The sequence below is a fragment of the Ammospiza caudacuta genome, chromosome 2, assembly GCF_027887145.1.
Source record: "Ammospiza caudacuta isolate bAmmCau1 chromosome 2, bAmmCau1.pri, whole genome shotgun sequence".
Lineage (NCBI taxonomy): Eukaryota > Metazoa > Chordata > Aves > Passeriformes > Passerellidae > Ammospiza > Ammospiza caudacuta.
Genome location: NC_080594.1, coordinates 71,882,260 through 72,170,617, shown reverse-complemented (window position 1 = coordinate 72,170,617; position 288,358 = coordinate 71,882,260). Strand labels below are relative to the sequence as shown.

Genomic DNA, 288,358 nt, shown 5'->3' with positions numbered 1-288,358 from the left:
AAATTCTGCTAGATGTAATGCATCTTAAATGGAAACCATTTCTAATCAGATGGTTTGAGAAACGTGTAGGCAGTAAGGAAATATATGTGTAGGCATTTAGATATATGCAGTAGTATGCTTGCACTTAAAAAAAGTTGGGAGATTTTCTTTGAAATTGCTTTATGGTGGAAGAGTATGATATGTACTTATCTCCAAAAGAACCAAAAATATTTCATTTGTAATACTTTCAGAACAGGGCATCCTGAACATGATGCGATGAAAGAAAATTTGATGCAAATGGAAGAAGAAAAAGGCAAACACACACCTGCTCATAGTCTAAGATTTATTATATGTATGGCTTACTTGCAATGATACTGTCCTAGTATTTATCTAACTTAGAGTAAAAAAAAAGCCCCATACTTGTACTTATGTTTGCTTTCCAGTTAATACCAAGGAAGTATTCAATGCTCATTCAATTAATTTTGCTACACTCCATGTTTTCTCTTATTGGAGTAAAAATACAAAGGCAGAGGAAATTTGAGTTTGATATGAGTTTAAATCACTTGTGTTTGAAATGGTTTGTAGCTTTGAAAAGCTCCATTATAACTTTTAATGTAATATATGACCAAATTTTGGTCAGAAAACAGATGAAGAGTTGGTCAGAATTTGGAAAATGGGATATTAATCAGAATGATTTTCTAAAAACAAATTTTGTGTTTTAGCTATTAGTTTTCCCTTTTTTAATATCTCATGGTTTGTAAAGCAAGTCACTAAGTATGTTATCATTGTTATTTTAAAAGACAGAGTTTATTGGTTATATGTTGTTTTCTTTTTCTTTTTTGTTTGTTTTTTTTTGTTTGTTTTTAATTGCAGCAAGAATATGCACATGCAGTTTGCCAGTTTCTAGAAGACAGTTTTGAAGACAGGCTTTCCCTCAGAACAAGAGAATTTGGTATTGAACCCCCAACCATTAGCATGTAGTGCCATTTTAGCTGTTTTATAGCATATGCTGCATCCACAGCAGGTTGGTAGGTATGACACCAAGCTTTTGGACGGCTGCTTCTTTTTGAAAAGCCTTCTGTGGGACTGCTTGGGTTCATGCTTCTGGTTTCAAACTTTAAAAATGCACTACTCTCATGGTTTCAGAATTTTTCAACTAAGAACAAAATAAATAGCATGGAAAATGATCGGGTTTGTTTTGTGAGCAAAGAAAGGAGAATCCCATGGGGCTCCAAGGAGGCTCTAGGGCAGGATGAGTTAGCTGAGAGCATCCTCCTGGCTGATGTGCAGGGTAAAGTTTTCACCACCATAACCAAGCCATTTTATTCCCATGTGTTCTCTAGGAGAGCATTTGCTGCACCAAGAGAGGAAAGCCAGGCAGCACCAGAGCTGTACTCAGCACAGTGCTGTCACCTGCATGGCCAAGTTTATAGAAACACCATGCAGCCATTTCTCTGCTCAGCAGCTGGAAAAGCCCATGTTTTGTGGCTGATCGTTATTTCCTTCCTTGTGTTCACAGTAGGACATGGATGCCATCATGACTGATAGCATTTACAGCTGTGCAGATAAAAAAGTGAAATACCTGGATTATTATTTATTATAATTGTAATTCATAATGATTTATATAATATTTGCAATTCAGTACTCTTCATTTAGATTTCTGTTTCTTATTTCATAGAACAAGTCTATCAATCATAGTAATTATATACCACTGTTTCAGTTCTGAAAGAATGTATTGGGACTGTAATTTTAACAATTTTTGTGACAGACAAACATTTATTTATTGATAGTAGGAGTATGAACCTGGAAGAATGATTGAGGCATTCATAGTAAAAATTGTAAAATAGATTCCCCAATTCCTGTGCCTTTTCCTAACATGTTAATGTCAAAAAGTATTTAAATATTTTTGTATGGATGATTATTTAGAATGTTTTATATGGACATTGTCTGTGGTTTTGTGCTCATTTTTGGTTGAAACAGCATGCCAGGGCCCCATGCAGACATGATTCATCAGTTTACTATGTGAAGAAAATAATAGATGCTAGGTAATTTGTATTATTTAAATATATATCTTTATATATGCTATAATTAACAAAACATAGGCTAAAATGCTCCATGTGGTACTCCATAAAAATTACCTATGTTTTAAAAGGACTGCAAATGAAAATACAGAGACCATCTCATTAAACTTCACTCATTTGCAAACGGTCTTTAGGCACTGTGGTACAACCTACACATTAAACTAATCTTTTAAATATTCATAGATCTAAATTAGGTGTTTGAAATAATTTCCATTTTGAGTCTTCAATGAATATTGAAATCCCAAGGCAACTTGCATATTTAAAATATATTTCAAATTTACTGATAACTTCTTGAGAGTGCAGTAATTTGTTGAGTTAGAGCTTGGAACTTAAACCATAAGCAAAGTATTTAATAATATGAACTACATTTTAGAAGAGAAACTATGGATAGATGGTTAGTTGGTTTATAGAATCCTGTAGATTTTTTTGTCTCCCAGTTACGATCACAAAGAAGTTCTCTTGTCTTGTTTTCTGTCTGCATTGAATTAAAAAAAAAGGAAAATTGTTATTATATTTTACATAAATTTTAAATTCAAGTTGCTAGCTGAAAATGAGGAGGAATCCATACATGGGTTTCATCAAAGCCCCCTGAAAATGGAAAGACAGGTTATGCTACATGGACCCGTTATGGTACAAAATACAATTGCACAAATGACCACTTTCGTAAGAATATCTGCTTCAACTATGCAGTTCCAAACTGTCTCACAGCCCCAAGAGATTTTTAGGTCTATGCAGAACATTTCAGCTGAAGTTTAAAACTAGTTTTGTCAGGTCCAGCATGAAAATATTCTAAATTGACTACTCATATGTCTTAAAATTTTGCTGTAGAACATAATGCAGAATACTGACAGAAAGACATCCACACAAACAAGTTTTGAAAGAGATGCTGAAAATAAATTGGAAATTATTTAGGTTACCTTGCCCATACACTATGATAATTCAAGGTGATTTTGTTGCATAAACATCATGTCAGAAACTTCCCAGAAAAAAAATACACCATGCAATTGTTTCATTATTAATGCTGGCAAACTTTGTAACAAACCCACAGGGCAAATTCTGACAAACGATGAGATGAAGGTGACAATTCATTTCCCCAAGTGATGGGCAGATGAGTTTTTAGACTACAATACCTTTCAGGAAGATGGATAAGAACAAGATGTGAAAATTATCTATTTATTAAACTTCCAGAAGTTAAATACCCAGAATGTGTTCAAGAAAGATATGCTTTTTTCCCCCTACTTTTTACCCAAACAACTCATTCTTTGCAATCTTATAGTTTTTGATTAATTAGATTTTAACAGCGGTCTTTAATACATCTTACAAATGCTTTGCAATATATCTGAGTGTGAAAAAGAATTGTGATTTTCCATTATATCAGAATTTTCATTTGGTTACCCTCATGCTGGTTCACTCAGTGCCATCAAGGATGCTTAGCAGGGTGGCCTCTAGTTGCAAGCCTGACTAAAGCAGAGCTATCACATCTGCTTATTTACTTGTGTTCCAAACTTGAGCAGACTGGCAATGCAGTAATTGCTGACATATGAGCTCAGTACACAGGGATGTGGGCATTCTTTCCCAGCTAATGTGGTCCACATTTTGTGGTCTCAGGTTGCAGGGAGTAAGTCTGCTTGCAAATTACACCTTCCACTCTGCCTGGAACGGGGAATTTTGCAGCAACAGTGCCTTCCCATTGAAAACTATTGATGCTGTAATTTTATTCATTTGTCTCCAGGATGCTTTCAAAAACTCTCCAAGGGAATCATTAATAGATTGCAGAAATCAGCTGTCACTTTAAAAGATCCTCCTTCCTCTTCTTCTCCTCTGTAGGGACTAATGACTTGCATTCAAGAAGATCAGCTTTTTAGCTGCACTTCATGCAAAATTCTCACTAAACATAAATGAACATAAATAAGATTCATTAATATAAGCTACTATTTTTATATTTTCATTTGGGTTTGTTTTATTTGATATGGGGATGCCACATGCAGCAAGTCTTATTTCAATAATATGATTCAGCTTCTCTGCTGAAATTTGGCATCAGATTTTCAGAGATTTGAAACATAAAATATAAATATGTATCATCTTGTATATAAAATTTCTGCTTTTTTTTTCATTATTAATGTCATTCCTAGAGAAAGGTACAAGCTACCCAGCTGCTAAGTCATTAATGAATGACTAGCTAATTAATGCTAGCTAATTAATCAGAAGAAGTAGCTATGGGAACGGCAAACCTACAAACATGTACTCTGAAACATTCTCTGTTCCTAAACTTTGGCATTGTCACAAAAGTCCTAATACAAGGACTCCTAAGGCAAATCCTTAACCAGCAAGGTAATTCTGACCCAGCATGAGGGATTATGATAGGATACAGGTCTGCTCACTCTTGTAGAGAGTGCTGTGAGCCTTATCCTACAAGGGGACACATGGGTTTGAACTGCCTCAGGGACCCCACAAATCTCCCAGCTCAGCTCTTCAGCATTTTCTCACCCCAACTGGGTACTTAAGAGCTGCCTCCCACACCTTTTGCTTCTAACTGCTAATGCAATGATTGTTTCAAGAGAATTACTGAAGATAGTACTTAATTGCTAATGTTCCCAGCCTAGCAGGAATATGCCCTGTACATGGAATAACAAAACAGACATAAATTGAGGAGAGATACTAAGTAACTGTATTTTCTGGTCTATTCAACTCCAAGATGTAATAGGAAATAATCTGTCTTAACATCTAGTTGGATTCTAGTTTTCTTTAAAACCTCCTTGTAGTTTGGAGCTATGTAAATAAAAGGGGAAAGGGAATTATTTAGTAATTATTAGCACAAGAAATTTTTAGATATTAGGGACCATTCCCTTATCTAATCAGAAAATGGTAGAGAAGCTGGATAGAACAGACATCTTATAATTTGAGGCTTTAACAGGGAAATAGTAACTCATGCAAAAATTTCCATAGAAAAAGAAATATTTAACTGAAGATTTTAGTTTGCTCAGGTTCCTGAAGATAGGCCTATTTAGTCTGTTCACTCTACTCAGCTACCGAAGAACAGTCTCTTTGCAAGCTCTATATTAAACTGCAGCCTTATTTACATTTTACATTTCTTGCAAATTAGATCTCACAGTGGATGCTTGCCTCAGTCAAATATTTTTCAAGCACCTAGAAGGCACTCATCAACAGATGTTTTGCTCAGTCAAGCTTTTATCTCATGGTTCAATGTTCATGAAGCTTTTCAGGAAGGATTTCTTATTAGAATGGATATTTGTATGTATGACATGTCCTCTAATCACAAGTGCAGCAAAGCATGTGTGAGCAAACTAATTTGTGGGCAGCAACTACTTGTTACTTCTTGAGACTTTAATTAGCAAACAAAAATGACATCTTATGATTTGAGTTGCCAGCATCATAGACAATCATGAACAGCAAGTCAGAAAATTTGGCAGTAGCTTGTCTAACCTTGACTGATACACTTATGAAAAAATATGATGCTTATAAATAAACAATGGAAAAATTTTAATTTAATCTGAAATTTAATTGCTTAAGACAGTTTATATAAATCTAAATCAATATCAAGGAAGAATATATTAATAAAATAAAGCCATGAGAAAGAAAAAGTTCTTCTGTTATGCAACAAAAATGTTTAACTAAACACACAAACCTTTATTTATAGCAGACAGAAATGCCAACTCATTTCACAGGGTGATACTTGGATCATCAGAAGATGTTAATCTGATATCAACATGGCACCTTTCTCCTAACAAACTTTACAAAGCACATATCACACCAGGAATGTGGGTATCATTTCATGCCAAGAACACCCTCATCTGCTGTGTCCCATCTCACAAACTGTGGAAACTATTCTGTAGGTACTGCATGAGAGAATTCAAATTCATTCAGGGTGGATAGAGACAGAATTACTGCAAGTATCAACATATTTTATACATACAGCCTAACAGTCTTTTACCTGCTGTAGTCTCCACAGGACCTTAAAAAATTCCACCTGCTTTGATCAGATTACAGGAGTCAATCACATCTCCTTTGCACTACATTCCAGCAATAGCAGCTCAATCTCTTACAAACAGGATGTTCTGGTTAAACTGATTAAAAACTGCAAGAAAATGTCTTTCATTTCAAGGAAAGAAAATAAACCAATTTCTGAAATATATTAATCATTATTATTTGGTACTACTGAATAAGTCCACAAAATCCTACCTTGTGCTAAAGCTAAAATTCCCCTTTCGAAACTGCAGTGGGGAGAATCGCAGGCAGGCTTATAATGATAGAAGGTGGCAACATGCCACTATTCTTTTGTTGTCACTGGCAAGAACACAATCATGTGCCCTTTAATCTTTGTTATTCAGCCTGCTGCTCGTATGGATAACACAATCAACCTCTTCTTTCAATAAAAGGAGTAGGGACAGAATCAGCTGCACTGAGAGAGGTACCAGGACCAGACTAAACTTGTGAAATACAAATACTCAATAAAAATTTTGAAATATTGATAATATTTTGTGTGATAATATCACACAAAAGAGTGATAAAAGATGTCTTTGTTTTGCTGCTAATTTACCATATGTCCATTTTGTGGCACAAATTAATTTCCTAGGTAACAATTTTAACTTATTTGTGTTTTTTTTTCATACATCACCAAATACAGTATGCACTTACTGCATTATGAGTAGTAATAATATTACTACAAATAGCAATACACTTGAAAAGTTTCATGTATTCACCCTTACAGATTTTTGTTTTGTTGCTTTCCTAGTGCTCAGTCCCATTTAAGCCTGTTGTCTAATACTAAAGAACTAGAAATCTTGGTAAATTCTATGAAATATTTTAAGATTCCTTGTCTGTTTTTTTATCTCATCTGAGATTTTTTAAAAATAGTAACATCTGAGCAATTGATAACTGCCGATGTAATCTCTTGTTGACTTTCAAAAGGCAGTTAGAAATAGTTTCAGGCAATGGACAGGCCTCTCTGATTCTGTGCTTCTACTAGCTCCTTTTAAAGGATTATCATATCATATCATATCATATCATATCATCATATTATATAATATCATATAATATCATATAATATCATATAGTATAATATCGTATCATATTTATTATATTTTGAAAAGAGAATTAGGGTTAGGTTCAGGGGAAGGGCTTCAGTGCAGCAGGTCACCCTTAAGTAGAACAGAGCTCAGACCTTGATGCAGAGTGCAGGAAGAGCTGCCTGAATTTAGAGCAGTGAACAGCTAGCCTAAAAAAAGCTGCATATTTTTTAAACCCTGCTGTTTTGTGCATGAAATACCATGCATCCACATGGGAGTCACAGTCCAGACCTTTATGGTAAGAATAGAGTGTTTCCAAGAGTGAGTGTCTCTATGTATTAACCTTTAAATGGAGCCTTTAAGATGTAGAAGGCCCATGGGTTTTTTCCCTTGTGTGAGAGATCATCTCTGAGATCAGAGATGCTTTGGCTGATACTGTCCAGCAATTCAGCACCTTAATCAACTGGAATTACTCAGGGTGCCTGAGGTGAGATGGGTGCTGTGCAGTTGATGTGAATAAGTAACTTTCACAGGAGAGAAAAGACAGTAATGTAAAGGCACACACAAAAAAAAAGATGTCTTTCATACTATAGATTACACAGATATGGTCACAAAGGACCTAGAAAATCTGACTCTTCTTACAGAGTAGGCAGCTAATTAGATGGGAAACTTGTCTTTTTCATAAGAACTTAAGCATCAGTACAGTTTCCCTTAGATAGGTCTTTGATTTAAAAACTGTACAGGTGCCTCCAGCCCCTGGATTACTGAGCTGACATCTTCCATACCTTTCCCATTTTTGGCTGCAATATATCCTGGTTTCAAGAAGAATGGAGGCACCACTCCCCAGACAAACTAGGACACTTTGATAGGGCTGAAGGTGTCCTCATGAAAGGACCCATGTGCAAATGAATCACCTCAGCCTGGAGATGATAGGAGCTCAGGTTTCCCAGTTCTTTTGTACATGTTAGAGTGATGAGCCTTCAGTGAAACAAAAGGCCCTGTTGTGCCCATTGTGGTTTTTGAGAATGAAAACACTGACCTTTGTGCAGTACAATTTGCATGGATTAAGTTTGACTAAAACGCTTGGATGCTTGGGTTTCTCTGGGGGACTTAGGTAGAGTTTAGTGACCTCACAGTGTAGCATCTCAATTAGATAGGGAGCTTAAAGACAGAGACATCATGTAAATTTTGGGTAGCACATTTTTTAAAGAGCTCTTGTCTCATCAAATTTCACTCAGTTCTTGTTAGGAGCTGAGCAAGTCTTGGGACAACACAGTCTCAATTGTCCATGGCACTGATTATTACTTACAAGTATTATTTCAACACACATAATAGTTTTGCTTATATTTAGAATATGTTTAGAATCTTTTCCTTGTAAGGAAACAAAACTTATTCTCTCTTCAGATTTTTCACAAAATGTAGTGGCATAGAGTTGGTACAGAACAAAACAAACAAAAAAACCAAACCAAAGAAAACAAAAAAAGCAGTCAATGGACCATCATTTTCCTTACATGTCATATTCTAAAAATCAGAAAAGTCACTGATCTGTCAAATGTTAAGCTTGTGCTTCAGAGACTTCACTAACAAAAGCAGTCTAAAGTAGTCTGTAGATAATTTTTCAGTTTTTGCATTTTATTTTACTAGTTTCAACTTCACAGGCAAGTTTCAACACTATACATGGAAGTTAGGTGTAAAAAGAATATCAGAATTGAAATACTACCATGTTGTACATATGATCCTAATTATGATGTCATTATTTAAGGAAAGGTCTTGCTCATTAAAAAATCTGCCATTGGAATTTAGCTAAAACATGTTTACAAAGAAAATGGAACAAAACAGACTTCACAGACAGATGCCATTCAATTCTAGTTACAAATGCATATACTTTATATAGTCACAATTCAGTATTGTTCCATTTGGATTAACTGTGAATATGAAATGTTCATTATTTGGATATGCCAATCTTGATAGTTATTGGTAATAAGAACTTTTAAAGCCTCTTTTAAAGCCTCAGTAAAAGCTAAAACCTCACTGAGTCCTTGTCTAGGCTGTATCTTGTTTGAGCACCCTCCCACTGTCTACTATACTTCCCAATATTAATGCAGTGAAAACATTTCTGAAGATGATTCAGTGCCATTTGCCAGAGCCTTGCAAGAAGATTTACAATCAAGACAAATTATGTAAATACAATCTCTGTTCTAACTAAGAAAATGCTAATACTTCGTACTTGCCTTAAAACAATTTAAATAATTTGTGTGCAGTTCACCTTCATCTTCATGTCATTGTGTACAGAGCCAATCATGCTCATACTAAATATTTTACACTCCTCAGGCTCTTGTGTGACTCATGGTGGAGCAAACTAATTTTTCTAGGAAGAACTCTCACTAGAACATCAACACAAGGGGTAAAAATGCTTATGGTAGCAAAGGCCTGACACTTAAATTCATGACAGCATTCATAAGAGCAGACTTTTAATTCCAGAAATAGATAAAATCTAGCTTAATTCCAGGTCTGTTGGTCTGAGATCATAGGCAGTCTGTCGTCTGTGGAAGCTTATCTATGGTGCAAACCCACTTTCATTCCTCTAATGACAGCTGGGTAACTTCACAGCTCCCTCATCCCCTCTCACATATTTATGTGTTATGGACCTAACACTGAAGCATTACACTTTACTAAAATGCTTTTATTACTACTCTGTCTAGTCTAATTTAAGAATGACCACTATAGTGCAATAGATCTCAAACCCTAGGCATTTTTCCAGATAATCTTCTTAAATTTCATTAATTTGCTTCATTTTGCTGAGTAACTCTGTTTCTAGATTTCCATTAGTTCAGATATTTAGAGATAACCAACCCTTCAATTTTAAACTCTCCATATGCCAAATATAAGAAAATTTAAATACATATATGTCTAGAAATTGTACAAATTTATACAGTATATGAATAATTATTTAGAAATGCATATGTTTATTTTTTCTTTGTTTGTTTATACAAATACATTTCTAAGGCCAGGGTCTGGAACTTTATAGAGGGGTAGGCCCCTGGACCTGACCTCAAGCAACTGCCTAATCCTTTCCTAAAGCCCAGGAAATTATCAGCTAAGCCTAATTCACTCTACATGTTTGACAAGGGAGTGGCCCCACTCTCCTGGAGACAGAAAGCAGTAATATTCACAGCAGTACTTCACAAGTATCACCAGTTAAGTAGCCTGAGGTTCAAGCAAATGCAGTAGCCATCAACTAGAAATAAATAGGGCATTGAATTTCTGACACAAGTTGTCTTTCTTGGCTGTTGAAGAAGGGACATCCAAGAATAAAATATTTTGCTTCATTTCATCTAATCTTTTTTGAAGAAATGATAAATGAAGTTTATGGTACTATGATACACAGCAGAAAACAACAGCAATAATGGAGCATTCACTGCTAAATGATGAAATAGGTGGAAAATGAGAAGGGAAGGGAAGGGAAGGGAAGGGAAGGGAAGGGAAGGGAAGGGAAGGGAAGGGAAGGGAAGGGAAGGGAAGGGAAGGGAAGGGAAGGGAAGGGAAGGGAAGGGAAGGGAAGGGAAGGGAAGGGAAGGGAAGGGAAGGGAAGGGAAGGGAAGGGAAGGGAAGGGAAGGGAAGGGAAGGGAAGGGAAGGGAAGGGAAGGGAAGGGAAGGGAAGGGAAGGGAAGGGAAGGGAAGGGAAGGGAAGGGAAGGGAAGGGAAGGGAAGGGAAGGGAAGGGAAGGGAAGGGAAGGGAAGGGAAGGGAAGGGAAGGGAAGGGAAGGGAAGGGAAGGGAAGGGAAGGGAAGGGAAGGGAAGGGAAGGGAAGAGAAGAGAAGAGAAGAGAAGAGAAGAGAAGAGAAGAGAAGAGAAGAGAAGAGAAGAGAAGAGAAGAGAAGAGAAGAGAAGAGAAGAGAAGAGAAGAGAAGAGAAGGAGATATCTGACTAAAAGCCAGGGCACATGGAGATATTCTCCAGCCATTAATATTATCTATTTATCATCATGTCTTAAAAATTAATTAGCATATAAAATATTATTTTAAGTTACGTTTGGCTTCTAATCAGCAAGGCAGTTGTTTCATAGAAAAATTATGGCTGGGACAGCCATATCCATGTTATATTTCTGCACATGACTTTTATCTATCAATGTATAAAGCATTTCATTCTTCATTATATAATTCAAACATAACAATTTCAGTCTGACTGACTCCTGTCAGTCAATATCACTTTGAGCCATCCTTAGTGCTCATAGGCAAATTTATATTGCTTACAAAAGTAGAAAACACCCTCTCTGTCCTTGAGACAAGACATTAGGAGTGGCACTAAGTAGCGTCCAGCCTCGGATAGGCTTTTGTGCAGCCCTTCTTGATCCATCCCTAAGCCATTGAAACCATTCTCCTGAGCTGTATTTTTGCACCTAGTTGTGCAGCCTTGCAGTAGGATTATTTTGATCCCTAGCTCCTGCATGAAACTGTCATGTGAAATGGTGCCTGAAGCCTTTCCATGGTCAAAATAAATCATATCTGCTCCTTCTTTACCCATCAGCCCACTACCTTGTCAAAAAGACAAATAATGTGGCTTGACATGATCTGTAATGGACAAATTTATGAGATCTCTTACTTTACATCTTGTTTTCAATAATTTTGTTATTGTGTTCTTACATGAATTTAAGTTGTTTAGTTGTATATAGTATCTTGGCTTACTTCCCCCCCCCCCCCAGTTTTCAAGGATTAGTACTATTTTTGCCTTTTTACAGTTTTTTAGGATTTCATCCATTCTGCATGAGTTCTCAGATAAAAATGCTAACGGCTTTGAGATGGTTTCATTCAGTTTGCTGAATCTCCTGCTGGGAATTTTACTTGACTGAATAGATTTGAAAAAGACTCATGAGTCTCTTCCCTCTTTTTTTACTTATAGTACAGTGGTTCTTACCTCTATTTCCATATGTCTTAATTGTGTTAGCCAATTAGGTATTTTGCTGAAGAATGAAAAAAAAGACATTAAATACTCAGAATTCTCAGGATATTTCACTATTGGATATCCTATCCCTTTGTGTAGAGATCTTTCTTTACTCTTCTAAATACCAGTATGCTTTCAGATTATGTTTTGCCTTCTGATAACTGCATGTCATTTTATACTTTTTAAAAAAAGTATATGCTTTTTATATAGTTTATATAAATTTGATACTTTTTTGATTTTTTGTCTACAATTTCATGTTGTTCTTCTATACTCACCCTTAACAAATTCTGAGAAATCCCCTCTGGTGTGTGAGGTTGCTGAAGAGTTCATATCCCAGTTAAATTTGTGGTGTAACATAATTTCTAGCCTTTCTTTGCACTGAGTTCTGAGTTCTGTGTTTGTGACCCATAAATGGCTTTTAAGAATCTATCAGACTTTGTGCTCTGTATTCATATAACTTCATTTTCCCTAGTTTCTTATCTATCAGTTCTCTGAGTTCATGGAAGTCTGCTTTCCTGAAAAAAAATTATATTAGTCTCCTACTCCATCTTAAGAAAAAAGAACTTCAAAATTCATATTTTCATATTAACCTTTATCCATCCACTTTCACTTTCTCAGTAAGGTCTTCCCAACTGGCCACAACCGATTTCAAACAAGTATTACTGTTCATCACCTCACTTTAACCTGTCTGTTCTACCTCTTTGCAAGCTGATGCCTGAAGAGCTGAAAGTTTTTCACTGACAAAAAGAAAAACAGGCTTCCTGGTTTTAGTTGGTAATTCTCCTTTTTAAAACACAACATCCAACACTTGCTTATGTTCTATTGTAGACCTTGAACACAACAGTAAATAGCCCTTAGTCATTGGCCCCTGAATGTGTTGGGTTGGGTAAGGATGGAGTTTGTTTTCTTCACAGCAGTATGGGGCTGTGGTTTGGATTTCTGATGGCAGCAGTGTTGCAACAGAGGTATTTTAGTCCCTGCTGAGCAGTGCTTACACAGGGTCAGGATCTTTTCCATTTTTCACCCACACCACCAGCGAGGAGGCTGCAGCTGCACAAGGGCTTGGGAGGGGCCACATCTGGGACAGCTGACCAGAGCAATACCCACAGCACATGGCATCATGTGAGTATATAAGGCCAGGGGAAGAAGGAGGAAGAGGGGCATGTTCTATAAATACCCCCAGATCACAGAATATTCTGAGTTAGGAGGGACCCACAAGGATCATTGGGTCCAACCTTTCAGTGAATGGCCCACCCAGGGATCAGCCCCCCAGCCTTGGTGTTGTCAGCACCATGCTCTGACCAGCTGAGCTCATCTCAGGGCCACATGTTCAGATTGATTATTGGGATTTATCTTCCCAAGTCACTGCTATGTGATGGGAACCTGCTCTCCTGGGGATGGCTGCACACCTGCCTGCCCATGGCAAGGGGTGAATGATTTCCTTGGTTTGCTTTCTTGCATGAGCAGCTTTTGCTTTCCCTGTTAAACTGTCTTTATCCCAACCCACAAGTGCTCTCACTTTATCTTCCAATTCTCTTCAACATCCCACCAGAGGAGAATGAATGAGTGATCATGTGGGACTTGGCTGCCAGCTGGGATTACACCATGACACCAGTTAGGTTCAACAAGTTCTGTGAGCATTTTGAGGGCTTGAATACCTTTACATGTATCTTTTATATTAAAGGCAATATCTTCTTTCTTTTCAGTTCAAAATCACACATTATTTTCAATACTATCAATACTATTCTAAATCTCTGAACTAATTTTCCATAATGAAAATCAAATCCCTATTTCATTTGTGTACTAAGACATCAAGACCGTCATTTGCATCTAAATCTATTCTGCTGTGTTAGATGAAACACCTAAAAAGTTAAAAATACAATTTTATCCTTTCTAACACCATTTTTGCACAGTAACTTTCCTCTTTTCTATGTTAAACCTTTAAGACTGACCTGTAAACTTATGCTTCCATCATTTGCTAACCTAGACTAAAATTCTTCTCTCCCATAGCTTTGATAATGTGCCTTTATCTTTGGTATGACCTCAGTGAAAACTCCAGTGGAAGAAATGAACCCCTGTTCAGTTGTCCCCCTAAGAACATCACTCATGGGCAATGAAAATAGAGTAATCCAGCCTACAAGTCTGCAGATGCACATTTTTATTCAATTTATATATAGCTATGTGGACTGTTGCCAATAGCTATGGACACCAAAGGGAATTGCAGCTCAGCTCTCATTTTTACTCCAGGAGCTGTGTAGCCACTTACCTTCCTGAGATGTGGCAGCATCCATACAGCCTATGACTTGGGCTTGTAAAGCTGTCAGTGCCAGGACTTTGGGTAAATTAATTAATCTGTCTTCCCAACACTATTATTCTGTGGTTCCAGCACACTGTCTTCTCCCATGTCTCTTGAAAAAGCATTATTTCGTATTTAATTTAAAAAATGTTACCCACCTGATTGTTCCACCCCACTCTTAACCACATTTATTCTCTTCATTTTATCTGATGCATATATATGTACTCCCCATCCCATGTTGGATCTCACTTTCCTGTTCTAATTGTAATAACTCCTAATAGATGATTTATTTAAGAACATTTACCTCAAGATTGCACCTCTTTTTTTTTTTGCACTGATTAAAGCTATTCCTTGACTTTTTGTAACTTTTTCCCATTCAGATTTTTAGCTGATGTTTATCAGTGTGATCCCTTTAAATTCTCTATTTTTAGAGTATTATCTCATTCTCATTTTTAAACTCTCAAAAAGCTCTCAGGATGACCAAACTTGGTCCAAAGACTTACATGGTTAGACATTTGTATTATATACGTCCAAAGGGATATGGCATATGTATATATGGCATTTTCCCTTCCAAATGCATTTCTAACAATCTGTATCCATTCATGTAACGCTAAGAGAAATTAATGAAAAAACCCACATTTAAACATATTATCATTTCTCAATTATAAGACTGGAAATGTGCTTTTATAGAGTCTATTTGGCCAACTCCTTTCATTAGCTCACTCTGTTGGCAATTCAAACTCGACAAATGCCTTTTTCCCTGCTGTACTTTTAGAATAGATCACTTTCCTCTTGGGCACAATCATCCATGGTATTTTCCCAAATTCAAGTCACTCTCAGAAACTATTTTTCTCTGTTTCACAGTTATTTTACTTGGGTTTCCAGCTCTTACTCTGTCATCCAGGTACATGTTCCCAAAGCTGTTGAGGCCAATATAGGTATCAGTCTCCAACAGCAGGTCAGTGGCCTTACTGCAATATTTTCCTTGTCTCCCTGCAGCTGCAATATACTGTCATCTGCAGCTTTGCTGGGGAAGAGAGCAAAGACACAAAACAGAAATTGTTCTAGGGAAGGTACAAAAAGAAAACTAGGAAGGAAATTAAGAATGAAGGTGAGAAAGATAAAAATATTCAGGAGACAGGTTTCTTTTCTCACATGCCTCAGCTCATATTGATTATATCCACAATAAGCCACCTACACAGTCACAGCTTCTAAACTGTATATGGATTAAAAATATTGACACCAAGAAGCTGTCAGATAGTTCTTGATAACTTGTTAAGAAATGTTAAAGAAAGGAAAATTAGGAAAAATATGAGGCAGGGATAGAAATAAAGGAAGTGAGTAATTTCAAATCTAGTAACTTCTACATACTTACCTTTTATTTAGTTCCCTGGGAAATGACAGTAAACTGTCCCCTGCCTCAAGCCTCTTTCAAAGATCATGCATACTCAAAACTAGCCTATATAATTTTTGGGTTAAGGAAAAAGCCCACCAAGTGGTAACTAATTAAGCATATCTCAATTTGCAAAAATTATTTAAAAAAACAGCTGAAGCTGAAGAGTAGCAATGAAAGTGGATGTCATGAAAAAAAAACCCTTGGTAGCAAACATATCTTGTCCTATTAATTTCATTGTTGTTGTATGTGTAAATAAAATGAGCAATTAAATATGTAAATAAAATGAGGCCCAATGAAATCTCTACTTCAAAATATTCTCCCAAGGGAACCAATTATCAGCTCCTTCACTTAACACACTAAAATGCTGCAACATAAAAGAATAAAAAAACTTCCAACAGACAGCAAACTATACCAGATGATTCACCATGAAAAGTCTTTTCCATATCTGATTTCTATGAGTCAAGGATCCATAAAACCATCAATTTTCAGGGGCTGTCACCCCCATTTCCTCACTAGTAATTTCTGTTATCACTAGAAAACAAAGTTACCAATAAAGACGCCAGTGAAAAGCTGCTAATTATCTGTATTTAAAATGCAGATCTTTTATTCAAATGCTGCTATGACATATAACATTTCCCAAAAAACCCACTGGTTTGCATACAATTTTATCCAAGTAAAAATATGTTGCAATGTTAGTTCCTGGAAATAAAAATAGAATTGAAAGTTGATATACTTTTATTCCTTTCTGCTCTCATCCTAATCTAGTACAAGAGCACAGACCTGATGCAATTCTATCATGTAATTAGATGGTGCAAGATCAAATGTCTTCTGTTGCATTGTTAAAACAAAATCAGGACTATGTTAACTATCAATAGTCCAACCTGTCCTGTTCTCATGAATGGGCTTCTTAGATGCATGTGCACTAAATGAGGATTAGAAAATAAATAAATAAATACATGAATAAATAATTTCAAAAAACCAAATATATTGAATCTATCTTAAGTGTTTTTCAGGCACTTAAGTTGCTCATGATTTTATCTAGTCTACCATATTTATCTAATTTATGGGGGTTTCCTTAGAGTTCCGCTGATGTTTTCCACAACAACTTTATTTTTCTGTTATCCGTGAAAATAACAGTAATATGTTGACTTCCCATGAATTGTGCGGAAACAAAATTATTAATTTTAAAATAAATAAAATCTTTGAAATTGTAGAACACAGATACCTGAGTCTTACTTATGATAACATTATGAACTAGTTCCACTCAGAATATGGGTAAGTGAAAATAAGCAAGAACACTTCTGTTATTCCAGCATTTGTTAACTTGTATTTTTTAACATGTGCAAAAGAGGCTTACTTGGAATGTGAGAAATTTTATTATGAAGAATAAAATGAGACCAATAAAAACAATAGCAGTAGAAATGAAAAATTTATTTCCACATTAAAGTTTTAAAATATAGGCTAATAATAAAACATCCACTTAGGTGGTTTTCCAATCCAAACTAATATCTTGTAGAACACCAGTTATCAGAAACATGCAATTAAAAATTAAGTACTAAAGAGGAGAAAATTTTGGTTTTTACGTAACACTGAAGTTATGTAAGGTTTCTCATCATTCTCACACATGCAAACTCTTTCAAGCCGGTCAGTTTTGCCTAGCTTGACAAACTTCCAAATTAATTTCATAGCTCTGAAATACATAAAATATTCAAGTCTTCATGTATGTCTTTAGGCATTTGTGCTGGTTTTGGCTGGGGTAGAGTTAACTTTCTTCCCAGTGGCTGGTTTGGGTCTCTGTTTTGGATTTGTGCTGAACACAGGGCTGGTGATACTGAGCTGGTTTTGTTGTTGTGAGCAGGGCTTGCACAGAGCCAAGGCCTTTTCTGCTTTTTATCCCAACACGCTGGAGAGGGAGTTGGGGTGCATGGGAGTTTGGGAGGAGACACAGACAGGACAGGTGACCCCAAATGAGCAAAGGAATATCCCAGACCTTATGACATCGTGCTCAGTATATAAACTGGGGGAAGGAGGAAAAGCAGGGATGTTTGGAGTGATGGTGTCTGATTCCCTATGTCACCCTTGCATGTGAGGGGGCCCTGCTCTCCTGGAGATGGCTGAACACCTGTCTGCTCAGGGAAAGCAGTGAATTACTGCCTGCATTTGCTTTGCTTGCATGTGAGGCTTTTGCTTTCCCTATTAAACTGTCTTTATCCCAACCCATGAGTCTTCTTCCCGTTCTCTCTCCAGTCTCTCTCCTGGTAGGGGAGTGAACGTGTGGCTGCATGGGCTCACGTTAAGCCACAACAGAATATTGAAAATGTATCAAAATGCTTTAAAGAGTGCTGTACAGTATTTTATTTCTTTATTGAAATTACTGCTCTCTAGTTCTCACAGCTACAGTAGCGAGACATTTTATTTGTAAGCAATACATTTTTAATTTTTATATCATACAATTTAATGAAAATATAAGAATCCTAAGCCAGTGGCCTTAATCAGTTCTGACTGATAAAGGGATTTTGAGAAATATTTTTTTTACTTCTTGTTGGCGATTTTTATGAAATCTGAAATACCAATGTTGTTTGTACAAACTGCTCTGAATTGATCATGCTCAGAACCCAAAACTTAGTATCACTGAACTTAATACTAACTTTTAAACACATTGCATAATGAAGGTGAAGTTTCTTATCATATGGAACTAAAATTTCCTGTATTTTCTTTTGTTTTGCAATGCATATTATTTATCTCTTCATGACCTATGAAGGACTTACCCAGAAAATTTTATTTAGGGAAGTATATTGATCTTAGTGTTGCCAAGGCAGCCAAGCTAGCTGTAATGAATGTAATGCTCACATCGAGTGAAAAATGGAGAAATATTTTTTCAAATGAAAAAACTTAATTTGCCCAATACATGAGCTGTACAGACAAAGAAAAAGATCATTTTCCAACAACTGGCTTAGGAGAGATGATTGAATAAGTTTTTGTTAGTGATTTTTTGTGTTAATCAGTTTGCTATGAATACTAATTTGATAACAATGGTGTAAAAGTTTGTTGACTGTCATATGCAATCATACAGAAAAAAATCCAATTATTTAAGAAGATATCACCTTCAGCTGTTAATTTAAGGTTATATGAAAACACAGTTGAATTCTAGTTTACTTGAGCTAGCGTGCCTTAGTTCACTTTATGAAATCTTGGGAGAATACACTGCTGCTCTTAGGGCTCAGTACTAATTTTCCAAACTGCTCTTATTCAATTCACAGTAGGCTGTCTCTCCATACCTTCATCTTCAATCCAAATAATGGAATAAAATAATGGTTTTTTCTTTAAGCAGCATCATCTCCCAGCTCAGACTATCAGAGGTGCATAAACAACTAAAACTGGCCCACACCTAATTAGCACACATAAGCAATTCAGTCCCTGTAATGCCAGTCTCTGCCTTCCAGGTCCTAACCAGATTACTGAGTTCAAAATTGCTCTTTCATTTATTCCTCAGCAGCATAATAAATCTTGAATTATTTTCTGCCCAGTAAATGGTGGGGCTTTGAAAGAAATGCCTTTTGCCACCATCCTGCTCACATGCCGACAGTGAGGTCACCCCTCGGAAATAGGAGCTCCTGGCTTGAATCCCTGAGTCAGTGATCATGACATCTGAGACAGCAGCAGCAGTCAAGATAGTGAAATCTGATGATGATTCTTTAAGACATACATGCCTAAAACTTTTGCTCAGAAGTGATAATACTAGCATCTAAATGACTCACCTTCCTTTCTGGTGGGAGATATTTATGTGCATACACATAATTATATAAACATGTATTTGCAATATGACATCTTTATGCATTTCTTGGGAAAGAGATCTCTTCTTTAAGTAGAAAACTGAAGAAAAAAAAGTGCAAACGTACCATGAATATTATGTTTTTCTCTTTATAGCAGTGCATTATATGTACTAGAAGGCCTTTGCAGTAAGATTCAAGCTGATTTCAGATCTCATCTTTCTTTAATTAAGGTAAATTAGTTGCTCATTCTTCACTGAAAATTAATTTTATCTTTCATATCTCAACTATCTTGTTTTTTAGCTAATAATGGAGGTTTTTTTTTTTACTAATTCTTTAGCAGTTCATTTCACTATGTCTCTATAGAAGCTTTGTTTTGCTATAAGGTCAATCCTTGTTATCACTTCCTGGTAAGCTGAGAGCCATTCAAAGTACACAGCTCCTTCTATTTCACAAGTGACTAATGAACAGCCCTTTGGCATCATTATTTTTGCCCCTAATGTTATACTTGATAATATGCTTTTGCAGCCTCACTTGCAACAGGAGGATCTTCCCACCTCTTCCTTTCAAGACCTTATGTTTTAAATTTTAAAGTAGTTTATTTACTTTCAGTTTTCCCAACAGATGTTTTAATCTTGTTCAAGTTCCATCAGCATCCCGAACTGGAATATGACTGAAGATCCAGACAGTTCCCAGAAAAGCCTGTCAGGAATCGGGATTAACACTTGCACCATGAGAACTGGTGTAAATTAAATGCCTTCTGCACTCATCCTTCTTTGATTAGCCTCCCAGATATGACAAGTATGCTCAAAACTATGATAAAATAGGATCATAAAATGCAACACCCCAAAAAACCCCCAACAAAACAACGAAAAAAACAACTACAAAAACAAAACAAACAAGCAAGCAAAAACCCAAAAAGTACAAACAAAAACAAACCAATAAAAAACCCAAGAATCCCCTTAGCAACTTGTAAGCAAGAACATGAATGGCTGTGGATTATAGAAACTGTGCAAATGTGACAAAAAAGCTAGTACTGTGGTATTTGGTTTTCATTTTGGTGGCCATCACAAATCCAATATTTATATTTTACCACATATAAAAAGACACCAATTAATCTATCAAGATAAATCCATTCAACTCTGATTTTCCTCTTCCAGGTGGTCTTGGATATAATCCCAAATTATGGGTTAAAATATGAAAAAGTAAAATAATTCAGCCTATACATCTATTTAAATAAAATTGCCTTATGTGATTGTTAGAAGAAAATATTCTGAGTTGGAAGGGACCTCCAGGGATTATTGATTCCAGCTCCTGGACTCAAGACTGTGCACTTGTGGCATAAGAAGACATTTCTATGCAGCCTGTGAAGGCACCAGAGCTTCAGAGAAGGGCAGAACTCGGGTACATTTCTAAATGCTTCTACTCTGCAGCAGCATGCTCCATGAAGTCAGATACATTGGTTCCTGTTCTGAAGCTCCAAATTCCTTCCTTTCCAAACACGTGATTTCAGGGTCAGCAGCCCAAATTTCTTGTACAGTGCTCATAGGCACAGATGCCTAAAAGCATCTAAGACCTCTAACTCTAAACAATTAAGATGTTTACTGCCTACAGCCTCTGTCTGTAACATCATTTCCTTCCAAAGCCTCTAGAGTCTTAACATTATAAGCTCTTTTTTGAACTTCTCCTTTTACAGTAATTCCAGGTTTTTTCCATTTTCTCCTTCAGGAACAATGCCAAAAAATTTACTTTTCTGGAAAACCACTCGTCTAAGGAAATGCATGATTTGATTTTTATCTTAAGTTCTATATTTTGTGCTCTAGAATGACCCTGGTTGATCAGGGAATTGGACCGGATGACCCGCTGTGGTCCCTTCCAACCATTCTGTGATTTTTAATTTCTATTTTATGTGTTAATGCTGATAATTAATAGGCTAAGGCCAGTCTTTTCATACTCTCATGGATTATAGAAAGTACATTAAATCTTGGAACCTTGCAGAAGTTAGCAGCTCTGTCTCCTCTTACTGCCAGATCTGTTCATCCCAGAAATCAATAAAGGTTTGAAGAATGTATTTACCCTGAACACACACATGTGAAAGTTTATGAATGAGAAGCAGCTGCAATTTAAAACTGTGCCTGCAGACAGATGTCATGAATTATTTTTAGTAGTTACAATACCATCTTGGGTAGAAGCCTAAAAAGCACTTGCATATATACTTGTACATATAAATCCAAATCTGAGATTCTCATAATCTTTCCTGAGTTTCTGCATAATTCTTTAAACTCTGCATGTTTCCCACATGTTCTGAATTTAAATGCATGTCTAAAAGAGCAACAGCATTTGGTTAAAAAACCAAGTGTTTTGGCCCAAGCCTGCCTGTGACTAGCAATTAAGCTGTCCTCTGCCTTTGTCCAGGACAGAATCTCCAAGGCAGTGTAAGCTAGGTGCAGACACAAAATGCAGGTGTGGCAGTCCCTGTCCTTTGAAATAGGTCGATGGAAGTGTCAGGCCATCACATGTTATATCAGGCAACAGTTAATTGATAAAAAAACACCTGCCCAGTGATAAATGATGGGATCAGGTTCCTCACAAAATGGAATGACATTTCCTGTAAGACAACGTAATGGTTATATGGTTTGCACAGTAGGAAACTCAATTAACTTTTTATGGTGCAATAAACTTTGAAGTTCTTGCTGCAATAGCTGGCACCTCTTTGGGAAATGAGATGGAAAGCATCTGCTCTCAAAACAGAGCATCCGCTGTTTAGGCTGACTCTCCAGAGATACAGATTTGAATCCTTCAGGGAGATGATGGCATTCAAGCCAACCAGCTGCTTCTTCCCAAATTCTCCAATGTGGAAGGGTAACATCACACAGCACACTCTGACAATACAGCAAGGAGAGGCATCACTAACAACTCTCTGTCTCGTTAAGACCCTTCTATCACATTTCGAGAAGGGATTAGTTCCTCTCACGTGTGTTTGGCCTGCTCAGTTCAACTGTCATTGATTAGGCCAATGGGGACATTAAACATAAACTTGCCTGATAGACACAGATGGTATTCAGCCTGCTCAAGTCTATTTCTGTAATGTAGCTGTTCTACATTTAAAAGAAGTTTGAGAGCTTCTGTTGCTTTAACAGAGAGATAATTGGCCCAGTCACTGGACTCAAGAAAGCTGTTGATGTCATCCTGGGGTGGACACCCACACTTCATCATCTGAATATATATCTCCAGCTCTGGATAGCTATCAATCACATCTAGCTCTAGGTATAATATAATTCGATCTAAACCACCTAGTTCACACACAGAAAACACCCCTAAAACTGATAGGTTGTATCCTACCTTAGCTGCAGAAAAAATCTACGATGAAAAGGAGACAGGACTCTTATGGAACTGGACTTGCATGGGAATAAATTCAACATTATCATCTAAAAAAATATCCTCAGGGATAGAAGCCAGGGAGTCAATTGTATCTACTGAGCAGACTCTGGGTATCCTGGATAAGAAAATATACATTTCATAGAATTCCATGAGTTTTGAGCCTGACCCCATACATTTGTTTAATGATTACCTACATGGTTTGGAGGGTGGCCCCAAATTAAAAGTCAGCCTCTGATTCACTGAATTTACTCTGATTGGAGTCAGACAAGCCCAGAGCTGTTCACTGGCTTTACATCAGTGCTTTCCAGCTCTCACTTTCTCTCTGTGAGAAAAAGGTTTTCAAGCTTTCCAGAAGATTGCTGACAACCCTTTAAAGACTTGAAAAACCAGTCAGTGAGTCATGTTTGGTGGGATGCTAATTAGTACTGATAATTAGTGCTTTATATTGTCTTTTATCTTCAAAGCACTTAAGAAATGCTGACTTGGCATTAATTCTCCCAGTGTCTTGTCTAACCTTGCTGAGTATACTAACAATTGAACAGCTGATTCAAAAGAAAAAACAAAAAAAAAAGAAAAACCAACCAACCAACCAAACGAAAAAACCCAAAAAACCCACAAAGAAAAAAACAAAAAAAACCCCCAAAAAACAAAAAAGGCTAAGAGAGAATATCTCAATGTCTAGTTTCTACCTGTGCTCTGTAATACTTTCATAAGCACACAACTCTGCAATAGGTCCCAACTATGGGCAGAAACTGACCATATCATAAGTTCAGACACAGCTGAATAAATTCCTTAAACTTTAAAAGTTTATCTGTCATGTATACATTTGTGTTTATTTACATTTCACAGTGTGCATCCATGCACTGTTTTTTGTGACTCCAGTTCTTAGGTGCCTGAATACTCCAGAGCTCCAGACAAAGCTTTATTCCTTATGTCTTATTTGCAGACATAAATTCTAATATTTATCAAGGAACCCAACATCTAGCTGCTGCTAAACACAATTTCTGTTTTGTAGGGCCTGCCTTAAATAATTCATAGAAGTGAAGTTCTGGAAAGTACCTCAAAGATATTTCTTGTGCTCATAAAGATCAGATTTTATTTTTTATAGCAAAAAACATATTGACCTATTTCTCTTCCTAGAAGCATTAACAACAGAGTGAACAGAATGGAAGAGCATATAGGGTTGCTCAGGGAAACTTCCAAGGATGGAAATTTCATTACATTTCTTGGAAATCTATTCAAGTGCCTAACAATTTTCACCCTGAAATGTTGTTCCTCATATTCAGTTATAATTTTCTTTATTGCGACCTGTGGCAATTAAATACCTCTTGTCTTTTTGTTACTCATCTACAAGAGTCTGGCTTTACAAAGGACTTTTGGGTTACTGAAGACAGAAATTTAACCCCCTTTTAACTTTCTCATCTGCAGATCAAGCAAATCCAGTTCACTCCGTCTCATACAATATGTGCTCCAGTCACTCAATCCTCTTAATGACATTTTGCTGGACTAACTTTAGTACTGGGGCATGCAAAGCTGAGCACAATATACCAGATGTAGCCTTCAAAATGCCAGGTAAAGGGGAATAAATATTTTCTTTAACAGCTTTGACCTGCTACCTACACTCTAATCTGGGGATTCACATTCAATTTTTTGGCCAACAACACCCCAAGGTTTTTTTGCAGTACTGCTGCCTCAGCAGCATGTATTGCTGCGTGCATTTGTTCTGTCTCAGATGTAGGATTTTGCATTTGCTTTAGCTAAACTCCATCATGTTTGTCTCATGAAAGTGAGTAAAATCATCCCAATACTGGCCCCTGATTGTGCTGGTTTTGGCTGATCTTCTTTGTTGTTGCTGATTTGGGCTAATGTTTTGGATTTCTGATGGAAGCAGTGTTGATAACACAGGGATGTTTCAGTTATTGCTGAGCAGTGCTCACAGATTGTCAGGGTTTTTTCTGCTCCTCACCCCACACCACCAGTGAGGAGGCTGGGGGTGCACAAGAAGCTGGGAGAGGACACAGCTGATCCCAGCTGACCAAAGGGATACCCCACACCATATGGTGTCATGCTTAGCATATAAAGCTGGGGGAAGGAGAAGGAAGGGGAGGATGTTTGGCATAACTGTGTTTGCCTTCCCAAGTCACCATAATGCATATCGGGGCCCTGCTTTCCTGGGGATGACTGAATGCCTGCCTGCCCACGGGAGATGGTGAATGAGTTCCTTGTTGTGCTTTGCTTGCATGTGCAGTTTTTTCCTTTGCCTTTATTTCAATCCATGAGTTTTCTCACTTTTACCCTTCCAGTTCTCTCCAGAATCCTAGCACAAGGGGAGTGAGCGAGCAGCTGCGTGGCACTGAGCTGCCAGCTGGGTTTAAATAACAATACTGAGGAATATCACTTCCAGTTAGAGTTCAATTTGTTGACCACTACCCTAAAGCCTGTTTCAGACAGTTTTCTATCCAGTTTGTGTTCCATCCAGTCTGCATCTCCTCTTCTAGGCCACATGTTTGTTATGGGAGACTATTGTCAAAGGCCTTGCTTGTTCCAAGACAAAGGACACACACCACTCCCTCCAGCCCGTACAAAGAGTCACTAGCTTCTAAGAAGGCAATCAGTCAAGCATACTTTGGCCTTGGTAAATCCATGCTGTCTGTTCCCAAACACATTCTTGTCACAGGCTTGAAAACAATTTCCGTGAGGTCTTTCTCTGTAATCCTCTGAGAGAGTGAAGGAAGACTGAGTGACCTATTGTTCACTTTATCATTCTTCCTGCCCTTTTTGAAAAGCATGTAACATCTGCTTTTTCCCAGTCATCAGGGACCTCCTTCAATCACCACGAGCATTCAAAGATAACTATCAGTGGTCTCACAGTGGTGCCTCTGCTCTTCAACCTTTCCTCATAGTTAAACTTTTTTAACGCTCTTACCATTCTTTTGATTTCCTCTGTACACTTTCCAATTCATTGAGGTTTTTTAAGAACACAGTGACCAACACAGGACATGGTGCTCCTACTATTACATACCACTGCACTTTAAAATGAAGAGCATCATTGCATTGTTGACAAATGCTCCATTTTTGATTCATGATAGATCCCACACTGACTAAGTGGAAAGCACTGAAGTCCACTAAGGCAAAACAAAGACATTTCTGATTCATAATAAAAAGCTCATATTACCAGGCAATGCCTTTCTCTCAGGAGAGATTCAGGTTTCTAATGTATTGAGTTCAGTGAGATTTCATGATTTATAGCATCCATCATGATAAGAATGGTAAGATTCAGTGCCCTTGATCAAGAATTTTGTGACATAGAATTACTACAGATGAGCTAATAAAAATAATTCCATTGTTATATTAGACTCATTATATATGTCTGCCCTACCATAAAATGTGGAAATGTTCTATTTCTTCCCCCAAACTAGGTCGCAAAAGTATTTTAGTAGCTGTTTCAGATAGTTTTGCATCTAATGTTAAATCCTTATTCTGAACACCAGAGTGCCTACATTTCTTAAATACAAATTTTAAATTTTCAATGCAAAACAAAGAAAATGAAGGAAGGAATTTATAATCCTCACTCTGCAGCTGACTGCTTCAGATGTTCATTTCACCATCTAATTAAATCATCATTTCAATTTCTCACAGAAACATACTATCAGTTACAAGATACCTGGAAATAATTTGACTTGATGTTTATACAAGACAACTAAATCAGCAGCCTGTCACAGTCTGCAGGAAGGGAACATGAAGATTACCTGATCCAGCCTTTCGTAGGAAAGGGAGCCTAGAATTCATGGGAGGCAGATCAGCAGGGATGGACAGTGACTTGGCCTTGACAGAGTACACAGGTGGCATCAAGCTGAGACCATAGGAAACAGGATGCTAAGGAGGGTAACATGCAGCTAAGTTATGGAGAGGTGCATGGAACCATGGGAAAGGTTATGTTCATGCCAAAGGTACATGTTCATGCCAAATAGGGTGATGCTCTGAGTTCTTGTTGGTGATTGGTTAGTTAAGTTCTCCATATAAGATAATGTTTGTAGTTCTTGTTGTTCATTGGTTCCCTGCCCTCAGCCAGCGCTGTATATAGTGCCATGTTTTCCCCATTTTGATGTCTTCAAAGTAACCCTATATTGTATGCAGCCTGTCCCTTTATTTTTACATTATTAAAGTTTTGCTTTCCAGGTTTACTTCATCATTCCCACTTCTTCGTCACCGATATTGGGTGACGTTCCCGCAGGCAGGCTATGTCACCGGTCCCTGTCATCAAGGATCCATTGGTGCTGCTAGGGCTGGACCAGGCAGCGACAGATATTGTCTGGAATCCTGTCACATTGCTTCTTGAAAAAACCCCCTGTGATAAGGGCTCTGCTGCATCCCTGCGGACATTATTCCAGTGACTGACTGGTCCCATTGGAAACACTTCTTCCTGATGTCAAGATGGAGCCTCTCCTAGTGTTACTTGTACCCATTGCCCCTGGTCTTCTCCACGTGGCTCCTAGTGAAAAGAGAGACTGTCCTCTCTGTAGCCGCTCTTTAGGTACTGGAATACCATGATGAGGTCCCTCCTACGCCTTCTCTCTTCCCCAGGGTGAAAAGACCTAATTCCTTAAATCTTTCCCAACAGGACAGGTTCTCCAGCCTTTTGATCATCTTTCTGGCCCTTCCTAAGACCCTCTCCAGCCTGTCTGCACCTTTCCTGGATGGTGAGTACCAGTTCTGGACACAGTACTCCAAGTGTGGCCTAAGACATGCTGAATACAGTGAATGGCCACATCTTTATCTCTGCAAGTAAAGCCCTCATGGATGCAGTCCAGGACTTGATTTGTTTGCCTTTGTTGCTGCAGCTTGACTCGTGTTCATATTGTGCTCCACCAGGACCCCCAGGTCTCTCACAGAAGTGTTGCTCCCAGCCACACAGATCCCAGCCTGCCCTGGGTTTTTTTGGTTATGTTATCCCAGGTGCAGGACCTTGCACTTGCCTTTGTCACACTTCATACAGCTCTTGCTGGCCCACTCTTGCTGCTTGTCTCTGTCTCTGACAAAGGGCTCTCCCTTCTGACAAGTCCACCTCACCATCCAGTCTGGCATCATCAGCAAACTTGGTGAGCGTGTTTTCAATCCCTTTACCCAGATAATTTATGAAGATGTTTACCAGCCTGGAGCACAATATTGATCCCTAAGGGACCCTGCTGGTAACAGACTGCCAGCCTGGGTAAAAAGCATTGATCATCCCCCTCTGAGTGCAGCCTGTCAGCCACTTTGCTACACATCTCACAGATCACATCCAGCCTGTATCTTGCCAGTTTGCTTAGAAGAAAACTGTGGGAAACAGTGTCAAATGCTTTGATGAAGTCCAGGCAAACAACATCCAGTGCACTCCCCACGCTGACAGAGGATGTTATGTTGTTGTAGAAGGTGTTCAGGTTAATCTGGTGTGATTCACCTTTGGTAAATCTGTGCTGATTTTTCCCAATCACCTGTTTCATTTGGAGGGTAGTAGTTTCTGGGAGGACTAATCCCATTATTTTCTCAAAAATCGAATTAAGACTAATGAGTGTGGAGTTTCCTAGGTCTTCACTTTAGCCTTTCTTATAGATGGGTTTGACAATGCATTTTAAAATGCTTACACTAAAATTGAACTTATACTGATAAATAAAAAAGGTTGATTTCTCTTACATTTGCTAATATTATTGATTCTTCCATGACTATGGCTACTGCTAAGTAGTTTTTAATTGAATTTTTCTCTGCCTCAAGTATTAAATTTGGGGAAGTAGGTTTTGACTGTGTTTAGAAATTGTTCCATGAGTATTTATGAAGAAATATCAGTACTTTGAAAGTTATTAGAAAGTATAATCAACACTGTATTTTAATGAGGTCATGTAAAATTCAGATATTAATACTTTCATGTTTACTTCTAAATAATTAATTTCTAAATGTACTATCAGATGCAAACCAAAATAATAATCAAAGAAATCTTAATTTTCAATAAAATTATCTTTAGAATTTTTTTTATTTAAGATGTAGAAGCAAACTCTACAGTGATTTATTCCTCCAACCTTCTACTCTTATACAGTTTCAAAGGAAAACATATGAGAAACAGCTGGAATCATATTTTACATTGTATTGAAATAGACTGATATAAGATCACTACTTTTTATCGATTCTCCTTTTTGAAGATGAGAGAAACTTGATCTAGACCTGCCATCTGAAAGAATTTCTGCATTTTTGAAATATTCTGGCTCCATGTCCTCCATAATCATAAAAAGCCCATCTAAAATTTTCAAAATTGTCTAAATAGTTAGAATACTCTGAAAAATGTCAAACTTTAATTCTGAACAGTCTTTCCAACTACACACCATCATATTTTATGTCTCTGATCAAACATCAAGAAGACCACTAGTATCATTTTACTAGAAATTAGCAGGAACAAGGAATATTTCTTTCCTCTCACTATTCAACAAGCAGTAAATTGGCAAATCATTTTGCATAAGACTGGAAAGTCTCCAGGTAGATCAGTTTCTGAGGCAATTTAAAAATATTAAAATAATTACATTCTCAAAAACTCTTTTTCCTTTCCTTTCCTTTCCTTTCCTTTCCTTTCCTTTCCTTTCCTTTCCTTTCCTTTCCTTTCCTTTCCTTTCCTTTCCTTTCCTTTCCTTTCCTTTCCTTTCCTTTCCTTTCCTTTCCTTTCCTTTCCTTTCCTTTCCTTTCCTTTCCTTTCCTTTCCTTTCCTTTCCTTTTCTGTTTTTCACAGGGTGTTCTTCCTTTATATTAAATAATTTTCAGCTGTAGGTTTACAGTGGAAAGATTCAGGAGCAGAAACACCAATCTCAATAGCCACTGAGTTAACAATTTGCACATCCCTCTTCCTGTACAGCACAGAAGTGTCTCTCTGACTTCGGCAAAGACGAGAAATAATAAAAAAGCCCAGAAACTATTGCTACACAGCTGCCAAGAACATATTTGTGGCAAACACACATATCCTAGTCCTCTCTGTGTCACAGTGGTTTTTCATTACTTTGATATGAGATGGAAACAGGCCTGATGAGGAAGGTGGAGAGCAGCTGAGCTCCCATTTACACAATGGATGCCTCTTCCCTGCTACATTCATCTTTTTTAAAGTATTTTTCTCCTGAGATCAAAATGAATTATCTGTATCATAAACTGATTTATTCTCTTTTTTTTGTTTGTTTGTTTTTTTTTTTGTTTTTTTTTTAACAATGACTCACAGTGGAACCTGAAAAATTAAGTGATATTTTCTACTGCTTCATTATTCACAGCTATTCTTGGCCTTAATATTTAAAATTGTTAGTAATACTGTTTTCTTTGCTTGTGACCCAACTTTTTTTTGCATTGAAAACAAAAATATAACTATGGCTGTTTCTGGAAGCCTTTCCTGGCAGGGACTGAATGCACCAGTCACAGGTAAGCAGAAAAAAAAAAAAAGGCATCTTTTTCAGACATAGGAGGGATTCCATTTCTTTGCTCTGTGAGAAAAAGTCAATACATTATCACCATAGCAATGCTCACTCTGAGCTTAACAGTTTCTGTGAGGAAAGGAAATGCCGGCAGTGATTTTTTGCAGACAGAAAATTATTTCAAATGGGTGCCCTAAGAAATACAGTGCCCAATGCTTCATCCCTGCTCTTCATTTTATTAACAGCAGATTGTTGAAACTTTCCAGGGTGCTAAAATTCACTGAAACCTTGTGCAAGACTGAAATCTTATTGAAATACCTGAATATTATTGACGATGCCTTTCTTCTTCATATATTTCGTTTCTTCTTTAACACAGGTGGAGAGAAAAATTTTCTCCCAATGAATTCACTGAAGAACCTATTCTTTATGAATTTTTATGTTCTTTTGTACTGAATGGAAAAGACACAACAATTATTTTAGCAAAGACAGCCATTTTCTTGTTTACACTACTGTCCTGGCAAAGACCTGCCATTTTACCTCCAAACAAGTTTGCATTTTGTGCTCTTGAAACTATGGAAAGGAAAAAGCCTTCTCAAAAGCAGCATTCCTCCATGAAATTTTCTCAAAAACACTCGCTGCAATCTTTAGATGTTCTGTTTAATTAAAACTCACTAAGGTCTAAGGCATATTGTGCATGAAAATAGAAGTGGACTGTAATTAAGTTTGTAACAAACACTCCACTCCCATTGTAATTATTTGGATTATGAAAACACTCTGAAAACATGTTCTTGATAACTGCTAATATTGCAGCATCATACCACCCCGTCTCTTATCTATTTTGAACCCAAGGTATGGAGTTCCGGACACAGTCCACAGCTCCACAATTAAAACAAAGGCTGAAAAGGCTGTGATATTCTGTGACATTATGTAACTCTTCACTATACAGTGAATTTTATGTGAGGAAGGCCAGAGCTTTTGGAGCTCTGAGAATGGGAGTTGAATTCCCAAAGCAACTTAGATCCACCACCATTCTCCTCAGTTACTACCCAAGACATGAGACAAAGAGGAAGAAATCAAGAACTATCACAGCTAGGGAAATGATACATCATGAGATTTTGGGCTTAAACTCAAATGAATAAATTTTAGTTTATTCATATATTTCATATATGCAAAACTCAATGAATAAATTTTTAGTAGGAAAAAGTTGAAAAAAACCCAACAAAATGGCATGTCTATTTCAAGACATGCAGTTTCAGCAAAACATTCATTAAAGAAAATACAGAAAATATCCTATGACTTGAACTGTGGTATTCTGCCATACCAGAGGGTGCCTTACACCTTAGGCTTCAAAATTAAATATCCTTCAGCTATTTTCATGTAACTCTTGAGGAAAAGGAAGCTAGAGAAAAAAAGATAGATTTGAAGACTATCCAAGTATCCAGTCTATGGTATATTCTCCCAGGAAGTTTTGGTTTACAGCTGTTTCAGCTAGAGGAGGTAGTGGGATATGGGTCTCTCATTTCCTTGGCAACTGTGCTAATCATTAGGTTATTCTGTGAAAGAAAAACGTGAGTCCACAGAAGAGACTGCTGGTACCTACTTTCAATAAAAGCTTTCTCAGGTACTCTCTGCTGCTCTGTAAGCTTTCAGTCTGCTAAATATATTTTATTGCAAGTAGGTAAGATAATAAAGGAAATCATAAAAGCAGCCACAAAATATATATGATGTATTTGGCCTGGTCACTAACAGAAGAGTATTTAAGACTGCTGTTGACAGCATTTAAATAAATCTATTTAAACAATAACTTGGCCCATGCTGTTCACCTTCCTACAGGGGTGGGAAGCCAAGGGCAAATGGCACTAAGCACCTTGAATCTGCACAGCTTAGCACTGGTCCCTTGATGAACAGATGTGTCTGATGTGGAGGCAATGCAACACAGAGACAGTGACTGAGCTAACATTTAAGCACCATGCTCAAGATTACTGTGGCCCTCTTTTATTTCATCACAGATGTACAAGAACACACATAAGTTACTGTTTATGTTTTCTCAAAGTTTTCAAAATCTTACAAAGGCTCCAAAAGTGTTTAGTGAAGAGTTAATGTTAGAAATTTTTTAGATTTTATTTTAATCCTTTTCTTTTCTCTTTACTTTTTTAAACAATTCTATTTTAAAACCAGCAGTCCTACCTGGAACAAACTCAGAGCCTTCTGGTTCATAAAAGTGCTTTGCAGTCAAAGGCTGACCTTGTAACTGAATACAGCTACTCCAAAGACAGGATCAGTTCAAATGTTCCCACAATGCTGAGCTAATGTACTAGAGATGTCATTTTCAACCTTTTCTGCTTTTGGAAGCTTAGCCATTTTCCAGTAGTATATAGACTAATGTAAACTCACTGAGAAATAATCATCCTGCATTTCTTAATTACTTTGGGGTTTATATTATTTAGAAGGAATTTACAGTCCCAAGAAGTCTGTGTGTCATGGGTTAAAACCCATTATGCTGGACAAACATCTCTATATCTCATTCTCCAGTCCTGTCTTATGCAAAATTTTCACTTGCCTTTCTTCTCTATATAAGTGAGAAGTCTTGATGTGGTTTTTGGAATCAGTTGACTTCTTGTTTCCTAATTATTATTTTTTTTGTGGAGAAGATGCTTTCTCACAGCTTGTTTCCAGATGGTGGCTGAATGTCTCTTCTTTCCAAGGCAAATACTTCCCTAAACTCTGTAACAGGAAAGGCACCTGGCAGATATGTGTACAAACACAGCAAATTAAAATTACACTGAAACCTATATCCACCTAGGCTCATTTCACCTTGAAAACATTCTAGTTTGCATTTGATTTATTCTCAAGGTAACATAAAAATTAATTACATTTATTCTGAAAAACAACTGAATAATGAGCCAGTGTGAACTACATTGAAGTACCTCATGAAATTTATACCATCATATTCACTAGTTTTAAATCTAATGCAATTTTTAGCATAACAATCTCTTCCCAGTCATCTTTTAAGAGCAAAAGCTGAGATTTTTCTATGGCTAAGGGATGTCACTTTTGCAAGAAAAAAAACTGTACTAGGCATAATAGAACATGAAATCTACCTGACAGCTGTCTCAGGAAACAAAGCTGTAGAGAAATGTAAAAAATATGACCTGTTCCTAAAAAAACCAAAACTGACAACTGTTGTTTATTTGTCTTTCTTGGAGGTACTACCCAGGAATCCAGTCATGAGGAAGACACATCAGCAGCTGTGAATTAATGAATCCCAAAGGGAAGTGGGAAAAAGACAAACTCCAAAGAACCTACCACTCTGAAAACTCATCCTAAATAAGTCTATCTCCTAATGAAAAAAGGAAACTTGTAGGACATTTCTAATGTCCTTTTTTATTATAGGACAGACTTAAAAAAATTATTACACCCTATTAACTTATAAAGATATTGTAATGTTATTTGGTTTCTGGAGTTCAGACCAAATCAGAAGTACAGAGTCAACATCTGACTCCTCACCACAGAAAGAAAAGCTACCTACCATGCTTCTACCCACAATCTTCACATACCCTTTAAATTAAATACCTGAGTTTGGGTCCAGGTTCTGAACAGAGCTGAGGCTGAGTTAAGCCACAGTGCCTGCACTCGGAAGGTGTTGCTTTCACAGGCACTGACATCAGCCTCCCTGCTGTTTCCCATTTATGTTCCTATGAAGAAACAGCAATTTGCTCCCAGCTGTCTTCCAGATATCTGGTGCTACTTCTGCCTTCCAAGTGGGGCACACAAAATAAGCACATTGCAAAACAACACTATTTTTAGTAGTTTTCTGTAGTCTCTTTGCTCTTAACATTATATGTAGTACTCCTTGCCCTTGTGTTTGAAATGCCCATATAGTCTGACAGCTCTCTCAACTGAATGTGCAGTGGTACACACAATACTTGGTATGCTTCCAGGAGCCTTCCTAATACTGCCTATTAATCTGGTTATTAATGTCCTAATTGCACTTGTTAATTTCAGAAAAGTTATTTTGGTTATTTTGGACAAGAGTTTACATCTTTGGTAAAAACTGGTAAAATTCATATTTTACCATTTTTTTCGCACTTAATACCTAAACACTCCTTCAGCAAGTATTCTCCCATGGGAACAAACCTCTAATTCACAAATAGGGTGCCCTTCTCCATTAACCTTCTGGGATAACGTGCTGTTCCTATTTCTGCAGGGACAGCCTCAAAGACAAACTCCTTTGGAAGCTCTATGTAGCTGTGGACAGAAATGCTTTTAAAGAAAGGTTTCTAAAGTTCTAACGCAGTCTTCCTTCTTTATTATTTTCCTGAAACCATCAATGTCAGTCAAAGACACAAGAAGTGTGTGTGTGGGTAATATTAATTATTTTACTAAGAGGTTGTGTACTTTTCAAGTCTTTCAGCAGGACGTCCCTTAAGGTATGGATAGATTTAAAAATCCAGAGAGATAGTTTGAACTTTATCCCTGAGCTGAGCTCCACTCTGTGTGTCTGGGTTAAAGAGCAATGCAGATAATTGCCAAGCCAGGAAGGAGCTGGCTTGCAGCATTTGCAAGATGCATGGCTTGCACTGAGCTTCCTGACTCAGCAGGCAACGTAGACACAGCACACACATCCACATGACCAAATTCAACCTTGAGTTCTGTGGGTATATGGAGTGAGAAGTCAGTGGTTCCCTCTTCTTTGCATTCCTGGACAGTTGTTGCATAATTTGGGCTGCGGTAAAAGAGCCAGATTGACATTTTATCAGATTGACATTTTCAGCCCACTAAATGGAAAAAAGATCTTGAGTAAACTGCTTTTGGACTACTAAATCCCATCCTGAGCAGTGCTGAGGTAACTAGTTCCACACAGACCCAGCAGTATCAGAAACCCTATGTTAAACTTGCCTGGGACTAGACAAAGGACTATCATGAGATCATTAGTATATAATTAGTATAACTTTTCAGGTTTTAACTGACCCAAATACATTAAAGCAGTCTGTTCTGTATCTTCATTGGCAAATTGCATTTTTCTCCCAACTATGGAGCAACTTGCACAGAATAAGGTTCATTGACCCACTCACAATATTCAATCCTCTTATCTCACAGTCTTCCATCATCTTTCGGATAAGAATTGCAGCAAGAATCACCTGAAGCATACTTCATACAATGCCACCACTCAGCAATACTTCAGCTTCCCTATCTCTGATGTATGCTGAGTGATCTGTTGGCTCCAGAGTTTCCAGATATTGCTTATGACAGAATTCTGCCATGTCATGTCCACTGAGATCCATCTGGAACATGTTCACTTCAGTGGTCAGCAAGGGTCTGATTCAGCTCTACAAAGGTACCAAAGCTGCAGGTCTCTTAGGACTTATGTCCTACCTGCAGGTCCTCTGTATTGGAGATCAAAGACATCCTGAACTCTCTAGGACATCTCCAGTGATGCTCATCAGTTATGCTGGGCAACAACTCTGCCCTTCTGCCATGAGACCACTCACTCCTAGCAAAGGCTGTCAGTTCTTTCAGTACTTGTGCAACAGAAGAGATTCTGTCCAGTCAGATCTTGAGCCAGTAGCACCTCAGGTTTTCACTTAAAGCACTTAAATTATAATTAATGCTGAAAACATAACAAAATTGTGGAGAATATGTTATGAACAGAATACAGGAGAGTATGTAGAGTCAGAAACATTAATGGGTTTATGATTTTGCTGTTTCCTCTCATGCGTCTTATGGGTGGGCACAGCTAGACAAACTCATCCTCTCCTCTCCAAATGAAGCAACAGTCACAAAAAATGGTGCTGAGGAAAATATCTGGTCCTTACATCTCTATATGGTACTGCAGAGTTCAGACCACAAGCCTTTTAGTGACATAGATGAATAATTAAGTATAAAGTGATATATACAAAGGTGTATAGATAGATATAGATCTATAGATATAGAATAGATACATATACATATACATATACATATACATATACATATACATATACACATACATATAAGGTATGAGAAGCTGGATACAGTTGCAAGAAGTGCAACTTCTTGTGTGTTTAAGCTAGAATTCCCCATGTATATCACTGGTTTTGAAGAACAGATTCATCATGCAGATTTCCTCATCAACTCAAACTCAGATTGGAAAGAGAAGCCTTCTTTCATGGGAAATGTTCCAGCAAGATGACTTCTGTTGTGACACCAACTGAACGGCCTCTCTTATCAGACAAAGATTTTATCTTGCTAGTGTTGAAACCAAGCTAAGGTTTTGTAGCTTGAATGACAACATAAAAGTCTATGAATTTTTGTATCTATTAACACGTTTGCAATTTATGCCATCATGTCTTCTGTTTAGAGACATTGAAGAGGAGAGAAGACTGAAGTACAATCCATAGCACCTCCAGATGGCAAAGGCTAGCCCTCCTTGCAGCTGAGTCATCCAGTGAAAGCTAAGAGTCAAGGCAATTACATTCCCAATACTGCATCTTTGGTCATTTGCCTAAAATTAGTTTGGAAAAATTTGGACTCCACAATGTTTCAAACACTGGCTGGTTAAACTACTGCTGACTCTCACAGAATGAACTGCAATCTGCAGAGCAGAAAGCAGAGTCGGGAAAAGCAGAAATACCTCTATTTCTTCCACATAAGTAAACCAAATAATCAGATGAAGCACAGTTTCAAATTCAGCAGTCCTTCTAAGAGTTTTCCATTCTTGTTATCAACATCAATTTTAAAAGGAGCGCCTTAATTAGGATAGCAAGTTGTTTTGTTTTTTTTAACATAATTGCTTTCCGTTTTGCCCAAAGAAAATTAGTTAATCACGTTCGCAGCTATATTTCTTTGGTTAATTTTATGAGGCTAACTGGCTACTCTCTCTTTAATTTGCTAGTATTCTTAATGTTTTACTGATTCATTTCTCTGGCTGTTCTTAATCATTATTTCTTATGGTGTGTCTTTGGTTCTTGTTACTGCCTGATAAACTGCAAGGCATGTTTTCATAGGTTCTAAAAAAATTCCTGCATTTGTGAGCACTCAGAATTTGTGAGCACTGTCTGTATGGTTGATACACAAATAGGTGACCTCCTGTTCCCTATGCTTTTGTAAACAAGAAGGGGAGAGGGATGAAGATTTGTTCTCTACCTGACAGGAGGTGGGAATGCAGCTGGAGTTTGTAGCTGGACCCAGACATTAGGACATGCCCCAATGTTCCAGAATTTAGATTGCCCTATGTGCTATTAGTATAGCACAAAGGAAGTCAAATAAAAACATAAAGAGTAGAAATTTGTTTTTCTCATGAGGCTACCTTCCCAGAGTGGCTAATCACTTCTTTCCAGGACCAGTGTTTAAAGATGTAAAATTTTGCCTGTCAGTTCAGACATTGATTAGCTTTGACTCTGTCAACACTCATTTCTTTGCAGCATTCAGTTTGGACTACCCACTTCAGGAAGGTTTTAGGTTTCAAAAAGCAATCTTAAATTTATTTAACTACTAGAATCAAAGTTCCAGCCCAATTGCTTGTTTACCTCTAAAAAGTCCTAGCAGAAAGCATAGCTTCATGTTAATAAATTATGGAGAAATATATTTCTTAAGAGAAATATGTTTCTCTCCTTTTCATACCTTTTAAACTTCCTAAACTACCAAACACACTAACTTTTATGGCATAAGTAAAGTATTAGATTATCTGCTATTAGCTACACTGATTTAAATTGAATTTGTATTAGCTTTAATTACCAAGTTCCCATAGATAAGTTACTAATATAACTTAACTTCTAACTTGGCTGCTTTCAGATACAAAGCACTAAGCATCCAAGACATTCCAATTTCATAAAGAGATAGCTTTCATTTTCTTACTAGGCATAGAGTAAGATTTTTAAATAACAACTAGTTCCCTTCTGCTAGAAAACTTTATCTATCAGCATACCCATAATTCAGTTAATTTTATTCAAATAAATAAAATTTCTTATACTTAAATTTTCACTCATTTCAATTCTGCAAAGCCAGATCACCTTGGCAGCTTCATCATAAGTTTTATACAGAAATGTTGCTAATTAAAAAATTTAATTCATTAAGCCTTAAATTTTTAAGAGATATTCCTACACCGTTCTTTAATATTATGGAAGAATTGACTGCACAAGAAGGCTCACTTTATCTATGTATATATCTAAAAATTGCATGGGACTAGATGGCCAACAGCCTCCTAAATCCAAACCAAGTTTTGAATTTAGACAATAATAAATTAAATACCAGCTTTTCTATTTTTCTTAGAACGTAGCAAAAGTGAAACTCTGGACATTCATGAGGTAAAAAATATCTAGCAGAAACAAAATTGCAAATTTTAAAAGCAAAGAAAAAAGCCTGTTGCAGAACTTCCTAAAACTGGGATAAGTTAAGGGATCAGCTGACACAGCACCTTAAAGCACCAGTCAAAAGCAGTTCCTGTTAAAAGAAACCCAGAAACCCACAAAAACAAAGAACCACAAACCAAAACAGCAACAAAAAAACAAACCAAAACCCAAACCATACCTTGTTTAAGTGCAATGGAAAAATTAACTGTATGAGCTGCAGCCAGAAGCATTCCAACAATTAAGTTCTCAGGACTAAAGCGGGATATTGCTTCAGCTAAAGGCGACTTGGTGTGGAAAACAAAATGACAGTAGCTGATTGGCAAAACTCTTGAACTCTGAAAAACAACTTTTTCCATTGTTGAGGTCAAGGAATGAGATTAGTAAGGCTTGTTGGAAGACTTTTGGTTAAAAAGAGTTTAGGGGCTAAAGAGGATGAATATATTTTGAATTTACTTGTTCTTACATCAGAACAGAGCTATAGTCAAAGGTAAACTGCATTCAGTGCTCACCTGTAATCAAAGTAAACGGCCTTCTAACACATTTTAGAAAGACTTGCACCACAAGGCACATCTGCTTTCTTATTTTGCTGCTTTGCATTGCATTAAGATGAGTAAGGCAACTGGAAAACACATTATAACTGCCTGAGTAAAGGTTTTATCTGTTTCAAGCTCTAATTAAAATGTGGTGGGCACATCTGAAGGGCAGTTCTTTCCACCATAAAAACAAGAAGGATGAAGTGTCATTAGGAGATACTTATGTCTTTCCATTTACAAAGGAAAGAGCTTGTCTAGTGTAGGCAACAGAGCTAACTCACACGTAAGTGGTTAAAACTAGGGAATCCTGCCTGAAGGATATTGATTATTAGCTGCTTGTGATAGATTGAGATAGGTACTTTGTTAGATTTTAAGACAGATTGGTCTGAGATGCCCAACCTTTAGATGACTATTGTAAAGTAAGTTTTCCTTTTTTATGGCAAGAATGACTACTCTAAAAGAAGGAGTTATAGGTCATCATTCCAAGGTGTGGCTGTTGTGAGCAGAAAATAATTGAAATTGTCATCAAAATGTAACTAACTAAATCTATATTACAATTAGTTGCTTTAAAACCATTATTCCAATTGCTGTTTTGAATTGAGTGAGGCGTTAAGAAGGTTGTCAGGTTGTCCTAAATTCTCATGGTGCTTCCAGATTATGTCTGAGCACTACACTGCAAGCAGTCCTAGTCTCTCAACACCTGTAAAGTGGCTCTGGAAGAAAGAGGCGGGGATAGTACGCCTGCATGGGACTACTTATTTTGTATATTGCTCCAAATGCCTGTACCTATGTGGACTTACACAAATATAGAATTCACAAAGCTGATGGTTAATTTCTGGGTAAAGCCTCATTGAATAGTATTCTGTTATTTCTGTTCCTTGGGTGGTTTTATTTTTTCAGTTAGTAAATGTGTTATACCAGTTCTAAAAAAGGAGAACATTCAAAATTAAATAAATCAGCCAATAATCTACCTGCTCTATAAGCACCCAGTAGTCAGCCAATCATAAAATAAGAAGTTCTAATATTCTAGTTTTTTGCTCTGTAGACCATAAAAATCTAATATATGTAAACACATACAGATGTAATCCATATAGATAAGTCTCTACTAAAAAAGCACAGCAGCTCCTTTCCTGATGTCTAATTATTTCTACAAGACAGAATATTAGTCTGGCACTAAATTTATATTACAAGAATGCAATTTGGTGAATACTCTTTCCACAAAATATTTGATTCCTACTGCACCATCAGAACAAGCATTATAATGTAGTTTGTTTACTCTGTTGCTACTTTGAAAGTTGCTATCTTTAAAACCTTAAATTTTGTGAGCTCATAGATGCCCATGTCAATGCTTGCTGGTGAGTCAGTTGTTTCGAAATACTACTTTAATGTATTCATGAAACATACAAAATACATAAATGATTAGTGGTTTTGATATATTGACAAATAATATCATAAGAACCTGCATTTCTTTCCTGGCTCTTGGGGCATGGACAGTGGATAGGGTGAGGTGTAATCCTTGTTCCAGCTACACATCTTTGTATTGCAACTTGAAGGGTATTTCTATCCAAGCTTTTTTATGGCAATTTAAATTCATTTAGGAGTGCTTCTACTCAATTCAATGGCAGGAGGAATAGGTGTAACTCAAAAACATGATATAAAATGACAGAATCACTTCTCCTCTTTCTCACTGCTCCATTCTGTAACTGAGGATCACATTCAGTCCTTTTTGATAACACTGTGCTTTGATGTTACAGACTTAGGAAATTAGCCCCCTTCACTTGGAGAAATAGAAGCACACAGCTGTGAATGTGATGAGGTGTAAGGTATATGATTCCCAACTCAAGGCAATCCAAGCTCAGAGAGAAGACCAGTGTTATTGGGGGTGAGCAGATGAAGGAAAGAAAGGTGAGAGGTGGCGTGTGAACTGAAGGGTAGCAGGAGGATTTTGTCTGCTTGGCAACTGAATGAACTAAACAGCACTTTTTTTGGGTTTGTGAAATAAAGCCTGTCTGTTTAATAGCAGCAGTAGGACAGAGATGGAAGTTGTCACAGCTATGCTACTTTTGTGGTCTTGTTTCTCTTAAAAAAAAAAAAAAAGACAAAATGTGTAACAAAGGTAATTATTGATTTTCTTAATGTTGATATTAAAAAATGTTGTGGTTTTTTTGGTGGGTTTTTTAATATTTGTTTTCTTCTTGTACAAGACTAATCTTTCAGTTACTCTGCAGTGTAGAAGGAATTGGAAGCTAGTCAGTTGCAGGAGAAGGTAGAAGTAAATTCAGTTAATATGGATAAAGCACATATAGTGATACATCTCAAAAGTACTTGTTCATCATCTAATCAATAACCTATTTATTTCATGTTCTATATGGTGTTGATGTTTGAGTTGGAATATTGTGTAGTACTAACCTAGAAACCTATATCTGTATTTCTGTCAAAGAGGGAAGGAAGATTTACATAATGAGACCTACTTTTGTGTAAGAGAATAACTAAAGCTATTTCATCTTTGACTGTCTAGCACTGCAGTCCTTTCTGTTACCTAAGGAGTAACATTAAAATAATTACAGAGTAATTATTGTTGTCATTCTGTTGGTACCTCATAAAAGCACAAATGTAGTATTAAAAGATCTCTAAGTATCAGGACAGTTTCAGGGCGTAAAAAACCCCAAAAATCAAAAACCAAACCATAACCAAACAAAAACCAAACAAAACATCAAAACAAAACAAAACAAAACAAAAAAAAAGCTCCAAAAACTCTTTGAATCTGGAGTCAGAGGTTTTAGACTTCTTGATGTGGCTTGCCTCTGTGATCAGTTAGTTTTAAAAAAACTTAGTCCTGTGGATTTTCCTAACACCTGTCTTAAGTGTTAATGGAATGAAAAGTGCCTGGCTGCTTCAAGGTAATGCAAGTACTTCAAGAAAATAACTTTCTGTAAGTGGGTCAGTGGCATTTGAATAATAAGTGAGAAATGTTGATGGATGAAGACATTTTTTCTGAGTGTATGTATATGTCATGGCTGAACCCCAGCTGGCAACTGAGTACCACATAGCCACTTGCTCACTTCCCTGCCCTGCCCTGCCTTGCCCTGGTAGGGAGGAGAAACAGGAAAAAACAGCAAAACTCGTGCATTGAGATAAGAATTGTTTAATAATTGAAGCAATTTAAAACATAATAATTATTATTATAATTATAATTGTGATGGTAATAGTAACAACAACAATAATAGTAGTAATGAAAAGGAGACAGAGAGGAATAAATCCCAAGAGAAACAAGTGATGAGCAATACAATTGCTCACCATCTGCTGCCTGATGCCCAGCCCATCCTTGAGCAGGGATCAGCAGCTCCTGGCCAGCTCCCCCAGCTCATATACTGAGCGTGCTGTTCTGAGTATGGAATATCTCCTTGGACACTTTAGGTCAGCTGTCCTGACTATGCTCCTCCCAGCTTCTTGTGCACCTGCTCACTGGCAAAACATGAGACACTGAAAGGTCCTTGACTTTGGGTAAACATCGCTCAGGAACTCAAACATTAGTGTGCTATCAACATTATTCTCATGCTGAAGTCAAAACTGTACCAGCTACCAAGAAGACAGTTAACTCTATCCTAGCTGAAACCAGGACAGTATGACACTGTACTCTCCTGTGGCTTTTTCTAGTTTGTCATAACTCTGGTTACTCAAGTACCATTTATTCCTTGGGAATTTTATCCATTTACAGGAATTTTAGATATTCCTTTGATATGTTACCCCTCTTTTGGTAAATTTCTTGATTTTTCTATCTTTAGGTGGAAATAAGAGCAGAAGGGAGATCAACAAGTGAGGAAGCCATTTGAGAGAGATCCATTCCTAGTCTTATCAGGTCAGTGAAAAATGTCCAGGACAAACACCCAATTGTCAATGTTACTAAAGCATGCTACTAAACTGCATGATAAACTTCAGTACATCAAAGTCTATACCTTCAGACACAGAGTCTAGCACAGGAAACAGTAGAGATGTACACCCTCCCACAAATAATGGCCAAATAGGCTTTGCCCACGTGCTTTGAAAATCTAAAAACTGTAAAATATAAGTAGAATAATAAACTCTGTGTTGGGTGTTTGCCCCTTGGTCTAACTGTTGAATATATGCTACTAGAAATACTGAGGACAGTGCTTGTTCTCAGGACTAGTGGAAATGGAAAGTTCCTTTTGGCTGCCTTACTGATACATATTTGTAAGAAAATGATCTCTTAAAATTACCTCTTAAGTGACTAATGGAGTAGTCCTTAGTAATTATAAGATTACAGGAAAAAGAGATCCCACAGGGAATAATGTGGCTAGTGCAGCAACGGGTATATGCACATACCTCAGGGTTCAGTAAATCCAACGTGATGATTCATGTGTAGAAAGTTTCTGGGTGTTTTAACTAAAGAGCTGAGAAAGTTCACTGAGCTATTCATTTAACTGAACCCCTGGACACTGCATTTAATAAACAACACAAAAGGTATTAATGTAATTTACAGTTGCTCGAAAAAACTGGTTTAAGTGACTTACAGTACTAAAAATATGTCCATGGATAACTGTGTGAAGTTTTAAGCAGTTGCATCCTAGACTGTTTTGGTTTTTTTTTTCTCCTGTGATCACAGCACCATCCCTTCAGTTTCTTAGCTAGACTTCCAAAGCTTTCACTGACAACATGATTGTTCTAAATATATCCCTGGCATTCTGCTTCAAGTCTGGAGTTTGAATTTAAAATTGACCTGCTTTATCCATTTGAGAAGGCTCAATAAAATCATTTCAGTCTTGTGTGGAAATAAGGAAATGGGGGGAAAATGGAATTATAATCTGATGCCATTTTTGGTTTGGGGATACCCAAGATTATTCCTTGCAGATTAACATGTTTGAACTGCTAGATAATTTTTTTCCCTGACAAGCTATTTTAGTTTTCAGCAAAGTTCAGGTGTTCCCTGTCTTGTAAAAGATGCAGGACTTATTGTTTCTCATGTACATTGCTTCATTTCACGTAGAAGACTCATCTTGATGATCCAAGTGGATTTTTCCACTTTTTTTTCAATGGCTTTACATCCTAGTCTTTGTTTCTTGATCATATGTGACAATCCAGTAAACATTATTCCATATGTTATATTCAAGAGGACTTGAAATTTCCAAGTTTCAGACCAGTTTCAGCCCAGGGTCCTGTTTCAAAGCTTCCTGACATACACAGATCTGAATGTCAAAGGAAGAGCCATACTAGCTCTTCCTTTTAACCTATATAATATTTTCAAAGCAATAATACATTATAAATCATTGCTAGTTTGTATTTTTGTTTCTAATAGTTTTGTTTGTTTTTTGACTTTTGGCATTCATTCACAAACTTCAGTGCTGTTGGCTAAAAAGTTCTGCACAAATTTTCTTGCTCTTCAGGATGACTGAAGATAATTTCCTGGTAATACTTCTTCAGCTGTGTCTTCATGTAGTTCTTAGCTGGTTCAGAAATTTGTATATATATATATATATGTTCTGGGTTTCTGTATAAGGGGAAATTTGGTGGAATACTGTTAAATAATAATTACTGAAATTTTGAAAGGAAAAAGTTATTAATATTCTCTTTTACTTTAATGTGTACCTATTTTTGTTTAGACTAATGCCAATTATATTACCATGGCAGCAGTAAGTTGTTGGGTTTTCTTTGTTGGTCTCCCTACCTAAAAGAAGTAGTTATCCTAACTGAAGAGCTTATATATCTGTTAGCATTAAACTACTTTTTAAGCTTTTACTTCACACTATTTTTTTTTGTGCATACTAAATAAATTTTAAAGAAAGCATTTAAAGATAGGGTTTTTCTAAAGGGGAAATAAAGTCCAAATATTGGCACAATAAGTAATATAAAGACAAAAGTCCATGGAAGTTCCTTTTGAGTATCCAACTCTGGTATTTATGACAGCTGGCATCAAAAATGAAGTGGCATTTGTTTGATTGCTTCCCTTTAGCATGTATCTACAATTTAGAATGGAAAAAATTGACTTAAAAAAAAACATGACAATGCAAATAAATTTGGTGAGTTGCATTTTTAAACCTATTTTTATTTTTTAAATACGTACATTTTGTTTTCCTTCATCTGTTCTGCATACCAAAAGTAAACCTGGGTAAGCATAAGTTACCTGGAAAACAAAAGTATAGGGAGGAATAAGCACCTCCATTATAGCATGGAGAAGAAAGCTTTGTCTGCAATATGGAGACAGTATAGTGCCTGTCCTGTGCTTTCTATCAGCAAAGAGCTCTTTATAGCAGAAAAGCACAGGACAAGAATTATGCTGTGAAATTTTGGGGGTTTGGTGCTTGTGTGTGTGTATGTCCCCCAAAAAAATGAAGCTTCAAAATAAATGCTGACAACTTAAATAATGATAGATTTCCATTACAGAGTAATAATGCCGAAACAGATGCCAGGTTGGTGGAACTATGTGGTGAAAAATGGTCCTTTTAACTAATCATGTTAACAGCCTCACATCTTGACAGCGACATAAGCTAAATGACCAAAAGATTATTATGGGTTTTTTTGTTGTTGTTATTACTGATTTAAGTCCTATTTCTGGAGCAAATGTGTTGGCAAGAGCTAATTGCTTCAGGCAAACAAAGAGTTCTAACATCACCTGACTGTAGTAAACTACAAGTTTTACTGCAGAAGTACTAAATTCTATGGTTCATAACTTCCTGGCTTCAATGTGATATGTAAACTGTCTAGTTTACAAATTTTAAAGTTGTCTTACTCTAGATTCACTGCTTGCTTGCTGTGTTGGTTTGTATAGTATTTTGAAAGCTTAAAATAAAGGCCCGGAAATACAATCAAATAGTATAGGGTTAAGTTATGAAACCATGAAACTTTTTACTTTACGTTCTGTCATGCAGGATACAGGAATTACCTGGTGGAAATTCTAGTTCTGCAGTGTTGAAACTCACATTTGTACAATGCTGATCCATGTGAGCTGTGACAATGAATAAGATAGACTGTCAGGCTGATTCTTGGTGACATGCAAACAATTTGTTCTGCTAAAACTTATTTATAAAGGCGCCAGGTGAATGAACACAACTGCTGTAAGCCCCACCTTAAAGTAAAAGGGAGAGGCCGATGGACAAAGCACTTCTTTCTGTCTCAGCAGAAAGATGTTTGCAAACAGGGAAAGAGCTGAGTGCTGTCAGAAGTAAGATATATTCTGCACAAAGTAGCTTTGCTCAGTTGACTTTGTTCTGATGGTATAACAAATCCATCTTTCAAACGTTTACTGCTAGACCTCTGCAGCCACAGAAAGCAAAGGGCTCATCCAGTGCAAACATTCTCCAAAATGACACTATCCCTGGCAAAAAAAACCAAAAAAAATAAAACAAACAACAGAAAACACAACCAACTAACAAGCAAGGAAATAGATTTGAACTGGCAATGATTTCATCCCAGAACTGCAGAATACACTTTATGCTAACTACAGGAGTATAGTCAATATCATATCTAGTATAAGGTTTGACCAGATGAAACGTGTTCTCCTGAATGTTCTTACATGGTACAGTAGTGATATTATTGCTCAGAATCGGTGTCAGAATATGAAACAAGGGTATCAGAGTCCAAAGAAAGAAAAGAAAAAGATAAGGGGGATTCCTTGAAGGACAAAGCAAGAAGTGAAAATATGGCTGTGAATGAGAACTGAACCCAGCTCACACTTTGTGCCATTAAGAGTCTCGCACGTTGGACACTTGTATTTTGAGTGAAGAGAGGTTAGAGGTGGACTAGAATAAGTTACAGTGTTATCCTGACCGGGCAAATCCTTGTCAAACTCCATTGCTCATCGTAGACTGAAGTTTATGGAAAATTTCAGTTTGGGTGAATCTTCCAAGGTGCCTGGAGCGTGAAGTCCACCTTCCATAAGCTTGAGATAAAAACAGATGTGAGATAAAAACAGATGTGGAGTAGAAGTTGCAGTCTGCAAATAATGCTCACCCCACTGTGAGTGGTTCTGTAAACACAAGCCCAGACAAATTCTAGAGTTTGCAGCAATATGCAAGAATTGCAATAAATTGCATCACTTTCATAAAAGTTTGCCAGCACTTATTGCCCATGCAGTAAGATGGCTACAGTGGCAGCAGTGCAGAATAATTTTGAGATGAGACAGACAACCAGAACACAACCCTTTTGTCAGGCAGTGTGTGTATAGCAAAAGAAAAATTACTATTTGGATAAGTAACAGCTTACAATAAAACAAAAATATGAGCTAAAAGGAGGTGGATTTGCTGGTTTTGCTTTTTTCATGTTTGTTTTTCAATTGTTTGTGTTTGTTTGGGGTGCATTTGTTTTCTTGTTTGTTTGGTTTTTGTTTCTTTGGTTTTATGGATCTTGCCTGTAGGAATGATTCTAGGTAACTCCTAGAAGAAGAGCTAGAAAGACTTACCACTGATTCTCATAGGGAATGTGCTTTGCTGGGGGTTAACACCATAAGATGTGGTACTTCTTTTCTCACAGCTTCTTTTAATCACTGCTGGTTTATTATTTTTTTCCTTTTTTTTCCCTTCCCACCCACTACAGTATAAGAATTATAATGGAAAGCTTTTTAGTTAATGCTTTAAATATTTCTGGAATGGTCTCTAGTTGCCTTTAAATGCATCAGCAAGTAGCTTTTTCTTCAGTGGCAGCACCATTCTTGCTGTCTTTCTGCTACCTGAACAGTTACCTTTGTGAAAACCTGCATGAATTTATTGATTTCAACATCTCTAGTTCTCTGTTAAAAAAAAAAAAAAAAAAAAAAAAAAAAAAAAAAAGATGGCAATTGCATAGCTCTCTTATATTTGCTATTGTTTTATCTGTTGTTTTATCTGTCTCAGGCACATGTTATGCTTCTGGTTGTCCTGAGCAGGTCAAGAGGCTTGATGATCCTTGTTGGTCACATCCATTTCAGGTATTCTGTGACTCTATGATTATGCAGAAATTGTTTGCAAAAATATTTATCTGTAGTTACAAGCAGGGGAATTCCAGGGTTTGTTTAGGGCATTTTTTGGTATGTAGAATAAAAATAAGAAAATACGTCAGCACATACCTTCTTTGGATGACAGCTTTCTGCAGACTACAATACAAACCACATTTGGTATGAAGACTTTTTAAATTTATTTTTTTCTTATTATTTATTACATATTACATATTCCGGCCTATATACTTGAGGTTTTCAGCTGTATAAAGTGGTAGAAAGTGTGGCAAAACTGCAGGGCTACAACTCCAACAGATAAAAGGCAATAATGCAAGTGACCTGAAGATAAGAAAGTGCCTGCTGCCATGCCTCCCTTATCCTCTAAAAGCAGGTAAGTTGCCCTGGAGATAGTGAAGGCAACTTAAGGAAAATTGTACCTAATATGGCAACTCGATTTAGTGGACTCTTCCTCAAGCCACAGAGGATATTGCTCCTGGAAAAAGATCCTTCCTAGGTAGCATTACATAGCACAGAAGCAAGGTGTGAGGCATTCGACATCTCAATAAAATACGATGAAGAGACATTCTATACAAACACCTGAAAGGAGGTTAAAGTCAGGTGGCGTTCAGCCACTTGGGCACTAGGGTCAGAACAAGAGTCTTAAACTGTGCCAGGAGAGGTTTAGGTCGAACATTACGGGAATTTATTCACAGAAAAAAGGGTGAACAGGCATTGGAATGGACTGCCCGAGGAGGCGGTGGAGTCACCCTCGCAGGAGGTGCGTAGGGAAAGACTGGACATGGCAATTGATGCCATGGTGTAATTGACAAGGCCACGGTTCGGTCACAGGCTGGACTCGACGATGGCTGAGCTCTTTTCCAACCCAGCTGATCCCGTGATAGCCATTCCCAACAGGGCGCAGAAGAAGATCCCTGCCAATACCCGCCTCCCGGGCCCGCGCAGCCCGACCCCTCTCGGGCGTGACCGGGGGTTGGGAGGCCGTCCCCTCGGGCACGCTCGGTGCCCCGGCCGCACGCAGCAGGTGCTCCCTCCGTCCTTCCCTCGCTGCCGCCGATCCCGGATTTCCCGGGGGCCGCGCGGGGCGGGCGGGGCAGCGCATGCGCCCGGCGGCCGCGCTGCCCGCGGGAGGGAGGCGGGGCCGGGGCGGCCGTGCGGGAGAGGGCGGCGGCAGTGCCGAGCATAAACTCCGGAGGGGAAGCGGCACTGCCGGCCTCCGCCCCCCGTCCCCACGCACACACCCTGTAGCGGGAAGGGGGAAGCAAGCGGCCCGCCCCCCGGTCCCGGCGGCGCACGGTCCTTCCCGGGACTCGGTGGCGGCGGGCGCTGTGCCCGGGGCGGAAGGCGAGCGGCGAGTAGCTGGGGCCTGGAGCCGCCGCTGGAGGAAGGGAAGAGCGGGGTGTTCCCGCAGCGCGGGTGGATGCGCAGCCTGAAGGGCGGCTCCTGCGGCGCCTCCTGCGGCCTCGCCATGGCCGGGCCCCGACGGTGAAGGCAGCGGGAGCCGCCTGTGTCCGCGCCGCGCCAGGAGGCGGCGCCGCCGCAAGCAGGGGGCGGGCGGGGAGGGGGATGAGCAGCGCCGCAGCCGCCGCCGCCTCTGCGGGAGCCGCCGCCGCCGCCTGCACCGGTGCCGAACGCGGCTACTCCTTCTCCTCCGGCGGCGCCGCTCCGGCCATGGGGCCCGAGGAGGGCTCGGCCGGCGGGCTGGGAGCCCTGCCCGCCCCGCCGCTGGGCTGCCGGAGCCGCTACCAGCTGCTGCTCTCCGGGAAGGCCCTGGCCGACAGATACCGGAGGATTTACACGGCGGCGCTGAGCGACCGTGAGCTGGGGAGCCACCCGGGCAGGTAACGCGCGCCGCGCTCCCTCCTGGGCCAGACGCGCAGCCCCCGCCACCCCTCCCATCGCCGGCTGGGAGCGGCCCGGCGCGTGCACCTTCCTCCCTCCCGGCAGCCGCCCTCCTCATCCTCCTCCCCGCCCCCGTGCCGGGCAGCGCGGCTGTGTGTGCCCGCTGCCATGTGGCCGCGCCGCCGCGCCCCGGGGGACGGACGGAGGGAAGGGGCGGTGATGTAACCCGGCGGCTGCCCAGGTGCCGCCCGGGCCCCGCCGCTCGCTTGGCCGGCGATACCGCGCAGATGGCGCTGCCGCCCCCTCTCCCGGGGCCCTCCGGGGCAGAGTTACCTGTGCCCGCCCCAGTGTGCGGCCCAGCTCCCCGGGGGGAATGGAGAATGCCAATGCTGGGCCCCCGGGCAGACCTCGCTCCGGCCAGGCTTGCCGGAACAGGCTCAATCCCGTGGCCTCTCCCGAGACAGGCTGCGCAGGGCACCCGCGACTCCCGCTGGCTGCGTTACCGAACCAGAGACCGTGGCGCTTTTTCCATGTACCGGGGCTGCCTTTAGCTACCCTGCCTTATTTTTTTCCTCCTCTTTAGGTCATGTTCCCCGTCTGCCATCGCCATGTAGGCGGCCTCGGTGTCTGGAGGGAGGCAGCGCCTTGCGGGGGGAGCCGGGGGGTTCTGGGGTGTGGTGTGGCCCCGCCTGGTTCCCGAGCACCCCTCCCCGGCGGATGATGCCCCTCAGGGCTCCCATTCCCGGTGCTGCCGCCGGCTCTGGGGCCGCAGCAGGGTGCCTGTTGCTCCTCCGGCCGGGAATGCCGCCCTGCCCTGTTCCCGGGCCGGGAGGGAGCTGCGGGCTGTAGCGGTGCGGAGCCGGTAGTGGCGGGAGGGGAGACAGCCCCCGGCCCGGCCCGGGCGGATCCTCCCGGCCCTGCAGGCATGGCGGGGTGCGCGGTCTCGCCGTGTGAAGGGCTCCCCATTGTTCCCCTCCGGAGGTCGCTGAGGATGTGGATGACATGAAACCGGCACCTTCCTGTGTTCTCAGCCTGTGCTGCTCTTCAGGCTGTGATGTGGGTGGCCGGGTCCTATGGAGAGCTTTGAGTCACCGTTGTATCAAGTTTGCAAGCGGTTGTAAAGCACGAGGAGGTTGCCTGCTTGGCTTCTTCAGGTTTTTGTTAGTCGGACTTGACAGCAGGGCTTACCCTCCACCCCCCTTGCCCGAGAAAGATGTGTCCAGGAGTGGAATTAACATAAGGCACATACCTTTCCCAATTTGCTTTATGGTAAATGCTAGAAACGTGGACTGATAGCATGGGTACTTGACATCTTTACAACTACCGACTTCTTTTCAGAGTGTATGATAGGGAAACTGTAGCTTTTCTTTCCCCCCTGAAGACCAGCAAGTGTTTTGTTACTCCATGTATTCCTTAGTCCATTGCTTATACCTTTTCCATTACATCTCTTCCCACTTTTGAGCTTTGTGTCATTTAACCCAGGGATTGCAAGTGCTGAGTGTAAGGATACTACTAAATGCAAGGAAATCATATGTGCAATTGCTCATCAGTACCTGTGTGAATTTTGCCCAAAGGGGTCTGCATTTTTTAAAGCTGTGGTTTTGCATTAGTTGTGTCTTCCATGTCTTTTGGTTTCAGGATGATTCAACTGCTCTCCCTTATACTTAAAATTGTAGAAAATACGAGCTTTAGGTGTGTGTAAATGTTAATGCTTCTTTTAGTTGATGTTTCTGAGGTCAAGTCAAAGAAGATAGACTCCTTGTACAGAGCAAGCAGGTTATATTAGGCTTTGGCAAGTGAATGGCAGGTAGTTAATACTGGTGAATACAGCCAGACTTTTGAGAGGTGGAATATTTAATAATTATCTAGTTTCCTGCTATCACTACCCCCACTGCCTTATGTGGCAGACTGATGGCAGCCAAGATACTGCTTGTGGTCTCCACCTTTTCTCCATATTGGTGTCAAAATACTGCAAAATACTTCAGCTGCCTGGTAAACTTAAACAGAAATGGTCTTTTTGACCTTTTATGGTATTTTTGACCTTTTATGCCTTTTTACAAAACTAATACAAATTCCAAATATTTCCTAAAGATAGCTTTAAATTTAACTGTGTCTGCATCTAGTTGCTATGGTAGAAAACAATGCTTGATAAATTAAATGGAGCTTAAGATAATATAGGTTATGACAGAAATTCTAACTTGATTTTTATATATCGGGAAAATCTGAAGCATCTTAATTAGTAAGATTGTCAGTAAGAGTGTTTGTGACTAGAAAAATAACTTGAAGTAACTGAAAAAAAATCTAATCAAATTGGCTTATCAGTAGTAATAAAATTCTTCATGTGTTCCAAGACTAATGTGAAGAATGATAGTGCAACCTATTTGCAATAAGTTGATGTGGAATTTTTGCTTCAAGTCTGCAAAATTATACTCTGCACTTCATGGGCCGTGACCAATGCCTCAGTAAGTGCTTCTGTTCCAAACCTAACTTTAATGTTTATGAAGAACTGGCAAGCAGTATGAAAATGCTTTTGTGTAGACAAGGAAATCAAACATTGTGGAGATTATCTGAAAGTCACAAGATTAGTATCACATTTGCAAGGTGTTTGTGCTGGCTGTCATCAGAAGGGATGAATATTACGTGTTGAGTAGGATGCAGTAATTGGCTTTGAAACAGAACCAGCAGTGCTTTGCATTTCCTCATGTGATACAGGCTGCAGTGTCATGAACACTGGTCTCCACAGGAGATGGGCTGGTTGGTGTGCTTGCTCCCCCTGCCACGCTGACATAATACTTCTGTAGTATTCTATACTGTCTTGCAGTAACAGATTAGAGACTCACTCTGGGTTAAAATTAACTTGGCAAAACTGGTTTGTTGTAATCCAGACTAATTCCCTGATCTGGCTCACCTTGTGATTGTACTTGTGACAGTGTGAGGTGAAGGGTTGCACAAAGATTTTTGTGTACAGAGAGGCGGGAACAAAGAAACTTACTTTTGTCACTCGTGTCAATCTAATAATTTTATGGAAGGAAACAGAAAAAAGTATCCAATTCTGTGATTTAACATGCTGTTGTCTTTTTGCAGATAACAGTGTTAAGGATCTGCTGCAGTACTACTAGCAGTGGACAATTTAGTTGTCAATTCAGGATTGGTTTGGAAGAAAAATCTGCTCTGAGCATGCCTCAGTTTATAGTCTCTCTTTTGTGGCCACTGAAGTATTTGAAAATAACTGCATGATGTCTAGTGTAACTTACTAGTGTGTAAAACGCTAGTAGAAGTATTGGCCCCTTCAGAGGGCAACTAAAAATCCATGTTAAACTGTTGTCTTGTATCTTGGGTTCTGGGTGGACAAAACTGCAAGTGGGTACTGGTTTTAGTGCTGTACCAAGGCTCTGTATTTGCCAAGTAAGGTGTTTCTGATTTTCACATTTTTGCTGTCTTCAAATGTGCTTTTTCTTTCATATAACTTAATCCTAACAAACATCCCTGTCCATCTGAATTGCTGCTATTATTGCTTGTGCATCTTGGGGGGTTTCCCTGAGTTGGCAGTCCTTTCACCTATTTACGTACTACCAGAAGTATCAGTTAGGCTCAGCATGTTCTTTGAGACTTCTTGTCAAATATGGATAGCTATATAAATTCATAATGGCTTTAGTGTGACCTGTTTTGTAGTGGAAGTGTTCACTGCATAATTTGAACTAACTTTAAATTGTTATATTACAATGGCAGTGTACTCTAAAATGACAGTGAGTTCATACTTGTGCCAAAATGACCATTACTTTGTTGCTAAAGTTGCCTCTCAGCTTAAATCCTTCAAAAAAACTGAAAGCTTCTCTTTGTGTTGTGAACTCTAGTGTTGTGGTCTCACTGAGGCCAGGAAAATATCAGTGATGATGGGAATGTAAGATTTCTTATAATAACTAGAAATTAGATGGCTGTTTTTACTATCTATTTTGGCTGAAGAAGAGCCAGCCAACTTTATTTCATGTTGATTGTTTCAGCTAGATGATTATAGCAGATTTTGAAACTAGGTTACTCATTCACACTTGTAATTCTAAATTATACATCCTCTGGACATTAGGTTAGTCTTTAGGCTTTTAAAAATTTAGTCTTCCCTTATACCCTTACTTATACTCAGTAAAGCAGTACTTATTTGAGATGTTTGGAGTATATATACTTGAAAATTTAGTGCAGAAATATTACTGAAGCTTCAGCTTTGCCTTGTGAGGATTTAAAGATTTTGTGAAAACTATTTTTAAGTAAATTTTGGTGTATGAGATTTGTCTGAATTTGATTGTTGGTACACAAGAAAGCCTTAATTTCTTCATATCTAAAGCCTTTACAAAAGCTGTTAGATTTTTTGGTTTGGAACTTGTTGCTCTTTTAATATGGAGTAATATTTGCAAAAAGTTAGGAAGCATTTATTTAGTTAAAAAAATAAAGTTTATGTGTACAAAGACAAGTAGAATGATAGTGGTGTTACATTACCTACTCAATTTTCCTACTTATTCCTGTGCAAATGTTTGCTCCATAGCTCCTTTCCAACTGAAATATTCTAGTCTAGTTTATCTGTTTTTCTGTTCTTGTGTTTTGTAGATGTAATTTTGAAAAACAGAGTTCAAGTTTTGTGTAAACTAAAACTGTTTATTGGGAAATTGATGTGCTGTTGAGTCTTAGATTAAGCAGTGCATTAGAAGAGCTGATGAGAGTTGCTGTCTGCTCTAGGCTTTTTAGCTGCAGTATAGTAGTGTTTTAATACTGTATTGCCCTGTTGGTTAATGGGGATTAGCAAATGACTAAAATTTTTATTTTAATTTATTTACCTTGTATTCTGTTAAGAAAAAGTTTTATGTAGTAGGTTTTTTAAAAACCTCTAGTTGTCTCTTGGTCTTACATTGTTGTATTTGTTCAGTGTTGCTGTGGGAAACATAATAGAAGCTGGAAAGAGCCCCATAACATTACATTGAGAGGCTTAAGATGGGCATTTTATTTCTGTATATTTATAAAAGATAATTTATAGAGGTAATGGGAAAAATTAAAACACAAATTCATGTGTGGTGTATTGCGGTGGGTTTTTTGGATGTTGTATTTTTTAGTTTAACTGAGAGGACATGCTAGTTAAAGTTTCAGTTTGTTACACAATCTCCTCTGGCACACTGATGGTTTGTTGGGTAGCAAGTTGAGGCAGTTAAGGTTGGGCTGGAGCAATTTAATAAGTTACCATTCCTCACTGCTAGCCATATTAAATGTAGTAAATGTGTTTCCTGCATACTGAAAAACTTGATGTTGGATTTGTTTTTCTGCTATGTTAACTATCAGCTGTCAGGGTTTAGTTTTGGTTTCCTCCCATATTATGATCTGCCTTCTGGACAAAATATTTTGAAGATTTTTTTTTCAGTAAATTCTCTTCCTGACATATGACTATGTATGTTTTGCCAAACCCATGATTTAAAGATAAAGACTGTTTATGTCTTTATAGAAAGCACATGGGATGTATCAATAACACAGTTTCAAGGTACTTCATGCAAACTGTTTTCCTAATCCTTTGTTTACTTAGAAAACTTGATCCCTTGCAGCATTACTTGAACACATGGTTACATTTTTGTCTTTTTCTTTCTCACCTTGCTTGCCGTAAACCCTGCCTTGTGCTCATGTGCTAAGTGGACTAGTACTCCTATAATTCATGTTGTAAATACATTTTGAAGCTGGTCTATTCCTTTGGTCTTTCACAGACAGTTCCTAACACTGTGCCCCTTCAAAGGATGAATACTAGAAATTAACACAGGAGAATAGGCTCCTTATGCTGTGACTGCATTAAGGCAGATGGTTTCTGTGCTTTTAGATTTAGTGTTTCATATGTTTCAAAGCAAATTGATATGCTTTATATGATTTTTTCTTATTGTATCGTAGTATATAGCATGTTATAGCTCATTGCCTTCAGACTGATGAAGGTGTTGATGAACTTAATTAGATGAACTTAAACTGAATGATTATCTCTGTGTTTAGTATATCTATGACTACTTGAGCCTGAGAAAAAAATGTTATTAGTGTAATAAATCTAAATTTATACCTGTTGTACACATTATAAAAAAAAATCAACTGAGTTTCCTGGTCCCCACTTGAAACTAGAGATGCATGGTTAGATTACTGCTGTTCCTTGTTTTCATTTTCTTTCCTTAACTTTTTACACTTGTGTTCCAAGCATTATTGTCATATGTAATGAGTTTAAAACTCTTGGAAAATGCTTTATAGTTTCTGTGAAAGGATGTATGTGGTGTAACCTCAGTGGGCAGCTGAGCACCACCTGACTCCTTGGTTATTTCCCCCTGCAGTGGGATGGAGGACAGCTGGAAAGATAAAAATGTGAAAACTCAGGGCTGAGGTAAAGACAGTTCAGTAGGTAAAGCAAAAGCTGTGCATACAAGCAAAGCAAAACAAGGAATTAATTAATTCCTTCCTTACCATCAGCAGGCTGATGTTCAGCCATCTCCAGGAAACCAGGGCTTCATCATTCCCAGTGACTTGGGAAGACAAACACCATAACTCTGAATGTATTGTCCCCCTACTTCTTTCTTCCTCCCTGTTTTATATACTGAGCATGATGTCATATGGTAGAGAATATCCTTTTGGTCAGTTGGATTCAGCTGTCCCAGTTACATCCCCTCCCAGCTCCTTGTACACCCCCAGCTTACTTGCTGGCAGGGCAGTGTGAGAAACTGGAAAGGCCTTGACCCTGTCCAAGTGTTAGTCAGCAACAGATAAAGCACAGGTGTGCTACCAGCACTGTTCCCATCAAAAATCCAAAGCATACAAACATGATACAAGCTGCTTGGAAGAAAATTTTTATTGTAGCCAAAGCCAGATAAGGTCAAAAAGCGGAAATCTGTTGCTTGTAGTTTAAATTCACAGATACTGTGGTATTTTGATTATTTTGGTCATGATCTCTGTCAGTCTAGAAAAGTTTGTAGGTGAGAGTTTTAACCTTAATGGGATTAAAACAGAAGTATTACTTCTCTGCTGTGCTCCTTGTTGCAGTTGGTAACATTGCTTATCTTTTCTATTGCCGTGTCTGTACAGATCTGCAGCCAGTCATTTACATTACACTGAGATGAGCTTGTTGTTATATAAATACTTTGTTCTATTTTTATTATTTCAGCCCTTCTTTATTTTGTTTCACCATGTTACATGTAGTCGCTTGTGACTTTCCTATCTGATTTGGCCTTGCTTCTCTCCCACTAGCCAATGCATAATTCTTTCCAACAGATGTGCTCATATATCTTCATTATGCTTGTATGTTTTCAGAGTAGTCATGTCTCTATTCCTTTTCTTTTCAAACCAATCGATTCTCTATCCACTTTTGTTTCTAGAATACACTGCTATACAGGGTAGACCATTGACAGCTATAAACTGGTGAGTTTTCAGTTGTTTGTACTTGGCAGTTGTCTTCTGCTATTTGTTGCAAACTAAGTTTGAATTTCTTTAGTTTGCTTTTGATAGTAATCACTTTAAAGACGTTACACTGTCATTAATCGCTCGTAATGGGCTTGTTCTTAATAAATACAGATTTTCCTTTACTTCATGTAGCATAATTGTTAAATTAAAATTCTGCTGATAAGATTTGGTGTAAGATAGCTTTGTATATACACTTTAATTTTGGTGGTTGTGTTTAGACAGGAGAGTGGCCAAAGGTCCAGATCTTGTCATCTTTGCTGTGGTTGAATGACTTTTCAAATATAAAAAAAAGTCCTAGAAGTGTTTAAGGATAAATACTTTCATCTGCATTGACAAACTTGAGGAATAAGTGTTTTCTTGCATGTGTTCTTAACAGATCTAGTTTCATAGACAGCATTGAAGTGAATAATGAAAAATCAGATAATTACAGAAAAACTCCAATTCTCAGTGGTTGTCCTGAGTGGTTGTTCTCTTTGTGTGGAGAACACTTTGGAGGGATGCTGTCTTTTATGTTGCTTTTCTTCATCTGAGACAGATTTATGCTGTTTTGGAAACCTTTCCAGTTACAAAAGGGATCAGATACTGTTTTGCACTTTCGTCATGGTTAAATGAAAATCAGTTGCATTTTACTTGTGCAGTTGGGTTTTAATTTCATTTTTAGAACCTGTAGTGTTTGTTTCTGTCATTATTGGAGAGGCCTTAGGGTATTCCAGCAGCTGGAATAATTCTGAAGCCTCCAGAGTTTTGGCTTTCAGAAAAATGGTAGTTGTTAAGAAAGTTATTGTCACAGTAAAATAGTCCTCAGTTATGAAATTAAAGTAATGATTAAAAAGATGTGTGATTTCAGCTCACCAACAAATAGCACATAAAAATCCCAACTGGAAAAATCAATGAGTAGGGTGGCCTTTTTTTTTCTGTTCTGACTTTTTTTAACCTTTTCTTTTTAGATGCCTTAGAAGCCCAGAGTAAACCTGTCCTACTACTCTGCCTATGTTTTTCCTCTAAGCTTGTGATAATTGGATTGCAGCTGATGTTCCTTACCCTGATTTAAGGATTTAGGGGACAGGATTTTGATGATTTTTCCATTTGTAGATATACTGCTTAAGCCCTGACTTTCCTTTTATTATTGGCATGGATGAAAATTCATGTCAGAATGCTTGATTAATTATTTAAAGAAGATAGTGTGTAAGCTGGTAATGGCTTGGAGAGCCTGCACGTGGCTCTTTGAATGACAGTTGACTTATTGTCCATTTCACTAAAACTGTTAAATTTTAGGCTTACTAAATAAAAACAGCAATAACTTTAAATATTTGATTTTATCTGAGATAATATTGTCAGCAATAAAAAATACTAAGTTTATATTACTTATGGAAAATATTGGTTGTACTCTCAGTGCTGTTTTGAGGTCTGCCTATCCAGCTGAAGAGTTTCCCACTCTAATGATTCTTACAGCTGAATTCCTAAAAATCTGCAAGCCTTGGTGAAAAATAACTGTAGGCAATCTGCAGATACAGGCAGGCAGAGCAGTGGATGTGCTGTACCTCAGCTCGAGTAAGGCTTTTGACACTGCCTCCCACAGCATGCACAGGCTGACAGTGGATGGGTTACATAAGTGGACAATGAAGTAGATTGAGAACTGCCTGAGTGTCTGGGCCTAGAGGTTTGTGGTCTGTGACATGAAGTCCAGCCAGAGTCAAGTTGTCAGTTGTGTACTCTGGAAGCTGATACTGGGGCAAATGCTGCCTAGCGTCTTACTAATGGCCTGAATGCTGGGACACTGTCCTTGCAGCAAGTTCCCATATGGCACAAAACAGAGGAATTCCTCATATACCACATGGTTGTGTTTGTGTTCAGAGGGATGCAGCCAGGCTGGAGATTTGGGCTGAGTGAGATTTTAAAGTGCAACAAGGGGAATTGCAGAATCCTGCATCATGGTTCAAATAACACTGGGGGGCTGACCAGCTGGGAGACAGCTCTGCAGAGAGGTAGCTTGATGGCAACCATCTGTGTGCCCGTAATGCACTGCCATGGCAAAGGTGGCAGACAGCCTTCTAGGCTATGTTAGGAGGAGTATCGCCAGCTGCTTGAAGGAGGTGCTCTCTACTCTCTGATGAGGCTGCATCTGGAGTGTCCAGTTCTGGGCTTCCCAGCAGAGGAGAGAGGTACTGCGAAGAGTTAAGTGCAGGGTCATGTTGGTGATTAAGGATCTGGAGCTTTTCTTCAGTAAGGAAAGGCTGAGAGGGCTGGGATTATTAGCATGGAGAAGAGGAGGTTCAGGAGTAATTCTGTTAAAGCGGTGAGGCAATGAAGAAGGGAGAACCTGATGCTTCTCTGTAGTGTCCCCTACCCTGACATGGCACTGATGTGGCACAAATTAAAATTCACGAAATTCCAGTGCATTCCAAGAAAGCAATTCTTCACTATGAGAAAGGTCAAGCATTGGCAAGTGTTGTCCAGAGGGGTTTATATCTCTTGGTAGTACTAAAAGTGCTACTGCACATGGTAATGGGTACCTTACTGTCTCTGACACTGCTTGGGCAGGGTTTGACAGAATCAGACACAGAATCACAGAAGGGTTGAGTTTGGAAGTGACCTCTGAAGTTCATCTTGTCCACCCTTCTGCTCAGACAGGGCCACCTGAAGCCACTTGCCAGATGGCTTTGAATATGGATGGAGACTCCACAGCCTTGCTTGCAACCTGTGCTCAGTCACCCTCACAGTAAAAAAAAAAAAGTTACCATAACAGGTCCCTTCTAACCTGAATGATGTGATTCTATAGTCCTTAAGAAGAACATAGGATCAATATGAAGTTCATTTGTCATCTGAAAAGATGTGTCACAGGGAACAAACATGGTACTGAGCAATCAGATCTTCCAGCAGAGATGTGTTTTAAGATGGTGGTACTTGTGGTACTAGAAACAGAATCGTTAAATAGTTTAGGTTGGAAAAGACCTTTAATATCACTAGGTCCACTTCTAACCCAGCACTGCCAAGTCCACCACTAAACTGTGTCCCTGACAGCTACATCTACACACCTGTAGGGGGATAGAACATAAATAAAGGTAGTAATCTTTCCCCCTAAAAAGTTGCAGCTGAGCCAGTTAGGAGCAGCCTGATGTTAACAGGCCACAGCTGTAGCCAGTTAGGAGAGTGCTATAAAAGGGTGGATTGGTTGGTTGAGGGGACCTGAAGTCAGTTGGTTACTGTGAGGACAAGGAAGAGTTGGTGCTTAGAGGAGCTGCCTACAAGAAACAGCAAGGAGGTACGAAACTCTAGCAATATGGAACCTTTGTAATGTAATGACAATAGAACTCTGTAATGTAATGACAACAAATAGTGACTTCAATGTGATTTGGGAAAAAGGACTCAAATACTAAGCTATATGACCCTGTGGATTTGGGGGAAAAGGATTTGAGTATATAACCCCATGGATTTGGGGAAACAGGAGTCGACTATATGACCCCATGGATTCAGGACTAAACTATATAACCCTGTGGATTGGGGACTAAACTATATGACCTCATGGATTCAGGAAAACAGGACTCTACTATATAACCCCATGGATTTGGGGAAACGGGATTCGAATATATAACCCCTTGGATTCAGGGAAAAGGACTTGAATACTAAACTACTGGTAAAATATATAAATTGCAGCTATTAATGTTTGTTAAATATGAGTATAAAAGATTTTGAAGATAGGTACTTTGTAAGCTGTGAAAAGCTGCAAAAGTGAACCAACACTCAGAAATATATACATTTGTACTATAATACGTCTGAACATTTGTATAACTATTAGTTCTGAATTAAATACATGAATGTGTCATAATGTTAATTTATTTGAATGTGTCCTTCTAGAAATGCTGCAACTCCATAATTAAAAGAAAAAGGGGGAATTGTAGGGGGATAGAACATAAGTAAATGAAGGTAGTAATCTTCCCCCCTAAAGAGTTGCAGCTGAGCCAGTTAGGAGCAGCCTGATGTTAACAGGCCACACCTGCAGCCAATCACAAGAGTGTTATAAAAGAGTGGATTGGTTGGCTGAGGGGACCTGGAATCAGTTGGTCACCATGAGGACCAGGAAGAAGTCAGTGCTTAGAGGAGCTGCCTACAAGAAACAGCAAGGAGGTATGAAACTCTAGCAATATGGAACCCTTGCAATGTAATAACAATAGAACTCTTGCACTATAATGACAACACAAACCTGTTAAATATGTCTGGTGGTGGTGATTCTATCACTCCCAGTACAGTGTGTTCCAGTTCTTGAAAACCCTTGTGCTGAACAATTTTCCCCCAATACCCAATGTAAACCTTCCTGGTCTGGCTTGAGGCTGTTTCCTCTTGTGCTGTTGCTGGTTGCTTGAGAAAAGAGACTGACCCCCACCTGGCTACAACCTTTTTTCAGGGAGTTGTGTGGAGGAATAAGGTCTCCTCTGAGTCTCCCTTTCTCCAGGCTGAAAAACTCCAGCTATCTCAGCCCTTCCTCATAAGACTTTTTCTCCAGACACATAAGCATCTTTTCAGTCTTTTTCTGGGCACACTCCAGCAATTTTGGAGTGAGGAGTCCAAAACTGAACACAGCATTCAAGGTGTGACCTTAACAGTGCACAGTATGGGGGTGATCACTGCTCTGGCCCTGCTGGCCACCCTATGTGATACAGGCCAAGTTGTCATGGGCCTTCTTGGCCACCTGGACACTCTGCTGGCTCGTGTTCAGTAGCTGTCAACCAGCACACCCAGACCCTTTTCTAATGGGCAGCTTTCCAGCCCTTCTCCCGGCCTGTAGTGCGCAAGTGGTTGTCAAGACTCAAGTGCAGGATCCAACACTTGGCCTTGTTGGACCTCACACATTTGGCCTCTGCCCAGCAAAGAGTCCCCTCCCTAGTCATGAGCCAGTTTTTCCAAAAAAATGTTGTGAGAAAGTGTCCAAAGGCTTTACAAAGGCCAGGTAGACAACATCTACAACCTTTCCTTCTTCCACTAAGTGGGACACCTGGTCATACAAGGAGATCAGGCTGGTCAAGCAGGACCTCCTTTCCATAAACCCATGTTGGCAGCCCTGGTGACTTGGTTGTCCTATATGTGCCATGTGATGGTACTCAGTGTGATCTGCTCCATCACCTTCCCCAGCACTGAGGTCAGGCTCACAGGGCTTTAGTTCCTTCCCTGAACTCTTCTTCCAGAATTTCTTTTAATTGGGTGGCACATTCGGTGACTTTCAGTCGAGTGGAACCTCTCTGGTCAGGCAGAGCTGCTGTAAGTGATGATGGAAAGGGGTTCAGGGAGCCCTTCTGCCAGCTCCTGCAGTTCTCTGGTGGATCCCACCTGGCCCTGTAAACCTGCATGTGTCTAAGTGGTGTAGCAAGTCACTGATCATTTCCCCTTGGATGATGAGTGCTGAATACCCTGAGAACACAACTAGACTAAAACAGAGAAAGGATTAAGTACCTTTACATTTTCCTCATCCTTTACAGGATGGAGATTGTCCTTGCCCTTCTTTTTGTTGTAAACATATTTTTAGAAACATTTATCAGATCTTCATGCTATAGCTTGATATGAGTAAAGGAAATGTGAGAAGAACCGAAAAGGTTCACTTGCAGTTTCAGATAAGACAAAGCAGCATATTTGGCCAAGCATTCTTGTTGAAGAACTGTATGGTAACAAAATACGAATGTAAGTAATTTGCTTTGTTCTGTTCCTTATCAATGTCAACTCCTTCATGTGAGCAGTTGCTTGTATGTTCCAAACTTCTCTTGAACAACTTCTTTTCTTTGTTCCCCTTTGGCTTTTTGCCAGATGCTTCTCAGTTGTTGACAGCAAGTCGGGATGTCCTTTAAAGATGGTCCCACAATTTTGAGATCTCCTCAGATCTTCTGAGCAGACTTGATAACCTTAGTATTTTTTCCTTAGTATTCCCTTTCGTTTATTTTGAAGCTCTTATAGCTGAACTTCTATGGCAATGAGATGTGTGTCATAACTAAGTTTCTTGCTGACAAGTGAACTGATATTTATTAGCTGTAGTTCTCTGTGTTTGCTGTTAAGTTGCCTTGAAGCTCAATTACAAATTTAAGAACTGTTTTGGAACAATTCAGAGAATGGAGTAAATGGCTTAGGAAATAAGGAAGTCCAGCAGAGGCTGTGGTTGCTTTTAAGTTGCTTTTCATAACAGTATTGTTCTTTGTGTGATCAAGTGTCAGATAGATGACTTGTTTACAGAAGAGAAGGAAAAAAACCCTTAAAAATGCACATTGTTGTATTTCATCAGAAGAATACCTTCTGGTTTTTTGTACAACAGGAAAGTCTGTTGCAGGTCTAGTGTATCTTGTTATAGCAAGATGATTGATGAGATGATGCATGAGTATATCAGAGCTCTTACTCCAGCCCCGAGCCTGCACCTAGAAGCATTCCCTTGGGCCCACAAGAATCTCAAAAGGTTTATTAAGGCCAAATGCAAGGTGCTTCACCTGGGTTGGGGCAGCCCTTGTTATTGACACAGGCTGGGGGATGAACAGGGACAGAGGGAGCAGCCCCCCACAAAGAAGGATTTGGGGGTGCTGGTGGGTGAGAGGCTGGGCATGATTCAGCTAAGTCCCTGTTACAGTAAGGATATGGACTTGCTGGAGTCCAAGGGAGGGGCCCCCAAGATGTTTAGAGAGATGGAGCACCTCTCCTGTGAGGAAAGGCTGAGAGAACTGGGATTGTTCAGGCTGCAAAAGGGAAAGCTTTGGAGTGACTTGATTGGGGCCTATCAGGCATTTTATGTTTCTATGATTTTCAAGTAGGTGCAAGTAAGAAAAGCAACATCTGTTGCTCCTGTTGTATCATTGACTAGACTGTATCCTTCCTCAACTAGAATTTTTAGGTGTGTTCCTTCAGCCTGCTGACTTGGCTGCCTCTGTTCTAGGTAGAACAACTGTAAAGTAGATTTAAAGCTACACAGGAGCCCACCCTGGAGAGATGCTGTGGAATGGCTGTTGAGGGGGAAGCCTGCGAAAACAGGTGGTTGCTGTTGCTCTGCTTCTGGATCTGTCCTAGGTCCTGAACTGTATAGTGTCTCTCTGACAATTTCAGAGCTGGAACTGAGATTGTAGGTGAAAAAGTTAATAGAGGATACAAAACTGTAGAAGATATAGTTAAGATTGTAAGTGTCTAGCTTCAGAAAATCCCACTACCAAACCAGTAAATAAAAATGTAAAACCAGCAATGATAAAAGGTACCTCATGAGAGATTCTACACATTATATAAAATTAGAATGGGATTGTGATTCAGAAGTAGCCATGTTACTGCTGGAATGTTTCAGAATTTTATTTAAAATTGTGAGAGATTCTTTTCTGTGGGAAACCTGAAGTAATTCTTGACCTTGTCTTTGTATTTCAGCATTACGGGACTTTTTTTTTCCACTTTTTTTTTTCCCCACTCCTTTCTGGAAAAGGACTGGTTACTATGAGAGAATAGTGAAATTAGATGGCAATGATGTAAATGAGTTATGACTTAGGCTGAACTGAGACTGCTTGTCAGAAGATACATTTTTCCTCAGACTTGCAAAAAAAATCAGGCAAATTGTGGAAAAAGAGAAAAATAAAACTCATTTTTCTGTAATGAAGATATGAAAAATAGCATTTAATTGCCATAAAGACAATTTTAAAAATACCTCAGAAAGAGTTCTCTTAGTAGGATTTCATGGAACATGGTGAGAGTGTGATGATTGGCAGTGTTTAATATCTCTCCAGGGAAAAGAGATGTTGGGAATGCAGTGGAATTTAACTCAAATCGTAGAATGTCCTGTGTTGGAAGGGACCCTCAGGGATCCATGTCCACTTCCTGGCCCTGCCCAGGACCATGCCCCAGAGTCACACCATGTGCCTGAGAGCATTGTCCAAACACTCCTTGAACTGTCAGGCTTGGTGCTGTGACCACTTCCCTGGGGGGAGCCTGTTCCAGTGCTCAGCCATCCTTTTGGATGAACCACACTTTCAGCTTCATGCCATTTCCTCAAGTCCTCTCCTGGTCACAAGAGTGATGTGCACCTGCCCCTCCTCTTCCCCTCATGAGGAAGTTGTAACTGCACTGAGGTCTTCCCTCAGTCTCCTCCAGGCTGAACTGTGACCTCCGCTGCTCCTCATGCTGCTTCCCCTCCAGACCCTTCACCATGGTCCTGGCCCTCCTTTGGATGCTGACAGCTTAATGTCTTTTCATTGTGGTGCCCAAAACTGCCCCCAGCACTTGAAGTGAGGCCACCCCAGTGCAGAGCAGGGCAGGACAATCCCCTCCCTTGCCTGGCTGGTGATGCTGTGCCTGAGGCACCCCAGGACAGGGTTGGCCCTCCTGGTTGTCAGGGCACTGCTAACACACAATCAGCCTGTTATTGACCAGGACCCTTGGTCTTCTATGATAGACCAGGAAAAGGAAATGCTGACCTTTTGGGGTTCTTTCCAGACACTCTTTTTACTGATTCTAGAGTACCTTTCATTTGACAAATTAGTTTTAGTTTTCCAGATGACATGCCATGTGCACAAGCTTTTTTAAAAAAAGTCTTGTGAAGGTCCTGTACAGTGCCTATGTTGGTTCATTCGCACAGAGAAGCTCTTGATGGTTGCATATAAGCATGTTCTCTGTCATGCCCTTCTTAGTGGACCTCTGAGTGTTGGTTGTCTCCAACAAAGTGTGGATTAATTCAAGTGACTGGATTGTCTTAATGCAGGCATATATTTTAAATGTGGTAAGGTAGTTTTCATCCCTCGTTCTCTTGTTAGCTTTGTGTACTATTGAAGGTTTGGTTATGCTGACTAATTCCCATAGAAGTTGCTCCTGTGCCTGATTTTGAGGTCTGTTTGCTGATCCAGATGGTGAACAGATGAAAAGCTCAGTATGTCTCTACTTGGAAGCATAATCAGAAACATGGCATGACGGCAGGAGAAATGCAAAACTCAGAATGAGAAAAAATACACTCTTTCCACAATGCAGAAGCATGTTTATTTTACAGTCAAATTTTACTTTGTTTTATAAGCAAATGGTGAAGGTCACAGAATAGTTGAAATGAGAAGGGGCTTCTGGAGAATATTGAGTACTCAAAGTAGGATCTGCCGGAGCAGGTTGCTCTGAACATTGTCCAATTGTATTTTCAGTATCTTCAGGGAAGGAGAATGTGTAGCCTCTCAGGGCAACCTGTTCCAATCTTTGACCATTTTTACAATTCTTAGGTGTAATTGGAACTTTCTGTATTAATTTTTTTCTCTCCATTGTCTCTTGGTCTGTCAGTGGATATTGCTTAGAAGAATATGTTTCCATCATCTTTGCTCTCTCCCATCAGATGGAGGTGGAGGTATTCACATGGAGGGTATTCCACCCTCACCCTCCCAGGTTTTCTCTTTTCACAACTAAACAATCTCTGCTTGCTTGGTATCTCCTCATACAACTGAACCTCCAGCTCTTTAAGCATCTTAGTGGCCTTTCTCAGACTCCTGCTGGTAAACAAGTGTTTTTTGTTCTGGAGCACCCCGAGCTTGCAGTGGTGTTCCAGATAGAGTGTTGCAAGTTGTGTGTATAACTTGAGTCTGCATTGGAGAGCTCTTCTGCACTCTCATCTCTCCAGAGAACTGTATCCTGTGGATTCTTCAAAAATGACTGATGAACAACAGGCTGTTCTTGACTGGTGAGGTCTGTTCTTAGGAAGTCTAGGGTTGTGATGCTGCTTTTGTCTTGCTCCTTTCTTTCAGATTCCTGAACTTCACCTACACTGCCACTGCATCCAGTAAATTGATGCTGTGATGAAACACCCTCAAACTTGATGATGACTACATGATAAGTGTATCACTCATCAATACATGATGAGTGATCATAGCTTGTTGTTGTGGTCTCCTTGAGAATCTAAGCTTGGAATTTCACTTTGAGCTGTTCAGAAGCAAATGCTTCTTGCATCTTGTCTAACCAAGTTGATCACCAGCAGCAGTAGTTCACCTAATGGAGGAAACAAAAGAATTGTTTCATACCACAAACCTGTTTCATTTTCAATGTTTACTGAGTGGCTGCTGCCTGGTAAGCAAATTTCCACAAGCCCTTGAATCTTTCAGCTAAAGATGAGTGTTGAGTTAGCACTTGTGGAAACAGAGTAACAGAATGTATTTGTCATTTGTCTGAACGTGGCAACTCTTGGCCAGACCTATCCTATCAACAGTATACTTCCCCGCAAAGATGGGTGTCCTCGAACTAGAGCAAGCGAATTTAGACAAATGCACTGAGTTAAAGTCACTTGGAAGTCTTAAAAAATTGAGCATGTGTTCGCATGTGGTTTACTAAATTCACAAATTTTTCAAAAGTGTACTCAAGATTCAACAGCAGAACTGTGTCTAATACTGTACTAGCTACGGTAGTCTTTGATACCATGTTTCAGAAGCAAAGGTTTTAGGTCGGATAGCACTTAAATAAGGCTTTTGTTGTTCCTTTCCTGCTTCAGCAGCAGAGACAGAATAATATTTTTTCCACTCATTATACACGCACTTATATAGTCTAGAAGATCTTATGCAGGTGTAACACTAACATAACGTTAGTCCATGTTGAGTAATTCAGTAACAGCATTGAGGGGAGGAGAACACACTCTTCATGTAAAGCTTCCCTCTCAAATTTAAGCTTATCAATTATAGTTCATGGCTGTTGCACCTTCAGGGAAGATGCTCTGTTTGCATTTCTTCATCTCTTTCAAACAGTAAGAGCGATGGTGTTGAGACACTGGACGATGTTCTAATAATTCATCAGATAGTCCAAGTGCTAGCTGTTGCTACTTCTGGTCTAGAGTGAATAAACTAAAGCATGCCTTTACTCCTCCTACTACAGGTGCTACAAGCCTGATTGGAATTGTAATCATGTCATTTGAACAGCTGTTTCATCTATTTTAAATTGTCAAGCAACTGGTTATTACCCACCTTCCCCTTTCCCCTCCCTTTTTTATTTCTGCCTTTGATTTGAGGCAATTACTTCATATTCCAAGGTTGAAGATTTTTGGTATTTATTTTATTCTCAACAGGTTTTTCTGTAAAGGCTTTAATAGCACCGTTCACTCTTTCTTTGTGTCCATTTGCTATGAGTAATTTTTTGTCAAGGTGTCTTTACGTTCCGTGCTCATTTGACTTGCACTTGCTTGTGGTCCAGTTCAAAATTTGGTCTCCAGTGTTACAAAGTTTTGAAGCAGTTTGCAGAAAGCCTGCCTCAGATTTCCTGAAAATGAGTGTTTGTTTTCTGTGAGCTAAATGGTATCAACAACTGAGTTAGAAGTTGGAGGCTAAGGACCTTTTGCCAGCGGAAGCCGATTGTTAGCACAGAGTACCAAGACCTTTTCAAATGACAGCTAGCAGCAGCTTACAGTTGTTAACCAGCAATATGATTAATAATTTAGCTAAAAAATCCAACTGAGCCATATCAGATCTTGTTAATCTTCAGGTAGTAGAGGAGTTGTGGTTATAATTAACATATGGTTTCCAACAGGAAATTACTCATAATCTGCTTAACATTGTTTTTCATGAATATATTTACCCATGTTTTTCTGAATATTAAAACATCTCAGTGTTTTGGTATATTGTTTTAGTATCTTTTTTTCTGAATATTAAAACCATCTTAGTGTTATGGTATATAACAGTAGAACGGTGAACCATCATATGTATCTTTGTTACATGCAGATACATTGTGAATACATTAGTGTTATGCATAGTTATTGTAGGTTGCTCAGAGATATATAAAATTAGTGTGATGAGGTATTTTTATTAATTAATTGCTTACTTGTTTTGGAGGTTTGTTTGGAAGTGGAAGAAAGTATACTTCCCAACTCCTTGAGGTTTCATTTTTAGAAAATACGGGGACATAATTGTGGATTCTTACTATGGCATTTCTATCCCAAACTGTTTCCATGTAAAATTATTCAAGCTCAAAACTTGCTGAAGACAAAGGTTGCCACAATGGAGCAGTCAGACTGTGCTGCTGTTTGCAGCATCTTTAATGGTTGTTGTATGAATGAGGGAGATCATAGCACCATCAGTAAACCCATTGCTGATCTTTCCTGTTTACTAATTGGAAAAAACATTGTGTAGGTGTCATGACAAATGAAGGTAATCTGCCAAATGGCAGAGGTTTTGTTACTACGGAAATGAGCCCAGTCTTGGGGGGAGGGAAAAGGCTTAATTTGGGGGTTTTTCAGATGTATGCACAAACATGAAGAAATACTTGCAAAAATTACAGGGATTGGTCCAGTGAAATATTTACAAGATGAAAAAGTGTTTTTAATGTTTGCAGACTGTAACAAATTTGGTGAGTTTTCAGGGATTTTGGCAGGAAGGATTAAATTTGAAATGTCTTGGCAACTTGAATTAGTGTCTTTTAAAACAAAAAGAAAAAAGCTATGCTTATCAAGTTGTGTTAAGTCCAAATCATACTGTGTTTAAAAGGCATAATTATTAGCACAGGTAGAAAAAGAGTATTGGAAGCTCAATTTTGAGGTTTGCAGGGAAATGTTTTCATGCTGGCCTGGGTTAAATAGGTCTGCTGTGCCATATTGCTGTGGAGCTGCCAAATAATACCTGGAATGCAGTTTAAATGTGACCTTGGAGGCGTATGAGGCATTTCTTCTTCCTCTTCCTAACAGCAAACAACAAGTATTGTTTTCAGCTTTGGTCAACATGGTTTATGTGCGGTATGGACTGAGAGAGCCCAGAAGCTACTTTCATCAGGACTTTTAAACTGAAAGTTAGGGTGCAAGTTTCATAAAAGGTCATCAGGTCCAGAGCAGATGATTGAGTGGCTACAGAGTGGAAAGGGCTGCACTGTTCTTCATGTTTGACAGCAGAATAAGAATTAACTACATTAAATTATAATAAGGCAACATGCCTAATTAAAGAAAAACTAAATAGCGAGGCTATGGAGCTCAGCTGCTGAAATTTGAGCAGTAAAGGTTATATGAAGTTTGTTTTTTCCTTGCTTCTTGAATAGCTTGTATACTGTTACCTATTGAAACTTTACTGTTGGGGGAACCTTGAGCAGTCATCTCCATTCTCTTTGTAAACTTTAACTTTTTGAGGGTGGTGAGGGAATTACTGCCCACTGAACTCTAGTTCTTTTAACTCCAGGATAATGATGTTTGTTCCTTATAAGCAAAGTGGTCAGCTGGTTTGTTTCTGCAGGAAGTGTCTTGAGGAACATACCTTCCTCTTAATACAGGTCAAGAGGGGAAAAGTGGTGAATTCTCTAGGAGGCAGCTTTCTTGGCATACTCTGCAGGAATTCTTTGTTTGAGCTTGTATTCTCACTGCTGGCTGTTGGTCAGGCTTTAGTTTTTCCAGCCTTTAACTGCTGGACCATGAGGCTTCTATATTCTTGCAGTCTGAATACTGTACAGGACAGTAACCACTATGTTTTAGAACCCTCAGCGTTTTTATTTAGAACAAAGTTGTTTGAATAAAGTATTAAGATTCTTCTGATTCTCAGTCTGTTACTGAAAATGCAACTTCTCACTGCCTGGGATTTTCAGATGTAATAGTTTTTTATTTTTCAACTAATCTGAACTGTAAGCTATTTGAATAAAGTTTGTTGTACAGAGGAATATTAGTAGCTTTTGCTTGAAGTCCTGTGTAAGGTGAGCTGTATGCTGCAAAGGTAACATATGACTTTTTTTCTTATTTTTGTAGAATTAATAATCTGAAAAAATAATAGCTTAAAAAACATGCATTTCAGAATAATCTCAGTGATGGTGATGGAACAGGCATGTGTGCCTATGGTGTCTTTCTTGTATGTTGTCTTTTTTATTTTTCCTGGGTAATAAAATGGAGGAGAAAAAGAATGTGGTAGGAATGAGGTGTGGGCAGGAGAGGATTAAATGAGTTTAGAGAAGTGTCTAAGCTAGATCTCTAATGTAAAGGGATGGACATTAAGTTTATAAAGTGAGGGTGGGAAAAGTCCAAACAAAAGGTAAAGAAACTGCAGTTTCTTCCATCAGCTGAATCTTCTGCTAAATGATACATTTTTAAAGCTTACTTTTTGTCTTGGAAGGCTTGAATGTCTGTGTGATAAAGACTTTACAAAGCAGTGTTCTGTACTAGCAGATTGTTTTACTGAGAATTGTCAATAATTCTGGCTTCTAGCATTGCTGTGGCACTGAAGAACTTGTAATAGAAACAATAGGGCAAGCCAATAGAAAGCTCAGGGACTTGTTTCTCTCCTAGCATATATTCTGCTTAAATTGATGAGAGTAAAGGCCCATAATTCAGTGGAACATTAGGAAAGCACAGTTTTAGGTGCATGTACTGTGATTCACACTCTGAAATTCTACCTGCGATTATTCCCTTTGTCTATGAGAAAAAATATGGAGTGCTTCTGATGTTTTTTCCCCTCTGTGCTTATTACCATGAGGTGCAGAAGGGAGTTTGTTTATTTTGTTCTCATTGCTTTTTTTCTCTTTTTCAGAAGTAAGAAACTTTTTAGCAAGAAAAAGTTGAAAAGAAAACAGAAGACTAAATTGAAAGTAAAAACACGCAACAAGGTAAGCCTGTAACTAACTTGATAAAGTCCTGACTCAAAAATGACAGTAACTTCAGTTGAGAGAAATGCAAGAACACCTAAATATGACTAACACTGTGTTTGTTTAGAGGAGTTAATAGCAGACCAGTGTTGTCTGTTTACTCTATCTTACATGACTGTGATACCAATGTTAACCTTATTCAACTGTTTTTGGTGCTAATGTTCAACAGGAAATAATGTGAACACTGTTTTTAGTTCTCCAAGTGTAGCTAAACATGTTGGTCTTAGAGGTAAATTTTGAGATCTGCATCTAGCAGAGACTAGTGCTGCAAAGGGTTTGCCATATTGGCTAAAGGAGAAAGGGAGCATTCTTAGGACTCCAAAGTTAACTCTGAAAATTCCTCCATGATGGAAAACGTAATAAATAACTAAGTGATTCTATTCCTGTTTTCTCCCCATATAACTCCTGCCTCCAATCACTTTAAATGCATGGGAACCGTACAGTGAACTTAATAAAAATGTTTACATCTTAATTCTTTAGAGAGAATAAATTTATGCAGAAGCAGTGCTGTTTTAAAATACTGCTGGGCTGCATTCTTTCTCTATTAGAGAGCTATTATTTCTCTATTTAAGCTACAGTCTTGGAAGGGTTTTCATGGGGCTGTGAAGGCTTGTAATCAGTAAAGAGAAAACTCAGTTTTGGAATGGTTCGGAAGGACAGAACCACTGAAATATCCAGTGAAAACACTTTCTAGTGAGCTGAATGCCCTTATAATACAAATGCACTGTAGAACCACTTGGCCATCTTATCCTTATTTGCCAAACCTCATGTAGTTGCTGTATGTCAAGACAGATGGCTTTGGGAGGATGAAGCAAACCCTCTATCTATTCATTTGGTATTGACTTTTTGGAGACCTACCAGATTATTCTGCTTATCTCAAGTAGTGCAGCTTCCAACTATGGTATAGAAAGAGCTTATCTTCATTTCTCTTCTCAGCACTGTACAGTAAAATGTTTGTGGTCCTAACTGAATTTCTCAGTCCTTTCTTCAGTTGCTATAAGAAGTTTTAGCTCTGTCCTCTCCATGACTTTATCAACCCACTGTCAACAAAGACAACCAAGTTAGAGATTTGAAGAAATATAGTTAGTTTGTGTGTTCTGTCTGGTGACAGAAACTTGTGCTTTTAAAATAAGATAACGTTTTGGTCATTGTTACACTATAAAGGGACCCTTGTCTATCTGGTTGGTGGGACCCTAGTTTTACTGCCAAGTAGAAAGCTAAATGCAGAATGGCTGTTGACAAGCTTAACAGTCAAATGTAGTTCTTAAATTTAGTTGTGTTAGGTGGATGGAGTGGCAGGATCCTTGGCCAAGACAATGTGAACATACTAAAGGCTAGTTCTTGTGAGTAGTTATGGATATGGCACTAACTGATAATCTCCTCACCTCATCCCTATGGAAGGTTGTTCTCAAGATTTTTCTTGGGTTTAGGTCAGTTTCTACTTAAAGCATTGAGATTTGCATCTTTGAAAGTCATAATGGGTTTTTGTGTGTCTGTTACTGATGCTATTATCTAGATAGTGTCTGATACTGACAAGGGATTGACCATTAGAACATTGGTCTTCATTCTGAGTGACTTGGGTACAGAAGAGCACTCCAGCTTATTTCAGCATGTTAGCAAAAAATTGTGTATTTCCTGAAAAACGTAGCAGAAGGGAAGGATAAAACCAGCTTCATATCTTGAGGTTATGAAACTGACAGGGTTGGGTCATTTTATTTATTTTCTTTTTGTAGTTGTTTTTATGTTGGAGGGTTTTTTTTGGTTTTGTTGTGTACTTTTCAATGCATCCCAATGCTTACCATGGCAGAATCAGCACAGTGGTTATTTTTGCACTGGAATATCTGAAAGTGGATGTGTCTATTGTCAGAAAAATGTGAGCTTCCATTTGGAATCTTTAAAATAGAGCAGTTGAAAAGTCTTTCACTGCTGGACTTTTGAGCAGTAGAGTTTGTGTGCGTTGGTTTATTTTTTGAAGAAACAGGGTCTTTTAGTCTGAACAGAGATGGAAGCTTTCTCTTAATATATTTAGTAGAGGCAGAGAGGGCCTTAAAGGAGGAGTAAGATGAAGTAACCCAAAATTTCGTTATTTATATCCCCTGCTTAGTAAAAATGATTGAGTAATGGAAGAGGAGAGAAATTTAAAAGTGAAGCAATTGTTGATCAACTGGAAGAAAATTATTTCCACCATTTAAGCATTAAATGTTAGAACATTTTAGGTATAAAACTAATTGGTGTTTAAATAGCTCAGTAGTTTGAGTCTTATTCTGCTTCTAAGGTGGGTCATGCTATGATCACTGGTCTTTGAACTATTGCTCATTTTTTGGTTTGTGGTTTAGTATCTATTTTTTAGATGGAGGTACAAAAGTTTTCTGTGGTGCAGTCTATTTTGGCTTTAGAAATTCACTGCTGGCATAAGTGACTTTTAAATAGAAAACAAGTATCTGATTGTTAGACATGGGTGTAGCACCTTGGATTCCAGTCCCTACCTGCCTCCTCCCCACGGTTTTTTTTTCTTTTGGCAAAGAATATCGCCAGAAAATTATAAGGCCCTGTAACTTTTCCCAGCTCTATGAATATTGCTGCTGACCTCCCCTTCCCCCTTCAGACACCCTGGATATTTCCCCCTTTTGCTGTTAATTCATGCAAGTGCTGCCTAGGACCCTTGGATTGAGAGAGACTTAGACAGACAACCACAGTTCCTCATAATCTGTTTTCATAATGTTATTTGAAGAATACTGAAAAATTGGAGTCCACCAAACACAGCTTGTACTGGAAATGGTTGGTGTCTACCTGTTTAGTTTATGCAGAAGTTTTAAGCTATGACTTTTTTAGCTTTCTACAAGTGGGAATAATAAAACTTTAAGGGGGAGGTTCATGTAGCAGACAAATTCATTGTAAGCTAATGAATAGATGTATAAAACGCATCAACTGGGATGAATATTGTCTCAGTAAAAACACACGTAGGTTCTCAAATAATTTGGCCTTGTTTTCAGTGGCATTTGTATTTGGTCTTTCAACCTCAAGAGGGCATCCCTTTCTAAGAGATCTTTTGACTGTCTGAAAAAGAATTGGGTGAGCTTCTCAGTGTTACACAGGGATTAGATCAGATGATTATTATAACCTGACCCATCTTTAACAGCAGATTAACTTTCCTCTCTTAGATTATAGTCTATTTCCATCATATTTAAGAATAAGCCATTTGCCACAGTCATCTGATTCAAGAGGAAGAAAACAAATAGGTTAGAAAATAAACTGTGTATGGGTTTTATCTTTAGGGAAAACAGTTTCTTTATGTGTGAGATGTGCAAAGGAGACCAGAGGGTTTTGGTTTTTCGCACTGCTATTCTTGAGTGTACTGGAACATTACAAAATGCTAACTGAGAAGAGCAATTAGGAGTAGGTTGCTCTTATCTTTTGAACCAAACCTGTGCTGTTTACCTTCTCCTACATAATTCATTCTTCCAGTTAGCAGGGAGTATATGTTTACAAGGACAAGCAAGGCATCAGGGTGTGAGCATCTGCACTTTGATCTCTCCCTCATAAGAGTCTTACCTTTCAGAAAATAAAAAGTAACACACAAGAAATAAAATCTTCACATATTAAAACTGTCTTCACCAATGATGGATGTTTAAGTTTTACAATGTATGTTTCACCATATATCTTCATTTGCTAAGGTGCACGTTTAATTTTTGGTGACACCAAGTCAGACAGCAAAGATGAAGATTCAGAACATCCCACTGTGTGGTGGTGTTCACAGGGGTCCCAGGATGACGGAAGAGATAAGAATCTTGACTCCATGTTTCAGAAGGCTGTTTATTATTTTATGATATATGTGATATTAAAAGAAAATTACATATTAAAACTATACTAAAAGAATATCAGAAAGGATTTCATCAGAAGGCTGGCAAGGAATAGAAAAGAATGATAATAAAATCTTGTGACTGACCAGAGAGGCCAAGACGGCTGAACTGTGATTGGTCATCAAGTAGAAACAATCCATGTTAGGCCAATCAAAGATGCACCTGTTGCATTCCACAGCAGCAGATAATTATTGTTTACATTTCATTTCTGAGGCCTCTCAGCTTCTCAGGAGAAAAAATCCTAGCAAAGGATTTTTTGGAAAATATGTCTGTGACAATACAGCTCATATGAAAACTACTGAATCAAACAGCATAATTCTGTTTTCCAGTCTGTAAGCTCTCTTCTTTTTGACAGTGGTAGCAATTTCATTTTGCAAGAAACCAGATGCTTTGGGAGGAAAGCTAGTATAGAAGCTATCATCTCATCTTCTGCTTAGGCACTCTGGAAGCTGAATGTGTAGTCAAATGTAATGAGCGCTTTGGATTGCAATATTCCAGCAGCGATTAAGATTTGGACATTTGAAAGCAGAGAAAGTGATTGCTGCTCTTCAACTTATTCCAAGTATCATGTGACTCTCAGTACTCAACACCATGAAAACAGGCTGTCTGTAAGGTGTTGTTTCTTTCTGAAATAATTTATCGTATAGCTCAAGAGCAGGCTGTTTGGATTATTAATGATTCTGGTTCTGTGCAAAATCAGTAAATTGCTTTAGTTCTTACAAGTTGATTAACATTTTGATTTAATATTCTGCTCTTTTTCTTCTCAATGTAGATGTATTTTGTGCCAACATGAAATGCAATATCAGAGAATTGTAAATTAAAACAGACTTTATTACTTTAATAAAAGAAGTACTAAGTGAGGTTCTGTAGGTACAGGTATTGGTTATTTTTTCTTACTGATCTATTCTACCTCAACATCTGAGTCCACAGCAAGGTTGTACAGATGATATCACGAGTCTCATAATATTGGGGAAGTTTTTATGATTGTGTAGAAGATATTCATTAGCTGCAGAAAAGTAAACTTTCAGGTGATGATAGGATGAACTCAAATCCCAGTTTTCTGACTTGTTCAATGTATCTGACCTTAGTGAAGTTAGGAATCTGTTACCTGGAAAGGAAGAACACTTGTTTCATATAGGAAAAATTTCTGATGTCGGTTTTGAATACTTTCCTCTACCACTGTTGAAGAAAAGAAAAAAAACAACAAAAAAGCTGCTCACTGAATGATCACTTGCATTAGATGGGGCAGAAAGTTTTACTGGTTTCTTTTTTGTTGTTGTCAGCTCAGTTCTTGCCTTATGTAAAGGAAATCTAAGAATGTGATGTTTGTGGAACTTGCTTATTATATGCATCCACATATGTTTGTTTTGAAGAGCTAGCAACTATAAGTATTTTAGTTAAACCCCTTAGACTTGAGCAAATCCATCACAAATCACATCAGTGTTTTTTATCTTACGATGAAGTTTCTGGAGGATGTTGTGCTGTACTGAAGTCTCTAGGCAGTTAGTGTATGCAAGTATTGTACTGTTCATGCACTGCTGGTAGAAAAGCAAAACACTGAACATAGAGATAGAATAGTTAAAGTGCTTACTGGTTAACGGTTGTAAAGTATTTGGAATAAGGAGTGAATTTCTGAAAATTAGTCAGCTTGTTATTAATAGGTAAGAAAACATACTTTGATTTTTATCTAGCACTGTAATGTCTAAAATTATCTGTGATGGTTTAACAGTTTGGCCGGTCTGTTTCAAATGAGACTGTACGAGCTACAGAACTTAAGGCTCTTCAGGATCAAAGATTTAGCTGAGCTGACAAGAAAGAATTGGAATGGAAACTCTTCACAGAAGTTATAATTACAATGTGTGATATTAACTAGATAAGTGAACTTTCAGATAAATATCTGGACCCTCTGAAATAGCTTTCTCGTTCTGTAACTGTCTGTAAAAAACTTTAGTAAACTAAGTTTAGTGAGGAATGTAACCTGTGCCATTCAACTGAGCTAGCTTTAAAGCTGAAAGCTTTTACTGTGCATTTGCCTTAACAGGAGCTGCAAAAATTTTTGAGGTAATGTGTATGGATACTTGATGAACAGAAGAGTTACATCTTAAAACCATTCAGTTTTATGGTGTCAAACTTCAAAGCATGTAGGAGCTCATTATCAGTGGGGTCAATCCAAATTTATTTTGATTCAGTTTGATACTGGAATAACTTATGAGGTTGTACCTTGGGTTCTTGCAGTGATTAATATTGTGGGATTTCTAACAAGAGCTTTACTATTTTAAAGACACTAATGTTAAACAAGACTAAACTTTGCTGTCTTGTGATCCTTAATGGCAGAAGTTCTGTTGAGTTAAAGAAAAAAAGCTGCCAAACCTGAGTATGCATGTAGGGAACTTTTTCCAGCTGTTTCTTTTTCCTACTTCATTATATTTTTGTGCTTACTGCTACCACTGATGCAGGTGAGAAAAATTACCATACAATGTGTTTGATGAAATAGATTGCATAGTAAGCATTACTTCTTAATATTCTAGCTTGCAGTAACTGTAGTAATAATGGAAAGGAAGGATAGGCAAATACATACCAGTACTGTCAGAATAAAATTATGGTCAAAAACAGGGAATATGTGAATGATTAAATATTTTCAAGTAATTTTGAATTTTTTTGTTATGTTTTTTAACATACAGTGTTAAAAGGTCTTAGAGTCTTGTGTTGTTTCTGGTATTAATAAAAATGTATGTGCAGATAAAAGTGGTTTTGATGTAGAAAATTGTGGCAACCATATTGTAGAAGAACAAATCACCCCATTAAAATATTACCCACTTCACTGGTTCTCAAATTCCTTTTACCTCTCCTCTGCTAGTTTAATGTTCTCCTTCCCATCACTGCTCTCAGTGATCTGTTTCAATCACTGTAGCATAATTCACTGTGTAATTTCATGCCAGATGAATGTGGCAATGCACAGTATTAATACCCTATAAATAAAACAAAAGAAAAACCATACAGCCTCCACTCTCACTGTGCCCTTCCTCCCCCTGTCCCTCAAGAGTACAAGAATGAAACCAGAAATGACCTTGTGAAGTCAGTCATGATCCTGAGTCAGTCTGGCCTAATAATCCACCACATTTTGCCTTGCATGGTCAAGCAAATTTGTCCTGCACTCTTAACCTGGGCCTTCTCTCCTTGCATGATCTGTGTGCCCTCTGTCTATAGCAAGCTCTTACAGAGAATTGCTTCCTCGCATGTGCCTGAAATCCAGTTTTCAAAGCCTGTGCTGATACCAGCCTGGTCTTTGCTAGTACACAATCCAATGGATTGTATTTAAAAGTTCAATTATAATTAAAACCTCCAAAACAGACTGCTGTTGAGGACATAGAGCTTGATTCTGCTATTCTTACCACTGTGGCACAGGTTTGGATCATTCTGTAGCCTGAGCTGCTGTCATTTGTAGTCCCGGTGTCCTCATCAAGTTATGAGATGTAGAGGCCAAAGGTAGATGGTAGAATGTCTTCCTCTTCTTCCTTTCTTCCCTGCTTGAAATAGACCTTTAGGTACTTCAGCAGGAAAGTTGTCTCTAGTTTAGAAATAATTTGGTCTGTCAAAATTGAGACTGTTGAGATTATTTATATTTAGCAAAGCTTGAAACTTTACTAAACTAATAAACTAAAACTGATCTTGTTTTTCAGACTGAGAGCCTAGAGAGTACAATAACCATACCAGATATCAGATTACATAGCAATCCTTCAGCTTTTAATGTTTACTGCAATGTCCGCCATTGTGTGTTGGAGTGGCAGAAAAAGGAAGCGTCTGTGTCTTTGGCCTCGAAGAACAGTGTCCAGAGTGGGGATTCTGACAGTGATGAAGAGGAGGAGCCCAAAGAGCCACCTATTAAACTTCCAAAGGCAAGTAACTGATACCGCTTCAAGTGTGCCATGTATGTCATCTAAGGTTGGTGTGTTCTTTTTGGGGATTAAAGAGCAACAGTATAATCCAGCTGCTTAGAACACTACTGTAGTTTTATTTGTAGTCCATCTAGTTCAGAATCATTTCATGAATTAGGATGATCTATGTACCTGCCCAATTAAAGTCAGTTAAATGTCTGGTAAACACTCAAGTTGAATTCTTTTCAAAGTGTTGGTAATTGAACATCTCCTGCCTCAAAAATCTACACAGAAATGATGTGAATAAGGCAGCTCTAATATCTCTGAGAGGCTACCAGCTCATAATGGTAAAAGGGTGCTCTTTTTGCTTTACCCTCCAAAAAGAATGAGTCTTTCTAATAATGGAAATAATTTGGTGGAATGGTTCCTAAGATGTTTTGCTAGGTATGCGTGTAATTGCAGCAACTGTGTTATTCTTTCCCTTTTTTGGCTTTAGTGCCCTTAGTGGTACTGACAGCTCCAGATTCTACTGCATGTTAAGATTGTGATGCTATAGTTGAACAGTTAGAGTGGGTTTTTTACTATTGACTGCTTCTATGCTTACAGTAGGATTACTGGTGGAAAGTCAGAAATAAAGGACTTACTGATTTTTTCTTATTTTTTTCAATTTGTTGGTTCACTTGTTTTTTACTATGTATTACAAAGCTATGCATTTAGTTTTGTTCATTGCTACCTTATCAATGCTATGGAACATGCTTTGTTTTGTTGTTCTTCTGAATCTAAAAAGCATATTCAGATTAACTTCCCTTGTATATATTTGGCCTAAAGCCAATACAAATGCTGAATTAAAAAAGGTAGTTGCAGCTGTGGTTATGTAGAATATTTGAGTGGCTTAGGAAATTAGGATTTTACAGATGATTGCATTTGGGCATTGTTATCCGAGGGGCAAAGTTGGCACTCCAGAAAATAGTAGTGGTGAATTGCAGAGAAGCATAACCCAGTCAGCCAACTGAAATTTCATGATTGATGATTGCAATATGTGGTCACTGGAAATAAAGTCAGCACTGTTTATGAACTGCATTTGAGCACTCATGGATTGTATTAAATGAATCAGCAAGTGCTTGTGGGTGCTTAATTTTAAGTAAAAGGCAATGTAGCTACTAGCATTTATGGAGGATGGAATGATGTTTTAAAAAGATGTTGAAATTAAAAGAGGTTCCAAGCCAGATGAGATTTATAAGTGATATGGAAAGAAGACTTGCATGTGGAAACCAAAACATCGGTATTGTGTTGGACAGTTAATTACAAAGATGATAAGGAAACTGCAGGTAACAAACTTCTCTCAAAATAGAAAATTGTTGAGGTTTTTGTTGCATTCAGTACAGCAGATATAAAATTGGTGAAAATTAATATGTTTTCACACTGCTAATTTTTAGTAAAGTATCTGCAAAATACCAAATTTGAGAATTTATGGTTCAAAAATATGTTTAGATGCCTGATACAACCTCAGTATTTTTCATAACTATCTAGGTAATACAGGGTTGTTTAGGTCACTTGGAGGTAACAATTGGACTTGCATTCATGCTTTTAAAAAAGCATCTGCTTGGAATTGTCTCACATACAGTAAAACTTCTAGGGACTGACTTGTAAATCTCTTGCTATCCTGGATACAGGTGTCTGTCTCATGATAATGAACAATATTGTGTTTCTTAGGTTCACAATATTTACAAGACAAATTTCTGATAGTAATTGTTAGCTTATTAAAAAGGATACTGATGTATTTTGTGTTTGACAGTGGGGTGAAAGATGAAAAAAAGTGTGGCTAGGGTTTGTGCTCTTACAGATTCTCCAGAGTGTAGTCATTGGTGTGTTGGTGGCTTTTTGTTTAATTGAGAGTAAGTTGAAAACATTCTACAATTTTGTAGCTTAAGGTGACTAGGTGTTCTATTGAGATATTTTTCTTTCAGATCTTAAACTTGAGGGAGTCAGGTTTGTTAGAGCCTTTAAGTAGAATGTATTTTGGAATCAGAAGTTGTCCTATGCAATTTCTATAATAAGATTGAGAATAGTTGTTTTTAACATTAAGAGACAAACTTTGCTCTTCAGATACTAGCACAACAAAAATTTTGTGTTTTGGTTTTGTTCAGATAGTTTAGTAACTTGTTTTGTTAGGTTTATATTTTGGGTTTCTCCGGAAGTACTTGCCTTTGTTTGACATACTTGTTTGCTACCTTATTTATTTAGTATCTTAGCTAATGGTGAGGAATTCTCTCTACCTAAAATGGAGTAGGTTCAGTTCTGTTGATAAGATCTGTAATTTGCAGAGTAAAGGAGAGGTATTTCCCACACCTTTCACACACACACACACACACACACACACCCACACACCCACCCAATGTTAAATTTAAGGCTGAGTAATGAATGATCCACAAAAGCCCTGTACTAAAAGGGACAAATACTGGATTAAAGTGATTAAAGTGGAATGAACTGACTTAAATATTCTTTGTTTCTGCCTTGGCATACATTTTGTTAATAACCTTAAGCAAAAATTTAAATTTTTAAGTTGTAACAAAAAATAAAAGACAAATAATTACTTTCTTTAGGGACTGATTTTACACAGTTTAAAATTCATTAGCATAATGTTACCTTTGTAAATATTCTCTTTTTTTGTGTATATGTATAATATAAATTATTTCAGAGTAGTGTGTAATTTTAATTCCAGCAATGTGAGCATTGGGGATAATGCACACAATGAGAGGAAAGATAAAGGAAATAAAACAAGGGCATAGAGAAGACTTCAAGATGAAATCTTGAGAGGTTTTAGGAATTAGTTAGGAGTCACAATGTCTGCATCCAGGCTAGAATTTTGGGTACCTTTTGTTAAGCAGTCTTAAACTTTTGTTCTGAAGTCTCAAAGGTGTTGCAAAGCGAATGGGAGAATGGTTAAACAGAGAGCATCAGTAAGAGCTGTCAGGCTGTGACACAAGCTGAGGCAGTGCAGTGCTTGTTTTGGCTCAAAAACCTTTCAGAGTGTGGTAGAACAAGCTTAAGATGTCTTGAAAAGAACTATTTGCTTATTCTGTCCTTCAGAGCATGGTTGGGAGGAAAGAGGTAGAGAGATACACATATATATGTGTGTGTATATACGTAAGATATACATACATGGGCTAACATAGTGAATAGATTTTATGAAGCCTAGCCAATCTCTTGATTTCAGATATTTAAAAACCAACCCAAAACCTATGCAGAATTTATAATATCCCAGCAGAACTCTCTTATTGATTCCTACTGTAGTGGAAGTTCACCAAACTGTGAACTTTTCCACTGTGTATGTTCTCTACTTTCTCTAGCTGCCTCTGTCAGCTCCTAGATGAGGTCTTCTGTCTGAAGATTGTGAAGAATAAATTTAGTTTCTCTCAAAGACATGATAACTGAACAGGAAGGGCATTATATAAAAATGTGCTGAAAATGAGTTTTAGATCCTGGAAAAAAACATTATTATGCTGACAGGTTTTTTCACTGTAGATTCCATGCATGTGTTTTCCCCCTACTCTATTGCAGATATAAAATGTAAGGTGTAATTAGTAGCAAAATTGCTGTGGTGCTTTGAGGACTTGACTTGGTTATGTTCTTATCCTTCTTCCAAGAAAAAAAAATAGATGGTAAAATAATTTCTGAAGGATGGGAATCAAATTAAAGATCAGCAAAGACAGTTGCAAGGCACCCAGTAGAACTTGGAGCTGACTTCCAGAATATATGTTTTAAGCATGTATGGCAGTTGCATTAACGATGTTATTTATTTTTGCATTTCTATATTTTTCCTTAGATTTTACTCAGGGATGAGTCTCTGTTAAATACTCTATGGGGGCTCTGCTCCTGACCAAAAGACATAGTGAAGTCTTTAAGATACAGTGGCTTATTTGTAATGTGCTAACCCTCCTCTCTTTCATCTTCATCATTATTAAATACAGAGTTTGAGAAGAAGTGCAAGGGAGCAGTCAGTGAAGAGAAGCATGACTGTAATCTCAGAATAGTCAGGAATTCTAAAAGGGAAAGTTAGAGATGGCTCTAACAGGGCTTTTAAACATGTTCTGCTAGTTGGCTTAATGCATGTCTTCTATGAGTACATGTGGAATTTTAGTGACTAGCAATTAATTTTTGTTTTTGTCACAATATAAAAAATAATCTCAGAGGCTTTGGAGGGGACAGTTCTAGAGCTGCCAGTATCAGCTGTCAAATGTATTGTTCAGGATGTGCAGCCAGGTTGCAAGACCGTTCTAGTTTGCAGGCTCACATTGATGAGCAAGGAAAAAGAAGAGTGTCAAAGAGTGAACTGGATAGAAATTAGAGGGGCTCAGAGGTACAGTTTGCCTTTTGTTGTGCAAAAAATTTTAAGCTTCCTTATTCTTTCAGGAAACTTAGTCTGCTTAGATATGCTCTTTTATGTAGTGGCTGACTTACATGTAATATTTGCTGGTATAGTTGTATAGGTGCATTCTTGATTTTGGTTCTGGTTTAACACTGTATCTTATATTAGAAGTTTTATTTGAGTAATTGTTTTGTTCACTGAACACTGGGATATACTTTTTTGATGAAGATCTAAAAATATTATATTGACATCTGTTCTGAAAAATCTGTATTTCTTTAGATCATTGAAGTTGGATTGTGTGAAGTCTTTGAATTGATAAAGGAGACGAGATTTTCTCATCCATCCTTGTGTCTCAGGAGCTTACAAGCCCTACTTAATGTGCTCCAAGGTCAGCAACCAGAAGGCCTGCAATCAGAGCCTCCTGAAGTCCTAGGTAATCTCATCTCTTACTGTATTTTTATTAACATAACCTGTTATTGTGTTGGACAGAAGAAAATGGTTCTTGGCAAGTATTTGTGAGATAGTAACGTGCTTGTTTTCAACTGGCTGACTATTCTGCCCTGTTAGGTCCTTATGGTGCATGTATGGGGTACTTCCTCACTGAAACAAAGTAAAGAGCATCACAGCCTGAAAAATTGGGTTTTACTGTCTTACTGAAACATAAAATACTTGGTCTTATTGGAAAGAGTACAGTTTTAGGGTGAATTTCTCTTGTAATCTGCTGTTGTGGTCTGTAGCTTAGATGTTTAATTTTGTAATTTATGTGGAGCTGTTAAGCAGAGTGTCACAATTCTTGTTTTTATTTTTCTCTGGCCATCCCAAAGTTTCCCTGAAAATTAATTTTCTTTTAAATGATATTGAAAATAAAAGTTGAACTTCTGATGCCTTTGAGAACATGATTGACTATATCCTTTAAGTTAAAATCCCATTATCTTTTGTTTGTTGATAGAACTGCAGAGAAGTCTAGGCTGTAGCCTGAGTTGTTTAAAGACAATTTTTAAAAAGTCTTTAGACTTCATGTATTTTTTCATGTTTTATGATTTAACAGTATTGCATTTCCAAAGATTGTAATTTGCTGCAGAAAACTTATTTTATATTAATGAATGGAGTATTAAAAAGCTGCAAAGAAGACTTTTTGATTACTGCCCTAGTGAATAATTGTATCAGCTCCTGGGAAAATTTAGGTGGATTTCTGTTCACACCTGAATTGTTAGAGAAGTTGAGCCACCAAACAATCTTTGGAAAGAGGCATATGATCAAAATAATTTTCAAGCCTCAATTTGAAATGCTTGTTCCTATGAAGTGGGTTGTGCTTCAACATGGGTAATGGTCATAAAGAGTAGACAAGTGATCTACACATCATCTCAGTGATGGGGTAGACTGAGTAGTGTCTACTATAATAACACTTTCTGGCCCATTTTTTGTTAATGTGTTCCACTGTGACAGAAGGACTTGTAGTTTTTCTTCATCAGCCATGGTGATTATCCAGACTTGATGTTTTCTGGCTGAAAAGAAGAAAAGTTAAGGATCACTCAGGCTCACTTAAGATGCTTTTCTGTCTGAAATTAGCTCTGAACATAATAGCTGAGGAGAGAGAGAATGTATTTTCCTATTTTTATTTACCATTGATAATGAAATTGTTTTGTATGATCTTGTGACTGATCTGTGCAATGGCTGTGTTTTATCTGCAGAGTCCCTGTTCCAGCTGCTTTTGGAAATAACAGTCCGTAGCACGGGAATGAATGACAGCACGGGACAGTCCTTGACAGCGCTTTCCTGCGCTTGCCTCTTCAGTCTGGTGGCTGCCTGGGGAGAGACGGGAAGGACACTGCAAGCAATCTCTGCAATCCTCACCAATAATGGCAGCCATGCTTGTCAGACTATTCAGGTCTTGCACTAAAACTTCTCTGGGTCTGGGAATTTACGTAAATGAGTACTTCTCATGAGTTCTGAGATGTGTTGTTTAATTGTTACCTTTTTCTCCTTCTCACTATTTTTGAGATGAGTCGGTATTTCTTGGTCTCTCTTGAGTTGGAGTTAGAACAGAAAATACAACATTTAAAAAAATTGTCATCTTTTTCACTCTTTTTCTTTTACTGTTTAGGTGCCAACCATTTTAAACTCTCTTCAGCGGAGTGTACAGGCAGTTCTGGTGGGCAAAATCCAAATCCAGGACTGGTTCAGTAATGGGATAAAGAAGGCAGCCTTGATGCACAAATGGCCATTGAAAGAAATATCTGTAGATGAAGATGACCAGTGCCTACTTCAGAGTGATGGTTTTTTCCTCTATCTCCTATGTAAAGATGGACTTTACAAAATTGGCTCTGGATACAGTGGGACAGTGAGGGTAATGTGTCTGCTTCTTGTCTGATGAGTGATACTTTATATTTTAATTTAATTTTTATGATGTCCTATTTCCATGGGCAATCTTACATAGCTTAGTGATCATCAGTTCTATTAGTTTGTGTAAGTTTTTCTGATAATTTCTATGACAACTTGACAACATTTTCTTAGAATTTTCACTTTGCAATATGGTTGAAGATATTGCTTAAATGGTAAATGATTGTGTTGAATTTTCACTCTGGTATTTGTTAAATGATGGAAATTTTTTGCTTTTCAGGGCCATATATACAATTCTACATCCCGCATCAAAAATAGAAAAGAAAAAAAGTCTTGGTTAGGTTATGCTCAGGTAAGTGAATACTTAAAATATAAAATGTGCAGCCCTCCTCATCCTTCCTAAATAATTTAAGTAGACCCTGCCTTAGAGTAAGCTTACATGGATGTTTTATTGTTCCTTTGGCTTTCTTTATTAAAAAAAAAGGTTTTGGTACTGCCTTCTAAATTATAGAGGATGATGGACCTGTAATCACTGGTACTGGCCTGTGGAAAGGAATAATGGAGTGTCCTTACATGTGTTATCACTGTAAAGACTTTTGCAAAATATGGTGTTTTAGCACGTCAGTTTATGAACTGTACAGGCAATTGGTGTGTGGTTCTAAATGCATGTCAGTAGATGTAAGAAAGTGCTGTTGCAATGAATATGTAAAAAATATTTGAAATAACTTTTTATGAAAAGAAATTGAGATGAAAATATCTGCAGTAAAATAAGGAAATGCTGTTTTAGTTGGGGAGGATTGAGCATATGTAAACAATACGTAGAGATAATTATTGACACTGACATTGTGGAGTTAACTATAGTTGTATGGTTTGTGTTTTTTAGGGTTAGTTTCTGCAATATCAACCACTTTTTCATACACTTTTATTATTCATTATAAAAAAAACCTCAAAACATTAAAAAAAGTATTTCCTAGAACAATTAATTTACTGGTTTTATTGTATATTTGCTTTTAACTGAGTGATCTCATTGTCCCAGTGTGATTTTTAGTATACTCCTTGCCATGCTTTTGAAGTGAAATTGTTCATTATAAATGTATGTTCTTTCATTGCGGTTATTGTTTGTGTAAACACAAACACAAATCTGGTTTTATTTAATGTAAAAGCAAATCACTGAAAGGTGCACTGGCACAAAACAAATGGGTGTGGATGTATTAATTATGGAGCCTCTTCCATCAGTTTGGAAAGGAACAGGATTCATGCGGTTTCGTTATACAGTGTTACATGTTTGGACATTCTGTACATAACTATAAGTATATGTGATGCTTTCTGAGTGCTTGTACAGGTGTGTGCCCTCACACAGTGACTGTAGCCAAGGGCACTGCAGTTAGGACAAGTGTCATTCTGTGCCTATATTTATAGAAAGGTGTGTGACTTGCACTTATTGCTAGTTATGTGTCCATAAGAGATAAAATGTCCTTAGTGTCATTTCCCTTCAGGTGCATGGTTACCTTAAATTCAGGTGATTTTTCCTACTTCATCGTTATAGTTACTTTTAGATTGAAGATTTTCTATCTACTTTAATGCTCTTTGCTTAATTTATGTGGGCTTGTTTTCCTTATTTTGCTGAGGTTTATTTATCCAGTAGCTTCAATGGAAGGAACTGTCTTAGTGTGGGAGTCAAGTAGTTAACTAACACTTTTTTTATTCTAGATTTTAATGCATGTATTTATATGCAATAATGATTGCTCTTCTGTATAGGACAACATTATCTATTGGCTTTCTGGTATTCCTGTGACTATTCTGTTGAGTTGAAAAGTGGATACAGAAACACTGGTTTTTACTGTGGCTGTGGCTTTTAATTCTAATTGTATACAGATATAAATAACAATTGATATGTGGGGCTTCAAAAGTTGTATACCAATTTCAGCATGCTAATCTATGGCATGAAGAAAGTGTAGGAAGGGAGTCAAATTTCATCTTTTAATATGGGATTTAGTTAAAATTTGGGTTAGTAGAAAAAATGTTTATCATAATTTGATGTAAAAGCCTTCCATTATTTTAAAGCAATATCTAAAATAATCATTGCATTTGTTTCTCCTTTTATTGCCTATTAATGTATTTAAGAGTATTTTCATGCCTCCACATATTTATTTTTTTTGTTCTTGCCAGGGCTATTTATTATACAGAGATGCGAATAATCACAGTATGACAGCCATAAGAATAAACCCTGAAACTTTGGAACAAGACGGTACAGTTACTTTGCCAGGTGAGAATCTCCACATGAGAGAAATTTGGTATAGTTGACTCTACATTTTATCTATTTTTCAGGCAAGCAGAAGAGAAACTGAGAGGTTTTGAGGTCACAAATAGATTGCCTTATGACTTTGCTTCACTTCAGACCAGCTTCAGTATTTCACTTCAAGGCCTTGCATCTTATTCCATTTGCTGGAAGAATATTGCAACACTTTAGAATATGTAAACATCTTAATTTAAATTCCTTCCTAAAAGTTTTCTTTCTCATTTGAGCTTTGAGTGTTTGCCTCAAGTATGACTTTGTTTCCAGGATGTCTTACATGTAGGCAATTATAAACTATGAACAAAACAATTTTGTTTTTAATAGGGTAAAAATATATCCAAAAAGCAAAGACAGCTAATGAACACTGATGGACCATGCTTCTGATGTTTATATTGGTGGTGGATTTTGGTTTATTTGTTTGGGGAATTTTATTTTTGTTTTGGGGGGTTTTGGGTAGGGTTTGTTTGTTTTGTGGGGGTTTGTTTGTTTTCATTTTGTTGTCCTTTTTCAGAGGTGCCTCATAACTTGAGTCTCTTTAGAGAATAAGGAAGTTCCTGGAACATGTTTTAATGGCCTTCTAGTGAAATACATCTGTTCTTAGCTACACAGATAAATAGCAGAAGGACACAAGAATATTTTTTAATCAAATAATGACAGACTTATGTTGTAGATCAGAAGAAAGATTTTGTTTCATCCTGACATAAATAAGAAACCACTGACTGAAACCTCAGAAAAGTTCTCTAGGATTTTTGTCTTTAAAATGCAAACAGCAATTTTTTAAACAAGTTCTGAATGTTGAATCTAGTCCATGCAACCTTCTGCACATCCTTAAAGTATGGATGTCTTTTGAAGCTGCTGTTGCTCTCTGTGGGGGCTGTAAGAGCTATTTCAGTGAGAGCACATTCAAGGACCTGAAAAACTGCCTTCCAGAGTGGTTTTTCATCTTTGTTCACCTCAGGGCAGCTTCTTACACAGTAGGGTTCATTGATGTCCTTAATTATGTTGCCATCTGTAAACAAATCAGTGTTCTTTATGCAAGTCTTGAGAGAGATTTGAGCACATTTAAAGTCTACCCTTTGGAGCTGTTAGCTTGTTTTTGCAAATCTCAGTGGCAAGTGTAGTTCTGCAAGACTGCCTTGTATTTATACTGTAAAAAGGCACAAATTAAATGTGTGTGCCTTCTCAACAATTTGCAAAAGCAAATCCAAATGGGAATACCCATTCAGTAATTTCTCAAACTGTCCTCTCAGTTGCATTTTGTATGGTTTGTGATGGTGTTAGAGTAGATGTTCTTTGTAACTCCAGTCCTTTGTATTTCAGTCCTTGAACTTTGCTGTTTTGCTTTGTGCACTTCTACACATTTAGCTCAGTGTGTTATTGTGAGAAGATATGACCTTGAACTTTTGCCTGGGACAAATTCCAGGGGTTCCACTTCTGGTTATTTTCCTTTCCCATTAGAAAAAATGAAATGAAGGTAGGGAGAAAGGTGTCTGACCTGAGGAAAACTGAGTAGGTACTTAACTCTGAATAGCAGTGGCTGCCCCACTGCAATCTTATGGTGACTTGCAAGTTGTTCTAGTTCTGAAAAGCCATGCTGGATAGAACTAGAGGTCAGTGACCTTGCTAACAGCTGAACACAGCAAATATTTGCTCCTAGTTGGGATGATATTCAGGCATGGCTCTATCTGAAATTAATCTCTTTCAAATGCCTGGGCTGGTGATAGTGCATTAAAAAAGGTATTAGAATTTATTCATACATGGGATGCATAGGAGGTTAGGAGATTTGATTAGAAGTTGATCCTAGGTAGAAGTCACATGACTTTAGAAAAGTCAGAGAACTATGGAACATTATTTTTCCTTTCTCAGACTGTAGGATCCATTAGCTTATTAAAGCCATAAACTTCTGTTTTTAAAGGGCAGTCTTTCCACTCTGAAAAATGATCTTGCAAATCCAGCCTTGTTTCTGGAGCTACCAGGCTATGTGTCAACATTCTTGTGTCTAAGGCCTTTGCCAAGATTTATACACTGTACCTGAGTTGAGTATCTCTTTTCTCAGTCCATGTATCATAAAAGAATGTCTTAATTCCATGAGAATTTACTAGATGACAAGACCTGAATTTATAGAGGTTTTCATCTTTGCCATTTCTTTCAACAGTGATGCTTTCTGCTTACCTTAAAACATTTCTGTTTTCAGCTGGAGAAATTGAAGTCACATGGTATATGGTTTTATTGTTTTTTGAAATTGCAAATTAGTGTCTTAAGCTCAGGACTATTCCCTTAGTGTGGAAAGTACTGCTAACTGAGGGTAGCCTAGGTGATCTCAAGGCCTGCATTACTAGCAGGTGCAGAATGTGCAATATGAATGTGGAAAGTTGATGCTTAACAGAGGCTTCCTCTGAAGCCTCTAAGGAGGCTGTGATTAACAGATATCTGTAGTTATGTGGTTTAAGTACATAAACCCTTTCTCTTGTAGCAGTCTTCAGACAGAATGCTTGGTTATCTTCACCCCCATGGTAATATACAAAGTCAGATTGAACAAGATTTATGATTGATCGTACAAGCTTTTTCCTAGCGGAGACACTGTACTAGTTTTTCCAAATACTCCATTTGCCTTCCATTTGTTAATCTTCCCAATGATTTGATTTTTAATGCTGGGCCTGTTTGTTAGCTAAGCAAGTGCTAATTTTTAGGAAGTCTTCTGGAGAGCATGTCTGTAAAAAAAACCCAAAAAAACAACACCTCTGTTCTAGATTTCCTGTTTGAGCAGATCATACCAAACAACCCCCAGAAATGTTTACCAGGAGACTCACCTTTCTTGAAGTGACTCAAGCAATAGGCTAAGTAGTGCAATATGGACCCACTGGTGGCCAGAATGTGCTGTTTCCTTGGCTGTTCTGCTTGTGTGACCATGTAATTTTCAGTCATTCAAGGAAACTTCATGCTTACCAGCTTCCTGTAACCTTTGGAGAAATGTCATTTAGATTAGTTTTGGAACTTCTCATCCAGTTACTGGTACTTCTTGTATCACTAACATGACTTTGCAGCATAGAGAATTAGTAGCATGGACTGCCTTTGGTTGTTAAATCCAAGATTATTTTTGAGAGAGCAGAATTTCAAGGTTCAGTGTTTCTGCTGCCTTTCTCCATCATGCTTGCTGCATACTTCCTGTGATTCGTACCTGCGTGTGCTCTTAAGGGGAAGGAATGTTGTCTACTTTTGGTGTTTTGCTTCCAGATTTGAAAGTTACTAAAGGCTTTTTAATGCATATTCTGTTCCTGATTAAGACAGTATATTGGACTGGACAGTGTATCAGGAAAATGTAAACAGTGGGTTTCTATGGGATGTTTTCAGCTGTATTATTTTAGTGCTTTAGCTAGGTAGCAAAAATCCAGTGAACTTGCTGGTCATGCTAGAAAGACATTATGTATGCTCCATTTAGCATTAAATTTATGTGATAAAATGTTCATACTGGATTTTTGTTCAGATTATGAAGCAAATATTTGGAGTGTAAAGTGGCTGTCCTATAGTATTTTTGGAAGAGGTCTTTTTCTGTGTGTAATCAATGAGACAAACACAAACCATATGATATCAATCTCTTTGCCAGTAGCTCCATCAACAGTGCAGGAAGGGAAGAAAAAATGATGTAGGGGCATAGATTTAAACTTGCAGAGAAAGTGATATTTTCTTTTTTTCCTGCTAATTTGGGTAGAATTCTTTCCCTCCCATTTACTTGGAATTAACTGAGCTATTTTCAATAAATGAGTGATGTATTCAAGTATATACTTCATAGTTTTCAAAAAGCCCCTAGATTTTCAGTTAATAGTTAGGTGAGATTTATAAGTTATGAAAAAATGAGATAAATAGTGAAAACCGTGATGCATTTATTTCTGTAGATTTTATATGCTGGACTGAGGAAACATTTCTATGAAGATAAAAGTCCTTATATTAAAAAAAGTTTCTGGGAAAGGAGAAAGATTTAATAGTACTGGAAAATTTGAATTTATTTGTATTAGTTTGGAATATGCTTCACAGGTGACTACCTGTGAAAGGTGAATGGAGTTTTCTAACAGTCAAATATTAGGGTGTAACCACTCATATTTCATACAATAGCAAGTGCTGTAATAACACTTACAGGAGCCAAGGAGAATTACATGTTTTTGGTGAGACAGGACATATTAGTGCAAAATAACACATTATAAGAGTGGTATGATCACACTTGAGACAAAGTAGAACTCTCATGATCTGATTGGAGTGAGAATGAATTAGACAGAAGCACAGATCAGTGTATGTATGTATGCTAATATAAACTGATGCAGTGCGCTTCATTTTTCTCTCACAGATTGTCATACTGAAGGGCAGAATATCCTTTTCACAGATGGAGAATATATCAATCAAATAGCAGCATCTAGAGATGTAAGTATTACAAATGATGGGTAAACTATTTTTCACTCAACTGGTTTTTATTTCACAATATTTTTAGCCTCTTTTTCCTTCATGTTTGGCTTTTTCTTCACTAACACAATTAAGGAAGAAATCCATTTAACTAGAAATAATGACAAACTTCCATATTTATGCATAAAAGTGCAATATTTTTATATTCACACAATTGTGATTTGTGATTGATTTTTTTGTTTTTCAGATAAGTTTTAAGAAAAACTCCATTGCTCTTTCAGGAAAAAAAAATCTTATATGTTGAATAATATGTTCTACAGGTTCTTTGTAGGATAAGCTTCATAGAGCTTAAGAATAAATTTTTTTTCTTTAATAATTTCCTGTAATTATTTTGGAACTTATTGGAGCATTTCAGACAGTTTTATTAGAAGAGATAGGAAATATACCAGATTCCAATTGATTTTTGTGTGGAAATTGCCTGATGGCCAAAGCTGTAGAAACTCAAAATGCTCCTACTAGGGACAAAACTGTAGTGGTGGTTATATTTTTTTTCAGCAGACAGTTACTGTGTTTTCAATTCTGGTGTGGTTTTTCAAGTGAGAAATCTGCAAAATAGGGATGGGGTGAAACTGGGTTGGCAACAGATGCTAAATATTAACTGTCGAAAAACCAAGATTAATCCATTTCCCTCCTAACAGAATCAGCTGGTTTTTTTTAACATGACTCTGCACTTGTAAACAGAAAACTCTTCTAGCTACTCTTCACAGCTGTCACTCTGCATGCAGAATTTTGGGTTCTGAATAAGGAGAAGTTCAGGGCCTAAACATAGCTGTAAATAATTGCAAGAGTAAGATTTCTGCAGCAGTTCACTGTTTTTATAGCGTTTGTAGCATTTTTCTAGAACTCAATGAGTTTAAGGCATCAGATACCTCAGCTTGTCTTGGTGGCCACTTAATTATTTTCTCCTCTGTGGTCATTAAAATAAAAGTTACTTTATCATTGTGTCCTCTGACATTTACTCTGAAATAGTACTATGTTGATGCACTTAGGACTTGAGAAGTAAATTACTTAATTTCTGGTACAGTATAAAGTTGATTTTTGTATTTTTTGCAGGATGGCTTTGTAGTGCGAATATTTGCCACGAGTACTGAGCCAGTATTGCAACAAGAACTGCAGCTTAAGCTTGCAAGAAAATGCTTACATGCCTGTGGCATCTCATTGTTTGATCTGGAAAAAGATTTGCACATTATCAGTAAGTTTTCTTCTTTGAAGGTTAATAACAAGCCTGATAATTCAAACAGTAGAGCTGAAACATTGCGCTTTCCTTCAGCTCTGCTATGTGCAGGAAGGTATAGCTCCATAATAAACACATGGAGAGGGGTGTGAAACCATTCAAGCATTACTTGACTCGGAGTCAAATTCATACATTCATTTGGAACCACCTTTCTGTCTCTAGTACTGTTTATGGTTTTCAGTGTTTTCCTTCAGTTGTATAATAAATATATAATTGTTTGAAGCTTGGACTTTATAGTAAGCTGCAGAACTCCTTGCTGTGGGTCAAAGTTAACAATTTACAAGGATCACTGACTGGATTAAAGGGAGAAAGAATTACATTGAAAAACACATTTGCATCAGAATTTGAGTTGAAGAATTGTTAGTATCTATGAAGATATTTTGAAAAACGATCACTTGGCCTTTGCTTTGGGGTATTTTTGCTCTATTGAGCTTGCTTTTGGCTCTATTAGAACAAAAGAAAAAGCATGTTTGGCTCCATGGACCAGCAGAGGTGGATAGGTGACTGGTCTGTGAAACTGCCTGGTTAAACTGTTCAGTTAACACGATCTTACTTGCACAGGTACAGGGTTTGATGAGGAATCAGCTGTCCTTGGTGCTGGGAGAGAGTTTGCACTGATGAAAACTGCTAGTGGAAAGGTACTGAAAATGTTCTGTAGTAAATAGCAAATTGCACCAATAGATTTCTGTGATTTTTAATTTAATCATTATTTTCCATAATTTCTTTTTTGCCTTTTCAGTATGTTAGAATGTATGTTTATGACTGTACTCAAATATATTTTTCAGAGCCTGCTTTAGAACCTAAGAGGCAAATAGTTATTTTAAAAAAAGATTAGATAATCAGTCAACCAATAAGATAATCAACCAATCAGATAGTTGGAACTCCTTAGAAATCCATTACTTGAATTTATAGGAATTTCTACAGTCAGTCTTACGATAAAGGGCTTTGTTTAAATTTGGGAAACAAAACTGTCTTCTCTCTACAAATGATGTGTTAGCATCTTTGCAAATTTGACCACCTCATAACTTTCTACAGTCTGACTGTAGTAATTTATTTAAATCACATCCTGATTTTTTTTCTGATCTTTTAGAGAATTATTGGTTCCCCTATGCAAATGTTTCAATTGATTTCTTCAAACCTGTTCTTAATGATTTGATATGTTTTGCTCAGTGGAGACTTTTTGAGGCATTTGCATAATCATGGAAATTTAGAAATACTGTCGGTGACTCTTTACATTATTTACTGTGGTTCTATTTCAGTGTGAAAGACTAATGCTGTTTATCTTGTAGAAACATAGTTCTTAATTACATATTCAAAATTGCACTGCTTTGTTGGAATGAAGGCCTTGCTCTGCTGCTGTCAGAACAGTGAGATTGTTTAAAATGTTAGAGCAAATACTTTTTAAGAAAATTTAATGGTATGTACCAGATTTTGATCAAATGGAACTCTTCAGCATTGAGGGAGACTGATTAACTTTATCATTTGACTAACAAGAGTGCCTGTTCAGTATAAAATTACCACATTTTCTGGGTTTGCTCTATGAAGTGTCTGTTAAGGTAGGAGATACAATATGTAAGGCAATGTGAAGTGGCTTCAGGTGACCCATAGCCTGACATGCCAATTTGCTAGAGCTGTTGAGTTGCATGGTTCTAAAGGAAACCTTTTAGTTCATTTTTGTGTTTGTTCACATGAAATATCTTACTCTGTTATTTATGTAGTCAGTGGCCACTGTGCATTTACTAAGCATGTTTTACAAATGTGTTGAAACATATTAAAATATATAGTAATTTTTTATTTTAAATTGATTTTATTGTTATGATACCATCTTGTTTTTCCACAGACCAGACATTTTTGTGAGGTGTTTTAAAATGCTTCCTCTGAGTAGTTTCTTTGGTTTCTTTCTTGTGTGTTCAACTCATCTAGCCAAACAATTATATATGAAAACTCACTCAGTGGCTCAGAAGAAAGCACAATTCCAAACAATCTAATCTAAGAATCTAATCAGAATGCTTCCCCCATTAAGTCAAAATTGATGAGTTTGGGACAGAGATAGTGAAATGGCATAAACAAAGTCAGGAAGAGTGCAGTGTGGTTTGAAGTGAAAAGAATTAAAAACAATGCAACTTTGAGAATTATGTAAGCTTGAAGTGCTGTGTCATAACTAAAACTGATAAACTTTTTTCTCCTAGATTTATTATACTGGCAAATATCAGAGCCTTGGAATCAAACAAGGTGGCCCTTCAGCTGGCAAATGGGTTGAACTCCCAATCACAAAATCTCCAAAGATTATTCAGTTTTCTGTAGGACATGATGGCTCACATGCCTTACTTGTTGCTGAGGATGGAAGCATATTCTTCACAGGCTCTGCTAGTAAAGGAGAGGATGGTGAATCAAGTATGTATCATTGCTTGCTTGAGCAGTGGTTGGTAAAAGCTTCTTAAAGAGTTATTAATTTGAAAATAAGAGTTTCAGTATTTTCCAGGAACATGTAAGCATGCCGTTTTTGCTGGAGATGATGCTGGCCACAAGTCCTGACAACCAGTGCCAAAACCTCTCCCAGCTACCGAATCTAATCTGTGTTTTACCACAGTTCGGGTAGTGTGGTGGAAATACTATTTTAGATTTGTCCCAAGAAAAGGCAGTAGTAAATTTGGTCAAGAGGCCGTGCTGTCTGCCTGGAACTTGGAAAAACTGTGGAGACAAACTTCTGCCTCTTCACTGTTGTTTTATTGAGCTTTGGAAATGGGTGTTTTGCTGGCTGGTGGAGGTGCATTGATGAGAACTTGTAGAAGCAGATCTTCTGTGCTCGATCAAGCAGAATTCTTCAGACATTAAAGAAGACAGATTAATTTGGTCTTCACACTAATAATTGCCTCATCAATATAAGATTAACACATGTCCTGGTCTTGATTTCTGTAGCTGTGTGTGTAGGTTTAAATAGACTTTGTGAGACAACTGAAGATATCTTTAAGTGCCCTGGAGCTGTGATCTGCTGTAATATTGAATTAAATACTTCACTTTAGGAAACAGATGGGAGATGATGATGTGGTAGATTAATAAGAATAATTAACGTGATTTGAAATACTTGAAGAATCATTTCTAAAATATACTGATCTAATCATGTCTTGGCTTGCCATTGAATTTTTGAGAGGAACCAGTATAATCCAATTAAAATTAAATCAGGAGATTGGTACCTATAGTTGGTTGTTTGTTTGGGTTTTTTTCGTTAGTGGTCTGAAAACTATGATTATGCCTGTGATGGTTTGGGGATTTTTTGGTAGATATACTTGTAATTTATTTCTTTATTTAAAGCTAAAAGCAGACGGCAATCAAAACCATATAAGCCTAAAAAAATTATTAAAATGGAAGGAAAGATTGTCATATCTACAGCGTGCAATAATGGGAGCAGTTCTGTAATTTCCAAAGATGGAGAACTCTACATGTTTGGAAAAGATGCCATTTACTCTGATAGTACGAGTAAGTTAATATTGGTCTTTTGCATTATTTTTCAGCTGAAGTAATTGAAATTAGTATGGAAGTTTTTAGCCCATGAAAAGTTGTTTGTGTGTTTCTTAATGTATTTCTGACATTCTGTTGATTCAGACAAATATGATAGAATGGGTAGAAAAAGGTAGTTTCCAAAAGTTCTAACATAATTTAGCATCGGTGGTGACAAATATCCAAAGCAATTCTTCCACTAAGGAGAAGAAAAAAAAAAATCACTTGTGTTAATCTGGCACAAGAAGGCCACACAGGAGGAAGTCACAGAAATAAGATGTGCTTTGGTATGAACAAGGGCTGCTGGAAGCTAAGCCTTAATGTCCTCCTCTGCTCATAATGTAGCAGGGGATCCTGTACACCACAGTTTAAGTAAAATATAATGAAATAAACTCCAATGGCTTTATGATTCCTTTAGAATTCTTTTTCAAAAACATGTGATTCACAGTAGTTTTAGGTTTGCTTTTGGATTTTCATTTTTCGTAGGACAAGTGGCCTAGGCCTAGTTCTTCTTTCACTTTTTATTCTAACACTTGTTTTTTATATCTGTTTTTCTCCCGTGCTATAAATTTTAAAATTATCAGTATCCACTAACAATTTTGTTACATCGAGTTTCCTTCTTGGCTAGAGAGTGCAATTTTTCACCCAAGTGTTTTATGTCTTACAGGTTTAGTAACAGATTTGAAAGGTCATTTTGTGACTCAAGTAGCCATGGGCAAAGCTCACACCTGTGTGTTAATGAAGAATGGAGAAGTTTGGACATTTGGAGTGAATAATAAAGGACAGTGTGGACGAGACACAGGCTCTATGAGCCAGGGAGGAAAAGGTATGGGACCTTGATTATTTTTTTTTAGGTTTTTTTTTTAACTTTTCATTTGCATGCAAATATCAGAAGTGAAAACAAAGCTAAACCTTTTTTATAAAATGTAATTCCAACACTAAAGTTTGAATACATGCAACATGATCAGATATTTCCAAAAAGTCTCTGTGCTGGCTGAGCAGGCAAATGAGACATTCCTAGTCATTCCTTTTAAAACCTGATCTCTGTGAGTGTTCTTCAGAGCTTCAGCAGTTCATAGACACATAGAATAGTTGGAGGTGGAAGCAGTCTTTTAAAGGTAATTTAGTGCAACCCCCGGCAATGAGCAGGGTCATCTTCAGCTAGATCAGGTTACTCAGAGCCTTGTCCAACCTGTCCTTACCTCTCTGAGTAACCAGAACCCTCTCTGTTGGTCTCAGAAAGCAAGAATTTCTTATTTTAATTAGGTTTTGGAGTTGAGAACATGGCAACAGCAATGGATGAAGATCTGGAAGAAGAACTGGATGAAAAAGATGAGAAGTCCATGATGTGTCCTCCAGGCATGCATAAATGGAAGCTGGAGCAGTGTATGGTGTGCACTGTATGTGGGGATTGCACGGGCTATGGAGCCAGCTGTGTTAGCAGCGGCCGTCCTGATAGAGTACCTGGAGGGTAAGCACATGTGTGGGGCTGTGCCTGGTGCAGTGGGTTGGATGGCTAAAGCACTTCCTGAATGTGAACTGAGTTGGAGTTTCCATTTAAAGTAACTTTATAGCTAAATATATGCTACTATGTGCTTTTAAAATCAGAAATGGCTTAAAATTTCTGTAAATAGCTTCTGGCTGCAGGTGATTTAGTTTTACAAACTGATTTCTTACTTTGGCATCTAGTTCTTTACTAGAAGCTGTTGGATGTGAACACCAGTATAATTTCTGTGTCATGACAGAGCTGCTGGCTTAGGATAACTTTCTTCATCCTCTCATGGACATTTATCTTGCTTTTCAAGTTGCCATTATCTGTTACTTCTTAGTTGAGCTGCAGGAGGGCCACTGTGTCACCATTACTGTTTCTTCAGCATTTTGTGTGCTCATTGTTTCCTTGTTCATGTTTTCATGTGGTATACATTAAATTGAAGGAAGAAAATTAGTTCTGAGAAGTCAGATAGTGTAAGGCACCATGCAACAGCAGCTAGGATTTAAATTAGCTGTCCTTCCTGTTTATCTCAGGAAAACTTGCATGTCCACAGATAGAACAAAGTAATAATCTATGTTTTAATTACAAGGGCATCAGTAATGCACAAAAATAAAGATAGTGATAAAGCAACTCTGTCTGCTGCAGAATCTGTGGCTGTGGCTCAGGTGAGTCAGGCTGTGCTGTGTGTGGCTGCTGCAAGGCATGTGCTAGAGAACTGGATGGCCAGGAAGCAAGGCAAAGAGGAATCCTTGATGCTGTAAAAGAGATGATACCTTTAGATCTCTTGCTGGGTAAGTAATATGAAATTAGCAAAAAGGCTTTTAATTCTCATTTTTACTGTACCTGTTTTTTTTCCCTATTGTTATCCAGTACATTTGTTTACACACTTTGTTACAGGACAATTTTAGTGTAATATTGTTAAAATGGTGCTGAACAGTCAGATTTATTTATTGGTGATACAGCAAAGTGGGATCATTCTGTTAAGTGAACTGTTCTATGTTCACCCTTACTATAGTCACCTGTGCTACTTTGTGACCTGTGCAGTTACGATATTGATGTTGATACTACAAAGTTGTTCTTGTCCTTTTTGATATCCTGAAAAATTTCTATAGTGTTTTTATCAGGATTTAAGCATTCTTCAACTAAAGCATGGCTAATTCATGTAAAACCTTTTACAAATATAAACAATCATAGACTTGGTTTAATACTACTTTTGAAAGCTTTTTAGGAGAGAATGGAGATAACCATGACAACACATAACTACATATATGTATATGCCTAAGTACTATTTAGTGATGTTGGAATAGTCAGATTCATGAAAACCAGGAAATTAGGAGATAAAGGTTAGAACTCCTCAAAATTTACTCAAATCCTTTTTATTGTCAGGGCCATGTAAAGGTTTTCAGTTTTCATTTCCTTAACTTCTTTTGGGTTATTGCCACCACAACAATTTTAAAGATAAATTTACTTATTTTCTTAATCTTTAGCTGTCCCTGTTCCTGGAGTTAATATTGAAGAACACCTTCAGCTACGACAAGAAGAAAAGCGGCAGCGTGTAATTAGGAGACATAGATTGGAAGAAGGAAGAGGTGAGTGACTTATCAAGAAGGGCCTTAAATAGCTTAAGAAACTTCTGAGTCTGTTTTCTGAGAGTGAAAATAGTCTTCCTCCATTGAGCCTGTACAGTGATCAAACTAAATCAGGACCTAAGATGATAGTTCATTATGTAGCATGCTTTTAGAAAATGTGGAAAATCTGTGTGTTTAACAAAGTCTACACATATGATTCAGAATTTTAATGATGAAAGGAGCACTTTATATCACTTACACAGGTCAGTTTTTTGGTTTTTTTTCCTAGTTGAATGGTTGTTTTAGGATCTACATTTTAAAAAACATTTATTTGAAGAGAGGATTACAAGCCTGTCCCATGCTATTTACCTATTATATGAATTAGGTAATATAATATAGTAATATAATTACTATAATAAATTATTCCATTTCTGTTCTGTCGTAGACAGAATTTTCTTTTATAAAATGAACTTTTCTGTATTTGCATAACGTGAGAATATTGACAGACTGAATTAAAAAAACAAAACACCATTGCAGCATTTCAAAATTTTATGTTTTATCTACTTCGTTGCTGATTTTCCACACAAACAATAATCTACATTAAGAGCTTCACAGTACTCTTTGTGTTCTAAAATACCTCAGTGTCTTGTCAAATTAAATATGAGAAATTTAGACTGATGTAACCTGTCATATTTTTGTAAAGCATGATGATGTGGTTGCTAAGATTTTTGTGTGTCGAAAAGAGGAATAACTTAGTGGGACATATGCTCTTTCAAGTTCCTGCAGTTTTAGTAAATACCACTTTGATTCTTCTTTTATGTATTAGATACTGGTTTTACTTGAATACAAAATGTGCCTTGTAATCCAAATTATTCCCTAGACTGTGCCAGTGAATCTTGTTATGTGAATTGTGTCTTTATTTCATTTTAGTAAGAAATTGCTGGTTTTAGCCACAAATAAAGAGCAACGCGAAAGAGAAGTCTTGCAGTTGCCTGTGCATATGGAAAAGGATGGAATATTTTTCTTTGCATCTTTGTGGCTAATTTTAGCTGTGAAGTAAAAAGAGGAAGCCTTTGTTTAGGTTATGTCAGAGCTGCTGCATGCTGCTGGCAAATGTTGGGTGCAGCTAACAATTTTTTATTGAAACCTAATTAAATGCCCAGGCATTATTGAAAGGTGCTGCTGTTCAGACCATTAGTGATGACAGAGCTGGGAGGTAGATTTCAGTTAAAAGAAAAAAGAAGAGTGGCAGAGAAAAATTTACATTTGCTTCTATTTCTGTGGTTAGAAGTAGAACCAGAGCAGCTTATCCCTTCTGTATGCCATCTGTTTCAAAAAGCAAAAAAAAGATCACTTGAACAGTAGCAGGAATGTACTCTTATGGTTGGTTTTATAGATGTTTGGGTGAAAGGAGGTTGTAGCCAGGTGGGGATTGGTCTCTTCTCCCAGGCAACCAGTTACAGGACAGGAGGACACAGTCTTATGCTGCACTAGGGGAGGTTTAGGTTGGACATTTGGAAGAATTTCTTCACAGAAAGGGTGATTGGGAATTGGAATGGGCTGTCCAGGGAGGTGGTGGAGTCACTATCCCTGGAGGTGTTTAAAGGGAAGACTGAATGTGGCATTTAGTACCATGGTCTAGTTGACTTGGGGGTGTTTGATCATTGGTTGGACTTGATCTCAAAGGTCTTTTCCAACCTAGTTGATCCTGTGGTTCTGTATAGGGACTGTAGCTGAAAAGATACTGTTATCCTGCTTGTTGCACTCATTTGTGTTACATTTTCTAAAGGGCATTGAAATCCCATACCTGTGTAGCTGTGGGAGGTAGTGGGTCTGGAGGGGTTGGAAATTAGTCTCCTGTGTTGGTTCAGAAAAAGTTCTTGTGATAAAGATGGGAGCAGTGCTTCACAAATACTTAGAGATCTTGTTTTATATAATCAAATGTGAATATTGGATTTGATAATCAATCTTTATTTGCATAATAAGATCAAAGAGCTTTTTTGCTTCTCCATCCAAATGCTGAAGTTTTTCATTAATGAGTTGGTGCAAAGAGTAGCACCTTTCTTGATAACTCTTATGATGCTGCTCTTTTCATGAGAGAACAAGAACATTTAAATAATCTACTAGATTTTTTGTGCAAAAGGTTTTGCAGTCTGATAAAACATAGCTGTAACAATGTTAAAAGAACAGGCAGGTTACTTGTTGCTTAGTTTTCCCAAGGGTTTTAGTATTTGTGCATATGGAACTGAACAAATCCATGCTAATGAAATAGCTATTTGGAGATCCAGAGAGAACTTTCAGTTTTCTGAAAACACTGCTTAGTCAGTTAAAGGCTGGACCAGCTCTTTGGAGCCTTTCCTTAAGGTACACAATGTTTAGTTTGTCAGGATTCTGGATTATTTAGTGTGTTAATGTGTGTTTTGTCTTTTATAAGAAACAAAGCATGTATAGTTTATGGCCTTCAAGACTGGGATTCATCACTGACTGTAGCTGCAGTCTTTTAAGTTCCTGTTGGTGACCTTTATTCAATACAAATATTTTCAGTAAATATTGTATGTCTTGCAAACAAGAGAAAAGCTTTAAAAATATGGGAGTATTTCTTCCTAAAACAGTCATAGAAATAAAACAAAAAATCACAAAGAAACCTCTCACCTGAATGTGTTGAAATAGGACTTAGGAGAGAGGTGTAAGAGCAAAAGTGCTGGGATTATACTAATTTTTAAGTTGTCTAATTGTTTGTGTTTCATTCAAAGCTCTAGACTTTAGTCCTGTTACAATGACCTGTGATACAAAAATATGTTCTTGGGGTCCACTTGAATTAAGAGTAAAAGTGATAGTCACGTCTTTAGGTGTGACAATCACTTAATTTCTCCCCAAGATCACTTGTGATCTCTTGTATTGAAGAAGATAAGAATGTTCATCTTAATTTGCATTTATCTGAAAATACTAACTCTGAATTTGAATGTTCTGGGTAGAAGTAGCTGTTGCTAATAGCTACAATATCAATGACCTGGTGTTACTGTTCAGTGTTACTGGCACAAGCAATTAACTCACTTCTCACACATGAGCCAAGTAGCCTGCCACCGTTGTAAAGGACTTGTATACATGCAGCTCAGCAACAGCACACTAAGTAACTTCAGAAATTTAAAGTGCTTAGGCTGAAGATTTCTTTGGTTTTTTACATTGAAATGAGTTGCAACCTATAGTTTGTAATGGAACTGTAACCAGCTAATAATTTTTATTTTTTGAATCAGTTATTTATGTTGCTGTATTCAAGAAAGAAATTCTGCTTTAGTGGCAAAAAATAGATCCTTTAAATTAATACTGGGTAAAAAGTGTTTGTTTGGGATAATCAACTATTAAAAAATATTATAAGTTCCTTAATATTTATTATAGTTCTTTGCTCTTTTCTGCACACAAGTGACTGTGACAAGCAGTGAAGAGGGCTCAAAACCAATTCTACATTTTTGAGTTGGGTGTATGAGCTTCTGAGAAATAAAGCCAGCTGTATTCATCACAGCTTCTATGCTAAATCATAATATCTCAATATAATTATTGATGGAATTATCTCAGCTCTTCACTGTCTCTGTTTTTCTGGTGAGAAGTGAAGGAGCTGATTTTCCATATGGTGAAGTGGTTTTTGTTTATCAGGCTGTTTTGGGGCTTGATGAGAATGATGAGAGATGAATATGGAAATAGTTGCACTTCATTATTTTCTGTGGCAGTGGGGAAGTTTTTTATGTTAGAATGTTCAGAACATGGTTAATTATTTTTTCTTTCCTATTAAACTGTTTTTTTTCATCATGGGGGCATTAAATTGCCTTAATGGATTACTGAAATCTGTGGGCCAGATCTGCAATTAATGTAATGAACCTAAGACTAGCATTTTCTGAGAGAGCTAATCTGGAAAGCTGTTCATGAGACTTTCAGATTGGTATTTGAAGTAATAGATGTTGGTATAGTCAAAGATTTCAATTTATCATTGAAGATAATTCTGGGGGATTTTTTCAGAAGGCAATGAAAATGTTAAAATAGCTTTTTCAACTATATTTAACTAATAAGCTGAAAACCATAGGCATGGTTCTCAATACAGCAATAATAAATGGTCTCATGCTTCGCTGGTATTTCACTACAACTCTTTCTCAGCCTATGATGTAAAAACCTCAAGATGATCATTACTGAGATGCAGATTTGGTGTGTAATTAAGCAAGGTTTAGCTTTTGATGCCCTAACAGAAAAGGCAAATTAATTTTCATCAGTCTTATCCTACTTGCAACAACAAAGAACCCACAGAAAATTGATTAATTTTAGTCCAAGCTGCTCTGTTTTAAGACAATATAATCTGAGGCTGCCTAGATTTGGGCATTTTTTCATTTTCCTGAAGTGTAACTGATTCAGTTACTTCAGTGATTAGTTTTACCATGGTAGGCTAAGTATCCTACAAATCTGTTTAACATCTGCACAAGCCACTCTGAGCTTGGCATCTCCTTGTCTGCTCAACATGTACCTAAATACACAGCAGAACTGTCTGTGTTAGTGTAATATTGAGTGCAATATTACTTAGTAAATAATTGTGCAGCTTCTTTTTATGGTTTTAGTTAAATGTTTGTTTTGATGCTTTCAGGATTACTTTTGTTTCAATGTTTTTTAAGCAAACCAAAACCACTCAAAACCCCCTACCTTTTCACTTGAAACAATATTGAATTCACAAATGACTTTTTGAGAATGCTTTCAAGGGAAAGCTGTGGGGTTTTGCCCCTAATGACCATCAGGTATGGTTCTGTGAAGTTACATTTGTGTCTGTGATTCCTTTGTGAAAGAGCTAATTATTGTTAATAAAACTGATGTTTAAAGTAAAAATATTTATGTTATAGTTTCAGAAATCAGAGTTGTAGTAGACACCATGACACAGTTCTGGTTAATATTTGCTGTTTTAATTTACTTCATGTATTTATATGCAGAAATTAATATTTTATGTTTATTTAACAATACATACAAAGTGAAGTATTCAGAAGGGTGAAAGGGTCCAAATTAAGATTATCATAAACTTCCATCTCATTCTCTTATTACTGCCACATTGCTCTGCATGCTTGTGTTGGCTAGTGTGCATCTTTTTCCCCTTTAAACGACCTTAATTTTTCTTCCATACCTATTTGCACAATTTAAATGTTGCCTTAAGACTGCAGGAAGAGTCATGTATCCTGTCTTTATTGACAATGTTTTGAACAAAAGAAGCAAACTGCAGTTAACCTTAGTGCCTGCACATGACATCCTCCATGAATGTTTTTGCCTTAATGATAAATTGCTAGTCATAGTTGGAAAAATAGAGATATTTTTTTTAACATACCATAATTATTAGCCCTGCCTCATAAGAATATTAAATTTTGTTTCCTTTAAGGCTTTATAGGTGGGACATTATCTCCCTATAATGTTTTCTGCTTGTAGTGGAACTGAAGTAAAGCATTTGTCTCTAATTCCATTTTCTGAAATATTTTTCTCAAAATTTGCAACCTGTTGACCTATTAAGATGGGTAATTTCCTATATTAGGGTTTTATCTTCCTAAACTAAAGGGTTAAAGGATAAAACTAGGGTTTTATCTTCCTATTACTAAAAACCAAACAAAACACAGCACACCAGAAATTGCTTGGTCTCTTTCAAGAAGCCAAAAATAGGTTTTTACAACATAGGGTGTGATCCAACCTAGGACTTAGCTCTGCAACCTGAATTTATACTACTTTTCTGTATGTATGTGTTGTCATGTACTATTTTTTCAGGTAGCCTGCTGGAAATCAATTATCCCAAATGCTGAATTCTGCGTCAGTGTTCAGTGCACTGATGCAGAATTCAGCATTTGGGATAATTGATTTCAGTCTCCTGCAATCACAGCTTGCCAAATAGCATTTGTTTAGGGTGAGGTACTAGAAGAAATCAAAGTCTGTGTTACATAAAATCAAACATTAAACTCCTTCATAGCTGTATCTAAGATCTTAGATGACCAAGAATGCCAAAGCACATTAAATGCATGTAGAATGAAATAATTCTATACATTTTTCTGAAATCCACTGCATTATTTAATAAATGCATTCTATTTTGAGAAAATGAAATTATTTCTGTGGTTAAATAGATTTTTTTTTTAATCCTTTGAATTCCCTGTGAAACAATGTCCATTTTGCAAAGTCTGGACCAAGAAAGGAAAGCTAGTCTTCACATTTCAGCTAGGGCTGTTCAGCATCTCAGCTCAGCTATGGAAAAACAGTCTGGGAAGGGAGGGAGTGAATGTCATTTTGCATCATACAGGCTGCTGGCTGATTTAAAATAGTTCTGTAGTCTACCAGTGACTCCTCTGCGTATTTCTGTCACTTGATCTTCTAAAGTAGAGACTAGTAATAGATTGTTATTCCCCATGCAGATCTGTCTTAGAGGCTTCTGAAGCACTTTTCCAAATAATACTCTGCAGAAATTTTTTGAACAAATTAAAGGCAATACCTAATGCATGACTGGATTGTTCTACCAAAATATTCCCAGCACCTAAACTTTGATCCCTTCATACAGGCAACCTCAGATGTGAGCAGAAAGCAATTCATGGTCTCCATGAATTGTTGTAGTGTATTGTTGCCTGTGTTATTTGGAGGGAGAGGGAGGTACTTTGCACCTTGCCAGCAGATGACCAAGAAGGCAGACATCACAATGCAATCTAAATGTAGATTTTTTTTATTTCATTTTTCCTATTCTATTATGATCATTTTGCAGATTTAGCATGCACAAAAACCCAAAGAAGATAACAGATATGTTACATGGGTTTGGGTACAAATTACTGTGAAATGGCAATCTGTTGCATTTAAGTTTATTTTGGATTCAAGTTCTGTGCACAGTGGTAAATGTAGAGTGTATAGGAATATCCAGAAGCAAAGATAATTCCTGCATGGGTCAGAAGGTTAGTTTGTCACAGAATTGTCACGTTGACTAGGAGAGTGTGATTCAGATGAGTAACTTGGAAACTAATGGCAGGTATGTTCTAGGGCATGCTGGAGCTGACAGCCTCTTATGCTTACAAAACATCCTCTGTCTTACAAATCTCCTATAGTACTTTTGCTCACCCTACTGTACTTCACTTCTGTCCTCCTGAAATTCTCTTTTGATACCTTTGCTCTTAGCACTGAAATGCCAAAGGCTGCCTTCAGGGCTGTATCTTGTTCCCTGCATTGTTGTGCAAGCATGTTTTGGAGCTTCAGAGTGTTTGCCTAAGTTATCTAGAGATCACTCAGTCACCTACAAATATTTTAGATATACACTCTTCAAGCCACACTCTTTGCAGTCCTTGCATCTCTTTTTGCAACTTTGCTGATCTGACTTTCACTTGTGTGTGTTGTCCTGTCCATTCTCTATTTCTTCAGATTTTAATTTCATTAGAAACTTTCCAGTAAGTCCCACACCACTTTTCCCTCTTTTTCTCATGTTCTTCATTTGCCTTTCCTCTGTATCATTTGTCCTAGAGACATTTTTAGCTTTCGTAGTCTGCTTGTCATTCATCTCTTCCTCTTTTTGCCTTTTCCTGGTGTGCCTCAGGATTCTCCTTGCTATATCGCCTCACTTGGTAAGAGACAAAATATGGTATAGTGTTTTGTGTAAGTCAGAACTTTGTAAAGTAGAATACTAAACACAGCAAGTGGTTTGGCAGAAAGTAATGTTTACCAAAAATGTATCTACTAAATGGAAGTTTGAATTCAGAGGAGACTGAAAAGGGGGAATAGAACAGCAAGGCAATTGAAGGAGGAAACTGCGAGATGAAGGTAAATCAAAAGCAAATGATGATCCTTGATTAGGAGAAGGAGCTCTGAATTAGTAAGAAGATATCTTCTGGAATAGAGTCCAAATGAATGCAATAGAACAAAAATAAAAATCCTATGCTGTGTGCAAAAACAAACATGACTGAGGAAGTTTTGGGCCATTATATTCCCTAGCACATGTATGAACCTCTAACCTAGACAGTAGTGTATTTTTAAAGCATTTTTCATTTTGTTTTTAAGTGAATGATAAAATTTGGGAGCTTCTCTCTATGAAGGAAGTTTCTTCATCTGAAAGTTCTAAAGCTATATAGATTTGGCCTAAGTTTTGCTTAGATGTCTATCCATGCTTTTTAGTATTAGTGAAGAGGTGATGGTATAAAATTGACAGCAGAAAACCTGAGGCAATGGGCATTTATTAAAAGTTAACCTACACTGTGTTCTTAATAAAGTTCAGCTAAGGAATGAAAGTATCAATGAATTTGCAGAAAAAGGAGGAATATTTGTATTCTAAGTTTTGCTTAAGTGGTTTATAACACAACAGCCTGATTGGGGTGTTTTTGTTTACTGTTTGTGGAGGGGCTGGATTTGGGGACCTGTGGAACTGAGTATCACTTGGCAAAATTAATTTGTTCTGATACATGGTTTCTGTTGAATATGAGACTTCTGAAAGGACAAAAAATGTTAAAAAATTTCATGGTGACATATTTAACCTATAAAACACGAGAAATACAGATCTAAGAAACAAATTCCTTGTCCATTACCTGGGCCTCAGTTAAGCATAGTACCTCACTGCCTAAGTCTAGATTTTTAAAAAGGAAAAGCAGTCTGGAAAAAAAAATTAAATGTGTGTATCATTGCTTTCTTTAAATCAAATCTTCTCTTGAAGACCTTTAAATAGATTGAAAAATATTTTCAAAATAAATGAATTTCAAAATTACTAAGAAGATAACAAAAGAGTCATATGATTTGAATAACTTTCTTCATGAAACATGGAACTTTTGCTTTAAGAGTTATACCTCTGCATCTTCAATATAGTAATTGCAAACAAGTTTACGGTGGTGGTTTTTAAATTTAGCAATTATATTATGACCTTGTTCCAAATCAATATTTTGAATGCTATATTGTAGGATTTAAGGCATGGTAATTATTCTTTTTATCTTTTAAAGGCAATAATGGGTATTTGCTATCAAATTTTACTGTAATGTTGAGTGTATTTCCATTGCTTGCAGTACAGTTGCATACTTAGAAATTCAGGTAAAACTATCATTGTGGGATGTTTTTTGGTTTTTTTGCATAAGTTATCAAGGCATGGCAACTTCCTTGTATTTTAAGGTCTTTTGAATTTAAGAAAACAAGTTTATAATTATTATTCTTTTTGGCTTTTTCATTGCTTTTAATTTGAATTTTGTTTGACACACTGTTTCCATTTTGTGAGCTTTCCTATGCATGTGCAAAATGTTTCTCCTCAGGCCCCCTTGTAATTCCTGGTCCTATTTTTATGAACCACCGAGAACAGGCTCTAGCCAGAATCAGACTCTCTCCAGCACCGCTAAAGCATAAACGGGACAAGCACAAAGGTATTTGGTCTTCCTTATTGACTAGGGTGGAAATAAAACCAGCCTCCCAGTCACTTCTTCCAGATGCTGCATCTGTCTTTTCAAAGAACTGCACAAAATGAATTCTGCCTTTTCTTCCTGTTAGTATCTTGCTACCTGAGGAGAAAGAAAACGCATTTAAGTGTTGACCTTTCTTTAGAAGTCTACACGTTCATTAGTCCACATCATCTTTGTTTTTTTTCCCCTTTTCTTTTTTGTGAAATATGCATTGTCTTTATGTGTGTCTAATCTCATTTCTAATGCTGTCTCATTTTTAAGGTTCTTTATTTTTACTGTAGGAAACATGTTAGAGTGACTCAAGATTGTTCCACTGCATTTGTGGCTTTTGTCCTTTTGTGTTGTTTATTTGGGGTTTTTACTTAAACATACCAGTTCTAGGCTTGATAATTCTGGCATAAATCTTCTGATAGGTATGTTACCTTTCAACAAGCCCTTTTTAGGGGTGAAATAATGTAAGCATTACTTTTTGCTAACTTTGAATAGGGAGACTACAAATAAAAATAAATACTTTTCTCTGCAATATTCTTGAGTTAAATGGTTTGATAGAGTACAGGTATGGATGTGTCTTGATATTTTAGACAGTTTTGTATGTCTGGCAAGCTAGTTCCTTATATCTTCAATTTCAAAGTGTGCCATTTGTTCAGATATAAATGACTTAAATGTTTCTTAGAAAGAAATAGTGTATTACTAACTGAACTTACTGAAGTTGAGCTGTCTCAAATCTGATTGTAGTTTGTATATATCTGTGTATTGATGTGTCTGTACGTACATTATTTATATACAGAAGATAAATATGTAAAATGGAGGTTAGAGACCTGGTGAAAGTAGGAAGCTCCTAAAAATGGTGAACCCAGAATGCTTCAACTCTTTTATAAAGAACAGCTAAATATTAAAAGAGTTAGAATGGCATTTCAGTTGAATTAGTGGAAGTTACTGATTGTATTTGGCATGTGTGCAAACAAACTGTATATCAATTTGAAGCCTTATGGGATAAAATTTCAGTGTATGTGGGTGATGGGCTTACTGAGTTACGAACATACTGGATCGTGAAATCATTTTAAGTTTAATTTATGAAAATGAAAGCAAAATTTGATACTTTGAATCTGCATAACATTCAGTCTTCGGAATGCATATTGTCTGAGCTTTAAGTCTTGATGGACTTAGAATAACCTGTCATAATCTCACTGGAGAGGTTGCCTGTTGAAAAAGCACATAATGAATTGTTACGTGAGTGGCAGTTTGCCGATGGGCATTATTCTTGAGCTGGATACTGCTGCTAGCTGTACTGCAAACCTTTGACTCCAGAGGCAAGTGCATAAAGGAGTATGCTTGTCCTGCCTAGAGCTGTGCCTTTTTGGCATGTGTTAGTTGTTGGAACTCATTTCAGATCAAGTATCTCCTTACAAGAGCTGTATTCATTAGTGTCAGTTTGAGGCTTATGTTGCCTCTTGGAGTTGTAAGAACAGTATAAAGGTCTGTGTTGTGCTGGAAGACTTTGGTCAGATATGCCCTATAGAAATGAACATTTCTTTTTCTTTAAGGAAGGCTATATGGAAGGAAATAATCAGTTTATTTTAGTTCTTTGTGTCTTATAGTAAACAGATAAGGAGGTTTTAAGTAAACTTTTAGACCATTCTCTGCCTCAGGAGACTGCTTTTCAAAAGACAGCCATAAATTTGACTAGGAACTAGAAATACCCCTTAACTTCTCAAAGAGATTCCAAGGGGAAAAGGAAAACTGGTAAAGTGGGTTGTTATCCGAGTAACAGGTAAGGTGAGAATTGTGAAAAAGATAATGTATATTTTTTATCTTAGAAGGCATGCCTCTCTTCTTGAAGAAGAATGTAAAAGCAATAATAGAGCAGAGATAAAAGGACATTATCACATTGAAATCAGCAAATTATTTGAACATGATGCTTTCCAGACTGTCCTCCTTCCTTCAGGTGTTTCTGCTATAGTAGTCTTCTTCACGCCAACCAGACCTTCAGGATCTTTGGACAAGGAATGTTTAGTTCAGCTGGTAGTACTGATAAGGCCAGTACTAAACTTGCTGGTTGCCACTTCTCTGCTTGCAGCTGCAGAACTTCTCTTGATAATGATACTTAAACTTGAATGTGGACAGCTTCCTCAGGACTTCTTCAGACAATTATTGTCTACTATAAAAGTTGTATTTGATATGTACTTGTACATATTGTCAAACCATGGAGTCATGGAATGATTTGGATTGGAAGGGACCTTAAAGATTATCCAGTCCCAACCCCCTTGACATGGACAGGGGCACCTTCCATTAGATCAGGTTGCTCAAAGCTCCATCCAGCCTGGCTTAGAGCACTTCCGGAGGTGGGGCATCCTCGAATTCTCTGTGCAGCATGTTGCAGTGCTTCATCACCCTCAGAGTGAAGGATTTTTTCATAGTAATCCAAGTGTCTGTCACTTGTGCAATTCATCTGTTTGGTTCTTCAGTTGAAAACTCCTTCAGTTTCATTGAAACGGCAGGTTTTTTAGAAATCTTGCCATTGTCATTTACTCTTTTCACATTTATAGGCATATCAAGGTCATTGTTACTGCAAAAACTGCATAATTAAGCCTACTCTTCCTGATCTGTGTCTTCTTTGTCTTTCACAATTATTAATAGAAGGGATTAGGTATGACATGTTTAGTATTCATGGAGTGGTTTGGCACTAAGAAGAAAAATAAGCTTGAGTTTCATCCTTATTCTTTAAATAGATAGTGAGTTTCCAGTCTACATCTCCAGTCCCTGTGGATTCCCATAACTGAGCATCTTAGTAAAAAGTGATGCCTGGAGAGGATACCTAGAACAGGGGTTAGACAGGCTAGACAATGTTAAAGGAATAAAGTAGATATTTATTGAAAAGGCCTTCAAAGGATACACCTTGGGCAATACAAGAACCTGACTGTGCCTCCACTCAAGATGAACTGTGAGTTACGAATTTTCACACTTTTTTAAGTTTTGGTCCATTTCCATTATTGGGGTTAATTGTCCAATTACAGCTTCAGGTCATGAAGTCCCATCCTCCCAGTTTGCTCTCCTCAGTTCACTGCTGTTTGTACTTTTTGGGTCTGAAGCTGCAATGGTGTCCTTGGTTCTCAGGCTAGAAAAGGATCGTTTGTCTAACTGAACTGTGAAGAGAGCTTTCTATGAATTTCAGAGTTATAGACTAGTGCAGTACAACATCTTGGTTCTAAAAACTGAAAACTAAAACTTAAAGCATCAAAGATTAATGAAAGTCTGTAAAATTTTCTCAACTGCAGAAATGAATTGAGTAGAAGTAAAAAAGAAACAAAGTAAGCTTCTTTAGTCAGCTAAGATTCAGCAGTTTGAATGCCACCTTTTCCCTGTATTTGGAAGTAGTGGTAAACATGCCAAGGAAACAAATACCCTCAAAACTACTAGGACTAGATGAAGCTGAATCTGCATGGATGGAACAAGATATAGGTCAACCATTTTGCAAATACTGAGAGAAAATTACCAGACATTCAAGAAAACTTAGTTGGAATTTAGTTTTTAACTTTTTGGCTGTCTAGGATACCATGTGAAGGGCAGAGTAGCTTGAAACACTAATTGGAGTGAGACAGCTGACAATGGAAAACCTACATCTAAGACTGAGTTTATAATTAGAATGTGAGTTTGTTAGCACTTTATTATACGTGTTATGCTCTTGTGGCTCTGCATATCTTATTTCACCTATAAGCTCAAGTAACTCTGTAGCAACCTCTAAAGACTCCAACAGACTTACTTTTTGTGCTGCCCTCATGTGGATGATTTCCACAGCCAGAGTATATTCCTTTTCCCTCTGCACTGTATCTGTAAAATTGGTTACAGGTATTTTAGCTGCAGCCTGGGGTGAATAGCCAAGAAGCTGCAGACACGGGCTGATTAGTTGAAGTAATGTTGTATATAAAGTCTGTAAATTATGGCACTCAGAACACCCTGTGAGAGTTGGACATCACAGAGACTAACCAGTAACTTGACCAATATGCTTTATTTGGGTGATTGCTGCTGAACAGAACCAAGATTTGTTGGCATGTGATGTGAAGAGACAGTTAATGTAAGAATTCTTAATATACAGTCATATTCCATTAATGCTTTTCATCTGTGGGGTATTTAACATCTTTAGAAGTGCTTTTTCTCTCCTCCAAAGATGGATGGTAAGTGAGAAATGGAATATCACCATCCTTGCTGTTGGAGAAGGCTAACAAAATGCTTTTCCTCTGGTCTTGGCCAAGCGAGGGTCCACCATATCTTCCTGTAATGATGCTGGGTTTGGGTTTTTTGCCAGAAGAGGTCTCATTTAAAGCTTAATACTTCACTTGCTATTGAGTCTGAATAGGCTTTTTCCTTGTTTCTGGAAAGTAGTGGTTTTTGTGGTAGCAGTATGAGCCAAGTGAACTTCTAAGCATGTTTAATGGCAGAGGAAAATCGTCTTCAGGAATTAAGAATTTTCTGAGTGGTAGTGGAGATTGGTTGGTTTTATTTGCAGTTCTCTCTCTTTCCTTCCCCAACTTTGAGACATCAGACATGAAAACCCGTCATTGTGAAGTTTTTCATGGAGCATTCCCTCTTTGTTGACAGCAGAAAGTACTTTTCCTTGGAGTTTTCTTGTCTCAGAGAGATGGAGTCAGAGGTGCTGTTCAGTGGTACTCCAGTTGGAGAACACTGGAGATACTAACTTGCTCTGCTTAAAGGTTCCAGTGCATCCAACAATAAGAGTTTCTGTTTCAGTAGGCTTTTTATGCTTCCCTTTCAGGAACAGTTATTCTGATATTACATATGATGAAATTAATAAGTGCACAGTTGTTTGAAGGAAAACAAATGTGTATCTCCCTAGTTACAGTTGTTCCCTGAGACATGCAAATAAGCTTTCAGCATCCACTTTTGACTCACATTTTTTTAAAAAACTTTGACTGTTTGAAAGTAATGGAAGGAAAGAGGACCCAGTTTATTTGCAGCCTTATCTCTAAGTGTAACTTCTAGCCAGTGCTGCTGGAAAAATATGATAGGTATTGGCCATGTAATGGGGTAACAGATAAACACTGTAGTCCAGAAATATTGCTCTAAAAGTAAGCAATGATATAATGATATTCTATTTGGCTTTGTGTATTTTGGTCAAAAGACTTTTTTTTTTCCTAAACAAGACTAGCTGTTTTAGTTGCAAGAATGTTGTTGGAACACACATAAATTATCACGTGCTTATCAAGTTTTGAAGATGCAAACAATTCAAAGCTCTTGAGACAGTTACTAACCATGCAAAGAAGGCTGACAGGAATTCCATTTTCAGTTTAAAAATTACACACTTGAGCAAAGTAAGATATTCATGAAGGATAGTTGCTTCTATTCCTGCATTCTTAGAGCCTTTAAGAAGTTAGCTTGGAAGCGCCAACTTTGTAGAACATTATCCTTTAGAATAAATTTATTGCTCAGATACGTAATTGCAAAACTTGTTTCGTGTGAATGTACTTGTCTCTGCATCTTGCACACTAATACTTAGTATTTCCTCAAGGGAAGTACTGTTATGCTTTCATTTGCAACCTTGGAGAAAATGGGGCTAGATTTTGAATCAAGTTTTATTTAAGGGTAGTATCACATTTATCAACTGAGATAACAGGAATCCCCAACTTTTTATTAATTTTTTTTAAGCCCTTTAGAGCAGGATATTTTTCTTACAGTGAGGCAGAAATGCACATGTGCCTCTTTAAGTTTCTGCAGATCACTTGATACGCTGCTGCCACATTTTGCTAATGTGACTGCCTAGGTGACATGGTTGCTGTATGCTCAGTGTGTTTCATTGGAAGTGCATGCAGCCAGGACACATTCTTACTGGACATGTGTATTTCTGACAGATGATTAATCAAGTGCATTTACACAGTGGGAGAGCTCATATTTTTTATTATCCAGCAGTGTCTGAGGGAGGAGGGGGTACGGGGGCCACAGGTAGACTTCCAGAATAATCAGCTGGTTTTCTGCTCCTGTCTGAAAAACTTGTATGAGTTTCAAATTGGGAAGCAGTAAGCAGACTCCTTGCTGAATAAATAATTCTGGGGGCAATATCAGCTGCTAGAACCACTCCTGATTACTTTGGCATATAGAATTCAATGCAAAAGTAGACATAAAAAGTTCAAAGGTGCTGTATTTGAGATGTAGTAAAACTTGACTAAAATACTGTGAGCTGCTTAAGGCAGAATTATGGAACTAAGAGGAAAACTGTAATTTTGAGGGGGTTGTTGTTCAATGATGATTCTGTCTCCTTATATTTCCTTATGCTACCAATACAATTTAAAAAAAAAAGCTGCACAGAGACCTTCAGAGACACTTCTTCTAATTTGTGTACAGTCTGGTAGTACACAACCTCAAAAATGCCATGGCAATTCTGAGAGACAAGTTTTCCTAATCACATCTCCATTTCACATGTATCCAGTATGTAGTGCATGTTTCAAAGGGGTACTTTACCTATGCTTTTAAACCTAATTCTTCAAAACCATTAGTACCTTTACACACTGTTCTTTACAGATGTGAACTACATGCAGATTCATATCATTTCTATACTCAAGTCATCACTAGAAAATAGCTTTGTTCTTTGAACAGTAAGATTTTTAAAAACTGACATGTAATGAAAGTGTGAAATGACTTTTCTGTAGTAGCAGTTCCTCTGCAATAAAAAGAAAAATTTGACCAATATGTATCAAATCAGAATTATATTAAAAATTTTTCTAAGTCTGTAATTACTGTGCTTCACAGAGGGAATAATGAAGCCCTGAAGTTTAGACTTCCACTGATGATTATTCAAGAAAACATGTTGAAATTCTAAGTAGAGATGTAAATTTAACAATACCTTGAATTCTTTGAGAAGCAACTGTTAGGAAACATTTTGATTTCTGGAGAAGATGGTAGCTTGCAAGAAAATTGGGAATAACACATTGCACTTCAGTGCTTTTGTCCAATGTGAAGGCAGTTTGGCTTTAGGAATCAATAATGCACTTCATACTTACTGAACTCATACATAATTACTAGAACAGATCACAGAAATTATGTCTAAAGATGCATGGAAGCAGACAGGAAACAGGCTCTGGGTGAGTTGTCTGCATTGTTAGAAATGAGCTGTGTAAGTAATTGTCACCTACTTAGAACAGGGGTTCTGTGGCTGAATTGGAGTCAAGTAAACTCCTTAAAGAGTAGTAATTGGAAAAGGTAGACTAGGCTATGCCTGTTAAGTCTAACTACATTGTTTCCTACTTACTAATGCTGCCTTACCGAAGAATGAAAGTGATGGCTTTTAAGCAAAGCTTCTGTAGTTTGCATTTTCTGTTTCGCTGGTTCCTTTTGTCTGCTGGCCAGTTTCTGCTTTAGAGGATCTTTTCCAGTGTGTACCTTTATAGAGCATTGTTTAAAAATAGTTTCTGTCATCTTCCACATCTGCTTTGATGCCGCGTTTTGAGCTCTTTTGCTACTCTGTGAATTCTCTCTTCTACCTTACAAGAGGTGGAGTGGGGAGTTACTATTCTTGTTCTATTCATTCTTCTAATATAAATTTATTAGAATGCATAGTATATAATTGTAAGTCTTGTTTATAGATGGAAGTGGAGAAAGAGGTGAGAAGGATGCCAGCAAAATCACAACATATCCACCAGGGGCTGTCCGCTTTGACTGTGAGCTGCGAGCTGTACAAGTCAGTTGTGGATTTCATCATTCAGGTAAAAACAAATCAATGTTAATTATTATAATAGAGAGGGTTTTTTTTTAAGGTTGTCATACGTGTCTTCACTGCTTTGTGTTCAATTTTTTAAAGTGGATGTATGCAGGAGTGCTAAAAGCTGAAAACGTGGCAGGGTGAGTTTGTCACATCTCAATCACACCATGTGCCTAAGAGTATTGTCCAAACACTTCATGAACTCTGTCAGGCTTCTGTGACCCCATCCCTGTGGAGCTTATTGCAGTGTCCAGCTACCCTCTGGGTGAAGAACCTTTTCACAATATCCAGCCTAAACCTTCCCTGACATATTTTATGCCATTTTATTACAGGCTAAAGTAAGATCACCACCCAAATCCTCACATCACCTCCCTTATTCCAGCAATGAAAGGTATCTCACTGTCCTTTAGCAGTGAAAAGGGCTATAAGTATCATATACTGAGTTATATCAGAGCTTGTAAGCAATTTTGGATTCAATTTAAAACATCTGTATGGCAGAGCTCTACTCCTGCATAGAGGTGCTCGTTGTTTTGGGTTGTGGAAATCTGATCTGGATCTCTTGGGAATCAGAAGCTGCAACTCAGAAGGGTAACCAGGACTGGTGCAGTGCCATGTCATGTGTGTATGTCAGAAAAATATTTTGTTGTTTTTCAGTGGTTTTGATGGAAAATGGTGATGTTTACACATTTGGATATGGGCAGCATGGTCAACTTGGACATGGTGATGTTAATTCCAGGTAAGCTGGTAATCAAAGGACGTGATTGTGTATTACTGTACTGCTGCATAAGAAATGGCTACGTTTCTGGTTCTCTGTAGCTAGCAAGTGTGAAAATTCAAATATAAGACGAAATAAAGTTGAAGAGGTCTTGTTCTGCACTTACTCCCCATAACCTCCTGAATATCGATGTAATAACAGTACTCTTGTACTGTATGAGTAATTTATTTAATGCATGAAATCTTCTGTGCATAGTTATTAGCTTGCTTTGATAATAGTTTGAAAGACTTCTGTCTCTTTAATTCTCCCTGCATCAATGAGAATTATCATTGATACCTGATTAGGATTTCATTATTTCTGTAGAATACTACATATACAAAAATTAAAATAGTGTGATATTGTAAACCTAGATGAGCCTGTTCCTGTTAAATCAGCAATAAGAGTTCACAGAATATTCACAGAATCACAGAATGTTCTGTGTTGGCAGGGATCCACAAGGATTGTGTCCAACTCCTAAGTGAATGGCCTGTGTGGGGATCAAATCCACAACCTCGGTGTTACTAGCACTGTGCTCTGACCAGCTGAGCTAATCTCAATTCACTAATGATGAAGTCTCATTTGATGTTCATCAGTTATCTCCCAAATGAAGTCCCTAAGCTTTGGTCTCAGCAGCATTTTGTAGTCACTTGTTTTGGGTCTTGTCAGAAGAGTGATGTGTGCTTTCACTGTGGTCAGTGAATATAGAGAAATCAACAGAGCATGGACAGGTATTTGACTAAGCAGCCACTGCTTACGTGCTTTAGGTGTGGTGTGCTTAGTAGCTCTGTAAATCTGATTTCCATTGACTACAGTGAGAGCATACATAACTAAATATAGATGTCTTAATGTGAAGCTCAATCTCACCCTTGGTATCTCATGCTTAGAGTCACATATTTTCATTAAAGTAAATAAAAAATCATTGTCCTGCTGTAAAAGGAAATGTGATTTAGGTCTTTGGACATGTACATATGCCATATAATGCACACAATGGAGGTTTCTATAGTAGAAATCTTTGAGACTTTGTGTATTTAATGCTCAGTATCCTTATGTAAAAGGCATACAGAGCAGAGCATCCATGACCTGTCTTCAGTTCTCTTGTTTCTTTTGTAGCAGTCAGGTGAAAATTACTGAACATCTATCCTCCTAATCTCTTTGGAGACTTCAAAACTCTTTCTTTTGTCAAGTTCCTGAAGAAATCTTCATCATCTTAAAACTTTCATTGGATTCACTATGCCAAAGGGCAAGAGGGAAGAAAGAAAGTGTACTGGAAATATTGCCTTATATTGGCTGCTGTGCCTGATAGTAATCTCTGAACTGTTACCCCTACTCAGTTTGCATTAGATTGGTGGATGCGGTCTGGGTTTCTGTCTGATAGAGTCATATTGCAGACAAGTACTTTGTTTTTCCCTCCTGGAAATTCTTGGCTTTTTGTTCCAGGGAACAATGGCTTAAACTACCAATTCAAGTTGCTGTTAGAAAAAGGCCAGTTTCTGTCTTTGAGACTGAAGAGGTACACATAGCAGTGACATTTGTACTGGTAACCTAATGTCACCTATTTCTAACTTTGATGAAATAATTTGACTTTTCAGAAGGCTTTGGAGATATCTGCTGTATTTGTCAGTATTTCAGGTGGTAAACCCTGCATCTGTTGCTTATTTAGATAGAAACTGGATGAAGACCAGTAGTAGTTCCAAGTGAGATCCTAAAGGAGAATATGAAAATTCTTCTACTGAAGGATAGTGCTTGACCAAAAGTAGAAGCTGAGGAGGTGCCAGTGACTTGGCACAGACCTTTGTATCATTCTACATCAGACCTAGAAAGTCTCTGAAAAAAAGCCTGGAAGGAATTTGGAGTATGTCCTATGCATGAGAACTGGCTATAGTACTATATTGCTATTTAGCACCATCATTCAAATTATAATTTCTTCATTGATCTACTTCTTTTTCCAGCTTTAAGTAGAGATCTCTCCTCTGTCCTCACAGTAAGGGATACAGAGAAGGAAACAGGGAATCCTTATGCAGAGTTCCACCTCAGTTGGGACGCAGTGGTGCTCAGATGGCCAGCTTCTGCCAGGTCAGTGGTATGTCAGTCATGCAGTGTGTCACATTGCCTGTATTGACCTCAGGAAGAGCATCATCTTCTGAATTCAGGAACTGATACTCTACTGTATTTCTGAGACAGAGAGAAGAGAGAGGAGAGAAAAAAAGAGAAGTAATATTTAGGCATCCTTTCAGAGACTTTTGACTTGCTGTGTAAAGATTTAGTAGTGAGGCTACATTTTTAAAAGTCTTGAAAATGGTCAAGTATTTTAAATTCTGAACACCTGTTCAGACATTCAAGCCTTGCTTCTTAATTAAGGAGATTCTAGACTCTTCTGTTAGAATATGGTAAACATCACACATTCTTCTCTACTTCAGCAGGAATGAGGTAGATTACATGCCCTATCAGTAAGTTGGAACCATTCACTTAGCCTGTGTAGGCTTTTTGTTGCAACATCCACAGTGACAGATGTTGATAAGCTATTCACTACATTAAAGATTTGTCAGTCTGTGCTTATATCCTCCTCAAATTAGATGCTGGTGAATAGAAACTCAGTGGAAACGAGAAATGCTTTGCAGTATCTAGTCTTGGTGAAAGATAGCATGTATTGTGCTCAGGTAAGCAAAGGTGTGTTTGTTGCTGATGCTTCCCTCAAGAAGCTGGAAGTTAAAACTCCAGGATCTTTCTGTAACTGTTTAAAATTTGCCTACATTTTTTGTACAAACTCTTGACTTCAGCACTACAGTAGCAAGTACATTACCAGACAGTCAAGTTCCAGAAATGGAATGACTGAAGTGATATGGTCTTGATAGGATTTTGCTTCCAAAGATTCAACAGTAACATAAACCAAAACTGATCAGACCTTCCATAGATGATCAGCTATGTTCCACTTGAAGGTAAAGAATAGAGACTATATTCTATTAGTAACTCCAGGGGAAAAAAAAAAGTTTCGTTACCTGTTTGTTAGGACCATGTTTTCAGGTGTATTTTCTGAATACTTTACTCCAGTGGTGGAGTGCAGGTCATATTTACATCTTTTCACCAGATTTCCTCTAAAATGGAGTCACTTCTGAAATACAGAAATCTCCATTTTCTCTGTAATGAAGTTGTCCAACTCTGCTTGCAATGGGCAGAAGTTGCTACTGATTTCCTCTTACCCACTTCACAGTAACATTTCCCAGTGAACCGTGCTTGCAGCACCACGGTCAGCTGCCCCAAGTGACATGTTTTGGGAGCTGGCAGGCAGCTGTTGGCTGCGTCAGTACCACGGACAGAGGTTGTTCCAACAGGTCATGCATAATGAATTTTGAAAGACTACAACTGCTCTGAGAAATGCTTACCTTTGGGGATGGAAGAGGGTTTGCATGTGGACAGCCAGAATGCATCTGGACTTCTTCAGGATCCTGAGTTAGCTGATGCATGTACATCTCCTCAATTATTCAGCAGTTGTTGCTTTTTCCTAAGGGATCTCAGGTTAATTTCTCTATAGCTGAGCTTGGTCTTTTGTGATTGACCAAACGTTCTGTGACTTTAATACCAGCGTGTCTTTCCACTCCATCCCAGAAAACTAGTGGTATGTCAGTCATACAAAATTCTTGTTTTCTTTGATGCCGATGGAGAAACTCTGGTTGTTAAAACTTTTCCTAGAGTCTCTCAGACTCTTCAGTGTCTATTCTGAGCTTTCCTGTGTTGAGTTTCAGGGGGATAGGGAAATACTCAGTAGTATCATGGGTTTTAAATTCTATGTGCACTAGTCAAACTGTCTGTATTTTTTGAAATCCCTCTTCCTTTTATGAAGTGAAAACTAGTTTTTTGCAATTCATGTTTATTTTATGTAGTTAAGTATCTTACTTTTTTTTTTCTGTTCACTTCTAAATGAACCGATAGACTGTAGCTGGCCATTCCATTCCAAAAGTTGGGTGATCTTAATTAAAAAACTGTTTAAGAGGGTAATGTAGTTCATCTCTCTGCATTAGTGGCTTATTTGATTTTCTTCTGCTGTAGCCAAGAGGCTATCAAACACAGCATTCATATAATGTTACTGACAGAGTCAATTGGAAGAACAGAAAGATAAATAGTTATGGTGATAATAGCACAGTTTTTAAGCATTAAAAGATGAAATATTCGCTGGTTTTTTTTTAAATAAAGATATGATTGATAATTCCATGCCTACAGCTATCATAATTTTGAGAGAGGAAGAAAAACCTTATGATAAAAATACTTCCTTTTAACAGGGGTGCTTTTGGATTAATTAGTAGTTATGTTTTATTTATGTTTTGATGCCTTTCTGAGTTTCCTTAAAGTTAATGGGAGACAAATGTGAAGGTTTTTTTTTTTTAATTTCATCATTGCTGCTGCTAAACTATGCTTTATGTCTGTGTATAATCATAGTGATGTCAATATCTATGTGCCTGTAGACCAAGATAAGCACCTAAATTTGAGTGTCATGTTGTACATCCTCCACTTAATTTTATTCTACCCTTCAGTCCCTCCATCTTCACTAGTCACTCACTGAAAGCTACATTTGCCACCAAAGAATACTTTTTCTATATACCTGTGTTCATCCTTCTTTAGGTTATCAACTTATCTTCATGCTGCATTCTTCTGTTCCACATTTTTGTGTTCACATCTTCCCATCTGCCCTTTTTCTGCTGAACATAATGTTCACCTTCCTCATAATTTCTTGACTTCTATTGTACCTGCAATTCAGCCAAAATCAGAACTTTGAGATGAACCGTCTTTTACCACTTCAGCTGCAAAACAATAAAAAATCACTAGGTAACTATGGGCTTGCCTTTTTTTATTCCAGTATAAACCAGCCTGTTCTTATTTTAGATTACCCTACTTTTGAAAAGCTGTGTTTAAAAGTAAGTTCACATAGTGCTGTCATCCTCTGTATAACTGAGCCCAGTTTCCAAACATAAAATTATGTGGGAATAACTTGTTCTTCAAATTCACAGTTTTTAACTCCACAGGAAATATTAAGTCTAGGTAGACATTCATTACGGAATTCAAAGTCTTGTAGGTTTCTGTTCTCTTTGTTGGTATTGAAATAAAAATTTTAGTGTCTCATTCTTTTTATCTTTTGTGCTCTTTCTATTTCAAGTCATCAGTTCAAGTTTTCTTTCTTTGCATCTTGAACATCCTGTCATTTTTTTCCCCTTGATTTTTACTGAAATAGAAGGTTTATTTTCTTATGTCTGTCCATATTTGGGAGACAAATGGATTAGACCTTTTCTTATCTCTCTGGAAAAGAGTTTGGAGAGGTCTATTCTTTATTGAGTCTAAGTTTGATGGGAGAGGAGCTGATGAAGGGGAGTAGACCTTTATTTCTTTATAACTCCCTATCCAGTGATCTTGAGAGTGCTGTAGCAATATTGCTTCTGGTAACTGTACTGGAGTAAGGCTTTGATTGCTTCCAGGGGTTTTTTAAGTGCTTAAGTAGAGTTCTCCGAACATATTTTACTGCTACATTTCATTGCAATATATTTTGTATTCACACAAAAATACACACATGTATATGTTATTGTATCTACACATCTGTAATTCTAGAATTATATATTAAATTAATAATTCTTATTCTATGCTAATTTCTGAGTTGAACTGAAGAGAGGGTCCTTGATCTGTTTCCCTGTAACAGAAAGGCATAAACTTAACTGTCTGGTGCCATCTTTCAAACTTCTGTTGGTTTAATATGCAAGATGTTTCTTGGCTCTAAGTTCTTATAGTATGTGAATCTAGTGAATATATTTCACAGCAATTGAAATACTTCTTATTATAATGTGTGTTTTAAATGCTGCGTGACCATGTATTGACATAGAGTTAATTTATTTTTATCTAGGGGATGTCCCACTTTGGTGCAAGCATTACCAGGTCCTAGTACACAAGTTACTGCTGGGAGCAACCACACAGCTATTCTCTTAATGGATGGCCAGGTTTTCACATTTGGAAGTTTCTCAGTAAGGAAATGTTGCTTGTTTATGGGAATAAGCTAGTAGTTCATATGTTGTTCAGAGACCTTGCAAGACTGCTGATGCTTGCTCTTACAGAACTGTGCATAACTTCTGCATGTCTTCAGTACTTATGTTTTAAAATGTAGCCTTTAATATTGTTCTGATTAGAAAAGCACAATGCCAGGGATTCTTGGGGTTTTTTTAATATTTTAATGAAGATGGTGATTTAAAACAGTGTTATTTTATAAAGTGCACCTGTTTTCTCAAACTCTTACTGTTTCAAGCTTGGTTCTAAGTAATTGTTGCCTATTCTATTACCTGTCTCCATTTGACAGAAAAAAGCGGTTTGGATTCTTCCATAGAAACAGCAATGAGTTGCAGAAGTTCGGCTTACACTTGAGGGAAGGGGTTATTGCTCAGTACAGCACAGCACAACTCCAGTGTTCTTCTTTCATATCCATGTGGTGTATATTTCCCCATGTCCATGTGGAATCCATTCTTATATTCACTAAACAGGCATTTAAACATTGTTTACTTCCCTCTCTGCCTCCCTGTGTTGGCAAAGATGCCCCTTGTAGCGTATAAGTACTGAGCTATTTTTACATGCTTAAAAACTACTTACTGCCTGACACAACAGAAGAGAAATTTCAACTTTTGAAATCTTTTTACAAAAAAATGAAATTAAAAAGTGAAGACTGAAATTTTGCAAGTAGAAAGTCATGTCCTGAATTCAAAATGAGTAATATTTTGTTGTTTTTCAGACTTTAGGCAAAAGCTTTGATGTATGTGTTCCCGTCAAAACTGACATGTAAACATGTAAAGGTTTAAGCTTTGCTGTCTTGCAGTGAAACTTGGCCCCTGAAAAACCAAGTTCACTCTCAGAAATGGGGTGTAAAAGCTTGTCAGTTGACTGAGGGTTTTTTCCCCTTTCTTTAAAAGAAAACAAATAAGTTTAGGCCATATTTAGACCACTTGATTTTTGTGTCTGCTTTTAGTATTGTGGTACTAGAAAGTTGGCTGAAAGCTTCATAAAGTCAAAACAAAGCATGTTACTTGAAAATGTCTTCACCATGTTTACTTACTTATATTGTTATGAAGAAAGATGAGTAATGTGCCGAACAAAAGACATTTGCTGTATATGCATTTTTCTTTTCTCTAATCATTTTAACTTTATTTGCATGCAGTGCATTTTCTGTGCCTGAGGGAGGTAGATGGAGCATGAGCAGGTTTCTGGCAGCAGTTCTTTCTGCATACTGAGGTGCAGTATATGAACTGTTGGTCCAGCTCAGTAACTAGTTGTACATAGAGGTAAAGCCCTAGATCTCCAGATAAGTGTTCATGAGCATGTGCAGCAGTGCTTACTGAGGCACTGTTTTTAGCTCAAGTTTGATGAGCTAATCAATTTCTTGGTATGTTTAAGAGGTATTTGCTCTATGAATCTTAGTCCGTATAAGTTCAGAATTGAATGGAACTTGGATGGTCTGTCTGAATACAAATGTTTTTCTTATGAATCTATTCCTTGTTTAGCACCAACATTAATCAGATATTGAACATTGTAGGAAAACAACGCTTTTATATTTGATACTGAAGATGAAGAGCAGGGTTATCCATCACAGAGAGATGTAGTTGTATTTAACAAAAACTTTACTCAAAAACCTATCTGAAAAGGGAGGAGTATATCTGTCAGTAACTTGTTCCTTGTAGTTAAATGCATAACACTTCACTTGGAGCAGGCACTGCATTTTGAAGGTAGTTTTTTGGCAAATTCTCTTCCAGCTTACCAATTTTGTGTGATAGAACTATTGAAGTAATTTATCTATCTTTGACACTAACTGTTACTGTCACTTACTGATTCTTGCATTCTTCCTACAGAAAGGTCAGCTTGGCAGACCAATTCTGGACATGCCCTACTGGAATGCAAAGCCAGCCCCAATGCCTAACATAGGCTCCAAGTATGGGCGCAAAGCTACGTGGATTGGCGCGAGCGGGGACCAGACTTTCCTCCGGATCGACGAAGCTCTCATTAATTCTCATGTGCTTGCTACATCAGAGATCTTTGCAAGCAGGCATATAATAGGCAAGAACTCTTCTATTATTTTAAATGCTTATAGAAGTGCTGGAGGAGAAAGTGGGTTCAGTTGTGTAAACAATAGAGGAGCAACAAGTCAAAAACATGGATGGAGGAACTGAAAATATTTTTGCCTTCTAGTTCTACTACATATGGTGATCCTTTCTTTAGAAAGGTGTTTTTTATTTAAAATAATAATGTGAAAGTCTAACCTTCACCTGCATTTAAGTCTCATCTCTATTTATATTTTTGTTGTAGCAGTATATCTGTTCTTCTCTACTGTATAACATGCCATTTTCTGAGCATAAAGCGTTAATGAGTGGTGTCTTCATGTTTCCTCTTTTTACTCCCTGATCTAGGTTTGGTACCAGCTTCAATATCAGAACCTCCTCCTTTTAAATGTCTTCTGATAAACAAAGTAGATGGCAGTTGCAAAACATTCAATGATTCTGAGCAGGAAGACCTTCAAGGTTCTGGTGTGTGTCTGGATCCTGTCTATGATGTTATTTGGAGGCAAGTGTGGATTATAGCTACTAAAATAGTAATATATAAATAATTTTTAAAATATTGTTCAAGGCTGGAGATTTGATAATGCTTATTTTCTCTGTAAATGAAAAACAGTTTTTAGTCTTCCATAAATATTTTTCTCATTTTTGGATGGTTTGTTCAAGTAAGCCCAAAACAAACATGTTCTCTTTTCTGCATTTTTAAAATTTCTTTTTTTTTTTTTTGCATCATTCTCATTCCAGTCTCATAATACTTTGGGGATTCAAATCTTGTTTTGTCTCTGTACTCTCCTAAATGCCTTTCCTCCATCTACCTAACACTTGACTGAATAACTTCCTTGCCATATTCAGCTGCCTTATGTGTGTGTCTTAAATTGTTGTTCTTCTGTCAGCCATTAGTGGTTAAGACCACTAGAGAAGGGGTGGAGCAATGGTATTCTTTTCAGTTCTGACATTTTGGGAGGTCATAGTAAAGGTGTTTATTTAGACATAGACATTCAGACCAATTGTATTTATTTCAGTCTTTGAAGTGTAGTCTTTGAGCAAGTGGAGATAATAAGCCTTTGTTCCAACACAGAATCATAACATTCAATTCTTCTATAACAATTTAAAAGGTATATTAACTAGGATTTGTAGAGAAATCTGAACTTCCATCTGAGTTTGTGGGCTTGATGATATTTAAATTGCTTGAAGACAAAACAAGTTTGAGCGATGCAGGGAACTGGCTAGCCAACATTCATCTGGAAGAGACGGTATCTCATAGGATCATGTCTTTAAAAGCTACTTGTGTCCTACTTTGGATGTCTTCATCCAGAAGTGAGATTCAAGAACTTAACAGCCAATTTAAATTGAAGCATGTGTTTGCCAGGCACATTCCTTTATGACATAGGCATTACCTTGGATGGTTGCAGTTCTGCATTTTGCACATCTGCAAGATTGTTTGAATCTCACTGGTTCAGTTTTTATTTAAATTATGTTGAGATTAGAAATAACAGTAGCACCCACATCCCTTAGAGTTCTATATTTTCAGCATGTTCTAATCTGCTGAAAGACTCAATTTGGGAACTAAACCAGTTATCAATGGCCATGGGAATGCAGCAAGTTTCAGGGGAGGCAAGATAATTATTCTCAACTTGAAGATAATAAAACGGTTATCCAGCTGAAGGAAGTAAAAAGTCACATGTTAGATATTATGGATAAACATGAATTGAGATATTTTACTGTCTTGTAGTACTTTGTGGACTATGGAACTAAATCCAGAGCTTAAATACTTAACTGAAGAGTGGATTTTTTGAGACTGTGCAGATTTATTTCTCTGTTATATCCCATTCTTGTTCAATAGAAAATGCAAAAATAGTCTGAGTAAGAGACATGTTAATAAACATGCCTATTAGTAGTTAAATACTTGGCATATTATTTCTGGACATTTTGATTCATGCCCATTTAAGTGATGGATTCAATTTCTTGTACAGAGACAACATTTTGATGATGTGCAGCTTAAACATTTCTGCAAAGCTTTGTGACTTAATCTCTTAGTAGAAATTCAAGTGGATGTGGAATGTGTATAAATTTGAACATTGATAACTTGTTAAAATCCTGAATATGTATGGTGCCCTTTAATATTTTTTGCCAAAACTATTTTGTTGACCTTAAGATTTTTGAAAGGGTAGCAAGTGAAAATTCCTTTTGTGCTTCTTCAGAAAACTCCTATAGACTTCTTACTGTTTTTTCCTTTTATGTAGTGGTTTCAAAGATTTCATTTTCTTTTTTCTATGTGTTAATCTATATTATAGAAAGTCTTTGTATTCCCTTGTTTATGCTGCCCTTTTTTTATAATCCCTTAAAAACTCATGAGGCGATGTTACCCATTTAAAATAGCCCAAACAAAATACGTTGGATTCCTCAAGATTTTTTTCTCTTATTTGAAGGTAAGCCTTTTCCTTTCGCTTAGCATCTTTAAAATTTTTGAGCACATCTGCCATTCTGTTTAGTACTTAGCTAGTTACTTCACACTTCTTAATAGATAATGTTTTAACATTTGTTAGTTTTGAGAAATGCCTTAATATTTTCTGAAATTTCTAAACCCTAATATGACTTTTTGACTTAAGGTATAACAATATTTTTGTATCTTTTTGTTTGCTGGAGTGTTAAGCTAATAAAGTTTTCATATATTTGTGGTAGTGATGCTCGGTTCCAAGAGTTTATACCAGCAGATCTACATTTTACGTTAAATATCTTAAAAATGTAATTGTTGATAAGGTTTTGTATTTTTTCAGTAGATGACAGGTTTTGTTCGTTCTATTTTCTCTTGCTCCAGGTTTCGCCCAAATGCCAGGGAACTGTGGAGTTACAACGCAGTAGTTGCCGATTCCAGGCTTCCCTCAGCTCCAGACATGCAATCCCGGTGTAGTATTCTGAGTCCAGAACTTGCTCTGCCAACAGGTTCCAAAGCTCTAACCACCAGATCTCATGCAGCTTTGCATATTCTAGGTATATATTTATAGTTCATGAGTCAGAACCTTAGACAAAATAAAGTAACATAGCTTAATGTAAAAACAAATTGTAATCTAAAAACTTCCTGACCTTTTTAGTTAAAATTTCACTTTGTAGTCTTTCACCATTCATTTTAACTTTTATAATTTGGCTAATGTAGTTATCTTCTGCCATTTTAATGATGTTTGAGGACTTTAGAGTTCTGGTCAAACTTGTTAGATGCCTACATAATAAAGTAAGAGACCTTCCTAGAGGATCTTTTTGGAAAGTCCGCAGAATAAAGTCAGTATTCTTAACCTGGAATCTCAAATAACTCAAACCTGAAAAAAGTGATCTTCAATAAGTTATTTTTGTTTTAAAGTAAGTGCAGTATATAAAATCTTTGCAGTTTTGTCTAATGAGTTCCTTTTGTAGTTTTTTGTAGTCTAAAAATGCAACACGTAAGTACACTGTTTTCATATGTAAACTGGCCATGTGCAACATACCCAGTTATTTTAACTCACTTGTCCACTGAGTGTATGAAACAAAACACCTTTGTGAAGACTTTCAAATCTGACCGTAATTCAGTTCCTACTTTAACTCTTTTTGGGTAATATTTTAAGTGTAAAAAGGAAAAAAATGTTACTGGCAATTTATTTGCCATTAGGAAAGTTTCAGAGTAGGTTTAATCACATTTGTTTGTTATTCTGGATAATAAATGAAGCTTATGGTCATTAGCAAGCCTTGAGATTCTGCAGCAGTGACCTATAACTAAATCAAAAGTATAAAGCTACTTGGTAGCATATGGGTGATGTGGGGACAAAACAGATTGCTTTGATTTTCTTAACTAGTATTCATTTCTATTTCAATTATTATAATCAACACTGAGAGAATTTGAGTTCTTTTTGGTTTTGCTTTCTTTTAGGTTGCCTTGATACTTTGGCTGCTATGCAGGACTTAAAAATGGGTGTTGCAAATACAGAAGAAGAGACTCAAGCAGTAATGAAAGTTTATTCTAAAGAAGACTATAGTGTTGTTAACAGATTTGAAAGTATGTACACACTAAAGTTTCATAGCACATGCTGATGAGGTTGCAGAACAACAGACTAAGATTAACTATATTTTTGTTGGGGTGTTTCTGCAGGTCATGGAGGAGGCTGGGGTTATTCAGCCCACTCAGTAGAAGCTATCCGTTTCTGTGCTGACACAGATATATTGCTAGGTGGTCTTGGTCTTTTTGGTGGTAGAGGTGAATACACTGCTAAAATAAAGGTAGGAGGTTTGGTTTTGTTTTAAGCAATATTGTGTCTCAAAATCACAACTTTCAGTAATGCTGTCCAAAACCATGATTAGTTTTATTTCTTGATTCATGGTTTACTGTATGTGGAAAGCATTGTGCAGGCACAGTGGATGAAGTAGAGAGCTGAGAATTACCATTCTTACTTTTCATGAAATTGGCCCATTTTTACCTTCATTAAATGCTGTGCCATCCTAGAGATATCTTGGGCAGTTATTTTAGAGTCTGAATGGTTCTGTGATATATTTACATGAAGCTCCAAGGTCCACCAGCAGAAGATTGGTGTAGTGGGCTTCCGGTTAAAATCACATGCTGTGTCATGCATGAGGAGCTGTTCTCAAAAACAGAAAGAGAGTCCTTTATCAGGAGCCATTGCTTTCCACTTTCCATGCTATTTCTTTCTCATACTGCTCTATGGATAGCTTCTGGGCTGGGATTCTTCAACTGAGAGAAAATGGCAGCAAATACAATTAACTCTGTGCCAAATATAGGCATGATTATGGGTGGAGCATGTGTGCTGATTGTTTCAAAATAAATAAATCTGGCAAAATAAATAAATAAATCTGGATAAATAAACCTTACAGAAACACACACTGGTGTAAGACCTCTGGTTTTGGGTGACTGTTCTCTGCTCCTATGCTTTATAAGAATTTTGGTGAAAGATGTTATATCAGATTTCTGTTAGATGTTTTTGTATTCAGAACATGTTATTGTTGTTATTTATCATTTAGTGGAATAATGAATTTTCTCCCTCTGTTTTCAGATGCATAGATATTGAGGTTTATTCTAGGCAAATGTAGGACATTCTTAGCAGTAACATTTGTCTAAGCCAACAGAAATTAAGCAGTTGCATTTTATTCTAGTTTAACATAGTGACTGAGAATTGTAAATAACTAAGTACTAAGCCAAGAAAGTTAATGTTAATCACACCTTTTAAATACCAGAGGTAATAACGTTATGATAATACTCTAACATTATATTTTCAGTTTGTTTAGGATTAGCTTACAGCCATGATAAGAACTGCTAGTCCTGCCAGAAATAAGATGAGTATTAAATAGGTGTTTGCAAGAGAAGTCATAGACATGTATTGTGGTCCATTTTCAAAATCATCAAACGGTAGAAATTATTTGTAAGTAAGAAAATAAAGTTCTCTTAGGTATTATTTTTTGTCCCAGTCACCAACTGTTTGTAACACTATCAACTGTCTCTGTTGAACTGTCAAGCTGTCCCTTTCCAGAGAAGCTGAGTGTATCTTGAGGTCATACAGTGCATTTCAGTTGGTGATGGAAAACCTGCAACTTCTGCCCAACTTTGCCTTTTTTAGATGCTCTGCTTTTGTCTTGTTTGCAAGATTTAGGGAGTTTCTTCACTTAGAAATGTATCTGGACATAGGGCTGGGAGGTCAGTGTCATTTGCTGTTTCTTAACAGTTAATGCCTGACTTACGAATGTGGTTTTGCCTGTCAGTGATATTTAGTAGTAGTTATTTTTGGGAAATACAATTTCCCAGAATGCCAGACAAGAAGAAGTGGTGTTAGGAGGTTGCCAACATCTAAAACATAATTTTACCTTCTTTCTTACATCACCAGTTGTTTGAATTGGGTCCAGATGGGGGAGACCATGAGACAGATGGAGACCTCCTTGCTGAGACAGATGTTTTAGCATATGACTGTGCTGCCAGGTAAGATGTTTAGCTTGCCTACTTACACCTGCTTCTTGATCTTTATTTTTACTTCCCTATACACATTTTAGTATCACTTTAAATATCAACAGAGATGGTCTACATCATTAAAATCTTGTAGCAAGTGATGTAAAACACTTGATGTGTGTAGGGAAATAGTAAAACACCAAATACGTCCCCAAGCCATTATGGTATTTAAAATAAGAAAAATAATCAAATTCTTGCTCTGGTATAAATCCAAGTCAAATCCCATCTTCCTGTGTTGAGACCATAAGACAAAATATTGCTATGTGGTAGCTGCTTATTCGTTCTCTGTAATCAAGTACTTTAAATTTCAAATGATACATGATTAATTCTTTCAGGTTTAAATCTTATATATCAATCCCCTAAATATATATCCTGTTAATTTTTTTAATGCTTATTGTAATTACTAAGAATTTATGTACAAGTTCTTGTCATTTGCAAACATTTTCTGAAATCAGTATTATATAGTACTTTATAGTTAGTACTTTGCTTGCAGTATTGTATATTAGATGTAATTGGGTTTATTTAAGTTAATTGACTTAAACTTTTTAAAATTAATTTAACTTAATGTCTTCTTACTCTGTTCAGCATTGATACGATTGTTCACAGTTCAAGATCAAGCACAACTCAGGCATTTGTAGGTCCTTGTGAATTATTTTTTAATTCCTACAATATTTTTAGATTAAAATTCTTAGATTAAAAGCTTTTGGGTTTTGAATTTAAATAGATACAACTTAATACCATTGTTTCTCAATTTCTTTTTATAATTAGAGTGTAATTTGTTAAAAGTGAATATAAAAATAATTAACATTTTCCAACGTTTACTTCTCCCAGAGAGAAATATGCCATGATGTTTGATGAGCCAGTACTCCTGCAAGCTGGCTGGTGGTATGTAGCCTGGGCAAGAGTGTCAGGACCTAGCAGTGATTGTGGATCTCATGGACAGGCCTCTATTACTACAGATGATGGGTATATTTTTTTCTATATTTTTATTGAAAAAGAAGAGCTCTAATAAGGCTTGAATAATAACTGGGTTACTTCTCTTTCAGTGTTGTATTTCAGTTTAAAAGTTCCAAGAAATCAAATAATGGTACAGACGTGAATGCAGGGCAGATTCCACAATTATTATACAGGTAATACTTTAACCTCTGGAACAGTGTACTGACATGTTTTTTTTTTTAATAGAAGTATTAAATTCACTATAACTGTGTTGCATGAAAATACTACTGTATTAAGTGAAGGAAATCAGTATCTGAAAAATGTAGGGAAAACTTAGTGCCTTTGAGAAAAGTAATGAAATTATACCCACGTTCACTTCCTTGCTGTTTTTCTTGCAGTCATGCTGCATGAGTCTGGAGATTGTCATTTGCATCCATAAAATCTCACAATAACATTAATAATATTTTTTGCTAGTTGGGAAGTTCTCTATTTGGTCCCCCTCACTTTAGGAACTGTATACTCTTAGACAGATGATGTTAATGTAACAAAGCTAAAATCAACAATGAACTGTGCTTAACAATAAGTTACCATAAACTTATTGCCTTGATAAATGTTATGTGTTTTAATAATCAGGAACTCTTTCACTGTGTTGATAGTATATTTTACAGATGTCATCAGATAGATGCATGACATAAATTTTATATATTTTTGTGTATATAATTCCCCTGGCTTCCACATTGATTCTGAAGGTTAGAATTTTTTGATGCCAGTTCTCTTGTCCTTTCTAAGAATGTCCTTTTTCAAGGTTCCTCTGCAGAACAGCTCACTTCTGCCATTAATCTTTCTGTCTATAGATGCCCTGTCCTTTCAGGTGAAGGTTTCATTTTGATGTATATGAAGTCCTGGCATGACAAATTCATCATTTAGGTGATTTCTGTAGAGAGATGGCTCTGGCCAAAAGGCAAACAAGCCTTGAGGCCTCTGAAGACCAATGGGTGGCACAAAAGGGAAGATGCTGCAGTGATAGACGCTGTCTGTATTTTTAACCTCCTCATACATTTTCCTTCACAAAACCGGTGTTCTTTTAAGGAGTAACATTTCTAGTCTTGATGTCATCTGAGGAAATAAGTTGATTCTTGTAATAATTGCATGTAATTAAATCTCAGCCTAGTTTTCAGTTGTTACAGTACTGCCAGTTGGACACAATTCAGGATACTTGGTTACTGGTCTAGAATGGTGAGGAAATTGGAGAAAGTTATGTTGAAGGTGAACTTTTTTTTTGAGAATTAAAACTTTTTTCACTTTGGTTCTTTTCCCCAATTGAACAATAAAACCAGTAAAAGCTACAAAAAGTTAAAAACCAAAACAAAACACCGAACCCAACCCAAAACTCTACTAAAAGTGAAAACTGGAGATTTCAAATAAGTTCTAAAATTGTTCTTCCAGGTTGCCAACAAGTGATGGCAGTGCATCCAAAGGAAAACAGCAAACTAGTGAACCTGTACATATTTTAAAGAGATCTTTTGCCAGAACTGTCTCTGTGGTGAGTACTACTGAGAATATTCTGTGTTTCCTGCAAGTTCATACGTGGTTAGGAAACTGAAAAGTCTAGATGTGGAAATAATGGTGATTTTGTGCTTGCTTTTTCTCAAGCAGAAGTTAGGTACACTGATAAGAATATTTTAATTTTTTACTTTTTCTGAAGATTTCACTTTGGTGTTCAACACCAAATACTTTTGTTTTCTGAGGTACAACTTTGTGAAATTACTGACCACATACAATAATAATAGTAGAAACAAAACTTTTTACATCCTCAGATTTTTTGTGAACTACCATGTGCTTCTGTTTAGCTTTCAAGTACTGTAAATGTCATATAGTGTCCACGGTCCTGCTGATCATAACTGATTAAAAACAAAATTAACACAGCCCTGATAATACTTTATGACAAAAATGTATTATGTCAAAAGTCAGTGTTGCACACTTCTGTAGATAAGCAAATAAAGTTTACTGAAAATCTCCATTACAGGTGAATACAGTTTTTCTTAAATAATGAGGGGCTTCCACACATAATATTGTAATAAAGCTTATAGATAGATTTTATTATGGTATTGCAGTGAAGTGTCCCCTGCATTCTCAGTGGTTTTTCTTTTTTAATATTCTCAAGCAAATTGGTTGCATGATAGATGTGTATAGACATAAATAAAGATGCTATCTGATTCAGGTAAACATAAAAAAGATGCTGTTTGCCTTGTGTCTAATGCTGATGCAGAACTGTCATTTTTTTGTTTTTAACACTAAATCTGTCTTGGTATCTATCCTTCATAACCTGAAATAGGAATGCTTTGAGTCTTTGCTGAGCATTCTTCACTGGAGCTGGACAACACTGGTGCTGGGAGTTGAAGAACTTCGTGGGCTGAAGGGTTTCCAGTACACTGCTACTCTTCTGGATTTGGAAAGGTTACGTTTTGTGGGCACTTGCTGCCTGAGATTGCTGAGGGTCTACACCTGTGAAATATACCCAATATCAGGTATTCCTCTCAGTTTCATATTTATTAGCAAATAATCTACAAGAAATTTATTATTTGATCTAAGTTGTCATGTAGGATATGGTATAAAATAGATTTGCTCACACAGATGGTGTTATTGGAGCATTAAAAGATTCGTTGTCAGAAACAGGAAATTTCCAATTGTCTGCATAACTAAGTATCCTAGTACCACATGTTTGCGCTGTAACCTGTGTATTTTAAAGGTAATTTCCTGTGTGCTTTTGTCAGTTGAGCTGTGTTGGACAGTTTGTATCTTTTTTTCCATTTCTGTACATAATGCTTGCTGTGACAGTAAGCATATTGGGAATTTGAAAGATTGTGTGTTTTTCATGCCTGTACTTTAACAATGCTCATTAAAGTGCAGTATATATTATAAAAGATCAGAAAAGTGGGAGTTTTTAATGGTCAGGTTTCTTTGATAGAGTTTAACACCCTCTCACTGTTTTATTTTTGGAATTAACTTCTCTGAATGTAGATTCAACAATGTTGCTGAATTCCCCGTCTTTCTATTTGCATGTAAAGTGTGCATTCTAACATGAAAATATTTCATTATTGTGCATTTAATGCTTCTGTTTGTGTAATCTTCTAGCTACAGCTAAGGCAGTTGTAGAAGAAACCAGCAAACTAGCAGATTGCATTGGAAAAACTAGGACCTTGCTGAGAAAAATTTTATCTGAAGGAGTTGACCATTGCATGGTGAAGCTGGACAATGATCCACAAGGATATCTTAGTCAGCCTCTCAGTCTGTTAGAAGCTGTTCTTCAGGAATGCCATAATACATTTACAGCTTGCTTCCATTCATTCTATCCAACACCAGCTCTCCAGTGGGCATGTCTTTGTGACTTGCTGAACTGTTTGGACCAGGTACATTAAAATGGCTCAAGTAAATATAACAGCTTAGCTTGTCCTTTTGCTCAAATTGAAGCCAAGTAATACTTGAAAATATTACTAATTTTTTGCATTCATTCTGATTTGTGACTCAAGTTCTGTTGTGTTTTGAATTGTTTTTTAAATGATTGGGAGTTGGATTTGTTCCTGGTTTTGTTTGTTTGGAGTGTTCTCTAAAAGTAGTTCAATAAGAGCCTCGGAACTTTGTCGTCTTTAACTTTTAAGATTGTCTGTGGGACAATGAAGAAAATTTGTGGTGCTGGTAACTGTCAGCACCTGCTTTTTCAGTGTTGAGGCCATGCCTTTATATGTGCTTACTCTTGCTGCATGTTGCCGAAGAGCATCCATGTAGTATTTTTTATCACTAATACTTGAGTAATTACTCATTACTACAGCAGTGCTCTGATCCAGCCAAGTACATGAGAAGCAGCTGGAAATACTATTCTGTAATCAACAACTTTCTTCTTTTGCTTATTGTGAATGACCATCTCACATCTAAACAGTGTAGTTGGTTGTTTGCACTGCTTGTGGTGAGCTGTAAACAGTTTGCTGCTTTGCATGAAGATTCATTTAGCATATACAATTTCAAGGAAGAATCTGTTCTTTAATGTATTACTCTAAGTCGTTTAATTATAATTGTTAATATAAGAAAAGCCTTGTCTTCAAAGGATACCGAAATTTTCAAAGTAATACTATATGGATTTATTTTAAAGCATGCCAACCAATAAATTTTAATTACTCCAGTTTTGAAGACCTGAATTCAAGCTTATGAGGGAAGGTAGTGTAAATTCATAGAAAAGCTATCTCTAAATTATTTTTATTAATTACAGTAAAACTGGAAAGTTCCTTTCTGAGTAGTTTCTCTGTTGTTTCAGTGCAGTGGTGCCATTGTGTTAATTTCTTTTCTGTGTTTAGGATATCCAGGAAGCAAACTTTAAGACCTCCAGCAGTCGGCTCCTTGCAGCGGTGATGTCTGCCCTGTGCCACACGTCGGTGAAGCTGACCTCCATCTTTCCCATCGCCTACGACGGAGAGGCCTTGCTGCGCTCCATGGTTAAACAAGTCAGCACCGAGAACGACTCTGCCCTGGCCCATCGCTTCCCTCTTCTGGTTGCACACATGGAAAAGCTCAGTCAGGTGAGGATGTGTTCTAAAAATCCAATGATTTCTTTCACTTTGCAACAGAAAGCTGTTACGTACCTACACGTTTTTACTCGATAAAAATGTACATTAATTGTCCTAAGTGTTTTCTTTCTAAAAGGCTTAGTTCAGAAACTTATTATTTTGTACAATTTTCAACTTTTTTCTGACATATTCCAACTGTTTCTTCTTTGGGGAATGTGTAAGCAGAATGGTTCTTAGAATATTAAATTGGAAGAAATATCCTTTGGAGTAGTATTCTGTTGCATTGTGTTTCTGCAGCAATTTTTTCATGTGATCACAAGGAGGAGCATGTAGATAGATTTGATGTTTTGAGGAAGACAACCTTAGTTATAAAAAGTCATGTCCCAAACTGGAGTTTTTAAGGGGGTCAGTAAAGGAATCCCAGTTCATACTGTTTTAGCAGAAGTTATTAAACAATTTCCTAATCAAGGGCTCTTTAATGCTGTATTGTTGTAGTTCTGATATTTTAGAATTGATTTGCAGGAATGAGAAATAAGATAGAAGATGAATAATAAAATAAAAGATAATAATTAGGGAAATGAGACTACTAAACAGTATTCTTCAATTTGGCTGACAATAGGGGTATGAAATTATGAATTGTGCAAGAAAGGTAAATAAAGGATAGTTGTAGAATCTACCATTCCCAGAAATTTAGAGCAAAAGATAAGGTAAGAAGTTTTCTACTCTTCATAAGATACACAGTTTAGCTGGGGGACATACTCCTGTAGGCCATTATTGTGCTAAAAGCTTTCAGGGACTTAGAAAGCACCTGTACAAATTAATGAAGGGAAAAAACCACAGGCAATACTAAATGCAAATATAATATTTGTGTCTTGGATACAGCAGTCTCCTAACTGTAAAAGATGGAAAAATGTTTTGTACAGGTTTGCTTTGCTGATTGTCTTCCGTACTTGTTCACTGCTTGGATATTTTTTTTTGACATATAAAGAGGTAAGAAAGATAAACCTTGGATTTTCATCTGTTGAGGTGATTTTATTTCTCTTGTTGAAAGCAGTGGATGTCACTGCTAGCCAGAAGACACAATAAATAGATGCTTAAGCTTAGATTGGTTTCATAGACTGCATTCAGCAAAGAAGAGCTGTTTATAATTATCCCACCACTGGTTTGTCTTACCTCTTTGCACAGAAGATTCTTTTTGCTAGCACCAAAACAATAAAGCTTCCAAGTCTCTTGTTTAGACACTGCAGAAGAAAATTACATGAACATTTTCAAATGTTGCTATATGTCCATTGTGTTTTAATGTATGCTTTTAAAGCCCATAGGTTTTATGACTGTATAGTCATAAAGTCATATAGTCATAGAGGAGACATCTCCTGGAAAGGACATCTATATCTGGTGTCTTTCCAATTTAATAAAAGACTTGTCACCACCTCATACAGGAAATTAAGGACATCAATCAATTCTTTTGACAAAGGAATGCATACTATGAGAGCTTTGAGTATTTTAATCTTTTTTTCACCTTCTAGACATTTCTAATCTTCATGAAGTCACAGATATTTCAATTACCTAATACTCATAATATGTAAAAGTTTGTGGTTTTTTTTTTTTGATAACCATGTCATTTGTCATTGTTTTTGTTTACACTGCAGAGTGAAGAAAATGTTTCAGGGATGACAAGCTTTCGGGAAGTGCTGGAAAAGATGTTGGTCATTGTTGTTTTACCCGTGCGGAACAGCCTTAGAAGAGAAAATGAACTTTTCTCTTCACATCTGGTTTCTAATACCTGTGGGTTGCTTGCTAGTATTGTGAGTGAGCTTACAGCATCTGCATTAGGATCTGAGGTAAAGCTGCTCTAAAACAATTTTAGAAATCTTTCAGGACAAACATACTACATATGTGATAGAGGCTGGATGCGTATTTTATAGGTGTGTAGATCTTTCAGAGATTGTAGAATTCTCTGTTTGAGTAGTGCAGATGTTTTGTATAGATTTAAAAGCATATACTCACTGTATTAGAGAAGTACTGTAGATAATTAGCTACTTCATTAGTGCTGAAGAATACTACAGGTTGTTTTAAAAAAGGCACAGTTTTTGAGTACTTTGCTTTTTGCCTGCATATTTATGTAGATATACAATTCTTTCAGGAGGCTATAACTTCATTAAATGACAGAAAGTATTTGACTTTGTTAAAGGCACATCACTGTCTCTGTGCTATCAACAGGCTTGTCTCATAGAAAGAATCAGCTTTTGATAACATCTTGATTCAAGTGTTTTTACCATTATGTAACATCTGTTTCTGCCCTCTCTTAATCTTGACTCTACCTAAGGCAGAAATACCTTACCTTTACCTAAGGCAGAAATACCTAACCTTTCTTTCAGTACAGGTAATCTATATTTTTTGCTAATTTATCCATAAAATATATATTTAAATACTTTAAAATACCGAGTTGGATTTCTGATTATTCCTAGTTAATTTCTAATTATCAGAAATCCTTTCTTTTTAGTCAGTATTAAATAGAAAGCTAAATAGTGGCATCTTCTGTGGTTTATGAGTTGACTTTTAAATTTACCCAGTTGAAAAATCTGGTAATTCACTTTGCTTTATTAAAGTTGTCTAAAATTTAGCAGTGAATATTTTCTGACAACTGTATTTAATTTTCTGCAGGTTGATGGACTGAATTCTCTCCATTCTGTCAAATCCACTCCAAACCGATTCACTAAAACAAGTCAGGGAAGAAGCTGGAATACTGGGAATGGATCCCCTGATGCCATATGTTTCTCTGTTGACAAACCTGGTGTAGTTGTAGTAGGATTTTCTGTTTATGGTGGAGGAGGAATTCATGAGTATGAGTTGGAGGTATTAGTTGATGATGTAAGTACTACTTTTGGGAAAACAATTTGAACAAAAGTAACCTCAGAGGTTTTCTTAGAGTATGTTTTACAAAGTGGCATATTCATATTCAGTCTAGACTACCAGTAAAACAGTGCACTGGTAGTAGGACTTTTTGCTTGTGGTGAAGATTTTTGTATTACCACAAGCTTCATACCATATCTAGTAGGGTCCTTATCTTGGTTATTGTTGTGAACTCTTCCTTTATTACAAGTAATATTTGAAGTGTCATGGGCTCTTTACTTTCTGGAGATAAATATAAATTAGTACAGTTACCTGTCAACCATGAATGAAATTAAGAAATGAGGTTATAACCAAAAATTGAAGAAAAGGATGATAGCCTCCCAGCATGATCAGACAGTGCCTACAGATGTTTCATGTGCTGTTGATGTACTCTCTTAGAAGCAGCATAAAACTGTCTTCTGGGTTCTTGTAATGAAACAAAATTATTGTTCTTTTACACACAGTTGTTCACTCTAACTGATGATTCTGATCTCTTCCAAAGGACAAGCATAGGTTACTATGGGAAATTAACCTCTCTGCTCAGCAATTTCCTTTTTAGGGGAAAGGCTTTACTGTTGACTCTGAGCAGGTTTTTCATCTTTTTGTTTGTAATGCCATGTGTAAAAATTTATGCAATGAGACATAAGTTGCACAATTTTGTGTCATGTATTTACATTATAAATGTGTTAAAATTACTTTGTTTCTTTGAATCAGAGTGATCATACTGGAGATGCAACTCATTCTCATAGATGGACTTCTTTAGAATTGGTTAAAGGAACTTACACCACAGATGATTCTCCTAGTGACATAGCTGAAATCAGACTTGACAAAGTTGTGCCACTGAAGGTAAATAAAATAAAATCACATCTGTAGGTTTCATACAACTTCTTTAGATAACAAAATTGAAGTGCTCAGTGTTTTTTGTTTGGGTTTTTGGATGCACATTCATAAGTTGATCTTGATGTGTTCTTCATAAAGTCTCAACTTCAACCTGTAAATTACAAGTTCCAAATCCTTTAGCTAGAAGGAATTAGATCCCAAGTGCATATGATTTTTATAAGTGCATATGATAGATTATAGTTGCCTAGTAATTTTAGAATATTTTTGAAAATGCAAATTTTTTTCTGCTACTTGATAGTTAATTTTCTTGGATATCTGCTTGCTCTTAAAGTAATTAGTAGTAATTTTAAGTTATGGTTCATAATTTGGGAACATGGAGCAGCTCTGATTTTGTTTCATGCTGGACCTTTTTTGTTTTATTTCATTTGTAGAGTGCTTTGCGGGACTTTCCAGGCTCTCCAGTATTAATGTAAAATATTAACTTTCACATACCATGAAGCCATTAGATGTCTGTTTTATACTGTAACCTATTTTTGCTCTCCTTTCTCAGGAAAACGTGAAGTACGCGGTTCGTTTGCGGAATTATGGCAGCCGGACTGCCAATGGAGATGGGGGCATGACCACGGTGCAGTGCCCGGACGGTGTAACGTTCACATTCAGTACGTGCAGTCTGAGCAGCAATGGCACCAACCAAACACGAGGGCAGATCCCGCAGATCCTTTATTACAGGTTTGTGTGGTGTAATCATCCGTTTCTAAGAAAAGTCAACGAAACCATCACAGTGCTATTATACCACATCTGTTTTTAACAAGTGATAGAAATAAATGTGTCCAGAGTGTGCTTGTGATGCCTCTTCCAGTCTTGTTTTAGGTTCTCTGGTTTTTTTTTTTTTTGAATTTGACAAATAACGTGATTGTTGACTTCTTATGAGGTCCATTGTTTACTACCTTAAAGTTCTAAATATGAGGAACTCGTAAGGTGCACTATTTCAATTTCTGGTTTTTCTGTACTATAGGAGATATCTGAGAGATTACTCACTGGCATGTTTATCTCTCCAACTTACTCAGTTCTTCAGTTTCCAAAAAAAATTGCATCAGGTAGTGAAGCAAGATCTATTTATATAGGAACTCCTCTCTTACTTAGAGGTGAAAGGTATAAAAAGAGAAATTGCAATTGCCTGAGAAGAAAATCAGCTGAAACATCTGCTGGTCCTGCAGGGGAGCTTTACTTCAGCCTTTCAGGTTGACAGTAGGAATTCACTTGTGGTAATGCTTTTGCAGAAAGCATTGCTTTTGTGTTTGAGGTGCTTACCCTGATTTGTGTAAAGGCAGGATTTTCAAACTGATAGTACAAGGCTGATTACCAGAAGATGGAAGGAATAAAAGGATCAATGAATAATAATTTACTTTTATCTTTCATTGTGTGAGAAGTACCTACATAATAAAAGATGTAGAAAATACAAAAAAGTAATAGTACACCAACTGATGTATTTTAGACTAACAAGCATGTGAACATATATTGCTCTTAAAGTTTTAAAGAAGGTAAAATATGAAGAAACAAAGTGGCCAGCAAAATTATAGTAATAGTATATTTGAAGATATAGGATAGCTCTAAACTACCTTAAAATGTAAGATTGTGCTCAAAGATCCAGCTTGTCAATAAAACCAGTAATTACTTATGAAAGAATGGAATAGCAGTGGTGCAGGTCATGATACTTTAATTGATTTAGTCTCCTGGAAACTTGGACTTTATTATGAAGTATCTTAATTGGAAAGCATCATTATGTAAGAAGGATGAAAGACAAACATGGAGAACATCTATTTTCACTCATAGATTGTCTGCTTTTATACAGGCAAAAGAGAAAATTAAAGAGAAATAACAATTTCTTTGATTTCAGAAAAGCAAAGGACATAATTTCAGTAATGGAAACTTCAAGGCATTCTAACAATGGTAAATTAGCATATGAAAAAACCCCACACCAAAGTCCTGTCTTCAGATCAGAGCAGTCTCAGGTTTTTGAGTTTCAACTGAAAAAATTCAAAGAGGCTTTCAAAAGAGCGGTGGTACAACTTGGAACTGTTACAGAACAAATTGTGTTGAAAAAAATTGCACCTGCTATACTGTAATCACAATGTCTTTGTAGTTCATATGGACAAGATAAATTTATTTATTGCATGGTTATGGACTTAGTTTGAGCACTCACTGTTTGATATATAATGATTTGAAGTTTTGATTTGCTTAGAGCAAAGAAACAAATGTTCAGTCAACTATTGTAGAGCAGCTTGTAAAAGTCACACTTCATTTTGTTTGGAGGCTGCTCAGATATCAACAGAAACTGTTTCTTAGGCATATGAAAGACCACATACAGAAGTTTAACACACTTTAAGGAGAGAAAAGTTTTGGAGGAATTTGTTGGAAAAGTACTCAGTTGAATTGCACTTACCATCAGCAGCTAAAAAGTTCAAATGAAAAAGGCTTGAGGCTGACAGCAAAGCTACAATTCTAGGACACTTTGAAGAAACATAATATTTTTGTATGAGTCATTGGTTCTCATGACAGAGAAGGAGAGATCCTTGTTCACTGAACTGCTCAAAGTAAAATTTCTTAAAGTTCTGAAGTGCTAGTCCTGAAATAATGCACTGGACAAACGTAATATATCCCAAAGCAAATGGTATATTTTGTTTTACATGCTGACTAAGTGATTTTATTTCTCTGTGCCAAGGCTTAATCACTATCATATTGAAGGGTTGAATTAGTTTGTAATTGTCATTTGATAGCTTTGAAAAAGCAAATCAAACCTTATTGAAATGGCTGCATGCTTGATGTTGTTTAAGAGAGCCTAATTTGACATACAGAGTGGATTTAAAAGAAGGAACTGTTTGTTTGGTAAGTCTTGGGGAAGCCCAAGACTGTTTCAAAGCCATAATTAATCTTTGAAATAAGAAGGGAGAATCTTTGTCTCTTATGAAAATGCAGAAATATCCCTTGAGGAAGTTTTACTTGTTTCTGTGAAGCATTTAACATAGCTCTGTTTTTACCAAGACAGGAAACTGGCTTTGGAAGAGCATAGCAATTAATTGTGTGGTTTAAAAGGCATCTAGAAAAAAGAAACATTGCAGAAAAATGCTTTTTATACTTTTTGCCAAATGAAGTTCTTGCAAAGGACTAACAGTGACACATTTCCTCCAAAATATCCTCCATGGTTTCTTTATGGATTTTTATTGCTTTATCAAAAATTGTTTTGCTTATTCTATGCCAAAAATTAATCAGTAGGTTTTTAATGTAATTTTGTGTTTGTGAACTTACTTTAACTTAATCCACTGTCCAGGAGTGAGTATGATGGCGATCTGCAGTCACAGCTGTTGAACAAAGCTAATGAAGAGGACAAAAACTGTAGCAGGGCCCTTTCTGTTGTAAGTGCTGTTGTACGAGCAGCCAAAGATTTGTTGCACAGAGCTCTTGCTGTAGATGGTAAGACTTGAGAAAATTTACTATACTTTTCAAAACTTTACTTTGCTAGCAAGCCATAATAGTAGAATATGACCTGAATACAAGAGCTGTGATGTTTTTCTTTTGCTTTCCAAAGAATATTTTTCTAACCTTTCATTCCTGTAGGTATCAAACTATAAGTAACTTTTATATCCTTGAGTTATGCTTGTGATAGCATAGTCAGATACTTTGTATAAATTTGCTCATCAATTTAGCAAGCATTGTGTTAAAGCTGGTAAGATTCTTTATTTCCTAAAGATATTTTATGGCAGGTTAGTTGCAAATTTCCTCAGTGTTTAGCATAGATGTTGTCATCAGTAGGACTGGTTAATGTAATTAATATATAAGCACTTAAACATCCCTTTGTGAGAAATGTATGTATCAGCCGTTGTAGCCAAAATGTTCAGAATATTGCATAGTGCTATAAAATCATTTTGAAGGGCTGGGAGGACTGTTATGCTAACTTTTATACTGTAGAAAATATGAACACAGTTTCACAAAATGGGAAAGAATGCAATAAAATAATCCTCTAAGAGAAGGACATTTTTCAACAAAGAACTGTATGTAATGATATATTTATCTTGAGTGGACTTGGCAGACTCAGAATTCAACAGTGCCTAAATAATGGAAATAATTTGAAGTAAAAATAGTCTGAGAAATAGAAGTTTAACTTACAAGGGGCAAACCAGAAAAATAAGATGTGCTTTGAACCAAAGCATGTTTATTAATAATACCTCTGCTCTAATTATCTTTATTTAGCTGAAGACATTCCAGAGTTACTCAGCTCTTCCAGTCTGTTTTCAATGCTGCTTCCCCTCATCATAGCCTACATAGGACCAGTGGCAGCAGCTATTCCCAAGGTATGCTTCTCAAGAGAAATTACTGAAGAAATGTATCAATGTAGTAATGCAAGGAAAATGTTTACTCTGAAAATTTGACCATTTTGATTTCTTACTATTCTCTAAATTAGGGGTTTATATTTAATGAGTCATGAATTTTCCATGAGACAAGAATTTAAAAAAAACATGTAATGCCTTTTTTTTTAACTTGACTTGAAAACATGGTAACAAAAATACCTTAAGGAAGCAGAGAAATATGAGAGGCTTTACTAGTAGGAAAAGATAAGGAATGAAGAGAATGTAATTTACAACTCATTGATAAACACTGGGGAGATGAAATGGTTTTTTTATGTTATATAAATATTATTTTTACAGTAAAGAGCAGAAGCATTTGCTCATTAAATTAAGATTATTTCTGTCAAACTTAGCGTTAGAAAGATGTCAGCTGTAAATAAAGGAACGTTTCTTTCCAGTGCTATGGCATTTCTTGCTTGTGCCTGGTCTGGGACACTCTTGAGATCTGCTATTAGATATACAAATGTCAATAATCCTTAGCTAGTATGCACTATTACCTTTTATTGCTTTTGCATGAGCTGTAAGATGTTTTCTGACTTCTTTTTCAAGGGGGAGGAAATAGAGCTGACCACTTAAAATCTAGCAGACATGTCATGAAAGACAGTGTCAGAATTTAGTTACCTTGTTTCTTCATGGAACTGAGATTTGAAATAACCAAGTGTTTTGCTGTAGAAGTGTTCATCTGCTTAGAAAATGTAGTGAAGATCACAGAGAGCATAATATTAATATTAAAATAAATATTAATATGGTTATAGAGTATAACTGGATTTTGGCTTTAGTATGGTATTTACTTTTGTGAACTTGTGCTTCCCGTTTGTTAATGCTCAAGATTTTAGTAGAAGCTATTTTAGGGAAAGAATGTCACAGTTACATCCAGATTCTTGTTTCAGCTTTGGCAGGGCTCCAAGAGAAGATTAATGTACTGCTGCTTTTTCTGTCAGGATTGTGTAGATGCAGAATTGCAAAATGATTTAATGAATTGTTACTAGTGATGTTCTGAGAATGTTCATACAACCACTGAAGAGAAATGGAAGTATTAGAGTATTGTTTTCACCGACTTATAAGACGTTCTAATAACAAATGTGATGTTATGTTACAGGTTGCTGTTGAGGTCTTTGGCCTGGTACAACAGCTGCTTCCTTCTGTGGCAGTTCTGAATCAGAAATACGCCCCTCCAGCTTTTAACCCAAATCAGTCTACAGACAGCACCACTGGAAACCAGCCAGAGCAAGGGCTTTCAGCTTGTACTACCTCCAATCACTATGCTGTTGTTGAAAGCGAGCACCCCTACAAACCTGCCTCTGTTACACACTATAAGGTGAGCACCATTTCTAAGTGCACATGCTGCTTCTTAAAAGCTTTACACATGAGTTTTCTGAGTCAGCATTTGCTATCTGAAAAATTGTTGCTGTGCATGATAATTAATATTCTCTAATATAGAAGACATTATATTATTGCTGTACTGGTTTTTGGACAAAAGTCTACATCAAGTATAGTGGAAAATAGTCAAGTTTTAACCCCCTAATTCAGGTATCTGCTCTAAATCCCTAAATTTGCATAGTCATAGATTTTTCTGCTGTCATGCAGAGTTTCTTTGCTCTAACTGTAGAAGTTGTGAAGTTCAAAGTCTTTATGTATAGAGTATATAATCACATATCAGATTTTTTTACCTAATGCTTAAACAGTGTTTTGTAAGAATACATAAAGTCAGTTCCAGTCAAATTAATGTCCAGAAGTAGCAAACCTATAATCTAGAGCCTGAACAGGACATAAATTATTATTCTACTATTCCAGTGCTTGTCCTGTGAGACAGCAAGACATCCACTGCAGAAAGTGCAGCTACCATGTGGTCATCTTGGTGCAATAGTGCTTACTTTTGTCCTAAAAGTTTATGGAGCATGTCTAAAGCCTTGTGTTTAGTAGTTACTGCATTTGAATTTCTGTAGCTATATGCTATTGTACTGCAGGCCCCATTCACTAGTGGAATTCAGCTGCTCTGTACTTTTCTGGGATTGCACAAAACAGATGTTGTTTGTTGAAGCTGGAGTTTGAAAAAGGTATCTGAGAGTTCAGTATGCATAGTAGTCGGTGGTTGTTTTGTTTAATGAACCTGTGCAGAATTCTTAAAAGCACAAGTGGTGCCAGTGCAAATACTTAAACAGAATATTAAGTTATAACACAGGGTTCTAATTGTGTAAAGTGCAGAGCATTTCAGATGTACATAAATTTCAAGGAATAAATTAGGTTAATGTCATTTAAAAAAATAGCAAAACAATTCTGCAGGATTATGTAATTAAATTGCTTCTGCAGGCTAAATCAGAGTTAAGACCAAATGCAAATTAAGAAGTAAATGTAAAAAAAAAAAGAGAACCCCAAAAGCTGGGACATGATTAACCTGTTGCTTTGTTGTAGGTGACTTTTCCTGAATGTGTCAGGTGGATAACAATAGAGTTTGACACTCAGTGTGGCACTGCTCAGTCAGAGGATGTTCTTCGTTTACTAATTCCTGTCAGAATTGCACAGAGCCTGGGATTTGGACCAAAGCATACCTCTGTTCATGAGAACCTTAATTCATGGATAGAACTGAAAAAGTTCTCTGGATCTTCAGGATGGCCTACCATGGTGTTGGTATTGCCAGGTAATGCATAGATACTGATGTAATTACTGGTTATGTGTGTTACTGCAATAGTTAAAGGAAGTTTGATTTTTCTGCAGAATTATTTTGGCAAACAAAGTTAAAGAAGGGTCTTTATCCCAGCTGGCAAGTAAATTATGTCTGTAGTAGATTTCTTGCTTGAAGTATTGATCTGCTTGTTTTTCCCATGGTTTTAATTACATTTTACATCTAAAGGCTGGGTTTCATATATACTTATGTAAAATAAACACACAAAAAGAAGAGGAATATATTATTAATTTAATTTATCCTTTTACTTCTCTAAGGGAATGAAGCACTTTTTTCTCTGGAGACTGCATCAGACTATGTGAAAGATGAAAAAGCTTGTTTTTATGGCTTCAAATGTTATGCAATTGGATATGAATTTAGTCCGGGAAGTGATGAGGTAAGGGAAAAAGTGAGGTATATATATTGTAATTGCTTCACCTAATAAATCACCTAATGAATTTTTGCATGGTAAAAAATTTGTATTTCTACTTATGGCTGAGTGACATTAGCAAAATATTTTTAGATTATTTCTATAAAAATAATAACTTTTTTTGGTAAGGGCATTATTAATTTGGAGTTCTTTAATCAGGATACTACTGAAATGGCTTTTTGCGTGGTTTGTGGCACTCTGCAAAAACATAGTGTGGTTTTATCTTGTATGTCAATGGGATATAAGATTTCCTGAAATTCTGGCCTTATCTTGCATCAGAGATCCAAGATGTGAGGCTTTTTACTGTCACTGCCTGTTGAATGACATACTTGAATTATTTTCCAGTGCTCACTTACAGCAGAACTCTGACTCCTTTGAAATGCTGTGTGCATTTAGCCTTCCACAGGTTTTACCCAGTGGTCTCCTCGTTTTACCATTAAGGACATGAGTCATCTCCACCACTGTTTATTGCAAAGGGAAGATAAGATTTCATCACATCTTTGACCCAATTCTTTCTTTTGGCTTATTTTAAGAGATTACTGAAAACTCTTAATATGTTTTATACTACATCCAGAAAAATAAGTCTTCCCTTGTCCTGGGAGTCTTTGGCCCTGTTCCTTCATGTGGATTTTGCAAGGTCTGCATCTTGCTTACACTACAACCCTCACAGAAGATTTACCTCATCTTATTCTGGATTTTGCTCAAGCTAAATCATGTCTTCAGATTTTCAGAATGTCAGGTTCTTTGGAATTTCTTTACATATCAGATAAGAACGCATACCATAATATTAGTATCTGTGGTGGTACTGGCTTTCAGCAGATTCAGATTTATAATTCCTACAGATGATCTAATTAGTCTGTGTTTGTTTAAGCAAAAGTTATTTCTATTCAAAAATACCCATGTAGATTCATATGTCATTCTTTTTCTTCAAAGCTTTTACAAACAAAGCTGCTTGGCATGTTTTTAATGCTCAGTGCTAAAACATGCTAGCCAACACCTTAAGTCAATCATCTAAAGAGTAGTTATAACTAATTGTTTTCAGACATACCTTTTTATTCTAAAAATTTTGGTACACTGTCCTGTATCACAGCAAAACACGGCAGTAGCTGTATGACAAGAAATGCATTGCTGAGAGGCTTCAAAGTGGGACATAGAGTATTTCTTAATATAAAACATTGTCATAAAAATGTATTTATTGTCCTATTTTCTGAGACACTAATTTTTAAATTTTTTTTTTAATTTAAAGGGTATTATTCAGCTGGAGAAAGAGCTGGCAAATTTAGGAGGATCGTGTGCAGCAGCTTTGATGAAGAAAGATTTAGCACTTCCTATTGGTAAGAACATACTTCATTTTTTCATCTTTGTTTTCTGAATTAGTATATTCAAATCTTATTGTTGCTTTTAATTAGAGATAATACAAAATTGTGTCTTCAAAGTGAATTAATCAAACAATAAAGCTGGCAGTGTTTTCTACTTACCTTTTTCCCTTTGTGTGTATATGGGGAGGAGGGAGACCTGGTCATTTAAATTTGAATGAACTCACCCCATCCACAGGTAGTGTATGACTCTGTGAGGTGTGTCCCACAGTTTCCTTGTGGTACTTCATAAATGTGCAGGTATCGTCTTTGTATTTCTCTTTCACTGTTTTTTTTTCTCCCCATATGTCACACCTCTCTGTATGAAAAAATACCTGTAGCATTGAATTGCAAAACTTTAAATTACTGTTTTAAAGTTGAAAGTGACCATTTTGTCTGTAGACCTTATAGCATTTCTACTGTAGCTTTTTTTTTTTTTTTTTTTACAATTAGAAAAGAGATCTCATACTTTTGGAGCAGATGCTGCAAATAGAGGTTTATAGTAACCCATTGCAGTTTAAAATGGAAAAATGAGTTTGTGGAAATTAGTGGATATGGAGATGGAATTAGAACTTCTAATGATGCAGCCGTATTATGAGTACTATAATTTCTCTTTATTAGCACCAGCATATAGGAAAAACAGGCTCATAATTTATAATAGGTTATCTCTGATCATTTTAATTTAGGGGCACAAATCAAACCTCAGATACTGTTACTCTGGAAGCATGGATTACTGAGCCGGGGAGCACTGATCAGTGTGGAGTTTTCATAACAAAACCTTCTTTGTATTTTTAATTGAATATTTTGCTCATGTATTTGGATTGTTTACAAATTTCTTACTTTGTTGTAAGAGGCACCTCAATTGCACTAGTAGATCTGTATTTTGCCCTCCAAAGTACAGGCAGTTCTTCAGGTTAATTAGTGCCCTCCTCTCTTATTCCTCAAGCTCCTTAGTTTTGTTGACTTCTCTTAGTTTTGCTGTTCTGTGCAACAACAACAAAAAGATTAAAATCCTCAAAACTTAATTTCCCATGTTTTGCAATACTTTGTACTTCTCTCTTGGGAGCTTTTTATGTTTGTTCTGTTAAAATGCCTGAAATAAGATAGATTGACTTTATGCTATCCCACAGAAATTTGAAATAAAATATGCTGTGAAGTTACCTGTGCAGTCACAGCTGCATACAAATGTGGTGGTTTATGATGTGTGAGAGAGGCGGGGTAGGTGCATTGCTGCTAAGGAGCTTCTTGATGACTGATCTAATGGCAGTTGATTTGTCTGACTGTTGATCTAACATCAACTCGAGAACTTCAACCAAGTCTCTTAATGTTGCTGGTAGGATTACTGTGCTTGTGCTATATAAGTGTATTGTTTCTCTCCAAGACCACTAGACCCTCTGAGTAAACAAAACTGGGGAATTGTAGCCAACAGTGGTAGTATTTGCAAATGGAAACTACTGTGCAGCCTTTTAAAATGGTTTTCAGTTGTGTGTAATTTTGCTTTAAATGTTTTGCTTGGTGTCTCAGAAAAACATTGTGGCAGAAAAAGTGGTAAAGCTGTAGTTTTCTAGAGCAAGGTTTATATGCCTTAGATCAGACCTTTTTTTCCTTTTTCTGCATCCTAGGTTATGTATCTTCTACCTTTTTGCTGCAAGTGAAATGCTTCTTTAATACTGTCATTCTTAATCTGCAGAGCCCTTTTATCTTACTTGTGGAAGAGTGTTCCTTAAGGAAAACCTACATAGAATAACAGAATCAATAATCATATGAAAGACTTCCTTGTAATGCACACACAGGAAGGTTTTTAGTAGATTTTTCAAACTTTGTTATAATTTCTACAGTTTTACTTTTTAGTAATTGTCATAGTGGGTATAATCAGTGTGCAAAGTCAAATATTTGTGGGAGTATTCTTCTAGAAATATTAGGAATAAAAGTGTTTTGAAGGACCTGACAAGGTTAAGCCTATTGTGCTCTGAAGGAAGATGGACCAGAAAGTGATTTCTTCATATATTAGGAAAAGTATCTTTGAGAGTTACGCCCAAATAGTGTTAAAGTTACCATGTTCACATGGTTGATCTCCTTCTTGCCGCTTCAAGATGTGAATTTAAGATGCTTCCTCCCAAGAGAGAGATCTGGTCTTGTGACCAAGATCTGACTTCAACAGCAGTGTGAAATTGGTTTATGTATTTTGTATTAATACATTCTTAATTGTATCAAATCTGGCAGTAGTTTATTTCTGAGGGCAGTTTTTAGATTTATTTATTTCTTTGAATTTTAAAAATTGCCTTGGACCTTGGTTTTCTTATTTCGCTCTCTTCTGACTAGTAGAATTGCCTGGCATGTTTTTAAAAGAGAGTAGAAATATGGTTACCTTATCTGTTTCACCCTTCTGTTAAAAGACTGTGTTTGGCAATTCTGGTCATCCTGGAATCAGGCTTTGGAATTGGATTTGTGAGAAAGAAATACTGTGTAATAGTATGTATTTGAGTTTTGTGTTTTAGGAAGAATCATAATTTATAAAATTGTGCAGGGTTTGTCAGGCTTTCAAATAATTTTACAAAGGTAAGCTCTTAAAAGGGAGCAGCCGTTGCATACTTAGAGATGCTGCTTCCCATAAACCATCTCAAAATCTTTCTGAAAGTATCTAGTCACATCCAAAGACTTGCCATACATAGTGCCTTGGAGATTAAAAGAGAAGCACCAAATTTTTGTTCTCTGTAACTTACGTTGTTCATTTGTGTATGCACTGAACTACACAACACTGCATGTTTACTATGTTATTTATAAATATTAATATTTCAGCTGCTGATTGAACAGTATGATACATAATTATGCAGACTTGAAATCTGTAGTATAAAAAGCTTCACAAAACAGAATTGAATCTCATATTCTGCAGTATGTAGATAATATAACTGATTTATTTTTCCAGCAGGTAGTGAGTTTGAAGAGGATCTTGAGATACTTGAAGAGGCTGCCTTACAGGTATGCTGCTGCTTTTTATCTGTTGCAATGCACTTAAGCACATAATTGCATTGAAACTGACTGCTACAGAAAAAAATAGTTTGTAAGGCTTTTATAGTAGAATGGAATCCAGTTTATTATTTGATAGTTTAAGAAAGTCATACAGAATTTTAGTATTTAAATGAAATAATTTTTATAATGAATCTGCTTGGAAAAAAATACATGCAATGTCACATTGAACATTAGATGACCAAGTATTTCAAAATATCTATTTGGCTGAAGTTGCAGTATTTGGCAAGTTTTAAATGTTACCAAAACCAATCTTTTACATGTCCTTGTAATGACAGAAATAAAATAACTTTTTCAGCTGAGCAGTGATGTTAATCAAGTCTCAAATAATACAATTGCAGTTTGTTCTGATTTGCTGATGGTCTTTTGTTGAGTACAATGGGAGTTAATGGTGAATCTCCCTCAACTCAAGGTCATTCAACCTCTTTTGGCATAAATTATTGTTTAATAGACTGAGATGGCTTTTTTTTTAAAGCTTTTATGAGGGTAGAATTTATTCTTCTTGAATGGTTTTAAATGCTCAAAATATTTTTACCAATTGTGTCACATTATGGGAAAATGTGAACGTGTTACTGAAAAGTTGTTCTATGTCTCTCTTTTCACCCTCAACCTCTGCCAAAAAAAACCAAAAAGGTGTGCAAAGCTCACTCAGGCATTCTTGGGAAAGGCTTGGCACTGTCTCACTCCCCAACCATTTTGGAAGCTCTCGAAGGAAGCCTTCCCCTGCAGGTACAAAGCAATGAGCAGTCATTTCTTGAAGATTTCATTACTTGTGTACCAGGATCAAGTGGTGGACGACTTGCAAGGTAAAACTGCACTGTTGCTTGTCCTTCTAACTGGCTATAGAACTGTCATGGTTATTTTAAGTATTAGTTGAATAAAACTGTTTGGCTATGTTGATTCCATTAGTACATTAGTTAAAAGTATGTAGACATTCAGAAGTTTTGTGTCTTTTCTTAGCTCTGTGTCACATTTGTGCAGAGTAAGAATTGGTCTTTTGGAGGATGTAAAAGATTTTAATGTTGGATGGTTTTCTTTGCTCTAGGTGGCTGCAGCCAGATTCATATGCTGATCCTCAAAAAACATCATTGATTTTGAATAAGGATGACATCCGGTGTGGTTGGCCAACTGTTATCACAGTACAAACAAAAGACCAGTATGGGGAAGTTGTTCATGTTCCTAATATGAAGGTAATTATTGTAATCTTGGCTGTTCTGCTTAAACTTGTTGTCTTTTAGTTTTTGTTGTAGGTATTCCACAGAATACTCTTGTATAGGACAGAAAGTGGCATTCATAAATTCATTGTAATCAGACTTTCTTACCTCTAAATCCACAGATCTGCCAAATTCTGTATTGTATTATGCCACCACCATTTCATGAAATTCATAACTTGCCTGTAATGAGTTACACATTTGTAGTTGCATAAATAGTCATAAGTGAGGTTGGATGGTGGTGATGTATTAAAGTGACAAGAATCCATTTTTAAATTTGTAAACCAGGAAAGAGTGTTACAAACCATAGACTTTGTGATGGAAAAAAGGAATCGGAAGCCCATTGATGGACCACTTTATAGTTACTTTATTTTAGACTAGAATAGTACTCTTGCCTTTTCTGTTTCTAATACTTGGATGTTCCTGTAGTCCTTGCAGTTAATAAGGATAACCGGCAGGGACTGGTGTTCCTGTGTTTGCCTTCACCCTCTTCAGTTAACCACTGTTTTTCAGTACTGGAAAGGTGTTTTTGACAGCCTCAGGTAGAGTTAGAAGAATTTTGCGCATTTTGGGATAAAATCTATGTGGAATGTGTAAAAGTGGGCTGCTTGTTTTGAAGTAGTAAAGCAATGCAAACAAAATGAACACAAAATGGTTTTCATGTTGTTCTAATAAATTAGGTTGCTTCTATGTTTTAAAGACCACTACTATTGTGGAGTAGTTGATCTTGTTCAAGCCCAAATGTAGATGAAATACTTTTTACAAAGGCGTGATTCATTTGAGAAAAGCTCCCAAATCTGTTCTTTGTATATGGTGTAATAATTGAGTTTTTTACAGTGAGCTGTAAACATAATAATGAACAGCAGTTCTACAACAGTAACACAAGAACCAGCTTAGTCACAAACACTGCTTGAGTGAAACTTGTGTGATTAGTGACTTAAATTAGTGACAGAACAAGTGGAAGACTCTCTGTAGTGATTTTATCCTATCAGTCAGGAAAAAGATATGTCAAAATATGATCAAAATTATTACTGGTTTTATTATTTAATTACTGTTCACAAATATATTAAAGTAAAAAAACCTTAATTTAATTATTCTTCCGGACTCATTCAGTGTGCAATGCAGTGATGTAACTTTTGGTTAATTAAATCAAATTTTGATAAAACTGTGTGTGAAAACTGCAGTATTTGATATTGCAGATTTCGGATGAGTAACATACAAACTTATTTTCCAGGTAGTCTGTCTGTCTTTCTCAGAAAATTGTGTAATGCTAGCTGTTGCCTGTGCTAATGGAGATCCGTGCTACCTCTGGGGAAAAAGTCACTTAAAACATGCATTGAAGAGCACAATATAAACGTGCAGTGCTGGCTGGGAGGTGGCAGAGCCGGCCAGGATCCAGTCTGGCCATTGCTGATCCACATCTAGTGGCCATGATGATCCACTGTGACATCTGTGCACTCTCTTGGAAGGCTCTCATTCTCCTTTGTTGCACTCTTTTGTTCTGGGAAAACTTCCCTAGGCATAGCAGACTGTGTTCTGCCAGCCAGGGAGTGCTCTATTACACCAGCCTGTGCTGATGGTGGAGTCAGTTGGCATCTTACCAAGATGCTGTGCTTGACTTTGCAGGTTAAGTGTAGATATACATTGGGTTTTGACACAGCTGGATTTACAGGGAGGGCTCTAAGTGCTTTGTCACTGCTCCGCATCAAATTGAAAAGAATGTGTGTTTTCTCACTATATCATATTCCCTCTTCCACATCTTCTTACAGGTGGAAGTCAAAGCTATTCCTGTTTCTCAGAAAAAAACATCTTTGCAACAAGAACAGGTTAAAAAAGTGCAGCGGATACCAGGCAGTCCTGCAACAGCTGTTTCCCCTAGCAGTGATATGACCTTTGGAGGGCTTCCTTCACCAAAGCTGGATTCCTCCTATGAGCCAATGATAGTAAAAGAAGCTCGGTATATTGCTATTACAATGATGAAGGTAAGTTACTGCAATTTTGGCAATGTAACTATAAAATTCAGCATTCAAAGTGTGTAAAGGTATTCAGTAGGGAAGGAAAAATGTATGCTTACTTTTGGTCCCAATCTGAAAATATATTCAGTGGAAATTACTTTGATTAATATTAGTTCAGCAATAAACTAAATACATCAAAAGGGCCAATTAGTTAAACTCTAAAGCAGTTAGATTGGATTAGCATAAAAAGGAAAGTTGTCTTTGATTTTGATTAAATAGATTAACAAATTAATTGGAGTCATGCAGGAGAAATAAAAACATATGAAAATGGTGAAGGGAAAGTTAAACCAGTATTTTTATGTATATGGAGTTGGAGTGTTGCAGTGAATGCTTACTTTAAACTAAAGCAGGTAAAATAGAAAAACAGGAAAAAATAAGAGCTCAGTGTAGTAAAAAAGGCATGCAAATGATTTCTATAGCAATGCATATGTATTAAGCAGCATCTGATGAAGTGAGCCACTGTTAAATGGATCAGCTCAGACACTTAGCCAGGGACATTTTCTAAAGAAGTGAAAACTGATCAGCTAGTGTTGATTTGATTGAGTACATTGTAGCACATGCAGTAAATTTAGATATGTGTACCATACTGACCCAGTTAAGAGATGTGACATGTGTACAGCTAACAGTTGCACAGCTTAATGAGACAGGATTAGCCAGGAGGGTAGAGGAGGATAATACTTACCATAATCAGAATGGATTTGTTGTGGGGGCAGAACCAGCAAACTAGCACCTTTTAGAGGCAAAGGATAGTGCTGCAGTACCTGTGTGTAAATAGTGCAGCTGGGTACTGAATAGTGTCTTAGTAGATCAGTGAAAGAACTATTAAATCAGTGCAGTGTACAACAAATGGTTTAAGAACTTGCTAGATCATGTGCATATCAAGGTGTGATTTTGGCATTTTTATTTGGGCTAGTGCAAACATCACTTCTTGGTTTGGTGCTTCTTTTAAAAGTGACTTGAATGGAGGCAGAAATAATTTATTTATCCCAAGTTAAGGTTTAGATGATATTTCTGATAGCCACTGTCCATAGGTGTCTGCTGCTTCTTTTCCAGTGATAGGTGTCAAATCTGCTCACAAAACTCTTGGAGTTGTATATCTTGTAATGTATGAGGTGCCTTGGGATAAATTACTGTGGTGCAAGTGTAGGGTGTTCAAAAACTCTTCTGTAGATTTGATGGAGTGAGGAATGCTTAATATCAGCTAGTTAATGTGTAGTCATTCTTTAGCTGAAATAAGGCTAAGGGAAAATGAAAATGGATGGATTAATTTAAAATCCTCTCAGAAGGTAATAACAGTATAAACCTTCATAAAGATAAAAGTAAAAAGACACCAAAGTTAAATTTAAAAGTGTCTCTCTTGTTGAAACATGCTTGATTTCTGTGTTTAGTGCTTTTCCAGAGAATCTTCCCAAGGTTCCTTTCAAGCTAAGTCCTTTCCATCCAAAACTCTTAAGAATTCAAGGCATTGTACATACTCTGTTCTATTTCCCCTGCTTGCATTATTAAGCACACTAATTTCAGTGTAAAATGCTGATGTCCCCTGATATTTTCATTTTACATCAGCCTGCACCTTCTATCAGTACTGGATACAAACATCTAAATATGATTATAAAATCTCACTTCGAAAAAAAAAATATAATCAATTATGACATGCTAGGGGGACTGATACCCAAAACTATATCCTTATGCAGGGACCCAGAATGGCATATATACATATATGTTCAAAGGTACTTATCCTACCTTTATTTATTTATTTAAATTATTTATGTATTTCTGATTTAACATGGGAATCTGGTAACTCAGCAACTGTTGCAGCCCAGAGAGATTCTTGCTGAGGGACTTTGTACACTCCTAGGACTAGCTCTGTTTTCTTAGGGGGCTTTTCAGAGCAGTGATTTTACAAGATGCTATGGAAGTGAACCAGGTCTTTTTTGTAGTGGAAATCAATGGAAGTATCACCTCAAGGTTCAGGGAATTCTGTCTTCACTTGGAGTTGAAAGAAAAAGGATATGAAATTTAATTGATAAAGTGCCTGGGCTGGTTTGCAGGTTTTACATGCAATTTATTTGCTTTCTTGTATTCACATGGACTTCAGTGCACTGCCTGGATTCAAAAGGGTTTTATACAAGTCAGATTTGAAGAGATTCAAAGATTTAACAAGGTTTTTGTTAGCAGTAGCAATCTTTCTTATCTAAAAAATGGCTGTTTAATGAGACAGTGAAGATACCTCTTCCTGTGTGCACATATATTTCTGTGTTTTGAAATTTGTCCCTGATTAATGCTTCTGGGGTGTGTAAAGCTAGATTGATGTGTTCTTTAAGAAAATGCTCTGCTTTCTTTTATTCAAGATAGTGGTGTAACTGTTTGTTTTGGTTTTGAATTTAATCTGTGTATAGGCATATGAAAATTATTCCTTTGAAGAACTGCGTTTCGCTTCACCAACACCAAAGAGGTAAACATTAAAAATTTCTTTTGGAAGGGAGCTTAAATTAACATATCATGACACTTCTGCTTACACCCAGACTTCCAGGTATGACTGACAGATAATTGTGTCTGAAGGTAGAAACACAGAAGTCAAGTATTATGTTTTCTTACATGTAGCAATTATATTTAAAATATTTTTTCTTAATTATTCTAATGTTGTTTCCTTATTTGTATTAGCTACTCTTTGAATGTGTTATCATTTGCTATAAATAAATGTGGCATAGAGGATTACATTTTCATAGTAAGTAATAGGAGGTTAATACATTGGAAAGGGGAAAATTGTATTTAGATGCTAGAAAAAAAAGAGTAGTTTCCAAAATAAACATTATACTAATCATTATATTTGATTGATTGATTTTAATTGTTTTGTTTATGCCTAGACCCAGTGAAAACATGTTGATCAGAGTGAATAATGATGGTACATACTGTGCAAACTGGACTCCTGGAGCTGTTGGTCTCTATACCATTCATGTTACTATAGATGGCATTGAAATAGGTACTTAATATTTACTATATTTAAGCATAAATTTGTATTATTTCCACTTTGTGTACTAACACATTTGTTTTAATGCTCCTAAGATTTAATATTACAGTTCATAGCAAAACTTAGTAGCCAAGTTTTCATTCAGAATCCTTCTAGTTCAATCACTTTGTCAGAAGAAGAAACCCCACTGAAATAGGAATGCACGTTGCAAATCATGTATTTATAATGAGGTTAGATTACCAGATAAACAGGCACTCTTATTCTCAACTCTCAGTGTTGAAAGAGGAGTGTCTTGTTTCAGCTGAGAGTGACAGAGAAGTTGAGTTAAAGGGGAAAAAACCCAGCGAACACTGAAGAACCTAAGGAAGGTGAAATTGCTCCTGACAATGCTGAAATACTTACTGTCATTTGTTCTGGAAAATTGAGGAGATGTGGTCTTAACTGAGACTCTGCCTAAACTCTTAATTATTTATACTAATTTTTAAATTATTTTGGTTCATTCCTTGCTGGAAATCTTTTCGTTATCTTGCCAGTCTTGGGGACTGCACTATGATATCAATACTCTAGCATGTGGTGGAAAGAGTGCCCTTCCAAAATACTCTGTCATGAATGCTCTCATGTCAGCCTTACTGGTGATATGGTGAAGATGGAAGTAGAAACACTCAAAGTGTTGTAGCTGGACCCTATATATGATAAGAGGGTTTGGGTGAGTTCACAAGCACCAGCAGTTCCTCTTTGCAGTACTGACCAGCACCTTTGGTAAACACGTAGTGATACTCATAAATGCAAGTACGCATCACTCACATAGAAATGGAATGAGATTTGGTTTTATGTTTTAACTACAGAAAATAAGATGTATAAAGTATTATTATTAATTATCCTCTATTCCTCAAACAGAGGAACATTTGCCTTCATTGGAGCCTGTGATGCACTCAGTTGTATTTTTTCCAGTGTGTCATCTCTGGAGCAAACTTAACACTGTAGTTTCAGTCAACTGCTCTTATACTTTCACACAACTTCTACCATCTTCAAGCATTGTGTAAACTTCTAGAAATGATAAATATAACTCTTAACTTTCATTATTAAACAGATCGGAGTGTACTCTTAATACTTAGCTGTGCCATTTTTCTGCAATGGAACTTTCTGACTCAGTCATTAGACTGTGCCCCCTGAAGGTTTGATGTACATATGCTTGGCCCATAATTCTGTTCATTTTTGACTGCTTAAGTACTGGTAACAGTTTCTCTTTGTTTCAAACCTTTCATGTTCTTGATGCTTGTAGATTGCTTCTGTTACTGTTGTGCTTGTTTAAAAGGATGTTAGTGAAACCAACACTTCCATTGCTATATCAGGATTATTCTTTTCAAGATGTTGTTCTTTGCTTTTAACAGTGATTGCTGAGGCAATTTCTTTGAAGGTTGTTACTCAGGGTCATGTTCATCTATTAGATAAATTTCTGTGTCTTTCTTCACATGTATTTACTACATGTATTTTTCTTCACGAACAAGAATGTCACTTTCCAGTGTCTTCGTATTTTTAATGGCATTGGTAATTAAATATGCCAATTTTTTCACTATAGGCCTTGTGTGGTTGTATAATGTGGCTTTTCAGGCTCTTACATCTGTCTCACATGTAGCAATTAGCTTCTGTAGCAGTATAGTGTTGCATAAGCTACTGCCTCTCCAGAAACTTTCACCTGCACCTCTCAAATATTAGACTCTGTGTTGACCATACCTTGAAACATAACCCTACAGACACTATTAAGATACAAAATTACATGGTAGTGCTTTGTACCTACACTGTGACAGATATCTAACAGCAGCATGAAACCACATCTCTGTAAATTTCCACATATGAAAATAGAAATGTTCAAAAATTATTACCTTGCACCATGAAGCAACAGCAGGTGTTGATTTTGGCAGACAGATAAGTGTCTATTTTGTATATTCTAAATTGTAGCACAGATAAACTATAGTTACTATTTAAGTGATATATCTCCTTATATTTTTTTAAATGTAGTCTTTGTTTGCTTATAGATGCTGGACTAGAAGTGAAAGTAAAAGATCCTCCAAAAGGAATGATACCTCCTGGAACCCAACTTATTAAACCAAAAGCAGAGCCTCAGCCAAACAAGGTTTGGAGAACTAAAAAAAAACCCAAAACAGATAGTTATGTTTGGGTGGGACTTTTTTGTTGTTTAATGTTTACTTTATCATATAATGGTCCTGCAGACTTAAGGATAATTGCAGATCACTTTAACGTGCTGAATGGAATGAAATTAATACACTGGATAAATGAAACAAATCCATTCTTTTTTCTTTTAGTACATGAATTCATAAAACTGATAGAAGCTCTACAGATACTGCCTTTGCCTTGGCTTGTCACACAAACATATCACAACTATTATTAAAGCCACAGACAAAATTTTGCACTGTTATTAGTTATATGTCTTTTATATTGTACTGCAAAATTAATTGTGCATGAAATTTTACAAATATTTTGTTTTGTCATGAGCATCTTCAATCAGCATATAATCCATAGCTGGTTTCTTTAGTATATTTTTCTTCCTTAGAGAATGGCATGATTATGTTTTTTAAAGGTATCCTTTCTGTAGCTTTTGATATCCCTGTTTCACCTTATCATTCCACCCTGAAGGACTAAAGTAGACAGTGAAGCAAATAAGCTGAAATGGGTGGCAGTGGTATAAGGAAAATGCCTAGATGAGGGAGATACCTTGCACAAATGAGATGCTGATTTTATTTTTTTTTTTTTTTTTGGAGTAAACCTGCATTAAAGTTGTGGAATACCACAAGGTTGTCTTTCCTGTCCTGAAATTGGGAAGGTGGTTAAGAAATATATGGTTACAAAAAGGATCAGGTTTCTGACAACTTCTTACCTATGCAGTGCATCCTAATTTTTGTTTTCCTAGACTTCAGGTTAATCCAGAAACAGTAACTTTGTTGTATGGTTCCCCAGTCTCTAAAATGCATCCAGCATCTGCTTCTACTACTAACAAGATTTTTTTCCCTGGAGCCATGCCTCAAATTAAAAATAATAAATGTACTTCTAGTTTCAATGCAGCATTTACCCCTCACTGGCTCTCTTTTTTTTGTTTTTTCCCCAAAAAGTTTCTTTTAGACTTTCTCCCTTGTCTTGGAAGGAAGATTGCCTGGTTACTTCTTTATTTTAATTAGAACTCCCAATTCCTACTAAGAGAGATTTGTATCTCAAGCAACTTCATTATACCTCCACCCAAGTTGATCATCATATGTGTTGTTTTGCTGTCCCCAAGTTGAGAGAATCTGGTTTGATATGAGATGAATTACTGAACAGTAGTTCTGTTTTTCTTTTTAAGTATTACAGTGGAAGTTGGGGTGACTTGTTCATACATGATAACTCTGTGTTGTCAAGGAACAGTCAAAGTACTTGACAGAAGTCAGTCCTCTGGAGTTCTGAGATGTTATGTAGTGTTTAATCCTCTCCTTGTGGTGTTCTGTGTGCATGTCTCGTTTCTTCTTCCAAGTTTGTCTCTTAGAAAAAAGAGCCATCTTTGTCCTGTACATAGTGTCTGTAGAGCCAGCTGAAAAGTTAAACTAGACCTTTCATGGTAAATCATTTAATCGGTCTTCTTTCTTCCATGTCATAATAAATTACTTAACAAACCAGAATCATTCTTTGTGTATCAACAGCAATATTGTAAGTAATAATGCAAGGTAGTAATTGTACTGTGCTCTATGTTTCTGAAGCCAAGAATGCAGATTAGACATGTATCAGTCAGAGACAGTCCAGTGTACCAAATCATGTTTTGTTGACAAAAAGGGCATAGTTGAGCTCTAAATGGTGTTTCATCATCTTTGTCAGCCTGAAATTTCAGATAGTTGTAACCAAAGGATACTAACAGTGCATTCTTAGTGGTGATCTGTTCTCAGCTAGAAACACCAAAATATTTTCATTGAGGCACTGGAACATTCCAGATTTGTAGCCAAACCTCATGTGAATTGCAAGCTGAAAATGGGTACTGTGTTATAATTTGATATGTGTATTCTTCATTCTCTGTTAGTTGAAGTCAGGTGAAAAATCTGAAGGAGACTGTGCTAGTGATCTGTATTCAGCCTGGGATATATGGCCCATAAAAATTGCTGCCTCCTTTTAGTCTGCAAATCTTAAATTAACTAACTTGCAGGAAACTTGATTCCACATCCTATTGAGGAAAACATTGTTTTTCAAGCTATGTAATGTAATTCAGGGTAGTTGGAACCAACTAGAAGGAAATGGTCCTAATTTAGCTGAATTTGAAGGTGCAAGACTGGTACCAGAATGATCGGTCACTAACACGTTTTGATGGTTTCTACCATCCTGACACAAGAAGTAGCTAGCATTGATTGCAAAACCCAAAACCAACCACCAAACCCAAAAGCTCTGGCCTGGGAGTGGTTTTTCTCACCCCTTCATAGACCAAACCCCTTGTTAAGGTCGCTTTATCCTGGACAGCACCCCTTTATTATGTGACATGTGTGTTGTGTGACGTGTACCTCTTTGCAGATTTGTCAGATAAAATAGCACAGCAATACGGGTCTTGAAAACTGCTGTAGGGATGATGTACATCCTAATTGCTAAGCCTTTCTGCCTTAGTCAGTTCTTCAGTTGGAATCCAGGTGTATGCTCCATGGAAGAGCTGCCGGTGGAGGTGTTATGGAGCTACAAATCCACTGTGCTATACAGAAATGTTCCTAGCAAAGAGGCACTGTATCAGATGATACAGTTTTTCATCATGGTCAGAAATGAGCATAAGAGAACTCCTGATCAGATTTTTTTATTGTATTTTCTGTCAGTGGATCTGATCCTTAAGTAATTTCTAGTTATAGGTTGAAGTTTTGTATTAACTAATTAGGTTAGCTGTTGCAAAAGAGAAGGCGGCTCTTTCCAGGCCTGTGCCTCCTCAAAATCTAGAATGTGGGTTTTTCCTCTAAATTAAAGTTTTTAATCCAAGTTCTAGCAAACTGTCATAACGATTTTCTGAAGTAACATGATGCAAGGACCCCTAATTTGCAAGATTTTGTTTTTGGTTGGTCTGTATTTAGAATGCTGTCAGCATTCAGTGAATCAGCAGTGATTCAGTTTATACTTTTCCAAGGACCTTGAAAGTCCTAGCTTTGTCTGTTGAGAGAATCTAAGTATTACAAGTAAGAGGACTGTTAATAAGCAAAACCTTGCACATTTTGGAGTAATTTATGTATGAAATCCTTTACATGCTTCTGGTTTTGGAGTTTTGTTGGTTTTGTATTTTGTTTTTTAAATTATCCTCAGAATAAATATAATTTCTTAAATAATTTCTTTAGGGAAAAAAGGTTCGTACACTTAGCTCTTACCTTTTGTTATGTATCCCTAAGTTTGTTCCTTACACATCATTCTGTCCTTTATGTCGTTATAGATAAAATCCATATTTCTATTGATACTTTTATCACTTTTATCTGTGGAGTTTGAAAATAACCTTCCAAGAGAACGGTTTTATACCATATGGATAGAATATATGCATCTCTGGTTTTAAGAAACCAAGAGGATGCCTTACATTTGTTCTCTATGGAATAGGTGCCTGATAATGTTTGAATGGTAAAAACATGATAGTGAATAACAAGTGGAAGATTTTGTGGTGCTGTAGAAAGTCCAGCTAATAGCAAGAAGCCTCTGCTCTAACCTTGCTGTGGAAAAACAAGGAAGAAACTATTGAAATAGCTGTTTAAAAGATAAAGAAGTAGAAAGATTATTTTATTTTAAAATGGCTAGTTAAACTCTTTAGCTAAGGAAAATAACCAATTTTTGGTTAAAAAAAGCTGACTAAAAAAATACTGCAGTAGCACAACTGAGAAATGGTAGTCCGAGGGTGATGAGTTAAAAGAAATAATAAATTTGAAAATGCAAATCTGGTGAAATTTTCAGCAGTGAATGAAATGTGTGTTTGTTAAAAAAATCAGAAGGTTGTACTGATTATTGTAGGGTATAACAGAAATATTTCCAAGTTAATGCATGCTTACATTATGTGTTTTGGAACATTATAACTTTCTTATTTATAGTAGAAAAATGAAGTTATACACAGCAGCCATGGGAAACTAGCAACAAACTGTAACTCTTAAGACTGCTGTCTTGTCACTGGCATTTCAGAACCTGTTAAACCTATTTCTTTTTACTCTGAGAGCTCTGTTCCAATTTTTTTTTTCTTCCTTACTGTCTTTCTTTGCTTCTCTTAGGTTCGCAAATTTGTGGCCAAGGACAGTGCAGGGCTTCGTATCCGTAGCCACCCTTCCCTTCAGAGTGAGCAGATAGGCATAGTGAAAGTCAATGGATCCATCACTTTCATTGATGAGGTAATCCATAAGACATTTCTATTGAAAATTGGGCTGACATGTAAAGGTAATTCATGCAAAATAATGGGGTTTTTTCCATGTTTAGATGCTGACATATGCAACCTAAGACCATAAATTGCAAAAATCTAAATTTACTAATTTAGTTTTTCAAGCTGTCATTTCCTTTAATTTACTTCAAACCTGTGTAACAAACATTTGATACTGATATAAGGAAAGAAAATTCCTGGAGTTCATCTTACAATAATACCTCTTAAGATTTAGCTTTTCACTACTTACTATTTCAACTCTACACAAAAATTCAGATGCAGATGTCCTTTTCATTACATCTGTTACTTAGAGATCTGAAAGATCACTACTAGTGTGTTAGACTACTATGCATGTATTTTTCTTACAATATAACTTCATATGCAAGGAATATTTTTGTGATTTACAAAGTCATGCCAGCAATGGAATAATGGGAAGTGGGGAATTTATAAACCTTATTAAGGCTTGGCTTTCTTTCCTCTTTTATTTCAAAGCCATTCTTGTTTACTGCATGATCTGATTTAAATTTGTTTTCATGCCTTGACTTATAAAAAAATATGCTTCCCCATTGCTTTGGAGTTCTGATTTTGTCAATATTCCTCTTTACCTCTGCTTTTGTTGTATCAGCATTGTAAGGATTGTTGCTTCTTTGCTGCTCTTGTCTGCCTGAAGTCTGTTAATCCTTGCTAGCTCCAGAACAGTTACAGGAGGGCATGGCTCGTTCTTGTTGCTTGTTTCCCATAGATCCACAATGATGATGGTGTTTGGCTGAGGCTGAATGATGAAACAATAAAGAAGTATGTTCCAAACATGAATGGTTACACTGAAGCCTGGTGTCTGTCTTTTAACCAACATCTTGGCAAGAGCCTTCTGGTACCTGTTGACGTAAGTAAAAGGTGCCTTTGAAAAATATCCAAAAATACACTCTATCCTCATTACAAGACTTTCTTTAATTAAGGCTGCAAAAAATCCTGAGGTAAACGATATTTTAATTATCAAATACAACCTTATATGTGTGCATTTTGGAGGGCTGCTGTGTAATGAGGGTGGAGTGTAGAAAGGTATGAGGCTTTTTATACTGAAGCCTCTTCTAGAAGAGAAACAGAAGTGCAGGGACTGCTGTAATTAAAGCAGAGTAGTTTTGGATTGTGGTCTGCACCAGGTGTTTCTTATGCTAGATAGCATTGTCTGTGAAGTGTCCACTGGTGCTATAATTTCAGAAGAGGCTTGCAGCCTGCAGTGAATCAATGTAATTGTTGCTTTTTACAAGAACCAACCAACCAAAAAAGTTCTTTAGACTCTGGGTTTTGTGGATGTTTTGTGTGAGTTTTATACCTGAATCCTTAAGTTACCACTTCATTAGCTAATCAAAGAACCCTAGAGCTTCCAGACAAACATTGAATTTATAATAAGAGTTAACAGGAAGTGAATAACTTTAATGGTGATTGTCATCACTACAGTTAAAGGCTAGACCTTTTCTGGAAACCAATTACAGTTTTTTGAAAAATGTGAAAGACGAAAAAAGGAAAAGCTTTATTAGCTAAACCAGTGTTTCTCAAAGGATTCATGAAAGTGCCAGCCTTTCTGGCTCATCTGTTTTCATGCATTCACCTGAGTGGGCAGTACCTTGTTTGCTTATGGGCAGAATGTGAGAATCAGATGTAATTGATACTGCTATTTAGATTTCATTTGTCATCTTGTCTGAGTAAGCTACTGCTGCAATTGAAGATAGTTGAGAAATATTTCATTAAGTTAAACACTGCAACCAGTAATATTATGCTGTTCATGTTTTTTGGTTGTAGAAGAACTGAGATAGTCCCAGTTCCAGTGAAATTGGGCTATTTGCTAGTAGCTAAAACTGGAAATTCATAATGCCCTGTGGCTGTTGTGCCAAACACTGTTATGTGATGTGAATAGGTCTTCTTGTCTGCAAATTATTTGTTGATATATTTCTATTTGTAGATTTCTTTTAATAGAATCCTTGTTTGGGAAATTATTTTAATTTTGGATTTGAGAAGCAAATTATTTCTGTACTCAGAAATCAGTCACTCAAATATGCCTGTCATCACAGTGTTTTTCTAGTCTATTGTAGAATATATGAAAACATGGAAAAAAATTAGGCTTTGTTTAAAATTTTGCCTGTATTTTTTGCCTTAGAAATTGGTTGCCATTAGAAAATTGCTGTTTTGTACTTCCATGAAATATTAATAGTTCTGTGCAGTAGTTGTATTTTACCAGTTCACCCATGGTAAAAGTGAATTTATCTTGACTAAGTAACTAACTTCAGCAAATATTGTTTATCTAGATGGGTATTATAGTCTGGTAGATTTTTATTAGTTGTGGTTAGTGGTTTTTTGTTTTTTTTTTTTTTTTAGTTTAGCTATCTTCAGTACCTTTTTACTTATTGAAGGGAATATTTTTGAGCTCAGCAATTGTCTGTGATTAGCAAGAACTTACTGCTTGGCATATTTCATACAGCTCTGGTATACATGTGGTTCTAGGGAAGAGCATATGCTGTTCTCCTTGAGAGAAGCCTGGAAAGAAATGTCTGTCATGAATAACTGAGCATTCAGTCTCGACAGCATAATCTTGAGAATACAAATTTCATATGAATAAGGAGATCAGGTACAATCAAATGTGAAAAACAGCATTCAGTTTTCAAACATTTAGTTCTCTGCATCTGAAGTTCAGATGAAAGATTCATTCTTGGTTTTGGGGGTTGTTGAACACTCTTATGAATTAGTTTTGTTACCATTTAGACTGTTATGAGCTTCAGATATGCCGAATTTTCTTTTAGGTAGCCAGTCACACGTCTTGACTGACACAAGTTAAACGTCATGTGCTTTCTTGGCTTCTGCTCTGTAAGTGGCAGCCAACATAGCAAAAGGTTATGAGAGCAACTCTTTCAGCAGTGCAGGCATGTGCAAGAAATGTGTTCTGAGCTACTGTCAGAAGAGTTTCCTTGCGTGGCTCTAATTTTCAGATTTTCAGGAGGACTTGGCATATCCTGAAACTATTTTATTTCATTATGATGGTATATAAGCAGTAAGATTTGTTGGTTTGATATATATATATATATATATATTATAATAAGAGGAAAAAGGAAGAAAATAGTTTTCTAACGTTCTATATTTTAAAGGTGACAAAACATAAGGTTCAGAGACTGACTTTTGAATGCCTTAAGTCTTTACAGCATGCTAGTCTAGCATATACTGCTTTCTTACTAGATCCTTCCTTTGCACAGATACTGCTTTCTTGGTAGGAAGCTTAAAATCTTTTTTATGGTGATTACTAGGTTGAAAATATTTCAAATTATACTCTTTTTTTTCCTCAGAATTGTCCAAAAAACTGACTGTTAGCAAGTTGTCAAATTTGATTTTTGCAGTCCTCTAGAGATGAATGATTTATGTCAAAAAAGATACTGAATTAAGTAATAAATGCTAAAGTTTTGTTAGATTAAACTGTGGTATAATTGATATCTGCTCAATCCTGTTGATTTGTGCAGCTGAATGACTTGATGAGCAGAATGCAGTAGAAAAAATTTTGATTGTGTGAGATTTTTTGAAGCCAAGCCGTTCAACCAGTTTTGGCTTAAAAGGAAGACTGGAGAAAGTCTCTTGTGTGACTGAAAATGCAAAGGGAAGATCAAATGCCTGAGCTAGGCCATGTATTCCCTGTATAAATAGATGTCACATTTCTTCAACTAGATTCCATTTTCTATGCAACTCTGAGTGGGCAGACTTGTCATCTCCAATTACATTGCTTTCTCATGTTTAAATATACAGGCTTTTTATAATCAATCCCTTAAGTAAATAAAATTTCTCAGTGCATTTTGGAAAATATGTAAAAACTTTTTTAAAAGTTTTAGTTATTCTGTTTCTTCACTGTATTATGGAACAGTGAGCAGATTAAAAACAGTAGAGGTTCTTGGCAGTGTTAATTGGGACCTCTTTTCATCTTGATGTATATTTTGTATCTTCATTTTATGTATGTTTATTAGCATTAACTAGGTATTTTATGATAAAGCAAATACTGAATATTGTGGATCTCATAAATGCACTTTCTGTATTTTTATTAGAGCTATTATAGTTGAAGATAAATTATCATAGGAAAGGGGAGATTGATGGTATTGCCAGTGTTTCATTTATTTGAGCTGTGCTCATTTACCTTCTTAGAAAGTCTTCAGCTCTTCTTCTGTTGCTCTTGTCCTTTCACAAGGAACTGCTTTACAGCCCCTGATCTAAAATTGTGCATCCAATTGATTGTAGATAATTATGAGATTGTGAATTTAATAGATTGCAATTTTGAATAAGCTGATTCTATCTCTGGTACATACTTTTCCTTCAGTCTTATGATATTCAGGTATCTGTTTTTGAAAAAATGCTTATAAAATTCCTTATACAGACAGTTACTTATTCTTGCTTACACATAGTGCTTAGGAGAAAAGAACATATGATACAAAAGAGTGCACTCTAGGAAGAAATAAAAATTGATCTTGGTCAAACTCTGGAACTTGTCTTTTAAAACATCACATTTGAAGTTCTCACTACTTCATTTTAAATTTAAAACTTTATAAGAAGGAATATTGTACCTTGATGTCCAGCTACAATATTACATTCCCCTGGCACCAAAGGCAAATAAGGATTGCTAAACTTGTTTTTTCAAACCATTATTGCAATGGAAGAAAGAATTAATATTAGTATGTAGGCTCCAGTGCTTGATCACAGAACCTCAGAAAGCTGAATATTCTGTGGAAACACTGAAGGACATTGACAAAAATTTTTGCCATTGTTTTAAGCATGATGGAAAGCAATTGAAGAGTAAGACTGTGTTGGATAAAATGTCAAGATGGCTGCTTAAGATAAGTCTTTGTTTTGAAAAATAATAACTGAAATATTGAAAAATATTTGAAAAATAATAAATGCTTCTTAATGGACCAAAGATTTTTTTGTGGCAAAACAAATTAATTTTTTTTAATCTCTGAAACTTTGAATTTATTGGGAAAACTATGAATTTCTAAAATTAGTTTTAGATCTCGGAAGGTAAACTCTTGAAAGAAAGCATCAACTAAATCTACAAATGATAGCATAAGGGCTAAATTCAAAGCTTGTATTTAGTATTTTCTCAGAATGAAAGCCTAGTTCCCAAATAGCTGCCTGATCTATTCATCTAAACTGGTGTGCAGTGTTATAATAGGCAGGAAGTTCTCAAGTTCCCAGAGCAAAAGAAAGCTTCTAGTTTGATCTTCTTGGTGTTTCTAAGCCAGCATGGTCCCACTTCACTGCTGTTGGTTTCCCTTGTGTATTTTACACATAGAGCTCTATGTAGAAAAATAGATCTTTGAAATGATACCTAAATATTTCAGGTATGGATAGTCCATGTTTCTCAGTGGAAGTCCATCAGAAAAAAGGTGATATGCTGCAGAGTAATAGAATCAGACAGTTTAAGTAGGTTGGATGCCTCTGAAGTACACTCATGAGGCACATGTAGGCTGTTTATAGTTGCCATAGTTTTATGCTGAGTTGATAAACCTGTACTTTGCTAATCTTCCTATCTGAGACCCTTCCCCAGTGCCCCAGAGCATATATCACTAGTGCATGGCTACCTCCTTCAGTTGTGGGTAAAGGTACTCAATTCTAAAGAAATGCTGGTGACAATTTTCCCTCTTTGTCAAAATGGCAGATCATTTGTACTATTGCAATTTAATGTTTACAAGCGGTATATAGTAGATTATGTGCATCTATCATGTGGTAAAAACGTAGATTTGCTTACTTTTAACATGTTAGTGCTTTTTCAAGGAACACAGATGAAGCATGCCAAGGGTGTTTTGTGCTTGTTTCTGCCTGAAAGGGCTTACTGCCTTAGCTACTGTTGAATTTTAATGCAGCTGCTGAGCAGGGATTTCATTTGGTTCCCATATCAGGATGGGATAAGAAATTAGATTTTAATACTTCAGTTCATATAGATGAAATGGGTGCTTTGTCAAAGAGATTCCATCATAAATACAATTATTAGTTCTGCTATATATATACTGTTATTTCATTTGACAGAGAATTTCTTTGAAATGAATAGAAACTAGCTTGTGGGAAAAAAGATGGCTTCTTTTTCATGTTTTCCGGTGATAAGAAATGCTGTCCTCACTGTTTTTTGGGAGGAAAAATTAAGCAGGAGCAGCAGTGCTTATTTCGATAGTGTGTGCAATTGGTTAAAAAATTAGTGATGTCTCTCTGGCAGCTATATTTGGGTTACAATTATTCATAACAAACTTGTTAGTACATTGTATGTTTTACAAAACTAATGGAATTTAGCAATTGTTCTCCATATAGCACTGAAGTTTTTGGCTCCAGTTAAAAGTACAATTTTGATGTGCAAACTGGTGAAATCATTCTGTGCAAGTAAACTCCTTTCAGCAACAGAGAGCTTAACCCTTCTCTATCTCTTTGGTTCTGACTGGGTGACTAAAATTCTGTGTGCACTTGTCCTGCACTGGTTGAAATCATCTTTTAGAACAGGAGACCATCTCACTAGAAAACTGATTTGTGATGGGACCAGCTACCGTTTCTTGGTAACAGAAATATGAGATTTTTCTATGTCTGAAGTCTCAAGCTTTGTAAGAGATGTCTGGCTCTTAATTTCAGTAAATGGCATGACACACTACATCCATTTTGAGCTTTTGACATACTAAACTGTTTCTGTGTAATGGATTATTTGCCATGGTGAGCAATGGACTCAGGTGACTTGATTAGGAAAACAAAACTTCCCCCTTTTTCAAAACATTCTACCAGTAAATTTACTTGAGGAGAAACTTTGCATTATACTACCTTGAGCTTCTTCCTCCAATATTTCTTTGTTCCCATTTCTTTGTTGATATATGTCTCTTTTTTTCAAACTTTGTTGCTCAGAATGTCTTTAATGCTAGCCAAGGAGTAAGGGATTTGGACTTTTTTTCATGGACTTCCAAAGCTTTACCCCCTAAGGTGAGTTAAATTACAGGAACAGTCACACTGTATCTCATGTTTTCAGAATGCACCTTATGACTCAACTTTGTGCTCAATATTCTTTGAAGTCTGTTTTACTTTTTACTTTGAAGTCTGTGACTTACTTTTATAGGAAACAGCAGATTTGCATTCAGTGCTGTATCTGTGTCTCTTTCTTCTAAAATGAGAAAAAAGTACTAGGGCAGATTATTGAATTTTTAATAATTAATAAATAATGCTCTCCTTTTTTAACAAACCAAATTAGAAATTCAGAGAGGTGGCCTAGTAACATAACAAAGCCTTTCATTCTCTCTTAGAGCAGAATTGACTGGTAAATATTTTTCTGTTATTGGAGGCTCCACATAAAGTTGTGCCATCCAATAAGATGATATTTATATCAGTAAAGCCACCACACAGATGTTTAATAAATACTCAGACCATTCTTAATGGGTTTTTAAAAATTATTTCATTCTAGGAACATTATATGTTATGTACAGTTAAGCTGTTTAAAGTGACTGTTAAAGTGTTTGCTTGAATATCAGTTCTGTAATGTTTTGAGATGGATTTTTTTTGTATGAAATTTGTAATGAAGACAATAATGTGAAGTACATTTGTTTAGAGATTTTAAAACTTGTTTGTCCACTGGTTGTTTTTCCCCAGAATAGCAGACTTTATTGTGTCAAGATCTAAACTATGTTTAAATTGTCCTTTTTTTTTCTCTCAAACCAGTTTAACTCAGCTTGCATTAACTTGCTTTGTAAGTTACATATTTACATAATAGAATCATTTTTGTGTAAAGGCTTCTTGAAAAAAACTCCTGTATTAGTCTGGACACATGCACAGACTTCCATACCAAAAAAAGCTGAAAACATGATAATTAAAGAGATCAGAGGAAATTTGCATTCATTTAAAAGTAAATAATGTAACCAGAAGTTTGGTTTAAATGTGACCAAGAAACTATTCTTTCTCACAGCAGTAAGTGAACTCCTGGAAGGTGTTTTTGTGGGAGATTGTCAAGGCAGAAAGTATCAGCATATTCAGAAGAAATTAAATTTTGATAAATCAGATTGATAAATAGACAGTAAAGAAAATAGGGTATACCCTGTAACATCCATAATAAAAAGGTTTTAAATGCTGTTGGTATATAAGGGACAGACCACTAGTAAAGATTTTATGCTGCTTCTAAAAAGCTTCTCCTGTTGCTGAACACAGTAAGCTGAATGAGGAAACCCCTGGCTTCATCCAGCAGGACATTATGTAGTTGGTAACTTTCCTTAATGTTCCTTTAGAAGTACCTTTGACTTTCAGTGTAGTGGAACTTGCTCCTGCTTCTCACTTGCATTCTTCTGAAATAATTGCACATTTGTTACTTCTATCCCTCATGGTTTTTTGTACAAAGCTTTTCAGTTAAGCTGTTGCTGACTGAAAAATCTATGCTAATTTTTCTCTTCTTTTAGTAACTACCACTTTTTTTGGTAAGAAATTCAAAGTGTTTTCTACTTCAGGTTTGGATATATATTTTATCAGCAAATAGTACAAAATAATATTGAATTCCCTTTCCATAGTCCCAGACTTTAACAAAATTTCACAGATAGAGCAGGAGGAATGTATATGTATTCTGAGAAATGTCAGCGAGGATAAGGGTTTAGTGAAAGCAATTAGATAAATAATTTGTATTTGATGTTAGATATGAGCTATTATTTTTATATAAATGGTTACATTTGTACCACTTTTGCTTGAAGAGTAATGTCAGGAGTAATTCAATTGATATGCAATTCAGTAGTGGTTAGTTGTTCAGCACTGCACACTAAAATTAGCATTGTAACTAGGATCTCCTTTAGCTCTGAAATTTACCTTTTGTAGTCTTGAAGTAAGTGTTTCTTATCTCAGTAGTTTAAAGGTGATATTAATAGGTTTTATTCTGTTTTGCCTTTTTTTTAATTTCTCAGGAATCTAGGTCTAATGCTGATGATTTTTTCAAAGACCTAAATTCACACTGCCCACAGGAAGCAGTGATGCAAGAACAAGACATGCCATTCCTTCGAGGTGGACCTGGAGTGTACAAGGTAGTGAAGACTGGCCCATCAGGTCACAACATCAGAAGCTGCCCTAACCTTAGAGGTATCCCAATTGGAATGTTAGTTCTGGGAAACAAAGTCAAGGCAGTGGGCGAGGTATGGATCCTTGTAGCTTCAGTTCATGTCTTCATAGATACCAGTATATAACAGTAGTAACCGCAGCAAAAGAATCTGCCTCTGTCCAGGTTTGCTTTTCCCCTCCTCCTGCTAATTACTGGCCTTTGACCTTGGTTTATGTTAGCAGTACTAATGCAGTTGTGTCTCTTGCCTTTTTGCATTGATTGGAATAATGTTAAAATTGCACTGCAGTTACCTGTGCTTGCTTATGTATTTCTGTTATGGTATTCCTTACAAAATTGTGTTTCTTGATCTACTTTTTTGTCCTATTCTTTGAAAGAATTCTGTTTCATAAAATGTTTTCCTAGGACCTAACCATTTAACAAATTCCTGTTTCTCTTTACTGATTGTATCAATTTGTTTAGTTGCTGAACTATTGTTATTGTTCTGGGTTTTCCAGTTGTGGTGTTTTATGGTTAAGTAGGGCTTAAGGATGAAGTGTGTCATGCTATTTCCTAAATATAATATCAGGAACAAAATTAATAATCATAAAAACCTTTCATGTACATCTTGGTATTATAATTCTCCTGTTGCCACCATCGATTAGAAGGTATATCTTGGTGACTATTTCCCTCCAGTTTTTATTTAGGCTTATGTGGATTTTCTAAAGTTGTGGTGTTGGTGTTTTGCTTCTTCTGAATATAAATAGGTCTAAAATTTTTGGAATTACTCCTAAATGTAAATATGCCATAAATAGGTTTGTACTTCAGTCTGCCTCAGCCTGTGGCCTTAATTTAAGAAACTTTTTTTTTTTTAACATTTACTTTCTAATAGAAAGATTGAAATTTAATGTGTTTTCCAGATACTATAAGTAGTTGCTGAATCGTGCTACTGAATTATTTGAGAAGTCAATAAATTGTGCTTTTTTATGTGTCTGCATCAGGTGACTAATTCAGAAGGTACATGGGTGCAAATGGATAAGAACAGCATGGTAGAGTTCTGTGAAAGTGATGAAGGCGAGGCATGGTCATTAGCTAGAGACAGAGGTGGAAACCAGTACCTTCGACATGAAGATGGCAAGTGGTTGTTTTATTTTTTTTCATTTAGTTTTTAAAGAAAATAAGCAATCTAAACAGGAGAAATAAAGAAGTATCTGAGTTTTGAGCAGGTATAACATTAGCTTATGTATTTTCATTTGAATTATGTTGCACAGTTGGGCTTAAAAGTTGTTGATAAACATTCTTAAAATGATTTTTTTTAAAAAACAGTCAAAATATTTCTGTATTATTTCTTCTGTACCAGTTATGGTTATGGGTGATAATTTTAACCATCTTTTTTCTTTCAGCTCTGAGGTTAATTTTTATGCATCTGTTTTCCAAAAAGTATCTTTATGAAAAGCTTTGACCTCAGCAGTTATACTCTGCTTGTGTTTTTAGGTCGCACTTATTGTCAGCCTCTTATTAGTTCATTTTAACAGACTCTTTGTCATTTTTCTGGTTTTCACATTTGCTGCTGAAATTCATTTCACACATAGATACTCTAACAATTATCATCACGTTACTGTATCAGAACAAAGCAATTCCTTGCTAATACATAAGTGTTTCTGTAGACTGTTGCAGCTTGACTATCAGGTGTAAAACCTTCTGCAAAGAAGGGAAATAGTCAAGAGTTTTTCATTAAATATATAAATGTTTATGGAATGCTTCAAACACTCCTTCAGAAGTCATAGCTTTTCTAATTTTAGTTGTGTCCGATAATGTCAAGTTCTGAGGTGCTCAAAGAGCCCAAGTAGATTCCATAAATGAAATAATTGTGAATTGGAACAGTACCTTATTGTTGAAAGCACAGGCATTCAATAATAGGGTTGATAAATTCATTGTTTTCTATTTTTATACAGGATTGTTTGCTTTTCCAGTAGAAAATACTTTATCTGAAATCAATACAATAAGCAGCATGTAAAAATTTCCATTCCAGAATGCTTATTTTGGGAAATACATATAAGTAACTTGACAGTATTGCATTTTTAGGTAGTTTTTCATCTTTAGTATTTGACCTATCATTTCATATTGTCTTAAATTTCTCAAAGTATATGTGTGCTCTAAGAAAGAATTCACAAATCAGGAAGACTTTAAACAAGACCCTTGTTTGAAGGTTTGTCTTCAGATTCTTGATGCTTAGGCACTGTTACTGAAGGACATCTTGGAATATAGCATTGCTCTCACAGAAAAACAGAAATGCAATCTCCAGGTTTTGTGGACAAAACTCTGTAGTGGGATTTCTGCAATACAGCTCATGGAAATACCATCTTAGAAACTTTCTGATATGAATCCCATGCCTCAATGTAACAGTTGTTAATCTTTTCTAGATGAGTCTCTTTTTACAGGTAGGGTGAAGGCAGATGTGTCTGGGGCATCTGGCTAAAGGAGTTCAAGCAGTTACCAGTGAAATTACTGAGATTTTTCAACCTGTTCTAGATTCCTAGTCCAACCCAGTGCCATGTAAAATTTTGTGCACTTAAGCCATATCTGAAGGTTATTTTAAACTGATTGTTTTTATTTGCAATGAAATTATTTCAAAATTTATGATCAGCTTCAATGCTTTTGCTAGAGGGAAATAATAAGGATCTAGAGGTGCTCTAGCTAGATTTGCAAATGTCCATTTTTTTATCCATGAATAGCACCATCTTTCACATTACATTCACGTTCTCATTATTTTAAAAAATTATTAAATTAAATAATTAAATAAAATAATGAGTAGGGTTTCTGTCAGAGACAAGGTAGAACTCTGAATAGCTAGGTCTGTAGACAGTTACAGTATTACAGCAAGATCTAGAGTAGCTTCTGATAGAAAAAATTCTTGATCCTTTATTTATGACTGACTAAATTTCCAACTTTATAACTTTCTCCCTCATAACTTGTTTTAACTTGAATAAGTTATGTAGAGTTTGTACTCTGAAATGCAGTTTTGTCCTGAAATGCAATTTTTTAAAAAGTACTTTTTAAAGAGTTGTGATTTTTTTTTTTATTTTATCCATGTTAATTTTAGTACACTGACAAGAAAAAAAAATTCAAGGTGCCAGCTCAAGCTTTTAAAAACCTGAATTTGGGATATTTCTTCTGAAAGTTTTCATATATATTGTCAGTTGGAATGGTATTTTTGACCACGTTAAGTCAGTAATTTCTCTGTGAATCTAAATAGTCGAGTGGATTCTGTCTCATTTATTTTTAATTCTTCTGTAGTTTTGAATATTATGAAATACTCCAGGTTGGTTTGGGTTGGAGGTTGCTTTAGTATCATACAGAAAGTCAAATTATAGTACTCATTTGCAGATACAAATAAATTTGTCAGGAAAAAATGTCTCATGTTCCATGAACTATCAGGGGTAGCCACAATTAAATGTTTAGTGGCCCTAGTTTGTCACTCTGAAAACCATCCTTCGTCCACCTTGCTTTGTCAAAGGGATTTTAACAATTGCTGTCCAAAGAATAAACACTGCTGAATGATGTTACTGAAAAAAAACGTATCAAATAATGGCATAGCTGCCAACAACTCAGTCAAACAAAAACAGTCTACTTAGTATAAAGTCCTCTGTCTTAGTATTTTTAGAGCATGAGTTCTGAAGAACAGTGTGTGGGTTTTTTTGAAGAGAATTTAGTCGAGAGGAGGAGTGCTATCGGTGGAAATAAATATCACCTTTTGCTTTGTGACTCATCTTTCTAGTGGGAATCCATTACTCAGAGGTCTAACCCCAAAGTGATGTGGTTTTTTTACAGAGCAAGTCCTTCTAGATCAAAATGTGCAGACTCCTCCCCCAAGTCCTTTTTCAATACAAGCTTTCAGTAAGGGGACAAGCTGTAGTAATGGACAAGGGTTTGATTATGGCCTTGGAAATAACAAAGGTATGTTTTTACACTCATATTTTTAATAGCTATATTTTATTACTCATTTTCTGCTTTTCGAGGCACCACAGGTCTTCTCCAAAGCAATAGTATAATGAATTGCAAAGTGTTAAAACTGCTTTTTTCTCTGCTTTAGTTTCACTCAGTCTAAATACTGTGTATAAAATGACTCAGTGAACATTTGGAAATTAGTTTGGGATTTCTGCATTGGTAGGCACAAAACTGAAATGCTGAAATGAAAAATACATGTAAAACAAGATTAGAAAACTATTTGATTTAGAAAGCATGTTTTAAAAAGTCCATGAAGAAACATTTGTCATCTTTCTTCATAATTTTAAAATGCCTTTAGTGAGTTAACAAGGTAAAACATGCCATTTAAAGTTTGTTGTGAAATTAAAAAAAGAAGTTATAAAACTGAAGTTGCCTTTCAGTCGTCTGGATACTAGTTACAACTGCTGGGAAATAAATTAAGTCTAGTTTCCTTTACTGATATAAAACAATTGTTTCTTTTAATCATGGTTTATTTTGTTGGCGAGATCTAAATACATATATAAAAGCCGTCAGAATAAACTCAATCTGCGTGCCTTTCTGTTCCTTTCTTTGTTAGTTCTAGCAGATCTAATAATACAGAAGGGACTTTCCATGAGGTTCTTGAGAAGTATTCCTGAAACATGGAGCTCTATAATTTTATTCTTACATTGCTGTAGCCGATGCCACTACAAATAAGGGCCTAAGGTGTTCTATGTGGTTTTTAGTACCAGCAGATATTTCTTCATGGTATCCTAAATAAAAGAATTTAAAACTTTAAAGGAGAGAAGATTAGAAAAATAACTATTCCTAAATAGTCTATTCTGTTAATGTCACAACATGAAATAGTTCTTATATCATTTCACAGTGGTTTACTGTGTAGAAAGTGGTTCATACTTGTCTATGCATTGTTATAGGAAACCCTCTTTTTTGGACAAAGGCTGCACAAGTTGAAGCATTTTCCTTTTGTTTTTTAGAGCCTTTTAAACCTTCTTTTCCCAGTTCATCCATACTCATTTCAGAGTAAAGGTGGAATGGCAAAAGTGGAATTATTTAAGATGTGAGGCAGTATTACAGCTTGTCTCTCGGTGTCAATTGTGTAATAGTGCAGAAGAATTATCTGTTCTTTTTTCTGCAAAAATGTATTAAGGCAACAATTTTTTTGTTCTGTGTTGTCCAAAGATAAAATCTTATTGATAAATATGCTATATTAACAGGCATCCTGATTTCTAAAGACATTGTGATTCTCTTTACTACCTCTTAAGCAGTTCAAAGGTGTTTCTTTGGGATGATACAGTAACAAAACATTTGGAAGCTACTCCTGGCATTGAATTCCCTACTATTTTGTATGCATTATTTTCTCAAGATACCCTCAAGCTGTGATATTTAGTGTGAATGAACAACTCAGCTACGTGGCTTCATTCAGTCTGTGTACTGTATTTCCTTTTGAGTTGCCCAAGAGTTGTTGGCAATTATATTGAAAGATTAATGGTCTTACTTTCCCAAAAATAGAATTCTTCGTCAGTACCATTACTTTGTATGAAGTCTTTCTGTATTTTCAGGTCTAAGAAGCTCTGAGTTTTGTATAAGATAAAAAATGAAAGGCACAGGCACAATCTCTTAGGGGAAATTCCCAAGGAAGCACTTCTTTGGAGGGGCTTGTTTGTTAAAAGTACTTCTATAGAAATGCCCTGGTTTTGATGAAATTTCAGTCCCATCCAAGTGTGTTTCAAAATAAGTGATCAAATGTAAAGATCCCCATAATAGGTGTAGGTATAGATCCCCATCATAGTTTTACAGTAGGTAAGAGTTTCCTACTGTAAAACCATTAATTTTAGGCTTACAGTATTGCCTGCAAGAAAGACTTGATTCCCACAAGGAATCTGTTTGATTTAGCTATGTCTTCTCTCTTCCAGCTTTTTGTGTTACAGGCAAGTTTTTAATATTCCTCATGATTGGCCCTACCCACCTCCATCTTTGATTATTTTGGGCAGATAACTTTCAACTTCTCAGATATTCTTCCCTTTACAATAATTTCTAATTTTAGAAATTAGGTATGTTACATTTAATAATAATAGTTTGTCAGACATGTAAATCACAGAATGGCTGGGATTGCAAGAGATCTTACAGATCACCATAGGTCCAAACCCCCCCTAGACCAGATTGTTCAATCACTTCTAGGTTTTCAAGGTAGGAATGATTGATGCTGAAGTACACATTCCAGTAGGTTTTAGGTATGCTGCTTCCAAAATAGTGAAATAAATTTGATGGATTCCTCTAGATGATTATTTAGAAGGGCATTCGAGCTATTTTCTGCTATTTTGTCATCTTAATTTTTAACCCAAAATATCAAGAAAACAAATTTAACTTTTCAGTTCTTGGGTAATACTGGATTTGATTCATCTGCTGGTATTTCCCTAATTCCTTAAAAAGAAAATTGATAATAATCAAAAAACGTAAATTCTATATCAGCTGCTAAAATTCTTTACTAGGTTTTCTACAATGCTGTCACAGTCATAGGAATTTGCAGAATAAAGTGACATTGTTAGGATTTGTCTGGTGATGGTTCAAATCAAGAATTTGAGAGAATCTCAGGTGTCTCCTACCTCATATTACTAAGTATACTTCAAGTTACAACATGGTGTGGCCTTCTTACTGAGGCATCATGTATTTCTAATGCTCACATGGAGTTCTTTGAAAATTGGCATTCAGAAAATAAACTCTTGATTTTAACATCAAGAGTTTATTAATTATAAATTATAATTTATAAATAAGTGTATTGAATGCCTTCATTTGCCTCACAGCAAATGTAGGTAACTCTTCAGAAAACCGATTCCAGTTCTTAAATGGTACTTACAGATTTTTTAAATTAACTTCAATCTGACCTTGAAAAACAGTGTAACAGAATAGTTTTAAAAATATTTGCAAAAATGAGCAAATATTTACCTAAGCACTGGCACAGAAATACATTTGCCAAAGCCTAATTACATGTTAGCTTTCCCTTTTCATCAGTTTTTCTAATGTTTTTTCTGCATGTACTGTTGCATGTGTGTATTACTGTAAGTGCTAGGGATTTCTGTTTTTTCTTTGGCTGCTCTTCATTTTTTAGCAAGGCAAATACAAATCTCTATTTTGAAATGCTTAAAATAATTGCAGTAAAATATCCATGAGCCTTAAAAAATAGTAATTTTGTTGCCATGCATGGAGAGAGATTTTTATGTTTAGCCACAACCAGAGTTGTATGTGGCTAAATGAGTTGTATGAGCTTTCTCTGTTATCATCATTGAAACTTTGAGTACCATTTTACTCTGCCTTTGTGGAGAATGACAGGTAACAGGTTGTAGTTTTGACTGTTTTGCCCACTACAGGTGACCAACTGAGTGCCATACTGAATTCCATTCAGTCACGGCCAAATCTCCCAGCTCCTTCCATCTTTGATCAAGCTGCAAAAGCTCCCTCTTCCCTTGTCCACAGTCCATTTGTGTTCGGACAGCCCCTTTCCTTCCAGCAGCCTCAGCCACAGCTTCAGAGTAAGTTTGTCAGCCTTACCTGCCTCATCAGTCCATTTCTGCAGCTTTCACATTGCTGTTCTCAGTTGCTTACCAGCTGCTAATCATCCCACAGTGCACCTTTCTGGTTTTGTTTTTTTTAAGTTTTTCATGATTCAGAAGCATGTGAAGTAATGCTCCCAAAGAAGTATACTTGTTCAACTTTAATTTTTATATTGACAGTGTTTTGGGTTTGTATGTGTTTTTCACCATAGACAAGTCATGAAAGTGCATTTCCAATATTTTATGCAACTCTGGTTTATAAATAAGGTAAATATTTCATATAGTACAAAATGTTGATAATTCCTTTAACATCAAAAATGCACTTCAGTAAGTTCATAGGTATTAACTTTTCTTACTTCCTAAATTTCTATTTTTGTCATTGCTCCTAACTTTAGGGATGTAGCAGGACAACGGGAATAACTTGGCACTATTCATAAGAAATGTTTTCTTAATTTTGTGTTGGGTGTTCATAGGATTGGCATGGTAAAGAAAGTTTGCTCATTGAGGTGAATACCAGCTAACCTGATTACTGATGGGAGGACAGGAAACTGTTTTGATTAATGAAAACTAAAAGCTCAGCATTCATGATGGATAGCTGATCCTGCACTAAATTGTCTTTTACATGCAGAACAGTTACAGCACAGGTCACAGGAATACTCCTTTATCCCTGTCTCCCACAAGCTGTCTCTGAGGTGCCTCAGCTCTTTCTTGTTGACCCTGTCAGTCAGTTCAGTGTCTGTGTATATGCAGTCCTGCATCTCTCCAGCTCAGCTCATTGAAGTTGCAGTGAAGTCCTTCATGTGAGAGCTAGATTAAGATTTCTAATTTGCTTTTACGAGGATTGTCAGAAACCTTTTGATCGCGATCTTCTGTAGTTCTGCTGGACTTACACCAACATCCTGAAAGCAGAATATTCCAAACTCTACTCAGATAAACAGCTGACTGCCTGTGGCATCAGCACACCCTTATTGAGAATTTGTCAAATATTTATTCTTTCCTATCACTTTTAGGTTTTCTTTTCTGTTGTTCAGAGAAGTAAAAACAGTTACTCAGCTTTGCATCAAAAGTAACCCTAATTGTATTATTTCAAATTTCAGATGATTTGTCCTTTAGCATTTAGACCTACATTGTATGAAAACAAAAGCATCATTTTTGATTGCCCAACAAGATCTTGCTCAATGGATTCTCTGTCCAAGATGTTTAGATAAACTGTATTCAGTAAGGTACATCCATGTTTTGTGTTTTAGTACATATTCATATGGATACAATTCAAATGGAAGCCTTTTTTTTGTCAGGTAGAGGAGGAGCACTGGTGGTCTACCAAATAATAAAATCACAAAACTGGAAAATTTTTTTTAATTTGTGTCTGGGATCTGACCTTAGGACAAGGTCTCAACCAATTTCATGATTTGCCCTTCCAGAAGGAAAAAAATTTTCAGCCTGAACTGGTGTACTGGTCACTGACTGTGATTTGATGCATACACTTTTTTTTTTAGCAGTTCATTATCCAGTGTCAGGTTTGATGCAGATAATGTAAATTATTCATAAAGGAGAGAAATACTAATGTTTTTGTTTTCACAAACTTAAAGAATAACATGGGAGATTTCTTGTTTAAATTTCCTTAGACTTTTGCAAACTTGTTCATCCTCCATTTGCAAGTACATCCAAATTCAGCACATAGTCAGGGATGCCTGTAAGACTATATCAATATACTTGTTCATTTAAAAGTTTAATGCAGTTATATTAGAACTGTAACATAAATTAATTTTCAGTATGCAATTTTAATTAATTAATTCTAAATCACTTTATGGCCTCCTGTTACCAAACATGTAATTAAAAGTCAAATCCACTAAACAACACATCTTTAGTCCATATCAAGTCAATTGAGTTTTTGCCCTAGACATGCTTAGTTTTAGTTTATGTGCTCCATCCTTTAGTGCTTCCTGCAGTAAAGTTAGATTTTAAAATTAAAATGAATGCTTATAGTCAGTATACTGTTTTACTGAATGGACTAATGATAGTCTAATTGTTGAAAGAAATTGTGCCAGCCCAGATTTTCCTGTCTGCAGATGTTATATACTAAATGCCAATCTTGATTGCAAGTCAGCCTAAATAGTTCAGTCTACTGTTTACATTTTCTGTTCTTCCTCAAATATCTCTATTTCTGGGGAGAAATTTGGTTTGGCATAATTCTGAGGAAAGCTAGCATCCTGCTGAATGCCCTCTAGAATTATTTCCTTTATTTAAATTTTTATAATAGGATGAAAAATCTTGATCTGATACTTTGTGCTGGTGAGAGATTATAGTTTTCCTTAGAAGTGTTTGTAGGTATCTGTTTTTTAGGAGCTTTTTCTGTCCTTGAGGTTTGGTTTGCAAATTCACTTAAGAAACAAGGAAAGGATTTGTCACAACCTTTTATCCTCCAACACAGTGTCTGGTTGTGTTTTTCAGAAATACTACAGTTTAGGACAATCACCTCCTGAGATATAATGCTTGAGGAAATAAAAAGTGCCTCTGTTGCTCCTTTCACATTGTAAATGAGTGACAACGGCACTCTGTGTTATACCAAAGAATTTGTTGCAGAAGGGATATTAGGAAAAGCAAAAGGGAAACTGTTCCTCAGTTTTGTGTTACTTGCTAGAAATCTGTGAAGGGCTGATTTGTTCTGTCCTGCTCAATTCCTTTGCTACTTTTCAGACATAGTTATACAAGAGATTCTTTTCTTTTCACAAGGACAGACAAAATTGAGGTACTCTTGCCATTTATTTTAATTCTTTGTTAGTCTTGTGTGCAACTAGAAGTTCAGACAAGGTAGAAGAGCTGGCAAAACCTACCTTAGAGTACAGGAACATCTGTATTGACTTGGAGCCTTAGCAAGAATTTTTTTCCAGTAAGATCACAAGTTTATGTATGTTTCTTCCTTGGATATTTGACCAAAACCGTCTGTAATTGCTGCAGCCTGCTTATGCTTGCTTCTGAGAAGCCTGTAAGATGATCAGTAACAGATTTGCTTGTGACTGCAAACTGCCATACCCACAAGATTATTACTGGTTGTTTGATTTATTTGTCAACGAACTTTTGCTAAAAGCAGAGAAGACTCAAATTTCTGTTGAGTTCTGATTGTAGGCGAAGTGAGGAAGCCTAGAAGGTCATGGAAGATCTAGTTTCTCAACCTTCAGCAATACATGCTAGGTTATAAATCTCCTTAGATGTGGCAAGTGTGAGTCACAGGATCTTGGCGTGTTGTCCAGCATCAGTTACCAAAATTTGATGATTGGCTGCTGAGCTCTGAAGTTAAGGAGGGAAGTGTGAGACTTTGCAGTCACCAGTGTTAGACCTCTATGCCATGTTTCCTCACACCTGAGTTGATACTGCAAATGAGGGATGGATTTCTGGGTTAAAAAGCTTTTGACCGCCATGATTTCTGATATGTTAACTTCTCTCCCTCCTAGCAGCCATGCAGCTTGTTTGGGGTACTTCTTCCTGTGCAGGCAGAAGCTGCAGTGCTGAGCTGCTGTTCAATACAGTGTCCTGTCACCTGCTTCCTTTGCAGTCTGTGCTGCAGAGCTGCAGTCCAACCATCCATCATCGGCTCCTGCCATTCTTGTCAGGAGTTCCTCCATACATCCTTTCAGTATTGTGTGATCAGTTTCTTTTTGGTTTTGTTCCTTTCCCAACTAGGCGCTGGTGAAATTGCATTTAGAGCCACAGTGCTTCTGTCTGCATTTTCTAAAACTGTAGAGGGGGCACAAAAGACCAGCACACATATGGAGCACATAAGATGTGCTTCTTTGTAGTGTCTCAGTAAAATTGAGAGAATCTTCTCAACCAGGCATGGTGATCTCTTCTGTGTGTGATTTAATCATCAGTTAAACCAATGACAACTTATCTAATTGTTTTTTTCATAATTTAAAAATGAAAAATAATGATACCTTGAAATTGCCAAGGTTATCATTCCTGAAAATTTGAGCTGAATTAAATGGTCCCATAACCTAGGCTTTTCAGGTTCCGTAGGCAAGGGTACATATGAAACATACATTTGGCCAGGTCAATCCAAAACCATCCTTGGAGGGCTGGTATGGTAAAGGCTGGAAAAAGAGTACAAATTGTGTCAGGTGTTTTTTTAGAACAAATCTCTTTATAGCACATCTTCAGACATTGTAGTTACAAATTGGAAAAGCATAGATTTCTTTTTTTTTGTGTACCTTTCCCAGACAGGAACATTTCTTTCAGTTAATACACTTATGTGGCTCAAGTGTTAGTGTTCCAAGCCCCACCATTGGTATAGAATATTGCTAATATTTTTCTCATTATAGCATATTTCAGGTTTTGCTTTAATTCATTCACTCAAATCCCCACTTTAACCGTACTAAATACATTTTTCTTTTTAATATTCAAGCTTTTTTTTAATTCAGTGCATTCTTTTATTCATGGAAAAATAATTTCTAAAAAAGTCCTAGTCCTGCTGTTACTATGACATTTGGCATTTTCAGGAGGTGAAGAAAGATATGTTGATTGCAGTGCTTGAGGAGATTGAACTGACAGCTGTATTGTAGTTTCCATGTCAGTAAAAGTGAGTGAAAGAAGAGTACATTATCTTTAAGAGGCATCCATTGCTCAGGCAGCACAGCAAAGGCAGGTCAGTGCTTTCATTCACCATGATGCAGAAAAGCAGTGGCATTTCAGAAGAAACTTGAAGCTAACTCCATTTTCCAGTGGCACTTCACATGATGGTTACAGAGTTTGCTTAAAGAAGACTCACATGAGCCAGTTAGTGGTATGTCTTGCTTCCTAGGTTTCCTCAGAGGAAGTAGGCATAGCTGTTGAAATTTCAGTCCTGCCATTGAAATTGAACTGCCTCTTATGTCTCCATATTGGGTGGCTTTTCAAGCTGGAGGTGTTTCCATGATGAAGGAAAGAGCATGACTAAAGGCACACTGTCATATTTGAATGGCTCATGAGACAGCCTTGCCTGCCTTGTATTTCAAGTCTTTGTAGTCTTTGAGGATGTTTCAAGAAGAGGGAGTTCTGATCAAAATGTTGGTCCCTGAGTCTTTCCAGTTATACTGCTGGACCCACAGTCCCCCTTGAAACAATTTAATAGTAGTAGTGCATCATTCAACACTGGATTACAGTATTGTAAAATGTAAGTGTTCTCAGAGACAGAGTGAAAGAATGAAGTATAAATGTGCATTCCTGAAAGTGGATTTTGTAAAAATTTTCCTTTCATTATTCGTGGGATGCTAGTGTATCAAATTGACATTTTTAGGTTTGCTGCTACTACTGTTTTGTGCTCCTAATGTTTGTCTGCCTTTTACCTTTAAAAATTGACAGAGTAACATCCTGTTGCTCAGAAGCTATATAGTTGGTATTGGTATCAAAAGTAGGTAATACTGGTGTTAAATCTGTGTTAATACTGTATTGAAAAATTAAGGATTCATTTCCTTTTTTAGAGAATGAAATTCTTACTTCAAATGTATGAACACCTTCTCATTGCAGAGTTTCTGGAACCATAGCTCATTGCATAAGGTAGCAGGCTTGTTGAGGGTACAAATTAGTAAATGTATTACCAGAACAAAAAGGTATCTTAAACAGTGTAGGAATTGAAATATTTTCAATACAGCTACCTTACTCCATTTATACAAAAGGGTCTATCTAAAACAGTATCTTCTAACATGCACATTCTCTTTACCATTATTACTTCAGTAAGAATTGTACACTTTTTTTTTCCAAAGGAAGGAATAGGACTTAAAACCAGAAAAAAAAATTATAGACTGAAATGAAAACTCCCTATTATTTCTCCCCAAGTTTTATTTTTGTGGAGTTGTATTTCTAACAGATTTGATGTCAGTACACTGTACTGAAATTATCTTGGATGACATCAGAATTTTTCTTAAATCAGAATTATTTTTAAGACCTGATACAGGTTTTTTTTTCATCTGTATACTGTTGGGTAGACATTCATCTACTACTAGTTAGGTTTCTTGTATTGAGGAACTTCATTACATAAGTGAAGTTTTTCAAAACATTACATTAATGAGGTGCAATCACTTCTGAACAGAAAGTTTTGGTGTGTTTAATGTATTTTTTTTCGTTCTTTCCAGTGATTAACAAGACTCCAAAACTAAATTAGATGTCCTCTAATTTTCACTAAAGGATGTGTAAATTGATCATCTGGAAGACCATATTGAAGTTCTAAATAATTAATTTCTGAACTTACAGATTAAATGTTAACATCTCAAACCCAGGTTCAGTTCAAAACTAGACACTGCTGATTTTTATAATAAACCATAACTGTCATTGGCTAGCCCTCATATATTACCTTTTTAGATCTTAAAAACTAAGATTGAAATTGCAGCATTTTTAGATCAAGGAAGCTGATTTACTGCATTCCTATACAAACTACTGTCTGTCATTTAAAACTAATGTAGGAATTCAGAGTACATAACAGAGAAGATGCATATCATTTGAAATGCTATTGTTTTTATCTCTGCTGCTTTTCCATTGAATCTGTGCTGCTTCTGTGCAACTGTTTTCCACTGTAGAAACTCCATCCTGCTGCCTTGCTTCTCGTGAGCGTATTTACAAAAGTAGTGATGTAGCTGGGCCTGCCTCTGCTATTTCATCCCTCTCTCACAAACTGAAGGGTGGGTATGCATGCCAACATAGCAAGGTTATTCAGATTCTTTACCTGCAAAATGTTTTGGGTTTGTGTTTCTTTCTCCTTCCATGCATTTTCATTTCAATCATGTAAGAAAATAATGTTTTGAAAGCGAATGTTCAAGTTTGGTATTTGTTGGGAGCTCATCTGATGTAATCATTCAGTGTTGCCTTCCTGAGTTTTAGCAACTCCATGATACACAATCTATCTGTCTCTGCTTTGTAAAATGGAAAGTGACTGCTAGTCTAATTACAGCTGTTTTCAAACAATAGGCAAAAGTATATAAGAAGAAACAGGAAATAAGATCTGGGAATTTTTTCTTGCTTACAGAGAAAGCAGCTTGCTGTTTTATGCACTTTTTCCTTTGGGAGATTTTTCCTTTTGCGCTGATATTTCTGAATGCTGCTTAGGATTATTTCTCTACATGCAAACGTTTGTTTTCTTAAAAAACAAGATACTATTTTTGTTGGAAGCCATCGTTAGGCTATACCTTTCATAAGCAGTTTTGTTCTGGAATGTTTTCCTCATTGGTATTTGCTAATCATGCATGTACTTCAAATTTGATATTTGCTGAATGGCTTGAAGTGTTATATGTCCTCTAAATGATTGTCATCTTTTCACATTTTTTTTCTCTTTTATGAGGCATTCTGTGAAACTTTCAGCCTTTAAGTATTTTCTGATCTGGGAGACTGGGAAAAATGTGTATAAAAGTAATTCTAATTTGCATTTCAGAATTTATCACAAAATAAGCATCTCAAAATAACTCATGAGTAAAACTGGTGAATAATTAAGCTGGAATGGCTGAAATGCTTGGACTGCAAAACTTTTTTTTTCTTTTAGCAAGAACAGTCATTTTATAAACCACAATTTACCATGTTATTTCTTGCCTTCTTATGCCAACTTCCCCCTTCCAAGTGAAAAACAATTATAGAACTTGTAAAAATGAAAACAGATTAGACTCTCAAAATTGATTAGGATGATAAATACTTGCTATATTCTCATTATATTTTATTTGCTTACATTTGATATATTATTCTTGAATATAGACACAATATTTCTTCTCTGCTCTTAGAAGTATGAACTTCTGCAATGTATTGGAAAGGCAGAAAAGTATTCTAAATTTCAGGCTTGTTAAATATTCCAATATAATTCATCCTTCACTTTTTTCCTTTTGCTGTTAGTTTTATTGTAAGGTATTTAAATATGGAAATAGCAAATAAAAATTTTTTACAACATGAGGAAGCATCTTGTTGTTAAATTTTGCTCAAAATTTTCCTAAATTTTTCTTGGTTGTTTTTTATATTGTGAGAGATAATAGTAGGAAAAATTGCATCTATGTATTTTCTAGGGTAGGGGTAAGGGTTGGTGATTGAGAACTTCATGAAGTTGCTTCAGATCCCATAATGCATAAGAAAGTAGACACTGATTTCACATCTTCTAATTCTGAAGATACTAGGTAAAAGGTGACTGTCTATCCTGTTCCCATTAGAAATCAAGGCTTAAATTTGCAAATACTCCTTGATTAATTGAAACTTTATTTTTTAACAAATAGTTGCTTTCTCAAAAATAAGCCCAGACAAATGCAAATAACCTTTTTAATATCTAGAAAAGAAAAAAATATTCCTAAGTACTGTGTCCTAATTCTGCAGGCTTACTAGGGAAACACTTCTCATGTTTGATTAATGAAAACCCATTCAAATCAAAGGGATTTAACTCTGCATCCAAGATTTTGCAGTAAGGATTCATGGAGAGACAGCTGTATTAACTGCTGCATTGCTTGCCAATAATTTCCATATTGCTTGGATTAATTTTCAGAGTATAATTCTACAAGACAGACTTGGTTCACAGAGGTATCAGAAGCAGATTGCCTTCATAAGCTACTTTTTGCATATACTTGTTTTGTATGTACCTGTACTAAGCTGCCTGTAGTTCTTGTAGCTCTTGTAGTCTTACAGCTCTGTAGATTAATGTATGTACAAAGTCAATGTGCATAGGAACAATAAATTAGTGCATTGAAATAGGAGGACATCATTGACCAGAGCTGGCCGTTTAACTTAGTGGTTGAAAAAAGTGGGTTTCTTGTTTTGGAGGGGTTTAAGTGTTTTTATAGCTGAACATGGGGTAGATTTTGGATTTGAAAAAGTAGATTCCATAGATTATCCATTTGAGTCATTTTGAGCATATTTGAAAGCCTCTTGTCCAATTTGCCTTATTAAGTGTTTATTTCCTACAATTCCTGGCTTTTGAGCATTGAAGAAAATAAATCTGGCAATACATTTGAGCTCTGTTCAAGTCTCCTGATGCGGTCAGCCTGTCACACATTGAGATAGCAGATAAATAGTCCCTGGTTTCTGTCGCAGCTGTGGTAAACTTAGTTAACTCTGGAATTTCACCTAAGGATGTAAATTGTGTGTTTTGTAGAAAGAGTGAGCTGTGCCTTTTGATAACCTCCCTAGTAGTGTTTTCTTTGTAAAAACTTCCTAACACTTGTTTCTGTGTATCTTTGGGAAAAGAAACGTATCAAAAGTATTCTAGGGTGAAAAAGATCCCTTCATGTTTCCTTTCATTTTGATGTGAACAGAAGCATGTGTTGGATATTTATCTTGTGTTCAGGTCTTCAGTCTTTGTTTTGTACTATTGAGGGTGTCACTGTCAGCATGTAACAATTCAATTATGAAACATTATGCAGGTGACCGAATGAATTTCACAGGAGCTGCTAGACCAATTTCTCCAGCAGGAAAATCAGACATGGCATCCAAGCACAGAGCTGACTGCAGGTCACCCAAGCTTGACGTGCGAATGAACCGAGCCACTGCCGAGCAGAAGAAGCCCAGAAATACCGACGGCTTATCAGCCAGTGAATGCCTGATGCTGAAATCAGATGCCGCAAAGTTGCGCTCAGACTCACACAGCAGGTCTTTGTCACCAAATCATAACACTCTGCAAACACTAAAAACTGATGGAAGAACAACTCCTGGCCTGAGAGCTGAATCTCCAGGGCCAGGAACCCGGTCAACTTCTCCAAAGACAAAGACACTTACAGGCATTAGATCTGGTGCTAGTTCTCCACGATCCTCGTCACCCAATGACAAAACAACTCTACCTCAGAAAGCTTCATCCCCTGTAAAAACAAAGCTTGATCCTCCTCGAGAACGCTCCAAATCAGATTCTTACACGTTAGATCCAGACACTCTTCGCAAAAAGAAAGTGCCGCTAACAGAACCCTTAAGGGGGAGGTCCACTTCACCCAAACCAAAAATTACTACAAAAGATGGAAAATCTGCGCCAGAAACTGAAAATAGAGCTCCTTCCCCTCATGTCGTACAAGAAAATCTTCACAGTGAGGTAGTTGAAGTCTGTACTTCGAGTACTTTAAAGACTGACAGCATTACAGATACCACCTGTGAAGACAACACCGAATTCAGAAGTCTGGACGATGGTTCTAATAAAGTTCATTTCAGCATTGGAAAAGCACCACTGAAGGATGAGCAAGACATGAGAGCATCTCCAAAAGTGAGCCGTAAATGTGCTGGCAGGCACACAAGACCCAAAAAGGAAAAATCGAACTTCCTTTTCAAAGGAGATGGATCAAAGCCCATAGAGCCTGCCAAGCAAGCAATGTCACCTTCTGTTGCAGAATGTGCTCGAGCCGTATTTGCCGCATTTCTTTGGCATGAAGGAATAGTTCATGATGCCATGGCATGCTCATCTTTCTTGAAGTTTAATCCTGAACTGTCCAAAGAGCATGCACCTATACGAAGCAGTCTTACTCAACAACCTGCAGAGGAAAAAGAAACCAAGTTGAAAAATAGACATTCATTGGAAATATCATCTGCTCTTAACATGTTCAACATCTCACCTCACGGACCAGATATATCTAAAATGGGTAGCATCAATAAAAACAAAGTCCTCTCAATGTTAAAAGAACCGCCTCTGCATGAAAAGTGTGAGGATGGAAAAAATGAAACTACCTCCTTTGAAACGTCCAGTCATCACACAATGAAATCCAAGTCTCCTCTTCCATTAACACTGCAGCACTTAGTAGCTTTCTGGGAAGATATTTCTTTAGCAACTATTAAAGCAGCTTCCCAAAACATGATTTTTCCAAGTCCTGGTTCTTGTGCAGTCTTAAAGAAGAAGGAAAGTGACAAAGATAACAAGAAAGCCAAAAAGGAGAAAAAGAAAAAAGAAAAAGTTGAAGCTAGGCCAAGGGGAAATCTTTTTGGTGAGATGGCCCAGCTTGCAGTGGGAGGACCAGAAAAAGATACCATCTGTGAGTTGTGTGGAGAATCCCATCCATATCCAGTGACTTACCACATGAGACAAGCTCATCCAGGTAAGACTCCATATTTTTAATTCCCATGTCCATCCATAAAGTATATTTCACACACATGCTTTGGTGTTAGTTGCTGTTAGGAAAATGTCAGGCTATGCTTTCTGTTATATACACTAAATTAAAAATTATACTTGTGTACAGATGAGTTGCACATCTTTGTGTATAATTTTAAGTAGTTAGGGATCTTAAGTTTCTAAGTTGTTTGAAACAAGGTCAAAATAATGCTCTGACTTTACAGTAGCTCTTCAGAAACATGCTGTGTTTTACACTTCAGGATTTGAAGCTGTGCTGAAATAAAAAATGAGATTGGTCAGTTAGAGTTTCTACATTGACAGAAGTTTTCTGTTAACTGCTCTACTGTCAAGAGTAGGAAACTTCTGTCTGCTGTGTCAGTACTGGGTATCAATGACTTAATATTTTTATGTACTTGTTGTTCTCTACTTTTTTTTTAGCGCTGTGTGTGCAAAGTTAAAGTCCTGAATCTTTCTGAGAAACTCTAATCAGCAAAAGAATACCCTCCATTCCTCCTTAAGTTTTGTTAGCTAGGAAGCAAGATTTTTGTGTTTGTTAAATTACAGATATTGTTGGCTAACTTACAATACTCACCTTAACTATAACTTAGCTGTCTAAATGGGGATCTGTTCATGCTTTGGATAAGTTTTTTATAAAACTTGAAAACTTTATAAAAAAAAAAACTTTATAAAAAAAAACTTTATAAAACTTGAAAACGACATTTGAATTCTTTAGATAGTGGTGAGATACATGGACAAGAACAGACAAGAACCTTGTTTTGTAACCAATTCAGACACACAGAAAAGTAGAAAATCAGGCTGGGAAAAGACAAGCACCTTCCTTTCTCCCCTCTTCATCCCTCTTTTAGAGCAATAAATAATAGAGTAAGAATCCTGCATTTGGAATCAGTTGTTCTCACCTTTGCCCCATGTAGGCTGTGGCCGCTATGCCGGTGGCCAAGGGTACAACAGCATTGGGCACTTCTGTGGAGGATGGGCTGGCAATTGTGGCGATGGTGGCATCGGAGGGAGCACGTGGTATCTGGTGTGCGATCGGTGCAGAGAAAAGTACCTCCGTGAAAAGCAAGCAGCAGCAAGAGAGAAGGTATTTTCAGCTCTTGGGTTTAACTTTCTGTCTGCTTAGTAGTGCTGTGTTCACAACTTGAAAAGAAGGGCTATTTTAATAAATTTGGAACTTCATAATTTGGGAATAGCCTCTTATCCTCATTGTTAGGTTTAAGATAATAAAAGAGAAACGTCACTGGCTTCTGACAGGTTTTCTTTCCTTCAGATGATAGGTGCTCAAATTGGTAAAGTAATTTTATTTTTTATCCCTGTATAACCACAGGATTGAATGTAATAGTTTTGTTAGCATCTGTCAGTTTATTTAATTTTGAATGGTTTTATTTGTTTGCTAAAATGAGGGCTGTTTTAACTTAATGTTTGAAGTTTTTTTAATGATCCTAATAATCCAGATCTTTGCATACAAGATGCCATTAGAGGAGTTTTTAATGGGAATAGTACAAAAGGTGTTTTTCTTGTAGCGGTCTTCAAGGACTAGTTTCAAAATCTTGCTCAAAGTATGCAAATATGTTGATGTTAATGATGCTAATTTAACTTTATTTTTAATCTAAATTTTTTGAAACTATTTGCACACAAAATTAATCTTGAGACCAGTGTCAGAGCTATCAAACTATTAAATGTTTGCAAAGGTAGGAAAGTAATAGAAATGTGTTTCGTCATAGGAGGCATTTTACAACAGGTAGAATTCAGCAGCTCTATTATGAGATAGGTCATCAGGTTTTCCTGTGGTCGAATTAATTATGCCTTATTTAAATCTGTCTAGATTAAACAATCTAGGAGAAAACCAATGCAAGTTAAGACACCTCGTGCCTTGCCAACTATGGAAGCTCATCAAGTGATTAAAGCCAATGCACTGTATTTACTGTCGCTGAGTAGTGCTGCTGAGCCCAGTATCCTCTGCTATAACCCTGCAAAAGCATTCCAATCTCAACTTCCCAGTCTAAAAGAAGGAATTTCTGAAGACTTTCCCATTAAGATGCCATGTCTCTATCTACAGACATTAGCAAGGTAATTAAAGGACATGTATGAATATTGATTTTAACACTCATCTGTGCAGAGTATCGGATAAAAATGCGTGTGTAAACTAAACCAAAGCTTACATAGCAAAAGACATTTTCCTAGTTCTTCATGATGTTTTTTCTATCTGTTTTGATCCATGATCCTGTTCAATCTTTTAGATTGTATTTTCTCCTAGAGTCAAATACGCCCTAAGTAGTTTTCAGATGCTAAATATTTTATAACAGTTCCGTATCTGTCCAAAGAATTTGGAATTTCCCAAATAGTTTAACTTAGTGTGTTAGTAGCAGACATATGTGCTACTTTTTTCTCTTCACTGTTAAAAATAATAAAAAGGAAACCAGAAGACTTGGGCTTTCTTGTAAATTCTAAGTAAATTTCACTGTAGTGTCTCATGCTTATGTTGGGTAGACTTTTGCACCTAAGATACATTCTGGAAATACCTGATGAAAATACTAAAAGATAGAAAAAGGTGATCCCCCCAGTACCTCTTGGTTGGGAATGCCACTCTATCTTCCATTAATACTTTTAAGTCATTACCAGCTTAAAAGCATTAATAGGTGAAGAGTAAATGACTAGCATTGGCCAATAAAGTGTATCAGAAAGCAATCTGTGTGTGTGTGTTTCAGCAGTTTTTAATCCTGATTCTGATTTTAAAATCTCATTTGGTGTAGGCATCATCATGAAAATTTTGTTGGGTACCAGGATGACAACCTGTTCCAGGATGAGATGAGATACTTGCGGTCAACTTCAGTACCTGCGCCGTACATCTCTGTTACGCCTGACGCAAGCCCGAATGTCTTTGAAGAGCCAGAGAGTAACATGAAATCTATGCCCCCAAGGTACTTCCTTGTAATTCTAGGTGCTGCATACAAATGTTAAAGCAGTAACATAACACAAATTTAAAAAAAGGAATACATTTCTGCAGTTAAGAAGCTAAAGTATCAGATCAGTTTCTGAAATGGCAGCATAAAAGCCAAAAGCCTATGAAGTTGTAGTTAGGAAATTTTCAGTGGATTATAGCATATCAGATGTGTTTTCAAGTGTTAGCAGTGAAGTATGTTTGAATATGTAAATATGCAAGGAATATACAAATTAGAACGGAAACTTTTTACTGTACTTCAATTACTTTGCTCTAGGAAGATCCTGGGTTTACAACCCAAATACAAAAAAAATTTGTTCTGTTGATAAGAGGACTCTTAGCATACAGGGAAATTTATCCATAGCCTCTACTTCAGCCCTGCTTATTTCCCCATAGAGAAAAATTCTCAAGAATCTGCAGAACTGAAGTGATCTAAAGATCAATAATCCAAGGACTGTAACTGTTGCAAACTCTTTGAAAATGTAGCAGGTTTTTTTGACTCTATATCTGTTCTTTTCCACAACTGATTGAGTGCAGGCTTTTTGAAAGGAAGTAGCTGTTGTTCTTTCAGGATTTCATTCTGAAGGGAAGCTTGAACAGGAGGAAATTTCATTGCCTTACACTTTTCAAAGCAAATGCTGCTGCTTTGTTCTGTGGGACATAAAAATGTCACAGAAGAAATGACAGTGCTGTCTAGGACCAAGAGTGCTTGATGGTTTCTGTCAAGTTAAGCCACTTCCTTGTCATGTAATGTTACTGTGATCTAATTCAAGAAGGTATAAAAATTTTTGTTTCACCAGGGGAAAAATGGCTCTTACTATTAATAATAGTTCAGAATCTACTTAGATGCTCAGTGTTCTCAGATGTCAGTGATTCCTCATATTATAGTGAGGATGTAATGAAGAGAAAATTTGCTTTTAATCTGTTTTTATTTCAATCTGTTGTATTTCATACTGACTGCACAATTAGTTTATTGGAATACTACAATCTATAATGTAGTCTTTTCAGAAATAGAACTTTTCTAACAAAACTCCTTAAGAGTGCATCGTATTGGTATATTCCTTTATTAAAACTGTGGACACCATGGTCTCCTGAGGCCTGTAGGCACAGCATAAGCTGGGAGTCCTTCTGCAGACTGTAAGAAGTCCACTGAAGGTAAGGAGTAAAACATGTCAGAGGTATAGCTGTAGCAATTCAAATTTGACTTTAAGGCTAATGATGTTAGAAATTATTACTTCACATAAAGTTCTTAATTTCAGTTGGCTTGCTATTAAAAATTCACTTCATAGATGTTTTCACATGCATTCTCAGGAGAAGTTTGGTCTGAAACTTCAAATTAGGCATGATCTGAATGTTTGTATTTCTCTAAAAGAAATACCTAAATTCTTGGAACTCATCGTGTTCATCATTACATTTGTTTATAAAGCACTTGCATGCTTTTTCATCATGTGTAATTCTAATATGTGCTCCTTCTTTTCCAGCACTTAAACAGTTCTTAGGTACATAAGACAAAGTTTCATGCAGTAGTAACATTATGATTATGAAATGCATGTATCTTTATTAATTATCGGTGTGTAATTCAGATACACTGTGTATATTTGCTAATGAGTGTGTTACTTCACTGATTTCTTCGTAGTTTGGAAACCAGTCCAATCACAGACACAGACCTTGCAAAGCGCACAGTCTTTCAAAGATCATATTCAGTTGTTGCATCAGAATATGACAAACAGCACTCAATTCTGCCAGCACGTGTAAAAGCAATCCCCAGGAGACGAGTCAACAGTGGAGATGCAGGTAAGAGCACAGACGTCAGAAGCAGGGAAAAATGATTCAAGGATTTGCAATTCTTCTCGGAAACTGTAGAAAAATATATTTTTTATAAATACGTGTAGTGACTTTTTAGTAATAAAATAATAGTAAACAGGTGTTTGGTAATCAGCACAGAATTAGCCTAAACTTGGATTAGGATTTACTGTAATTCTAAAATTTGTAGTGAATCTTCTATGCCTGATTTAAAAGTGAAGGTGGTATTTTCTTTCTCAGTTGAAACATCATTTTTCTGTATTGCTTTTTTAATGTGTTGTTCTCTCAGGAAAAAAAAATCATTTCGAAAAGTGCTTTATTGCTTTTCATTTTTACTGTGGCTATGAAATTGAAATGCACAAGGAATCTAATGTATGCATATTTTTATGCTTTTAAATAGAAGTGGGGTCCTCTCTCCTGAGACATCCATCTCCTGAACTTTCTCGGTTAATCTCCGCCCACAGCTCTCTTTCCAAAGGAGAGAGAAATTTCCAGTGGCCAGTATTGGCATTTGTAATCCAGCATCATGATCTGGAAGGACTTGAAATAGCGATGAAACAAGCCTTACGGAAATCTGCTTGCAGAGTCTTTGCCATGGAGGTATTCATGTACTGATGGCTCTTGGATGATTAAAATAATGTGGTTGTAAATTCTGCCTTGGAATTTTTTTTTTTTTTTTAAGATTATGCTCTGTTGGCTGTACTATAGTTGTCATTTAAATAAACTACTTTAGCTACAGAGCAATAATGTCTTACTTTGAAGACTTTTGCATTATTATTTGCCTGTCCAAATCATCATCACCTCCTTCAATAAATGGTTTAGGAAATAGTTTTACTGCAGGTTTGCTTAACCAGTTGGTAACTCCTTGTATGTAATTTGTTTTAGGCCTTCAACTGGCTTCTTTGTAATGTCATTCAAACAACTTCTCTTCATGATATCTTATGGCATTTTGTGGCTTCCCTGACTCCTGCACCTGTAGAGCCTGAAGAAGAAGAGGATGAAGAAAATAAATCAAATAAAGAAAATGCAGAACAAGTAAGTGAGGTTCTGCTGATTTTGTAGGCAAATTAGAAATACTTCCATGTGAAAAACAAAATTCCTTAATCCTCCCTCTGTGAAACAAAATCTTAAACTGTAGTTGAATTCATTTTGTAGACATAGATTAGCTTTTCCTCTGAATCATCACTTTCTATGTGCTGATCAATCACGAGGTCTTCTAAAGCAGCATTTTCTAGTATTCTTGGGAAATGAGAAAGCAAAAAAAGCACAAGCACATTGCTAAATTAAAAAAAAAAATTGCTTTTTATTCCTTCTTTGCCCTGCAGTGAGAGAGAAGTTCTAAAATATTTTTAGAACCACTTTGTGGTTTGGTTTACTATGTCTTTCCGTGTTCTAAGTCCATAGTTAGTTACAAAAAGCATAGACAATTTATGTATTGCTGTGTATGTGTATGTATATAAATAAGTAATATTATGTACAGTAGGTATACTTAATTCAGTGATTTAAGAAAAATCTATAGTTCTGAAAATGTAGCCTGCAAAATGTTAGTCTTACATCCCATACTTCCAAAAGGTATCTAGATACGACCTATTCTAGACTTAGCTCTGATTTAAAACATTATCATGTCTACAATGAACAGATCAAAAAAAATCATGCTAGCGTTGTCAATAAGTCAGGATAATCTCTATCACTTCAAATCTAATCTGGTTGTGAAATTAGTTGTTCTGAAATTAGTCTTTTCAGCAGTGTAACCTGGTACAGTGCTTTTCTGATACTGACACACCTTAACTAAGAATTATTATTTTCACAGCTCTAATGAAATGCAGCAACTGATAACATCAGCTTAGTGATCAGGTTTGCTATAGGTGGATTTTGCTGCTCAGATAAAGTTGCTTTCAGCTGCCGGGATGTGGGTTTTTTTTTTTTCTGGTTTGTTTCTTTGTTTTCAAATTATTGCCATATAATGTTTCACATCTTTAAATCATGAGAAATATGTGGCAGTATACAGCACACCTCCCAAATTCCCTGTTTGAGGCTTGTGTGTAACTTACTCCAAAAAGTCTCTGACAGGAACTGCGTCAAGTTCACGTTGATTGTAAGATTGTTGCAGTTACTCTTAAAGCAAACAGCAGAAATGTTTTTGTTAACTGAACCTTTTGTCTCAGAAAGTCTGTGAATAACACCCAGATTGCTTTGCCCTGTAGGAAAAAGACACACGAGTGTGTGAACACCCTCTGTCAGATATAGTGATTGCTGGGGAAGCTGCTCACCCCTTACCCCACACTTTCCATCGCCTTCTGCAGACAATCTCTGATCTTATGATGTCTCTTCCCAGTGGTAGTGCATTACAGCAAATGGCCTTAAGGTAAGCACAAATCAAGAAAGTTCTTGAAAAGGCTGGGAATGTTGTAGAATTACAGGTTAAAAGATTTTGCAATGTAAATAAGATGCTTGAAAACTTTGTGCAAGAAGGAGCACATCTCTCCTTACCACTAGGAAGGAGGTACATAGACACTTAAGTGTTTATACATATAAATAATAGTATAAAAAACTTTGTACAGAGTTATGTACTTTCTTCTAGATTCTGTACAGTGTCCACTGTGATAAAGAAAACATGTAACAGAATAATATGGAAGGATCTGTGTGTATGTGCATGGCTTTTTAGTGCCCTTTGCTCAGAAATCTGTCACCTGGATAGTATCTTTAAACTTTGAGACTTTTTCTGTGTATTTGTCTCAAAGACAAAAAATGAGTAATAATGGTTGCATTTAGTATTACAATTCTAAGAAAAGTCTATTCGTGCTTTCCTCAAAACGGTGCACTAGAAACACTAGAGATCCTGCAAAATTTGAAGTTAAATGTTTATAGAAAGTACCTCGAGAAGCAAGAATGTGATTAATAGTTTCATGGGTAAGTGATGTCTTTTGCCAACATTCAAAATTTCAAAGACAACTAAATGTGTTTTCAGGTGCTGGAGTCTTAAATTCAAACAATCTGATCACCAGTTCCTGCACCAGAGCAACGTTTTTCATCATATCAACAATATTTTGTCTAAATCTGATGATGGAGATAGTGAAGAGAGTTTTAGTATCAGCGTTCAGTCTGGTTTTGAAGTCATGAATCAGGCAAGTATCACAGCTCTGGCTCAGAAGCAGAGAACATTTGTGAACAGTCTGTATTTCCCATGGTGATTTTCTTTAAATTAAAAGGTTCTTTATTGCAGTGTCATATTTTCTTGGACATATCTCAAATTGGGATCTTGTCCCTGCTCTCAGCTTTAGAGGTTCAAATATTGACCCTTAGCCTGTATATCACTCAGACCTAAATTTTGGAGAAGTGCTTGTTTACAAGTAAAGTTTTTGGGGAATGTCATGAGTTGGTTAACTTTTCTAATATTGTGTGCTTTCAGTTCTTCGCTATTACATCTTTTTTCTTCTGTTGTTCTGAGGAGGATGAATTAATAGTTCTGTTTAATATTTTTAAACTGCTTTCTTCCATTTAGTAATATATTTAGGCATTTGCTAATAATGTATTCAGCTCTTAGCTATTAATGTTTCCTTTGGCTTAAAGAACTAAATAATTTGAATCAATGAAGGACAAATTTCTTGGAGAGCGCATTTCATCAAAACAGAAATGTCTGTGTGGTTTTAAAAATTGTAAATCATGCCCATGTATTTGGGCTTACTCTCAAGTACTTTAAAACTTGCCATTTGTTTTCACAGGAGCTGTGTATAGTAGTCTGTCTGAAAGACCTAACCAGCATTGTTGACATTAAGACATCAAGCCGACCTGCCATGATTGGTAGTTTAACAGATGGGTCTACAGAAACATTCTGGGAGTCAGGAGATGAGGACAAAAACAAAACTAAAAACATCACAATCAACTGTGTAAAAGGAATCAATGCACGTTATGTTTGCGTTCATGTGGACAATTCCAGAGATCTTGGGGTAAGAGGAAAATAAAAGTGTCTCTCATTGAAGGTGCATAATCCAAGCTGTATGTATTTATCAATGAAGAAGTGCTGTTTTCTTTGTCAGTTCTTAATTCTAATGCAGAAGTTAACATTTCAAAGTGAAGTTTCTAAGTCCTGTGATTTAGAAAGCAAGAGCTGTTATGATCAGACCAGTCTGTCTGAATTTACAGTTACATAAAATTGAAACTGGGAAACTTACTTCTTAGTGGCATGTTCTATTTCAGATGCATTTTCGATCATTTAATTCTTTTAAATTACTTTTCTTGCTCATGGTTTCTGCAGAAGCATTGAAATAAGGAGCTGTCATAAAATCCAAATTTTCTAGACCTTCTACATCCTTTTTTATTGCTCTGTACAGTAATGTTGCATATATATCTGTATTTCAACTACAGATTTCAATACAAAGAGCAGATTGTGTTAGAGAGCTGTGTTTTGGAATTCTTTGTCCTTGCTTTTGATCATGGGGGTTTTTTTGTAATGAAGTATTTTTTCTCTTAATATGTGTACTCTCTTAGTACAGAAGAAGTAGTCAGAAGTGTCTCAGTTGAAGTGTTTCATTCTTATTTTGCTTGTTTGTTGCAGAACAAAGTGACCTCCATGACCTTCCTAACTGGCAAGGCAGTAGAAGATCTCTGCAGAATAAAGCAGGTAAACATTTTAACAGTTGACATAGAAAAATTGCTGCCATTTTTTGTGCACATACCAGAGATTTTTCTGAGCAAATAGTTTCCATTTCTTACGGTAGATAAATTACTTAGCAAATATCAGACATAATAATAAGCCTTGGAAAATACTGTATTATTAATGACAGAATTCAGTTATGTGTACTGACTATTAATCAAGCTCTTACCCTTCTACTGAAATAGAACAGCCTTATGTCAAGTGTTCCTTAGATTAATTTAGTTTTAATTACTAAAATATGGTAACTTATCCTTTCAGCTGGAGAAGGTTTCCCAAAAACATTCCCAGAACACAGGCAGGGACTGATTCAGCTTTGCTTCCTCTTTGCTCTGACACTTTTCCAACAGCTTTTTACCTTCCAGCACACCCACATACTGTATCTTGTCTCATGGTATCAGAAAAATAAGTTAGCCTTGTCTGCTGCAGCACAGTTCAATGCAGACTCTGAGAATTAATGTAGAAATGGGCAAAAACAAATATTAGTTTGATTATAAATGAGCCCATGGGTAGGAGAGAGGGCTCACTTGGCTCAGGGCTTGGGTTTCTCTGAGTAGTGATGTGAGGCACAGCACCCTATCAGTGCTTGGTTTCCAGTAGTGGCACTGCAGTTTCATATGAAATATATGATTTTGTATAGCATTATTTATATGATGCTATATCAATATGATTTCATATAGCATTTTTTATGTTGGGTTTTTTTAAACAGTACTTATTTTTAAATACAATTAATCAGATGCAGTTCATCTCCCCTTTTTTACATCTAAGTGCTGCATGTCTTGGTGTAAGGGTAGCAAATACTAACTTCCACAGAGTAACAATTTCTTTGGCAGGGCTTTGTGTAAATAGAGATAAGTAATGTATGAAATTATAATTGTGTGTTATATTTTCAATTAAATTATAGAAGCTGTGTTTTTTTTCTTTTTTTCATAAAAGTAGTGACCCAATACTAGTTTTAAGAGGTTTTTTTTTTAATATAGGAACTGTTGCTTTGAGAATAAAAGAGGTAGGGAGGCCACTATTTCTAATCAGCTTTACAGATAAAACTGAAATTGCTATATATCACTTTTTAATCTGAACTCAAGAGGTTGAATATTTTTATCATTAAACATAGGTCTTACTGCTCAGGATGAGATTTTCATTACAAGCACAGTATTTGTTACAGTGATACATATATGATAGGTGACTTTTTTGTTTGATGTAATGTCAGTTTCCAACTTTATATTCCTCTTTAATAGGTAGACTTGGATTCAAGACATATTGGCTGGGTAACAAGTGAGCTTCCTGGGGGTGATAATCACATCATCAAAATCGAATTGAAGGGTCCAGAGAACACACTAAGAGTTCGACAAGTAAAAATTCTTGGATGGAAGGATGGTGAAAGCATTAAAATAGCAGGCCAGATTTCTGCAAGTGTGGCTCAACAAAGGAACTGTGAATCTGAGACACTGCGAGTATTCCGACTTATAACATCCCAGGTGAGATTTTCATGATGTTATACAGTGAAAGTTACTGTGAATTGTAGGTTTTAAGTGCTTTATGTTTTAATGGAAAATGTGACATTTGCACTAGTTTATCTTTGAGATTCATTGAGACACATAATTGTCTTTCTTCCAGGTATTTGGGAAACTCATCTCTGGAGATGCTGAGCCAACCCCAGAACAAGAAGAAAAAGCACTGTTGTCATCCCCAGAAGGAGAAGAAAAAGTACACAATGTATTTATTTGTATTCTATCAATAATACTTTGCTGAAAAAAAATATCCAGGATGCTTTTCAGTATTTGTTCTGTTTCTTATGCAGTATAATTTTTAGAACAAAACAGAAGAAAAATGTCACAATTGCTTATTTTTAAAATATCATAGTGTATTTTTAATACTAAACCATAGTGTGTTTTTTTTAAATAAATTATAACTGAGGGATATTGCATTTAATGGAAACACCATAGTAATGGTGATGCAAATAATGGGTACAATTACAGAAGTACTTAACACCTGTAGTAATGGTCAGCCCGAAAGTCCTGGCCATTATCTTTTGCTTCAAGAGAGGCTCTGTTAATATGTAGAGAAAAAGTATGAAGAAACTACACTCCACTTGTTTTGCCTATTATTTCATTTGATGCCTAAATTCCTCTCACAAAGAGAAAGTTAATATATAGATGAGGTATTTATTAAGCATAGTTAAATTGATCTTGGCTATATATCTTCTGTAAAAAAAGCTGCTGACTCATAAAACACAGTTTGTTGATACATACCATGTTAATTGCTACAGTAGTGACAAAGTGTTCTTGAAACTTTTGATCTAATATTAAACATGCTTTTTATGAAGGCAACATCAGATGCAGACCTGAAGGAGCACATGGTAGGGATCATATTCAGCCGGAGCAAACTGACAAATTTGCAGAAACAGGTTTGTTCCTTTTGAAATTATTTGAAGATTAAATATTGGTATCTTTTAATAAATAAGCTCAATTTCAGTGAATATTGCTATGACTATTTGTACAATAATAGAGCTGTTGTTTTATTTTGAAATTTTTTAGTTTAGTAAGTTAAGCAGAATCTACTCTTCTGTCACTCATCTTAGCAAACATTGTAGTCTCCTAAAAATGCTCTTTACCATGCTATTGTTTCTAAATATTTCTTAAGCTTTCTTATTATTAAACTGAACAAGAGACTATTTTAATAAATACTTTTTATTTGTGTAAGTTGAGTAAATGTATTTCTTAGGGATTTTATGTGGAGTGGTTTTTTTTGGCCTGGATTCAATATAAAAAGTAAATTAAAGGGCAGGATCTGAAACAAAATTAGAAATAATTTTGATTTAATTTTCCATAACATAGATGAGCAAATTCAGCATTTTATTCTTCATTTGAATTTATGCTAAAAAGTCATTTAAGTACAGACCAAATTCAACAGATTCCTATTTTAGCCATACTTGTGCAGCTACCTAAACCACAACATTTTGCACTTGCTAGAAGTTTTTAAGAGCTGCCGTGCGTTTGGCTTGTGTGTGGCAGGTGTGCGCGCACATCGTGCAGGCCATTCGCATGGAGGCGACGCGCGTGCGCGAGGAGTGGGAGCACGCCATCTCCAGCAAGGAGAACGCCAACTCGCAGCCCAGCGACGAGGACGCCGCCTCGGACGCCTACTGCTTCGAGCTGCTCTCCATGGTGCTGGCGCTCAGCGGCTCCAACGTGGGCCGCCAGTACCTGGCCCAGCAGCTCACGCTGCTCCAGGACCTCTTCTCCCTGCTGCACACGGCTTCTCCCAGGGTGCAGAGGCAGGTCAGTGCTGACCGCTCCTCCAGTGCCTTGGTATTGCTGGAAAAGTGGCTTCGGAGTACTGAAATCACGTGCTTGGAAAAAATACAGGATTTCTTTTGGGAATTGAAGTGCCAAGTTTTAGGGTCCTTGTTTTTGCTAATGATTACATGGTAGAAATGTCTGTCAGATGAACAGCACAGTGATTTTTCAGTATTTCCTGGGATGTGTATATAATGCCCATGTAGCCTGTGTAGGCAAGATGAGAAGTTCTTAATTACCAGAATCTAGAGTCTGTTATGAGTCCTTAGTGTCTGTGTCACACTATGACACTCAGGCTCTAAGTGTAGTAGTGTGGAACTAGCCAGCTCCTTTCTACTCTTGGTATCCTCAACATGAGTTTTAATATCTGTTTCTTTCTGAATTTGATTGTTAGACTGAGTGTATATATAGTTACATGCACATACTATATAAACACATATAATTATGTATGTTTAATAATGCTAATGATATATAAACATATAACATATTTGCATTAGTACATTTAATGCACTATTTTGTTGCTAGGTGCTGTGCCTTCTTCAGGTGGATTTTGAGTTTCTGTTGCAGAAGTTTTTGTCTCATACTCTTTATTCTTCCTTCTACTGTTTTTGATCTGTTAAAATCTCACATCTCATCTTGCCTGGAGGCAGGTACTTAGTAGTTGTGATACATTGCAGATATGTAATGGTTTTTCAAGAGAACATTGAGGGCTTGCAAAATTACATATGAAATATTAAGTCCTTAAGCTTTCATCAGCTTTCATGCTGATTTGGACCAAACTTTGCGTGATACGTGCAATTTTAAGCCCAGCTTCACCAGTTGGTAAGGTTTCAAGACAATTCTTGTTGGGTCCAGAGCTAGCACAGCAAAAAAAATTCCAGTTAGGCTATCAAAAGAGAAAACAAAGGCATTGGAAAAGGGTATTATAATTCTCAGTACCTCAGGCAAGTACTTTGTTTCCAGAAGTCCAAAGTGTCTCTAACAGTCCTACCATAGTTTCTGACATCTCAATAATGCATGTGAAGTGGGTACTGTGCAAGCAAACCAAAGTTGTACAAACGTGTATCACTCTTATCCTAAGTCCAGTACCAAACACAATTTTGTTAGCATGTGGAGACTAAGTATTGAGTGAGATCAGGTTTAGACTCTTTGCCTTGTCTTGCTGCTTATATTAATAAATGCTTTGTCATTATATAGAAATATTGCAGAATTTCTTACAGGAGTAATTAAGTACAGCAATTAGATTGAGTCCTTCTGACTGAAATAAATTGTGAAGAAGGACTTCATGTGATTTTGCTTGAAAACTCCAGCTGGTAAGAACTGTGGTGTTCTGGTTTTTTTCTCCAGGTAACATCATTACTGAGGCGTGTTTTGCCCGAGGTAACCCCCAGTCGCCTGGCAAGTATTATAGGGGTGAAGTCTCTTCCACCAGCAGATATAAGTGATATAATTCACTCAACAGAAAAAGGAGATTGGAACAAACTAGGTATCTTGGACATGTTTTTGGGATGTATTGCCAAAGCTCTCACTGTACAGCTAAAAGCCAAAGGAACTACTATCACAGGGACAGCTGGCACTACTGCAGGCAAAGGAGTTACTACAGTCACACTTCCAATGATCTTCAATTCCAGGTTTGTTTCAAAATATGTAACAAACTACTACAACCTGCTGTATGCTGAGTACACTATTTCTTTGTGCTGGATTTTGACAAATACTAAGTATTTGAGTTTATTTCATCTATTACCATTTATCCTTTGCAGCTATATTCGGCGAGGTGAAAGTCATTGGTGGATGAAGGGGTCAACACCTACCCAGATTTCAGAGATCATCATTAAGCTCATTAAAGACATGGCAGCAGTGAGTTTCTATTCTTTAAATGTGGATGGTATTCAGATATTTCTGATCCTGAAAAATACATTTTTTCATAAATTCTGTTACAGTTAGTATCAGATTGAGCCGATGTTAATTGGTCTCAAGAAAAAAGACCCATACAGTTTTCTGGATAGAGTCTAGGGTTAAAAGCAGTAGCAACTGAGTTCTGCTTATGATAAACAGAAATCCAGTTTTGAAATAAGTTTTTTAAAAAGTTACTCATACTAGAAATTTAAAAGATAAACAATAATTGCAGGTCATTTTCTAATATTATTAACTTTAAAGTTTAATTTTTAAATCTTGAGCACTCAGAACTTCAAAAGTAAAACTTATCTGTGAAGTAAAATTAACAGCATTGTTTTCATGTAACTGTGTGTAGACTTACTGTATGGATTTTCTGTTTGAGATTGACTTTTTCCAGTCACTGAAATCTACACTTATAGTTACTTATTAGTTATTAATCTGGGATTAAATTTTCCATAGTTCTGCTTCAGACAATTTTTTGGCAGAAAAATTTAAGAAAAGTGAATCAGCTATTTCCCAGAAATAATATTGGCAAAAGAAAAAAAAGATTCTGTATATTTCTGGGAAAGGAATTTATTTAGGAGATTGTTTTTGTTTTCCTTAATTCTGCACCTATTTCAGTGAGATGTTCTAAATGACCCAGATTTTGCTCTGTAAATACCCTTTGAAAGGTTTTTCGGTATCTTTGAATGGAAGTCCTATTTTCTAAACCATCCACTGTGCTTGGATTAAGGAGGTTCCTTCTCAAGGTTGCTGAAGCTGGATGGGAGTTCTCTGTGTTGATTCTGACTACAAGATTTTAGAATCTCATAATTGATAAGAGTTGCAATTAAAGTCTGTGTTGGAAAAGTTTTTTTTCTAAGTTTTTTAGAGCTGCTAATTATCAGCAGGGTGGCATCAGTGTAACTATCCTCTTCATGAGAGTTACAAATGTGATTCCTTTCAATATCATTTTTACCATTTGCAATGTGTAGGTACCTGTATCTGAGTTAGTCACTATAGCTTCCTTTTTAGAGTCCAGTGAATCTCAGTTATGTGTCACCTTCAGCATGAAGTTTAGGAGTTTAGAGATGACAATAAGAATTGAAGGATGCAACAGCCTCTGAATCAGAAACTTGAGAGTATGAGTCAGTGCCATAGGCTCAGAATGTTAAAGACTGGAAAGTATGCTGTGGCTCTGATGTTTGCTGTGTACTCCTCTTTATTTCTTTCTAATACAGGAACTATGGAGTCTATTCAGGAGGCTGAGCTAGTCATGTGAAGCTAATTTTTCTAGGAACCCACTGTGATCTGTGTGCTGGTCACAGTCACTTATCTGTGCTCCAGCTCTGCATCTTTATTTCTCCAGAAAGGGTGGGGAACGCTTCAGGAAAAGGACTTCCCATTGTTCAGTCATACGCCCTCTACCTATTCCAAGTTAATTATTCCAGTAGTTGCTCCAAGAGAACCTCAGTCACCTCAGTGTTTGAGGGCTAATTTTTACCAGTTCTCTCTGGAAAATCAAGGCCAGGTTGGATGGGGCTTTGAAGAACCTGGTCTTGTGGAAAGTGTCCTACCCATGGCAAGGGGTTGGAATTAGAGGATCTTGAAGGTCCCTTCCAAGATAAATTAGGTGTTTTCACAGGATTATTTATCAATCATCCCCAATTTCCTCTTTTTCTGTTCTAACGTGAGAAGACACTAACCTAATGTTTTGTAGCAGTTCTAATTACAATTTCACTTGCTCTTAATAAAAGCTGTAGTAAATTGAGTTTCATCTTTAACAGGGTCATCTGTCAGAAGCTTGGTCACGTGTGACAAAGAATGCTATTGCTGAAACCATCATAGCTCTGACCAAAATGGAAGAAGAGTATAGATCACCTGTGAGGTGCATTGCAACAACCAGAGTAAGAACTTCACCAAACTTACCATTAGTTCATTGTAAATGTGTAGTAGGAGAACCTTCAAGAACCTTCTTATATGTCAGAAATACATAAGCCAAAACTGAATTAGAATTAAATGTGCATCTAGAGAATCTCAGAAATAATGAAGAATTAGTGTGATGTCTGTATGTATTTGGGGGTTTACTCTTTAAATAATTCTGCTTGAAGTTTGTCACACTTGCATTACACTAAATGTGAGATTATCTATGTGGAAAATTGCACAGTACGTATCAGCAGTCTTCTTTCAGCTCTCCAAGCAATTATTATAAGTTGTTTGACTTCTAGGTAATCAGCTGCCACATCTCAAGGCTATTATGAAAACACTCTAACAGATGTTCTCTGGGACAATTAAGCTAAGCTTCAGTTGTGTTTGTCTCAAAAAATATTTGCTGAGCCCTTTATTACTGACATGGTGTAACCTGGTGGTTTCCTTTTCTTGGTCTTTACTTTGTCTGTGAATCTTTTATAGAAACTAAAGATTACTTTAACCTTAACAGATTGCTTGAAATACCATGAAAGGCATTCCTGCTGTCATAGGGAGCACATACTTTAGCTTCTCAAGCTTAATAATTACATGTAAAAGTAAAAAAAAAAAAAAGTTTGCAGTGGTTTCAAGCATTTGACACTCACATTGTTTTCCATCTTAAAAGGCTGTACCAGTTGTTCTTTTCATCATTTTTGTTACTCATATAGTCTCTGCTTTCTGGAGGTCACAGTCTTGGACTACCAGTGGCTTCTGCTGTTGTCATATTAGTTTAATCAGGTCTTGGAGGAGCCCTGAATGTCAGCCCAGCTGCTCCTGTGACTGAGTGTAGTTCTGTCATGGAGAATGGGGGGTTTTGAGGGAAGAGTCCAGTACAGTTTCTCAACAAAAGAAATTCTGTTCAAATCAGAGGTTTGATTAAAGATTGCTCCAAAAATCAGCTGTCAAGTGCCTTTCAGTTTTGTTTGCAGTGACAAATTACCCTCGTGTAGCTCACCTGTTCAGGATTTCCCTGTAGTCAGTGGAGAAGAGAGAAAAGCTTCCTTTGACTAATTAGCTCAGAGCCCTTTTCTAGGTAATGCCAATTGCCCTATGCAGTGAGGAGGGAACAGGGAAATCAGTCTCACTGTGCTCAGGTTTTTGGGTGGTTGTTTTTGGGATTGATTTTATTAGTCTGTGTCCTTGAATTTCTTCTTCCCCAAAGCCTGCAATGTTTGGGTCAATGTGCAAGTCTGTATTTGTCATATTTTTTCATAATGTGCTTTGGTTGATCTTTCTTCACTTTTTTCTTTCTTGTGTGATGACTACTGTATTTATAATCATAAAGTGACATACCTGAAAGAAACAAGGTAGTTCCCAAAAGTTAAATAAGTTTTATTGTGTTCCTTTAAGTTTTATTGTGTTCCTGACTTATTTGGGAAAATAAACTTAGATTGTATGAGCAGGTTCCAGCTAACAGTAATAGAGTTTGCAGGTGACATTCTTAGCTGACAAAGTTTCTCTCTTCAGTATTTAGTTTGATTTTAATATGTCTAAGACATTTAATTCTACCTTGCTTTTCAATAGCTGTGGCTGGCCTTAGCATCCCTCTGTGTACTTGATCAGGATCATGTTGATAGACTATCCTCAGGAAGATGGATGGGAAAGGATGGGCAACAGAAACAGATGGTGAGACTGAAAATCATTCAGTTTTGTGTTTGTTTTGATATATTCACTCATCAAAGAATTTAGAATAATGATAGAGAATAGTAAAATTGGCCTTTATTGTTTTTCTTCCGTCCCAGTGGGGATTGTATATATGTTTGAAGTATTTGCATTCTAGATAAGTATTGCCCAGAAAACAGAAGTTCCAACATAAAACAGTAATATTGCAGTTCTGCCAATATTCAGGATGAAACAAGGCCTTCCTAACACCTGTGGCATGAGTTTCTTAGTAGATTGACTCAGTTTGTACAGCACCTATCAGAGCTTTTTCTTTGTCTTAATCCTTGTCACAAAATAAAATCAATTCTTTTGTGTTACTCAGTAACTACTACTCCGTAATTTAGCTTCCTCTTCCCCATCTCACTAGAGAATGATTACCCCAGGGAGAAATTCCTTCTAACTGAATTTAGTAAAACTGCCATTGACTCAGAGGATTTATAAATTTGATGTGGAATACGATTGTCTCCATACTTTTCAGTTGACAAAATGCCCGTACTTTTCCGTATGACAAAAAGCTTGTGATTTTTTAATACCATTTTAGAAATAGTACAGTAATGAAGCTGGTCTCTAAATCTTGGTTAGGTGGATCCCTGTGGGAAGCAAGGGATGGGTGTGCAATGGCAACCAAGCATATTTGGAGCAAAGAAGCATCCAAAGCAGTTTAGCGTAGATAGAAACAGAATACAGGAGGCATAGAGCTGCAGCAGCAGCAAGGAATAAAACCCTGCTGAGAAGCTAACACAGAGGTTTCTGAGGTGATTCAGAAAGTCAAAGGTCTTGGAGATGTCAGAGGAGCAGCCAAGACATTGTTTAGCAGTTATTCAAGCTGCTGAACCCAAGCCTGAAATTCCCCAGTCTTGTTCCACATCAGGATATTCACATGTTTAGGTGAACTGTGTGTCTCCCTACCAGAACTGCTTTGAGAGAGCTCTGTTCTAACTTGCATGAGAGTATCATGGAAGCCATGTGTTACAAGGGACCATGTATTACCATGGAAACTTGTTCTCAGGGATGTGCATAGTCAAAATCAGTTGTTGAAATCTATTTGCAGGGATATTTTGAATTGCAAAATAGAACCCTGCTGAAATTTTTAAAAAATTCTGTCAGTAGCACAACTTATTTTTATGATGGATTTTGAAGTTTGTGACTTCAACCATACTGTCTTTGAGGTATGGGTGACCTACAGCTTTGTTTAGATGTTTGAAAAGAGTAAACATACCATATCAAAGTAATGAAGGGTAAATACCATGCCTGTTGACTGACCTGAGTACTCATATCTCTGAACTTTTCTGTTAACATGCCCATAACCCCTTGTTACCACGTAAACCTCTTCTCAGACTAGTTTAAAGTGATGTCTCAATGTTATTATTGAAAAACACGTTTTTGGTATATCTCAAAATAACAGATGAGGAGTATGAGGAAAAACTGATGTCAGAAATTGAGGGGATTTGTGTCAAGGAATAATTGTTTATATACTGATTATTCTAAAGATAGCATTAATAGTCCAAACAACCTCTTTATCCACTTTTATAAATTGGAGGGGTAGTGTAGGGTGTGTGAGGGGAGAATAAAAACAGATGCTGAAAGGAAGTGCAGGACTTAATAAAGAGAAATTATTTCTTTTCTTTTTTCTCTCAGCCAATGTGTGATAACCATGATGATGGTGAAACTGCTGCAATCATTTTATGTAATGTCTGTGGGAATTTGTGCACAGACTGTGACCGATTCCTTCATCTCCATCGGCGAACAAAAACTCACCAGAGACAGGTAGAGTATACATGGCCCCCTGTTGTGTGTACTGCATCATGGTGTGCATATTTATATAAATAAAATAGAACCAAAAGGTAGTAGCAAACACTGAATCTGAAAAGGGTGTTATATTTTATTTTGGAGATGGGATAGATGTGTTTCCAGTTAATGCTCTTCAGTTGTTTTTGGTTATGTTCTCGTGTCCTTTATCTTTCACAGAGATTAGAAAATCTCGCAGTAGTTCCTAATTCGAGTTCCTATGCTACATCAGCTTTTTCTCTCTTGGTTAGGAATGCTTTTTTAGGAGAATTTAGAAGCTGCATAGACTTTCTTTAGTATATGTTGGTTCTTTATTCCTGTTAAATTTTATCTTCTTTACTACTTCTGTCATAGGAGTCAGTGCTTGACAACCTCTTCATTTCTAATGTATGTGTATTCCTTTTTAATATCCAGGAAGATGATTTGACAACAAATTTTCCTACTGGTTCCCCTATGAGTTTTCTCTTATTTTTCAAGATTCCTCTAGCTTTCACTACGTTCTAAAATACAAATATGTTTTAAAACAGAAATATGTTGCCCTATCCATAAGCTTGAAAATTTCCTGACTTCTTTTGGGTTTGTTTTTAGGATTGAAACTTTGACTAGATATGAGTTTTTATAACTTGCTGTGTACTCTGCTAAGTTTTATTCTTCTGTGGTATTCTTTTATCCTTTTCTTTGGATTTTTTTGTTTTTGTCATTGAAATTGATGTTGAAGATGCTTTTACCTCTAGAATTCTTGAACATTTCCTCTTTCCTGCCTCTATTCCTCATTTATGGTTTGTTGTGATCCTTTATTTTCCCTTTTTCCTCTGACTACTTAATAATTGTACAAGGATTAAAATAATAAATGTCATTAATAAAGTTACTTCAGTGGAACTCAGTCCTCATCTCCCTCTCCTACAATGCATCTATATTCACTTTTTAAGAAGATGATCATGTCTCCTTAAAGTACAGTGTTTTCTGTTACTGAGCAGCCTTGGAGTGCATGAACTGAACTGGTTTTGTTTGCTTTTAGGTGAAACTAAAAGCAAATCAAAAGATAGATGCAGAGACACACTGCAAATGGTCCTTCAGTGCAAGGGATAAGCTGCTCTAGAGCACATTTGGTGTAAACATCAGACTTTTGGTACTGAGTTTCACTCTCCAGTGAAACACTCCTCTGGTGCCACAGCATTTGCAGTGTAGTTTCAGCCTGGCACTGCCATGGGTGTCTGCTGTCTTCTAGTTCTTAGCCAGAGTCTTTGCAATCCCCTTTGAAATTTTCCTGTTGCATCATCCTAAGAAGATCATTTTATGTCTACTCTTCTGTCATGGCACAGCACAGTCTAGTCTCATTCATTTTTCTGATTTCTCCTATATAGCCTGTTCAGATTACAGTTGATAAAAAGTAAGTCCTTATCTCATAGAAAACCTCCCATTTTTCCTTTTATTTGTCCAAAATAGCTACTTACCAGATTTTCCTATTTACTTCTAAAAGCATGTTTAAAGTTCTGCTCTTTATTCACCACTTTTACCTTTACATCTCATATGTTGAGCCTCTCAGATTCAGTTTCAATTCTGTCATGTTCCCTCTGTCCTATTTTCTGTTTGCTTCCTGTTCTTTGTCCAACTTCAGTCATATATACTTGTTTAATGTATTTTCTGTCCCCTCCAGAAAGGACAGCCTATAAGTTACTCAGATGTGCTTATGTGAATACTTTGTGAAGCAGTTAGAGGTTTTTTTTTCTGATTCTAGTAAAAATTAGAGTGAGTTGTATACATCCATACCAGGGAAAATTCTAACTTTCCTTGCATTACAGGTGAAACAAATGCAAACAGAACTGCCTTCAAAGGTTGGGAAAGGAGCAAAAGAAGCGACTGCATGAAATTCCCTAAGGATATCTTGCAGTTTTTATTTTTCTAATTTGCAAAAACTTTATATTTTCCTCATTGTAGCCAAAAGTATCCACTGTGTATTTATGTGAAAGTCAAAAATATTAATATCACACATTTCTATAATTGTTACTCTATAGTACTTGTTATTAAGACCCTGATTCTCAATGTTGCTTTGATAAACTACTAGCATAGTTATATGAAGATATTTCTGATATTATCTTGTGCTTTTTAATGTTCTGTGGCCTACTGGATGTGTTGGGTAGGAATTATGAAGTCCAAGCTCTGTATTTATTAAATCAGAAAAAATATGTGCAGCTCTATTCTTAGCATTGCTGCACTGTTGTTTCTCTGCCATGTTAGTTAGTTGCCATGCCAAGAGTTAATTTTATTCATTTTTACTTCTAAAAACATTAAACCTTTATCATGCATATCTGCAAGATGTACAAGTTATGGAAGTATGAAAGAAAGACAGCTTGCAGTAGACAATCTCACAGAATCTGTAAAATGCCTGGTCTAAATCCAAAGAGAGAGCAACAGAAAAAACAGCGACAAGTCCATGCTCTAATTAAACATGCCATTTAGTATCTGTTTGGTTAACTTGACAGGTGTTCAAAGAAGAAGAAGAAGCTATCAAAGTTGATCTCCACGAGGGCTGTGGTAGGACCAAACTCTTCTGGCTGATGGCATTAGCAGATTCTAAAACTATGAAGGCCATGGTGGAGTTCAGAGAACAGACAGGTAAAACACAACTGTTATTACTTGTTCTTTATCCTGATATTGTGATCTTCACCTGCTTTAGGGTAATGCTTTTAAATATTTGTTAATAAAAGTAGAATAGTTTAACTGCATAAGATTTGTTGGCTTTCTGGTTGTTTTCTGTGAATGCTGCTTTGATGTCTGATAGAGTGTCAGTCCCTCATGTTTCATGAGAACATTTTTGGCCTTGTTCTCTCTTGCACTATAGGCAAACCGACCACCAGCAGTTCTGAAGCATGTCGCTTCTGTGGATGTAGGAGTGGAACAGAATTATCAGCAGTGGGAAGTGTTTGTTCTGATGCAGACTGCCAGGTGTGTATTAGCAAGTATCAATCTCCATTAATTACATACATAGAAGAGAGCATAGGATGAAATGGGCTTCTTATTTTGAATAAACCTTGTTTATCCCTGTGGTCCATTTTAAATCAGATCTGTCATATGAAAAGGTTCTAATATTGAATATTACCATTCAAATACTTCTGAATTTGTAAATTTGTATTTTAATTACAGACTATGAACAGTAATAGTCAACTTACATACTGGGTAGTTTCATTATTATCTTCAAAAGTACCTCAAGTTTTCACAACAGCCTTGCAATTATAAAGTAAACTACACACTGTCAGTATACTAAGTCAAATGTACTGGAAAGCTTGATGAAAAGAGTTTGCTCAAGAGCCTGTGTATTATGTGAGTGTAGAACATTCCAGACTTGGCCGGGTTTATCATCTGTATCCATGTATCCTGAGTGTTTCTGTGTCCTACACTGGGTGCAATTGGCAGAGGACCAAATCATAACCAGTTTTTTACTTTGCCTTACCTGTTTACTTACTTTTCTTACCTGTTTCTGTCAAAGTGAAGCAAATTGGTCATCTTTTTTTCCTCTGTCAGCCTATGAAGACATATTACAGTTCATTAATGAGCTGTTGAGTAACAGTTCATTACAGTTGCTTAAATTCAGTTCAATTTGTTGCTAGCTTCTGGGTAACTTTTACAAGTTTTCTGTTTAGTAGGGATGGGAATTAGAGGTGGTAAAAAATCCATTTCCATGTAAAATCACTTTATGCTGATTAATGGTTAGCTTATAGTGTATTCTTAAGAGTGAGTTACTTGAAACTTCTCCAAAATCTGCAGAAATCTTAAAGGCTGTTAATACAGGTCAGCAGTATTTATGCAGGAAGCACTCAATACATAAAAAGCACACAGGATCAAAGAACAGTTCTCTTTCTGTTGAAAGTTTTAAATCATGGTTTCATTTTTAGCCATTTGCATTCAAGAGCAGCGTAGGTAAACAAAGGAAACATTGTTATTACAAGTACACAACGTTCAGCTTTTCCCGAGTACCTGAGGCAGCAGCAGACAATATTAAACCATGATTCTTCCATCTCAGTTTATTGCATGGACCAGCAGTCCTTCAAAAGGCGACACTGTCAGAACAGTCAGTGAAGGGGAAGAGATGATTAACTCTCTACTTTACATTTGTTTAGGAGTACGCCAAGATTGCCTGCAGCAAGACACACCCCTGCGGCCACCCCTGCGGAGGCGTGAAGAACGAAGAGCACTGTTTGCCGTGCCTGCATGGCTGCGATAAAAACGCTACAACTCTGAAGCAAGATGCTGATGACATGTGCATGATCTGCTTCACTGAAGCACTTTCAGCAGCACCAGCTATCCAGGTTTTTTGTTTGTTTTTCCCCTTTTTAAGAGATTTCTATTACGATTGTAATGTGTTGTATGAAGGAAGTGAAAATATAAAGTCTTTCAAGTTATGCTCTTCAAAATTTGAAAACAGACACCGTAACAATAGTTAGGCTACTTAAAGTTTTGTTTTTGTCTGGCATTCTATTTCAAGAAAGCAGATTGGATCAATTCAGTTTACTATGTCTACTTTATTAAAATACATGGTATTTTGTAAAGGAGTAAAACAACTGAGGTAATTAGTTGGTATAATTCACATGTATTTCATATATCCATAGGTGATCTTGGCATGGTTATAATTTTAATACCCATTTTATTTTCTTTCTTGTTGTTAAGAAGAAAATAGGGGTCTTCTAGGATTTCAAATTAATATTGGAATTGATATATGTTGCTACTTAAAAGCAAATAACTGCTTCTACTTTAGTGGTTAATGTAACTTCAATATTTACTTACTCTTTTCTAAAGCTGGACTGCAGCCATGTTTTCCATTTGCAATGCTGTCAACGAGTACTAGAAAACAGATGGCTTGGTCCAAGGATAACTTTTGGGTTTATGTCCTGCCCAATTTGCAAGGTAAATGAGCTATGTGCCTGCCAAAGTCAAGAAACGCACCTGATACTTTGCTTTTCTCTTTTTTCTTTTTTTCTTTTTTTCTTTTTTTTCTTTTGTCTTGTTAATACTGTATTGCTTGGTACAGTATAAATGAGTTATACATTACTTGTTTTCTTAATTCCACTTGTTGCTATAGAAAGACTAGCATTGATGCATCTTTTGACTTTCTCCTACTGTTTTCTGAGGTGTCCTCTTAAAAAGAAAACATAGGTCAGACATTGTCTTAATATTGTTTCATTCTTACCAACATCAGCTTGCAAATTCCTAGTATTGGTGATAGTGGGGAGGGAAAGAAGTAATCTTAAAGCACAGTGTCTTGAAACAGGAATTCTCCATTTTACTAACCATTTTAAAGCTGCTTTTTTCTTTTCAGTGTGAGAGCAGAGCCAAAGAATACATGTACTTAGTTCAGCTAAGTTGCTAACAATTCTTCTTGTACTCTAAAAAATTGCTGTAAGCAAAAGCACATAATAGCTGCTGGAAAGAAGAGCACCTTACCCCACCCTAGGAATTTGAAATTTGGGAATAGTCAGCTATTCTGCATGCTATGGTTCTTCTGTCATGTTGTGTTGTGGTAATTAATGGCAGTAGCTTGTGGTCACTAATTGATAAAGAACTGCCATAGAGGACTGTCGGTCATTATGCTTACTTGCTCAACAGTAAGCCAAAAAGGACCAAAATTACAGAAAATACACAATGAGATTATTCCTGTGGTGAATGTTTCATATACTCTTCACCACCTCCTTGGCTGTTAGTCTCTTGGAAGGGCTGATGTTCCCATGTCACAACAGGCCATAGAAAAAGCATTCCTGGATACCATTTTTACAGCAAACAGAGTACATTCTGTATCAGCTGTTTTTTGAAATAGGCCCATATGTTTTTATGACATCTCTCATGCTATTTGTGTCTATAACACAAATTATCATAGCTGTTGGGATAAAGATGCATGATACTTTAATCAGCTTTGTTTTTATTTCAGAACAAAATCAATCACACAGTGTTAAAGGATTTGCTTGATCCAATCAAAGAACTCTATGAAGATGTAAGGAGAAAAGCGCTAATGAGATTGGAGTATGAAGGGCTGCACAAGAGTGAGGCCATCACAACGCCAGGTGTTAGGTTTTATAATGACCCAGCTGGCTATGCTATGAACAGATATGCTTATTATGTTTGCTACAAGTGCAAAAAGGTATGGTAGGATTTATTAAATGGATGTTACCATTTCACAAGTAATTTCTTAAAACAGACCCTATGTTTAATACATTGTGTATGGAGCTGAAAGGCAGGAAAAGATGTTGCTTGTAGACTCATAATAACACTTGATTTTAAAAAATCAAGTGTTGGGCTAATGAGATGTACACAGTATCCTAGCTAGTAAAGCTCAAGCATGTATACAGAGCAGCTCAGAAACCAAAAGCACCTTGAGTCAATGGCCACTTAGAAGAAGGTGCAGTACAGTACCTACCTCCTCCAGTACCTATTCACCTCAAGCTGCTACTTAATTCTGACATAGGTCTCATAGAGCATCCAAATGCTGTTCCAAAAGCCTTACAGTCGCTGGCATAGAGCAGGAGATGTTGCAGTTTTTGGTCTTGTTCATCCTGAGACTGAGGGACATTCTCTGGGTGACTCCAAACCACGTACCTACAGAATCAAGAGAGTTCAGAATAGTGGAGGCCACTGAAATGGCAGTCATTTGTCATATTCCCCTTATAAATGGAATTGGTTAAACTGAAAAGAATAGTTAAAAGAATAATTGTCTCTGGTTTAACATCCAATCATTTCTATATGCAATTAAGGCATATTTTGGTGGCGAAGCTCGTTGTGATGCTGAGGCTGGACAAGGAGATGACTATGATCCAAGAGAACTTATTTGTGGTGCCTGCTCTGATGTTTCAAGGGCTCAGGTGAGTAAATAACTTCTATTCATGTTTTTATTTCATTCTGAAACCCTGAGTACCTGAGCTATACAGTAATTCACGGCCATTTGTAATTACATGTATTGAACAATATTGTATATACCATTAATATATTGTACAGAATGTAGAAGTGAGTTGTTGGGATTGTGAGAAGATGGCTGCCTCACTGACTGGTGTTTGCTTTCCTTGTTCAGATGTGTCCCAAACACGGTACAGATTTCTTAGAGTACAAATGCCGCTACTGCTGTTCAGTTGCTGTTTTTTTCTGTTTCGGGACAACGCATTTTTGCAATGCTTGCCATGATGATTTCCAAAGAATGACAAGCATCCCTAAAGAAGAGCTCCCACACTGTCCTGCAGGTAGGACTTTGACAAAGCAACTTTATTACACTGAATTCTGAAATAAATTACAAGCTCTAATTGATATTAGCTTTTCTTGGTGATATTTTTTTGGTTTTCTGGCAATGTCATTGCAATGATCATTTAAACATTAGGAACTTCGATAGAGAAAGACATTTCAATTTCCCTATACCAGGTCAGACTCCAGATGTAGAATGGTGTGTAAAATGGTATATTGATAAAATTGACACATTATTAAGTGATGTATGTGTAGTAAGGTAGCCATTACCTGCAAACTATTGCCTCAATGCCTTAATTACTAAGTTCATGTGCTCTATATCAATGTTCTGCTAGTAAATGATTGGGGGTTGAAAGTCTGATCTTTTCTTCAAGATATTTACATAAAATAAGTAAACAAATACATTACAATTCCTGCTATAACCTTAGAATTATTTTTTACTGCAGAATGTAACTCTTGTTCATTATTCAATTTTTCTCTTACCTTGTATAAATTTCTTCCACAGTATTAATGAGATAAAACTTCCTTAAGTGACTGTCTATAAGCATCTTGCCTTTTTAAATTTGAATTTGATTGCTTTTAATTAAATGGCAGTTTGATCTTTTTTTATTCTTTTCATTTAGTTTGGATTTTTTTTAGAGGAAATGTAATAGATGTCTGTTTACATTGTCTGCAAGCATTAATTTATTCTTTTTTTTTCCCTTACCCTTACATTCACTGTAGGTCCCAAAGGTAAACAACTTGAAGGAACAGAATGTCCACTTCATGTTGTCCATCCACCCACTGGTGAAGAATTTGCTCTGGGTTGTGGGGTTTGCAGAAATGCACACACTTTTTAGAATAGCAATTTTTTTTAACCAGAGCAAAACAGGTGCCCTCATCCCTCAAGTGTCCTGAAAACAAAATCCTGCTGGGATGAGGATGGGACCATTCCATAACCCAGGTAAAAGGAACAATTTACAGTGCAAGAAGGATGCCAAATACCATGTACATAATTCTTGCTGTGAGATATTGACATTTTTTGAACTGAGACATCAAAATTTGTGGGGTGTTTGCATGTGGCCATTACAGTCATCGGCTAGGAAACATTGGACATTTACAAATAAACAATTGTTATTAAAGGATCTGTGTGTCTGTGGACTATGAATGATGCTGGCTTTCAGGAGAAAGAAAAAATATTGATTATTGTATACTGACTTTTTGTAATCTTGTACAATTGTAACGCATCACAAGTGGGGATGGGAAAGAGGAATATTCTGGTTTATTTCCTAGACTGTTATAAAAAAATGTGTTAGGAAGGCATAAATGTAACAAGTATCACCCTGTATATAAAGGTATCAATGTTTGTCCTGTATAAGAAATATTAAATTACAACAGCAGTTTCATTTGAACTTCTGGGTTATGTTTGAGCCTGAAATTTTAATGAAGTGCAATACTGAGTGTGCCTCATATCTTGCAGCTGTAAACATAATGGAATGTACATGTCAATAAAGCCACTGTACATTTTTATACAGTGAAAGTCTAACAAATGTGTAAGCCTCCATTTTCAGAAACACTCTTAAAGCAGAGTGGGGATTGGGGGAAGGAAGGGGGAATAAGAGAGGTGGCTTATAATTATTTCAGCAGACTCTTGAAAAGTAGGAAAGTTTTTAGGTAAACTGGTGGTAATGGAAGTACTTACAACATGAAACATGAAAAGCGCTGCTCCATTTCTCAACAGAAAAGTTGGATAAATGTTCCAGCATTCATATGAAGAATTGTATTTCCATTTCAATTACCAACAGTGTTTTAAAACACAAAAGAAGACTGCATTTTAAATTATTTTTTATTTTATTGAAGACTCCTAATCACTCCCACTTTTAGGACAAACAGCTTTTTTGAATTTCAAAATGTTAATTTCATTAGAGCCCTAAGTCCTCTGCACCTGCATAATGAATGCAGAATATAACTTCAAGTAAAAACTTTTAAGATTTTTCTCTTTGAATTTTTTTTCTTAGATGTGTTCAACTCCCTTTCTAGCATTTCTGTCTTGAACCTGATGAAAAGTGTGTAACTGCCTTTTATATTTAAGATATTGGTAGATGGCATCCATATCAGACAATCTTGATTGGAAGCACAGGATCCATCTTGCCTAACTTCAAACACCTGGAATCACGGAAATCACAGAAAGGCTGGAGATCATCTTGTCCAACCCCCCCCGCTAAAACAGGTTTACCTAGAGCAGCATATCTACCTGCACTTTGAAACAGTTCTGAATAGTTCACACACCTGTGAAGTACAATTGATCTTTTTCACTGTAGCTGTGCCGAGGGATCAGGACAGGCTGGATCAGTGGGCTGAGGCCAGTTGTGTGAGCTTCAACAAGGCCAAGTGCCAGATCCTGCACTTGGGTCACAGCAACCCCATGCAGGGCTGCAGGCTGGGAAAGGGCTGGAAAGCTGCCCAGCAGCAAGGGACCTGGGGGTGCTGGTCAACAGCAACGGAACATGAGCCAGTGTGTGCCCAGGTGGCCAAGAAAGCCAATAGCCTGTGTCAAAAATAGTGTGGCCAGCACAGCCAGGGAAGTCCTTGTCCCTGTATTGGGTGTCTGATCCATTGTCATTTTTAGAAAATTGGAGTGTAGCACCATCCTTACAAATTAATTCTATTTTTTAATTTTTCAGCCTTCTCTTTAATTTCAGATTAATATGAGTATTAATTCAGGAAATTGAGATTATGGTGTAGAAAGGACATGACACTGTTAATGTTTATTTAGAATTGATAGAGTGAGGGATAGGCAGTACTGCAGAAATGTTTCTCTCACACACAGCTGACCATCCCCTGTCACCACTCCAGGGAGGCAGCACAGCCACATGTGAGCATCAGGCTCTTGCACAGAGCTCAGCTCCTCACGTAATGGTTGAGCCTTGGCCACGCTGCTCCCACAGTGTCTCAGACATTGGCGTCACCACGTCCCCCCACGCCGATCTCTGCCAGTGATTATAGCAGATGCCAGCACAGGCTGCTAATCAGATCAGTCCACAATAAGATTGCTGTATGCCTTTCCAGCAGTCTCACATGTCTTTCTGTCAGCTGTTAATCCACTGCCCACGCAATGGAAACAGTTCTTGTTTGTACCACCCTGTTTGCCACAGCCCACCACACTCAGCTAATTTATACCAAACTCAGCTCCTGGCCAAGGCGAGGCCTCAGTGCTCACACTTGGATCAGTTTAAAAATAGCTTGAACTTCTATGGGTGTATCCACCCACTGAACACAATGTGAACAGTAAAAGTTAATAAGATACAGCTAATTAACATGTCATCATCAAGGCCAAATAAGCTTGGTCCTTACAAAACAGGTTTTGCCAATTCCATCATACTAGGCTCATGTTTCACCTAGACAGAGGCTTAGCTAGGGAGTTTCAGGCCCACCCAGTCATTCAGGATAGAACTCAAACTTTGCAGGGCTTTTCCACGGCCCTCCTTAAGCCATGCCACACATTGCAGGTGCCAGAGTGCAGTGGTTGTAGGGCAGATGCTTTGTCCCTCAGCCCAAGGTGCACTGGAAAGGCTGCACTGTCACAGCCCCCACTCTCACTGATGGGGTGTGGTAGTGAGTTTGTGCTGCCAAGCATTCCAGGATCTGACTCCTCACCAGGCATTTTTACAGAGATGCAGCCAAATGCAGAACAGCACGCTGATCACACAGCAGCCAGATGCAATGGGGACTGTGATTATTATTGATAATCACCCAAAGATGTCCCCTGCCAGCTGGTCCAGGGAGTTTTCTCAGGTAATACCCACCACTGCAGTCTCTAGGGATTCAGGAGGTGCTCTCTGCTCTTGCCTCCATGTTATATGTAGGCTGTGGGCTGCTCATTGAAATATAATCTGTTTGGATGTACCAAGTTTCTTTCTGTGTACCTGAAAGGGGATTTGGATACTGAAACCTTGGATGGGTACCTGAGGCAGTGCTTTGGGCCATCCACTGAGCATGACACACTGTACTTTGCTACTGCCATCCATGGCATTGCTTCTACACTCCCACTCATTTCTGCATCCAGGTGATTCAAGCATCTTTAGCCCATGTTAGGTCTTGGCTAATCTAGTATTTCCACCTCCCTGTCCATTCAGTAATATTCCTTTCCTGAATGTGACTCTGTCTACATCCTCCCCTGCACAGTTTAACTTTTCTGCTCACTCAGCTGCCCTGGAGAGCATTCCCACTCCACCCAGCCCCATTCCTAGGCCTCACTTCTGCCATGTACTCTGCCAGAACAGCCATTAGAGGAAGGAAGGATGGCATTAAGTATGCTGGCACACAAAGGGAATGCGTACTCCACTGTGGCCGTGTGGGCAGCAGTGTCACATCACTTAAAGCTAGAGATTCAGGTGGTTTGGTGTGAATGGGGTATGATCTACCAGCATCACCATCCTAATGCCAGCTCCTAACAGAGATACTTAGAAACCTGGCTGGAGGACCTGAACAACAGCTTTGTAAAAGCATTTGCCTGAGGGCAGGATCTATCAGTGGACTCTGTCACAGAGCAGTAATTGCAACGGGATGATCCAAGTTACAGGGCAAACAGCTCTCCACAGTTTCTGCTCTAATGGACAAAACATATGTAAGATGATACGCTGGGTTTGCATCCATCTCTGCCTCCCTTTTCTCCAATACAAACAGAATTTGAGCAACAACATTCCAGCTGTTACTCATAAGATTGTTGTCTCTATTTCTACATCTTTGGCTTTTTCCATACTGCTAGTGGCTTGTGGAATGGCCTAGGTTCATAAATCTTTATTTCCCTCCTGATGGAGGCTGGGCACAACTATGCACCTCCCACCAAGTAAATCCTAAATTTTGGCACACCCCGAGTGCCTTACTGCTGACTGAAGACCTTTCCCATGAATAGATGCCCACTGGCAGAACTTTGGATCTGTTCATCTAACACTCACATACAGTCAAGGAGCTGGTGAATAACTTCTGGGCTTTGCCTCCAGTGCTAGGATACAAGACTTAGAAACAAGCCATGTTTGGAAACCAGCTTTAGGGTGCCCTTGCAGGACACATTTCACATCACACATAAGGTAGGTACCCTCCTTCCATGCCTTGGTACCAAGGCCAATCCTAATACAAATGCCAGCCCCCTCTCAGCAATAAGTCTGTTTGGGAATTTTTACCACTGTGGCTTGCTAATCATATTAACTCTTCACCCACTGGCAGAGTCAGCTGAACTGATTTGCAAGGAGCTACACAAAGCACAGAGAAAATTCCTGTAAACCACAGAACTCCTCTAGCAGGATGCTGTCAGACCAACCGGTCAGTGAGCTGGCACTGCCCTTTCCAGCAGCATTGCTCTGTCCGTGGCTCACACCATGGCAAAGACGAGGTGTTGTCTGTGCTGCCAGGCACAGCTCAGCCCACTCTTGGCCCTAGCCAAGGCCATGCCACCAGACTCCCCTGTCAGAGGGGCTCCAGCAAACAGCAGCTTTTGCTGTATTACCTAACAAAATAGAGTGGTACAACAGCCTTTACCCAGGAAGCAACCATGGGAGCCATTCATCTAGAAAGAATTACTAGAGCCTCAGAGACAGAAACAATATTTAGACAGTGAGGAACCTTTTAAAATAATTATGTCCAGCTTCGACTGAACCATGAGCAACAACATCAGGTAAACAGCCTGTTGCAGGCAACACTCTGTCCTGCTGTTGCTCATCCTTAGTTTTATCTTTGTATGTATTTTTCTGTGGCCAAGAGGCCTTAAATTGGGGCCCACTGGTTTAAAGACCATTTTATTTGCATCTACTGTTAAAAAAAAAAAAAAGAAGCTGAGTTACAGCTCCTATTCTGTAAGGTCTTGCTTTAGATGGATGGAACATACTTATTTTAGCAGCCCATAATACCACATTCTAACAGTATAAGAAAGTCCCTCACCACAGAAAATCTTCCTGTATAGACATGTTCAGAAGATAAAAACAGGAAGTTTCCCTAATGATATCCATTACTTAAAAACATTCACTTCTTTTGGCATTGATAATGAATAGGTTCAGATTTCCTCTGTATTTTCTTTTTCAGCACAATCTGCTGAGAATTAAGATTGTCACAGACATTCTAGACCAGCTCTTTCAGCCCCTACTCATCATATTAATATTCTCCACATTTTTCATAACTTCTATTTTCATTAAATCGGAGCTACTCATGCTCTGCAAGCCTGACATACTTTCATCATAGCTGGATCTGGTCTGCTATGGTTACTTAACTCTCTTCCAGTTGCTTCTGTGATTTTCCTCTCTGCATTCTTATCCTAACCAAATGCAAGCCAGGCTTATCAGGGTGGAGTACAGTTCCTTGCTTCAGGAATGCTTCAGAGCTACTTGAATATGGCCAGAAAATCAGCACAGTAGACTTTCAGTGCTAAAGGGTGCAGCATTTATAATCAAGACCTGGCATTTGAAATGTTGCCGTGGCTTCATCAGTCAGGCAGCCGGCCAGCTGAAATGAGGTGTTCTGGGCAACCTCAGCCTGAGGTGGGGAGACTCCCTGTTAGACACTGAGATTTTACTGGCTATGTCTTGGGTTTTATGCCTGTGGGCTTTTCCTCATCTTCATATGGTGACAGTGAGGGCTGCTTCACATCTCTAACAGAATCATTCTCCCATCAGAAAAACTGAAACTTCAGAGAGCTTCTTCTTCTCTTGTGAAAAAATAAAAAGTTACAATGCAGTTTCCTTAATAGTCTCATTTCTGCATAGCAGAGCTCAGCACAGGCCATGGCTTTTTCTGTTACTACTGAAAGCATACACCAAAAAAAAATCATTAAAAATATTCCTCTCTCAAAAACCTATCTGCTGTTAGTTAAATGATTAGTGTAAGGCAGAGAGACTACTGAATGCAGACACACCTTACAGAGGTGTCCAAGTTACTGACTGAAGCTCCAAAGTGCCCAGCCACCACTGGCAACAACATGGCAACAACACAGACCAGCCCAGACCTATGGATGTTCTTTGAACCTTTACTGCTTGGCCCCTTCTTAGCCTGCTGCCACCCATCTCAGCGCCAGCTACCTGAGTCCAGGAGCTCTGCAGGGCTTTGTCTGCCAGCTAAACCAGAGCCAGCCCTGGGGGTCACCAGGAGCCCACAGCACCAGCTGCCCGCAGGTTTGCTTTCATGCAGCTCTGATGAACTGCCCGGTTGTTGTGCTTTGCCCACAGACAGCCCAGATGTTTTTGTCAGTGCTCTGCACCCTGCCCAGGGCCTGGGCTGGCCCCAAGGACAGAGCTGCAGCTGCCTTTCTTGCTGAGTTCAGCTGCTATGGCCCCAAACAGTGTCATGCTGGGAGTGCTTTCTGTACTTGTTCTCCTCCCCTACACACACAAAGGGTGCCTAAAACTTACACAAGCGGCTACAACAAAGCAAGAAGGGCACAGGCAGTGAGCCAAACTTGGTTCACTCTGACGATAAGGCAGCAAATTGCAACTGCTCGGCGCTGTAAGAAGTCCCTCCCAGTAAGTCAATAGAGGGAAACTCAGATAATGCGAGGGTTTTACAGTAATGTTACCTTAAAAATAATGAAATTGCAGCTGTTACATCTCCCAAGGCTTCCACACAAACAAAAAAAGAAAATATTTGTTTTGGTCAAAAGTTTGTTTTTTTTTTTTTTTTTCTGCAGGCACCAGAACTTGATCAGACCATAAATCTTGATGAAACTATATTTTTACTGACTTCACATGTCACGGCTCAGTTACATCACATCATAATGCACATAATGCTGGCTAAAAACACAGAGAGGTGACCAGGAGAAGCAGCAGCTGCTTGCTCTGTATGTGTTGATAAAAAAGAGATCCTTCTCCCCACAGACTGGGCCCAGGTCTGGTTCCAGCCTTTGCAGTCTGACTCTGTCTCCCACATCTCCAGCAGTTTGCATTTGCATACTTGCAAATACAACTTGTCTTCACTAGAAACTGTAACTGGGGGCTGTTCTCTTCCCACCATTAGAAACCAACTCTGATGTGGAACACAGGGCTGAAAAGGGAATTCCTAAGCAGTGAGAATGGAAGACATGGAACATTTCCAGAGCAGGTTTCTTGACAGTATTGGCTCTATTCATAAACACATCTCATTACCTACCAAGGTTTATACAGCTGTCTCATAAAACTGAGCAAATTATACAGCCACATATTTGCTATTACAAGGTTGTCTAAGATACTCATTAATCTGCTCAAGGTAGGGTGATAACTCACCTCTTATTTCCAGATTTTTGTTGCATTTCCTGAAAAGCTGAAGACTGGATGTAGATTCATAAATACACACAGAACTGTAATGGCTGAGCTTTAGCAAACAGCTCAAGACATTCTGAAATGGAGAAAAAGATTATTCTCTCACAGAAACTCAAAATAAAAATGTATTTTTTGTTTCTCACTGAAAAACAATTCTGTTTCCAGACAAGTCTTCCCCCCCACACCACTAATAATCTCAAGAAACTAGACTTGAAAAAATAAATTACCTGACTTAAAATATGCAAGGAAATGTATTTTTATAAAGTGCTTCTTAAAGATCTCAGGGATGGTGACATTTGAGTGACCACTGAAGAATGTTTCAAAGCCCTTTCAAGATTGGGGTGAGCACAGGATCACAAGTGCTGTTTCCAAGAAAATAATGACAGGGATTGCAACAATTTGAGCACTAATTTTTTTACTATAGCTTGCAATAAATTAATAATTAAGTTTTGTGAATCTCAACAACTGTAAATAGTTTGGACACATACAGGGCTGAAACATGAGGTGTATTGGAGTGTACCACATGCACAAAGGACATATGATGACAAGGCATTTGCAGCCCATAGGAAATGTCACACATCACTTTGTCTTCTTGTTATGAATAAGAAGCTTGACTAGGCCAATATTCAAGCAGCAATCAATTTAGTATTTAATATGGTAAAGTATGAGCAATACAGCGCTGGGTACAGTGGGGGAAGTTTTCCCTCCAACTGCACACCGATAATTGATGGTTACAGGTATTTATAGGGGTACTTATCAGTTTTTTTCAGCAGTTTCTATTTCCAATTTTTTACTCATCAGCAATTTTTATTCCAAATTATTACATCACAATTCTATACACTATTGTGATTTTAATCTCTCAGGATGTATTTCAAAGGCGTATCCCCAGATGGTGACGGTCCAGTTTCCGAAAGAAGAAAGACAACTCCCATCTGGTGGGGTCCAGCTCCCCAGATGTGTGTTCACCTTTTAATTGCAGAGACTATAAATCTCATAACAGTGATGTCCAGCTTCCCTTTGGTCGAAAGCATAAATCCTTGAGGTGATGTTCATCTTCCTTTCTCAAGCTGTTTTTCTCTGCTTCAATAAGGCATGAGAGAAGCATATTTCCTTTATATATATTCCAAAGCTATAGTTTCAAGGATACAAGTAATATTCTACAATTATACTTCAAAAGGTTATTATTGCAGAGCTTTTTATGGATTAAATGCAAGCAAAAAAGCAACATCCTTAACACCTTAATTCCTATGCTCTTAAATTAACCAGGGTTAATTGCAAACAAAAGATAGGTTCAAAAGCCTTTTTCCACGCTTTATTTTCCTCAGTTATTATTAGAATTCACAGCTCTCCAATTGTCGGCGTCCACACACTTCGCATTCACAAGTACACACGTCGCCTGTTTGTACTTGACACGAAACACAGCTTTGCATCTCATATTCTCTGCCTGGCAAAATCCCAAGCACATCATTCCCAGTGCCCATCGGCCCCAGGACACTTTGGTGGTTTGCTTTCCCTCTTACATCTACTCCTAAGGCCATCCTCACGTAGGGCTTCCAGATCACAGGACACAACGGGCTGTACTGGTGATGAGGATCCAGCTCCATCGCTGGTAACACCCAGCGTGCCCAGGGGGCCGAGAAGGCAAAGCACAGCACACAGCCATGTCAGCCGTGGTGTGGCCACCAGGGCCAGGCAGGGATTGTCCCCGTGCTCGCACTGGGGAGGCCACACCGGGAGTGCTGTGTCCAGCTCAGGCCCCCACGCTGCAACAAACAAAGTAAGGGGCTGGAGTGTGTCCAGAGAAGAGCAACAGAACTGGGGAAGTGCTTGGAACCCAAGTCCTATGAGGAACAGCCGGGAGCTGGTGGTGTTTAGCGTGAAGACAAGGGAGGGTCTTGTGGGACCTCGTCACTTTCTACAGCTCCTGAAAGGAGCTTGTAGCCAGGTCGGGACCGGCATCTTGCCCCAGGTAACCAGTGACAGCACAAGATGGCATAGTCATAAACCGCACCAGGGAAGGTTACGGTTGGATATTAGGAGGAATTTCTTCACAGAAAGGGTGACTGAGCGGTGCTGGAGTCACTATCCCTGGAGGCATTTGAGGACAGACTGGACGCGGCACTGAGGAGGCACTGAGTTGAGTGCCATGGTGCAGCTGACATGGGGGCGTTCGATCATAGGTCGGACTCGAAGATCTCGGAGGACTTTTCCAACCTAACAGATTCTGGGATTAGCCCCGCTACGTCTCTAGACTGCACGGCTCCCTTCCTGCCCGAGGCGGGACGCGCCCAGCCCCGAACCGTGGCGCAGACGGGCGGGAGGAGGAGCCGGCGCCGGCCGTAGCTCCGAGGCGCCGCGGGCGGGGGCGCTGAGGGGAGGTGGGGCCGCCGCCCGCCGCCATTTTGGCTGGTTTGCGTCGCTTCCGCCGCTGGAAGTAAACAGAGAGCGAGGCCAGGGAAGGAGCGAAGCAGCGACGCGGGCGGGACGGGACGGAACGGAGCGGACGGTCGGGCGGCGGAGGCGGCGCTGGGGTCGGCTTTGGCGGAGAGAGCTGATGTGGCCGGAGCGGAGGCGCCAGCGCGGCCCGAGCCCCGGTTAATGCGAAGCGCAGCAGGGAGCCGCCAGGTGCTGGGGCGGAAACGGGCGGGCGGCGGCGCAGGGCACCATCCGCGGGGTCCCGGGCCCCAGGAGCGGGCTCCGAGCAGCGGGGGCGGCGCAGCTCTGGGCCTGCCGGGCTGTCGGAGCCCCGCGCCCCGGGCCGGGGCTGAGCCGGAAAGAGCTGACCCTGAGGGGAGCCTTCTCCAGGAGTAGCGAGAGATCCTTAAATTCTACTCGGTGTTTGGGGTCGCTGCCTCGCAGCTTTCCCCTGATCGCGGTAATCAGTCGTGGAAGCCTCGTTGTGTCCAGCGGAGCAGGTTGTTTGCGGCAGGGAGGGGTTGGGCTCGCCCCTTCTGTCAGCCCCTGCTGCCCTTCAGCGCATTCCTGGTGTTCCATGAACAGCGGGGCTGAGGCACAGCGAACTCGGTTGGACAGGCTCTCGGGAAAGCCTTATCAGTCGGGTGCAAACAGCTCTGCACAGTTTGTTTTGTTTGGTTTTGGGGTTGTTTTTTTTTTTTTTTTTTTTAACTGCCGTTGTGTTCTGCTGGCTGCACCTTACTCGGCAATAAAAACAATGTTAAGCACGTGCTTTGCTCCTCCTCCTGCTGCTCGGCGGCTGAACTGTGTGATTAGGGTTGGACATGACTATTGCAAACAAGATAGCAGCCTGGGTTGCGCCCAGGTGCGGAGTTCAGAAACGAGACCTTATAACAGGCGGAGAAATTTACTTGGAAAATCTTAGAGTCAGGCACTCACCCGGCTTTCACCCATCTCTCTGCCCCCATAGAGTTGGGTGGTTTTGGGGTTTGTTTTCCTTACTGGCAAAATCTTAGCTGCTAAAGCAAAGTTGGTTATAGCAGCAGTTTGAAAAACAGTGATATGTGTGTGTCCTAATTGTGCCAGAGAGAGTTAAAAGCAAGATTGATGGTTCCTGCGTTTCTAAGAAGTGATAAGCAATCATTCCTTGAAAAGTAGGTTTTACTCATACAGTAATTTGCTAGTATGGAATTTTGCATACATGTCTTCCTTGTTGAAAGTTGGCCTTGGGTTTCAAGTGGTCGGATCTTTAAATTACTGGATACATAAAGCAAAGTGAATTGAACTTCTAATTCCATTGCCTTCTTATGTTAAATGTCCAGAAAGGTTTACTCTCTTAAGCAGCCTTTTAAAAGTAAATATATTTTCAGATACCTCTGTAAACTTCTGCAGGCAAATATGCATTCTTTAAATTTCATATTTTTTATTGTTGGCATATGAAGAGGTTGAAAGCAGTTACATTTTTAAAAAAGTATTCTGATACTTTAAGTTCTAAAAGGAGAACCCAAAAAGTAGATTAACAAATTGGTTAAAAATCAAATGACAAAACAGTCGCACAGTTCTTAAAATAATATTTTTTAGTCTTGAGCTTAGGCACTTTTTTCCTTTAGAAGAAGCTTGCCAAGGAAATACTTTTGAAAGGTTTCAAAAATCTTAATCTTGACCTCTTTAAATACAGTAACAAAAAAAGTTGTCTGGAAAGGTGGTTTTTTTCCCCCCCATCCCTTGCTTTAAGTAATGGCCTTTAGAACATGTAACTTCTTATTTTCTTGGAAGAAGAAAATATCAATATACCTCTAAGGACTGGCTGTTTGTCATTTTGGTTTTTAAGTTGGCTGTTTACAGAAATGTGGGACAGTATCCCACAACTTCCATGAGTGGGATTTGGTCTGTAACCAGCACATATTAACTACTTAGAGCTCATCCCAGGTGGCTCAGAGGTGCACAGTGAGAGCTGTCATTGACCTGATCCACTCCTATCAACACATCCCACAGGCTTTTTCCCAGAAGAAAAATGAATGCAGTTTTGTCAGTGGCAGCTCCCTCCTGGCCTTCTCTGAAAGGAAGACAAAAAAGGGGAAAAAACCCCCAAACCCTACCTTAATGCAGTGGTAGAAGTAGCCTACCTAACTGGAACATTTATGCAGATTTACTGCCTTGCTAGCAAAAGATGAGACAGGATCTCTGCAAGGAGGACTTGGAGAGCCCAGTCTAACAGTACCTTCTGTAGCTTTTTCCAGATGGCTTTGGAAATACTTGCACATCAAACAGGCAAGCCTGAATTTGGCAAGTTAATAGCTTGCCTGTGGTGAATGCTCCTTGTAACCTAGTTGTTTGGAATATCTGTTTAGCCTAAAGCTTAAACTAATGTTGCATTTCAGACTAGCTTATTATAAATATTATTCTTGCACTATGCTGAGTTATTATCTCTAACGGCAACACGATAGGCTTGCAGTGGATTTGCCAATTAATTCTTGATTAATTTTAAGTTGAATTCCATTTTCATGGTTGCAAAATCCAGTTCCTTTATATTTTTGTTAGTTGCAGATGGTTCTGAGTCACTGTACAGTTTTCTTGCTTTTCTTCACTGATGAAGTGGCTCAGCAGCAGAGCTCTGGCTCTGGCAGAGAGCTTGTTCCAGCACAGGAATTGTGTTCTGCACAGTCCCATAGATGGGAACTGGATCACAGAAAACAGTTCTCAGGAAGCAAGTAGAGATGTTTGCCCAGCACTGTTTTCATCCTGTGCTTGCCTCCAAGTGTGCTGGGAGTAAAAATTGGAGCTGAAAAAAGGGAAGACAAATTTTCTTCATCAGTCTTTCGTGACCGTGTGTTCAGGTTTGTCTGCATCATCTTATGAGTGGCATTAGACCTTATGTGATAGCTTGCTTCTGTCATGTGAGTAGCTAGGATTAAAGCCTTTGAAAGGTAGGTAGGGAGGTGCTGCCTTTGAGAAAGTCATCTGTGATGCACTGGATTATGAACAGTATAATTTTTAGCTGGCATTTGTTTTAGGAAGTGCTTCCAGACTTAGTGGCAGTACATAGCAGGGAAATGTAACTTTCCAGATCCCAGTAGGGATCTGGGCATGTGATAACCCTAGACATATAATTGTGCTTGAATGTTAAACCAGGATGATTTTGCTGTGTATGAAGTCCTTTTTATCTTCTAGAAATCGAGGAGGCTGGGGATGCTTTATGTGTCAGGCTCACCCTGCCCCTGGATTCTCAGCTCTTTGGAGACTGGAATTGAGCACATTGTAGTTCAGTATGAGGCAGCAGAGCCCTTTAGGGCATGGTGTGCATCACACTGAAGCTTTTAAAAATAAATGATCAGATGCTGAGTTCACTTGTAAGGTGGCATGTACAAAAGAACATGTTTGGATTAAAACCCAGTGAGCCCTGGATGTGTTTCAGATATATGTAGTGATAAGGGTCTTTTTCTCTCCAGTAATGTAATGTAAGGTAGAAGTTGTTTAAGTGATGTAATTATGGCAAAAGCATGTGCTACAACCTTTTGCTGCAGGCTTGCTGAATTTAATACAGTTTTGAAGAATTTTTTCTGGCCCTTCTCTAAATTTTTATTGCGGGTTGAAACTTCCAGGTTGTTACTGGAAATCTTCTGTGATGCCTATTTACTAGTTAGCTGGAAAAATGAAAGCACACGAATGGACTTGATGAAATATATTTTCAAGGATACTGATTTAAAAGAGATGCCTATTAAAGCAATGTATTTTAAATAAATAAATTTTAAAAGAAAATATTCTTCCTTTATGAGAAAAAAAATATTTGGTCTGATGCAACATTGCAATATGCAGTGCTTGCAAGCATACATTTAGTAATTATTTACTTCCTTGTCTGATTTTTATCTCCACAGTTTCAGGTGTAGTTCCTAATAAATAGGACTGGGCCAGGAATATTTATGTCAGTGTTCAAAAAATTGTTTAGAGGATTATCCTTCCATTAGTAGAACAGTAGAGTAATAATCAACAACACAGTAAAACAAATTAGGTTCAAAGTGTTCTGAAACACACAAATGAAACACTGAAAAGAGAGTGACTGTTATAAATGGGTTGGCACTGTAAATGATTAAAGAAGTAATAGTAAAGATATCAGTTTAGATGATAATGTTATTTCTGGACTGCCATTTTGGTTTGTTACTTGGGGTTTTTTCCTTTATATATGGCAGGAAAAAAAAACTCTGCCAAGGTGTTGTTGCATAAAATACCTTTTTCAACTCCACAGTTTCTAGTAATATTGTTCTCAGCTCTTTTACGTTTACAAAATAAATAATTTTTTTTATTACTTCTGTAGAATGAAACGAGGAAGGACAACTAATGAGGCCAACAGCAGTTCATCTGAAGACACAACTGAGAAGGAATCCAAGAGACACAAGATTGTAGAGAGGAAGAGCACAGTTGTGCAGAGTCCTGACTGGGCAAACCTGCTCCAAGACATTATCCTGCAAGTGTTCCAGTACTTGCCACTTCTGGATCGTGCTCATGCATCCCAGGTCTGCAGGAGCTGGAACCAAGTGTTTCATATGCCTGATCTCTGGAGGTGCTTTGAGTTTGAGCTGAATCAACCAGCCACGTCAAACCTGAGGACTACACACCCTGAACTAATCAAGCAGATAATAAAGAGGCATTCCAATCACCTGCAGTATGTTAGCTTCAAGGTAGTGTGTTTTATAGGCTTTTTAAAAGGGGCTTTTATTCTAAAAGAAAGAGGGCAGCTGTCAGTGTGGTAGGTGGCCTTGTTTTCAGGCTTAATAGATGGAGGAAGTGGATTCTCTAAATGAACATGTAGACATGGAGGTTACCTCCCAATTAATTTGTTTGTGTATCTTTTGAGGACCAAAATTTGGAATAACAGTATTGAACATAACTTTTCATTGTCTTACTTCTGTTAGATGGGAATTTTTTTGGCTGGTGCTGTGGTTTGTTTGGGGTTTCTTGTTTGTTTTTGTGAGTCCTTTGTTGGTATGTTTTTTGGGGTTTTTTGTGAGCTTTTTGTTTGGTTTCAGCTTTTTTGGTTTTTTGAGGGTTTTTTTAAGCAGTTCAGCTGCTTAAAATTCTGCTTCATAGAGTGGACTGAAATAGTTCTGATGTGACTGCATGTGTGGGTTACTGCCTCAGAATGAAGTTCAGCCAGGATGCCTAAGTTGAACGTTTCCCCATTTCATGTCCTGTAGGTACTTGGCTCTAGCATTCATGGTTAGAAAACATCTAATGCACACAGAGTGACTTCTGTACTGCCAGGCATCAGCTAGCAGCTTAGTCTTAAATTGTTTGGGATTGTCTGTACTCAGTGCAGCTGTGTTTCAGGGGACTGAGAAAGTATTTGTGGTTTGCATAGGATGGTGCATGTATTCACATTGTGGAATTATTTTCAGTACATGAAAACTTCTAATGTGGGCTTACATAGCAGTGTGTTTTGAAAGGGTGTTGTGAATCTCCTGGCTGCATATGCATCAGCTGTGTGAGAAATTTGGAAAGGAAGTGTGTTCTGCAGCAAGTTCAGCATACTTGTGTCTGAGATCAGGCAGTTCTAATGCTGGAATCATCAGCATGTGAGGAGCTGAGTCACCTCTAGCTGATCACATGTATTGCTACTGCTTGCTTGCAGTACCAGATACAAACTGGTGGTTTGCAGGGCCTTTATCAGCATCCAAATAAAGAAAACCTGGGGCTGTAGTGGAGTGACCTCCCAGTGTCTTATCTCCTGTCTGTGTTGCTTTACACCCAAGGAATTTTGGGTGCCCTTTGCTGGTAGGGTGATCCATCATTTCTTTCATGTGTCACTTCAGTTGTTCCAGTGCTGCAGAATGCACAAGGAAGTGGGTGTAACACTCACCTGTCCTCTGTAAAGGCTGAAAACAAGAGAGGTGTTTGCTGTAGGCAAAGAAGGATGAGATTGTTGAAAATCAGGGTTTTTCAGCTTGTGTTTGAGCAGAAAATGAATGTGCATTTAACTTAATCTGTTGCTGCCAAGGTAGCATGGCTTACAGTGGAGTTAAATTTGATTCCATGTGATCAAGCTTGATACGGTTCTGTAGGTCTGCAAAGCTGTCATGGCTGCTGTGCATTCAGAAAGCACATCTGAGTGTCAGGGGAGGTCCCCTGGAGACACTCTAAGTGATTTTGGTGGGCAGCAAGCTGACTAATGAAGGTTTTGGGATTTCTGTTGGTTTGCTTGGTTTGGTTTGGGTTTTTTAGAGTATCCATTGCATCTCTTGTGGTTTTAACCGTGAAGGGCCAGTCATTTGTGTACATATGATAATGCACTTAACTCTCCAGCAGCTCAGTTTTATGAGCTGAGCCACTGTAAAAAGAAGTGGCTTTTACACATAGTAAAAGATTTATAGAATTCTTGCATTTTGGTAAGGAGGAATGTAAAGAGGAAGTGGAATAGGCTCTGGACCCTCCACTTGCTTGTTGTTTGATATGGAATGAGTACCTTGGAACACACTGTTTAGCTAACCCCTCACCATGCTATATTTTACTAAAGTGTTTAGAAAAGTAGTAAATTTATAGCAAATAGTCTTGAATTTTTGATTCGTACTATTTTTGGGAATAAAGTATGATGGATTCACAATGAGAGGTTTTTTTTTTACATCACATTTCAGAAGGTAAAGTAAAAAAAAAGTTAAAAGAGTGTATTTGCAGTGCATTCTGAACACAAAATTCGTTTTGTTTTAAGGTGGACAGTAGCAAGGAATCTGCAGAAGCAGCTTGTGATATTTTATCACAGCTTGTGAATTGCTCTCTGAAAACACTTGGGCTAATTTCAACTGCCCGGCCAAGCTTCATGGATTTACCGAAGGTATTTTATTATGCATATTTTCTATTGCAAAGTATTGCAGTGTTTTGTACAGTACTTCTGTAACTTTATGAAAAGCTCTATTGTAGGAATATGAATCTTGGATAAAGAAAAGTTTATTAGTGGTCTGGCCTGTAATAAATGGAGGAACTGATTTGAACAGTGATGGATGTATGAAATTCCATTCAGTCTGTGAATCATATGAGAGCGTAGGCCTGACCTTGTTCTTTCAAGTCCTCCTGTCTGTTGACCTCAATGTAGTGGTGAGCAGTGTGGTGCAGGTTAGACAGTTCAGGTCTGTGTAATTGTGTTGGGGGGTTTGTTTAGGAGACAGTTACAATCAAATGATTGGTAGAGTTTTATCCATGTGGACCTGACATAGGGCTTACAAATCTCTTCAGAAAGAAATAGGATCATGATTTGCAGGGCTTCACATGAGGCAGTCAAGCGTTAACATCCTTGGTGAAGTGCACTGTATTTCTGAAATTTCCAGTCAAGATTTTTGCCTTGCATGTTTACCAAAAATCAGATCTTGTTAGAAAGCATTTAATCTGGATGACAGATCTCTTACATGTGCTTCTAGAGAAGCATTCCTGCTAGTGCGGTGGAACTGTAGTATTGCTGAGGAGCAGGGGAGTGGTTGTGAAGGGCCAGATACAAATAGACTGTTAGCTAGATCTCAGTGATGTCATGGCTGCTGATGGCAGTAAGGACAAGGAAGAACTAGAGACAGCCTTGGAAAGGGAACGAGGCTGCCGGTGAGGTTAGCTGCAGAAGGGTTATCAGTTATTATCCTTGCAGTGGTTACTGCCATGTCATGTAGCTCTCTTGAATATGTGTTTTTAACTGATAATTTTCAAAGAGGCTTTTCAGATATTTAACTAGTTTTGCTCTGATCTTTTTCCTTTCCTGATGTTCTTTGAGGTGTGATGATAAGAAAACCTGAATATAGTGAAAACAATCCAGTGTGTTAAAAATACTTTGTCCTTTCAGCCATTTCTTACTGCTTTCTTTATTAATCTGAGTGCTGCTTTAGATCTCTTAGTTTTCACTGCAGGGATATATTAGGGTCATGTCTAGCTTGCTGAGTAATTACTTGTAATTGTTCATGCTATGTTCTTATTCAGCTTCAAGGCTTATAAAGCACGGGCTTCCTTCTTTTGTTCTCAGTAAGTTCACATTTGGCCTTTAAAAAAATAGATTCAAAATAAGCCAAAATTAGCTCTAAGGATAAATTGCCTTTTGATGCTTACAACTTCAATAGTTTTGTCACTTGCAAAAGGGACAGCTAGTGAAACTAAAGAATTTATTTTGGCCATGACTGAATTCTTGTGGGAAGCTGTTAGTGACAGGTCCATTTGATGAAAAGCAGAAAAAGATGAATTAATTTCGAAAGTGGTTAATACTTTGCTGTGGTTTGAGATTTTTTTTGGTGTGGTGGGGATTTTTATTGTTATCAAGACTGAACTACTTGGCATTATCTTCATCAGTGCTTTCTTGTTGTTAAGTGACCTGACATGTGGCAAATATCTCTGACTCATATTTAGAGTTGTGTTGCCTGTCTTTTCACTAAGTACATTGTAGGTGAGTAGAATCTTTAAAAAGCAAGGAATCATACTGCAGACTACAGATGTGGCAATACTGAAAAGACCAACTTTTACATGTTGGGATATTGCCTGTTTCCTGTTAGCTCTTCAAACTAGAAGGTTCAAGTTGCCTTTTTAAATAAGTGTGGTTAACTTGCTTTGCCTTTCTATTTAACAGCCTCCTAAATACAGAGAATAAAAGCACAGTACTAACATTCTCATAAGAGAGAATTGAAATAATACTAAAGTATCTTTTCTGTACATAACACATATAAGCATACTGTCAGGATAGTTGCAGTGGTCCCTAAAGCCAAAGTGTGTAAAGATTCTGAGTTGAACTTCCTGTTTCCATGTGCATGAGCTGACTTTAAAAGTTTGTGTAAACATGAAAGCAGTAAGTCCTACTCTAAATCTAATTGTGTGTCAGTTTTATCAAAAATCACAAATATATCACCTAAAAACAAATACTGTTGCCAGGCCTTCTCTCATACAATTGTATTCAGGATATGTGCCCGTGGCTCAAACAGGCTTGAAATCCATGTAGCAGCTCAGTTTTTTAAAGATCCTTAATGTATCACACATAGAAAATACTTTTTTAAAGTCTTCTATTTGGTCAGTCTGATAAGAAATCAGAAGATGAACTAACTGTTCACTTCATACCACCAGTGGTTTTTACAATCAGTGCTGTATCTGCTCCTAGTCTGTTTCTCAAGTTCAGGTTCCCAGGGCTCTGTCTTTAAAGATAAGTTTCAGTGGTTATGCAAAAATGCTTAGCACTTGTCCTACCTTATCTATGCTGCTTATTCAGTAATTACTAGATTTCTTGTTCCTTGACTCTGTTTGGACCACTCCAGTTAGCTTTCCAAGAAATCCATCCAAAACCTAAGTACTCCTATGTGGTTGTTTAGGCAGGCAGTGCAGTCTTTTGGCTTTGGATACAAACACTCCTGACTATGTTTGCATCTTACCAGTGCAGCACAACTTGCCATGAGGGAATTCCTCTTCTACAAGATGCTTCTTTTAGAGTGTGACCTGTCTCATCTGTTCAAAGGACATAAAAAAAATCCCCCTAAAATGAGGGCTTCTAGGCTTTCCCTTTGCTTGTGGTCTTTCTGCAGATTTAAATTTGTGCAGTGGATTGCCCAAGGTCAGGTTCTTGATTACCATCTAATGTTACACATTCTGATTTGCCAAATACATAAACAGATAGCAAAAAAATATTACACTTCCTTTACTAAAAATGTCAGGTTTAGTATAATTTTTAAATTATGCAATATCAAAAGAATGCTTTTTCAACAAATACTGTCAAGAACCAAAACCTAGGACTGTTGTGCACATTGTGAAACCATTGAGATTTTTACTTCACGTACTACTCTTTCATTTAAACTTCCTTTTTTTTCAGTCTCACTTTATTTCTGCACTGACAGTGGTGTTTGTGAACTCCAAATCCCTCTCTTCACTTAAGATTGATGACACACCCGTGGATGATCCATCTCTCAAGGTTCTGGTGGCTAACAACAGTGACACCCTCAAACTGCTGAAAATGAGCAGCTGTCCTCATGTTTCTCCAGCTGGTAAGCTGCTGTGGTTTTGGGGTTAGCCTCTTTGGGACTTTTTAGTGGGTTGATTGGGATTCTTTAATGCATGCATTAAATTCTATCTGAAACCAGTGCACCTCTGAATACATAGGAGTGGAGTAAGAGGGAAGATGAGTATGGTATTACCAGCAACTGTCCCTGAATAAAGTACTTTCAGCTGGTGGTCAGTCCATCTATCCTACCACTTCACAGTGACTACTGGGGTAATGATAAAATAATGCATGTCTCTTGTGGGCAAATAGTTAACCTCATGTGGAACTTAATGAGAACATATCAAATTGATTGTGCTCTATTTGTGCAATGACAGAGTATTCCAATATAAGGAAGTTTTTTTGGAATACAAGTTTCTTTTCCATACTTTGTTATGTGTGGGTTTTGACTGTTGCCATGCCATGGCTTAGGAAGATGTTGGTTTAGTAATTCTGATACAAAGTCATTGCTGGAGAGAAACTGCAGACAGCATCAAAAAGGGGAGATGAGACTGAACTGTGCAAAACTTCTACAGTCACCAAATGTACTTCTCTACCACTCTTAAGTGTATCTGTTACAAAATGAAGCCAGCTCATACCAGAACAAAATCGTTCAAGATTTGTGGTAGACTTACACAACACACAGCAAATTTAAGATTTATTCACAGACCATCAGCTTAACACTTAGAGTTTTCTGAGAAAGAGAAGAGGAATTGTAAATGAAGTGCTGGCAACTTAGTGTGATTTCTCTTTTGAGGTTGAGTAGAAACTCTAGAAACCATAGCACCATAACTTTCTCCATGCAAATACATTGCAGCTGTAAATGCTAGATTTATTATCTGTCAAATTCACCAGCAGGATTCATACAAGGGAAAAGCACTACTGTTGCAGAGGGCGTGTTATTGTAGTGATAACAAACAAAACAAACTTAATACCTTTTGTAAGTGTAGCTCTCAGACAGAGCCTGGTGTTTGGCTTTGTATAAAGAAGTCCTGAAAATGCAGGAGTGGTGTTTTGCAGCAGCCTGGTCCAGCAAAGTGTTTGTGGAATTAACTGCATAATTGCCTCCTCCAAGCTTTCTAGTTGTAGATGGAGTTTGTTTAAATTGGCTTGAGGGAATGGCTTTCCCAACCTAAAATTGTTTTTTGAGAATCCTTGTGTCTGAGAAGTGCAAGAGCTGTAACAGCTGTGTCTGTTAAGAGGAAAAGGCTTCAGCAGTAATTTGTAGCTAGGCAGGGAGAGTCATTTCCTTGGACTTGGATTGAAGAGTTACCTGTCAGCTCTAGCAGAGTTGGCTGGATTGTGGATAATCCTTGCTAGAAGGCTTCATTGGAACATCATACACTTGATAATTTGGGAGGAGACATGGGTGTGTTCTGATTGATGTATCTTGCAGGGTTGTAAATTGAAGGAACAATGGGTAGGAAATGGTCGTGCCTGTTAAAGGACATGTTCCATTCTCCATGTTCTTCATGGAGGATGAATAGACTCTGGGGTAAGATGCATTAGTAACAAAACCAGGGAGTGCTGAGCAAACAGTAGGGGAGTTTAATTGCTTAATTCAGATAAGGGTGTGCCTTGAGATGGAAAAAAAGGTGGATGCACTGGGTTTGCATGGCACTTGTTTTGTGGAGCAGTGAGGGGGCTACTGGAGTGGTTTCTGTGAAAACTGCCAGAAGCTTCCCCATGTCCAGCAGAGCCAAGGCCAAGCCCATCAGTGACAATGGTAGTGCCTCTGGGATAACCTGTTTAAGAAGGGGGAAAAGGTACTGCAGGAGACCAATTGCAGCTGGAGACAAGAGTGAGACTACATGAGAGAAACAACTCTGCAGACCCAAGGTCCATGAAGAAGGAGGGGCAGGAGCTGATCCAGGTGCCAGAACTGAGATTCCCCTCAGTCCATGGTGCCAGCCATGGGGAGGCAGCTGTGCCCCTGCAGCCCGTGGAGGGCCACGGTGCAGCAGAGGTCCATCTGCAACCCATGGAGGACCTCATGTTGGAACAGGTGGGTGCTGGAAGGAGGCTGTGACCCTGTGGGGAGCCCATGCTGGAGCAGGTTAATGGCAGGAATTGACCCTGTGTGGAACACTGGAGTCTGTTCCTGAAGGACTGCATGCCATGGAACAGACCCATGCTGGAGCAGTTCGTGAAGAACTGCAGTCTGAGAAGGACTCCTGCTGGAGAAGTTAATGGGGGACTGCTGCCCTGTGAGGGACTCCATGCTAGAGCCAGGAAAGAGAGTGAGGGGTGGTCTCCCCCTGAGGAGGAAGGAGTGGCAGAGACAATGTCTGAAGAACTGACGACAGCCCTCATTCCCTGTACCTCTGTGCTGCTGGGAGGGAAGGAGGTAGAGAAAATCATGAGGAAGTTAAGCCTGGGAATAACAAAGGAGTGGGAGGAAGGTGTGTTAAGATTCTGTTTTATTTCTCATTACCCTACTCTGATTAAAGTGATAATATATTGATTTCCCCAAGCTGAGTCTGTCTTACCCATGATGGTAATTGGTGATCTCTCCCTGTCACCCTTATCTTCACTCTCGAGTTTTAAACTGAATTCTCTCTCCCCTGCCCAGCTGGGAAAGGGAGTGATTGCACAGCTTTGGTGGGCACCTGGTGTCCAGGGAGGGACGACCCACCAAGTGGAACAAAGAAAGAAAGAAGCTGGTATGTGGATAGCTGGCTTCAAGAGCAGGCAGGCTGCAAAAATGAGACTGTTGAAGGAAAAAGTGACCTGGATTTTTTTTTGTAATGGGGATATTGTAATTAGCAGGCTGCTATAAATATAGAAAAACTTTATGGAAACAAAAGGGCTGTGAGTTGCAAAACTAATTACTTATAGATGCAATTAAAATGTCTTCAGATTGGAGGAGGGGGGAATGTTCATTACTAGGTCAGTTCTCAAGAAATTTTTTAGTGAAGGACAGAGAAGGGTAATGAAAGTAGAGCAAGAGAGACTCCACTACTGCAGGGATAAAGGAAAAGGGTTGATATCAAATAGTGAATTGATTTAAGTTACTGTGTAAAGATAAAGAGGCACGTTTGAATTTGGGCTGGAGAAACAAAGGCAGTAATGTATTTCTAATCTTTGTGAGCTTCTCTGAAGTTACTTCTGTTTGTTGTTCCCACTCTGAAACACCAACTGTTGGAACAGAGGGAATGGAATGCACTTGAAAAATGCCAGTTTTAATATGGTGTTTTTCTTTGATTTAGATTAGTAGTATTGGACATAATCATATTTGATCTTAAAAAGCCAAGTGAAACCCCACCAAAATTGCATGTTTTGTTGCAGACTGTAGCATTCCTGTAAAGCATTACCTTCCTGTAAAGGTGGTATTTGTGCTGTGGCATGGGGTAGAAGGGCTGCTTCTCTTGGGGTGGGAGTTGGGAAGCAGAGCAGGTGTCAGGTGTGCCTTTATCAGAGACATCATGAGTCAGGGATATTTTTGATGCAACTCTGCAGTGAGATCAGAGAGCAGAGCTGTTTACCTCTCAGTGACACAGAGGTGTGGGCAGTGCCTAGGGGTGTTCTGTGAAATACATGGGCTCCAGGCAGGCGCTCCACTAGCTGTCTACACTGTATGCATTGTCAGCTCTTTATATAGGATGCATAGTTGCATTGACAGACCATGTATATCCAGTTCTAGACCCATAAAAATCACAGTTAGTTGTACCCCAGCTCTTCCCGTTTTGCATTGCACTGGTCCATAGTGTACCCCTAAAGTTAACAAAGATTTATGGAAGGATGGCAGCCAGGACAACAAGCTGTTTTTGGATGAGCAAATGTATCTTGAAACTGCCTAAAATACTATATATCTCAACAGACCTAGGTATTCTGAAGCAGCTTGTCTGTTTCCTTAGAGAGTGATCATAGTGACCCTTCTGATTCATGCAATGTTTTTGCAGTGATTTTTTTAAATGTTTCTATGCTCAGAATAGGCTTCCCTAAATTTAATAGCTGCACTTTAAAATAACTGCTGTTTTCTGAATTTCTTCCTGTTGCTTCAGTGCATTGAGCTCAGGTTTTTCAGTTTCATGTTAAATGCTATGTTCTCATCCCTTCTCTTAATGGAAAGGCCGTATCCTACATTTCAGGCAGTTTTCTGGGTCACATGAAATGCAGAGGACTGACTGCTGTTCTTAGTGCTTTTTTTCAGTATTGTTACCAGTATAATACCATTGCTTGTATCTACAAATAGTGTGAGTGGAAACCTTAGACTGACCCTGATTCTCTTTTTAATATTTTGTCTTCTGTGAGCTGCATTGAATACTGAATCATTAAAGAGAATCTGAAAATTGCTGTTTTGGAAATTACTGCTCCAAATTTCTACTGTTTTGCCTTTTTTTTGCTGTAGCTTTTCCAAATTTAAGCATTTATACTTTCCTAGAAAAAATAAATAGACAGCAGAAGCCTCTCTATTGAATTAAAATCTAACATTCATTTTACTTTTGCTTTACATTTGCTTTCTTCAGATGACAAATTTCACTCACGGTTGCTTTGTCAGCCACAGAGCACTCAGCAGTTCTTCCAAGCTGGCTAAGGAAATAGTTTTATCATGAGTAAGCACCTTTTACAAAAGTGAGATTGAGTATATGTAGTCTTACAACGGAACAGTCAGAATATGCTATTTATGTATTTGTCACTTCTGTTTATGTGTTTGTTCACTTCTTTCTGATTCCCAGCAAAACAGAGATGTAGTCACATCGTGTATGTCTGTCTCATATGTTGGTACAAAGAAGTCACAAGATCCTGCCTGTGAAAAAGATTAGTGTTCTGGTTGTCCAGTTTGGTTTTGATTTAAGGTCTTGGTTGCACGTTTGAAACAGGTGCCCATAGCACCCTCCTGCCACACATAAACAATTCCCTCCCACGTTATGTTCAGTCATCAGTGCCTTTATCTGTGTAACACTTGCCTGGTGCTGTCTCTCCCAGGAATCCTTTGTGTGGCTGACCAGTGCCACGGCTTGCGAGAGCTGGCGCTGAACTACCACCTGCTGAGCGACGAGCTGCTGCTGGCTCTGTCCTCGGAGAAGCACGTCAGGTTAGAACACTTGCGCATCGACGTGGTCAGCGAGAATCCCGGACAGACTCAGTTCCACACCATTCAGAAGAGCAGCTGGGACGCTTTCATCAAGCACTCTCCTAAAGTGAATTTAGTCATGTACTTTTTCTTGTACGAGGAGGAGTTTGACCCGTTCTTTCGGTACGAGATCCCCGTCACTCACCTGTACTTCGGCAGGTCGGTCAGCAAGGACGTGCTGGGCCGCGTGGGGATGACGTGCCCGCGCCTGGTGGAGCTGGTGGTGTGTGCCAATGGATTGCGGCCGCTGGACGAGGAGCTGATCTGCATCGCCGAGCGGTGCAAGTACCTGTCGGCCGTGGGCCTCGGGGAGTGTGAAGTCTCCTGCAGTGCCTTTGTGGAGTTCGTGAAGATGTGTGGCGGTCGCCTCTCACAGCTCTCTATTATGGAGGAAGTTCTGATTCCTGATCAGAAATACAGCTTAGAGCAGATCCATTGGGAGGTTTCAAAGCATCTTGGTAGAGTCTGGTTCCCAGACATGATGCCCACTTGGTAAAGTCCTTAAAAGACTCCAGGGCGAATGGAGTAGCACCTTAAACCCAAGCTTACCATATTGCAATTTCCTGTATAAGCTTATTTAATAATATAGATTTTGCTGCAAGTTAATTAACGTTTGATTAGAAAATTAATTTTTCTTTCAAAAATTTTTTTTGGAACTTGAGAACCAAAAGAGTTCACAGCTCCAAAACCTGTTTTCATCCAAACAAAATTCAGGTTTCTGTTTTATATTTAGTCTTTGTCATTAAAGGTGACTTTAAATATTTTTGGAAATAAAAATTATTTAAAATATTGAAATGCACTTGAAAAATGCCAGTTTTAATATGGTGTTTTTCTTTGATTTAGATTAGTAGTATTGGACATAATCATATTTGATCTTAAAAAGCCAAGTGAAACCCCACCAAAATTGCATGTTTTGTTGCAGACTGTAGCATTTCTAAATCCAGTCACCTCAATGACAAGATGACAATTATGAGGAGTGTTTAGTAGCCTGTGAACTACACACATTCTGTTAAGTCATAAAGGCAAGAGCAATATACCATAATAAATTTAGACAACTGAAGTAGTAAGTTTACCACCTTATTCAACAGATTATTAGATCCATCTAAAATGTTTAGAGAGCTAACAGCCAGTAGTGTGAGCTACCAAAAGCGGTGTGGGGTTTTTTCCACGCTCTATGCATTTTAATGTAGTTTGCTTATGGGGTCTCAGATCTGTGTCTAAACCTGTTTTAAGGTATTTTATGTCTAGCTCAGGAAGCGAAAGCATTCTGGGGAAAAATGTAGATACATTGTATTTAAAACCACACTGGAGTTAATGAGCTTTTCTTGCACGTTACCCAGTTTGGCAGCATACGGTGAGATGGAATAATGTATGGTTTGTGAAATGAACCCAGCAATGTTATTCTGATGATGTGGGTGTGAGCAGTGTGAGGTGAGAAAGGTAAAATTTCAATGTTGACCAAGAACCTTTTCACAAAACCTTAGACCTTTTGGCTGCTTTCAGTTTGACAGAAATGACATTGGAACAGTTGCTTAAGCTGTATAAACTAACTGTATACTGTAAATCTGTTTCAGAAATGTTTATGTATAAAGTGGATGTTTAATAGATGATAATTTTTGTATTCCTTTAATTGAGATAGTTCTGTCATTTCATAATATTTAACAATTCAAAAGGAGTAGACTTGGTGAAGTAGAGCAATAGGCAAAAATCTGTTTTGAACATTTGATAAATCAGTTTTAATAAAGAAAGTTCTTAGTTTGTAAGTGGTGTAGGCAAGACACTGCCTGTGATCTGGACGTGGCTTGTGGCTTCATTTCTTACTGCCAACAGTTATTTTCTCTTTGAGGTTGCTGATGGTAACACTGAAGTGTTGCCCAGACAGCTGCATGTTTGAGAGATGCTCAGCAAGGCAGAGCTGCCCCCGCGGGCTGGGTTGAGCTGCTTCTCACTTGAGCTGTACAGCTCCTTCTGTCGTAAGTAGATTTCCTTCATCTCTGATTTCAGTCATGTTTATCCGAATGTATAATTTAGTGTAATACACTTATGAGTGTATTTAAGTTCATAACTATATTTTGAGCAAACAGTGCTCAGCAGACTGGACATCTTTATAGGGGAGTTGTATGTTTCTGTAGAGCTTTGATTTAAAAATTGCATTTTATGAAATACGCGGTTTTTGTATTAGAATTTGTTAAATTAATGTAATACTATAATTTGCTTTTATTTGTACAAAAGTTGTCAATATATTTAGTCCGTAAAAGTAAAAAAGCTCTGTGTCTTTTATAACCCGACTCTCAGAACTGTCTGTATGAGAAAGGTCAAGTAACACTTGTAGTCTGGGGAACAGGATTTAGTTTTCACTAAATTAATATGAACTAATACCATTAGTAATGGAGCCAAAAGCTCTTTGGACCTCGACTGCAATGTCCCTATGCTGCAAGGTAAGTCACCAACATGTTGGCAGTGGGAATAACTGAAAGGTGAGGCACAGCCTCAGTACCAGATCCCACTCCTGGCAGTCACAGGAAACCCAGCGTGCTGCTGCTCACAGAGAGGCCTCTGTCAGACCCCGGTGTGAGGAATGTATTAGGAGCTGAAGGTGGCAGGGTTGGCTGTAGCAGAACTGCTTCCCCAGCAAGGTAACTGGCTGGCTTTGAGAAGCCTGTGTTGTTGCACTGACTTCAAAAAGACCTTCCTGAATACCGGTTATTAAGATGTTCAGCACAGGAAAACTGCTTTAAAGGAGTTGTCTCCCTCTTCCATGGGAGGTCAGCAGTTTTTATACATTGAATCAATTACTGCATCCTTCATTCACAAAATCCAGCTATGACATAAACTTGCTAGGCAAGCCTACAGAGCTTTTTGAGCAAATTCTGTATGTCTTCTTTTGCTTTCTAGATGTTGAAACAATTCAAATACATAAAAATCATGGCACAAGTAGTAAAGAGTACCACAGACTCACAAAGTTTACTAGAAACAGGAACATCAGTGTCATAGATGTATCATTTCTCCTGAGCTCACTGTTATTATCAGAATAACAAAACTCAGGTGTTGGCTTGGTTGTCCAGTTTCGGGTAGGAGTTAATGTGTGCAGTGACAAATCTTACCTCTGAATCCAAGTGGTTACAAGTTAAGATACTGAAGGCAGCAGGTCTCCTAATCCAGGACGTCTAGGGGTGGGTTTGTGAGGGAGAAAGCAGAGAGCATTGCTACCAGTGACCTTCATTGCACGGTGCTTTGAGAAACAGGAGCAGCACACTCCATTTGACCTCAATGGATGATGAGCCAGGATCTGCTTTGCTGGAGAACCCTCATGGAATGAAGTGTGGCTTACAACCCTGAGCAGCCCACAGGTGTGGCACTGCAGCAGTTTTGCACAAGACCAGTGTGCAGACTTGGAAATCATGTAGTACAGAATGATTGTATATTTTTGCCCTCAAGTGCAATGTGCATCAGAGCAGGGAGCACAGCCAAGCAGAGTCTGAAGTGATGAACAAGTGCTGTATTCAAAGTGTGATTAAAGACTGAGTGACAGTGACACAATGCCAGGCTTATCCTTGAGCCTGGCAGTCCGGACAGTGCCCTGGTTCCTACTGTTGGGCAGGTGCTAATAGCATCTGGCTGTGAGTGAAATGAGGTGAGATCCTACCTCCTGCTTCCTGTGTGACTTTCAGGAGGCCATCCTTAAGTGTTTGAGATCATAGATGGTTTTCAGTCACAAGCAGATGATCAGGAGCACAGAAGCTGTGATATCTAATGCTTCCTTTTTAAGTTTTAAAAGTGTCATTTTTATGGATCTATTCTGGGCTTGTCTAAACTTTGCAGAATTAGCCTATTTATCATCTCTGGGTTTTTTGGATCTAACTCTGTGGGCCTAACTCAAGGATTGTGGATTCTACCTACAAGAGAATGCTACACTCAACAGTTTCAGCTCATTCCAGTGCAGTCATTCCAGTTTAACTAAAACAGCAGCACCTCCTTCAGGACTGCAGTTTGTACTGGTGTGGAGTTTATTCCCACCCAGCTGTGCATTCAGTCTGACCAATTAATTAACACACAAACCCCCCGCCCAGCTGAGAGAAGCCAAGAAAGTGAGAGGTCTCTCATAAACACTGGCCTCAGAAGGAACTCATGTGTGTTTAATAAAGGACAGTTCCTGCATTGGCAATTAGTACCTTTAAAGTGAGGATAGTGTTTAAAGTGTGAATCTGATACATGTGACTGCATGAAGGAATCCCCACATCACTGGCAGTGTGATCTACAAGCCTGGTTCTGTGATCCTGTTTCCCCTTCAGAGCTTTGAACAGTGGTTTGTGATGTTGAGGCTTTTTCCTGGGAAGACAAAACTGGGTTTAACCACATTGAGGGTTTCAGACACATAAAAACATGCATCAGTGAGAGTGTAACTGCTGTAGATGGGCTTGCTGCAGCCCCTCTGACTTCCCTAGAGCCTCCTGGATTACCTTCCTGGTGGTGCTGGGTGCTGCTCTATTGCTGGCTGGGGTGAAACCAGGACAGTGTCTTAATCCAAAGCTGAGCTCAGTCACAAGGGCCTGTGGCTTGGGCTAAAAAGACTCAAGTCTTTCAGTCTGTGGTAAAAGATGAAGTTTCACCTACCAATGGAAGTAGCAGCTTGAAGAGAGGTGTGCTCATCCTCTCATTCTTCTGCCATTACCTCTCATGCTCATCCCATTACATGATAATGCAATTCAACTAATTAATTGTAGTGACTTTCTGAATACAAGGGTAATTTTCTGCCATTCTTATTTGAATCCAAGCACTGTGTAGTCTCCTCTCTGGCTGAAGCAGGGTATTAGCTTGGCTCAAGCCAAATGAAACTGCAGAGCTTTGTTCCTGTGTTCCTGCTTGGCCACAAGGCAGCAATAACCTCTGCAGGAGCACAATTCATCCCACAGCTAGTTTAAAAAAAACATCCAAGTGAGCAGTGAACACTTGGAGATGACTACATTGCTGCAGCTGTGGTTTTTCAGTGTGCAGGCACCTCAGTAGTTTGCAGAAAGCCAGTGTTCCTCTGGCTTTGGTCCCTTGGGTTTAAAGGGAACTAAGTAGTTGCCAAAGTGCTCTAAGCTGAGCCTGGAACAGGACTCAAGGACAGCACAGCTGGCACAGCACTACTGCAAACATCACTGCCAGCAAGAGGCTGCAGTCACATTTTAGAGGCAGCTCTGTGACAAGCATGGATTTTAACTCCAATGTTGATGCCCCACAAGCTGTCATTACCTCTTTCATATTAAGAGATTTCTATGCTTTTAAAAAACATTTGAAAAGAATATACACAAATTCTACAAAACTGACCCAACTGAAGCCTCAAGTAGACTTCAAGATCGTAGACTGGTAGAACACTGCAATTATGCATGAGTCAACATCAAGGCAGGCAGTCTGGCTTATATCTGTGGCACAGAACACACATGAAACTGAAGAAGAGCCATCTGTATGGTGTTTACAGTGCCGCTGAAGGAAGCAGAGTGGTGAAAAAGCATCACCCATACCATCCTCCAGTACATTCACTGCCCCAGGCCCCAGCTGAACAAACCAGAGAACTACAGGAACAGCAGTGTAAGGCACATGTTGAAGGAACTGGACACATCCAGACACTCATGCTGAGCGAGTTAGTCCTTGTAACTTGTGTCCCCCCTCTGCTGGTGGCCAGGTGCCATCTGCTGCCCCGTGGCCATGCATGTGAAGAGTCCCTGAGCCAAGAGCAGGCAGCTGCCCCCCCATTCCCCCTCTGGCACTGCAGAGCTCAGCCAGAGGAGCCACTGCAGTCTCCCCTCAGGCAGCAGGGGGCCATGCTTACACGGAAGCTGGCCAGGTCAGCGATGCTGAAGTGTTCATGAATGTGTTATACAGGATATAAGAAAAAATTGCAGTCTTTAACTTGGTACAGCAAAGCCATCCCAACACAATTTTTACAGTCAGCAGTAAAACATACAACCCTTTCACATCATCATGGTAGTGCTCCAAAATCCTTAAGAATATTTTGCCATAAAGGCAAATTTTGTTCTTCAGTAGACAGTCATACACCAGAGGATGCTTTGCTGCCAACGGGCAAAGGGACCTCTTCATAAATTATTTTGAGATAAGGGGACTTCATAGGTAAAAACCAGTATTCCAAGTTGTAGAAGAGGTAAAACTGATGATTCAAGATAACACGATCAATTATTCTGAAAAGATCCACAAAAAACTCTCTGACACTCTGATGAGGTTTGAATGGATTGTAGAAGTCTCTTATGGCTGCTGCCAGTGTCTTGTTTCCTTGTGGTCCAAAAATAGATGTTTCATTCCCCAAATAAATAGGTTCTCCACTGAATAAAATTATGCTGGTGTAGTTTGTTTGTATCTTCTTAAATACAGCTCCTAAGTCAGCTAGCTTCTGGTAGGTTCTCAGTATAAACTTGGAGCACTCATAAGAGTCAAACCACACTGTTGACTTTTTGTCAGGACTTGCTTGAACTGTCCAGGTCTCGTAGTAAATGCCAGTCTCATTGTCGTATTTTACCCATTGTGCCATTTCATTAAACATGGTTCCTGTAAGAGATGAAAGTATTGCAGACATCAGGTAACAAATGCAGGATTCAAAATGTTTTCCATAGGTTCACCTGCCTCCACTGCAAAAGTTTACCTACACTACCTCACCATACAGAGACACAAGGTTTAGGTCAGAGGGGCAAGGGATAACCCACTGAATAAACTACATTTACATGCAGGTTATTTAAACTGTAATTCCTCTTCCTGTAACTATGCCAGAACATTCTAACACCAGAGAACTGTGACACTTCTCATTTTGCATTATCCATGCAGACAAACAGGGCAGAGGTAATACAGTCTACAAGAGATGCTGGCAAAATGCTCACCAGACCAATAGACATTTCTGCACTTAAAGTTTTAATTAAATTCAAAAATTCAGAGCAGATATTTTCATGTTTCTTCACAAAAGGGACACAGACTGAGACATCCTGCTGATTTAGCACAGCTGGCAAAGCTGAATTGAGCCAAATTATGGGTGGGATGTAAGACCACTACAATGGTATGCTTTTTGCCAGCTCTCTGAAGGGAGCAAGATCAGCTCATGATGCTGTTCATCTGTGCTTGCATCCACTCACCCTCTTTGGGTAGAAATCTGACAGTTATTGTGAAATTCAGACAACTGAAAACTCTCAGAGATGCTTCTTCCTTGAAAGTTTCATGGAAATAGAAAGCAAGAAAGGTGAGGAAGACTGTAGCTATGCCTCCATGAGGCACCAGTGTAGCCTCACCTTTCTTGAGCATCAAATAATCCACAGGGAGAGGAAGCATGACAAGTTCCCCAAATGTATGAAAAATTTTAACTTGGTATTTATACAAGAGAATCCAACTGTATCAGGCATCAAATACTTCAGTCATGAACTACAAACTCACAGGAAAGCAGCTCCACTTTACTTCCTTGTTTAAAGAACTGCCTAGAATTTCTTAGCAGCACTGGATAGATGATGCAGAGACTGAGGCCAGCAAAGCTGCTAAAGGTGGAAGTGGGCACACACAAAGCACCACATCACAAGAGCTGTAAGCTGACTGTCCACTGTGTCTTTCACACTGCACCGAGTTCAGAAACTAAGCAGTCTTCATCACACAAAATGTAACTCTCCAAGTCCTCAGTGAACTTTTTTTTGTAAGTCATTCACTCTACTGCTAGAGCAATCAATCAGATTTATGAGAATGACCTTTTTATTTTAGGATTGCAGTGATCAGTATACAGCAGGAAACTCCTCTGGTGATCACCTATGTATTTTGAAGTGTAAGGCCTAGGTTTGTTCTACAACATATGACAGAGACCTATTACTGGGGACATTTTCACAGCTTTTAGGACACATAATGAGGGGGACAGAAACAGAGATTAATATTTGTATATCTTTGAGATTGTTTCTAAATATGCCTTATTTGTTTGCTCAATAATGAACATGTTTTCAAGAGTTTTTCTATCTCAGCAGTCATCTGCCACTTCACAATAGAAGATTTTGTTTTGGTGAAGCCATGTGAAAAGAGCCCATAATGACTCTGTTTAAACTGTTTTGCTATTTTTACACTCAAGAGACTCAAGTGTTTTTGTACAGCAACACCAAATGACTCTCACTTAACAACTCTCCAGTGTGAATTGTTCAAAAGGCAGCAGCCTCATGCCACTTTCTGTATTCAACAGAATGTCTGAAATTAGCATCATTGACTAATGCTGCAAATAACCTACAGAACATAAATTAAAAGATACAGCTTTACAGAAGACAAGGCTGACTCTACATTTTGTATTAACATTATCCAAAGCATCTCAAATGTACCTGATATTGTGGTCACAAGAACTAAAGTTCCATTTGCCTTCCAGTGTGCATCATCTATTCCTTCATAAAAGCAGGCAGCTCCCTGGTTACACCAGAACGGTGCATCCATGCCAGGCCGCAGGTGTGGAAATGTGCAGTTCCCAAGCTGGAAGAGCTCATACCACTCCATTGTGTAGTTTTTGCCTGTTAGAGAGCTCCTGAAACCCACAGCATCATGCATAATTTTCTGGAAAATAAAAAAAAAAACAGAACCAAACCACCAAAACATTGATTTCATAACAACTTCAGCTTGACCTGTACAGAAGGTAAGATGCTCAGAAGCTGTTCTGTAACAGGGTGAGAAGAGGGGAGGGAGTTCCTATAACATCTTGAATTCTGTAACACTGAAGCACAACACACCAGATTGCATGACACACACACCACTATTCACAGCATCATGCTGTCTCAGTGGTTGTCTATCCATCCATTGTAAATTCTGTCATTTGGAAGAAGATACTCAGTGGGAGCTCATCATCAAGACTCAAGCTGTCTTTTGAATCCTTAACTTCATGGGGGTATCAGGGAAATAAAGAGCAGAACCAAGTTACCAAAACCAGATCTTTCTAATAAATGCTATAAAACTAATGAGATAAATACTTCATTTAAAAGCTGTACAGTAAAAACATAAATCCAAACTTAGTTAACAATTGAGATAACAATATTTGAATCTATTCCCATTTTTAACTCTTTGTGCTTGGTTTTGATTCACTAACATTTCTTTACTAATTAGGAATCATGCTTTGAAGATTAATTTTGCTACTGCTACAACTATAAATATTACTAAAGCTAAGACTTCATGTTTGCATGATTCTATGAATGGAGACTTCAATTCCATACTCATCATAACACTCAAGAAAGAACTGTAAAAGCAACCAACTTCTCATGATCCACCGTTCTGACCAGCTGGCTGTCTGCTGACAGATACCAATGTCCAAGCAAATATGTGAGTTTTTAACAAGAGAAAAATTAATACACTAAGCAACTATTTTACCTGATATAAGAGGACAAATAAAAGTATTTTCTTGATGTGATTATAGCACAGAAGAAAAGACATACAAGACTTAATGGTGTGTGTATACAAAGCACTTATGCAGCTATAGAGGGGAACGTGTTCAAACCTACCAATGACGCTGGTCCTGCTCTTGTCTTTAGCTGAGCTGAATCCTGTACACTTTGTTTGAAACTTTGTGTTCTTTGAATATCCACCCTACAGATAGCCCAGCTCTGTGTGCTCTAATATTCTTCCATACAAGCCTATCCCAACCTTACAGCTCCCACTCTTAACACCTGCTGTTAAACTCAGCTGAATTTGTCACTCTTTGTTAAAAATGTCACCTTACCAAATGTCCTAGCAGGTCCCCATACTTGAACTCCCACACTGGAGCCTGTAGTCGATACACCTCAATGACATCCTCTTCCTTCATAAGCGGGATGGCAGAGCCAGTGGGACAGAAGGTGTAACGAGCTTGGCAGTAAGGATCGGTTTTGGGACGGAAATCAAAGCGCCTGCATTGAGAAAGAGAAGCACACGGAATGACAAGCACAGCTGGAGTACCCGTCATGGCTGCCTGAGGGGGACAGCTTATGTGTCCAGCACCCCACAAGACAGATTCTGTGACCCAGACACTGCAACACTTGGACTACTCCAGTTCATAAGGCTGCTGGGGTGCACATCTACAGAAACAAGACTTCAGGCTCACAAATGGAAGTCATATTGTACTGATCGTGAAGGAGTGGAAATAATGTGGATTACAAAGGGTGACATACTCACCAGATCAGAGATAGTTTGGATATCTGCCTCAAAAGGATAGTTTGAGATCTGCCTCAAAAACATTCTCCTGGCAATTTATTTACACAGGGACTGACCAATTTGTTCTTGCTATTCTATAGTAAGAGGTCCCCAGAGCAGCTATTTTGACTCTACAATACTGCGAAGTCCAGAAAAATAATTAATCCCTCTATGGTAATTTAGATAAAGACGTCATTGGTATCATTGCTTCTATTTGATTCCTATCAAACCTCAAAAACTGAAGACCCAATCCACTTCCTTATCACACTACATTCAAACAGCAAAGAACCTTTTTGACAAGTGTAGGGGGGAGTGTGCAGCCAGGTTTTGGAAGCAGGGTGGCTACAGGGGTGGTTTCTGTGAGAAGCCACCAGAAGGTTGCTCCATGTCAGGCAAAGCCAGCTCCAGGATCGACCCTACACTGGGCAGGGCTGAGACAATCAGGAATGACAGCAATTTTGTGATAATAAATTTAAGAAGTAAAAAAAAAGTTACCGCACTGATGTAATTGCAGCCAGAGAAGAGCAGGCTTAGAATATGTACGTGGCACAGCCCTGCAGATGCCACAGTCAGTGAAGAAGGAGGAGCAGGAGCTGTTCCCTCCAAGAGCTGGAGCTGAGATTCCCCTGCAGCCTGTGGAACAAACCCACATTGGGGCAGGTGGATCCCTTAAAGAATGCTTTGACCCCACAGAGCAGGCTGCAGACCTTTGGAGAGAGGAGCCCGTGCAGGAGCAGGCTTCCTGGAAGGACTGGTGACCTTCTGGGGGACCCGCGTTGGAGCAGACGGTGCCTGAAGGATTGCATGGAAGAGTGACCCCTGCTGGAGCAGGTAATGAAGAAGTGCTGCCTGTGGGAGGGACTCAGGCTGGAGGAGTTCATGGAAAACTGTCTCCTGTGGAGGGGACCCCACACTGGAGTCGGGGAAGGACTCCTGTCCCTGCAGGAACAGCATCTGATGAAATGAGCCAGACCCCCATTCCCCATCTCCCTGCAGCACTAGGGGGAGGAGGCAGAACCTGGGAAGGAGAGAGGGGTGGAGCAAAGGTGTTTTTAAGATTCATTCTACTTCTTATTATTCTGGTCTGATTTTGTTAGCAATACATTCAATTAATATCCCAAAGGTGAGTCTGTTTTGCCTTGTGATGGTATTTGGTTAGTGATCTCTCCCTGTCCTTAACTCAAGAACCCTCAAAATACCTTGCTGTATTTTCCTTCCGCTCGTCCACTTGTGGAGGGGAATAATGGAGTGACTTTGGTGAGCACCTGGCATCCAGCCAGGATCAACCCACTGCAACAAGTCTTCCTGTTCCAAGTTCCTTTAGAGTCATTCCTGTATTTCCCTTAAAACAACACTCCTATATTCCCGATACCATGACAAATTGGCATGCACGGCTTGTCCAGATTTTGTCTGGTTAGCTGGGGGGGGGGAAAAAGAAAAAGAAGGGAAAACAATCCCCAAACCCTAACGAGTATGTCTGAAAAAAACACACAGAAAACAAAAACTTAGGCCAATCACACATTCAAGTGCTATTTCTAGCTTACATACCTTACATTTTCAAGTACCCCTTGCACTGCATGTGACAAGAAGGTAACAAGCATGTTAAGAAGCACTGAAACCCCACATTTCTGAGCATCTCACACCAATAGGATTGTTCTCCAAATCTGACCATCCCAAGACCCAGTCCTGCAATTCCTGAACTTGCTGGAAAATCCCAACAACTCCTGACTGCAAGACCAGCTCCTTCAGGCATCACCTGACACAAATTTAACTGCTGGGAATTGCACAACAAGCTCTCAAAATTTCAGGTGTGCATTATTAAGCTGCAGTTAAACATTGATAACTACTCCCTTTACAAACAGCAAACCCGCACAAAATACACAATCAAGCATAGTGCTTCTTCTGGAGGGGCTCATTTCCTCGGCACGGCCAAATCTATCGCTATTTTCACAGCACAACGTGCAGTCTCCTGCTGTCCCCGACACCAGCAGGAATTCTGGAGGTCAGGCAGCTCTGGAGCAGCGAAGGGGATTTTGCCGTTTCATTTGTCACGAAGCATGACGCTAAGTTTAATTTTAAAAGCAAAAAAACCCCGTACCCTGATTTCCTCACCACGACCTTTCCTGCGGGCATTAAGGAGCGTGTTTAAAGCGGGCAGTCATTCCCGGGGAACCAACCCCTCCCGCTGCAGAGACCAGGGGCAGCTCTCGGCCTGGCATGGCACCACGGTTCCCACGCCAAACCCCGTGTCAGTGACCATCACCCCGAGATCAGAAAGGGGAAGCTTCCCACGGCCTCTCAGTCTAAGGCACAGAGAGGCAGGAGCAGCGCGGCAGAGGCCCTGGGGTGGCACTCACCTGTAGGGCACCGGCCAGCGCCGCCGCGCCGAGCGGGGCTCCCCCGACACATGCAGGCCCCACGGCGCCAGGAGTAGCAGCAGCAGCAGCAGCGGCGGCGGCAGCAGCAGCCGGGAGCAGCGAGCGGCGCCCATGGCGGAGCCGGGCCCGGAGCTGCCGGGGAAGCGGCGGGGCCGGAGGAGGCCGGGCGGGAAGGGGCCGCCCCCGCGCCCGCCCACGGGGCCGGGGAGGCCGGAGGTGCCCGCCGAGCCCGGGCTGCGGGCAGGGCCTGGCCGAGCGGGGCTGCTTTTCCTCCTCCTCCTCCCGAGGGAAGCCAGCCGGGTGCAGAATCATCCCTGAGAAACGTCACCCAGCCGAACTGCGACTGAGTTTTCTGGAGGTCCAAGGAACTCCACGTCGCTGTCGTTCAGATGGAGCAGGGATCCCCTGAACGTTGTCGTTTCACGCATTGCTTTGGAGACGCGCCAAGGCTGGTGGAGGGTCTGGAGCGCAAGTCTTACGAGGAGCAAGTGAGGGAATTGGGGGCAGTTCGCCTAAAAGAAAAATAGGCTTATGGGGAACTTTATCACTTTCTACGGCTCCCTGAAAAGAAATTGTAGGCCGGGGTCTGTCTCTGGCCCCAGGTAATCAGTGACAAGATGAGAGGACATAGTTTTAAGCAGCACCAGGGGAGATTTAGGTTGGACATCAAGAAGAATTTTCTTGACAGAAATGGTAATTGGATATTGGAATGGACTGCCCAGAGAGGTGGTGGAGTTACTGTCCCTGAAGGTATTTAAGGACAGACTGAATGCAGCACTGAGGAGGCACTGAGTGCCGTGCTGTAGGTGACATGGGGTGTTCAATCATAGGTTGGACTTGATAATCTCAGAGGTTTTTTCCAACCTCATAGATTCAGTGATTCTGTAAAAGGCACATCAAGTGCCCATCCTCACACTCAGAACCTACTGAGGGGGTGACCTCTGGGCCTGGCCCAGATGATGATGTGAGGCCTCACCAAATGGCAGAGAGGCTTTTGCTGTGATAAACCCTGTAACCCTGAGCCTCTTCAGACTGCCCAGAAGTCTTGTCTGAAACTTTTCAGGGCTTCAAGCTAAGTCTGTATATCCATCATCCATTTCAGAATGCTTTTTCAAATTGTAACACTTTACAGGAATCATATAGCAGTTTATTCTCTCATCTTTATGGTAATGGTGAGAGCTATCTTGCAGATAAGAACTTCTGTCTTGCAGATGAACTGAGAGAAACTGTAAAGACAGGTTTTTCAGCAGCATCCCTGCAGAAAACACAGCTTTTTCCAGCTCAGTAGAGTTCAAAACTGGCTATGCTGGCATCTGAGTCCAGAGGGCTAAGTTTAGTAGTTGGCATGCAGAGTGAAAACACTGGTGTATGCTACTCACTGGGTAAATAATAACTGTGCTGTGGACTTTTGACTATCAGGAACCAGAAAAACATCCCTGCTCATTTCTTGTGAGCCCCTGAAGCACAATCAGTTCTCTAGTCAGCACTGTGCTAGGCTATATAGTCAAACAAAACTGCAGGTGGAAAACCCTGCCTCCTTCATAAAAATGCAGGATAGGCTGCTGAATATCAGTTTCAGTAATGCTGGGGGTACTAAAGATGTTCAGAAAAACTTAACTTTTTTTAACTTAAAACTTTTAATTTCAGGAACATTTTCTTATCTCACTTCCCTGCTGTCACATTCCATAGTGTTTATTTTTAAAATCCCATGCTATTCAGCACTATACATTAATTTAATGCATGCTTACATAATCAATACATACTTATTTTAATCTCATGTATGTTAATTGTGTCTGATTTATAAAATCTCTGGGTTTATTTGTTAGAAAATAAAGAGTGCCAGTAATCATGTGTGTTTCATAGCTTGAGTGTAGTACAATATACCAGCTCTTATATCTGTTCAAAAAGATATGTGTTTGTTTGGAATATTGCCATAATTCCTAGTGCTAGAGATTTAGATGTGTAACTCTGGAAGTGCTTTATGAAATGAAGGAAGGCTAATTTATCCCTTCTGTGAAATCAGGATGCAAGGAAGTGAAAAGGAATAATGAAGGTGCCATAACTGCTCACTAGCCAAACTAGAAATGCAGTATGAACAGGTTCTTAGACCTCACTCAGCATATGTTTGCAGTGTGGACTATTAAATCTCCACTATGTAGATGGTGAAGGGGTTGATTTTTTTAAATAGCATTTTTATATCTCACTTCATCACATCCCACAGGAAACTTTTGCAGCGAGGTACTGGTTTGTTTTTTTCTCATGCAACCTAAATTATGCTGAAATAGAAAATAAACCACTAATATATTTATGAATAAATATACTTGAGCTAAAAAGACATTGTCTAGTTTATTATGCAGAAACCTGTCAAATTCCCCATTATAAACCCACAGAGATGATCTGCATCTTTGTCCAGTAACAGGCTTTGAGTAAATACTGAAACTGGCTACAAAGACCAAATTTTAGACCTGACAGGATTCCTAAATTTTTGTCATTTCCCAGAATATTTTCTTCTTTGATTAGTGAAAACAACACACAGCAGATAAAGCTAAAGCTATCTGCTGAAAACACAGCAGATAAAGCTACACATCTGGCAGCTTTACTGATCACAGGGTTTTTTTCCCCCACTCACACTGGCATATGTCAGCTATTGAGTCAGCTGGACACATACTGAGAAATACAAACATCACCTGAAATCATGCTGAAGCTGCTCTGAAAGACAGGAGTTCATCAGTCAGAGGCACAATCTCTGCTTTTGAGGGGTAAGGAAGGAATTTTGAGAAAAGGAGCCAGAAACAGGGCTCCTGTGCCCCTACACTTTGCTACATAGCCTGAGATGCCACCTGAGCTGTGAGCTGGGCTGGGAGAAAGCAATGTCTTGTTTTACAGGAGATGGGAATGACTGGGCTTTGTAAGATACTGCTAAGAGTTCTCCTCAGGATCTCCTTGACCGTGGCAGCTAGAGTGAGAGCTGTGCTTGGGGCAGACGTGCAGTTCAGCAAGCATTTGGGATTGCAGGGCAGCTCCTCCTTTGTCCACCAGCTTAGGGGGCAGGTGATGGAAATTATTTATTTCCAAGATGAAATTCTGGGGGGGCAGGGCTCTGCTGAAGCCTGAGAGATAGGATGAGGGTTGGGATAAGGATGCACAGGAAGTTCATCATGAGTTTTAAACTGAGATGAACCCTCTGGGATTTGCTGCAGGGTAGGGATAAGTGAATTGATGAGTCAGCTGGGTGCCTGTGAAATACAAAGAGTTGTCCAAGTCAAATTTAAGCTAACAGCCATTGTCAGGCAACTAAGGCACCTCAAAGCAGGATTTCCACCAGAGAAAACATATATCTCAAATCCTGGGCAGCACGAAAAAGTCTGCAGTCTAGGGCAGAGCTGTAATTCAATCCCTTGAAGCCTGGAGGGGTCAGTACCTGCTCTCTTCCCTTCAGGGTGTGCAGCTTGTTGGTCAAGGTCTGATAAAAACTTGTGAGGAAAGTCAGAAACTGCTTCTGCTCTGCTGAGACACCTCAGAAGGGGTTCCCTGCTCCTTTCCTGGCAAGCTGCTTTCAAGCCAAAGCTCCTGCCTCCCACCTGAGCTACAGTGCAGCCACACCTGGACCCAGCTGTGTACCCCACTGATGCAGACCCAGTACATTGGTCATTCCAGCCTTGCATTTGCCTCACCACCATGGATTTTTCTAGTGATCAGACTCGAGGTGGAACCTCACTGCTGTTTCTGGAAGGGAACAGACCCATAGTAGTGGCTGGATCCAGCAGCAGCCCCAGGTACAGCAGCTTAGAGGCTGGGATTACACCACTTGTGTTAAGGCCAGTTCACAGGATGTGCAGGAAGAGTGACCCACAGAGGATGGGGAAGAGTCCTCTTAGGGTTACTTTATGGTGACAGAAAGCTAGGGCAAGGCCATGGATGAAAACATGGACCTAAGACACAGAGGGCCATGACAAGGTCACACAGTCAGGGCAGGCACACAGCACGAGCAAGCTGGAGCTAGATCTGGGAACAGAGCTGGCACAGAGGTGCGACATAAAGAACCTGAAATGGGATAGGACTATCATATCCCAGCCAAGTCTAGGGACAATCCAGGAAAAAGGACCACCTATAACATGAATCTGAGATCCATCTAAAAGACAGGGCCAGAAACAAGACTGGAGATAAGGTTACGGACAATTCAGGTCCAGGATCCATCCAGAAAGACTAGCCAGTAAGTCAGGTCAGAAAGGAGCAGGGAATTGTAGTCCTGAGGGTGCTCGCTTCCCTAGCTCTAACATTAACCCTAGCCCTAACAGCAGAGCTTAGGACTACACTCATTTCTCTGAAAATGCATTGAGCTTTGTTGCCTTATATATCAAGAGTTCTATTATCATTAGAGTGCAAGGATTCCATATTGCCAGAGTTTCATACCTCCTTGATGTGTCTCATAGGCAGCTTCTCTAAGCACGGACTCTTCCTGCTCCTTGCAGTAGTCATCTAACTCCAGATCCCACCAATCCACTCCTTATTGGCTATACCACTGTTCTTATTGGCTACAGGTGTGGCCTGTTAAGATCCGGTCTGCTCCTAATCTTTAGTAATTGGTTCAGCTGCAACTGTTTGGGGGATCAGATTACATTCTATACCACCTTCATACTGTATCCCCCTACAGAGCTTCAACTCCTTCCAGGCAGAAGCTGCAGAGAACTCCTTCTCAAGCATAAAGATGACTCCAGTGGGATTCCAGCTCTGCAGACTCTCAGTGGAGCTATGCTGTAATGCTCAATCCTAAGAGGCAGAGTGTGGGCTGTGGTGTAGGCTGAGCTGAAGCCCTACACCCATTTGGAGTAAACACTGCCCAGCAGACAGGAGTCTGCCCTTCAGCAGGGAATTTCTCTATCCTGGCCCTGCCCTGTTCCAGAATCTCCCTGTCCACCATGCCACACAGACTCCCAACCAATCAGTATTCAACTGAATGCATTTTGCTGCAGGAAAAGGCTCTGCTTTCAAATGTTGTTTTTGTTCTGCCCAGACTGCTCACTCTCATGTCCTCTGCAGAAAACCCATACTCCAAATTTTTGGAAGACACTCTAATTTTTCTACAAGATCTAGCTTTTCAGTCCTCTGGTTCAGTAGAAGAGTAGGTTTTCATTATTAAACACAAGCTTCTTCTTATAAGAGAGGCAGCTCTTGAAAAACAAAGGACCAAGAGCTGAGAGATCTTTGTGAAATTCAATGCAGGTGATGCCTGGTGTGGCATTCGAGTGCACAGTCCTAAAGAGGAGACATGGGATGTATTCTTTCCTTTTTGGTTCACTAAAGCAATGCCCTAAGGGAATAAGTGGGAAGAAAGTTTCGTTTGCTAAAATAGCTCAGTTTTCCCTGATAAAGTGGAGCAGCTCCTTAAAACCAGGCATGAGGTTGAGGGAGAAAAAAGGCTTAGGTGGGGTCACTGAAACAAACAGCATCAGGACCCAGCAGTACCGCAGGCCCCTTACTGAACTCTACTTTTTTTCTTTGGCTTTCAAAGCAATTTGGAAGCCGATTTGCATTACACAATTATAGCCCTACGTGCAAAACAAACCCAGCAAACAAAGCCCACCTCACAGGCACCCCCTGAGGCTCAGCGAGGCCCCGGCACTTTCGGGACCAGCGACAGGGTTCTGCAGCGCACCGAGGTCACCGTGCGGCACCCGCCCGTCACTGCGGGGCGCAGGCTAGGCCAGCCGTGGGGCCGAAAATATGTCTGAGCTCTAAAATGTGTTCTGTTTAAAACTAGAGACACATGCCCTTTCCTCTCTAGACTTCCTCATTTATTTGCCGCCCTGCCCGCCCGCCCGTATGCCGGCGGAAGGTGGAGACGGCGGCGCAGGCGCGGCAGGAGGAGGAGGAGAAAGACCAGGGACCGGACCGGGACCGTGGTGCCAGGCCCGGGCCCGCCGCCTGGCGCAGCTCCTTGCCGGGCCTGAGGGGCGGCTGCCATGGGCAAGCGGGTGGCGCTGGTGCTCGCCGGCTGCGGCGTCTTCGATGGCAGCGAGATTCACGAGGCCTCGGCGGCGCTGGTGCACCTGAGCCGCGGCGGCGCGGAGGTAGGGGGGGGCGGCGGGGTGTGGGGGTGTGTGTATGTGTCTGTCTGTGTCTTTGTGTCTGTGTGTCTGTCTGTGTGTGTGCGTGCGACACAGCAGCCGAGAGTCCCCTCTCCGTGGGACAGGAGCCCCTCCCGGTTTGCGGTGCTCCCTGCGCCGCCCCTGCACCCTACAAAGCCCATTCAGCCATAACCTCTCTCTTTATGTTGCCCCCCTCCTCCTGTTTTATTCATCCCCCTCTGTGAAAAACGCCAGTCACTTGTGTTTAAATTTTTAAAAGTTTGTTAATAATAAAATGGTTATAAAAATAGCGACATAATTAAAGTAATAATAATTTGGACGATTTGGATTAGGACAATATGAGACAATAAAAACAAACAGTTACGGACGTCCGGGTACCTATTTCTGGGCAAAATAACACCCGGTAGATACCCACTCGTTAACAGAGGATTAACCCTTAAAAACAACAGCCTATTGCATATTCATACACTTCATACATGATGCATGAATTCCATTCAAACAGGATTCTGTCTGGTCAGTGTCAGCTTCTTCTTCTTAATCCTAACGGCGTCTTCAGGCCTGAGCGAGATGGGAAAAAGTTCGTTTCTTCTGATAAGGGAGCAGTAAATTATTTTTCTCTGAAAGATTTAGGTGTCTTGTGGCTGCTATCTTGGTGCGAGTCCTTTCTTTAAAAATGTATCTTAGTTTCTTTTATAACATCATGTTATTACCTAAAACTATATTTAACACACTACTTAAGAAAATTAGAACAGCATAACTTTCTAACATAACACATATAATACTCATTTTAATATTTGCAAAAAGCCAGTCATAAAATACGCATTTTTCAAATTTTCAAACCCTCCAAAGGCCTGCCTGGCTCCCTGACAGGAGTTCAGGTTGCACAAGCAGCTGGACACAAGACTGAAAAGGGGTTTCATTGATACAATTAAGTTACTATACTAAGAGTCAAAGACAGCCCTGCCCAGGTGAGGGCTGTTCCCCTGAGCCTGTGTAGAAGTTAACTGGAGATACAAAACTTGTTTGGCTGTGATCAACCAGTTGTAAAAGAGGGGCTTCATGTGGAGAGTTCTCTGAATTTCCCTGTATAGACAATGGCACAAAAGCTCCAGTGGGTGTGCTTGATTTGTGGAATACCACCAAACACCCAGGCTTGCATGACTCTGAAATAAATGATCAATGTCTCTCTTGATGTGTAATTATTTGCTTGTCACACACCAGGTAATGAATCCAATTTTGTGGGCAACAGTGCCAGACTCTTTTTAATGGTGCCCAGTGACAGGAGAAGGAGCAATGGCCATAAACTAAACCACAAGGAGTTTCATCTCAACATGAGGAGGAACTTCTTTACATTGAGGGTGGCAGAGCATGGGAACAGGCTGCCCAGGGAAGCTGTGGAGTCTCTGTCTGTGAAAATATCCAAAACCCACCTGGATGCATTCTTGTGGAGCCTGTTCTAGGTAACCCTGCCTGGTCAGGGGGCTTGGACTGGGTGATCTCCAGAAGTCCCTTCCAGCCCTTAGAATTCTTTGATCCTGTGAAGCCAGGAGCAAGGAGAAGCTGGAGACCTGTCCTTCTCTTCTGGGCACAGGGAGATGAGGATGGGTTAAAAGTCTTTATCTTCCTTCTGATTGCTTTTGCAGCCCTCACTGGGGATTACCTGCTTGCTTTCTGCTCACAGTTTCTGGGCTCTCTTTGGTAAGCTGGGACTTGTCAGAGAAGCCTGGGCCAGGACGTAGTGGTGTGCTTTGGTCCCATCTGTGGCTTCAGGTGGCAGAAGCTGGTCACTGTGTGTAGCTGTGCTCAGGTGTCTGATGGTAACAACAGCACCCTCATATTTAGCACAAAATTGTCGTCTCGGAGAAGTCTGCAAAGGAAGCTTCAAAACAGACACCGTGGTGCAGCCCCTGTGGTACCCCTGTCACAGGGCTTTGTGTTCTGATGCACTGTCCACCTTTTGTGTCTAACCAAAATCGGTTCTCCTGTGTTTTGGTCTTGCTTTCTGCTGCTGGTGTTTTAGGACAGCTGGTAACTCTTAATGTTTGCTCTAGAAATGCTTGTAAAATTTGCATCTTTAACTTTTTTATGTCAAACGTTTGTAGCACTTCCATCCCATAACAGTTAAGAGCAACCTTTCTTCAAAGTCAGCTGCATGTCCAGTTGGGCTGCTGGTATAAATTGTGGTGTCCTGCTTGTCCTTGGGTTTATCTGCCTTGGCAAAATCAGTAAGCTTGATATTGGCATAAGAATACTCTCCTGTCAGAATGCTGCAGTAATAGGATGGGAATAATGCCTGTGTTTACCCATCCTAATATATCATATGTTGCTTTAGATATTTAATGTGCTAGATTCATCCTGTGGAATTTGCTTGACTTAGATAAGAGGCTTCAGGGACAAAACCTATTTTCATTAAATGATCTTTATTGTGACAAATATGTATGAGTTTTATTTACATTCACAAAATTGCTTCATCTCTCTTCCTAGGTGAAGATATTTGCCCCCAATATTGAGCAAAGGGATGTAGTCAATCACCTAAAAGGAAGTCCAGCAGAAGAGAAGAGAAATGTGTTAGTTGAAAGTGCCAGGTTGGCAAGGGGAAACATTCAGGATTTGGCTGAACTGAAAGCTAGTGAATTTGATGCTGTCATTTTCCCTGGTAGGTATCACAAAATCACAAAATACTCTGTGTTGGAAGGCCCACAAGGATCATTGAGTCCAACTCTTAAGTGAATGGCCCACACAGGGGTTGAGCCCACAACCTTGGTGTTATTAGCACCATGCTCTGACCAGCTGAGCTCATCTTTCAAAAGAAAATTGTGATTTTTTTAACTCAATATATTTATTGATGCATAGTTCACTTAAGTTAAAATGCCAGAGTGTTCTCTTGGTATTAAGTTATGCATCCCACCATTCCTTCTTACTGAATATTGTGAAAACTTCACTACTTATGTATGGACAAGAATTCTGACCAGAGTACAAAAATAGGGTCAGAACTCAGTTACAGGGCAATGCCTTAATTTCAGGGCCTCTGAAAATGTTGGCAGAATAGCAGGTTTCCAAATAGATGATGTTCCATGTCAGATGGGAGTACATTCTGTTTTAATTATGTATCCACTCAGCTGCTGATCGAGTTGTACTAAACATGTTTATGGATAATTTTTCATTTAGAGACCACAAAATTTCATTCCAGACAGAGGTAATTGTAATCATTTTTAGAAATGAAGAAGCTGGAGCATCACGAGAAAATCATGATTTGCTGAAGATCTGTTTCCAGAATATTAATAGTACTGTTAAATACTGCCTTCATGATTGGGCCTGTTAATTTTGGAGTTTTCACACTGCTGTAAGGCCAGCAGAGGGAGCATGTGTATAACACAGAGAAACAATTCTGCCTGCACTGTGAGCAGTTGATGTCAGGGCTGATCAGGAGCAAATAGAGGCTCACAGATGTTTTCCACATTAATTTCATGCTGTTATAACCCAGGCCCGGGGGGATTGCTGTAGTAACTGTTAGAGGGAAATAAACCCTATTTAGTTTGAAAATTAAAATCTTACCTCAGAGATTTCAGATAACACTTGAAAGTGAGCAAACCGGGAAAGGAAAAATATTAAAAATGCAAAGCTTCTTGATGTCTGCCCAAGTACTTGTGGAAATTTCCTTATGCTTATTGGAGAAAAGTTGATGCTGTGCACATTCCATGTGGAATAACCTTACTTTGAGTATTCTGATGGTTATAAATCCAGCAGACAAAGGAGCTGTAAAATACAATCTGCTTATGCAATTAAATGACGATTAAATGTATCTAAAGGATTGTTAAAACTAATTTATAGAAAGACAAATCAGCACTATTTTTAATAGGAAATTATGTTATCATTTACAAGGTTTTTTGTCTTAGAATACCATATGTTATAATGTCTATTTTATGTAAAATCCCTAATGGTTTTTTTATTGTGTTAATGTTTTCAACTTTTTTAAGTTGAAAAGTAGTTCTAGGGAAGAAGAAAAGCTCTTCTATAATTGCTTAAGCATAAAAATAAAACTTGAGAGTTCATTACTATAGAGGGTCAAATCACTGTTTGCATTACTTCCATACTTGTGCTTTTAACTAGTAGTCCCTCTTCTTTATTGAGTGCAGGAGAATGTGACGTTTCCTCTTTGTCTAGTTGTTACTTTTTGAAACAAGGTTAAGCTTTCTGGCCTTCATATAACCTGCATGGTATAAAAGAGTGCACAGCTAAACTTTTAACATTGTAAATCCATTGTTTACAGGTTACAGTGACATTGTAAGCCTTTCAATACAGTGACTTAACAGTCCCACTGATACCAAGATTATGTTGTAAAAAAGAGCTTCTGTTTGGTGTGTGCTACATCAAATTTAATAGCTTTTAGCAGTGCCTTATATTTGAGCTTTTTGGTTTTGGTTTGTTTTCTTCCTTAGGTGGTTTTGGTGTAGCAAAGAATCTGTGTTCCTGGGCTGTAGATGGCAAGAACTGTACTGTCAACGAGCATGTGAACTCCACACTCCAGGCCTTCCACAGTGCTAAAAAGCCCATTGGTTTGTGCTGCATATCACCAGTTCTGGCAGCCAAAGTCTTTCCTGGCTGTGAGGTTACAGTTGGTCAGGATAAAAACGTAGATGGAAGGTAAGAAGGAAATGGATGGAGATGATTTTCATTGGAATTAAGATTAGCAAATGGATAGGCTTCTGAGCAAAAGTTTCTTTAGTTACTTTTTAGAAAAATTAGTGACAGTTTTCAGGAGAATAATAGTAGTAGGCGCAGAACTCTCAGGGCAGACAGAGTGAATCCTTGAGGTCAGGTGACTTGTGATGCTACAACCAGGTATACACTGATCTGAGATACCATAGAATTGTTTAGGTTGGAAAAGTCCTCTAGGATGGGTGAGTCCAACTGCTAAAACAGGGATTTTTAATAAAGTTTTTCTGGTGGTAGTGGTTTGGGGCCACTTTAGGGGAGGGAGATGAGAACAAGGCCTGGCAGAAAGCAGTACTGCTTCAAGAACTGTCAACTCCCAATAAAACTTCTGAATTAAATTTATCAGCAGCCATAGTGGGAGATTCTGTTCAGAACAGATTGCATCTGTTTCTTCCTTATCAGAAGGGGGGAAAAATCAAAATCTCTGGAGATCCCAGAGGAACACCTTGCATGGAGGGGTTGGAAAAGGTTGCAAGTTCAGCTGGCTTCTCTCAACCTTTTAAAGATCAGTTATGGCTGCACTTGGTATCATCTTCCAAACTTATGGAAAGATTATTAAAAAGTATTGTACCTCCTGACATATTGTGTCTCCATATTTCAGACCTTGTTTTCAAAGGTATTAGATCACTTGATGTGTCCATAGGGGATAGGAAAATCTGATCATAGCAGCCTCTAACTCCCTTGTCATCATCAGTTAAAGACTCATGCAGATATTGTAGTTCTCTCATTCAAGTTACGTGTGCAGAATTTTATGGCTGTATCATTCCTTTATGTTAATTAAAGTCTTTTTGTTTACAGATTTCCTGATGCTGAAACGGCATCTGCTATAGCAGAGCTTGGATGTAAGCACATTTGCAAAAATGTAAATGAATCCCATGTGGATAAAGCCAATAAAATAGTTACTACCTGTGCTTTCATGTGCAAAGCTCCTCTGCATGAAATCTTTGACGGAATTGGAACAATGGTACAAGAAGTCCTGAAGCTTGCCTGACTAGGAGTGTACAGACTTCTCCAAGAAAATCAGTGTAGCTAAGCATGAACATTTAGCTTCCTTAGATTGAATAAATAAAATGATGCAACTGCTAAACTTCACAGTTCCTGGTTTGTTTGGTGGGGTGTTTTTTAATATTTAATACATCAGATAGTTACTGCTGAATTTAACCTATTTATTTCTCTTTTAAAATAGAAACCATATATTGAAGGTGATGGGGGAGTTCCTTTGGGTTTTTTTTTTTTTTGTTAATGAATCCAAATGTATTCAGCTGCAATAGCAATTGCAATGTACCCAGCTGCAATTACAAGTGAAGTAGCTGTAAATGAGTCTGTTTACCATCACTATAGGTGAATAATTCAATTCTGATTTCTAATCAGAGGAGAATAATAAAAGAATGTGGTTATTTGGGTTCTTTTTTCCCCTTGCAAGTCTTTAAGCAGGTATTACTGATGGACTTCCAAAATTTTTGCAGAGCCCCTAGGTAAACGAACTTTATAAACCAAGATGCAGCACAAATGAATGCATTGCATGTGCAAAATACACAAGTTTTGCGCCAATAAATGAAGGAATTTCCGATTTATTTAGTAAAATTAATGAGATTTATTTTGAAATTTTTTTTCTTGCATACATTGTTTATTGCCCTGAGGAAGACAGTTTTATATGTATTAGAAACCATGCTTTGATCTTCTAAATGTGAAGAAAGGCTTGACAGCTTCTCTTAGACGATCAGTCTGGCAAGGCTTTCTAGTCCTGGAGGAACAAAAAATTCCCAGAATTCATGGTCTGGGTTCACTGTGGACACTGAGTTTTCTCTGAGTTGGTAAGAAGTGCTCTGGTGCTCACAGGTCTGTCACTCCTGCCCATTGTGGTGCAGCCCACACTCTGCTGGGCCTGAAATAACCTACACTGACATCACCTGCTCAGTGTCTCGTGTAACGGGCAGGAATGAAACAGGAACAGACCTGCACCACAGAGCAGCCAGCAGGTGGAACAGGGCAAGAATGCCTTTATGGTGAGGAGCGTGGAGTTGTCCCTCGAGCTCAGCACTCGTGTGATCAGGCTGGGCCCAGGCCTTTGCTGCCTCAGTGCCAGAGCAATGGCTACAGTGACACATGACATGCTGCAGAGTAGGGAGTGCTACCCCTCCCTACATCTGCTGGGTTATTTTAGCATAAATGTCAACACTCAGCCATAACAGATTCCCTCTTCAAGGAGCTTGTAGAGATAAATCTACAGAAATAATTATGAAAAGGTTTTCATTCTCTGTACTTCTAACCATGATGATTTTCACAGACAGAGGACTTCCCTACTCTTCCAGAGTTTGGATTTCCTGTTGGAGATATTTAGGAGAAGCAGAAAACAGATTTTTGGCAGAGGAGCAGGGAGATTTTTGTGCTGTGAGCAAGCAGTGAGTGCTCTGCCTCTAGAGGTACAAAGATAGCTGGGGTCAGCTGTGCCAACACAGGATCTTCTGTTCAGCCTGGCTAAGCTGGGCACATAAACACCAAATTATTTACCTAATCAAAACCCACAGCATTGAACTGAATATGGTTCTTGTGTTACAGGAGTCTTATTTAAAAGTGCTTGAGTCACTAAGTAAGAGTTTGTCCTGAATTTTGCATTGGCTTTGTGAAGAGCACGTAGCTGTTGGCCAGAACGCTCAGAGGAAGCGCAGCTTCTCTGGAAGTGCTCTAGCAGACTGTCCTGATAGAAATGTACTTAATACAGAACAGTCCTCTACTTTTTCCAGGTTGTACACAGTCTCTATAATGCCTTCCATGGCTTCTGTGGGCAGGATGTTGAGCACATTGGATTGAAACTTTTTCTCCAAGTCTTCCTTTTCCAGAGGTTTCCTCCAGTGCCCGTAGAAGGTAGCGCAGCGGTCGCTGATGGTGCTGCCGCCCCGAAGCGTGACGCTCACTTGGCAGTACAGGCTGTCAAAGCTGGGTGTGTTGTCAGGGGGGTGCTCCAGCTGCGTTTTGCAGAGGAGCTCCCTCAAGGCCGGCCGGTGAATGTTCTCACTGCTGAAGGACTGGACTGACATGCTGCCATCCAGCAAAGCTGAGCACGCAACAAACTGGAAGGAGTGTCGTGCTTCATGCTCTGAGGCTGGGCTGGGTCTGTTCACGTATTTGACCTCAGGGACTTTGAGAATGACTTTCTCGATTTTATCAATGGGGAGCGAACTCTCACTGCTCTCCACGAGCTTCCTCCTAACAGAAGATGCTGCATCAGCCACCCAGTGTGTTGCGAGATGAGCAGGAAAGCGTTTGATGGCCACATCTTGCTGGTCCAAGAGCCATGGGTAGGACTGCAAGGTTGGCAGAGTCTGTGGGTTGTAATCTGTATAGAAGGCACCCATCCCTGACTCCATGTCCAAGATCTCTTTGTTTCCTTGAAGGCCCTGTAAAGCTAAGCAAGCTGCTTCCAGTCCATTCTTGGCAGCATTCCCAATATGGAGGGGTTTTATTTGGGTTGCTGCATTAGCCAGTGGGGCACCTGCATAGGAGGCAGCAATAGCCAAGGCATTTTTACATTCCAGCTGGTCAAGAGCTAGCAGTTTAGCACAAGCTGCTGCGCTCCCCATCGTACCAACCACAGCCGGTGGGTGAAACCTGAAAAACAAAAGTGTCTTCATTACCAGATCTCAAAAACTCACCCAAATTCACTATCTAGAAAAGCTTTTCATTCATTGCCATGGGAACTGGATTGGACCATAAAGAAACATACATTCAGCATTCACATGTGGGCCTAACTGAGAGTTATCACATTTCCCCAGGAAAAAGTAAAACTGGAATAGTGTTGCTTGCAGTAAGTCCTTCCCAGAAACTGATGGAAACATTAGTGCTGCTCATAGTTTAAAGCAAATTTATAGTCAATTATAAAGTTATATTTATTATTATTTAAATTTATATATTATTCTAAATCTATAAAAATTCAAAGTAGGGAGATCATTGCCTCATTCTGAATTAGTCAATGCTTTAAAAAAAAAATCTATTAGGTACAGAGTTAGGAATCAAATGTATTTATGTGTAAGATGAGCCTTCCCAAAATTTCCAACGAACAGCTTAGGAAATATGAATAACTGTGCCACCTGTATATTAATTGACATTTAATTATGTATATTAGCACTGATAAAAAAAACACCTCCATTTTCTACTTTAAACCTTTCTATGTACCTTCTTGGAATATTCCTGGCTTCTCTGGAGAAGTGCAGCAACCTGCCTTGCACTTCGATTCCCACATTGAAAGCTAAGAGCAGATCAAGACCTGAGATTTTTTTCTTCTGAGGGAAGGCCTCTGAGAGTGCAATCAATGCAGGGAGCACAGCCCCAGATGGGTGTGTGGCTGGATGCCAGGTGTCATCAAAGTCCATTGAGTGCACCTAATGGAAAGAGAAGCATTGGTATGTTAGAAATAAACTCTGACTTTGCAAGGTTGCCTCAGTCAAATGAAACTACTGCAACTGGTATTAAAAAGTTCCAGAGAACTAGATCTTTCTTAGAAAGCAAAAATTTCAAAAGTCTTTTAAAGAGCTTTACTCCCAACATGGCTGTCTGAGAAGTGGCAATGCAGCAGAGATCTTTCCTCAGAGAAGAATAATTCTAATTCAGCTTGTACCAGCCTGAAACTGGTGTGACAGTGATTCCTTTTTTCTGCAGTTTCTGCTTTCATTCGACTGGTATAATTAAAGCAGCTGTTCTAGGTCCACCATGTGAACAATGAATTTTCTCTTTCCCCAAAACATAATGAAATATAAACACAATGAAATTCCTTTCCCGGTGCTGGAACTGATGCTGCCATTAGGACTTGCACCATAAAACTGTAGCAGCTAAATACTGCTAAATGGAATTTATATCATCAGAACTATTTTTCTGCTGGAACCATCTACTGTAAAGAGGCACAAGCCTGAAAATGTACAGGAGGCTTTATTTTGTGAATTTTAAGCACACTGAAACAAGACCTGGCACACAAGAAACCAGATATCCTGGAGTTGCTGGGAGTAGGAGAAAGCTACAGTGTGAATGTGGAATAAGCTGCTTGGCTCAAGAGAGTATCCCAAGAGGTGCCTTCTCTTTCTCATGCCCAGAGGCCAGCTGCTCAGGAAGGTTTTAGGTGTTCCCAGCATGGCATATGGCTGCTGATCTGGCAGCAGATTGTCCCCAAAAGTGCAGTCAGTGTCTGTAATGCACACCTTGTCACACACATTCCTTCGTCCTGTGAAGTTTTGAGAACCCCCAAAGACCTGAGAGCATCAGGGACAGCATTTTTTTTATTTAGCATACTAAAACACCTCAAAAACCTGAACTTTCACATCTGCTCACCCTCAGAGCAAACTGGGAAGGTGGTCAGGCTCCCCAGCAGTCAGGTTTTGCCCTGTTATACTGTGATTCTGCATTTTTGAGGACTGTTTCTAAACAGATAGAAGAAAACACAATGTTTGCCTTGAAAACCTTTGATGCCATCTGGGAAGATGCCCTGCAGTGCAGGATAAGGGAAGTTGTGGCCAATACCCTGTAAGCTGTGGTTCTGGTGTCTTCAGTAAGTGCTTAAATTGACCTGTGACCAAGAGACAAACCGATCATATATATGCTAACAGCCAGATCTGAATATCGTAAGGGCTGCTAGGAGCTGAGCAGTACCAGATCTCATTTCCAAGGTAATTTTCTCTACATTGGAAATGAGCTGTTAAATTGGACCTCTGATATTGTTGTCACACTAATTTAAATAGGCTTAATATTACCATTTCCTTGGTTGGTCACCTTTCCTAGTTTTGCATAATTGCCAAATTTGTCTACCCCACCTCTTGTGCATCTTTCAATTTCAAATGGTTTCAGCCTCAATCTGAATTTAGACAAATGTCTGGGGAGTCAGTTATTGCTTTAATGACAAAGTGCATGTCCAAAATATATCACTGGCTTTTGGACACTGTGTAACTGAAGATTAAGTTGCCTTGTGATATTATGTCTGTATGTATCTATATGTGCATCTGTGTTTTTCTGTAACTGTACTTTGCCAGTTGGCAAGAAATTCAGATCCCAGTGAAATGAACTAGAGGGTGCGTTTTTAAGCAGCTACAGCAAGGTTGTCGCCTTGCTACAAGATTGCCAGGTTGTAAGATGTAGAGTTCTGACACTTGACAACAGCCCCAGGTCCCACATTAAATGTAAGGGATGCTGTTGAGCTGGATCATACATATATTATACCTTAAGTTCATTGGAAGCAAGTTGAATCACATTAGGAGAATAATCTAGAAAAGTTTTGTAGCAGGCTTCAGAATAAGCTATCATTTTTGGGACATTCTGTTCTCTATAGAGCAAGAATGGCATCAATTTGTATGATTTCAGAGCAAATAAAAGAGCATCCCTTACAGCTACTCCATTCACAAAAGCTGCATACAGAGGAGGCAGTCGGAAATCCAAGTGGCCCCAGATGGTACTGGATAAATCTGAGCTGTAGATCTGAAACAAATTGACATAAATTAATTCAAAGTCCTGAACTTAAGGATAAATGTGCATTGTATCTCTGATGTAACTGAGAGTAGACCATGTCCTCTGGGGACATAACTGCTCCCTTTTATGAGAAAAATATTGTTTTTTCAGAAAGTCTGAAAAGGAAGTCAGTTTTATGTTGGCTTATGTCCTATTCCACCCAACAGAGCTCGGGGGCAGACCAACACCACCCACCTGGCACTCAGTACCTTCACACTCTGGCCACTGAATGCCCCTTCTAACCACCCATTGACAGCATCACAGAATCAGCTGGGTTGGAAAAAACCCCTGAGATCATCAAGTCCAACCTAAATTATATGGGACTGTCATAATCTTGTTGGAGAAGATGTCTCATTAAAGGGTTTTGTTTTCTGTGTGTCAGTAAGAGCCTGAGTAAATGATAGATGGCCTCCTGGTGCTGCAAACTGAATAAAAGGGCATAAATTACCCTGTTTTGGAAGGGGGAATTCTCTGTGGGAAGAGACTAACTGGCACACAGAGCTCTGGAGCACAAGTCCACCCAGGCAGGTCTGAATGATAAAACAGTGGGAAGAACTCCTCATTGATGCACTCCTGTGCTGGGAAAGGCTTATTTTCAGGGTCAATTACTCTGCTAGTTTGAGGAGAGCAAGACTGGAGGAGAAGCACAGCTAATGCACCTCAGACAATTATGTTTTATGGACTGCAAGTAACCCACTCCTAGCTCCCCATCTCATTAACAGTTCCTTGATTTGAAGGGCTGGTGATAAGTGATGCTTACTTTGTTGATGTTTTTAATAAGATATCATAGGTGAAAGAAAGGAAGGGGTTCTCAGCTGACTGTGTTTGTAAGGGGGATCTTAGCATACAGAGTGATACACAGGCTTTTGCCCATCCAGAGTGGAAAGTAATTTGAGCACTGAAGTTTCACTGTCTCCAGTGGGAAGAACACAATTTCTCTCTTTCCATCCATGAAAGAATTTCACCATGGCAAAATTTCCTTTTCATTGCCCAAGTTTTCCCTTGCTTTCTTAAAGCTAAACCTTAGGGTGTGCCATGAATGCCAGACAGCTTACCTTGCTGTACTGTGCCACTTTGTGGAAGACCTCAGTGCTGGTACCCAGAAGCCCCACTCCAAGAGTATCCAGAATCATTCGCTTACTTCTCTGAATTACTTCATCTGTCAACTGATTTGCATTCAAACCATGAATCACCTTGGCAAAATTTCCTGTAACTGTCTGGGAAGGGAAGAAATAAAGAAAAAGAAGAAGTAGATATTTCTCTATATTTAAAGTAAACACTATTTTCTTTCCTCTTTTTTTTTTTTTTTCTTTCCTCTTTTTTTATCCTTTCAGTTTTTGGGCTATTGTCTAGCACACTGGCCATTTCTACCCCTGCTTACATGAATTGCATCAGCAAAGCCAAGGTTTGAATTCTTCCTCTTTTTAATCCGAGAAATGACACTTATTTATAATTTACTTATGCTTTCATCATTATCCTTTTCTGGTCTCTATTTCTTCTGTTCTCCCCAAGCCCTTGAGAGTATGCACTGCAGGTGCTATAACTATGCAAGATTATCGTCTCTATCTCATCTCCATCTCTAATGACTATTCACACACACACATCCCCCAAACAGAAGTAAAAACATCTGTCTTTCCCATGGCACCTACTTGTTGGTATTGAAATCAGTGGGAGAGTAGCATTTCAAGCCAGTGCACCCACTACCACACAAGAAGGCAAGATTTAATCTCCCTGACTGGTAGCCTTACTATCCCAAATCTTGCTGAGCTTGGAGCTCAGTAGAAGGCAGGAGTTGGCAGCCCTACCTTGCACATACTGCTCATAGCTCCCAGCTCCCATTGAATTTACTCTCAGCTGGAGTCCCAGCTTTTCTCCCAGACAAGATCTTGCCTCTTTGAAAAGCAGCGGCTCCTTGTTCCTGGATCCTGCTGATCTGGGAATTATATATATTTATTTTGCTCTCCTATTGAGCAATGACCCATTATGCAAATTCAACCTGCTTCTTGGCTGTGAGCTGCTGTTAGTATCTGTTTCAGAAAATGATCTCAAACTTCCCTTCCTGGACCATTAGAAATGTCCCACTTCCTGGATCATTAGAAATAATATGTAGAGGTACACATTATTTACAACCTAAAAAAGAAACAATTTCTTTTTTATACTGGCAGTAGTGAATATTTATCTTCTCTCTCTTTGGAAATTATCTCCTTTCATTTCCCCTCTTCATTGCCCTTCCTTTACTCCCCTGTACATATCTACACAGAGTGTTGATGTTGCCTTTTGGCCTTCATTTAGCTGAGGTAAACAAACCAAACTCTGCTGTTGTCTCCTCTGCAATATGGACTCAGCCCTACCATGCTCATATATTTTCATTGCACTGTTCACACTGCATTCCTCTTTCTCTAGCAATAGTGACCTGCCATGGATATATTTTATGAAAAATCTTTTTGATAGGATCTTTTATCCTGAGAAGCTGAGAAGCATCAGAAATGAAATGTAAACAATAATTATCTGCTGCTGTAGAATGCAACAGGTTCATCTTTGATTGGTCTTATGTGGTTGTTTTTAATTAATGGTCAGTCACAGTCCGGCTGTCTCAGACTCTCTGGTCAGTCACAAGATTTTATTATCATTCTATTCCTTTCTTTTGCTAGCTTTCAGATGTATTTTTTCTCTTTTCTCTTAGTATAATTTTAGTACACAATTTTCTTTTAACATAATATATATCATAAAATAATAAATCAGCCTTCTGAAACATGGAGTCAAGATTCTCATCTCTTCCTTTGTCCTGGGACCGCTGCAAACACCACCACAGTGATCAGAATTGTACCCACCATTACAAACAAGTTCTCACTCACACTTGCAGTGAAGCATTAAGATTGTCCCAAGGAAGAATTACAAGCAGTTTAAAGCAGGTGGACCCCATTTCCCATGGTGTGGTGGTCACCAACTGCAGCATTTGGAGTAAGGATACAAAAGCTTAAAGAGAGAATTACAGTGCAAGGAAACAAGACAGTACCTTTGCCCACATCCTGCAGGGGTGATGCACGTCCCAGAGAGATGCAGCAAATGAGTGGTGGCCAGTGAGCAGGGGAACTCACTCTCTCACTATTTATGTGTGTCTGCCTTAGTTGGGGGAAGGAATATTAGGCCTTTCCACTTCTGCATCTTGTCCTATTTCCTCTTCTGCCTATAAATGTTCTGTTTTGTTTCACTTTCAATTTTCCTCTGACTAATTACACTATAAACCTCTGGGACACATGTGATAGGACTTAGCCAGTCATGTTTACATGTTGTGTAAGTTAATACATGTAATACTTCATTACCAGATAGGAGCTGATTCATCTGGCAGCATGGAGACCTGTGTGGAACCACAGTAATACACGGCTGGAAAAGTCCAGTACTAGACTAGAGGATGGCAAAGGCTGTTTTAGCTTAAACAACCTGTTGTTTATTTGTTTTTTTTTTTTTTTTTTTCTTCTTTTGCTATATGTCCCCTCTCTAACACATACAATTCAGACTTGGGAAATGTGTGCCATAAGAATTTCAGACCATAAATTGGATTAAGACAGTTCTTGGCACTTAGCAGTGTTTTAACAGCATGAATCACTGTGTGTTAGCAATAGATAGTGAGTGAGAAATCCCTGCCTAGCCCATCAGGAAGGGAGCAGACCCCACAGGAGCATGACTAGGGGCCACTGAATAATTCTGAAGTAAATAAATAACCATGTCTGAAGTATGGAAATCGCCTGGGTTAGGGAACAAAGCATCAAATCTCAGAATTGCAGCCTTGCACTTACATGATAAATGCTGCCTAAAACAGTCTATGAACCTCAGCCCTTTACTGAGAGTAGCTCCAAATAATTTTGTAAAGCCTTATCTAACTCCTGAGTGCTTCCAGGTAGATAACAACATGAGTCTAGAGGTGAAGCTAAACATCAATTTGAGTGGTTCTAACCACAACTGAAAGGTCCTATTTCAGGCTGTGTCCTCCCCCCTCTCCTGTCCCTGGGTACATGGTCCTCTCCTCCCTGGGCCAGCCCTGATGCAGAACAGACCCATTTCTGAGCTGCTCCAGCCTGTCTCTGTGATTCTCAACAGTCAGGCATAACTGAGTTTCATTCCCTTGGAAATGCAAAATTAAATCTTGCAACACAAGTGTGGCATTCACATTCTCTGAAAAATCCATTTGCCCAGGATTTTTCTCCTGGGAAGCTGAGAAGCCTCAGAGAAAAGGGAAACAATTCTTATCTCATTTGCTTCTCCTGTGTTTTGCTCCTTTGGAATGTGTTTGGAGATTGTTTACCAACAGGTGGTTGTTTCATTGGTTTCATGTGAATTGTTTTGACTCATTGGCCAAACAGTGCCAAGCTGTGTCAGGACTCTGGAGAGAGTCCCGAGTTTTCATTATTATCTTTTTAGCATCTGTAAGTATCCTTTCAGTATTCTTTAGTATAGTTTAGTATAGCATTCTTTAATATAATATAGTATCATAAAATAATAAATTAGCCTTCTGAGAACATGGAGTCAGATTCATCAATCCTTCCTCTATCGGGCACCCTGCAAATACAATAGCACAAGCAGAGGGAGGGAGGAGTAGGGCTAGCAGTATTCTGTGAAATTTTGGAAGAGCATGGACAGGGAACATGAGAGAAAGAGGGAATCAGCTGTTCCCCAGCAAGCTCTAAGCAAGACATTTGCCTATTTTGCCCATGCTTTTAGCCAGTTCTGCTTTTGGGTATCATCTGCTGGTGCCTAACTTGATGCTGAAAATTGCACTGGGTAACAAAGGGCCTTCAATGACAGAAACAGGGATGAGTCAGTGCATGGATACAGCCAAAGGCCTGGGACTCCTAAAACCCAGCCCCACAAACACAAACATAATTTTGTACAGGCTAACCTGCATCATGTGAATGTTGCATTTAAACCCTTGTCCTGTCTTTCTTTTAAATATGAGCAGCTGTTCAGCATGGCTACTAAACCTATTCCCACACTTTTCTCTATGAGTATGACAGAGTTTCCTCACCCATGCAGGTATAACTTGCATCTACATAAAACATGCCAGCACATGTCCTAGGTCCTGGGTTTGTTTTGCCAAATCCTGACTCCATAGGGATAGAATGTGCATCTGTGCTTCTTCCTTGCCCCCCATATTTCCCCACTGAGGAAAACCTCAGAGGTAGCCTGAAGAACTATCTTTGGTGCTGACAAAATCCAACTGACATATTGGGATTGCTCAGGTTGACAAGGTTGGCAGTGGTTAGAAAGGTTCATAGAAGTTAATGCTATTGGGCTGATAAAAGGAAAGATTTTGTTTACTTTCACTTCTGTTCTTTCAGCTCATTCTTCTCTCAGAAAACTGTACGAAAATATTTAAATTTCAGAACCATACAATCACAGACTGGCTGCAGTTGGAAGGGAGCTCCAGACACCATCTTGTCCAGCCTCTAACAAGGCTACCCGGAGCAGGCTATGTTCAGTTAGGTTCTGAATATCTCAGAGGACAGAGACTACACAGCCACCCTGGGCAACCACAAAAAAAATTAAATATATTCAAAACCCTAAAGCTCACCATCTTTCCCAAAACCTTTGGGATATAATTTATAAACCCATTCTGTTTCTCATTTCTTTCTCCTCCTCAAGGGAGACACAAGTTCCACTGCCTTAATCCCATGATGAGACTCCAAAGTGAATTTGGATGGGACCCAGACCTTGTGATGTGCCTTGCAGTGTGCTGTGCAGTCACATGCTGCTGGCTGATCTCAGATATGTGGTCACTTCCTTCTGTCATCCTGATTGCAGGATGGACTGTCCCATGCATTGCAATAATTACATTAGTAATATTTATGGACTGAACTGAGATACTACAAGAAAGTGACTTTTTTTTAAAAAAGAATGAAGTGAAACAGTACTTTTGTTTGGGAAACCAATTTCCCAACTGTGGTCTGCAGACCTCAGGCTCAGGTGTACACTGTGGACTGTGAGGGAAAAGAAAGCAATATGATTATCACTGCAGGGGGAACAGGCATCTATACAAAGTCCTGTACCTGCACAGCAGAATTCCTAGGGGTCTGAACAGAAGAAGGCTGGAAATCAGTGACTGAGAGTTTGGTACAGCCTGTGCACCCTGACAAAGGGAGTCTGCTGCTTTCCTCTTCTTTGACACAATACTTATGGTTCAGCAATTTGGGCAGACAATTTGTTAACTAGCAAGTGTGGTGGAAAGACAAAATGTGTTCATCCAAATGTCATTTGCAACATTGCATGCAGCTACAGTAATGAGCTGTGTTGATTACAGAACAAGGCTTTAGAAAACCAGTGCCCCACAGAGTCTATTTTCTCCTGCTGACATCACATTTTTAAGCTGTTTTTTTTCCTTCTTTTGCCTCCAGTTATTTTAGGCTAAACTCTGCCCACACCTGCAAACTGTATGTTTGCAACTGAAAGCAATTTTGGCCCTAGCCTTATGCTCCTTTTGTTCTAGGGAAATATTAAAAATTATGACAAAATACAGAGCCCAGGCTTCCTATTTTCCAAGCCAGCTTTTAAGAAGTAACTTTGTTCATGGCCTGTGCTTAGATGAGAAAACAGGAGACAGGTGCCAGCCAGTGTGTTGTGTTTACAGAGACTGTGCTGTTGCTGACTGTCTGAAAACAAGTTACAAGTTCAGAACTTTCTCCTTTTCCCTCTACTGGGATATTTAATTACAGTGAAAAGGTGAGAATCTTAGCACTAACACACAGCAAATGCAATAGGCAATGATTGCACCATGAAATGTATCATCCTGGAAATTTCCAGCCTACAGTAGTTCTCTTATTCACTTACTTGCGCAACTAGTGGCAGTGGCAGTGAAATATCTGAGAAGTTATCACCCTTGTTTGTTTTTTTCAAAGTTCCCACAACAAATCTTGGAAGTTCCAGGCCATGTTCTGGTAAAGGTTGCTAGGAGTCAATAGTAGTGTGCTGGTCAGTGCACTACATTACACTGCCCTTCTTGCCTTCCTAAATTAGCAGTGCTATTCTAAAGGCAAGACCTCAAGGCTCATTTTAACTTGTAATGTAGATGCTGGTTTGCTTAAATGAGCTGTGAGATAGAGGCACCAGACAAACCTGGGATATTCCCTCAGGATCACATTCAAGACACATCATTTCTGGAGCAGTGTGAAGAGACCTGGTCTGTAACAATGTGAGAAGACACTGCAGCTCCATGACATTCCTGTTGAACCAATTCAGCTCTCACCAGTGCTACAAGCTTTACCTGTTTTACTGGTGCCAGCACTCAGTTTTACCCTGTTTTCTGCAGCACCCTCAGGCCCTGCTGCAACACTGTGGATCACATGGAGTCCTTCAGTGGAGGGACTAGGAAATGAGTCTGGGGGTGCTTTGGGGGGTCTTTGATAGTTTATGGCACCTTCTAAGATAGCACAGCTGCATCTCATGTAGCTGAGCCAGTTATCCCCCATCAGAAGGGATAAATACTTTCAGGCCTGCATGTGAATGTGATCTTCCCCGAGGTGTGGGGATTTACATCTAAGTCAGAAGTGTAAGGGAGGACAATTGATGTGACAAAAACCACCATCTCCCCTCCACAGCGCCTGCTTCTTATCGACCTTCTATCTTATCTGGCTCAAACCCCAGAATCTCTGGTGGTGGATGTTCTCCCCCTCTGTCTAATTTGGATCAGAGGTTTTGCCACCAACATACCCCCAAACTCATCTCCTCCCCTTGGTGGGTGCAATCCCTGCCCCAGCACAGCGCCCTGCTGCCTCTGCAAATAGCCAGATGTTTGATGATCTCCAATGATCTCCAGTATGAATAATAGCAGTGGGTGTGGGACATCACATAGGTGTTGTATACCTGCAGTTCCCATAACTACTTTTTGTTTTTGGCAGCCTGTGGCAGCCTGTAGCACACTCTGCTCTCTTAATCAAAGAGCAGCTCATGATGTCTACATTATGTGACCAAGATTCAGCCAGATGTCATTGCATGACTTGTGCTATTTGGGGAGAAGATAAAACTTGACTAGCATAAATTCAGAGTTTCATGAGCAGAGACCAAACTGGTGAGAGCACATGTGAGGGATGTGGCAATTTTAATTAAATTACCAGCAGAACTCCAGTGGTGCAAATGAGGCATTACCCACTGTGCTAGGCTGTGCATCATACACAGAAAGGCACCAAGAAAATTGATGCTTCTGGTCACTTCAGAGATGTGAGGACATAATGGGCCCCAGCAAGGCTGTGGTGGTGGTCCAGTGGGGAGATACAGTATCAAGACCTAGTATACAACAAGTTTAATCATTGATTAAGGGATAAAAGACCCTCTCTGCATCTATAGTAGTTATCAGGGATTTGGAATCCCTAAGAAATTATCCAAGATTGATTACAAAATTTGTATGCACTGAAAGGGCTAAAATAACACCTATAGAATATACAGCAAAATCAGAAGGAAAAATAAAGCAGCATTCTTCTAACAGAAACAAGTTTTGGGCCAAAAAAAAAAAAAAATCACCTAATTTTGTGTGAGTCCATAATTTACCTGACAGCAGCTGCAGAAGGCTTGAGACAGGTGCTGGAAGATGCTGTGTGAGTTAACAGAATTGTTCCTCCAACTTTCAGAGCAGATGCTTTCTCTCTTCCTCCCAGCTTTGTCCCTCCCAAACACAGCCCCTCCTGGAAAGATTTAAACAATGAGTCATGTTACAAAATCCACACACAGAGTACTTGTTGCTAATGGAGTGCCCACTGTTCAAGCTCTTGCCATGAGTTAATTTCCACCCTTCCCTCCTAGCTGCTGGACAGAACCACCTGTTCAGACATCATGTTTTCACTGAGATCCCCAAGGCAGCCTGGATAGCCCATCAGTGACAAGTATGTCCCTGCTCTTTTGGAGCACTCCAACAACTGCAAAAAACAGCTTTTTCCTCATCTGTGGCTGTACCCAGCTAGATTATGCATTTTCCACCCCGATATACTTCTAAAAGTGCCAAGAAATATTGCAAAACAGCCTGAAATTACACTTTAAAATGCAGCAGTCTCTGATTTATGGTGCAATTATAAAACATGTCATGGTAGTTATTAGCTCTGAGATTGAGTATCACATATTTCAGACTGTAAAACATACTGAGGAATTTCTAGCTGTGATTGTGTATTCACCTCTAAAGAGGAAATGGGCTTAATTACACCAACATTTATAAAAGGGAGAAATAACAGCAAAAATGGAAGAAAGGTTAAATTTGAACACAAGAGCTGTGAATACATAAAACATTTATATTATTGCACTTGTAATTGAGCATCTAAGCAGAAGCTAATGATTTGATTTAAATTGGTCCTTTTTACATAAGTAGCATTTGAAGAATTTTGGGTTTTAGAATTTATAATGACACTATTTTTTTCCCTATGATTACTCATCTTCAGCATAGTAGATTCAACCAGATGCAGAAAGAATTAAAAATCAAGAAAAATAACTACTTTCACAAAATGATAGGAATGATCAACCATGTTGATGCTTCAGTCTTGGCAGTGTTTAAAACTATTCACCTAAAAATGAAACCTACTGTCAGATGCAGAGGACAGTATTTTATTTACCTTTTCCCTCCCTGCAATAGCTGGAAGATGTCCCTCCTTGTATGGCCTTGAATTATTGCAGGAGCCCTAGGGTTAGCTGTAAAGTAAATAATGTGATGTTCGAGTCTTGCATTTATTTATTGAAAAAGGTCATATTCAGTGAGAATAGATGGTGGTAGTGGTGCCACCAGCTCACACAGCTGATCCTCCTGACTCTGGTAACTTATTTGCATGCCACAATGCCATCACTATGACTTGGGGGTTTATATAATACGGAAACAAACCATTCTTACTTCTCCTTTCCACAATCAGAAGATTTTTCTATTTCTGCAATCTCGCTATTGCCACTCTATCAAATTGGGCAGATTTGAAGTCTGTTTTGAAGTCTATGCTTTCTTTGGGCATTTATTTTTCTTTTTCTTTCCTTGATTTGGTATGATATTTTATTAAACTCAAGGAGGGGTGGCTGAGGGAGTCCAAAAAGACAGGAGGTACATTTTTTCCCCCACTGAATTAAATGAGTCTCAAATGAAGGAGCAGTGAAATGTTATGGCCCATCGTGGGCTGCCAGCACAATTGCAGTGGGCTGTAAATCACCCTGCCACCAGCCAGCCACCGGGCAGAGCCAATGCAATTCTGTTTCACCACAAAACAAAAGCAGGAAGCTGCCTTTGGCAGCAGCTTTTAGGAGATAGTTTGGTGCCCATGTTGCCTGTGAAAGAAAAGATAAATCAGAGTGGCTTTTAGCCCGACCTACCCATTGCTGCTTTGTGCTTCTGTTGTGTTCAGCTGCTGCTGCCAAAGGAAGGGTTCCTAGGGAGGAAGGCAATGACTGATGCAGAGAAGTAGATTTTCCCCACAGCTTCCAGCTGTCTCACCCTACTACCCTTGGCAAAAGGACTTTCCCCACCTGCCTAGCCCAGCTGAGCTCTGCACTGCCTCTTTTCTTCCTGTGTTAGCAAGGGCCAGGCATATTTCCCCATGCTTGTCTGCTCTGTGCAGGTTTGGGAAGCCTCTCCAGTCAAAGTCAATTAGTGAAGATGGATGGAGACAGTGTAGGAGAGAAAAGAGAAGATATATGACTGTGTGGGAATAAAACATGACATGTCTCACAAGGACACTGGAAAAGCACAATTTTGTGGGGCAGGGAAGAGGAGTAAAGGAAAGAAAAGGAAGAAAAAGAAAGATACCCCAAACCCTTAAATATTCCCATCCAGTAAAGTCCCCTGATTCCTCATAGGTCTTCTCTTCCCAGGCCCCAGCAACATTCCTGTGTTCTGACAGAGTAAAATATGTGGTGAGCTTGCTCCTGAGTCCAGGTGAACAAAACTGGTAGGTCTCTGTCCACCCTCAGCATATCCTTCCATCCTTTCTTCCTTCCTTGCTCCCTCCCTCACTCCCTCCCTCCCTCCCTCTGTCCCTCACATCCTGAGAAATTCCTGTAAGGCTATGGAAAGATGGCTTCAAAAGCTCACTGAGGTCTCACCAGAGGGTGGGCAGCACATGAAGGTGAGCGGGATTCCTTCCTCCATGTCACTACACCACAAAGAAGCCTGTAGGGGAAGAGCTTGCCCAAAGGCCCCACATTACCTCTGGGCCTGCAGGGCAGTGTATCCACCCTGCCCATGGGCTTTGGTCACTCCTGCACTCTGAGAGCCACACGAGAGCCTTGACAGGAAGGACAGGAAAGCCTGGCAATCCTCAGCTTCAGATCAGGCATTTGGAATGTTTCTGAACAATCTGGCTCATCTCAGACCAGACCTGGTAACAAATGAGGGAGCAGCACACAGGTTACCAGAGCCTGTGGTGGGATACAAGTCAGCGATGGAACCACCATTGCTGCACCTGCTTTACGGTGTGGGTTTCACCCACGGCACTCTCTAGCACAAACTCCAGCCTCACAGTTGTTAACA

The 288,358-nt window shown here is 38.1% G+C and overlaps 5 protein-coding genes across 7 annotated transcripts; 3 read left to right on the top strand and 2 right to left on the bottom strand.

The window, feature by feature from the left end:
* Positions 1-49,485: 49,485 nt before the first annotated feature.
* Positions 49,486-222,864, top strand: MYCBP2 (MYC binding protein 2). Of its 2 annotated transcripts, none has more exons than XM_058800162.1 (85): positions 49,486-49,932; positions 71,824-71,899; positions 79,479-79,694; positions 84,322-84,475; positions 85,734-85,930; positions 86,147-86,389; positions 86,663-86,734; positions 88,552-88,648; positions 93,018-93,091; positions 94,184-94,322; positions 94,926-95,002; positions 96,554-96,758; positions 97,677-97,841; positions 98,530-98,688; positions 99,129-99,333; positions 100,000-100,145; positions 100,842-100,943; positions 110,180-110,287; positions 117,916-118,035; positions 118,686-118,767; positions 124,667-124,784; positions 126,651-126,855; positions 127,206-127,359; positions 129,670-129,842; positions 130,750-130,875; positions 130,969-131,096; positions 132,710-132,801; positions 133,660-133,794; positions 133,875-133,958; positions 135,211-135,307; positions 136,100-136,292; positions 136,900-137,174; positions 138,114-138,335; positions 139,973-140,164; positions 140,988-141,194; positions 141,930-142,061; positions 142,606-142,784; positions 145,384-145,526; positions 146,304-146,404; positions 147,558-147,776; positions 148,871-149,096; positions 149,399-149,517; positions 150,797-150,884; positions 153,835-153,884; positions 154,566-154,738; positions 154,978-155,122; positions 156,913-157,125; positions 159,555-159,610; positions 160,023-160,138; positions 162,163-162,260; positions 166,372-166,488; positions 167,257-167,397; positions 173,415-173,489; positions 175,439-175,663; positions 176,568-176,700; positions 179,398-179,523; positions 182,919-183,080; positions 192,452-194,098; positions 195,045-195,214; positions 195,956-196,200; positions 196,884-197,051; positions 198,708-198,865; positions 199,275-199,474; positions 199,760-199,909; positions 201,079-201,239; positions 201,843-201,999; positions 202,597-202,821; positions 203,430-203,495; positions 204,764-205,003; positions 205,143-205,232; positions 205,852-205,932; positions 206,540-206,806; positions 208,172-208,455; positions 208,585-208,681; positions 210,487-210,606; positions 212,192-212,293; positions 213,968-214,096; positions 216,601-216,733; positions 216,960-217,063; positions 218,236-218,424; positions 218,912-219,019; positions 220,038-220,247; positions 220,858-220,965; positions 221,172-221,337; positions 222,059-222,864. In XM_058800162.1, the coding sequence occupies exons 1-85, from the start codon at positions 49,658-49,660 to the stop codon at positions 222,172-222,174; spliced, it is 14,241 nt and encodes a 4,746-aa protein (XP_058656145.1). In that variant the 5' UTR covers positions 49,486-49,657; the 3' UTR covers positions 222,175-222,864. The 2 variants fall into 2 exon arrangements, with proteins under 2 accessions (XP_058656145.1, XP_058656144.1); XM_058800161.1 differs by having other exon boundaries at positions 153,832-153,884; positions 205,143-205,241.
* Positions 222,865-231,989: 9,125 nt separating this feature from the next.
* Positions 231,990-249,304, top strand: FBXL3 (F-box and leucine rich repeat protein 3). 2 transcript variants are annotated; one of them, XM_058825539.1, is made up of 5 exons: positions 231,990-232,218; positions 236,321-236,684; positions 238,709-238,831; positions 241,817-241,988; positions 246,911-249,304. In XM_058825539.1, the coding sequence occupies exons 2-5, from the start codon at positions 236,322-236,324 to the stop codon at positions 247,552-247,554; spliced, it is 1,302 nt and encodes a 433-aa protein (XP_058681522.1). In that variant the 5' UTR covers positions 231,990-232,218; position 236,321; the 3' UTR covers positions 247,555-249,304. The 2 variants fall into 2 exon arrangements, with proteins under 2 accessions (XP_058681522.1, XP_058681523.1); XM_058825540.1 differs by lacking the exon at positions 238,709-238,831.
* A 3,149-nt stretch (positions 249,305-252,453) lies between these two features.
* CLN5 (CLN5 intracellular trafficking protein) lies at positions 252,454-259,736 on the bottom strand. Its single transcript, XM_058800094.1, has 4 exons — positions 259,571-259,736; positions 256,765-256,930; positions 255,386-255,611; positions 252,454-253,604 (listed from the first exon to the last, which is right to left on the bottom strand). The coding sequence occupies exons 1-4, from the start codon at positions 259,702-259,704 to the stop codon at positions 253,093-253,095; spliced, it is 1,038 nt and encodes a 345-aa protein (XP_058656077.1). The 5' UTR covers positions 259,705-259,736; the 3' UTR covers positions 252,454-253,092.
* Positions 259,737-265,432: 5,696 nt separating this feature from the next.
* LOC131554586 (glutamine amidotransferase-like class 1 domain-containing protein 3, mitochondrial) lies at positions 265,433-271,483 on the top strand. The gene is made up of 4 exons (XM_058800091.1): positions 265,433-265,662; positions 268,165-268,336; positions 270,120-270,324; positions 271,195-271,483. Exons 1-4 carry the CDS (start codon positions 265,555-265,557, stop codon positions 271,385-271,387), a joined length of 678 nt encoding a protein of 225 aa, XP_058656074.1. The 5' UTR covers positions 265,433-265,554; the 3' UTR covers positions 271,388-271,483.
* Positions 271,484-272,134: 651 nt separating this feature from the next.
* Positions 272,135-279,512, bottom strand: ACOD1 (aconitate decarboxylase 1). Its single transcript, XM_058800325.1, has 5 exons — positions 279,497-279,512; positions 277,938-278,095; positions 276,763-276,852; positions 274,570-274,775; positions 272,135-274,005 (listed from the first exon to the last, which is right to left on the bottom strand). The coding sequence occupies exons 1-5, from the start codon at positions 279,510-279,512 to the stop codon at positions 273,051-273,053; spliced, it is 1,425 nt and encodes a 474-aa protein (XP_058656308.1). The 3' UTR covers positions 272,135-273,050.
* Between the last annotated feature and the right edge of the window lie 8,846 nt (positions 279,513-288,358).

Bases quoted from the DNA above. Each gene is read 5' to 3' on its own strand.
- MYCBP2 (XM_058800161.1), top strand. From the start codon at position 49,658: ATGAGCAGCGCCGCAGCCGCCGCCGCCTCTGCGGGAGCCGCCGCCGCC. The intron at 199,910-201,078 runs GTAAGTGAGGTT...TTTGCCCTGTAG, and splicing joins ATAAAGAAAATGCAGAACAA to GAAAAAGACACACGAGTGTG. The intron at 220,248-220,857 runs GTATGGTAGGAT...TATGCAATTAAG, and splicing joins TTTGCTACAAGTGCAAAAAG to GCATATTTTGGTGGCGAAGC.
- FBXL3 (XM_058825539.1), top strand. From the start codon at position 236,322: ATGAAACGAGGAAGGACAACTAATGAGGCCAACAGCAGTTCATCTGAA. The intron at 236,685-238,708 runs GTAGTGTGTTTT...TTTTGTTTTAAG, and splicing joins TGCAGTATGTTAGCTTCAAG to GTGGACAGTAGCAAGGAATC. The intron at 241,989-246,910 runs GTAAGCTGCTGT...TGTCTCTCCCAG, and splicing joins TCCTCATGTTTCTCCAGCTG to GAATCCTTTGTGTGGCTGAC.
- CLN5 (XM_058800094.1), bottom strand. From the start codon at position 259,704: ATGGGCGCCGCTCGCTGCTCCCGGCTGCTGCTGCCGCCGCCGCTGCTG. The intron at 255,612-256,764 runs GTAAGGTGACAT...TTTATTTTCCAG, and splicing joins GGGACCTGCTAGGACATTTG to AAAATTATGCATGATGCTGT. The intron at 253,605-255,385 runs GTACATTTGAGA...CATCTCTTACAG, and splicing joins TCTTGTGACCACAATATCAG to GAACCATGTTTAATGAAATG.
- LOC131554586 (XM_058800091.1), top strand. From the start codon at position 265,555: ATGGGCAAGCGGGTGGCGCTGGTGCTCGCCGGCTGCGGCGTCTTCGAT. The intron at 268,337-270,119 runs GTAGGTATCACA...TTTCTTCCTTAG, and splicing joins TGATGCTGTCATTTTCCCTG to GTGGTTTTGGTGTAGCAAAG. The intron at 270,325-271,194 runs GTAAGAAGGAAA...TTTTGTTTACAG, and splicing joins GATAAAAACGTAGATGGAAG to ATTTCCTGATGCTGAAACGG.
- ACOD1 (XM_058800325.1), bottom strand. The intron at 276,853-277,937 runs GTAAGCTGTCTG...AATTTGTTTCAG, and splicing joins AAGTGGCACAGTACAGCAAG to ATCTACAGCTCAGATTTATC. The intron at 274,006-274,569 runs GTACATAGAAAG...TTTGTTTTTCAG, and splicing joins GCCAGGAATATTCCAAGAAG to GTTTCACCCACCGGCTGTGG.